Below are 284,543 nucleotides of genomic sequence, written 5' to 3' on the forward strand. Positions count from 1 at the left end.
GAACCGGCCCAGGTCGGGAACGGAGCAGGTCAAAGCTCCTGTGCTGATCGGTAGCGGGATCGCGCCTGTGAATAGTCCCCGTGGCTCAGCCTGGGCAAGACAGCGGGACCCAGTTTCCTTTTGCACGTTCAGGCCATTGAAACGGGAAACGGGAAAAGGAGGGGAAGAGGGGGATAGAGGAATCACCGGAGGAGTTAAATAGAGGAATAAGTAGAGAGGAGTCTCTAAAAGGGGAGGGCGAGAGCCCAGAAACACTCTCTTAAATGAATTCTCCGATCAAAGAGACGCCCCTGATGCCCCGCTAGCCCCCGGCTAGACCTCGCAGCGAGGCAAAACCCCAGATCGCCGTTTGCGTGAGCAATCAAGGCTGGTGCTGCAGCTGCGGAAGAAGGGTCTGCCTATCCCCGCCGAGATCCCACCAGAGGGGCCCGAGAAGGGCTCAGGGCGGCGGGAGGGCGCGGAGGAGGCCTCGCACGGGCCGGCGCCAGGCTCTAGGCGTCGCGGCGCGGGGCTGTTGGCGCCGGGCGCGGTGGCGCACGCCTGTAGTCCCAGCTACTCGGGAGGCTGAGCCCGCCGGATCGCTTGAGCCCAGGAGTTCTGGGCTGCAGTGCGCTATGCCGAGCGGGTGTCCGCGCTAAGGCCGGCATCAATATGGTGATCCCCGGGGAGCTCGGGGTCACCAGGTTGCCTAAGGAGGGGTGAACCGGCCCAGGTCGGAAACGGAGCAGGTCAAAGCTCCCGTGCCGGTCAGTAGTGGGATCGCGCCTGTGAATAGCCACTGCAGCGTAGCCTGGGCAACACAGAGAGACGCGGGCTCCTTTTGCCGCCCGCCGCGGCGCCTTTTGCCCCTTTTTACCCCCTTTTTGCCCCGCTTTTGCCCCGCGCCCGCAGCGCCTCCTGCCGCCCGCCGCCCGCCGCGCACCCGCCGGGCCGCGCATGCGCGAAGGGGGGCGGGGCGCCGCCCTCCGCGCTGCGGAGAGGTTTGGCGCGCGGCGCGACCCGTAGCCGCCGGCTGCGCATGCGCGCGGCGGCGGCTGCGGCGGCGGCCGGGCGCCGTCGGTGAGCGGCGGCGGCGGCGGCGGCGCCACCATGAAGTCGCGCTTCAGCACCGTCGACATCCGCGCGCTGCTGGCCGAGCTCCGGCAGAGGTAGCCCGCCCGGGAGCGCCCCCGGGCCGCTCGGGAGCGCCCCCACCGCAGCGGGGCCCGGCCCGGCACGGCCCGGCCCGGTGGTGGTGCCCGTCCCCGTCCCCGTGGCGAAGGCCCCGCGGCCTGTCCCGTCCAGCCGGGAAACCCTGGTGCCCCGCGCCCCCTTCACCGTGGAGCCCTGACACCCTTCCGGTGCCCCGGGGCAGCTGGGGTGTCAGCAGTGGCTGTTCTCGCTTCTAGGGGGTTTAGTTTTGTTGCACTTCACCTGTTAACAGCAGTTTTTCTGTCTTTGGGTTGCTCGGCTTCCAGCTCCTTCCATTAATCTCCCTTTGCTGCCTCTTCAGCTTGGTAATTTATCATCACTCGCACTTGTGGGTATTTTAATTATCCCCGGGATTTTTTTCTGACACTTGTGCGATTTGTGTATCCTGTTCTCCAAAGTACGTATTTTCTTTTTGACAGCTTACTGGGAATGAGAGTAAACAATGTTTATGATGTGGATAATAAGACATATCTTATCCGCCTTCAAAAGTAAGAATTTTCAATTTACTTACCCTATTACTTTACATATGAACATTAGATTCTTTGTATATATATAATTCTGTGCTGACAGGTGTCTGCCTTCTCTCACTGGTTTTCATAGAAAATAATTATTCTTTGATAAAGTGTGATCATTTTTACTCTGGAAGTTCTTGGGAGATAGCATATGGTACAGCTGTTGTGAAAGAGCAAAATACTGTGGAAAATATACAAAAGGCCGAACGTGTTATAACGAACATACACAATTATCATTATTTCTTTTTGTGGGGAGGGAGGAGAGGAGTTGGAAGAACGTAGAGCAACACTTACATAAGCGATACTGGTGTCTGGGCCAAATGGTAGGTAGGTTCTGTCGTGTTAGTCACTGAACTGTCCGTTCCAGTGTTTTCTGGGAAGGACCCCGTGGTCGTCTGCTTGGCTCCCGTTGTGTTAGAGGATGTTTTACTCCGTTGCCTGGGAAGTGCTTTGCTTGGCCAAGTTTCCTGTAAACACTCTGTCCTGTTAACTTAAAACGTGACTGTCCTTTTGCTGTCAGCCTGGCTGCAGCAGTATTTGATAGGCTTTACTGTTCTAGGCAACAGTGTTTTTGTAGACGGCGTGCAGCTGGTTGTGGTCCTTTGGTCTCATTCTGGTGCAAACTGGTGTGTAGCGAGGGATGGCTGCTCGCGGGCCAAGTGGTGAGTCTTTCTCTTGTTAACAGACCAGACTGCAAGGCCACGCTGCTGCTCGAATCTGGTATACGGATTCACACAACGGAGTTCGAGTGGCCAAAAAACATGATGCCGTCTGGCTTTGCCATGAAGGTAAACTAGCATATGTTTTCTTTCTGAAAAGGCATCTGAGTATCAGAAAGCAGCATTAATGTTCTGTCCTTGGAGTTACAAGAAAATAGTGGAAGGATTTGCCTGGCAGGTCACGGTCAAGTGGGTGAACAAAGACAAAGAAAGAGCAGATGTGGACCTGGGGTCACATCACTGATGTTTAGTGCCAGAAACGATGGAAACGTAATTTTCTGAAGACGAGTACTAGTCTTCTGCACATTTCCTGGGCCACCCACACCTTCTAGAATTTTACTCCAGTGAAGTCTTATTATTGCAGTTGCGTTGTCCAGATTTGCAGGCACTGTGCAGGCGCAGCACCCTGTGTTAAACGGGGTCCTTCTGTTCAGTGTGCTGGACTTCAACATTTCAGATCTTGGTGTAAACTGTTAGGACGCATTTCTGCAGGCAGATCCGCTTGGATGCAGCCTGAGTGCTGAATCATACGCATCCGCTTGGGCTAGCCCCTTTGGATGGAGCCTCGTTAAAATGGCTCAGCAAAAATTGTTAAGGTAGCTTTCCAAATCATGTATTGATGCAGCGGTAATCCTGGTTCCCTCTGTAAGATGAAACCTTTGATTTTTAACTAGTTGCTTGCTGGTTGAGATGGCATAGGTGACCTTGCTTTGAGTAAGTCAGCTAAACAAATAGCAGCTTTTAATGACAAAAATAGCTTAACGTCAAGAATCTGGATCAATCATATTTCCTATAAATATCAAAGTATTATTATTTTGTTAAAAGCTGTCTCGTCGCTGTAGTACTAAGATCAGCATTTTTAACCTTTTCTGGTATTTGTCTATAGTAAGTAAGGAGTGGTCAGAATGTCACGGGAGGGATCATGGTGGAAAAAAGCAAATGCGTTTCAGTGTAAAATATCACGAGCAGGTCTGTTTGCGTGGTCTCACAGACGTTCTCTCTGTTGGCAGTGCCGTAAGCATTTAAAGACAAGAAGACTTGTCAGCGTAAAACAGTTGGGTATAGACAGAATCGTGGACTTCCAGTTTGGAAGCGATGAAGCTGCTTATCACCTAATCATCGAGCTGTATGACAGGGTGAGTGGAAAGCCCCCAGCGCGTTCTCCGTAAGAGCGTGCTTGAGCGTGGCCTTCACTAACGGTCAGCCGCGGTGTGCTTGCAGGGTAACATTGTCCTGACAGACTACGAATACGTCATTTTAAACATTCTGAGGTTTCGCACCGATGAGGCGGATGATGTCAGATTCGCAGTTCGGGAACGATACCCGGTTGACATTGCAAAAGCACCTGCACCTCTGCCAACCTTGGAAAGGTAACTAGATGGTGTACGTACAGGAAGAAATCCAAATTACTTTGAACTGCGAATAGCGGTATGTCTTTCTATCGTCTTTTCATATATTACAGGCCATTTTGCACTCCTTTTTATAAAGCTGAAAATGTATTGTTGCCTCTAATCGATAAAAGACAGTCCATAAAACGCATTGTTCATCATTTTTTGGAATGGCAACTCTCCATTATCTTTCCTAGGTTAACTGAAATAATATCAAGTGCACCCAAAGGGGAACAGCTGAAGAGGGTTCTTAACCCCCATCTTCGTAAGTAATCACGGTTCATTACAAAATGAAACGGACACTGTGTGTTATCTTTAGACAATACTGAAAAGTTGGACAACTTCGAGCAGTCTTTTTTTTTTGAGGTTGTTTGTGACAGTGGCTTTATGTATGTTTGAAAAACAAAGCAACAAAAAACCCCAAGTCTTTGAAAACAGATAAGATCTTTTTAATTCAAAGCCAACTGCACAGAGACGTGGGCCTTGCTGTGATCGGACAGTGATGAGGACCTGAGAATAGCTCTGCTGGAGCTCCGACTCGATGCGTTTTGCCCAGGGTCTTGTCTTCGGCGGTGCTGAGCGGGAGGTGTAAGAGTGTACAGTCAGGGCAAGGATATTGTTAGGAAGCGGCTGGAGGATGCCAGTACCGTCGGTCACGGGACAGGTAACAACGCGGTAATGCCGGGATGCCCTGCCTGTGCATCGGGGTGTTCCCCGTTAGCCAGGCAAAGCACACTGTGCCCCTGGTGTTCTTGGCCAAAGAAACAGGTTTGACTTGTGCGATGTGGTCAGAACAGTAAATTTGGTTTATTGTCCAGATTCGGCTGTGTTGATCAGGTGTGGAGCTGCCTGGTAGGTAGCCCCAAACAGCCCCGGTTACGTGATTTGCAGACCCTCATATCCCTTTCCCCCTTTCTCAATTCTCCTTTTCACTGCCCTTGTCCCTCCCTTTCTCCACCCTGCTCTCTTCTTAAATATACAACCCGCTGCTGATTACTTTTCCCTGTTGGTCTCAGTTTTGCTGTATCAGTACCCAAATTTGGTATTCCTGATACTGTTACCTGTCAGTATTACTGATGTGATTGCCAAGACACTGTTGGCTTAGTGAGGTTCTACTCTCCAGAAGGTCCACAGTTCTTCCCTTGAGTTACTGTGAAGTTTGGCCATTTCTCACATCACTCAAGGGTCCCTTAACCACCTGTGAAACCCTCCATTCCTCATGGTGCTATCTGTAACTTCTGTCACGTCTCGCACTGCTGTCACGTCCAGCACTTTCTCCTGTTGTGTGCTGTAGTTCCTCACATCCTATCAAGTTAGCGTCGCCTCAGACCAGGGCCTAGTCAACAGCCCGGTGATTTGCCTGCACCCTTAACAAATACACTGATGTTTTCCCAGAACAATCTCTCAGTCCCAGCAATCTTATGTTTTAGAGACTTCTCTAGTAAAAGCAGACATCTTTCTATTTCATAGCTTGGGTTGGATTTTTCTCTTCTTGAACCCGTATGAACTTCCAGCATCCAAAATGTCATGTGGCAAGGGGTTCCACAGCTTGCTTAAACAGCACAAGAAAAGCCACCTTCTTTCGTTTGCTTTGAAACTGGTCTCACCATTTTTATTTGGTGCTCCAGTACTTGCTTTGAAGAGATAGTGAACAGTTGCTGTCTATTTACCTACTCGGTGCCACTCATTTTATAAATCTTAGTCATTTCTAGGCTGGATAGTCTACTGTTTAGCTTCCATAGTCTTTCCTTGTGCAAGAAGCTGTTCCAAGTTTTTGATCATCCGTGTTGCCCTTCTCTGTACTTTTTAGGTCTTATTCCCAAATAGTAATTAATAGTCAGTTGGGCCCTATTATTGTGTGTGCAGAACTGGGATAGTCTTTCCTCATGTGCATCATTTTATGTGGACTTACAGTGAGTTTATGTGTCGGTTCTTTATCTAGTTGCTCCCTGTTGCTGTGGTCTCCTGCAGTATTTCGCAGTTGGCTGACTGTTGCTGGGACAAACTCTGTTTCATGGGTAGGCTTTGCCCCTCGCTCTTTGTTCCCCCTTCCCAGGTCAGTTGAAAAGCGTAGGCTCGGTTCACCCCCGCTGCCTCTGGGGCGTGCGCTGACAGCTTACGCTCTCTCCCTGTTCCCTGTCTTTCAACCACTTCGTTATCCAGGCAGAGGCTATGGTGTTATCCCGTGGCTGCTTGTCCCCTGTAAGCGCTTTGGGGGTGAGCTTTGTCAAATGCTTTCTGGAAATCCAAACAGACCTTATCTGTTCAACCTCCCTTGTCTTTGTGCTTTTGGACTTTCTTGTGGATTTCTGAGGCAAAAGACAAAACTGTGTTGGCTCTTCTCCTGCGTGTATTTATCCAAGTCTCTGCTAGTTTTAGTCTTTAGGCTAAAAGAAGTTGGTACTTTCCCAGTCCTAGGGGAAAGGGTCCCACCCCTTTTTTAATTGCCAATGCATTAACCTCCTTTTGCCTCTCCTACCAAGTGAGACGTTGCAAGCTACAGCTAATAGTTTGGTCTCTCCACCCTTGAGTTCTTTTAAACACCTAGCTGAGTACCCCATGGTCCTCAGGATTTGCTGCTGCTCATTTTGTCTGGTGGATCCATCACCTCCTCTCCTGACAACTGGATTTGAGGCAGATCTTCTGACATACTGCCCGTAGAGAAACGTTCCAGCCAGAGCTTCCCTGTGCCCCTGCGCTGTGAACTAAATCCAAGACATTAGTTTTCCTGCTCTGACCTCGTCATATCTAAGTGTTTCTTTCGTACCTAGGTCATTTCTTGAACCTACTGATACTAGCTGGCTTCCTGCTTATGGTATGTCTGGAAGAGACTTTATTATTAATCTCAATGTTGTTTTTTTTTTCCAGGTTTTCTCAAGCTTAATTTTGGCCTGCCTTACTGTGTTTTACATTCCCACAGGCCAGAGTTTGGTCTCCCGTTTTCTGCAATGGACACAACTTCAGTTCTTCGCAGGATGCCTTTTTGCTTTTAACAGTGTCTCTCATCCTGCTGTTCAGTCATGCTTCTTTGGATTTTTCTGAAACAGTTTGATAAGTGGTATGCGTTTGTTTTGAACCTCCAAAATAGCATCTTTAAACAGCCTGCAGGCTGTCTGCAGGCTTTGCGCTTTATTGATTGTCTTAATTTCCTTCTAAGAAGCTTCCTTGCTTTATGTAGTCCTTCCTTTTAAACTGAGCGTGCCTGAAGTAGATTTCTTGGGTTTTTTGTTGTGCTAGAATGGCTGTTGAATCCAAGAACATTATGGTCTCTGTCACAGTGTAGCTCTTTAATATTTGAATCAGATCCTGTGAGTGAATCAGAGAAGCTTTTCCTCCTTTGAGCTCTCTGACTAGCTGCCTCGTAAAACAGTCATTAATAATGTCTAAAATTGTAGTCTCAGCCCTGTATCCTGGTGTGACATCTATCCAGCTGGACTGGGATGCTTGAAATCTGATTTAGTTGTTCCTTGATCTTCACAATCTCTTGGCTGTTCTTCTGCACATTAGGGTGACCAGCAGCCCTGCTCAGGCGGTTGATTCTGTAGCCCTAATACTGCACGTCCCTGGTGTAGGCCTTGATTTTCATTTTCTTGGGACTGCGGTGTTTGTTCAGGTGGTTAATTTGTTAGTTTGGCTGGACTCTAAGATCCCTTTTATGGGTCACCTCCCTCATTCTAAGTTTGATGCTGCATTGTCCTAGTGATCGTCTTCCTTCCACCATGCTTCTGCTTTGCTTGTTACCAGCTAAACTTGGTTTTCCGTTGCCCCATCTCATTTCTCAGACTTCATGTTTAATCTCTGTAGGAGGTGGGATTTCTGTGTTTTTGTCTGCTACTTCTCTTCACCCTGTTTGAAAGGGGCTGCACTCGTTTCTGCTGTCCCTCCTGTTTCACATTTGGGTTTGCCAGCTCTTCCCCAGTTCTTTGCTTGAAGATACAGAGTTTTTATGACTTCACCCTTTGTATTATCTTATCCCAAATCAGATGCTTTTCCACCCTTGTTGGGTTTCCTACACTCAAACTTCCCTACCCCTTTTTAATTTTAAAGTTTTTCATTCCATTTTGGCCCAGATGAAGCCCATCCCTCCTGTACATCCTCGTTCTGTTCCAGACCTTTCCCAGTTCCAGGTGAACTTAAGCATCATTAGGTTTGTAAGATGCCATTTTCTCAGCCACGTGCTGCGACCCGGCCGCTCTGTCTGGCCGGTGAGCGTTTCCGAGAGCTCCGCCGTGGGAGTGCTGGTCGCCTGCGTTTCCAGCAGCCTGGGCTTTGCTGTGTTCGGGGACCACAGCTCCTTCACTTTCCCCAGCCTCTCTAGGCATTGACTGTAGGTTCATGGCCTTAGTTTGTTGAAACACTACTTGTGATTTTTATGCGAATACGGAATTCACTGTGAATGTTTTTGAAAGCTGATTCTCCTGTGTTTTTTTTTTTTTTTATAGCTTATGGAGCCACCCTCATTGAGCATTGCCTTATAGAAGCTGGATTTTCTGGTTATGTCAAAATAGATGAACATATGGAAAAGAAAGGTATGTAGCAGGTAATATTTTAAAGGCTGTACTTCAAGCTTAACGGTTTTTGTGTCTAGGTGGTATTTTTTTCCAAAGAGATAAGTAATCCTCAGACCTATAGTTCGGACCATATGGTTGCATCCTATAATGTTTTTAGGTTGGAGATCAACCTTGTTCTCGTTAAACCTCTTGAAGTATGCATATATTAGAATTACAATATCAGACTTCCCTTATGGTCTAAATGTTTTTGTAATGAGGTATTATATTAAACATCAGATGAACTCTGGCTGTGGAGCGGGATATTTTTACAAGAATCCTGCACAGAAGAGTTAGCATCAAAGTCTGCCATTAGCTATGACAGACATGGTGGGGATTTGATAAAGCAGCAGCTTTACGTTTATTTGGAAATTATGGATTGGGGTAGTAAAGTCAGAATGGATTTTTTTTTCATAATCTTATTTTTCTTGGGTGCTTTTATATTTTCCATAAATCGAAAGGACTTTTTACATCTTCCTCCTACACTGTGGTGCTGTAATAAATTGACTTTGTAACAAACAAATAACTTCTCAGAGCTCCTGTTTTATGCTTTGCCTCCATAGTTTTATTTTTATAAGGTTCTAGCATTTGTATGTTTGTTTGTTTTTTAATAGAATTTGAATAATTATGTCTTAAAATATATATTTTTTATATTAAAAATTCCACAAATGGAAATGTGTGTAATGAGGCTCCTGTTCAAAGTGAACAGTAATTGTTATAGTGAAGCACCAATGGTAAAGGATGTACGGGATTTTATTTCTGAGACGTATTCAAATCCTACTTTTAGAATATTTCCCAAGGCCGCGTGCTAACTCGAGCTTCCTGTTGGCGTGGTTAGGTTGGGCAGCTTGCTCCGTGCACGTAATTGGATGCGCAGGTGCCTGGGGATTTTTGTCGATTTGCTGTTTGCTCTGTTTATATAAAAATATCTTTCTGTTCTAGGTGTTTTAAAAACTTCCTCCTCTCCTTCCTCTCTCTTTAGAAAATATTGAAAAAGTGCTTAGTGCTTTAGAGAAAGCAGAAGAATACATGACGCTAACTGACAGCTTCAGTGGAAAGGTGGGTCTCAGCTGAGCAGCCTGGTTATCAGTTACGCGGGAGCTGCAGAATTAATGTGGCAGGCAGGTACTGCTCGGCGTACGCCTGCTGCTGTTGTTAACCACCTTCAGATTTTGTTCTGTGTGCTTGGGCTCCAGGTCGTGGTGGGGAATAAAAATTGCTTCCTTGCATTCCTTGCAGCAATTAAATAACTTCCAAGCAGATTATGGAGTTCCTGTCAGAACTGCCTTTGTGCTCCGATAGCAGGTAGCGCTGTTTTGCGTGTAAAACATGCGTTTGTGTGGTAAGCTGTAGGGTGGTTCTGAGGTTTGCAAGGGAAGTTCACCGTTTTTTCTGGAATACATTGGAGTGGAGATGAGCAAGTGGTCAGGACTTCAGTCAATCACGTTTGCTAGCGCTCCACGGTCTCCACTCTGGAATGAATTACTGTCTCATGCTGATCAGTAGGTTAGCACCTAAAGCCTCCTGCCTGGCCAAGCTAAGGGGATGGGGGATCCTTTTCAAAGGCAAATGTTGATGACATATTTATGTATTATTTTAGGGTTATATTATCCAGAAAAGGGAGAAGAAGCCAAGCCTGGAACCAGATAAACCAGCAGAAGATATCTACACGTAAATATTTGAAGTATTTGCTCCCTTTTCTACTAGACTGTGTAACTTAAATTAGTTTTCAGGTGATAATATCAAATGTGTATTTTACAGATATGAGGAATTTCATCCTTTCTTGTTTTCTCAACATTCAAAATGTCCCTACTTGGAATTTGACTCATTCAATAAGGTACAGTGCTTTTGCTGATACTGTACTTAAGTGCTTTAATAGACTGATGCTAAAGAGCGTAATTAAAATGCAGTGCTGAAGTTATTAATGAAAATATAGACCTTGGAAGAAGTAATTAATTTGATGGATGAGTGTTTTGTGCCGAAAAGGCCGAGCAGAGTAGGACCTGGAGGCTATTGCCGACCAGTGTCATCTTTATTAACTGTTAGATCCTGTAGCTGAGATACGGCATGTGGCACTGACTGTAGGTGTGTACTGAGCCTGCACGGAAGTTGGCTGTTAATCAGTCCTGGTCAAACATACTTGTTATTGGAGAGTACAGAAGCTGAGTTATTGCTGAAGGCGAACAGTCAGCACGTTTATACTTTTCCTGTGACTATGAAAGGTTCAAGCAACTAATTTAGTATTTCCTTGAGTGTTGTCCTCCCTGGCCCTTGGCTTACTAACGTTATCTGAAATCATTAACTGCATGTTGTTCCTGACCTTGATTTCCAGAGTTCCCATTCCACTTTCCTGCCCTGGTCCTTGTCTGGATTTCTGTCATCTCCTTCACAGCATCAATAGTCTAAGCACCTTAAAACCTTCCTCTTCGTTTGTTTTAAGCACAGTGTCTGACAGCTGGAGCACCGCACCAGGAGTAGTTCTTAGGCGTGCTTTCTATTTTTTTCTGAACTGAGCAATTGGTGCAGCAGGGATTCGGGGCGGACAGGGTTTTAACTGCAGTAGTTTAATCTGAAGAGCACACTGTGAAACAGCGGGTTCCTTCTGCCGCTATGATTTGTTAATGCAGAATGAGGATCCCAGTTCAGCCAGTTATTTACTCATGTCCCTAGCCCCCAGTTTAGAGTGTCTTGCTGAACTAGCCTCGTGACAAGGTAAAACAAAGGATGTTACTGAACCTTGTTTTAGCATGTCTCCTATATTAGTGCTTTTGCACCTCTCATGAGGAGGACTTCATCTGTCTTCTGTTGTTGTTGGTACAGGTTAATGCAGCTTGGAGATCCTTAAATCTGGCTCTCTCTTGCAGGCAGCAGATGAGTTCTACTCCAAGTTAGAGGGACAGAAGATTGATCTGAAAGCGTTGCAACAGGTATGCTCTCATCCAGGAGCAGAGCAGCTGTGGTGGCTCTCTCAGAGCTTCAGATGCTTCTTCATGGCATTTGGTTCACATAGTTTGGGGTGGAGGAGGAGTCATGTACTTATTTTTGCTATGGAAATGCTGAATCAGTGGTGGTCAAAGAGCAGGTTTCAAGCTATATGGTGCAATGGTTAGTTCTGCTTGGAATACAAATGATAACATTAAGAGCAGTTCTTTGGAAACTTCTCTGCATCCCTTATGTTGTTGTGTTTTTCTTAGCTGGAATACTGCGCTGAGTGTCTTTACAGTGAATAGGTAATAAGATGCTGGTCTTATGTTTTTTTCCATCTTACTTGTTTCTGAAAGGAAAAACAAGCATTGAAGAAACTTGAGAATGTCCGTAAGGATCATGAGCACAGACTAGAAGCTCTTCAGCAAGCTCAGGTGAGACTGGGATTTTTGACTGAGAAGATATGTAATATTTCTTGAAGAACTGCACCTGCTGATCCCGATTGCTGTGGTCAGCGCTGGATCCCAAAGCGAGGCCTTCTCCTGCCCCCGAGCACCTTGCAGCCCCTCAGGGCGCCTGGGCCTGCCCAGCTGGGCTCTGCTCCCTTACAGAAACTTTGCACCTCCCTTGCCAAGAGCTGCTTGCAGAGCTCTGCTTGCGGGAGTCAAGTTGGTTATTGCCCCGTGTGATGACTTTAATGCCATTCTTGGATTTTGTCTCAATATTAATTAGCACTTTTATTTTTTTAAATACTGCTGAGTTTGCGTTTAGCTTGAATGGTGATAAACTTTTTTTCTTTCCTTAAGGAAATTGATAAGATAAAAGGAGAACTCGTAGAAATGAACTTAGAGATAGTTGACCGAGCCATCCAGGTGGTTCGCAGCGCATTAGCCAACCAGATAGACTGGACAGAGATCGGAGCAATTGTAAAAGAAGCTCAAGCGCAGGGGGACCCTGTTGCAAGCGCAATCAAAGAATTAAAGCTTCAGACAAATCATATCACCATGCTGCTGAGGTGAGTCCACTGCAGATCACCCATACCAAGTGCGGGTGGGACTGACTGCATGCAGCGAGCTGAGCAGGAGACGGTCGTCTTTTTAGTTTCTGCACTGGTATTTAAGCTACTCAGTTTTCCTTATATTAACCTGAAAAGAACATGCAGCTGGTGTGAGCTGTGAGTTTTAATGCTGCTTCCTGTAGGAGTCCTGATGAGAGAGGTGGCAGTGAGACAGTACCTGGAATGTCTTAAAAACCTCCATGAAATAATAAAAGGCATGCAGTGTCGCAAGCTGGGTGGGAATGTATTTCGGTATGACTTTGTCAAATATTGCATACCCATAATCTTTCACCAAAGGTGAGAGAGATCCTGTGTAACCTGAGCTGACAATGTATCAGGATGCTAAAGATATAAAAGTGAGAATTTCTATTTTATAGCAAAAACTTCTGGTATGAAAGTTCTGATATGGGAAAGTGAACTTATGAATGTTTAGCTGCATTATTTTCAGCCATGCTAGTGTATTCCAGAATAAACTTGCTTTCAGGAGTCAGTTCTGTGCTGGCAATTGTGTGTTACATCAGTCTCTCTTCTCTGTTTTTATAGTGAATAACGATCACTTTGCTGGTCACGCAGCTTAGTTAGTCCACCAAGTGTTGAATAATGCCTCCTTAGTGCAGAGGACTGCAGAGATGTATTTCCCTTTATGAAAAACATTATTTTATGCTGCTCCACCACCTTTTGCTACACAGATTCAGCAGAGCTGCGTTGAGCAGGATTTAATGCGCTGGTGAGGAGGAAATACAATTCCAGCTGATCTGTGTTCAGCACACTTTGAAAACAGCAGAAGAGAGATTTTTATGAGATTTTAAACTGCTGCAATGCTGCCCTGTTCACCAAATCAGCATGATGATGTACCTGCCTTCATTTCACATGATGATCAGGCACAGAATGTCTTGTATTTGTCTTTGTTCTTCTCTTACTTTATGAAAATAGATCTTCAGAACTGTTCTTTGTTTTAAGCCTAATTTTTTCCTTTTTTTTGATAGCAGAGATGTATATCTCTTTTAAATCCTCCAGTCACCTTTACAAGAAAAAAATTGCCTTGGGAAATGCCACCTCCTTGGATGGGAAAATTCCAGCTCTTTTATCTTTTGTTTTTTGTTTTCTTTTTCCTTCAAACATTGGCTGACTCTAAGACAGAAACCTGCTTGCGTATAAGGCAACCTGGGGCCTTCCTGCAGCTGCACAATGAAAATGGTATTAGGAATTTTTTGGCCATTTCCAATCTTCATGAGAGAATAGAAGTACAAATGCATTGTGCTAAGGTTAAAAAATAACCAGTTCTCTTACCTTAATCAGTATGATGTCATGTTTTTTTAGGAACCCATACATCTTATCTGAAGAGGAAGAGGAGGAGGAGGATGCTGATTTAGAAAAAGAAGAAACAGAAGAAACAAAAGGAAAAAAGAAAAAGAATAAGAACAAACAGTTGAAGAAACCGCAGAAAAACAAGCCATTGTTAGTTGATGTTGATCTCAGCTTGTCTGCATATGCCAATGCCAAAAAGTAAGGTTTATGATGAATGTGTGTTTTGATTGTAGAAGTTTCTATGTGCTTGCAGTTGACAGTGATAACATGATAGATAGGGCCCTGTGTGTATCTTTTTTGAAATTAAAAGTTAGAAATTGAAATAGGTAGCTTGTCCTTAGCTCTAGGATATGTATTTTCCTGGTCCCAAAACAGTATCTCACTATTACATAGCCGGTTGTCTCTTGCTATCGGATTAATTTAATTTCGAGTACAATTCTGCACAGAGACGCATGAAACAAAATGGCTTTTTGCCACACAGTAATCCAAACAGAGTGCTCTGTGTGTCTGAGAAGGGAAGTTACTTCATTTGGCTGCTTTTCTCAAGTGAAGACTAAGCCAAAGAGCTGAGCTAAACATTACTTTTTCAAAACTGAATGTTTACTACAAATGTCAAGGACCATGAGAAGAAGCACATTCTAAAAATGAGTGAACATGCTGGGATTTCAGATGTAAACAGACTTTTGTTTCACAGGTATTATGATCACAAAAGACATGCGGCTAAGAAAACACAGAAGACAGTAGAAGCTGCAGAGAAGGTATTTCTTCATATTTGTTCTTAAAAGATATTTAAAAGCAAAGCCCCTGTCACTGATAAGTGGAAAACTGAAACTTAGTTTTAGGTAGCCCTGATGAAACACAAAAGGTAAAATCAGCCAACCAGGGTTGTTTCTTTCCTGAGCCGTTAAGATCACGGAGTAGAGGACTGCAGATGCCCGCTGCGTTACCTGGTTTCCATCGGTAGCCCTGTGAACACTTAGACAGGGTGCTCGGTGGAGATGCTGGCAGACCAGAACTTACGGAGCCAGGAGTGGAAAGTTATCGGCTATCTGATCATAAGGATTTCCATTACTTTTCTCTGGGGCCTGCTATACACAGTGAAGATTTATGAATATTTTAGAATTACTGTTTTATATGTGCATGAAAAGATTATAGGCTTGTGCATAGCAGTTTGTAGAGCCTTCAGTCTGAAAAAAGAGAAGTTTCCTACTAACTTTCCTGCTGTTTGGTTAGCACCTGTATGATTCCTGTGTTGGGGACCTGGGATCATGCTTTTTCTCTAATTAGGCATTTAAATCAGCTGAGAAGAAGACAAAGCAGACACTGAAGGAAGTTCAGACAGTTACCACCATTCAGAAAGCAAGAAAGGTCTATTGGCAAGTACAATTTCACTGTCATTATCTAAAGTGTTGTGAATGTGTGCAAATTCAAAAGGACTGTGTCAGGTTGACTTCTCGCTAGGTTAGAAGTGGCTAATTATTATTATAACTGGCTAATTACATTTTCTTAGCATTACACGTCATACAGAGTCTCCTTCCAGTTGTTCCTTTAAGTTGCTGGTCTGATTTTAATAGTGCCTTTGCCTGGGAAAGTTCCTTTCAGTGGGACTCTGCATAGGTTCATGGTCCTGCTCTGGGGGTCACTTTGCCTGACTGTGGACATGGACTTGCAGTTTAGCTGAGCTTTTTGTCTTCAACAGAGCTAGGAAGATGTGCTCAATAAAAATAAGGAACTTCACTATTACTCTCTGGTGGCTTCATATCTGTGAAGTAGTAATGGTAGATTCAAATATAAAGCTTTTTATAGTCTAATAACTAGATTATTAAAATGAAAATAAATAGGCAGCTGGGCTTTGTGGTGACAGTGCTTGTTATGTCATCTCAAAATGTCATTGACAATGATGTTACATTTGTACCATGCCTTGTTTTCATGCTGTAGACATAGGAATAGATATGAAACTGGATGCAGGATCTTTTACAAGTAATAGATATAAGATGGGTATTCTCAGTTTGGTACAAAAAATGCCTCTGTAACGTACTCTTAGTCCCGGGTGTTTTTCACACAATGCATTGATGCAATTTGGCAGGTTTGAGAAGTTCCTGTGGTTCGTTAGTTCTGAGAATTACCTCATTATCGCTGGAAGAGATCAACAGCAGAATGAATTGATTGTCAAGCGATACCTGAAATCAGGCAAGTCTGATTAAGTGGAGTGTATCAGTCTCTCTCTTACTTTCTAGTTTTGCAAATGTATGAGGAGAACGTGACAGGGAATGTCTAGTTTGTTCTTAAGGTGGTCTTAGGGTCAAGGGGACTTTGGTGATGGTAAGTCCTAGGAATTGTGTTTGTTGTCAGTGGAGCACTGGGATAGTTTGGTGTGGACCTTCAACGCTCGGGTAAGAGTGGGTTGGACAGACACCTGTAGGGAGCAAATGTGCTGATCCTGCCTGGGGCAACAGGTTTAGACTAAAAGGCTTCCAGATCCCCTTCCCATCTGATCCTCTGCAGCCAAGATAGCCGTTTCCCTTGGGCATTGGGAACCTTCCCCAAGTGATCTAGGTAGTTACCAAAAGTGTCACTTTTCTTCCAGGGGACATATATGTGCATGCTGATCTCCATGGAGCCACGAGCTGCGTGATCAAGAACCCAACAGGTACTTCATGTGGAGCTCAAACTCAGCCAGGCCACCTTGTCTCTGCCCAGGGGCCCTGAAAAGTCCAGGCGCCGGGTTCGGGAGTGTGTAGAAGTTGGAGAGTCACGTTCTGTTGCGCGTGCGTTGTGTTCCCTAATGTGTTGGATGTTGCTGTTGCAGGTGAACCGATCCCTCCACGGACCCTGACGGAGGCAGGCACGATGGCGCTGTGTTACAGCGCTGCCTGGGACGCCCGTGTTGTCACCAGCGCGTGGTGGGTCTTCCACCACCAGGTAAGGACGCTCATGCATGCAAAGAAGACATCTGAAGGAACAAAAGCAGGACTGCAGATAAAATCTCTCTATATGGGAACTGAAGGATGTGGACGAAACTTCTGGTTTCGGATACCATTCCTTGTGGGCTCCTTGGCTCTGCTGCACTGACTTAAGGGCAGGGGTGGAGGGGTGACCTCTGACATGACATACGCATGACTGAGGAAATGTTGCAAGCTTGGCTTCTTATAGAAAAGAAAAAAAACCAACCTTCCTCTCTTCTAATAAAAACAAGTTTTAATTTTTTCAGTCAGGGTTCTAGCTTGTGTCTTAACTACAGTCTTGCTATGCTTCTGAGCAATTCAAGCGTAAGAATGAAAAGATAACATTAAACTAAAGGTTGCAATGCCTTCAGTTGTTCCAGCTTCCTGAATAACCCAGTTCCTCATTCAGGACTTCCAAAACGTAGCCCCATAGCATGTCACTGAATGGAAACATCCGTTAGGAAAACATCGTACAAAGACAGGAGGAACCCTTCCGATACTGAATCCTGCAAAGCTGCTTCCATAAGCTACAAATGCAGCTTGCTTGAATGCTCCTTTTGCTAGTGCTGTTATTAAGTGGTGCTGGTCTTCTGTGAAAGATGCTCCTTACAGTATATCCTGCTGTTCCCAGGTTTCTAAAACTGCACCTACAGGAGAATACCTCACCACTGGAAGCTTCATGATTCGAGGTGAGACTTGAGGAAACGGTGGGGTTTTGACATTAAGCGTTTTGTCTGGAAATGCTGTGCTGTCCTGCAGTGGCACCCACCGGAGGGGTCCCTCTGTCACTGTGGCAGGTGGCAGATACTGCTCTTCTCCTCAAAATCAAAATTCTGAGTGGTTTAGGCCAAACGTCAGACAGCTGCATCAGCATCTGCTAGCTGAGCAGAGGCACTGGGCAGAAGATGGTTAGCTAAACTGCTTTCCTGTTTCTCAAGTTTTGCTGTCGTTCAAGAGCTAGAACAAGCCCCAGTATAATTTTTGGTAACCTAAAGCCTCTCATAAAAATGAATTTTGAAAATACGTTGTCTAACATAGCCGTTAAATCTCCTTATGGGAATCTGCCTTTGTTTTTCAGGGAAGAAGAACTTTCTTCCTCCTTCATATCTGATGATGGGGTTTAGCTTCTTGTTTAAGGTACTGCTTTCTCTGTGCAGCTCTTGCTGTTTCTTCTAATGTGGCTCGAGCTGTAGGCGGCTTACTTTCTAGGTTTTGCTTACTGGTATATTCCCAATTACTACTTTTCCCACTGGGATATTGTGGCCTCTGCTAGATTTTTATGAGTTCTGTTTGAAGCATGTGTATATTTAGGGGGAGACTGCTGGCTATGCAGCTATACACATCTCCCCATTAGCTTTACTTTTGAGGTTGCCAGACTAAGTTTAAATGTGCCGGTTTAGTTTCCTTCCCCTAGGAATATAAAAAGTGTTCAAAGAGAGAGAATAAAATGCTGACTTGATATTCTCTGAAGAGACTAATAAACATCACTGAAATTGGTATCAGCCTAATGTAAAGGGACCTTTGTTGTTAGGTGGATGAAAGCTGTGTTTGGAGACACCGAGAAGAAAGGAAGATCAAAGTGCAGGATGAGGATCTGGAAACAGTCTCCAGCAGCGCCAGCGAACTGGTGTCCGAAGAAGTGGAGCTCTTAGGTACGATGGAGGGTGTGACTGGAGCACTGCGCGCGCTGCTGGCAAATGGGCCCGTCCTGGTTTGAACATTCGGTTCCTCGCGCTCTGTAATGGGTCAGTCTGGTGTTTCTCATGTGAACTGTGTTTTCCTCACCTGGGTGCCCCAGAAGGAGGAGACAGCAGCAGCGAAGAGGAAAAAGCAGAGTGTCAGGAGGCACCAGAGGATGTGGAAGCCGCGTCTGAGAGTAATCGCGATGAGGGTGTTGCTGACCCTGACCAGGGCACGGTAAATGCACCTCCTGTGCCAGAGACTGTCTTGGAAGAGGACAATGGAGAATCTGAAGATGAAGTGGAAGATCCAGAGTCGAAGAGCGAAGTGAAGGAGGAAGAGATAAATTACCCAGATACGACAATCGACCTGTCGCACCTTCAGTCGCAAAGGTGAGTGAAGGAGCAGCTGCGTTTCTCGGCAGTGCGGGCCCTTCTGAGGATCTCCATGCTGTTAAAATGCCGCCTTGACCTTCCAAAGCAAGGGTGGTGATGAGTTGCCCTCGATTCCTTTGATGCTCGGTCCTGCAGGATGCCCGAGCACAGGGCTACAACCCTGCGCTGGGGCAGCACTGCCGCACTCCGTACCCGTTCCCTGCCGCTTCACTACTTGCTTTGGACCTCCCTCCTGAAATACACACTCGCACGCGTGCACAGAGCTGTCCTCTCCCTGGTCAGTGGTAGCTGGCTCTTTGGCTGCTCTTTGTAATTCCCCGTTTTGGCCTAGGTGTCCCTAGCGCTGCTTTTGCTCCTCCGGAGACACCTGCCCCCTTCTCCTGTCCAGAGCTGCCCTGACCCCAGAAACAGAGCCCTGGGGTTGCTTCCGCTCCACTAAGCGGGTGCTGAGTTACTGCTCTGCATCTGATCGTGACATCCCTGCTGTCCGTGACAGTGGCACTACTTAGAGGATGTTGGAGAAGGGATTGAGCAGGTGGAAGTGGGCACCTCTTGCAGGGAACACCACAGACGATTAGGGCTGCGTGCTTGGGAAGTTGAACGTCAGGCTGTTTCTTGAGCACGTACTGTATCCCGGCGGTGTTTGTGGTGTGTGTTTGTGTGCGTACGTAAGACAAGCTGGCGGAGATCTGAGGAGCTGCTTTGTAAACTTATTCCCAGTATTGCTGCCCTTTTCCCTTCACCAAAGCCGGGACTTTCGAAGAAGAACTAGAAAGCCGAAAGCCGTGTAACCAAGTGGCCGATGTCTGGGCTGCGGTGGTGCGTGCAGGGCTGAGCTGCTCTTCATCCAGTGACAAGCTCCATTTCCATCTCCCCACAGATCCCTGCAGAAAATTGTCCCCAAAGAGGAAGGACCCAACTTGGTAAGGTCCCAGCTCAGATGTTTGGCAAAGAGCAGTGTGAACTGCTGCTGGACATGGTGCGCTTTAACCGTGTTTCACTTTTTAGAGTGACGGCAAGTCCCAGGGGCGAAGGCATCTCTCTGCCAAGGAGAGAAGGTGAGAGCATCTGTTTGTTTGCGGAGAGGCAAATGCCTCCTCCTCGTTCCCTGTTCAGGACATGGGGTTGGAGCATGTCTGGTATCTCCCAGTCTGGTCCCTGCCGGCTCCTCGGTGGAGGCAGCGCTTGCCCAAAAGCACCAGCTCCGTGGTGCTGCCCCGTGCTCTCCGCAGGCAGGACTGCTGGGCGAGGGCAGGTGGGGGGCCCCGAGCTGCAGGGTGACTGAGCGAGCTGAGGAGGCCTCACGAAGTCCTGACCAGCCCAGAGGAGCGCCTGGATTGTCCATCCTGCGTTTCCAAGCTGGGTCCTGCCCATGGTTGCTTCTCCGTGAGCTTGGGTCTGTGAGATGATGCCCTGAACTGGGGACGAGGTGGACATTCCCAGGCTTTGGCTGTGGTGACAGGCTGCCTTCCCTGCACCTTCCTGCCCCTGGAAGAGGCCTGCTGAGGCAGCAGAGACGTTTCCCTGGCCACGGCGCTGCAGTGGGGGTGTGAGTGGGACTGGGCAGCAGGGTGTGGGGGTCGGCCTGCTCGTTGTCATCGGGAAGTCCCCAAATCCACCTCCCCCAAGGTTGGAACCGGTTGATGGGCGCCCTGTTGACACGGCTGTGCTGACGATGTCACTGTTCAGGGATGGAGGCTTAGAGATGCCTCTAGATCCAGGCACTTATGGACAGTGGCTTTGCCGTGCCAGGCAGAGCGCAGCCTTACGGGACCGGCGGGCTGGTCCGCGAGCGGCCTCTCTGCCTCCACCAGCACAGTGCTGCTCTGCCGGGAGCTGCGATCCGGCAGCCCCAGAGCTGGGAGGCTTTGAAGCTGTTGGGCAGTGGAGGGGCACTTGGATGGGGGCCTGGTTGTCCTCGTTAGTGTGTCCAGCCGCGGCGGTTAAAGCCAAGAGCCCGAGTAGCAGGGAAGCGTTTTGGCTTAGCGTAGCTGTGTCTCTGGAAAGGAGGCAGCCTGGCTGTGAGATGCCCTTTCCAGGCTCATGGAGAGGGCTCTGGTCTGGCTGACTATGTCCATCGTTACGCGGTGGGAGAGCAGGAGCTGTGAGCCAGCGTTTCCCGAGAAGAGGAACGAGGGCTCGGTGAGGCATCCTCACGCTGGGAACGCAGCCGCGCTCGTCCTTTGGGAGCGCAGGTTATGGACAGACGTCATCTTGGCCCTCGCGGGCTCAACCATATCTGACGTCTGGGTTTGAGAGGTTTTGCTGAAGAGGAGCGATTTCCCGCGTACTTGCCTCGGGTTCCTCCGCAGCTCTGCAGCTGGGAAGCAGGGGGTTAGTGCTGGCAGGAGAGCGGTAGCCCACAGCCGGAGGGGTCGTGTCGAGCGATCGTTTGCTTTCCCTAGAGAAATGAAGAAAAAGAAGCAGCAAAATGACATGGAGAACTTGGAGCCGCCCGAGGAGAAGCAGAAAGAGACGGAGACGCAGCGTCCCCCTGCGCCCAACGCCAACAAGGGTGTGCCGGCCCCGCAGCCCGTCAAGCGGGGCCAGAAGGTAGGCGGGGGTCAAGCTTCCCCTTGGGCTGAGCTGTTCCCGTGTTCTCCCCTGCAGGCGGTAATTCCAGCTTTCTGTTGGACATTCACAGCTGCCTGGTAGTGTCAGATTCAGGTCAGATATGCTCTTGGTGGTTTCAGGATGGTGGGTACTGGTCTGTTAGCGTCGAGCCCACGGTGCTTCTCTGGCCAAAAAATAATTCCTTGGTTATGGTGAGCTGCTTTGAAAGAGGCTCAGGAGACCTGGAAGCAGCAGCGTGCACATGGGAACAGCATTTAGGTTGCTGTCTGTGAGTGCCAATCTCCAAAAGTCACTGTTTCTAAAGCTGGTGGCGCGTTTTCTCCGCAGAGTAAAATGAAGAAGATGAAGGAGAAGTACAAGGACCAGGATGAAGAGGACCGGGAGCTCATCATGAAGCTGCTGGGGGTGAGCGAGAGGCGTTCTGCCTCCCCCTGGGCTGCGGTCGTCTGGGTCGCTGGCTCTAACCACCTCTGTGTCACTGCAGTCTGCAGGGTCGAACAAGGAGGAGAAAGGGAAAAAAGGGAAAAAGGGGAAGACAAAAGAAGAGCCGGCAAAGAAGCCCCAGCAGAAACCCAAGGCTGCGCATCGGGGTGCTGGAGGGGGCAAGGAGATGCCGCCAGCAGGAGTCCTGCTGCACGAGTTGCAGGACCCAGCCTTGGAAGAGCAGCAGGACGAGAAGGTTAGCGCGCCGCTTGCCTCGCCTCTCGTGTCCGTGCGTCTGTCCCTCCCCTCTGGTTCTCCTGGAGCTGCGTAGTGCTGTTCTGCCGGGGAGGCCGAGCAGCTCTTGCTGTTTTGGGGCACTGGGGAGAGCGATGCGCCTAATGCCAGGACGCTGGGAGCCCATGGGGTTCAAGAAGTGCCGGCAACCCCTGGAGCGACGTGTGAGCGTGCCGCGCTCCCGGCGTGGCAGAACAAGCTCTGAGGGGCTTCGAGCCTTGCCGAGCCGCTGGGGTCTGGTTAACTCCACGACTCCCGGTCGGTGCAGCTGAAATGCAGCTGAGAGCTCTCTAGATCCATCGTTATGAGTCAGTCTCTGAATCCCAGCCCATCTCTCTCCTCCCAGCTTGGCGTGGGCCAAGCAAATTGCTTTTACTTTAAAATGAGTTAAGTTTCCGCACTAAGGATGTGGCTTTCTGTGGACCACTGCTAAAAGAATTCGGCTGCTCTGGGGGGACAAAAGCAGTCGTGTGTTCATTGCGGCTCTAAAATCTCCGTTGTTTGTGTGCGCAGGAGGAGCAAGACCAGGATCAGCCGGGAGTCGAGGTAAATGCTCTTGTCTTTGAAACTCAGATAGGTGCTGAGGAAAAGGCTTTATCCCAGCTCGAAGCCGGCAGCCCTGCTGTTGCAGGCAGTGCGGCGATGGCAGGACGTGGGGCACGAGCCTGGCTTCCAGCAGGCCGGGGACGGCGCAGAGGTTCGTGCGCTGAGCCCTCTGGAAGAGCCCGGCTTCGCTGTTACGTGGCACATTTCCTGCCTCCTGCTGGTCCAACCAGGTTTCTTGTGTTTTGAAAAGATGAAACTTCTTGTTTTTTTTGTTTTTCCATACCCTGCTTATCACACGCATCCCATATAGCAGCTAGGGGTTGGCTAAACGGAAGTTTGTCCCTCGTCTTTGTATCCCTCGGCAGTGTTGACCCTGGGCGGGAGGAGGATGACACAATATGATACAGCGCAAGTTTTTCTTTGGATTAGAAATTTATTTGCTTACAAAATTGCTTCAGAATTTTTTATAATTGCAGGCCATAGGTGTAGCCCAAAGCTGAAAATGAGTTGATTTCTTTAATTCCTTTAATCAAGGAGTTTGATGGCTGGCTGTAGGGGGAAGCCCTTGGTCACCCCGGGAAGATACAGCTGTATTTGGGGGTCCCTTTTGGTTCAGCTACAACTAAGATCCATCCTGTTTCGAATGATGTGACTTCAGTAATCAAAGATGTTTGTTTGCCGGTCGGGAATGAGTCACGGCTCGGTAATTAAGCGAGGAAGCTAAACAAAGTGCGTTTCGGTAACCTCGTGGGCACCTGTGGGATTTGGGCTGCTCCGTAGCTCAGCTCTACGGCGGGGGGGAACCTTGCGCCGCTTCCCCGGTGGATCAGGTCCCTTTGCTCTCCTAGGAAGGAGAGGCCTTGCTGGACTCGCTGACGGGGCAGCCGCACGCCGAGGATATCCTGCTCTTCGCCGTGCCCATCTGCGCTCCCTACACGGCGATGACAAACTATAAGTAAGTCGCAGCGTTTTCGGGTTTTACGCGGTGAGACGGGAACCTGCCGTACTAGTTACAGAAACCTTTTCCTTTGCAAGGTACAAAGTCAAGCTCACTCCAGGCACCCAAAAGAAAGGAAAAGGTACGGTGCTGACACACTCGAATCCTTTTCAGTGCGCTACCTATTGAAGCTAGCACGCTTTTAGATACTGTTTAAATCTTCTTTCCTGTGTTTTTACAGCCGCAAAGATTGCCTTGCATAATTTTATGCAATCTAAAGAAACTACTGCAAGAGAAAAAGACCTGTTTCGCAGTGTGAAGGTGACTAGTTTCTCTTTCTTTTGTAAAAACTTAACTGCAGCAGAAAGAAGTTCACTGGTGCCACTTTGGGGGTAAATATGTCCCAACCCAAATGTGCTGTTGCTTTTTTTTCCCTGTACCGTGTTGTATTTCTCAGTGCAGCTAGGGAAGATGCATTGCTCAGGCTGGAATGGAGCATTAGAAATTTCACCTAACCAGTGTCGCTGGGCGTTAGGTTCCTGCACTGTGCTTCTGTTGATGCCCGTCAGGACTTTGAGTCCTCAAGTGTTTATTTATTTCTCATTTAATTTGAATGCTCCCAGCGCCCCAGGCAGCCCAGGCGGCTCTCTGCGACGGCTGCTGTTGGCCTCTGCTGCCTCGCTCATTAGCGGCGTTGAACTGCGTCAGCCCTGATGCTGGCTTTTCGTGGACCGCTGCTAGGAAAACACAATTAACGGTTAACGACCCCAAGAGAACAGGTAGTGCCCAGTGAATGACGGAGCCGCCGATAGCATCCTAATGGAGCTAGTGTGCGAAAGCTGCACGGAAAACCTCCAACAGGTCTTAAATTAATAAAACAGGGAGCGAGAGCAGAAGCCTGACGTCAGCCTTGTTTTCTTTGCGGGAAGCGAGCAGAAACGCTCTGAGCAGGAAGCATGTTTGTTCACGCCAACAGTCAGAAACAGCGAGCAGGGATGGAGCGAGGAGGAGGAGGATGTTCTTCCCTGCTTTTCTGTTATGTGCAGTTTCTCCTCTTTTTTTGCTTTGTAGGATACTGACTTGTCAAGAAATATTCCCGGTAAAGTGAAAGTGTCTGCACCGAATCTCCTGAACAGGAAAAAGAAGTGAGTCGATATTGTATTTCTTGTCACCACCTACCGCTCCTGCTCAGCCAGAGTCCAGCTGCCTGCAGACGAGGGTGACCAACCTCCCCGGACGCCGGCAATTTGACTGAATTGAGTCTCCATGTTAGCAGGCAGATGTGGACCAGATCCTGCTTCTTGGTTTAGATGGACTCTAACAGCTCACTTGGCCCAAAAGGCATAAAACCATGCAAGTAAATTACTGGCGTTTGGTCAGCGACGTGATCTCAAGCTGTTCTTTCTTTAACGCTTTGAATTTTGGTGCTGAGCGCTCTTCCCCCCTGCTTTGGGGCGAAGGCATGCCTTAATTTGCTGCAGCAAACCCTGTCGTGGTCAGTGTCTTCATAAAGCTGCCTCTTGCCTGTGCAAGGGAGTTCCTGGCGGAAGTGCAGAATGCCTCACTTCCGGAGAGGCAGGGTGGTTGGTTGGTTTTTGTGTTGGCCAAAGCCGGGAGGTAAAGGTGCCGCTCCAGGTGCACCCGTTAATTAGCCTGGCCAAGCAGCCACTGAGGCCAAGGCAGCCTAGGACGCACTGTGCTGCCTAACTTTTACCCCTCTGAAAGGTGATGCAGGAAAGAGGAGCTGGAGCTTGAGAGTCGGACTACAGCCCCACTTGCTCTATCAGTATGCACCACAGGCAGAGGGCTGAGACAGCGTCTTCCCTCGGACAGTCTGCAGGACCCTGAGCCCTTCCTCCAGTCGTAGCCCCAACATAAAAAAGGAAAGCGGCGCAGGAATTACAATACCGGAGTTATTTTGTTCTAGAAGTCAAACTCTTTTATTGATTTTTGAGGACAGCTTAAATGTGATTTAACCCGTTCCCCCCAGCAGCACAGCCTGGTCCTTGGCCCAGCTGTCACTGGCTGGGGCCGCTGATTCGATGGAGCCGAGTCGACGAAGGCAGGCACTGACCCAAGTTCACAGCCACTTTCCATGTACCTTTACCAAGATCAAGTCCTTCGGGGCTCAGGCTGCTCCGTTTGTAGGTGAGCTCCTCACGCTGCTGATGCAGCTGCTAACAGGCTCGAGCGCTTTCAGTTACACTTCTCAGGGCAGAATATCTGCTACCTAAGGTTCACAATTGAAGTTCCACAACATAAAAGAATTCCAAAAGACAAACTAGAAACAAGCAGGAGTAGTGATGCTTTAACACCCCAAGGTTTAAGACAGTTTAGCTACTCTGATTACATAGAATTTTCCAAACCCATTTCTCTGACCTTAAACATTTGTGGCAAAACGTGTTCAGCAATTTCCTAACACTGTAGACTAAAACAGGACTGCTCCCCCCCCCCTCACAGCACTCTTCAGCCTAGACTAAAGTAACACTCCTCTTTACTATTGATACTGTGCCTCAGTATTCCCTGCACAACAGCTACTGTCCACAGGTCCTTAGCCGAGGGCTCCAGCAACGAGTATTTCCACACATGCACGCACCCCCTTTTCTTGCTTGGGGCTGGCCCTCACCAGTCCTTCAACGTGGACAAACCCAGAACTAGTTTTAGCTTAAGCACGGGATACACCTCCACTTGCATTAAATACATTTATTGCAAACATTTTTACACAAAAATAGGTTCTCTCTAGGCCATTCACATGCAACTTAAAAGCAGGAAGCAACTACCCACAACAATAAAGACATTTAGTCTATACAAGTTTAATGGTTGCCACACTTGGTAAAACAATTATTACATCTTTTCCACTTGCTCAGCCATGCACAGCCTGTTCCGAGCCACGTCGGTGCGGCCCTTCAGGAGCCCGAGGTGTTGTTGCTTCCGAACCGCTGATTGACGCTGTGCAGCAAGTGCTTGGGGAGGCAGTTCCAGGAACTGGCCAACATCTCCTTAAAGCAAATGACTGCTTCGAGGCACAGCCTTGGGGGAGGGAGAAACGTGCCGGCGGTTAGCACAGTTTGGAACGAGTGCAACAAGATAGATAAGCTAATTCTTTAAAGTTCGTTAGTTAGGAGTTAGTTATTCTCATCAACTTTCAGTGCCAAACGTGTGCTTTAGTAAAGGAATCTTGCCGTGTCTTCTTGTAATGGGCTGATTAACCCAGCACTGGTCATTTTAGGTGGAGTCAGGACAATTTAAAGTTTTCTTTCTTACCTTACAAGAGATCTTGGTTGTAGAGAAAACACAAGTATTTCGTTACTGTGAGCCTGAAGATGGAGAAAGAGGGGGGGGGGCAGTTGGGTTATGAGGCTTCACATGGCTACAGCACTGAGGAGCCAGAACAGCCAAAGCTCGCGCGCAAACGGACCCCGGTGAGGAGGCCAAAACCGCAGCACGCTGGGGGCTGGGGAGGCCGACCACGGGGCCGAGACTGAAGTTTATATAACTCACAAAGGCAGCAAACGAGCCGAATGCAGAACTGTTCACCAAATCCTACAATATGGGAAGTTCGGGGCACTCAAGAAACTAGAAGATGCATCAAAAAAGCAGATAAAGCTGCTGTACACAAGCAGGGGGGAACGGGCACAGACGGTGGCCAGGCTCCCGTGCTCGCCCTACGCAGCGTCTGCTGCGGTCAGACGGGGCTAGGTGGAGCTTGGTCCGGCCTGCGCGGGCCACGCCTTGCCGGCAACACGCGGCTCAGTCTGGCGCTGCGCTGGCCCTGTCCCAGCTCTGACCGCGGCCAACGGCCGAGCTCGGGGCACACGAGCACCAGCTGCTGCTGCTGCAGAGCGTTCGCGTCCCCAGCGACCTGCGGGTGAAGGACTTGTGATACGGGGACTGCGTTCAGCAGCCACCGCTGGCTGTTTTTACACCTGCTCCTTGGACATACTTAAGCCTGCGGGTCCTGCTAACGCAGCGCCAGAGCGCAGCTGCCTCCTGCATACAGAAGTAGCTTTTGTTCGCCGCTGGCCAGTTCCAGCTGGCGTCTACTAGTTCTTACGCTGAAAGACGCTGCCCGGCTTGTTCCTCTTCACCCTTTCCAGCCAACTGCCCGTTTTACGGACGTTAGCATCCCCCCCATCTTGGCTACTCCAGGCTGAAGAGACCCTCTCCGTGCAGCCAGGCCTCTCAGTGACGAGATGACTTTGGGAGAGGCTCCCTGAAAACATCCCTGCGAGCAGCGCAGCGCAAAGCTAAAGGAGTAGTCGGAGACAGGAACAGGCTCTGAGATGTGGACGTGAGGGAAAACAAGTAACAGTTTGCCTGAGTAATGAATAACCACCTGGTTTCTAGAAAAGCAGCAAAACATTTCCCCTTCGGGCTCTGTTTACGTGCCTTTGCCAGTCCTCACTAGGTCACACTGCTGCCTGCTAGCGTTTCCCGTTTGCCGGGGCGAGAGCCGCTGCGGCTCCTTCGGGAAGGGCCAGGCCGCACAGGAAGGGAAAGCTCAAAATAAACTTACAGCTTTAGAATGGGCAAGCAAATTGTTGGCGCAGCCCCCGAAGACAATCACCTCTCCCTCTTCGCTTGCACAAGCTGTATGCCACAACCTGGAAACAGAAGGTGGCAACACTACATCATTAACCAAAAAAACCCCTCTCCCACCCAAAAACGCAGCTTTGGGATTTGTATTAAAGTTAGCGCACGCAGTTTGCCTTTCACCAGTACGCTATAAAGCTGACTAATTCAGCAGGAGTTTATGCTCAGAGAAGGAAAATCCTTAGCCAGCAAATCGTGGGCTGTGTAAGCCGCCCCGATCAGAGCAGGGCTGTGGGGCTCAGCAACACGCTGCCTGCAAGCGCAGGCACGCGGGAAATCCGCAGTCCTGTTCCGTCACTTTTGGAGACGGCAACCATTTGCTAGCCCAAACTTCACTTTCATATCCCCGTTGAGCCATACCACACAACTGAAGGAACCAGTGGACTTTTATCCAACACCACAGCTGCGTAAAACTTGGGGCAATCACTTCTCTCGCACGTGCATTCAGGCTCTCTAACCACATCTGCAGGCGCGGAGGCTGGTGGAAACCTCCCCGTGTCCAGAGTTTTGCCGGCAGAGCAAGAACACGCAGGTTCAAGGATTAAGCTCTTGTGCCGGCATTCATAGCTCCCAGGCCTCTGCAGCCGGGAGATAAAACCCTAAATCCCCATCTGCGTTTCCTGCTGTTTTGCAAACAAAGCATTAAGTAAGTTGTATGGTATCTCCAGCGCCAGTCACACAGTGGTATTAATCTCGTGCTTGCATTCAATACATCAGCACTTCTGGGGTAGAAACTGCTAATTCGAGGTACTGTATTGTTAAAAAAAAAGAGTGGTGTAAAGAGGAATGTGTGTTGTCTCCCTGTCATGCCAACATGAAAGGTTTTCTCACTAAGTTTCCAGGAAAGCGTTCACCTTACCTTGGTTTTTCCGAATAGTTATGCTCAAACTGTATCCACTCATTCTTGCTGATACAATAAATCCAAGCATCACCTAAAACCAACCAAAATCCCAAATACAAACAGTATTCTGTTAGTTCCTTCATATTTGTTGGAACAAGTACGTGCTCTGGTATTACTGTTATTAAATAAATCAAGCTTTTCAGGACAAAACCTACAAAACTTAGCGCTGGCTATATGAAAACAAGTCTTAAGCAGTGACTTACAGGAGCAAAGTAAGGAGGGAAATGTGGAGAACCGCAAAGCTCTTCCCACTTGCAAACTGCATCAGATGCATTTTTAGAGCACCTTAAATTCTAGCAGTATCTCAACACCTTCTGTGACCCCTACGGTGTCAGTTTAGCTGCTGTCCATAAGGAGTTCAATGACACCAGCGCACGGAAGGAATTCAGAAAGAATTTAAGGTGACCTATGCAATAACCTGAGCTGTGCACAACGGTTTAAGAAAACAAAGAGAGCCCAAAATCCTTCTGGAATGACTTACTTAGGGGCTGCTTGTCCGTGGTGAATCCTCCAAAGAGAAAGAGATGATCTGAGGAAATTGGTGTTAAAGAATGCCACGATCGGCCTACTGGGCAAATGCCTTGCGTGATTCTGTATTTAAATAAGAGCATCACAAGTTACAGATATGCTGCAGTAAAATGTTGCTGCCCCAAAAGGGCTCAAGTTTTAGTACCTACATTTCATTCCACTCCCATGTATCCAAATTTAGATAGTAAAGATCATTCATTCTGGACTCCTACAATAAAGCAGATGATGGTTGAAACACTCTGTTCGGGTTTCAGTAACACACTGCTAAACTGGGCTGGGGTCTTACTCTGTATCTGCCACCAAACACGTAGCCTCTGTTCCCAACTGTAGCGCAGGCATGAGCTGCTCGTGGCGACGGAGTTTTACCCTGGGAAAAGAAAACGTGAAATAAGAAGGCAAGTTCCTCTGACACGTTACCAGAAGAGGTACTAAGAGCAGCAAAGAAAATGCCATTCCATCAGAAACCTGCAGCAGATGTAGGAAAGAGAGGAGCTGGGCTGAAGGTGCCCATCGCGCGCACGAAGCAGCAGGGCCGTGGCCCGCCGGGGCTTTGTCAAGCGCAGCAGACCGGGGCTGCACCCTCAGGCCTCCCAGGCGAGCGTGCCGGGGAGTCTCAGTCCAGGCAAGCGAGATCTCATGGATCCACAACTCCCAGGGGATGAAAAGCTGAACTAAAGCGAGATTTAAGGTCGCTAAGGAACAGGGTGTGAAAAAACACCCAGTAAGTCATTCTGTGGACAGAAACCTGTCTTCATCGATGAACAGAAGATCAGAAAATTGACTAACGAAGGCTTTTTTCCCCCCCAAGTGACAAGCTATAAATTCTGCTTTTAGAAGAGGCCTCAGACAGTCACAGAAAACCTCAGACCGAAAACGAGACAATGAGATAATGAACCACTAAACAGTATTTTTCTTAGAGCTGCTTCCAAGATATTTGAGATCTGTATGCATTAAGACAAAAGAATTTTACAGTAATCCAAATAACAGGTCTCTTATCTCGGATTTCATTTCCTCCATCTCTGCGGCAGTACAATTCCATGTGCCTCTTTCTCAGTACTTCTGGGACCTTTCAAATGGTGTCTACTTGCAATTACAACGTACAGTTTTGTGTTCGGTTTCTACCACAATCCAGCAGCCAAGAGAAACACACCCAAGCGTCACACAGCAGCGGGGCTGACAGCAGACTACACATTTCATTTCTCCAAGCTCCCCGTGAGAACAAAGCCACCGAAGCATGAAGGGAAGCAGGTCAATAGGAAAAAAAAAACAACGGCGAGAGACAGACAAAAGCAAAACAAAAGGCCGGTTTCTCGTTTTTAGGAAGGGGAGAGGACCTGGGGAATGGTTTTAATTCAGTTAACAGGGGTCTCAAGAACGCTGTCGAATAAGCAAGCCAGTCATTTTTATTTCGAGGGGAAGTTTCAGGCTGGTTCAACCGACATCGTTTCAAACCCGCCTCTTTGGTCTTTCCCCTCCAAGCACCTTGTAGGGAAAACTGCAGACACAAGCTAACGACACCTCGCAGAACCCGCACGCAGGAGAGGAATAAAAACGCAGCGGTAGCTGGTGAGGCAGCAAGGTGCAGGGGATTAGGGCAGCTTGCTCTGAAGCGTGAGAAGGGAAGAGAACCCGAGTCACGCAGTCCTGGCTTTAGCTCTTGGCTCCGCTTCTCCTGTGGTTAGATCAGACAGCCGGCGCGTCCCAGGAGGGAAGGCAGAGCCGCAGAAATGAGCAACGCTGCAGACAGAGAGGGGCACTCGCTAATCAGTCAGGGATTCAACCCACGGAGAAAACGAACTTAGCGAGCGCCACGGTGACCAGATCAGCTCCGCACGGTCCGTTTACTCCAGGCGTTTCTCGCGTCTCCTGCTAGCTAGCACTAGGTATTTTGGAGAGCTCTGGCATCTTCTGTAACTCCCGATATTCAGGAACCGGTTTGTATCCTGAAGAAGGCAGGATCGAGGGGCACCTGACAACTGCTCACTCAGCAGTTAAAGACTGGCGACACGTAAACAAGGCGGCAGGGTCGAGCAGGAAAGCAGAAACATTTATTCTGGATGTACGTACGTGCTTCTTGCTTGGTTAACCACCTCCTCCAAAAGAATGGCAGGAAGATAGAGGCTAGAGATACGACGGGCTAAGACAGCCTCGCACCGCGAGTTAGCTGAACCCACTGGCACGCACAACATCTATGGCTCAAAGCCGCTGCTGGCACCGACCACCGCAAACAGCCTGTGGCTACGCAGAGGCCATTTTAATCGCTCTCTTCTGTGTTATCACAAATTAAAGCAACGAACCCAGGCCTAGCAGAGTCGTGCTTATTTTTATAGAATGCTAGAAGAGACATGGCAGACAACGCGCACGTTTCTGAACGGCTCCAACTTAAAACAACTGACACAAGAATTGTAATTACCGTAGTTATAGGCTGGCTCCAAGTAAAAGTTTCGGTGTCCAGAACATGCACATGGTCATTCCAACCTCTCGGAAGGCCTGAATTCTTTAAAAATATTCAACAAGAAACAAGTTTTAATAATCATTAATCAAATATCATATTTAAAGTTTAAACAGAAATGATTTCAAGGCAGGCAAAGTTCGCTTACCCAAAAAGAGGTTTCATCAAATTCAAAAGTTCCCCGTTGTTTCCCTTCAGGAAAATAACCATAGCCTCCAAAAAATACGAGCCTGAAACAGAAGTGCATCAAGATCTGTTAGAAATATGATCCCATTCACTGCTGCAAGTTAAAGCTATGTAAAGGCTGTGCTTAAACAGAAGATGGAAAACCAGGGAAGCCCCTTTGGCTTCACTGCTTCTAACGTGTCTGCAATGCAAGTTCTCCAGGTGTGGAGCCCTATCCCTGGCCTCAAGCGCCCCACCACCCACATTAAACCCCCCCGTGGCTCTTTCCCAGGCCTCAGGCGCCAAAGCTTTGCTGCTGCTCGGTCACCGCACTCAAACCGTCGCTGCCGGGGCTCCCACACAGCAGCCGCTGGCGTTTGCTCCTGCAGTTTCCTGCCTCCGCCCTTTCCGAGCCCTTTGCACGTTTTCCCTGAGCCCAAAACATGGGTTTATGGACACTGCTGTAAAACGCCAAGGGAACGCCATGGGGTGCTGGTGAAACGAATACCAGGCACAGCGGGCAGAGAAGAGAGGGAAGTCACCGAACAGGCGTCCAAAAAGGAGAGGACCAAAAGGGAAAGCTCGAGTGCCTGTTCTCAGCGGTTCTGCACGGGTTCCCGCACTAAATCCACGCGCAAGGCCCTCTGCAACCGGCACCTGCCCAGCCCCGCACAAACGCTCGCCCGAAAGCAAGGGTTGGTACAGGTTTCCACTCTCCCTCCGCGGCGCTGACGCAGCCTGAAGGCTGCCCAGCGCCTGGAGCCATCAGCCTGGAGCGCGGGACCCACAGGGCAGCGCGCCGGGAGACCGAGCCAAGGGACGCTCCAGGCGGCAAACCCTCCGCCACCGAAGCTGCCCGGGAAGGGTTTTGCGTTGGTTTGTTTTTCTGCGTAGGAAAGACTTTTTTCTTTGCGCTTGTGTTTTGTTTCAAAGCCTGAAGAGCAGTTGCTGTGAGCAATCAGTCACTTATCTGATTTTACTGCTCTTTTGGTCTCTTAAAATGTAATTTACATTTTATGCTTGCGGTTCAGTGCTTATTAGGAATGAATGGCATGGCTTTGCCAGGAAGTTTTATTAAATTATCAGATAACAGGAAACCATCTGCACCACCTAACTCAGTGCAAGCCCACAACTCCAATCTAGTGCAGATTTACATCTAAAATGATTCTCGAGGGACAAAAAAGAACGAAAACAACAACCCCCCCTCAGGCTTCCGAGAACGAGGCTACGAAATTCCCCACACAGCAAGTATCGTGACAGCGAGCTTTCCCTCCACGTTGAGGATCTGCAAAGCGGCACCACAGGCGCTTTCCGACCTCTCACGAGTCCATACAGCGAATGCCGCAGAACGCGTAACGCGCACAGCGGTGCGGGCGCCTGTAGCCAGTTATACACCCAAACCACCATACGTGACCCAGACACAAGCACATCCGGCATCCCGGATTTCCTCCGCCTCAGGGGAGCGCGATTCGACCCAGCCAAGACCAGCTGTACTAACAGGCAGCAGATGCCTGTGCTGTCCAAGTACGGCTTTGCAGTTAACAGCTTGAAAAATGCCCTACTGTAACAGCAAGAACCTGTAACCTTGCCAGCTGTGGCCAAAGCCGGGACCCCCCCGAGAGGCCTGACACCCCAAGGACAGAGCTGAAAGCCCCTGTCCTCCCCTAATTCACTCCCGCACCTCTTGAGTGGCTGGGAGCTGCGGAAGCAGGAAACTCCCTACAACAAGGGCTTTCCTCAGTCTATCCCACAGTGCCAAAGGCTGGAACAAGCTCATCCCGCAGCTCCCTCTCTAGGAGGCTCGCGCTACCCTAGCTGAACACGGGCGCAAGGCAGCGGCAATATTTTGCACATCAGCTCATCCAGCTTCAACACCTTATCTTCATCCTCCTCATCTTTGCCAAGGTTTGAAATGCCAAAAGGCCTTCTGGCATGTCTTGGACGCTGTCCCGACATATTAAATCGGGTAACATCAACAGCAGTTCATCTAACACATTCCTCGTTTGGCGTAACCAGCACAAATAGACTGAACTAAGCGTGCGAAAAAGCCACACGCAATTTTAAATCAAAACGGCTTCCCATTCTTGACCTATCAAAGAAACGCAAGCTGTCCCACAAGATATGACCAAAAGATTGCGTTTTGCATGGTACCAGGAATTCCAGGATAGGTTTGTACGCAGATTAATTCCAGATGCAATTGCTAAGAGGAATGACGCTGATACAAGCAACCAGGACGCAGTATCTTTAAAGTAATACCCTGAGAATGTGGAGGATTTGCCTTTAATGAGTCTGTGTTTTGCACTGTGACTCACATGGATATTTTGCAGCTTACACATACCCAGATTAGGAGCGAGGGTTTTCATTTATCAAAGGTTAAAGGACTGAACAGTTTTAAAGGGCTAGCCAGGGAACAAATCCAGCGTTTTCCTGAAGCACGTACGCGCCGCAAGCAAAGGGTCCTTTGGCAGTTTTTGCTCAAACAAAAAGACACAACAATGACAAGACTAAGAGTGATTAAAAGCAAACACACGCGCAAGGATAGCTGTGCTGACTTCATTGCTGGAGCCTTACTTGTTTTTGTAAACCCAAACGCCAAGTTTGTCCTTTGATGAAGGGGGGACCCCCTGACACTCTACTCTGACCCACTGCAGCACTTTGTCCGTGGATCTGGAATTTAACATGTAGAACTGTAGAAAATAAAAAGATTTTTTTTACCCACACAGTTAGCTTAAAGCTTAAGTCTGATTGATGTTAATGTATTAACTTTTAACTAGCATGTATTGGCACAGAAGTACTTTAAAAAGCTCTTTTCCTAACTACACAGAACACTGGCAGTGTTTTGTACAAAACATGGAGCCGAAGATCCTTATTATTTTGCAGACTCCAGCCCACAGTACTCTTTTACAAAAGCAAGAGAACTATGGACACTGAGTTTTACCATCTGGAAGCTGAAATGGGATAAAACGAAGATGTGTACAAAGCAGAATTGTCTTACAATAAACAAATCTGGTTCAAGAAAAATATTTTTTTATGGTATCAACCCTTCTTTGCACGTTACATCATTTTACATTGAGAGAAATAGCTGGTACAGATGTATAAAGTCATTGAAACGTAGCAGTACCACGGACAGGAAGGAAGCAAGTCACACTTTATAAATTTACTTTGTTTCAGACTGTTTGCAAGTATTTCCCCAGGTTACTTTCAGTTTATATTTAAAAGCGAGACCAAAACTATTTAATTTAAACCACAGTTTCAGAATATGGTAAAACACCCTCAGAAACTCCAGAAAAGGGTAACGTTTCAAACGACCACAGAGCGGTTACAAATCACCTCCTGATCTTATTTCAGTGAACCTCAGAAACTCCCCGCTTTCAAAAAAAGTGAACTCAAAAGCACTAAAGCAATACAACGCGCAGGGTGAACTGCTCCAGAACAAATAATTGGCCGTGGTGCTTTCCAGTGGTGTAAAGCTACCAGGGTGCAACCATCACGTGAAATGATGCGGAGCAGAAGGTTTACGTGTTTTCCAAACTTCACATGATCTGACCTGCTCCAAAGAAACTAATACACTGAACTGGTAAAAGTCAGCCAGCTAATCACCTGCATGAAAACAAGGCAAGTGGTGAACGCTGTATTTTGTTAGTCAAAACCTCTTTGGCAAGCACAGAGAGAACACGGCTTCAATTAGTTCAAATTTGGGAAGCTGCTGAGAGGACGAGAAAGCTGGTTATCTGCTTCCAAGAAATACAGATATAGCCAGTAGATGAAAGTATTATATTGCAGAAGCTAGAGAGGACACAGTGACTGGATACACGTTCGGCATCCCTCATTATCAACATTTCAGCTCTGGAACGAGCTCCAACCTGCCCTGCCGTTCAGAAGAAAATGCTTTTGTGATTTGTTAAGATGATGCATTTGCTTTGGATGGATTTTAATGAACTGAAAAGTCTGCCTCCGTGTTTTACAAAATGGAATCAAAAGCTAATGAAGAGAAACTTATTTGTGAAGAAGGATTTATCTTTAAATTACTGACCTTGTTTGTATTGCCACGTGCATGATGTCCTCCGAATAGGTACACCACTCTGTCTACACACACAGCACAGCTTCCAGACATGGAAGGTGGAACATCTCCCTCTGTTTTACTTTTCTTCCTAGAAGCAGAGTTAAAAATATTCTATCTGACAAAAATGAACAACAACGATTTTGTCTGCAGTGGAAGTTTTTAACATTATCTGTATGTTTTTAATTAAGACAAGTATTTGTGGACCATTCAGTTATGCGTTTTTGATGCCCTTGTAGATGCAACAATTTATAACACTAGACAGATATTTTTGGGGAGGTGGGGAACAGGTAATTTTAATTAATACACTTTTAATGGGGGAGCAATCCTGTCTGCCCAGTTCAGGAATTTGATACGCCTTTCGCATTCTTGAAAATTCCAGAAAGATCCCCAGGCAAAGAAGATGCACCTGCATAAGCCGAAGGTTTTTATTTTGCTACTTATTTCAATGTTTTGTAAATATTATAACCGCAAAGAGCAGCTTCCATTCCACGTTCAAGGCTCTCCTCGGCCACAACGACAACTGCAAAGCAGTGCTGAAATTGCATTTACTTCAGAGAGCCGAGAGGACTGGGCTTTGCCGTGCGAGGCCCCAGCTAGCTACAGAACTGCAGCGTTACACTCCCTTTTCTTGTGCTATCAGGCACACAGGTTTCACACAACTTCCAGGTTCCCAGTGGTCTAAGAGACCCCAGTAGTTTCCTCAGCTGCATAAACATTTAAAAACAACTGCTTAAAAGGATAATAAATAAAAAATTCAATGCTGCTTCTCTCATTCAGGTACCACTGTAATCACAAGTGGTACAAAAGCACTTTACAGAAACTATATCCTGTACCAGGCATCCCAAAATACTTCATATTGGTGATCGTGTGATCACCAATTCCTGTGATTCCCGTAGGGGCTGCCTGCCTAAGCTGCCTCTCCTACTTCACCTACCTCATCCCTGTGAAAACGATATTCATAGTTTTTACAGGAAAAAGAAAGCTTTGGAAATATTTTATGCCTTTACGCAACAGTTTGTTAGGTGGGAAGACAGAGATCGGACAAGTCTCTAGGGACGCCCACCATCCTGTCCACAGACCCTCAGTGTGGTTTCTGTATCAATTTGAGAATTTCTCATTTCTTCCATAACCTGAAAATTAGTAAGTTAATTATTTACTGTACCATCTTCCAGTTTCCATGTTGTAGATCCATATTTCATCTCTAGGCAGATAGAAGTCATAAAATCCCCTAACTTGGGCGTTCTGCAGAACAGTACAGAAAAGGCAACATTAGAAGGATGCTTGACACGTTGAATTGCAGGCTCCTGCGAATGTTTACACCCCCTCAGAGATCTAACTGTGGAAAAGAAAACAGCAGGAGCAGTGCCGGCTGCACTCCTGTACCTCTCACCTGGGAGAGCAGGAATCGGCCTCTTTTAGCTTCTGCTGGAGACCAGACAAGCTTCCAACAGAGCCAGAGACTGGCAGCCATGAAAGGGAGTTAAACCTTCCCTTCATACCCCGAGCAGGATAACCAGGATAAATAAACGAGCCACAATTTTCTTTTCAATTCCCCCACCCCCTGCATGACACCAGCAGAACAATTACACCAAAGTTTTACTTTGAGCTACCAGCTTATCTACTGAGTTCACTAACAAAAAAAAATAAGTTCGTCTTCATTCTTGTTAAAATTTTAAAATGGCTTGGTTCTGCCCGAAGGGCACGTGCACCCCAGCATGATAAACACCCAACCCATGATCATTAACATACAAAATATAGCTGTGCTAACAGCGCTGTAAATAAAAGTGCAATTTTGCCTAGTCCGCATTTCAAATCACAGAGTATTTCCTTCTCTTCTAACAGAAACATCAGTTGAGAAAGGCAAACAACACCTGCATCCCACAAAGTTAGCTGTTTGCCAAGATCTGTATTTAACGCTCACGATTATTTCATCATTTCAAAACTCTTAAAGGTCACACTTGAATTCGTTAACTGGAAAATCTTTTTATTTTTTTTCCACAGGGATAATTTTACAGAGTCACTCCCAAACTACCGGGACGTATTCCCAGCACCACGGAGGGCAGAAGGCTAACTTAGCAGGGACAGGAGGAGCATACCTTGTAGCCTCCCCAGACGTACATGCAGCGCCCATCGGTGACCGCCACGTGCCCGCTACGCTCAGCGGGGCTGTCGTTCTCCAGCTGCTCAAAGTTGTCCTCAGCTGGAGCCGGGAGCTCTTCATCTGCCTGCAGGTCTTCGTTCTCATCAGCCATTTCGATACCGTGCTACGTGCACACAACAACACATAGCATGGAGCTTTGAAACCCAGCAGTGGAAACCACCAGAGGAAAAAAAAGAAACTACACACTGTTGCTTCTTTTATAATGTTTCAGTGGAAGAGGTCATGCCATGAGTCAAGAAAGTTTCGGATGGGGATTCCTGAGTTGTGTATAATTTACAATGGTTTCAGTTGCCAATTTTAGCAGAAGTCTCCTTCCGTGGTTTTTGGAGGGTTTTTTTTCCACGCTTAGCTATGAATTGACGAACAAAAAAGCTGTGCACAGAGGTAACAACACACAATGCAGTAAATTTAAAAGCTTTGCCTACGCAACGGTTTTCAAAAAGTCTTCGCTCCTGCAGCCTTTCAGGCAACGTCCCTTTGGGCTACCTAAGCGAAGTCTCCCACAAACTGTCCCAAAGCCAGCAACTCCGGGCAACGTTACCTCAAGTCAAAAACAAAGCAAAGCTGCCCGTGCCCAATCATGATGGCACAGAGGAGCCCAAAACCTAACGCACTCTGGAAAGAAGGATGTGCACCCCGGGGTAGGTAAGCACAGCTTCCCCACCAGGGTTTTGTTAAGTGAGCAGCCACCAGGCCATGCCGTCACAGGGGTCACTGGTAATTCAAAGCCCCAGCGGTGGGAGGAACCCAGCCAGGAGGAGAGGCTGAAGTCAGCCCTGCCAGGTCACCCTGGAAGCTGTCTGTACACTGAGGGAGCAGGGGAACCCCCGGAAAGCCACTGCTGCTTTCCACTTGTGAGCCACTCCCCAAGTTCCCTTCTGCTCCTACTTTTCGTAGGCATATGACTTAAAGCTGTCACCATACAAAGATTTTCATACCCAGATCAAAAGGTCAGGAAAGTTGGACAGCCCAAGCCAGAGTTTTGTGTAACTAGACAAAGAAATAGAAAAGAAAAGGACCTTAGTGAGACTCCCAAACACTGCACTCAAACAAGATCAAGAACATCCACACCATTCCTGACGGATTTTCATTTAATTTTTCTTTGAAGCTCCAGTGAAGGAGACACACCACACCACTCCGGACAATTCTTCCTTTGAAAGTTTTCCTCATACCTCAGTGAAATGTTTTGCTTTAAATTCAGCAGATTTGTACTGACCTCTTCCCAGTGTTTTTTTTTTTTAATGACACTCTACCACATATTGGACAACTCTTGCCCCCCTTCGCCCTTTTTTTTTTCTCTCCTGTACTAAAATACTTCTATCCTCACAAGTCACTACAAATCCCACGCCCTTTAGGACTCTCTTCGGGTCCTCCATACCCTTCGCGACGCCCGGACACGCCAGAAGTGGCTTCCTTGGCGTTGAGGAAGGCCGGATAAATGATCCCTCGGGCCACGCTTATAACACACAACGCGATTTCAGCAACGGCAGCGCAGTGCTGGAACAACCCACCATCGCAGCGCTTATCAGAGCCGTTAACACCCCCCCCCCAACACACACACAGCCCTTCGCGCTTTCTGTTCGGGTCCGAAGCTCGCCCCCACCCCCGCGCCCCGAACACGTACCTCTCTCTCGGGCCTGCTTTACCCCACACACTCCTCGTCCCGCGCGTCACGGCCCGGCTCCCCGCGCGTCCCGTGGGAGCCGCCGCAGCTGCCCCTAACGACCACGGGGAGCGGAGCGGGGCAGGAGGGAGGGGAGGGGAAGGGAAGGGACGGGAGCCGAGCCGCGGCCGCCCCCCACCCCGGGACCCCCCCGGGACCCCCCCGCGGCCTCAGGGCACCGCGCCGCCAGCGCCCCCTCACCTCAGCGGGCCGCGCGCAGCGTCAACATCCGCCGCGGGGAGCCGCTTCCGGCAGCGCCGCGCATGCGCCGTCTCGTGCAGCGCGCCTGCCTGCACCGCCCCTCGGCATCACGCGCCGCGGGGGGCGGGGCCACCGCGGGATCCGCCCCCTCCGGGTCCCCCCGCCCCCCCCCGAGGCTCCGCTCCGCGTCACGAAATCGGCTCCAAAACCTCCTTTCCCTGCTTTCTGCAGGTTTTGCAGGTTATACAAACGGCAAAGACTAGTCGAAGGTGGCCTCCGTTCAACCCTCTATAAAATTTTAATGACTGCGCTCCTGTTAACTAAATATCTGGAACAGAAAAATAGCAAGTACTACATGTGCTCTTTTGTAACAATAAATAAGCATAATCTTTTAAAAACAAGAATATAAACTTTACACATTCAAAATACAATATACAACCTATTTTAAGAACGACTCATTGATTACAGAAACACAGTAAACCCCTACCATGAACCGCATGGAAGCTTGCACACGCAAGCCGTCATGTTGTTCATGACAGTTTTTTTCCAAGTTCCGCAGTTTGCTTAACTGATCTTCCTACTTTGAGCAAAACGTCTGGCTCTTAGCATCTAATCGAATGATAGAATTTGGCAGAATCAAGTAACAGGATTTGGAATTGTCATATTAGCAAATCAGTCATCTTTTTGAAGAGTGTCTCCTGTGAACCTTCCAAAGAGACTGTGCTGAACTCCTTATCCGCTCAGAAGTGCTGAGGTGATATGGCTGTAATGAGATTTTAGACTTAAGCCATATTTATTGAACTGAAAACATTTTATATCATCCGTCACCTACAAAAAGAACAACTTTTATGGATTCTCTCATTAAGACCACAACAGCAGAAGTTAACAATATATACAAATTAAGTTTTATCAGTTTTCTAGAATGCAGAAAACAAAAGAGATTTCCATAAAAAGGATTTCTTTGTTCTCAAACTTCACTTAGAAACTCAGCATAACATACAGTTGTTCTGTAGCATTAGTAAAGTTCACTAACAAAAGACTTTGCTGTACACTGTAAATAAACAAAGTGTTCCACAGTTTTGCTGCCCTTGTTCATGTGGTATTTAGTTGACCTTGTCTTTCAGTTTCGGCTTTTTTCTCTTGCCGGTGGTTAACTGCAGCCCAAAAGGTTATTTTTTTCAGCACCTGCTGCAGGAGTTTGGATGGCAAGCACGGTATTTGATTCTTGAGGAGGGCTGCGTTTTTACCAATGCAGTCAAGACACAACCTGGGGGAAAAAAAAAAAAAAAAAAAGTAAATGGCCTATAACCTAAAGATAAAACAATAACACCGGTAAAAGTTTCTTGTGATGATGTTAATGATGTGTTGTTAATGATATGCAGAAGAAAGAATAATACACACCACCTTTGGTTTAAATGCAATGTATTGTCCTACATTGCATATTTCAAGTATTTACTGAAATAGTAATTTTCTAACTTACCTGCCTATGCAAGAGTAAATAGTTAAAAACCTGTGTGTAAAAACATAATACTATAAGAGTTTACACTAGACTCTTTGTGCCAATAACCTCAACTCACCTGAGGAGTGAGTAAGGCTGAGTCTGAAATATCAGCAAATCACTGCAGTGACCCTGGTCAAGACAGAAAAAAGAACCACGAAGATTACTAAGATAACAGCTCATCTCAGAAATACTGCCGTCTATTAACTGGATTAATGTAGCATTTATTACCACATACATAATTTAAAAATTAATATTTAAATAATCATTTTATAAAGAATCTGAATAGCAAACTCCTTTCTATGAGCTTAACAAAGGCAGAGAAAAATCTGCATAAATCGCCTTTCAAAAACACCTAAGGTCACATCTTCACAACAGCCCTGATGATCTCAGCAATTACATTAACTTTAATTATTTTAATTTTAATTATTATAGTGCTAGGAATTCATTATTAAGTTTACTGACTGTATCCATAAAATGCAAGTCATCTTTGCTTCCACCGAACACCATCACTTCTCCTTCTTTTCCAAGGCAGGCTGTATGCCAGAGTCTGGAAATAAAATTACAAATAGACTTAGTGACCAAATAACAACAAAAAGCAATTGTGTATTATCAGCAAAACAAATCTAAAAACTAAATGTTTTAAGGGGTGCAGGGAAGCAGTTTATTTACTTGAATATTAACCTCATTCTCCTCACATAACTTTCCTCTATCCTTCATATTGAAGTTTCTTTTCAAACAACTCTTTTGTTACAAGGATATAAGTTCCTTTTAATTAAAATGGAAAGGTCACTTTTCTAAAACGTATGATTCCACTACTTATGCACAGAGATGCGAAATCTTACTGATCTCGCTCTACTTACCAAGAGGAATTTTACAATTTTAAATTGTTTATTTTACAAGTTGCTCTGTGAACTGCAGGAACAATAAAGCTTTTTTTTTTTAAATGAATTTTTGTCTCAAAGACCTTCCATTCTTTGCTGTCTAATAAGTACTAAGCGTTCACTGGAGTAAAGTGATTAGAGAGTTTCTCTTTTCTGTTCAGCCCTTTATTTTCACAGAACTTGTGGGGGATTATCACTGAGGTTTCTACTTCTTTGTCAAATATTACTGAAATGGGTCAATTGATTCAAAAGATAGATGGGAAGGAGGGGCAGACACATACCCACACAGACCACTTTCATGTAAACCTTATTACTTAGAAAACTAAGACAAATATGATTATTTCAAAAGCTTTCAATGCTAAAAATAGCATCTAAAATATTATTCACTTCTTTAACAATATAAAAGAGCAATGTGACTACCCAATTTATGAGAATTTTGTTGAAGGATTACATTTCATACAGACCTATATGTATATATGCAACTATTTGACTTAAAAGTAATATAGTTATGTATACTTTGGCTTATTTATCAGTTCTTCAACAAAATCTTACAGTGGAAAATTTTTGTAAAACAAAATAACTATACAGAATAAGCTTTTGCCAAGAATGGCTTTTTTTTTTTTAATTTCCTCTATTTAATTAATAACTATAATACCAATGGATTTAAGATTGTGGGCTTTTTAGTACTGACTCTTATCCCTGCACACTAGGATGAGAGGTTCAGAACACAGGTTCTTCTGCATCAGTTTTATGCTTCTCCCAAAGATTCACGTAGATCATTTTCTGTGCATGACAATTTCTTAAATCACGCCCACAAGTAATTTTGTGTTCTGCCTATAAAAGCAGACAGTATAAACAAAAAAAATAATTTGTATAATCTTGCTTTAGCAATGATTCAGCTACTTCAGTAGCTACAATTTGCTAGATTTACTTTTTATTATTAGCAGAGCAAAATCTATTACTTTTCTACTGGCATATCACCATTGAAGTATATCACGGGATGATTATCATCAGAGCTATGGCCCCGTATGTTTACATAACCAAAATAATAGGCACAACTAGAATTTTCATGCAAAAACAAATGTTCTCATTTTCTTACTCCATTAATTTCAGTAATTATTCACTGTTCTCCTTACGCTAAACTGTATCCCACCTTTTCTCTTCCTCATACCTGTAGAGAGATCTGTCTCTGCCTTATCTGCATTAGGAAAACTCTGGCCTGGACTTCATCACCGAAGAACACTGGAAAGCCTTTCCTGCCTTGACTTTGTTGACATTCTAGCTTGCAACCTGATGCTTTTTTCTACAGACTGACAGAGTTTATGTCCTCTCACAGCTGCTCTAACTTATCACCTAAACATTCTAATAAAGCATGTTATTTAAATAATACATACACTGAATTAATTGATGCAACCTTTTTACACAGCTCTTCTGACTAGAATTAGAGTTACATTGTAATGAACACACTGGGAATTTATGAGTTAAACATATAACTTTGCTCTATATTTTAACCTTGCATGCAAAACATTAGCTGAAGTACAATTTATGGACAAAAAACAAAAACAACAACAGAAAAAAACAGAACAGTTTTCTAGCAACAAACAGTTTAGTACCACAGATCTATAACCTGGGAGACAGTTATTACAAATTACTAAAAATGGAGGCTGAAGAAAATTTTAAAGGAATAATTCTTTACAGCATTGTAAGGAGAGTATCAATTTTGCAGAAGCAGCAGGAAAATCTACTAATACATGTGTGATATACAGTGTATTATTATAAAATATAATAGAAATATATAAAATAAGTGCATATATAGGTATGATTGCCAGTGCATTTTAAGTCCTGCTGTTAAAGTCACATGAGCGATGGGCCTGAATTAAACTCTTTTCTGCTACAGAGGTCCTGCAGTAATCCTGTGGAAGTGCAGGGACACAGTTATGGTACAAAAAAGTACTCCACACTCATTCAAACTAATCCAATACACAGAGAGATTTTTGGTAGGATTTCTTTTATCTCTGTTTCCAAGACTTACTGAAATATCTTTTAAAAAAAAATTTTAAAAAAAAGTGCTTTTCCTTTCTCGTGCTTCCACGGCAGCAAGGAAGGCGGATTGCTCAACAGCCTCTCTGCCAACAGCGAAATGACAGTTACACTTTCGTAGCCCAGTACTGGATCTGCCTGAAAGCCACCCGGGGCTCGAGAGCCACAGGTTGGTAGCATTCAGGTCTACCACCATCTGAGGCACAAATATTTCCCAGTTTAATTGCAGAGTGAAGGCTGAGCTGCAGCTCCCTAGCCTGCTGCCTGCAGAAAGAGCCAATTTCATCCCTTTCCAATCCTTTCCATGATGCACCGATAAAACTTGATTACACAAGGGGAGGCAGTCCACTTCAGCAGTTATTTTACAGGAGACCATCCATGCAGACAACTGAACAGGAGGTAAAGAGAGACATAATCTGACTGCTAATAATGTGCTTTGTTATTTAAGGCAGTTATCAATCTCTTAATACATCAGTTTAATTATCATAAAAAGGCAGAAAATATTTTATGAAAGTTAACATATGAATTTATTTCAGCTTGAAACAGTTTGAAATATAAGAAAGCAGTAGATTTGGTCTCACTGTGCTGTTATATTTAAAAGACACCCTAAAACAGGATAAAACTGGAAGAATATTCCATGAGGTAAAGATATTCCAGAAATAGAAAACAGAACATACGGCAGGAGGTATCCAAATGCCAGACCAAAATTGTACCCTATACTAAAAAAACTATGTAAAATAGTGCTGAGTGTACCTTGGTTAACATATAGAACTGACTCCATGAAAAAATGAATATTTACCATGTGCAGCAATTCAGTTCAACAGTATGTACATTATAAATACAGAGAGTGCTGCAAACATAGTGGTAAAAATGGAGCCTGTACTCTGAGACAGCATGCACTTGCTTTCAATGGCAGCTGCTAAATAACCTCCAGATTCAGAACATGAAATTTACTTTCTTTAGTCAGAAAGAATCCATCTTTTTCTGCAGTCTTAAATTTGAGAGGGAGGGGGAACAGAAGAGTCTGGAAGAGACAGTATTTTTGCCAGTATGAGCAATGCAGATCCTAGAACTAGGTCCTGTTTGGTTGGCAGTTAAGCCCCCAAAATAACAAAACCCCACAGTCATGAACTATAATGCTGTTTAAATCCAGCTAGTGTTGATTAGTACTAAATTCAGTTATGCAAAACTGTAAGCATAATTAACTGCTTCTGCTGAGGGGAAAAACAAAGAGCTATTTATAATTCTTCTGAATCCCAAAAGGTGCATCAACATTTTTCATGGCTGCCTCCCCCATGTCTCTAATAACGGATCAACATTAATCAAGTTTCATCACTCTTGTAAGCTATTAATTCAAATTCAAAATCATTTGGATATACAACACTGGGTTGATTGGACACCCAGATCCTTCATTACAAACACAACCATTTAATGCAAGAAAACATCATAAAATATAACAAATATAGAAAGTAATAATGCTGTACCTGGTTTGAATAAGCCTAAGTTAGTAATGCAAGCTGTTCAATCGTACTGCATTCATTTTCTAAAATATTCTTATAATGTAGGTTAAAAATATTGCTCAACAATTTAAAATTACTTAATATTTTAAAATGTCTAAATTTCAGCAAACGTGGATCTATTTTTTGTATACCTAGGCCTACTCTTAGGCAAGTGGGTAAGTTGTTTCCATCCATTTGTTGAAATGCTGTGAATCCAACCATCACCTACAAAGAAGAAGATACATAATTAGTACTTCTTCCTGGGACAAAGTACAACTTTCTTATTCTGTTTATACAGAGCTATGTGTTCCAAGATAACATTAAATCAAGAAAACTGTAACGTCATCACTAGATTAACTAGCATCTTTTCAATCTTTGTAATTTAACTTAACCTTTCAGTCACAGAAAGTTCACTGTTATTGCGATATGGAATTGAAATACACTTTTTTTTCTTTTAAATACATTCAGAAAGCAGGTGAATGTCCCTTTGAAAATCCACCCCTCCCTGTGCAACTGGAATATATCTGTGCCACTCAAAGCTATTTTCACTAATTTTGCATTTTGTCATGAAAAATTGCCTTTTCTAGAAAAAGAACTCTGTAACAGACTATCCTACTTCCTCTTTAATGTTTTTGTAGCTGTGATTAATGTTATTCATCCAAAAATGTGTATTATGTTGACAATATTATTTGTACCTTCTTACTGCAATTGCTGTCGATATCAAAAAAGTTACCCCTTGTTGATATCTGAATGTGTGAGACTCTTGCCTTTTATTCTTTTAAAACAGTTTAAGAGTCTTCTTATCACACATGCTCACTGTGCTGCACAATGTGCTCCTGCACTTCTATGTAAAATAATAAGATGGCTAGAGAAATATTCAAGCATCATGAAAATACTGTAACAAGCCTTAGAACTAAATAGCTTGTGAAAGCCAATAAATGAGTACAACATGTTAGTTTACCGCTGAAGCATAAAATAGACTTTTAAGCTTTAAATTACTTACTTAAAGGAACATTATCAGAACTCAGTCCACCAAAAAGAAAAAGTCTGTCATCTCCTATGGGAGTCAACGTGTGCCATGATCGATCTTTTGGTTTCTCTCCACTGATACTAATTCTTGATGAAACAAACAAACAAAAACAATTTTTCAAAGAATGATGAAAATGAACCTGCCAGAAAATTTAATTATTAGTTTGTCCTAAAATAAGTCTAGATATTTTCCCAGTGAAAAAGCAGCACTTAAATAACCTAGATTTACTCTTGAGAAAAGTGGTGTTCAAACCTAAACCATGTAATTTCTTGTAGTAACTGTTCTCTGAACATTCAGTTATGTAAATATTAAATGCAAGCATAAAAGCATTCATTAATTTTTTTAAGATCACTGAAACCACAATTTAACATACAAGTGAACCCATTTAGGACAGCAAAGGAAGGACATTATATTCAAATAAACTGCATAGTGCATGTAGGTAAACAGATTCAGTTCTTTACACTAAAATTTAATAAATCCTGTGGGATTATAGTCTTTCTGCTCCCAGGAAAATGGTCTTTAGTAATAAAAGGACTGTGGCTTTACCTCTTAATCAAAAGCCACTATACTTCTTCAGCCTTTGTGCCTTTTAACACAGTGGGGGTCACCCAAACTTTGAGATAAACTTTATTAAATTAAAAAGTGGAATTCCAAAGTACAAAACAGACGTAGGTCTATTATACTAAAAATCTGGTTTTGTTACCAAAAAATAGTTCTCCCAAATGTTATCTATGGATTTCGTTTTAGCTGCACAATTACACAAGCTTGAGATGAGAATCTGAACAGTAAAGAATCCGAACGTTAGGCATTACCTATAGTTGGTGGCCTGAAATCGCATCATCTTATTTTAGATACTTAGGTGTACAGTTGTCTCAGGAGGGATCCTAATACAGTCAGCAGAGAAAAGTAAGGACCTCCAGGGGGCATCAGCCCATCTAATATCTTGCTACTAACAGCAGAGGCAACTTGTAAAGTACCTAAAGTTAGGTGTGATGAATCTAGGCCACTACATACGTAGTATGTCCTGATTTTAGAAGGATAATGAAAAGAACAGCTACAAACACCTGTCAGCTCCCTTGCCAGGTCCAAATCTTAGCTGGAGACTGCCCAGAAGCGAGGAAAGAAGTAAGATCCATGTAGATTACATCTCAAAGAACCAGTTACTTCCCCCTGCTCTTTGCTAAAGTTAGGTAAATGAAATCCGCACAGACCGGTGCTCAATCTACAACGTGAACACCGCAGAGATAATCCTCTGTCCTTCCTTTAGCCAGTGAAGAGAAACAGGCCCTTGAAGAGCACAACTCATCTCATTTATTTTAGAGGTCTACCATCGCAACAGTTGTCTTGTGCCCCGGAAATGCCTACTTCTCTTAACTGAGCACAGAGGGCTCAGACATCTGAAGTTCAATTAAAGGACTATCACCTACTGATGACTGCTAAGTAATTCTCCATCTGGAAGCCAAGACTGAAGAATCGTGGTTAATTAAATATCAGCTGTAAAACTGTCCTATGAAATTTGGCACTGAAGCTGGTGCCAAGTCAACAAGCTTAAAACAGCAAGGAGTTTAAGTGCCTGCTCTGAACGACTCCTGCACAAGATGCTTCTAAAATTAGCAAGAGAGGCAGGCTGTGCTCAGATACAACAGGCATAAGATTAAATATTTTGAATAAGAGGTCAGTGGAGCTCAGAGGAGGCAAGGCTAAGTTCTGGATAAGGGCAGAGGTTGTCTTCTCCTCCTACTTCCACCCGACCCGATCTCACTGTTAGCCCATACCCATCTTTGGGAACTCCAACCTGTAGTGGGTGCGTGATACTGCCTGCACTGGAAACCTGTTCTCCTCCTCCCCTTTCTTGCTGTAGGGGACCGCTTACTGAAGGATAATTCACTCCTGAGACCCCCTTGTCCAATATCTCCCCTACACAGCAGCTGTATGTCAGCACTTAAACAGGTAGAGGAAGGAGCACCGCAGGAAGAAAGCGACATGTTGCCAACTTTCCCCAGTGCCTGACCAGACGTCAGACAACAAGCACTACCTCGACTCCGTGGGCAGAAAGGGGAGAAGGGGAACAGCAGCACAGCAGAGGCTGGCAGTGCAAAATAAACATGGGCTGTACCACGTAGGGTGGGACTCAAGACTAGGGTGATAGATACTGCATTAGGGTAAGCACCTGACAGCTTCAGCATCGGATATATTCAGAACTGTAGTACTATAGTGGCATCACTGTATTATCCACTGCTAGATTCAGCTGTGTGACGCAAGACAGAGATAGAGTAAGACACTTATTCTATAAGGAGAAAGAGCTTACCTCTCAAAACTCACTATTTAGAGCCATAGAGTTCGTATAAAGGTCTTTGCTCCAACAAGAGTCTATAACAAAACTCGCTCAACAACCAACATTTGGTAGGTTTTTTTTCCCCACGCAAGGGATAATATTTTGAAAAGAAAAATCAGGGAGATTCGAACAAAATGGTCAAATCAAAAAAAGCTTCAACACAAGTTTGAAGACAAAACTGAGAGGCAATTGCAACGCCAGCTAATTTCTTTGAATTCTTCTGTAAAAATGATTAACGACAAGAAAGTTCAGCCACCAGCTTAGAGCCTCCTTGCCTTGTTTGTTGATATGGTGGCAACTAAAAGGTGTATCCCCTAAGTAACGTAACAAGTATTTTGAAAAAAGCTTAACAGTGAACGCTGTAGCTTGAAAAGACATTACGATCTCATGCTGGAAGATATTCCTGAATTAATAGGTTAATACAATGCAATTCTTTAAGAAACTTGCATACAGCTGAATAAAAGAACTGGTCATGACTGATTAGGGAAACAGTCTGGTGAAACTGCTGTAAGATGGATCATAACAGCACATGAGCTAATGAAAAGCCACAGGGTTTTAAATAAAATAATTGTTTCATTTGGAATATTTCTCTTTAGGAGAGGATGTCCAGCAAGTGAATCTGAATGTTGGACTATGCAAACTAAGTCCTCCTTGTTGAGAGAGCTGTACTTTAAAGTAGAACTTGTAATACCTGCAGTCAAATGTCTTGGTCAGCAGCATTCAAACAGCCAACAGACTTTTAAATCTGTATTAAATGCTTGACCCTGGTTTGGTGACAATTCACACAGGCAATCAAAGACAGAATACATATCTCCCTGCAGCTGCAGAATGGCTGAGGATCAGAAAGGCTGCATCTTTTCTGACTTTCCGTTTGTCTTTGGATCAGAAAATTCAGTAGAAAGAGGAATTTGAGGCTATAGCATAAGAAAGGTAAGGCAGGTGATTCTTGCAAGAAAGAAGAGAAAATAGTCACATTGATAGCAAACAAGTCTGATGGAATTTCCCCACCTGTGAAACACTGGGATGACACCAGGACTTTTTAGAGGTAGCTTATAGCTGGAAATAAATTGTCTATTTAGAACTATTCAAAACTATTGCTGGTGCTCAAATGATATGGAGTGATTTGGTTTATTTCACTATTTTAATACTGAGTCCATAACTTTATTAGTCCCAGCAAGCATTTCTTTGATACACATGGCAAAAACTTCAGCCACGTCAATCTACATAGTAAAATTCTTAAAAAAAAACCAAAAAACAAACAAAACTCCCACCAGCCCCTGCCCAAAAAACATGCACCCACAACCCCAAAACAGCCTGTTTATCTAATCTGTCTTATTCTACAGTGTTTATGTGTAGAATAATGGAACTTTTGGGACAAATTTCTTTATTTTGGAGATGATCCCTACAAATGCCCAATCTCATTTCTAATATAGCTGCCGCTGCTGACTTTATGAAAGGAAGCATGTAGCCCAAAATCATTTTCCAAACAATTTGTGCAAAGACAGACTGTAAACTGGACTCAAAAAGTGAACAGTAAATTGATATTTCCTGAAAGATACACTGATCTTCGCTCCTCCATAATTAACAGATGAAGTCAAGCTAGAGTTATTGTATGCTTGTGCATACTGACAAGTGGCCTGGTAATATAAGATGGTCTTAGCATAGTAGATAATTTATTTGTGGCTATAATTATTTGGAGAGAATATAATCTAACCTTAGGAAAGTATCCTTTTTTCCTGATTTGAGTTGACTACGGCTAGTCTAAATTCTGCCATCTATGACAGTCTGAATGATATTTTTCAGGCTTCCGTAAGATCAGCCACTTTAGTAAGGGAAGAACAGAGTTTAGGCTTCCTGTAAAACCAGCCTTTCATTAGTTACTCATCCAGATATGAATAAACACGAATGCTTTACCTCCTGTGAGGTGCCACCATAGCAGCAGCCACTCTGCAAAGACTCCTGGCAGTACAGAACGGCTGGATGGTAGGCTCTTGAGTTTACAATGATCAGACTCTACCGTAAATCACAGGCACATCTTGTGAGCTTTTTAGTGAATCGCAGTTTAGAAACATTTGAGTATTGGAACAATCTGTAGTTTTTAGGAATGACTGCATTTAGTATTATCATCCTCAGACTGAGGATGCATATGTATGAGAGAGAGGGAGAGGGAAAGAGGGTGAGGGAGTGTTACTGCATATATGCTCAAAGAACCAGTTACTTGCAACTGTGTATACACACACACACACACACATTTATAGTTACGTTTGCAAGTAACTGGTCTTTGAGATGTAATCTACATGCATACGTTTATAAAAGCAAGCCAAACAGCAACTGCTTATGCTGCGAACAAGAAAAAAAGTGAGCAATTACTGCCAATAATTGGAATAATCAGTCCACTCAGAGGTAAAGTTTGCAGTCTAAGAGGAACAATCCCATCATTCAGGTAGAATATTACTCATTTTAAAACAACCAGTAAAGAAAAAAAAGGAGAATTAAAATTATTAGTAAATCGTAAGTGATAATTAAAGAAATCTCCAGAAGAGAAGAGAGAAGTTTTTTTGAACGGATACTGTGGGACGTTGTCCTGCTGCCATCAGCAGTAAGAAGTACTAGATGGAAGATTGTGTCTACTCCCTCTTTCTGCTCTGAGCTCAGAGGGCAGAGCAACGTGCTCGGTGCAGGAGCAGTTCAGCAGACACAGCTGGTGGGAAGGGAAGGGAAGCTGTATTTCATGGTCTTTTATGAAATGATTAAGTCACTTTGAGAATAGGAACAGAACAGTGGTTATCACCCATCATTTACTGCTTAGCTCTTGCTTTTCTATCAGCTAACAAATACATCCAGTGATTCTATACATGTAGTAGGCACCATCACAACTACTACATGCAAAAAGTATGTCTTAGGAAGTACATTAATACCTGACTTTGTTTGAAATGGATATAACTAGATAATATTCTTTGATAAAAAATGTTTAGAAAGCGTATATTGAGAAAAATAAAAGCGATCTTTCTCTATTCTGGACTATAAAAAGTCAAATAATAGATAGTACAAACAGTATTCAAAAAGACATCAAAACTAAAATTCCATATGGATAAAGGTACCCATCTTGAAAATGTGGATGTTAAATCACTACATGCTGTGCTTAAAATAGCATCAACAATGCTTTGGTGCAGAACAGAAAGAGCTTTGTAGCCACTACCAAATTAAATTAAATTGAAATCACAATGTAATAGCTGTTGAAATAGTCCCCCAAACTCCCATTCTCCTCTTGGAGAAGCTACAAAATTAGCACTGGAACTATTTAACAATATGTTTCAATCTGCTACATTCAACTTTAAGTGTTATAGAGAGAAACCTACCTTCCAGACCAAGTCCAAGTGTCTAAATTCAGGCAGTGCAAATCATTCATTCTAGTTTGCTAAAACAAATAAATAGATAAAAACACAGTTTTGTTATATTAAGCAAATAGTGAGCAAAGTATTTTAGCGAGACCTTCCTAGGACAGAATATTTAAGCAATATTATTTTAAAGAAAATTTACCCCTATGCCTTTGTCCTGCGTGGCAGGTGAAAAGTATTTCCTCTCTTCTATAAAGACAGACAACTCTCTGAAAATAACCTGTCAGGAATATTTCCAGTAATGCAATGGCAGCATGGAGCCAATTCTATTTTTCTAATAGTGGTTTAACAGTCAAGAACTATGTGATATTCAGTTCTTGCAATGGTAATTTAATTCTCATCCATAGAACTTGTGGTGGATAACTGCAGAAGGATATTCTGCAGGTAGTTTAACTCACTATTTTTCTTTGCATTCTGATCAGATCTATGCATCTTCCTGCCTGGTCACTCATGCCTTGAGATGTTTTGGTATGTACTGTACTTGGTACACGACATCCCACAAAAAGTTCATCACATCTGTGTTCTTCTCTTTTCAGGATTTCAAGCCCTTACACAATGTTACTAGTAGAAACGACAAGGTTTTATGACCCTTTAGCATTTGCCATGAAAATAATAAAATTTATCAGTAACAACAATGGAAAATCAATACACTTGCATATCTATGTGTGTTTTGAAATTAAGAAATTAATTGCCTTGGAAACATAAATGCGTGTGTGTGTGGGAGGCGAAGAATATAAGCAAGAATTTCTTTGCTTTAGAACGCAGTAACATTTTCAATGACTCAATACACTTGACTGACTTTTGTGATTCCCCTAGGTACTACAAACCAGTATCTGAGAAGCAGGGAAATATATCTTGCCTTACCTTACAATTTCTTTTCTCCTAGAATAGTCCATAGATCTATTAGAATGAGCCTTTCTCCAGCTTGCAGATCCTTCGAGGCAGAAACTAGACTTGTCATTTAAGTCAGGATAGGAGTAGTTTCACCCCTGAGAAACCCAGCCAGTTAGTGAGTTTGAGAGACTTCCAACGCTGTTCATCAGAGCTATGGAAAGTCTCTCAGGGTATTTCAGGAAACAGCAAGGTTTTCAGGATGTCTGTGGCCTCCTCTGATGTGCTAGCCCTTTTCTGTCCTAGGGAATATAATGTTAACTAGCATTTTGTAAAAAGCCTTCGGAGAAGCCAATAGGCTAAAGGAAAGCAGCCTCTAAGTGCTTTTATGTATTGCCTGAGAAACTTCATCCCATCGAGAGGGTGAATACAACAATAAAAGGCGATCCAGCTGACAGCTAGTGGAACAGGTCTGTCTTCTACGACAAGTCTATCCAATTTCCTGCCCCTTCATATGACTTTGAAGGAGATGAGGAACAAATTAGACAAGCAGAAAGCAAAATGCGATTACTGAGTATTTTCTGCTCTACACAGCTAGTCACTTGGGGGTAGGGTAGGAAAAAACATCCTCTTGGTCTCCAGAACTGGAAATATTTAATCTTGGATATAACAATATGGATTCCAATATAATCTTGGAATAACACAGTCTGACACAGAGGACATCTATTAATGAAGGGAAGAAAGTAAGCTGCTGTTATGCTGAAAATTAAGGTTTCAAGAAGAATTTGTTCAAGACCTCCTAGCTGACTTTCCTCTCTTTAAAAACTAGGCATTAGGCAGAAGACAGAGTAGATCTTTTGACTTCATGTTCCCTGGGAAATCAATGTATTATCATCTTCATATTCTAATATTTCAAGAGACTGACAGATGCATAATTATATCAACCTCATTTTGAATCTGAAATACACCATCCATTGGACATTTGTGTCTAAGACTCAATCTTTTAACACAGATTAATGAATCAAAATGTCTTTCTACCCAACCCTTAATAGGGAAACTGTAAAACACATGGTCAGTTTATAGAATCCTCACATGCAACATGCAAAGTTTTCTTGCAATTTTTTCTACATTTCTAAATGCTACCTACTATATTTCAGCACTTAGCTGATAATCCTAAAGTGATTCTTAACTGGCTTAACAGCACCAAGCCTTATAAGAGGGTTTGCATTTCCCTTTGAGCTACAAGAAGTCCTTACGCTCCTTCCACATTTATCTATAGCTTGTTCATTTATTGGCAGCCTAGCGAACATTAACCAGGATCTGCTTTGTCTCAGGACTAGCTTTCTAGCATGATGAAAGGCATTAAAGGGTGATGAGACATATTTACAGCTCACTGCTGTTACAGTAAACTCTATGCAGCTCTCCATGCTGAGATTTACAATCAAATAGCTATTACAATTCAAATCTTTGTAAAAGATAGACTGCAGTTCAATGTATCTTCTGATCTTCTGTGACAGAAAGGATAACAGGAAATATAAACATGCATACATTAAGGCATCAGATATGCAAAGAGCTGCTGGAGAGACTTTATTACTTTATCATTCTTTACATGAAAACTTTCCACTTAAATCAGACATGAGACTTGCATCAACTTTCAGACTAATTTTCCTTCCTTCCCACTTCCTCCCATTTCTGTTTTTCAGGGGCTTACCTGGAGGAACAGAGTCCACATAACACTTCTGAGCCTGTTTTCAAATGATTCCTGGTACAATTGATTTTGATCATCATCTTCTTCTTCTACCAGCTCTAGCTCCAAGTTTGGAAAAAGGTGCCCTTTCCTCCCAGAAAGATGAATAGGAGAAGCCTCATGACACTTCCTGGCCCTTTCTGGTTCCTTGCAGAGCCTTTTCCCTGGGAAGATTTGTATTATGGTGAACTAGAAGGAGAAGGAGGAGCAGAGCAACTCCATACTTGCTCCTTAATTTATGGAGAAAAGCAAGACTTCATCCTTTGGGGAGGAGTTACTCCTGTTGCCAGGAAATGTAGTCTTTCTGACGTCTTTACCTTTCCTTTCATGATTTATATTAACTCCTCAAACCCTACTGCATGTTCCCTAACCTTAATGAATCTCCTTCCATTTATTTCTAGGACAGAAAGTGAATCAATAATAGGGTATCACTAAAGGGAAAACTACACTTGCTGCTCTCCTGCAAAATTAAGCATAGCTTTCCAAAATTTCACTCTTTTCTGATGTTCTCAAGTGGTTTCACTGAAATTTAGCAAATGGTTATTAAGGATGCAGATGCTACCTGAGGAAGAGAAAAACCTTTTAAGATCATAGCCTTCTTGTATTCCTGAATCCTGTAGTTAATGGGACAGAATTAAATAGAAGCAAGAGAGCTTAGGACATATCAAATCATGCAACAGCACAGTTGAAAAAAATCACAGGTGAGCTCCAGTTTACTAATATATTCACTCCAGGTAGCAGAGGCTGTGTGGAAACCATAGCTTGGGTTACAGAGCAGTTCAGTTGCAATAGGCATGGTGCAGCAACCCTAATTAGCTTGAACACAACACACAATGCTGTTCTGTTTCTGGTGTGAAGACCTCTGCACCACACAGACATAGTCCTTGCTAACAGAAAGCCAGACGGAGCAAGGCTTTGAAGGCTGCAAAAGTGGTCAGAAATAGTAGGCCGGAAGGTCCTGAGCTGCACGTTTACTTCTTCACATCTAGCTTTCTCTCCCTCTCGATCTGCAGGCTTGCTAAATGAGAGGCAGCGTACAGGTCAGCTGTGGTTAGCAGAGTTCATTTATATAGCAGATAGGCACAGAAAGCCTATAGCACAGGCATGGGAATCGCTTAGCCCGGCATGGCAAACCCTGACACACAGGATTCTGGCAAGACAAGACACTTTTCCAACTTTTTAATACTCTTTTATTTCCTTAGTCATTTGCAAGTCAAGTTTGTCCAAACCTACAGCTCTGGAAGCTACTGTGTGCAGTTCTCTCAGTCAGAAGTGGGGTTTTAGCAACACTTTCACAGATCATGAGCCTGTATGAAAGGCCACATAACACATCATATAGAATGGTAAGAATAAACAGGACCAGGTTTGGCTATTTTCTTTTCTGATTGTTCTGAAAAAGTACTTAGGTAAAAACTTCCCTGCAGCTGTGGGAGGCAATTCAAATTGAATAACTGGCTGGATATTTGATTGTGTGGCCATTCTCAACCTGCCTTGATCAGTATGTCTGGTTTCTGTCTGAGCAAGCAGGAGTAAGCCATTTTGTAACAGAACTGTAGACTTTTCCCGAGAAGAACACTGCATTAGAGTGCAGTTTTTACAGCATGAGAGGGGGACTTGAGATAGGGAAGAAAGTACAATGCTAAGCAATGTTTAATTGCAAGTACTTGAGAACACAAAGTAACCTACACTAGGTTATAGCAGCTTTCTAAGATGAAGTTGGCATATGTTCACGGTGGGACATTTTCCAAATAAGTTACTTCCTTTTCTTTCATATAACGAAACGATAGAAGTATAGCACTGAGTGCTTTCAGAAGCTTCTTCATTGTTATTTTTCATAGCAGTAGAGACAGAAAGCATCAAGTCTCATCCTCTACCTAAATATCATTAAAGGCTCTAAATTAGTTCTAGGTAAAAAGAGATAAAATCTTAACTTAAAAAACATGGAAGAGTATATACAGTAACTTAAATTAGGAGGTTTTTTACTTGCCTTACAGAATCTCAGTTCCTCACATTCCTGATAAATTCCAGCTCATACAGAGGTATATGAAAATATTATCTTACCTATATATTTTTGCAATAGTTTTAAAAAGAGTTGGTACATATACCAACCCATCAAGAACCTATCTTAACAAAAAAATTTATTAAAGCCAGCTCCACCTATCATTTATAAAGACTCTCTAGTACTATCTCTATTTTCAGTCATAAGACAGGTATACCTTTTTTGTATTCAGTTGCTGCCTCAAACTTAAATTTTTACATTTATTTAATGTTTCAGGAAGGAAGAACTACTTATGAGAACAGGGAAAAAATCTCCTCTGACCAGTGCTAAAAAATTAAATAGGTAGTTTGCTGAGAGGTTTTCCTATCTTCTTGCTTCCCAGCAGTAGCCTCGAGTTTTTTAGGAAATCATCCTTGCCACAGATAAAGGGGTGATGATGCAAGAGGACTGTTAGTGTTTTTTTCTTTTTCTTTTTTTAAGTTAAGAAGGGCAAGGAAAGTAAGAAATTTAAGAGTTAAGATTACATAGAAAGAATCTAGCCTTGTTCTAACTGACTGCATCCTAAACAGCTCTTACACTGCCTTTGACAATACAGTATTTAAGACTCAATACAGTATTTAAGTGTATTAAATGATACGGTCTTGGACCAACTACACATACAAGCCTTATGCTTGTGGTAAAGAGCTGATACTGGGTGCACAGATTAGCGCTGTCAACAGCAATCTTTATGGAATGCTTCATATGTTCTGTATCGAGGGCACTGAGCATGTTGAAAGTAAAGACAGACTGTGAACTTGGCATTCAGAGAGCAGATGAGAGGCTTAACAGGACAGAAATGACCTGTGCCTGCAGCAACCTGTGCTATCAAAATAACATACTGCAGCATCCTGTACTGGCTTGAATGTATGGAGACTGATAGCTTTGTATCCAGACGTTACGGTTACATGCTGTTTTTCCAGAGGACCATACTTCAGTCACTTATATGCCAAAGATGACAAAATTTTAGATCATAGCCAACTGAAACCTGGTATTTCCTACCTTTCAGAACTTCATTTTGCAATTCTAACATGCTTGCAAACATAAAATACTGTATCCAAACAGCTATTCTGAATTTCAGTTCCCAGAAGGTAAACATCAGGATATCAGAGGTGTGTATGTGAGAAATTACTGTTCTTATACATTTCCTCTTTCTTTAAAAAAAAAGCACAAGGTAAAATCCTAGTTATATTTACTACTTGCTAGCATTTCATTAAGTGGAACGAAAAAGAAGTTTGATATATAAATCTGTTAAGCTGTAGCAAGCACAGAATGCTAGCATCCCATCGTTTACTAAAACCTGATCTATCATCAGGCTTGCTTTTGCTCCACTCTCAAAGAAGTATCTCAAACAGAGCTTATGCACAGTTCAATCATTTTTGTCAATTTATAAACATTTTACAAATAGCCTCCTCCCATGTGGTCATCTGTTTTTTCCTTTTTGGAGCAATGCATGCTTCACTAATAGAGAGAAAAAGAAACTCTTCTTTTCATAAGGTATAAGCATCCTGGACTCACCACCCTTAAACATACAGGTTGTGGTCAAAGACACTTGAGCTTTTTCTCTACTGCAAAAATAAATTGCTATGAAAAAATAACTGCCAAGAAAATATTACTGCCAATAAAATGTCTTAATTAAACACTAACCAGCACTCGTCCTCCAAAGATGTAACCTTTATTTCCCAGCACAGCACATGTATGAGCTGCTCGAGGCTGAGGTGGATCTCCACCCTGAAAGAACCAACATAAGATACTTCAGAATATCACCAAAGTGTCAGCCAAGGACTAACAGCAAGTCAGTAACAGAGATTGCAAAAGTAAGGCCAACATGTATCATTATGTCAACAGAACTACAATTTTAAAAGGAAAGAATTTGTAGATGTGTCTAAGACCCCACTGACATTAGATGATATGCATAATTGCCAAAGATAGCTTTAACTCAGTTCCCTCATTTGCTAATGCTTAATGTATTCCCCCTTGGTCTGATTTATTAATGCTTTATTCAAGTGAAATCTATTAATTTCTCCTTAACTCCCAAGCATAAAGTTACAATAACACATCAGTTACTGTTGATATGTCCTGTTCAGCTTGATTTTTCCAAGGTGCAAACTGGTATTAAAGTTTCCTAATGAATTCTTATGTAAGCTCACCAGCATTGTATGAGGCTCTGCAGTACACTATCATATTAATTTTAATAAATAGAAATGTGTGCATTACCATTTTACTGGAAAACCTCTGGGAACACATGCTCCTTTGGAAGATTATTAAAATAAAATAATTTATTTGCTGAAGAATACCGGTTCTGTTTATTTTAACAATTAGCATGATCACAAGAAATTTTTTTAGATTTTTCAGCATTAACCTTTGAAAGGAATATAGCAACTGCATACACGCAACACTCAAAGAACGAGTGCACAACCCCCTCATACTGAACACGTATCTTTACTTCACAAATAAATAAAGGCTGAAGGCCTAAACTAACAATAGAAAAAAAGAGTTAGGTATCTTCCTCCCTTGCTCTCTGAATCTGCAAAAGCTGAATGGTGAACCAACACAGGCTAGACTTCGAGACAACATGATTTTTTAGTCCAATGTACTGTCATTCACACTGATCTATCAGATTTTTGAAAAAGGAAAAAAGAAGGAAGAAATCCCCCAGTCAGACCATAATCTCTCATACAGTCAACTTGCAGCTATCTGTAATAGTTTATCCTGTTTGCAGATTAATTTTACACAGAGAGAGCCAACGAAATGACTTCACGGCAATCAATTCAGATAGACAGGGTTCATTAACCTCAGCCTACCATTAAAACAACTCATGTTTCTGCAACATGCTCCCCGAAGACCATGTTTCCAGAAGGCCTTCGCTAAGGGTGATGAATCATGAATACAGAGCTAGCCTGGATTAATGGCTATGGTCCAGCTAAGAAACTTTCCAGACTCAGAGCCATGGGAAGGCGGTACAAGGATACCCAAACAGTTCTGCACAATCAAATCTGCAGGACCCAGGCTTGCTTTGTAGGGAGCCTCTGCACACTGTTCCTCAGCACCCCTCTGGTATTCCTATTAAACTGATTTTCCATTTTCTGGAGTATTTTCATGCCCAGTGATTCTTCTTTCCAATAAGGGAGCACTGTCAGTAATTTTATATCGCCAACAGTTGTTTTAAAGCTTGAATATGAAGCTTTATCTCCTAGTACCTTTTGTCATGATGAGCTATTTAATACTGTATCATCTTCTCATCTATACAGATTTCTAATACCTGTCTGAAACTTGCTATATTTTTTACTTCAAAACCACCCTACAGCAATAAACACCAGTCTAATAACATCTTGTGTGAAAAGAATTCATCTCATCAGTTTTGAATTTGCCACATTTCAGATGCACTGAATATCCTCCTATTTAATGTTATAAACCTGAGTAATACTAAGCATATTCAATTACTTCTCCCACCATCGATTTCTGGAGCTCAGTAACTATTCAAAAGGTAGTAAAATCACAACTGTATCACAATTGTGTCACAAAACAAGACTTAAAAAACACTCACTCTAATTGCTGGTTGAGACCAAGTTTGTGTGCTTGTATCAAAAACGTGAACATCATTATGCCATCCCCAGAATATCTGTCCTTCCTAAAAGAGAAGTTACAAATTTAAAAAAATGTATTTCTTTCATCTTAAAATCTTTGTGTTTGTTAAAGGAGAAAAATCTAGGAGTGATGTATCAAAACAGAACATAAAACAAAATACTGAGAAATAAAGCTAGCACTTTTTTTTAAGTGATTCAGAAGCTCAGGTCTAGTTGAACATCAAGAGCATGTAGGACTGTTTGGGCTGATGACACTTTTGAAAATGGGCTTTAGACTCCTAAATCAGTCAAGTAGAGTAGATAAATTCTAATTTTTATTGTAAGATACTGAGGAATAAATAGTTAGATTGTACACAGTAATGCATTTCTGTAGGTCAATATTTAACATTTATGTAAGGGTCTATACTCTCTTGAGTGAATATCTATTTCTTGTTAATTCTTGTGCACAAATACTCTGACTCTAATTAAATCAGCCTCTTTTCTAAAAATTGTAAGAATTCATTATGGGAAACAAGCTAATCCAGGCATCTTAAAGTAATGGTATTTACTCTGGATAACAAATAAAGGAAATTAACTGAAAGTATTTGTCAGTTAGACTTGTGAAGCTATGAATACCCTACTGTTACTTCAAGGAAATTGATTCTGAAATTTTGTGGGATTTTCATATTTAATTTAAAATAGTGCCTTTATATCTGCTTTAACAGCATTTTGTTTCATTGCACTCGAAGCCTAGAACTAGATACTTGAAATATACTGGGGAAAAAAAACATCCAACAGCTGAGGCTTCAAATTTAAGTAAAAGATTAAATTTTGCATTTCTGCTGATACTACAAATAAGAGAAAAATTAGAAAGATTTTCATACCTACTGAATATAGCATAAAAGATTATGTTTTGACAATCAGAAAGGACAAGTCACTCTGAATAGTAACAACTCTCTTACCCAAAATGCATCATGGACATCAAAACAATCACTCAGTTCATTGTGCTTCCTACAGCCATAGCCACCAAAATATATTAGCCTAGAAGGACAATAAAAAAGTCTAAGTTCTAAAGCTGTTTTTTTTTAAATAACATTCAAATGAATAAGCTGTAACAATTAATTTCAAATTTTGGTTTGCCGACTGTACTATTAATAACAAAAGCAAATAAAAAATATTTCATACAGCACACAACTACACGGAAAGCCTTACCAAGGTGAAGGTAATATCATTACACTCCTGAACATGCCTGACAGAAACCCACACAAGCAAGGAAGCAAGTTTAAGACACCTCAAAGTCCAGATACTGTATTCCTCCATCCACAAGCTTATCACAGTCTTATTTTCAGACACGAATCTCAAAATGACACATAACATACAAGACAGTGAACTCCCTATGCTAGAGTTCTTATCACTTTCCACTGACATTCCTGTGCTTCTGCTACATATGTTAGCCATACATATTTTTATCACAAATATTCCCAAAGTTCAGCCCACAGACTGCTTATGACCCACAAAAGCCTTTCTCTAGCTTAGGAAGAGATTCTTTTAACCAAGTACTACTGAACATAAGGGTATTGTGTTGCAAGTATTGTTACACACCTCCCAGCCTAATATTCCACCCATGAAATGGCCATCCATAAGTAATGGTTCCTAAAGTTTTGTTTAACTTCAACATTTGAGGATATTTGGTATAGCTGTTAGTGATCTTGGGAGAAGGCAATTTGGGAAATGATGGTATGGTGAAGGTCATTCCAGACTGACATTCCTAGGGAAACAGAGTTACTGAAAGCATTGTGCAATATACCAAGACATCCTGATCTGCAAATTCACATCTTGTGAAATTTTATGGTTTACTTTTGAAAAGGTGCACAGCTTGTCCCCAGATACTTTGGTTAAATAAAAAGGTTATGCTAGTTGCATTCTGCCACCTGAAATGGGTGACCTTTTCATTATACTGATTACACGAGACTCTGATTAATTAACTTAGTTTTGAATAATCCTGCATTATTAGCTAAGGAGAAGCTGTTCAAATACCTGTGTTTTCATTTACGTTACAGTTAAATTAGAATTACAGAATCAAGATATAGTACTGACCCATTATATTTATATAATATATATATTTATATTTTATTGTGTTCACTGCATATCATATTCTTACTTGCTTACAATAGCTTTCATATCAAATCACCCATATGTTACTTGTGACCAGATATGCCACATCAAGACACTTTCCATAGTAAATATAAAATCTAGAGTAAAACAGTTATTTTTAGCTATTTTTTTTTCTAAATATGCTCAGTAACTTTTACAACACAATTATCTAGGCTGAATTGGCCCCTTATATGATAAAGATACTCACTGAAATGTCCTTGCAATTGTCAATATTTATATGTTATTAAAAATCCTTGAAAATATATCAAATATACATTTTATTGCAGGAAATAACAAAAATTCAATGTCTTTTTACACTGATTTTTTTAACATGCGTTAAAACTAAAAACATAAGTAACATATGCATAATGACTGTAATCTAAAATCTCAAAGATTCCAGAAACATAAATTAAATTTCCCAATCCTTTCCTAAAGCAGGCTTATACTTACCATTTTTTCAGTTTACAGGTGAGAAAACTCAGGTACAAAGTTGTTAGAAGAGTTACACAAAATCACATAGCAAGTCAAGCTAAGAATTAGAGTTTCGCGAATCCCAAACCTGTGTTCTCTTCACTTTATAATACTTCCTCTCTGCAGTTAAGACATATTAAATATTCTTAATGTGTTACCTGTCCTTATACACCCAGCAGGAAAGCTTGTCACGTGGTGTAGGAGGTTGACCTTTAAAATTTGTAATTTTTTTCCACCTATAGGTTCCATTTTTTGTTCGCAAATTAACATAATACAGCTTAAAAGAAAAAAATAACATTTTCAGTATTAATGATGTTGAAGAATCAAGCACAGGTCACCAATGAGTAAGAGCAACCCACCACCCCCAGAACACCCTACTTCCTTTTAAAAAAGGAAACGACAGTGAAGTTCACAATACAGCATACAGGAAGAGCCTGATTCATCACAAAACACAGTTAAAGCAGGAGAACTAGCAGCAAGTTTCCTTCCCTCAGCTCTGTCAAACCAGTACAATAAAATCCTGCTCCTTCCAGAGTCAACCGAAGCCCCGCAAAAAACTTCTGCAAGACGAACAGCTCATTTCAATCCTATTATCTTTCAGGAGTTCTGCCTAACCTAATTAGTACATCACACCAAAATCAGTATTGTGTTTGTGAACAGAGTACTAAACTGAGATGTGATTATAGGCTTCATTTCAGTTATTTTCTAGTCTGCACTGGACTCTGACTTCATTTACACTAATTGACAAAATAGCTCATTTCCTCTACTTTGCTACTTACTAGTCTTCAGTTATTAGGGAAAGTAGCAGCTATATTTTAGCTTTAATTGTTACATGACTATATAAGAAAGGAAATCATCAAAGAGCAAGAATAAAACTTGATATACAGGAGATAAGTTTAAATTATGGCTGCAAATCTGTTTTTCAACAAAAAGAAATGCAATTAGGAAAGCACTAGTAGTTTTTAGAAATAAAAACAAGGAGTTTAAAATACTGGGTCTTACTCTGAAGCTATGGGTCAGTGAAAATTCCCAGTAAAATAAATGAAGTTAAATGTTAGAAGAAAAACTATAGTTATATGTCAGCTTAAAGTCTTTTAAAAATATACTTTTCCTACAAAACCAAAGCTTTTCCTTAAATTTCTCAGTTCAAATGTAAAGTACACCTAATAAAACAGTAAGAAGTTCAGCATTACTATTCCTTCGAATACAGTATGTTCCAAAATAAAATAATACAATACCCGATTACTGTATCCTTTATCATCAAATCCACCAAATATGTACAGCTTCCCGTTAATGCTTGCCCCACAACTTCCTGACATGGAGGTGGGTAACTCTCCTTCCATTAGGTGCATCGTCCTGCAATATAGCATATATATCAAGGCTTACAGTGCTGCTTCCAAACCTACTAAAAGTAACAAAACCAAAACAGATGTTGTAATAATTTTTGTACTTAAAGCTTTTATTGTGAAACATTTATAAAAAACAGTTGCAATGTTTTGGCCATAAACAGCACTAGAAACTACAGCTGATGTATTAAGTCAGATCCTATGGTATAACAGTACTTTCACGTGAATATTATGCATACAATTAAGAGACATCTTAATTTTTCTGAAGATGAAGCCCATATTAAAAGAGCATCGGAAGGGCTAAAAGAGGAATTATTCAAAAATTTGAAATACTATTAATGTTAACTTTAAAAAACCCTGAAAGGAGAACATGGTATTGCTGCTATTTTACAGATTGAAAACTGAGGCACAAGTAGAAATAAAGGTCAGAAGCACTTACTAATTTTGGTAACCATTATGTCATGCCTAAAACTGGATTTTGCACTGTATTTAGTATAATAAAAAGTTCCAATAGTGTCAGTTTTAGCAATGAGGGCTCTGCTCTTCTGCAATTAGTAGCAGTTTCTAACCTTTTCCTTATTAGTTTCACTTACAAACCAGTAATTTCCTGTGATACAAATTCTAACATCATGCAATCTCAAGTACTACGTAATTACATGATGAAACTGAATTTCTGCCAAACTCATGAGCCCAAGCATTAGGCCAGGACTGCACTCGGAATCATCACTCCATACCTGAAAACAGCTTTCCTAGAATCTTGAATTTCTACAGAAAATAGGGACCTACATATATCTATCTACCTGCCTCTACATCTCTCCCTCTCTCAGCCACCATGTGACTTGTTTAGGATTTGCAGCTTGTTTTCATACCTTCAAACTCTGTAGGGCTACCAGCCAAATCCCAGGCTCCCTGTGCTGGCACTCCAACTCCGTGCCCCAGCTTTGCTGCTGAATTCTCAGTTGCTTTCACCCCACGGTTTCTTGCCAAAGTTCCCTTCTCCTGCCACTCCAGTTCCTTTTTCTGAGCTCTCCACCAGTCTGACTCTGAGCTCTCCAACTGGGTCCTTAGCCAAGTCTCCCTCCTCAATTACAGTTTCTCACCCAACTTCAAAGCCTAGTTCTAGTTTTTCTTCTCTCTGCTGGTTCTAATTCTAACTTCTGGTCCCAATCAATTCCATTCATTCCCTGCTTTGATGCATCTGCATTTAGATCAGAGGGCTTCATATTGTATCACTGGTGACCACACAGAAGAAAAATACTCCTACAGCTTTCAATTTTCATGCTTGTCCTTACCCCAACCTAAAAGAACTGGAAGCAGCCAACAAAAGGAAAGGCACAAACTGTGCTCACTAACAGCTTCTCAGGGCGCTGCTTCCAAACACCTTTGTTCTGGCATCGGCACCGCTGTAGGCAGGCCTACCTTCTTTCTCTGCTCTTGTTCTCTCATTCCTGCTTGTTCCTGTGTCATGCTGTGCACTCAGTTGTACATATATGACTGTACTGTAAAATTAATGCGATCAGGAACTGATCCAGGTTAAAAATAATCCCCCAAAAAAGAAAGGTTATATTTAACCCAGATCATTTCCCTGATGCAGTTTCCTGCATGACCATATAAACAGCTGCACCAGTACAACTGCTAAGGGCATATCAGTGGTGAAGAACAAGAAAGAAAGGGTATGAGGTTTCTTTAACTAACCATTAGACCGAAAGAAGCAGACATCAAACCACAGTCTCAGTGAGGAAACAATGTTCAAAAAGGCTAGTAAAGACGTGCTAGAACTTCATAGCTAACCATATGCAAACTGCTATTTTCAAAGGACAGTGCCTTGGCCAAATGGATGTGGAATTTCATACATAGTAAGACACCTTCCTGATCTAGTTTTCCCTTTTTCGTCAATTTTTCCCCCTTTTCCCTCGATTTCAAATTGTTGATTTAAATATGGGGATGCAAAAAACTTTATCTAAATAGGTGGGAGACTAAAAAAAAAGAGCTGTCACAAAACACATTTGAGCCCAAATGGCTATTACTTTACCAGACTGAGAGCAACTAGCATAACAGAAACCACTGGCAAACTCTAAAAAGGAGCATTGTTATCACTGCCCACATACAATATGTAAACACAATAAATATAAGATGCAAATATTAAATTGCTAGTGATGTGGAAGAGCAGGTTCTCATTTAGCTTAACTGATAAAAATGATTTATGTATGCAAATACACTCATAATAGTTATGAAATAACAAAAAATATATAACTGTAAATAGATCATGCACACAAGTATCTAGTGTTTAAGTATTCATTTTAACATAACAGTTACTCTAAGGAGAACGGAGCCAAAATGCATGCACAGGTATTTATGCACCTATTTTAACAACAGAGCCTTAAGCTGGCCATTTAAAACATCCTCTCAGAAAAAACAATTATACTTAAAGAATTAATGTATTTCTTAGAGTAATTTGCAGGTACATATGTCTGTTCCTAAGTCTTCATTAAACATCTGCTATTTGAACTCCAAGGAACGTGAACAAGAACTCATTTATGTAACTGAAATAACTCTTTTCACCATAGCTAATTGTAACCTACATAAATAACAACTTTATATATTAATTAAATATAAATAATGCAGTTTACCATAACCCGCTATCCATTTCATAGATCCAGAGCTCATCATTAGGCAAATACACTTCATTTTCTTCAATTGACTAAATCAAAAAAAAATTGCAAATGTTAAATCAATTATGTATAATACACCATACCTTTTAAAATTAATTATCAAATCATGTTACTTAGCAACATTAAATAATCTTAAGGAGATAATTTACTAGTGCATAAGTCATATCTCAACATTATTTCTTGGATCATTAAATGTTTAAACAGTCAGCTCAGTAATGCTAATATTTTACATTTTATATTAGAAGTTAATTTTTTTTTCTCATTTTTTAAGCTACTAAAAATAGTGTGTTATGCGTTTCCTTCTATCACTGAGTTTTGTTGATTGTTAACAACATCTTTAATTACTCATTTTAAGGCATGAAGATAATAAAAATTAAATTTGGCTATTAGTAAATCAGAGGGAGGGAGAAAAATGTTTCAGTATTCAAAAAGCAATATAAATATAATACAAGAGCCAACTTGTAATAATAATAAAATAGCACAGGTAAACAGTTAAGCAGTCAGGAAACCTGTGCTATTATTACTAACAACTAACACAACAGTAGCTGTAACATGACCAATGATTTTAAAAAAAAAAAAAAAAAGAAGAAGAAATCCCTTTTCTCAAGAGACTGGCAAAGTTGCTTCCCAGATAGACAACAATCCTCCTCCATTAAAATGCTGTTACTAAGGTTTTTTTTAGTTCTGGATGTGATCACTGAGCAAATTTTGCTGTACTGTTATCCTACATAACTCCAAATATATAACATCAAAAATGAGCATCAAAATATTACTTTTGTTCTTTTTATTTTTTGGTTCTTAAAGAAAAAAAAAATCTTAAAGGACTTTAAAGGATAAAGGATTTTTTCTAATTCTACCACCCCTTTTTATCTTCTCCAAAAACCAAGACTTTGCCAAACTCTGTGGATGGGTAAAGACCTGATAAAATAGCAGTGAAACCCAACAACTGGATAAAAAGAGAAAAGTACTCATTTTAATCATAAGGAGCTTAATTCCTGAGGCACTTCCATTAAAGGCACAGATTTCCCAATTTGTCTTACTCCAAGAACAACATGTTGCAAAATAAAATAGACCAGATTTGAAGTTCCTGAATTAAAACTCATTATTTTTCTGCTTTGGGAGATAATTTTAATTAAGAGGCATTCTAGGCATAATGGAAAAAATACACAGACAAGTGTATCTGAAAAGCACAAAAAGAACAGTTACTTGCAGTGACTGAAGGAAGGAACTTAAAAGAACACAATGTCACATACAAGAGCTTCACTATACCATAACATGAAGAAGCAGCTTAATTCTTCTGTGGAAAACAGATCTATGAGGACTCCCAAACAGAGGCCATAGAAGAAAGAAAAATGATTTGGGCAATAATGATTAGGAAGAGTAACAACCAGGGAAAAAGAAGCCTGAAAGAACACAACTGCAGAACCCAGGCTGGATAACAATAATGTCATTAACTATTGTCTTAGCATTAGAGACAGAAAGAACTGAAACTCTGTTGGGGAATAAACAGCCAGACTCGGTAAATCAAAAAAAAAAAAAAAAAAAAAAGATTAAAAGGGAATGAGCATGAGCAAAAGAAGCTAAACACAAAAGTTAAATTTAATTCACTGATTAACAATTTAATCACTGATATTGATTACTTGCTTTTAAATGATACTTTATTATTACCTTCTCAATTTGAAAGGTGTCAACCAGGCATGCAAGTGCTACGTTTGGTACAGTTTATTTTGCCAGGTACCTTTCATAGGGTAGGTTCTGCTGTTATACACAGCTTGCTGCTTTCACAACATGCAAAAGTCTGCTAAACTGAATCTAGACATTTCAGTGGTGAGAGGCCAAGCATTTGCCTGGCAAGCTCTGAGCAAACACACTGATGCTAAGATCATGTCAGCTGGGCACCAGTCCACCATCAACATTAAAAATGTAAATTGACTGACCTCTGTAAAGTGCTATTTAAACACTAACTTAATGATTTTCATAGCACTCTACACAGGTAAAAATGTAAACTTGCTAAAAATGCATTTAGCAGTTTTATTTGCTAAACTTGACATATTCTTAGTTTTGATTGTTCCCAAACCCAGGGTTCTTCATTAGAAAGCCTTTGAAAATAATGCACTCATCAATCCAGTCTTAGTTTCCAAAGACCAAAGCATAAAAGATTACCAAATATTTCCAATTATTTAGATATTGCATAGTTCTACAGAGTATTATGGAGTGTAAGGCCAAAAAGGAACACTACATCTTCCTGTACATCACAGATCATTCACATTAATTTAAATATGCTTACTCTAGAAGTGGTTAACTCCTTGACACTACAGAAAGTGTTCTGAAATCTTTGCATAACTGGCAGTCACAAAAAACATATTGCCTACCCATGACATCCAAAGGGAACAAAAGCTCTGGGAATGGTTTACAGGATGCGGCTCCTGGGAGTCCTACAACTTCATTAGTTTGGGATCAGGCAAGAACGGGCATGCAGCTAGGCATGCAGTAGGCTGGAGTAGGCACGCCAGGGTAACCCAGCAAGTCAAACCATGCGGCTTTGCTTCCTACCACAGTCGAGGGTTTGTATTTCAACTATTTGTATTTGTTTGCATTTTCAGTATTTCAGTAGTCACCAGCAGCCCTTGTGGCAACACAACCTTTTTCCAGTTGACTGAATCAAGCTCAGGAATAGGGTAACTCTTTTCAAGTGCCACAAGTTGTCAGCTCTATCCCATCTTTTGAGTCCAATGTTTTTGGTTAAAAAAAAAACAAAAAAAACAAAACACACACACATTCTGATTCCCAGAAACTAAATTATAATGTGCTTCAGGAGATGAGAGACAGCCAGGCCCTCAGCACCTGAGAGCCCTAGAAAGGCACAGCTTTCCAAAGACTCCAGATCGGAAACACTCATCAAGTCCATCCCTCTGCCATTTTAGGCACTATTTTATTTTAGGCTATTTTTAAATTAAAATCCAGGACTCCCCATCTAACCCTTCTGTATTCAAGCAAGGAACTCTCTTCCCCCCCCCCCCAACATTTTGCACATGTGAAAGCTTACCTTAGCCCGTGAAAAACATAGATACAAAATATTGAAAATGTTCCCAGCAACATGTTTTCAACTTGAGCAAGACCAGGAATAATACAGAGCATAACTACATACTTTTATGTTCACATTTTAGGGCCAATGTGCATAGCCTGAGAAGAGAATGTACTGGCTGCGGATATCGGATAGTATCATTAATAGATCCCTTTCAGATTGAATTCATCCAGAGCTAAGAGTCACAAGGATTTATTTATACCAGAACTGTCAGTGGTCCTTTGATGGAGAAAAGCAGATGTGTTCTCGTCTACCATGAGCACATCTTAGAAATGACAGAACTGCTTTGAGGGAGGAAACATGCTGTCTAACAAAAAAAAATACTAAGAATAACTAAAAAATGCAGGGAATCAGAAGCAAGAACGTGAATGACACAAAAAGATTATGGAAAAAAATACAGCCCAGCATTATAGCTGTCACCCCCACAAAGGGAGGGAGACAAGGGAAATATTCAGCCCAGAGCACGTACGAAGTGCATATTCGTAGGACAGAGGAAGCGAGCCGGCTCCACGAACCCTTCCCGAACACGCGCTGCATAAAGCAGGGAGCGGAAAACGGTGCAGCACGCAGCTAAACAAGGGGGCACCATTTCTGCCGGTTTCGGGAACTAATCCTCAGAGACGAGGATAAGCGCCCGGAGGGGCCGGAGACCCTGGGGGGGGGGGGAGGGGGCGGCCCCTCCCCCCGCGCGCGCCCTTCCCCTCAGAGCGACCGTTGAAACCGTTCCAAAGCCTCAACCCGCGCGCGCCGCCGCCGCCGTTTAAAGCGCCCGCCCCTCCGGCGCGCGCGCCGCCGCCGGCCAATCAGCGCCCGCGCTGAGGTAAACAGCGCTCCACTCCCGGCCCGCCAAGGGGCTGCACCGGCCGAGGGGGCGGCTGGGGGCGTCGCGGGCAGGGCAAGGCGGTGGGGCAGCCCCGTTCCCCCCCTCCCCCCGCGGCTTCCCCAGCCCGGCGTCCCCTGTGTGGCGGCGCGCCGGCCCCGCCGCGCGGCCCCTCGCGTTCCTTTCCCCCCCCCGGGCTCTCCCCACCCCGCCTCCCGCTCGTCCTCGCCCCCGGCGCCCTCCGGCCGCCGCCTCCCGCCTTACCACGTATCCCCCCCACACATAGAGAAAGTTCCCGTCCACCACGGCGCAGTGGCCGCTCCGCTCCTCGGCCACGCAGAACTGCTCCGCGGAGTCTGCCGCCATCTTAGGAGGAGGAGGAGGAGGAAGCGGCTGGCCTGCCTCAGTGCTCGCGTCCCGCCACCGCCTCCTCCGGGAGAGGCTGCGGCTCGCCGCCGATCGCTCCCCCCCACCCCCGCCCCGAGGCGGACGGGAAGCGAGGAGGGTCCAAAATGTGGGGCGTCACGGGGCGAGGGGCCGACGCCTCCCCTCGGCGCGGCGGGGCCGGGTCGGCGGGTGCCCGGGGTGCCGCAGCGGGGCCTGCGGGGGTGGCCCTTGCGCCCCTCCTGGAAGGGGCTCTGTCCTAACGGGCAGCGTAGTAACTGTGGGTCGTCTGCCATCATGTCCCAAACTAATAATGAAATATATATATATATATTTCCTTATTTGAGGGAGCTCCACTCACCAGTGATACAGGGTTCATTATCTAGTGTTTGCTATATATTGGCCTGCCCTTAAACAGCAGGCTGGAAAAGCCGTAGCCTCTTAGGCGGCCATGCTGGCGCTTGTGCTACTAGGTCAACAACCCAGACAATTCCAGGTGACCTGTGGATGCAATTAAGAGTGAATGGAGTTAAAAATAAAACGTACAGCTCTTCAGAAAGGAAGTGCCAGTGGAGGTGGTGAGAAACGAATGCTTTGCCACCATGTAAAATGACTCCAAAAAGTAATTATAAAGATTTTTTTGTGGGAGTGGGACATGTATTTCTTCTCTTAGAGCTAGAAGGGAGGACGTTAACTAATCCTGATAGTGATTGCTAATATTAAAATGAAGAAATTTAATGCTGCTGATGCATTGGGGTGACGGTTAAAAACACAGCAACAAGTATTTGAAAGAGTTAAGAAAAACAGGGGTAACAGACAAAATCTAAAGTACAAAAGATGTACAGATCAAACGGAGCAACAGCGTGATGTCTGAGAAGCCAAGGAGCAGCGCAAAGCAGCCTTTGCCTTTTGCCAGTGGAGCACTGACAGACGTGAAAATGAGATCTCCGTCGTGCTCGGTGTACCAACACAGTTGCATCGATTCACCTTTGGCACGAGGCAGAGGTGCCGTCTGATTGTAATCCGCCAGCCTGGCTCAATACGGCCATCCCGCTCCACTCCCGAGCCGCGCCGGTGGGTGCTGAGACTCCAGCACCGTGATGTCCAGCAAAGTCGTGACAGACGGCGGAGACGAGGGGCTGGGCGCAACTTCCAGAGTAGGAGACAGATGGCTTCGTGCAACAGGAGTCTACAGCTCACGCTAGAATACTTTTATATCTCCGGTGGGAGGCTCCTGGCAATCTAACAAAACCCCACGTACAGCAGGATGCTGCAGGAGTATGCTTTATATTCCAGAATTTCAAAAGAAAATGCTTTCTTTTTGTTAGAAGAGGGTTACCTTCCTTTTGCAGGTGAGACGTGAGCTAGATGCCAAAATTAGATTTTCTGTAAAGGAGAATAAGCAGTTATCTTAGCAAACAGGAGATCTGATGTAAACATTGGGATCATAATTTGCACCTAAAGATAGCTGTGTGTCTGAACTGAAAAAGGGACCATATTTCCTGCCAAAATAACTGAGACCCGTTGAACGGTAGCTTTGCATCTAAAGAGAGTAGATTCAGCTTCACCCATGAGCTTCCTCCCGAACGAGGACTGACTGGTAAATGATTCAGCTGGGAACAGACTATAGAAAATAGTCTGACTTTTTTTTTTTTTTACCTGGCCTTACATCCCTGCAGCCTCTTTTGGTGGCTGTGGGTAAAGACAACAGAGAGGACAGTCGTGTGCTTGCCGGCAAAGACAGGATCGGCTGGAAGGTATCCCTGCCTCACAGTGCTGGGAGGTGTCAGTCGCTGCTCTGGGGTGGCAAACGGAAGAGCTAAGAGTTTATTAAACTCTGCGGTGACTAAGGGTCGTGCCGGTAAACTTGGCGCTCAGGTAGCACAGTTGCCGCCGGTGTGCAAAAGCATAAAAACGAAGCGGCGGGGATCACTGTGCTCCCTTCCTGGCATGAAAACCGTCACACAAAGCAGCGAAAAGGTGAAGCCGATGCATGAAAGAGAGCGTACGACCAAGCAACACGCTGCAGCATTACGGTCGCCGGCTAACAGCCCTGATCCCGGGGCTGGAAAAACTTGGACGAGACCGATCCAAGGAGCGAACGAAGCATGGCGGGGAGAAACGTCCCGCGCCGCCTCACGGGCTAATGGCACCCACGCGTGGAAACAAGCCCCTGTCGTGACGCGAAACGGACCGCGCCGGGCCTCGGCGACGCCGCGCGGCCTGGGAAGCAAGAAAATATCATGGTGGGTGATTCGATGGTGCAGCTAGTGTCAGCGCTGGGGCCGGGCAGCCCCGGGGGCCGGGCCGCAGCCTCCGCCCGCCCCGGGGCCGGGCCGGGCCGGCGGGAGGGCGGCGCGGCGCCGCTTGGCGCCAACCGCCCGCCATGGAGCCGCCGCGGCTGCGGCGCCGCTTGGGCACTGCGTTCCGCGTGCGCGGGCTGCTGCTGCGCGCGTGAGTACCGGCACCAGCACCGGGACCGGCAACGGCACCGGGACCGAGGCCGGCACCGGCATCGGCACCGGGCGGCGGCGGCGCTCCCCGGCCGGGCCCGGCAGCAGCCCCCCCCCCCCCCCGCGCGCTCCCTCCTGAGGCGATTTCCCGCCCGAACCCCGCTTTTAACGGTGTTTCTATATCGGTCCCGGTCTGTTGCTGGCGCCGGGGGGACGTGATTATTCTGCCCCCCCCCCCCCCCCCCCCCATGCAGGGCTCCCGCCGCGCCAAGGCCGCTGCCCACCGAAACGCGGGTTTTGGCTGGCCCATGCGTGATGCCGATCACAAAATCGTTGTCTCTAACCGCTGCTCTGCGGTCTAAGGGCGAGGGAAGCAAGGAATTCCTAGTCCTCGCTTCGCGTGTTGCCCTAATTCTCATTTTTATTTGTGTTTATTTGCCTAGAGAAGGATAGGCCCGGGGTGGGGGGGAGGATCTAATTTCAGTCTTCTAGACCTAAAAGATGGTTGTAAAGAAGATGGAGGTGCTACCCAAGGATGCACAGGGTCAGGACAAGAGGCAACAGGCACAAACTGGAAAAAAAAACAACAACCCAAACTATTCACTGTAAGAACAATGAAACATGGGTTGAGTGGAGAAGTGGGAACTCCCTCACTGAGGGAGATCTGACACATTCTGGAGGGAGATCTGAAACGTTCAAGCCCTGGGTAACATCCCTTAAGGCCCTGCTTCCAACAGAAGGTTGGACCACATGATCCCACAGGTCCCTTCCAGTGCATCGTTTGTATAAACTTTAGTGAATATTAATTGCTTCTTGAGCTAACTTTCTTCATTCAAATTAGGGATGCTATTAACTATCTTACTGAAGCTCTTCAGTCCATCAATGAAGTAGAGCTTGAAGATGTAATTGAAAACATCATTGATGCCGTTGAAAAACAGCCTTGTAAGTAAACAGTTTTTTTCCTAAGCTTGCTAACTTTATCTTGCCCTTACAATGTTATTTAGACAAAGACAGAGCTGCTGGCAGCTTATGCGCTAAGGTGTCGTTCTAATCTGCCAGACTGATCATGATAAATGTATTTGTGGACTTTTTGTGGTGCTAAATACTGAAGTTTGCCGTGTCGGCAAAAGGCAGTATAATTTTGCCATTTAAAAAGTTGGCAGCTTGGTACCTCCTGACTTTTCCACGAGCAGCAAAATTCTTCAATGCCAGCTCAGAACAGCACCTAACTGAGTTTGTATGGGCCTCTTTGCATCTGAAACTATCATTTTAAGTATTAAAATAAACCAAAGAAATCATGAGAAATTACTTTAGGTGATATTCAGCAGTCCAGATCCAGAAAAGGGATAAGGTTGTTGACAGCTATAATCCTGGGAGCTTAGCTGTGACTGTAAGAAGACGGAAACCTGAACAGTTACTTGTCTCAGTTCAGAGATCACTGCCCTCGCAGCCGAGTGGAGTGGCAGATGCAAGTGCACCAGTGTAACAGCCCAGCATATTAATTTAAACCAACCGTGGATGGAGTTTAACCAACACCTGGATTTCCTCTGAAGCAGTAAGGCAAACGTCGATGCTCTGTTATACCAACCTGATCTTATGGCAGTAACACTGGGCAGAAGGTGCTGATAACAGTTGGGGCACTGTAGCACTGGAGAAGCTGTACCTGCTTGGTGTGTGAGACATTGTCAGAGTCCATAGATGAGTAAGTCCAAAAGTGCAATCCAGAAAACTCTTGGAAAATCCATAAATACATGAGAAACTTATGAGAAATGTCCCTACTCCTGAGTGCAAGGTGCTCAGAACATACCTGACAGCCAGACAGCACAAAATGTATGAGCTGTAGCACTTTTAGTTAAAGCACGTGACCGAAGAAGGTAGCGCTGATACCTGGCATATATGTGTGTTTACAGATCAGAACCCATGAGAACTAGGAAACCTGGGCTCAGTTTAATTTTCCGGCTGAGAAGATTCAAATCCATAAAAGTGTGATCTAAATACGAGGCCTTAGATGAATTGGGGAAACCTTTCAGCCTATCCTGTCTAAACTGAATTAGATCGAGGGTGGACATGTGCTTGCCATGTATGTAGTTTAACTAGAGCACCCAGTAGAGAGGTTAGGATGGCTTTAGGTTCGTACACTAGCCTTGGGAAAACAGCTGATCGCTGATCAAACAGAGAGTCAAAACAGTGTAGAGAGCTGGTCCTGATCCAGCGTAAAGCCTAGTGGTACAAATTAACTCATCAACATTTTTGAGCAAATTCAAACCAGTACAAGAAGTTCTAGGACCAATATGGTTGCAGTTAGTGTACTCTCTGACACTAGCCTTTGTCCAAGGTGGGATTTTGTGCTATAAATTCCAGTCTTGTACAGCTAACTGCAGGGAGTTGTTTGAGAAGAAGGTAGATGTACAATTCAGATGTTCTGGTCCCTGCTGTGATTCCTTCTAGCTCACATAGTGCCCTTTTTGCTTTGCTATTCAGCACTATCTTTCGGAAATTCTTGTTTTAAGTCCCATGCCTTGGATAGGGAACTCCGGTGCTGATTTTTGCGTACTGATTTCTGCTCCAGGAGCCCAGCAGTCGGGCTTGGCAACACTGACTGTCACTAAGCCAAGTCCTTCTGTGAATCTGTGCATTGGTCTTCCCTTCAAATTCAGTGAAACATAGGTATTTAGAAAATGTTTTTGAATTTCAGTGATCAGTTTAACATCCATGAAGACAGCAATGTGCCTATCTCCAAGATTGTGTTAAACTGTTTGAATACTTATTTATGACAGCAATCTGTGTGATAATGTTCTGGAACAAAATTAACCTCCAGAATGTGAAAGTTCACATCTAACACTTTTGTAGTATATTTGGCAGCTTTACATAAACTATAATTATCTTGTTCTCCATGTTTAGTGAATTAATGATGGGCACAATATGTGTGTGGGTTAATTTTTTTGGAGATGCATCCTTCTGGTAAGGGGATTAAGTATCTGTTTGTAAAAAATTGATAGAGAAAACAGTACGTGTCATTAGCTTATAGAAAATATGGTTATTTGTGTAATATATTCCTCTTAGGTGACTGAACCATTTTTGTAAAATATTGAGACCTACATACTTTCTTACTTACCGCTTTTCATAGGCTGCAATTTTAATCTTTTGAAATGTTCTTTTCAGTGTCATCTAATATGATTGAACAATCCACAGTGGAAGCAGCCGTCCAAGAATGTAGCCAAGCATTAGATGAAACTGTGTACGGTGACATTATTTTTTATATGATGTTTATGGGAGTTGGTATGCATTCCCTTATTTCTTCTAGGGAAATAAATGTCAGGCATTTTCTGCAGCGCTACGCATGCAGTAATTGCTTTGTGCTTTTGTCTTCCTGATACTGCCTTTTGAAGGTTAGTAATGTTCCTTCTTAGAAAATTTGTTCTCATGGATAGGCCTGTAGGGGATTCTAAATATAATGCTGACATTCTGGAATTAAAATGCTATGGTTGTGTGTTACATATGATACAAGCTGAATAATAACCCATAAAATGAACCAATAGCCATGTTTTAGAGAGAACTTTTACTTCTGCGCATTTCTTTATTTCCTTTTCTCCAGATCAAACTCATATAACATTATTTTTCTGTCTTTCATAAGATACCTCTTTTCTGAAAGCACTTGGGAGACTTTTCCTCCAGGGTGCTTGGTTCTGCCTTTTGCATAGCAGGGTTGTTTTTTGAAAACCATGATTGATTTTTCACTCTTTGATAACTAAGCAGAGAGCAATTATTTGAGCTTCTGAGAGCTTTATTTGTGATTGTAATGAATGCATTTTCTTTAATGTTTACTTTGTGTATTGACGTTGTAATGCAAATTGTGAAGATAAATGGTTTATTAAGCGTGTCAATTAGATACTGTGATCCCACAGCTCCTCAGTGTGAAGCACATTTGGTTTTGACTTTTCTCAAAGTTGTTGGAATCTTTGCAGTGCAGACAGCTTGAGTGTGACTTTCTTTGTGTCACTTCATATATGTAATGTATTTTAAGCCTCAAAAGTGAAATCTGTGTGCACAGTTTCTAAAGTTTCTCTTTCTTTGAGTTAGAAGGTGCTATAATAGCCAATAGGTAAAGTGAAGAGGGAAAAAGGGTAATAGCACACAGTGATAGTGAATAAAATCAATACTGTTTGATTCAGGTGTTTTGTTTTCTTAGTGTTTGTTTTTTCTACTTCAAATAATGCTGTAAATGTATTTTGATTTCAGAGAAAATGTTTTCAGCATTATTGGGGCCTTCGATATTCCACGTTATATTTATAACTCAGAAAGAAAGAAGTTTTTACCGTAAGTCTCACGTATTTTTTCAGCTACTTGTTTATTTTTTTAAAGTCTCTATTTCTATAAGTTTAAATGTCTGTTTTCTAATCTTTCCCTCTTGGGTCTCCTCTTTTGAGCCTTGTGTGAGAAAGTGAGATAATTTTGTTTCATACTCTCTAAAGAGCCAGGCAGGCTCTGTGATAAATGATGGCTCATAAATAAATGTGCCATTGGGTTTTCCCTAGTCCAACAGCTTGAAGCCCAAACATGCCATCTATTTCTCCTGTGGCAGTGTATTCTGTGGTGCCTGTGATGTTACTGGCTCTGAAACGTAGGTGTTTATCAGATAAAAAATGTTTAGACCATATTTATGCTATTTAATGACTAAAAGAGACAGTAAGGCTAAGGACATACACCAATAAGTTTTGTGTTTGCTTTCTTTCTATTTGGCTGTTTAATTTTTTAAATAAATTTGGTCTGTCGGTTGCCTGTATTTATTTCTCAGACTGTAGCTTACAGCTCCCAGAAGTCCCGGGGCTTTCTAAAGAGAGTTACAGAATGTTTAAAAAAAAGTTAAGTTAGCAGCTACAGGCGATTCCATAGTTGGAGAAAGGGAGAAGTAGCTGCAAGTATTGGCTGTAAATATTTTGCTAGCTAAAGAATTTACCTTTAACAGCAAGCAGCCCAGACAAAGATGCTGAGCCACAAAGAGGTTGTGCTTTCAAAAAGCTTAGCTGAGGAATGGATTGCGGTTCGTTGTGAAGGGCTGCACCTATGCAACTTGTTTTCTAGCATTGGTTCATGATTCTGCTGGCCCAGCGAAAGCATTCTGTGTTTTTGCAGTAAGAATTTAATTCCAATGTCACTCTCTAGCTTTCTAGGCTATCAGAAGCAGAGAACTCCATGAAGACAGTGCGCTAACCGAGAGGAAGAAAATATTTTTGGTCATAGCTACTTAAAAGACATAACCACTTAAAACACTGATTTCTACCCAGTCCCATTCAGGTGGAAAGATAAATCTTGAGGACTGTGAGTTAGAGGGAAATGAAATGGATGTAGCCTTCAGAACGAATAAACACAGCATCACTAGCAGAAATCTTCCTTTCTGAATAAATAAATTATGCAGCAGTACTGTAGCTTTTGGAACTTCCTACAACTTTTAGATTAACAAATCATTACTGGGTATGTAACCTATCTATCATGATTTTGCAAAACTTCTTGCAGTCTGTCGATGACCAACATTCCTGTACCCAATTTATTTGGAACTGCCAGAGATAAAGCAGAGTTATTTCGTGAACGCTACTCCATCTTACAACAGGTCAGAAAAAGTTTTGCTTTGTTTCACAAGAGACAAGAACAAAATGCTATTCTTCTATGTTCTTAGACAATGTTAATGTTAAATGTTTGGCAGGCGTTTGTGCTAACTGCTGGTGTTGGTGGGCTCATCCACAGGACGGGTCGTGCGCCGTGCCGGCGGGTACCGCGCAGAGCTAACTGCGGGTGCACAGCCCCTGACCGAAGCCGTGGGTGAAGCACCCGCGTGCACCCGGGCGGTGGCCGCAGCTTTTTGGCCGCGCGTGGTGGGCTCCGAGCTGCCTGCGTGAGCTGCTCGTCCCTTGGACCACGGGGAAGTTGCACGCCCACAGTCGGACACCTGGGAGCAGCAGCAACTCCCTCTCTACGTGCAGTTGGGATTTGCTGCCACTAGTAGTGCGTGTATGGAAATTTGGGAATATCTACCCTAGGAGGACCAGCTGACGATTAACTAAAGACCCTTTAGTCAGTACAAACAGTGATCAGAATTAGTGAAACCTGCTGATATTGGCATGCTCCCGTCGGTTTCTGTGAATGGCACGTGGAGATGCCAACAGAACGTACCGGGATCCCGAGGCCTCCTCTTTTCCTAGACGATATTGTGCTATTGCACCTCTTTATCTGACAGTTTTATATGGGCTCTCTGTGGTAGAGGTTTTGTGTTTGGTTATCGTGTTTATTCCTTTCAGACCTCCAGAAAAGTGAAGGTTCAAGTCACTCGGTGGGTGAGGGCTGCCAATGTCATTGATTACTGCTCATGTTATATGGACCGAGAGCGATGTGTCTGCTCCAAGAGGAGGCTTTCAGACTGCATAAAAAACATTGAAAGAAGTGAAAACTTCTATAGCGCAGTTTTTTTCATACTCTCTGCAGTTTATGTGTTAAAGTGTTGCCTACTCCTGTTATTTTAAAAAAGAGTGCTTATTTTGATACGCTCTGCCCTGAAGAGATTACCAGCTCTTTTCCACATACTTAGCAGTTAACACAGTATACCTTCCCTTGCTCTCTTCCTTCCTTCCTTCCGAACTGTCAGAAACAACTTTTGAAACAATTACAGATGCACTGTTATCCTTTGGGCTTAGTTTTATTGTGCACTATTATTGATAATCTATTTCTTAGAAACAAATCCTAGCCGAAAGAACTGATCATGCTCAACAAATCAAAAGCTGCTGGATAAAATAGAGTAAGAGGACTTGAAAAAGCATTTTGTAGAGTGGCTATAATGAACTGTCTTTTTGACAGCACTTCTTTTTTTTAAACTGATTACTTCAATTTTGGTTTCTGCAGAGGACTCATAGACATGAGTTGTTTACTCCTTCAGTAGTCGTTGTTCATCCTGATGACAGTAGGAGCAAATTCCAGGTAAAAAAAAAATCTTTTTTTTTCCTCAGAGGGAATTGTACCAGGAGTTATACTTTAATGCAGTAATAGTTCTTCAGTGACAACTTATTTTTACATCCAGTGTGGGTAATCAATGCAAATTAGTTATTTTCTGTCATTTTTAGTCGGAGTGTCAAAAATGCGGTTATTGGCTCAGATCGGCATGGGGACCAAGGCGCTCAAAAGCAGCTATAAAGTCCACAAGAACTGTGGCTTCCTGAGGCAGAAGTGCAAGAGCTGATCACCTTACCACGCTTTGCTTCCCTTTGTTTGGGGATATTTTTTCCCCGCTTCTTTCTTTCATAAGCACTAAATTCACAAACGTAGAACTGAATAAGGTCATGACTTTAGTCTGCTCTGTTCCCATCGCAGCTTTCTCAGATGGTCTCTCCATATTATATAATTATTATACGTTAAAAAAGACTCTGTGCGTGTGTTTGTCACTGGGTACGAAGTGACCGCTTTTGCTTTGCTCAACTTGCTTGTTCCCAGCCTACTGTCATGTAGAAAAAAACAACTGATCTTAGCTGAGCTGAGCTTGCATCTCCATCCAGACTTTATAGGCATCTTTCCCTCTGGACTGCTTCCCGTCCTTCCTATCAGCACTGGCATACGTATTGTTTATGCTGGCATTGTAAGAGGATTGTCTCTCTCAACTCCAACTCGACAGCCAAAATAAGTTTGTCCGGGAACGGCAGACAGCCCGTTATGTTGTATCACCTGCCCTTACCCTGGAGTGTCCCTTGTTGTCCGGCTGAGCTTCTTCAGTAGAAGTCATTGGTGTTACTGGGTGAACGCGGGCTGGCCTTGTGGTTCGGATTGGATCCTCCTGAGGAGCCTGCGTTATTACAATTGACGTTCTTATGCAAGAGCAGAATTTACCACTGTTGTTTTCAGTTTTAATCCACTTGCAAGCAAAAAACCCCCCCCCACAATGAATATTTACTTGCTGAGCAGTTCTTTATGCTAGCAGCCATTAGTGGAAATCTTTTCCAAAACTCTGCTACATTTGACATTCAGAAATGTATCCCTGATTTTTCTAGTAAGCCTGAATAGTGCCATAGCTCATTTGTGCATTTATGTGAAAATATGCACTGTGCAGTGCTCTTTCTTGCTTAAGAATAGATATATGGAGAGTTTGATTGAATTATTTAATTACTTAATTCTTTGCCTTTGATTCCAGCTTAAAACCATAGAAACTCTATTGGGCAATACAGCTAAAGTGGGGGAAGTGATTGTCCTTGGGATGATAACTCAGCTCAAGGAGGTAGGTTGCTTTTTACTGGGGGATATCTAGGTCACCGTACTTTCCGCATTATAATATATTAGCAAATAGGGTGGTTTAAATTTCTCATCACTTTATCCTGTTCATATAAGTTGATGGCCAGACCTCTATCAGTGGCCAATGGTTTGAGATCCGTTCCCTAAAAAGAGACTTTTTCACGAGCTGTCGATGCTAGTGCGTAAGGGAACATGCTTTACTCTTCAGAGTGCAGAATTTTGTAATGCTTCATGTCAGTAACCGGAACCAGTTACATTTTCTAGCCATACCTCAGTTTTGAACCCTGTAGCCTCCAGAACATTTTTTGGACTTGCCATTGCATTTGACCATGATTGTAGAGGAGACGTGCACTAGCAATCAAAATTGCAGCCTATCTAAGGGAAGCTGCTAAAATACAGTTATTATAAACTGCATCGTTTTTTGTTCTGCCACTCTGCTCTGAGCTTGTAATAGTAAACACTTGGCTAAACCATTTCTAGATGCTGATTGATAGATGCTTCTGATTAAAACATTTATGTGTTTGGATGTGTTTTACTTTATTAATTCAAAAATTTTTTCCTTTTTTTTAGGGGAAATTTTTCCTAGAAGATCCTACAGGAGTCGTCCAGCTAGACCTTAGTAAAGCAATATCCTTTATTTGTGATTTAAAACTTGAAGAAATGTTCTATAGACCTGGAGCATTTCAGATTGAACGAATAAATAATTAAATATTTACCTTTTTTGAATAGAAAATTGCAGCCCCATCTTTTTTTTTTTTCTTTTGCAAATTACTGGGTTGCTGCAGCTCAGTGCCCTTTCACAGAGACCGCTAGGACAAGGTTAGTGTTCCTTGTAGTGGAAGCAGAGCGCGTACCTGTTTCTGTGCTGTTCATGAGCTTACAGCTCAGCTCCCAGGTGATCGCCTGACTCTTAAGACAGCCTGTGAACTTTCAGTATTGTCCAAATGTAGTACACCACCAGCTGGAAAATAAATTTCAGAGAACTAATTTCAGAGTCCAGATCTAAGAATAATATATTTCTTAACCGTTCCGTACCAGTTTCACAGTGGTTTATATACTGAATCATGCTTTGTTTTGGCAGAAGGTAAAGCAGAATATTTTTCCTAATTTGTAATAAGTTATTCTGTTCTTGGACTGTTGCTGCAATTACATGTCTGCTACATTTGGCTAAAGAGACGAGTCTCACATTGGTGAGGCTTGTCCCTGACCTGGGTTTGTGACTGAGATTTTGGGCCCGAAAATTGGATCTTTTCCTGCTCTGTCGTTATCTCGTGGGCTCTGGAGGCAGACACAGAGCTCTGTGAAATTCTGTGGTTTTCAGTGATGTCAATGGGATCTGAGCATCTGTAGCAGCTTTGAGGACTGGCCTCAGCCTGGCTACAACATGCCTGGAGATGTGGCTGGATTAGGAAAACAGACTAGAATAACTGAACCGTACGATTTAACAATCTGAAAATGCTGCTTTTTGGTGGCAAAGCTTCAGTCCTTCAGAGTCTTTGATGAGACTTCTCATTAAGATGATGTAAGAGCCTACAGTTTCGGAGTCTTGGGTGTGTTTTAGCAAAATGATGGATGGTGATGTTTGTAGGATTTTACTCTATGCAATATGCATAATCCCAGCTTATTTTCTAATAATGTATCTTGTGTTTAAAATTTGTGAAATAAACTAAATAGAAGTTAAGAGGAAGAATGGTAGCAGGGACAAGTATCACTCTATGACTTTAACAGAAGGAACAGCTCTTGAGAAAGGATGCAGTTTGATGTAGACTTCGTTCAAGGCAAGGCCCGTGAAAATGGTTCCTGTTCCCCTACATTCTCCTTCAGCTGGATTGAAATGGTTGTTTGTGTAGCTGTACAGTAAAACCACTCGAAGAAACGATTGGGGTGAAAAATAGCAAAGTTTCTTGCTTAGCCTGTTTTGCAGCCAGAGAATTCCCTGGTCCGGTTCACCACCAGACGCTGGTGCTGTCACGAGAGAGGGATTGATGGAGGCTGGGACTAGCTAGACTAGCTGCCAACCCTCTGACTAATGTCTAGGACATGATGTTATTAGAAAAACTAAAGGGTATTTTGTTGTTGAAAAATGTCTTAGGTTGGTATGAAGATGAAGTTTTTCATGTGAACGCTTTTGGATTTCCGCCTACTGAGCCTTCTGCTGCCACTAGGTATAAACCTGACTTTGCCAGCCTCACTCTATGTATTTTGTTATGACTTTCAAGTAATAGCATTATTATTTTTTAATTTCTGTGACATTAAATATGCTAATGTTCGCCTCACCAAACGCTTCAAGATAAATACACTGTTAAGAAGATAGGCAATGCTGTGACTCGCCAGTCCACTTGGACTGTAGCTAAAGCCCGTAGTCTTAGCAGAAAAAACCCTCCCAAAGGCCACTGGGTTCTGCGTATTATTAATAATTGTGATATACGCCATTTTGAGTTGCAAGACTAGGCAACTATTATATGGAAATAAGAAAAAGGGATGCATATGTTGCTCAAGGAATGGATATGGGAGAGAACACGGGATAAATACTACCCTGAGATGATCTGTTAAATTATGGCAGGGCAGCACCTGTGTTTTATACCTGGATGACTGCCATTCCTCTTCATTGGTTTCTCCGTGAAACACCAAATGATTACTGATACCATCTGAGCTATCTTTCATCATAATAATAATAATCAAAATGGTTCAAATGAGCCATAATCAAAACTAGTAATGATTTGGGAAGCAAACAGAATTAACCTAAACATTTTAATAATGTAGAGCCTACTATGGAAATATAAACTTCTTTGGAGGGCCATCTTCAGCTTCAGTAAAGGCTTCTGCAAAACTGAAACAGCTGGAGGATGAAAATGAAGACGCCATGTTCGTGTTCGTTTCCGATGTATGGCTGGACCAAGCAGAAGTACTAGAAAAGCTTCACACAATGTTTTCAGGTAGGTGCGAACGGCTCTGTCCTCGTGCCCTGCTGTGGCCGGGTGTTCCCGTCCCCTCCCTGGCCTGGGCTGAGAACTTTGGCCGCGTGGTGAGCCAGTTCAGCAAACCATCCCAGCAGGACACAAACCGCCTTGCTGGAGAATTAACTTTAGGCTGGTTTGGCTTTCTGAGCTGTTCGTTGTGCGGTCGCTCACACGAGCGCCGCTATCCACGCAGGGGAGGCTGGGCAGCGTACATCTGAGAGCAGGAGCGCTCCTTTTAGCAGCAGCTAAGTGTTAGGCCGACTTTATCGTCAAACTATGATCTAAACGTGCTCTTTTGCGAAATAATGGTTTGCGTGCCTTTTCACATACTTTTAAACAAAAGAGTCAGGCAACAGTTTTCAAGAGTCCTGGTGTTACTATGTTGTTTTCTTCTGACGAAGTTCCCTTTGGAGAAAGCTAGAATAAGCCCAGCTGTTGCTTTTTTTTTTTATAGGACCCCACTGAACGCAAGCCCAAAGCCACTGAAGTCTCACTCTTTTAGTGATAGCTATTGCATTTCATGGCTGCTATTACATTCCTTTTGCATCTCTCTGTAACGGTTTTAAAAATTGTGTTATATTATATTTTTGCAAACTGACACTTCCTTTTCATAAATCAGTTAGTACCATATTGTTTTGGACAGTAGCCATTTTATGTGATGTGACAAGAACGTTTCACTTATTTATGGAAGTTCTTCCTAGGCTTGGTTTAAAGAAAACTTCTTACTTCATTAGAGATCAGCTCTCTCTCTTGAATGCTTTCTGGTTTTACCAATGAAACCTTGTTGTGATTTATTCTTAAAATATGAGCTGTTTCTTCCACACATCACTACATTAGTAATGTTGACAGCATTTGGATAGCAAGCGTCTGTGAGATCTGTGAATTGCTTCTTTGTATTCCAGAACACTTGGAACAGCTTGTCCTGTCTGTCTTAGGTAGAAAGTGTGAGAGGGTGGCTGCTTTAAGAAGAAAACAAACAAAAAAAACTAAAATTAAGGGTGAAAAACTGCTACTCACTTAAAGAAAATTGGACACAAATTATTGCACTAGTAGAGAAGTTACAAAACCAATTCACTGTCTTGACAAAAGTTGGCAAGATCCTTGAAGCCAACTGAACCTGACCTAAGATTGCAGACGTTGAAGTAACAAGGAGACCTTGGTCGGTGAGGTTAAACTGAACTGTGAGGATGCACATATTACACTTACTATTCCAAGACAGTGGTTTTTTTTTTATAGACAAGTAATAAACTTCACAATTTCAGACTAAAAATAATAGCTGAGAGTAATAGCAAGGAGAAGGAACATTGATTAGCCATTTCTCTGGTATAAATAATTCTGTCCCATAAGTCAACTGAACTGAAAAACAATGAAGTAAATCTAAGTCTGGGACAGCTATTAGGGACCTGGAATGTAACTTGGAGCATGAGATGAATGCCCGAGTAAATATTTGTATGTTTGTTTTAGAGATGGGGACTGGGTTTCTTTTTTTACTTTTTGCTGTAAAGCATGTGTTTCTATGCGATTAGTAGTATTTTGAGGATTCATCATATTCTTAAAATGCTCAGGCAACTCTAGTTACTGTTGCTTTATAATCCTAAAGACTGAATTAAGCGCTAGAAGAGTCCTTGAACTGGAATGATGGATGGAGTTTGATAATAATCCCACTTGCTACCCACTTGCTATTTTTCTCTTTAAGGAAAGAGTGTGTCTTTAAATTGTGTTATTTATAATTGTACTTGGTGTAATTATATGACCGGGTCAGTAGTTAGCTGGATACACGTGGACAGTGTTGGAACTGGGCCTGTAGCTGTTCCTGCAGATAACGGAGGGCTCCCTCGGAGTGAGATCTGTGCATTGCCATCGCCCTTCTTAAGCTCACTAAAGCCTGTGTGAAGAAGCTGGTTCAGCTGCATTAACAGCAGCAGAGCTTGAAGTGCTGTTCCAGTTTCTGCCTTTCACGAAATGGGCTGGAGGCTGAATGATGAAAGATACTGAAGTGGATGGATGTTACACTCACAGATACTCTGTTTTCGCAGGTTATTCCTCTGCACCTCCAACCTGCTTTTTCTTCTGTGGAAATTTTTCGTCTGCACCCTATGGAAAAAATCAAATTCAGTCACTGAAAGGTAGGGAAGCCTTTGTAGTCAGACACATACAGTATATTAAAATAGTGATGGCAAAGCAATTTAAGAGAGCAGAAAATAAACCCATATTTTCTGAGTAACACATTTTTGATGTATTAAAATACACAGGTGATTCATGTAATGTGTGTTTATTGTCTAACCAGGTGTTGTATCATAGATTTTTTTTTTCTGACTCTAGGTTCTTTGAAGGCGCTCGCAGATATAATATGTGAATATCCCAGCATTCACAAAAGGTATGCAGCAAAATGCTATGAAATGGGAAAGTTGTTTATTTTGTGAAAAGCTTTAATTGAATTACTTTAAGAAACGAACAGATCTCGTGTTCCCCAATTATTGTGAGCCAGCTATGATCAGATAGCAAGCTAGTCTTGTAACAGGCTGATAAGATTATTTTGGGAGCAGTGTAAGGTTTTGATTATATCTAGAATACCTTGGTAATGCAAGCAGCTATTGAATGAGCAAAGGTGAAGCTGTCGATCTCTGGAGCATTTTCCATGTGCATTATACCTGGCCCCTGATTCCCAAAAAGTGCTATTTAGGGGAGCCTTTGTTTTTCTGCAGCTCCCTTGAAATCCACAGGTTCAGCCTGTGCAGGGCCCCTTTATAAACTAACGTTCAAGTGTTCATGCTGCTAGGAGCAACTACAGGCTTTCAAACTCTACCAGCCCCAGCAGATGTCATCTGAAACGCTGACCAGACATGGAGCCACCTCCTTTCTGCCTTCCCGTGATTGCATACGCGGTTCTCCACAGCCGTTAGTTTGAGAACTAACCAAAGCAACACAATCCTGCAAAGGAATCTTGTATTCAAACCTCCTTGCATCCCTGCTCTGTGGAAGCCCCATTGCAGGCCTGGAGGACTATACCATTCCTATAGGAGTCTGAATATACGAAGGAAAGACAGGGAGACAGCCAGGCTTATCCTTTCTGGCTTCCGACACTGCAAATTCCTAACAGCAGCTCCTAAGCAGAGCTGGTTAATCAGGCGGTCCCCTCCAGCAGGCATGGCCAACCCATGGCTCTTGGATTCTCTGGGAGCTCTAAGCAAGCGTCTCCTGGGCCGATCCCGTCGTGCATCACCGCGGGGCTCTCTTGGTGCACGCTGCTGGGTAATCTGGGTTTCACGTATGGGATCATGGAGCCTGTTACTGCTGAGTCCTGAGCCAAGCTGCACTTTCGGTCCTCCTCCCTTCCCACAGTCAATCTTCCCTTCACGGCGAGCAGTTTCTAGAGTTCCTCCACTTCTTTAGTGAGGAATGGATACGTACCTTATGCTTTAGCTGTGATTTATGCGGTTCAAAGGTTAGGAAGAGCTCTCATCCCTCCTCCGGAATAGGTTATTTACATGCGTCTGTGGAGTAATGGCAGTATATGACCTATACTTGGATACTTCTAGAATTGTTTTAAATAAAAGCGATATGTTGAACTTTTTACAGCAGCCGATTCGTGTTCGTTCCTGGCCCTGAAGACCCCGGTCCTGGTTCTATTTTACCACGGTGAGTTTGCTGCACTATTTTTTCAAATTTTAAGATACTGAGTTAAATAGTTAAGATAAGAGTCTTAGCTGCTTTATCTGTTGCTATTTATTTTAGACCTCCTCTGGCTGAAAATATCACTCATGAATTCAGACAGTTGGTGCCGTTTTCATTTTTCACCACAAATCCTTGCAGGTAACAGTCTAACTTGCTGCTCTTGTTCATGCTCTTTTACTGAATGACTAATTTGTGTGTAGATATAATGGTCTTAAATTTTCCAAATTATTTTAATTCCTCACTTGCATTAATTGTAACTGGTTTTAAATACATGAATACATGAATACATTAGTGATGAAAATTCATATACTTTCCTATTTTAATTTACTATGAAATAAAATAGTCTATGCATATACTTTTAATAAGATGGTTTGGAAGTAGTGCTAAAAGTTTGATAAAAGAGTATAAAAAACCTGCTCAAGTGCATCATGTTTTTCTGAATCTGGAGGGAATGAAGGGAAGATGGGAAAGTACTATTTTAATTGAAATGTACTTTTTCATTTTGCTGTAAATTAGAGGGAGAAGATCAGCTTTCTAACACAGATCCTCATCTTTTAGCGTTTCATTCCAATTCATTTCACTTCATTAATGTTTGCCATTTAGGATTCAATATTGCACACAAGAAATAATTATCTTCCGTGAAGATTTGGTAAACAAAATGTGCAGAAACTGTGTCCGCTTCCCCAGCAACAACATGGATATTCCTAACCATGTAAGTGAGTTGTGTTCAGCACTTCTTGCTAAGATCTCTTTGACTTTTTCTGTTGATCAGCTGGTCTGAATCTAGGGTGCTCTGGGCTGCATACTCCTTTAATACACACTCCTTCGCAAAGTCTTGTAAGAATAACCAAGTTTGATAAAAGAATTGTAAAGAGAGATCCAGAAATGTAGTATTATTACTTCCATTTACATCTTCATAGTAAAATAACTGAAACTATGATACTGACTGATGGTGTTGATTCATTCCGACTGTCCCACTGCAGGCGCCCTTGAACTCAGAACTTCCTAGCAGCTGACTGTTGGTGGGTATGCAGCAGCAATGAACGTTGTACCAAGAAACATTGATTCCTAAAGGGAAGATTTAGCACAAATTACCTTTTGAGTCTTGATCAATTAACCAGTGACATTTGCAGTAAAGCAGCATGTCACTTTTTTGAAAGGTCATCTGCTTCCTCTGACTTCTCACTTGAAGTCTTAATCCTGCTTTTGATTCATCTCCGCAGCACGTTGAGTTATGAGTCTGGTTAATGAATGCACAGCAGGAGTTGATAGGACTTACTGATAGAATCGAATCCGAGCGATTGGGCAGTGCTGGCTCACTGCAGTGACTGAGTCTCTTTCTATTTGTTTTACAGTTTGTTTGGTTTTGACTTGGTAACTTCCTCTTAACTCTTTCTTCCTCGTCTCCATCACAGTAGTGCTGCTTTTTTTGTGAGCGTGGGGAACCCGTGTGTGGGTACCGATGCCCCTGTTCCCTGTGTGCGTGTGTTTGCACACGTGCATGTATACACCAGAAGCCTTCACTCCTCTACTCATGCAGGAGTGTCCTTCTCACGTTAGGAGAGGAAGGAATCATGAAGAAAACTTAGAATTACTTATTGCAACACTTACTTCCAGTATCAGCAGCTAGAGCTATTGGGCTGCTTTTGCATACTTTAGTTTTCCTCTGCCTTTTCTGCCTCTATCATTAATGATTTAATTATACCATCAGTGTAAAAAGATGAATGGGAGAGTAATTCCTAATGTCTTTAGGCTTCCTGCAGGGTTAGTGGAATAAGTGGGCATATGCTTTGTGCCTCATTCTCCTTTCACCACTAGACCTTTTCACCAAGTTGCTGTAGTGATTTTGACCCTTTTAGGGAAATGGGACCCATTTGCACCTACATGACTGATTAGAGGTAATAAAAGTTTTCAAGGGGCCTGAGCGGAGAGCTTCAAGAGCCAAGATACCTTGGCTGGAATCTGCTGGATGAAGGGAGTTTCTGGGGACCGGCTGGCGTCTGGAGCAGACAGACTGCCAGAACTCCCGGAAGAACAGACAAGGGAATGGAAATCTCTAGGGAATTGGAAGTGCTAGTTCAGGGGAAAAGCTGGGTTTAAGTGTGGACCTTGTGGTGAACTGTTATTGTGAGGAAATAAAATAGAAGCCCTGAGAAAGAAAACACAAAACTTATGGCAGTGTTGGTACTTCCCGGGTTTGAGGAACACGTAAGCAGATTTTTTGGTTTGTTGGAGAGTCTGATCAATGGAATAGCTGGGATATAATTTATTCAGATTGCCATTAGGTGAAATAAAAAATTGCGACTTTAAAACATTGCCTGTTTGGTTGCAGAAAGGACTTTGTATAAGAAACAAACAGCAGCTGACTGTTGCAGGACAGCTGCTGCTTTATTCTAAAAATCATTAATAATCAGAGGGAGGGAAACGCATTAAAAATATTAATATGACCAGGAACAACACTTCATTATTAACAGGGCTTTGGTATCTGCAGTTGTGGCAGGAATGAGTTTGGTTTGTAGAAGATGGTTCAGACTAACTAAATGTACTTTTATCTTGCAGTTTGTAAAGACTATATTATCACAAGGACATCTGACGCCACTTCCGCTGTACGTTAGCCCGGTGTACTGGGCCTACGACTACTCCTTGAGGGTGTATCCTGTGCCAGATATGCTCGTGATTGCAGATAAATACGACCCATTCACTGTCACCAATACTGACTGCCTTTGCATAAATCCTGTAAGATTTTCTTACTTTTTACCAAAATAAGATTGTACCAGATTTCTATAAATATCATTTAATTTACAGAGTGGAATTATTTAAATATTAGGAAAATTAGTGAGTGGTCAACTGCCAAAGGGAGTGCAGCTACGTTTTAAGCGTGTGTTTTACTATTTGTATGGTATTTTCCTTATACAAGTGTGGTGTATTTTTCTTTACAGGGTTCATTTCCAAGGAGTGGTTTTTCATTCAAGGTGTTCTACCCCTCCAACAAGACAGTTGAAGACAGGTAAATATGTTCAGTTTCTTGTTTAAAGGAAATATTTTTTTATTTATTGATTTTCTAATTCTCAGGAGAAACACAGAAAATCAATTATATAAATAGAGTGAATGTTCTAGCACCTAACATAGGCTGTTATGCTTCATACATATGCAGTGTAAGAAATCCAGATGCCTAGAATTAATAATAAATAAATTTAGAAATAATAAATTAGATATAATAAATAATACATTTAGAAATTGCAGTCAAATAATAATGTGATGAGAAGCATGATCCAAAAATCCAAAAGTAAAAGGCAAGATTTACTGTACTATATGCTGTTCAACAACTGAGACCCAACTGGGAAATGAATTTGATTCTGGAGGAAATGTTTGTTACTTGGGTTAATTACACTCGGGGACAATTCTTGGTTCATTTTATGATTATAGTCAAGCCAACAAGACACTTTAATGCTTTGATTTCTATGCTAAATCTGTGCTGATTCATTCCAACTGTGGTCTTCCAATGACTGAAAAAAAGATCAACTGCAACATAAATAAGAATATCAAAGGGTTTTACAACTGTGATGAAAATTTGCCTCAGTTTGCCTGAGTTTGTAGTCATCATGGTGGAACCCAATGGGAAAAGTGTAAATTTATCTTCTCTGTCTCTCTGATTCAGTTTCATGGCTTGTTATAGAAGCTGTGTTTTTTTTAAATAGGTATATAACACCCCAATATAAGGGAATTGATAATAGATACTGATAATACCCATGTGACCTTTACTGGAATATAGGAAATATCATATCACAAAGCTTTGCTGTGGTATTTAAGATGAAGTCTTAAATAAGTCTTTAAATAGTTTAAAAAATCATCAAGTCTTTCATATATCAAGAAATGGAATCGTGTTATTTATTGTGTACTATTTAAAAAAAACTAAATTTTTTTTTTGTTTGGTATTTTCAGCAAGCTCCAGGGTCTCTGAATTTCTGCAAGACTGCAAAAAAAGAATCAAGCATTTGCAAAGTTACTGTAGTGCTCATTTTAGATGGATTGATTTTATTATGTATTACTGATTGTTCAGAATAAATGTCAAAGCTAAAACCAGTATATTTTGTAAATAAATGCATTTTTACAGGTAAAGATGCTGGTGTTAGCTTTTTCGATAAAATGCAGAGGGGCAGCGAAGGTTGATTTGAACAACATAATAGAAAGACGGCAACTGAGAATCAAAATCAAATAGGAAGTATTTTTTTTTTAAGAAGTTAAAATAGATAGAACTTTGCTTTTCACCATGCTGAGTCAAACTGATGGCTAGTTGTCTGCAGGAGACACTGGAAAGGTGGGCTAAGACTGTGCTTTGGGAAGGTGTAAGGAAGATTGGTGAGGTGTTGATTACTGATGGCAGTTCGGCCCGTGGATTCCACTGGCCAGACAAGGTGAGGAGAAGTAAAACTAAGAGGAGGAAGGATGGGATCCTTTGAAACTCCTGCAAAAGGCTGGGAGGAGGCTGCTGTTCTGGGAAAATCGCGCCAAAGGAGCGGCGGGGCAGGAGGAAGGAAACAGACGGTGGCAGTGCTGGCTTCCCCATGGGCACGGGGCTCGGCTCACACCGCGGAGCGGCCCCTCAGCGCGTGACCTCGACTCCCGCTTGACGAAAGGAGGCAAAAAGCTCTTCCAGCCGCTCACAGGAGCGGGCGAGCGCCCAAAACGCGCCCGGCATGGACGGAGGAGCCTCAGCAGCAGCCAGTCAGGCTCGAGCCTGCCTGACCCCTGACGAGACCCGGGAAGGCGAGGTCAAAACGAGAGCTCCGAGGTGAGCACGGAGGAGCTGCTGCAGCCGGGAGCGGAGGAGATGAGGGAAGCCTAGAGCCGCCCCTGGGGGAGAAGGCGAGGAGGAAGCAAGAAGCCGTGGAGGCCAAAGGAGCGGGGAGGGCGGCACAAGGAGGCCTCGCACAGCGGAGGCCGGCGGGCGAGGGGGAGGCGCCATCTTGTTTGGTGTCTCCACGGCAACGCGCGCGGCCCTGTAGGGGGAGGCGCCATCTTGTTTGGCGTCTCCAGGGCAACGCGCGCGGCCCGGTAGAGGGAGGCGCCATCTTGTTTGGCGTCTCCACGGTAACGCGCGCGGCGCCGGTAGGGGGAAGCGCCATCTTGTTTAGCGTCTCCACAGCAACGCGCGCGGCCAGGCCAGGCCGGAGCGCGGCCATGGCGGGCGCGGGGCAGCTGGAGGACCTGGATCTCAGCGCCGAGGAGGTGGAGCGGCTCCAGCGGGCCTTCCGCGATGAGCAGTTCCGGGCGCTGCTCGCCGACTACGCGGCGGAGCTGGCCGACCCGGAGCAGCGGCGGCTGTACGAGGAGGAGGTGACGGCCCTGGAGCGGGAGCGCGGCGTGGAGGTGCGCTTCATCCACCCCACGGCGGGCTACGTGCTGCGCACCAGCCAGGCCGGCACCCGCCGCTGCTACCTCAACGTCTGCAGCAACCCACACCTGGGCCGGCCGCAGCCCCGCGCCGAGCCCGGCGGCCTCCGCTGGGCGCTGCCCTACAGCCTGGCGCCGGGCCGCGAGGAGCTGGGCCGCGGCGGCGGCCGCCGCCTGGTCTACGACGTGGTTTTCCACCCGGAGGCGCTGCGCCTGGCCGCCCGCAGCGCCCGCTTCCGCCGCCTGCTCAGCGACACGGCGCTGGAGGCCGTGGAGCGCCGCTTCGCCGTGCAGCTCGACCGCGCCAACGCCACCGTCCTCCGCGGCGCCACCTACAAGGGCGTCCCGCAGGCGCCCGTCATCCGCAGCCCGCTGCCCGGCGGCCCCCCGCCGCCGCCGCCCGGCGACGACGGCGACTCGCCGCTGCCGCCCTTCCCCTACCCCTACCCCAGCCCCGCCGCCCCGCCGCCGCCGCCACCCGGCCCCGCCGCCGCCGCCGACTCCCGGCCCGCCGGCCCCACCACGCCGCGCTGGAGCCTGCGGCACCGCTCCTACGTGGACCTGCAGGACTACCGGTACTGCCGCGACGCGGCGCCCAGCCCCGTGCCCCGCGAGCTAGTGCTGACCGTGGAGCTGCCGCTGCTGCGCTGCGCCGCGCAGGCCGCGCTCGAGATCCGCGGCCGCCAGCTGCGCCTCGACTCGCAGCGCCCCGCCTACCGCCTGCGCCTGCGCCTCCCCTACGCCGTGGACGAGAGCGCCGGGCGCGCCGCCTTCAACAAGGCCAAGCGGCAGCTCCTCGTCACGCTGCCCGTGGTGCCGCCGCCGCCGCCCGCCGTGGGGGGGGCGGAGAGGCCGAGCGAGGCGCCCGGGGAGCCGGCGGCTGAGGAGGGCAGCGGCGACGCAGATCCTCCCCCAGCCCCGGCTCCGGCTCCGGGCCCTGGCGGTGCGGCCCAGAGCACGTGCGGCCTCGGGGACCCCCCTCCGGACCCCCCCGAGAGCCAGGCCCCGCCGGCGGCCCCCGGGGACATGGCTCTCTCCCCGGGCTGCGCCGCCGGCAGCCCCGGGGCTGCCCTGTGCCCTCCCTTCCAGTGCCGCCAGGACGAGGCCTCCGTCACCCTGCTGCTGCAGGTGCCCGGCATCCTGCCCCAGAGCCTCTGCGGCGACCTGGGCGCCCACCACTACCGCCTCCGCTTCTCCAGCTGCGCCGGCGCCTACGCCCTCTTCCTACAGTTCCCTCCAGAGAACAGCTTGGCTCCCGCGGAGGCCAGCGTCGACGTGTCTGCCCACAACGCCGCCATCACGCTCGCCAAAGCCCCCGGCAGCACCGGGCCCTGGGAGAAGCTCTGCTTCGGCCTCGACGCCTCCGTGCTGCAGGTAACCACCTGGAAGCGGCAGGGCGCGGGCGTCGCGCTCCCGGGAATCCCATGCTTCCCTGAAGTACGTGATTTCCGCTGGCTGGGTTTGCGCCTGAACGGTCGCCTTGGGGAGTTGTTAGGTTATCGGCGCAAGATCAAAAGAAGTTGGTAGTGGTGGAAATTGCTCCCTGCAGAGAGCCCTTACTGGGCTAAGTGGAAGGACCTTATTTGTGCTGGCCTCCTCCCAGCAGCGCAAAGGTCCTGTCACAGAGTTGGGGTTGAAAAGACTTCCGCCTCCTGAGCGGGCTTTTCTAGGAAAACTTTGATGATGAGGGAAAACAGGGCCTGTTCTGCAGGCTTAGCTTTAATCTTGTAGGCCGTGCGAATGACCCTCTTGCACATGCAGTGTATTCACATGAAAAACAAGCAGATGTTTGTAATACAAGCATATGTACGTACATACAGCTTCTCGAAATGCAGGCATGTGAGTGGAATAGACCCATCTCCCTGTATTTCAGGACAGAATTCCCCTTTTACAGCTGGAGAAACACCTATTAGCTCAACCAGAGTAATACGGAAAAGAGTGACTGCAAACAGTCGGCTGTTGATTGCCCTTTTGTTGGGCTGGTTCTTTATTCTCTCTTCTTACTAGTCTGAATATGATTCTGGTTTATATGTTTTATTATTTTATGGGTTGTTAGGCCGTGAATGCTCCCTGTGACGTAAGGAGCTTGGCGCACGTACCACATCTGGCTAACAACGCTTAGCGAGAGTTGGCAGTTCCCCCCCCCCCCCCCCCAAAGAGCTGCTCGTGCCAAGGCACTTTTCCTATGGAGAAGCATTCACAGAGGTTTTGTGGAGAACCACGTTATTGTGTGATCTCGGTGCTTCAGAAAACTTATTGTGAACAGCGATTAAGACAGCATAATTCTCGTGTAACTTTTCAGCCCTGAGAGCAATAAAATCCTTTACAGTTTGGATCACGTACCGTGACAGTGCAAGTCCAGAAAGCTGACTTAAAGCATGGGTATTGGGATGGTGGCTTGCCGTGCAGTAATTGCTCCAACCCTAGAATTAGAAAACACTGTATAATCCCAAAGGAGATGTTTGTGTCCAGTTAGCATATGTGCAGCTGAATCTTCACATTTTATCTCTCATTCAGCAGGCCTAAGTAGAGGCTACCTCGCTTTCCTGTGATAGCTGCTCCTCCGAAGGAGGAGCTGATTGCTTCAGGTAAGTACCGCAGACGAAGAGAGAATATTAAGAGCCACCTGAACTGTTTGGAAAGCGTTTTCCTTCGCTTTTACTGAAGCAGGAGCTTGCAGGTCTGTGCAAGTGGGACCACGGAACATGTGGCATCGCTGGTAATCGGTACGAGCGAGTGCTGGGGGCCGATGCAATGTCAAAGCAGCCGCCGGGCACCCTGCTGCCTGCTCTCTGCAGAGCTACAGCGGGCACGTGTTTATAGGAAGTAAAGGCATTTTAACTGCTTTTTCCATCTCTTACCATGCGTCGTGGTGCATGTCAGCATGCTTTCTCATTGCTTTATGGCATGCAGGCCTACATACATGTAAGTTTAACGGTCTCGTTACCGGAGGGTCTAACGACCTGCTGCAGTTTCTCAAAGTTTGGCAGAAACAGTAATGTAGTGACAATACAGTGGTTTGAGACATCCTTGCAATACTCTGTTTTGTTAGTGTTTATCATTTTAAATTGTTGTAGCAAAGTTCTACGTTTTTTAAGGAAAAAAACAGCTTTCTGTGACTACATGGGGATATTGCTGAGAGCAGTGAATTCAGTTTGGGAAGAGGAAATTCTGCTGCAAAATGCCTTCAATAGTGTGATTGCGACTGATTACTGTTTTTGCGTCTTTTGATCTCAGTCTAATGATTAAGGTGTTCGGTGTGTGCATTCATTAATGTGACTGGGGAAATGTCTTTTGAAAGTTGTTAAAAGGCCATCCATCACCTTTTTGTGAGTTAAACTTTTTTAAATATGCTGAACTTATATATTACCAAATGTTTTGGGTGGAGTAAGAGGAAAAGGAGTTTGGGAACCAGTAACAGGCTATTAATTTATGTAGCAGACTAAAAAGATTGACTTCTTCTGAAGTGCAGTCCTTTTGGATAGCAGGCCTGCAAAATGAAGCATTTAAGATAATCTGAAGTTATTTCTTCTGTTTGCTTTTTTTTTAACTGTGCTATTTCCCCAAAGTGTCTGTGCCAGCACTGATAACTGCATTCACTCAGAGTGCAGTGAGAAAAATTAATATTTAATTAGAGCTACTATTATATGCTGTCTTCTGTCTATTAACTATTTGCTCTTGACAGCCTCTCTTCTACTTTTATTGATTTCTTTTATTTCTCTGCTGTAATTTCTGGTATTTTTCTGTTCTGAATCTGTTTCTGTTGATCTGAGGTGTATTTTCTGCATCCAGATCTACAAGGAGTTGCATCAGGCACCAGTGTCCTCGGTGAACAGGAATTTTAACCTCCACCTCCCAGCTGCTCTGTTGTTCCCTTGTTTGTACTCTTTTCCCCCAGTAGCATCGGTAGAGGATAGTGGACAGTGTCTGAAGAAGAGGCAAGTATTTTCTTACGGATACGAAATTCCTATTCTGGTAACTTCTGGGAAGTTGCTTCTTACTGGAGACCAGGAGGATGCTGCGGTTTTCACACCGCTGGGAACAGGTTCCTTGCTGGGTTAGTTGCTTCAGAAATCTGCCCGACGCCGTGGCAGCTCTCACCGCAGTGGCTGTTGCAATACTCTGCCACGCTGCCTGTGTAGTTGTCTCCCATTAACTTGCCAAACGGCCAGGAAAACGTGTTATGGTAGTTGTGCGCTGCATGAGCAGAATGCATGTCTTCAGCAGCCTTGTCCCTGGGCCAGGATGTGGTGCAGCATGCATCGCTTCGCTTTTATTACCTCCGCGCCTGCGCCTAGATCAGCATGTGCAATAACGGTGCTGGTAACTGCACAGTCCTGCCTTGCATGCCGGTGATGTTCCTCTTCCTGCACTAGCCTCTTTTCTTGTCAGCAATTGGTCTGATACCCGTATTGGCAGAAGAATGAGTTTAGATTGTGCTTAAGACAATATTCTTGAAAGAGAATATCAAGGACTGGTTTTCTTTTTGTAAAGTTAGATACGTTCAAATCCCTGTGCTGAAAGATGATATATTTAGACCTCAGTTTCCATAGATGCTGAACAGTCTGAATTCCCACCCAAGCAAAAGCGAGTGCTTACATCCAGCAGATCTTTACAGTACAACAGTCGTCATCCCTCCATCCCCAGACTTTTAATGTGTCATTGCAGGTATTCCTTCATTTGATTGCTCTTGATTTCATTTTGATTTTCCCACTCTCCCGTGCGATAGCTCTCTGACTCCGAGACACAACTTTTTATCAGCATCTCCAGCCGCTGCTTCTCTTCCTCTTTGAGTAGTTTCGCTCCTTGGGCAAACCATAACATCTACCCACTTGTTACGGTGAGCAGAAATCCCATAAAACTAAAATTTCCCTAACTTGGACTTCTTAGGCCAGGGTCACTTATATTTCAGGGGCTTAAAATTTATCCTTCATCACTGGCCTTTCTCCTCGAACACTGTATGAGAGACCCCAAGAAGTTTGTCTTTCTGGAGGCCTCGTGGCTCTGGGTTTCCTGGGGGAAGAGAGACCCAGGACCTGAGAACGCCACCCAGCTTCGCCGCCAGAATCACCCTCTGCTCTTTGCCTTGACGGAAACAGCGGTAGGTGTTGCTCCTTTATTGCAGTTTATCCGGTACCGCCTTTCTCACTTCCAGTTGTTTAAATCCTGAGAGCTCAGGCCTGGGAAGCCCCAGCCTTAGAGAGTCACCATTTTAAGATAACGGAGCCTGGGGAATAAATGATGAAAAAGAATGGTTGAGAGTTAAATAACCACTAATAAAATCTGTAAGCGTCCAGGCAAGGTTTTTGAGAACCATGTGTCCCAGAATGTCCTGTTTAAGGCAGAGCTGGAGTTGACAAAGACTTAAATCATTCCGCCTTAAAGCACTGTCTTCTAATGCTCGGTCTCCTGGGATTAAATGCCTGACTCTTAACAGAAGTAAAAACCAGTCTTCTGCTGGGTGTATCTGGACTGTACAGTTCATTCTTCAGACTTGTAGGCTCAGCATGTGAAACGCATTTGGCAGATAATTAATTCTGCCTGCGATTTTGGGTCATGTGTGCTCATTTTCCTTTGATTGGAAAAAGATGGGTTGAAGTAATAACCGCAGTGTATTCAGCAGGCCCTTCCCGCCCCTGCCGATCCGCACGCCTGCCCGCCCTTGCTTCTCGGCAAACTGAAATGATTTTATTCCCAGGATGTATGCTTTTCTGCTCAGTGATTGCATCCTAGAGTACTCCTCTTTGGGGGAGGGAATCGCTGACTTCCACTGATCCCCGATGCGTTTGAAGCAAAACCAACGTGGTTACGCGGGGACTCGTGCTCCCCCCTTCCGTCGTAGTCCATACACGTTCTCATGTGTAATTTATCTCTCGGGAGCCCAATCACAAGATTTAACCTCCTTGGATACGGTGGCACAGAGAAACTTCTCAGTTTTGTTGTCATTGCTATACAATGTCGAACCTCTCCTTTGCTCCAGGAGGAACAAGGAAATGCTCTTGTAACAAAAGCCCCTGTTGTATTACGGAGAATATCGGGATTTGTCTCGCGTTGAGGTGACTTTGAGGAGCAAACAACCCTCTGTGGGGTTCCGAATGTTTCCTCTGCTTTGCTACGGATTGGCATTGATTTAACAATACGGAAAGTGTCATACTAAAAATTCCTGATTGTTTATGGTTTAGACTAAGCACGTGTTATATTGTTTGTGGGAATTGCTTTGTGATACGCTGACATCTTTATGGAGAACGTTTAGAAGGATGCGTTCCTGAGCGCGCGCAAGTGCTGGATCCCACCTGAATGCGAGATCAGGCGTGGTCTGGCTGGCTTTCCTGTCGCACGTAGGCTTTGTTATTATTTCCAAGCTGTTTCGGGTTGTGTTGCGAGCCGCCTTTGAACATTTCAATCCATGTTTTAATTTTCAATTTATGCAATACTGCAGAGCGTTAGTGTACTGTGCTTAAAGGTCACTTCTTGGAAGACGACGCTAGAGACTAGGACTTTTGCGCTTAGTCCTACAAATGTTTATTTTTGGTTCGGTTAATTCTGTGCTCAGTGTTTCAGGACTCTTGGCAAGTTGTGTTGGGAGGTCAGAGAAGGACAGAAAAGGAGAACAGCACAAATGTATTGTTTGCCTTCTTCTTTTTTTTTTTTTTTTTTTGGAAGCAATCTCTTTTCCAAACTACATTAAAAATCATAATTAGTTTGTTTCTGCTATAAAACAAACTCATTTCTGCCTAGCCTTTAATTGCTAGATGCCTTATGGAAATAGTGTATGTATACAGAGCACAGTTATGTCAGGAAACATTATTAACCTACTGATTAAGCTGGTCGAAGCCTCCTTTGAACTGCTTAATCTTTGCAGCCGTGAATAGCTTATAAAAGTTTCCAGGCCGGTACGGCTACTTTCGTTCCTCCAAACTAGGAGCTTCACGTTCTCATGCCGAGCTGGTTTGCAGTGGGACTGTCCAAACCAAGAGGCCAGGAGAGCTGCAGATCTACGTCCCTTTTCGCACTGGCGTCGTTTCACCGTAAAAGACATGCAAATAACGTAAGCCTGAAACCTGCCCTGCTTTTAGGCTTGTTGCAGTCCGTGTGTGAGGTTACTCGGGATGGTAATGAAAGAGTCGGGCTAAAATTACGTAAAACAGCCATTCCCTCAGGGAGGGCGGCCACGGCGAGACCCCCCCCCCCCCCCGGGCTGCCGCCGCTTCTGCCGCAGCCGCGCGCGCTCAGCGCCGTGCCAAGCGCGCAGGCTGGGAAGACGCTTTCGAACGACGAAGCGTTCTAGAAACCAAAGTCATTTGTGCTAACGTTTATGTTAATTTGATCTCAGTTTAGTCGCAAGGAAAAATGAGTGTGTACCAAACAGCGGAAGACGGTATGTATGGGGAAGAATAAATTTAAATTCCAAGTTGCTCCGAGACTATCATAAATATCAGGAAATAAACTGTCTAAAACTGAAGAATTATTTTACAGGGTCATTTAAATCATTCTGTGGACGCTTGCCCTCTGCTGCCCTTCTGAACCAGAGTAAACAGGTTTTAAAACATATTCCTGAATCTTTTTTTTTTTTGCCAAGGTCTGTGCTTTGATAACATCTGCGGTAATATAAGCGCCTCGGTGTGTGCTCGCGGTGAATGCAAAGCCGGAGTTGCAGTCGCTCGCTGTCTCAACAGGCTAATGACGATCATTATATTGATAACAAACAGCACTGCTTGGGCGTACAGCTCACGATACCTTGATTTATGGCAGGCCACTGGGCACTGCTGTGATAACATTTTAAATACTTATTACTTAAAATGTAAGCGCAGTGCTTTGGGAATACGGTGTCAAGTTGCTATTCAACCCGATAAAGCTGGTTTGTAGTAACTGGACAAAATGATACGAACGTCGTCACAAACTGTAACTTTCCATCCTGCGTGTAAAATCACGATAAATAGACTTTCCATTGCATTTTAGTTTTTTAACAGGATTTGCTGTGAACAGAATAAATAATTTTGCTTTTAATCAGGGAAAAAAAAAAAACACCCTTCCGAAAGATTCACCGGGTTTGTTGCCAAAGCGCAAAGCTACGTTTGCATTCGGGACGATGGTCGCCGCTCTCCTCGGCGCGCCCGAGCGACTTGGAGAGGCACCGGCAGCCCTTCGCGTGCAGCCAGACCCTCGCGGCTTCAGGCCTCCCGTGCGGTCGTAAGGGGCCTCGGTCTGCGTAAACTGTCCCCTGCTCTTTCAGAAACGCTGCCGTGAGACCGTGCGCCCATTTTGTGGGAAGCCGCGCGTTAAAACACGGTGCAGCGCTCCCTTCGTTACTGCTCGGCAGCTGTTGCGTCGCGGCACAAACCTGCGAGGCAGCAGCCTTGCAGTTCCTGCAAGCGAGCGTGTGGTTAAAATCAATTCAGACAACGTGATTTAAGAGAGAAACTTGCTATAGTTTGGCACAGAGAAAACATTTCATTAATTCTTGTCTTTTAAAGCATCTCCTCTCCAGATTCCCGCACCTGCGATTTAACTGTAGCGCTCCACATAGACATTAACAACTGGGTACCAATTTTAGTAAGAGCACGGACGCACAGTAAGATAGTCCTCTTACAAAAGGCTCTCTCTAGACAAAACAAGTACCAGTTCAGAGGAAAAAATGATCATTATCCCCGTTTTGCGCAGGAGAAGTGGAGGCCAAGAGACTTGCGCGTGGTAAGGACAGCAGATGAGAGAGCAGAAACTGGAAGCAAAGTTGCTGAGACCTTGAAAAACAAAGTCGTTCCTTCTCCCAAGCTGTGTGTTGAGATGTGGAAATCTCGTAACGGTTATTTTGGAGGAAAAAATAGTAACAAGCTCTGGGCTCGCCTTGTCCTCGCTCAGTTGGAGTCTCCAGCTTCTGGGAAAACGTTCCCTCCTTCGCCTCCTGTTTTCACTTTCAGAGCAGGAACACACCAGCTGAAGCTGAATTGCTGGCATGGGATTTAGAGTTCTCAGCTGAGCGAGGACAGCTGTGTTTCGGGAGCTTTTTGTCTTTTTTTGGTGTGCTTGGGGGCAGGCTCCCTTTCGCCCTGGCTCCGCAGCGTGCCGAAAGCATGGCAGGAGGGAAGCGTTGTGCGTGGGCACAGCGATGCTGGCGGAGGTGGGAAGGTGGCTCCCGCGCTGCCCCGGGCCCTGCCAAGCTGCGGCTCGCGGGAGCCGAAGCGGCGCGCGGGCTTCCTGCCTCCGCTCCGCTCTGCGCCCCCGTCCGCACCCGGACACCTGCGCTTCAGCTCTGCGGCGCCAGCGGGAGGTGAGCGACTCTGGGCGTCTTTCAAGCAGAAGCAAGCAAGCAAAAAGGCACGTAGGAGTGTTTCTGCAAGCCTAAAGCACCAGGGAGCTCCCTCTCTGGCACGCAGGAAAGGAAGCAGCACGAGGGAAAACCGTCTTTAGGCTTTGCGTGCAAAAACGCAAGCATTTCTCTTGCCAGAGGCTTTTCAGTCCGGGTGGCCGTGCTGCAGTTTGCTCTTTTCGCAAACTCTCTCTGCATCCCTTGTCGGCTGTTTGCCTGGATTGTAAATCTTTCCGGATAGAAAATTAATATCTAATCTGGTGGTTTTGAAAACCAGCACCAAGTATGTTATGACTTTCCATATTGTGATTTCTCATCTGCATATCGCAGAATTAGGAAGCTATTTTATTTTTCCCTTGCGGGATTTTTTTTAAAGGTGGCAGTTAAATTTTGTATCTGAGACACCGTGCGGCATCTGGATGTGCATAAGGCTACCCTTGCAGGGGGCCAAAAAAGTTCAGATTTGCCTTTTTGCCTCTGAGTCCCAACTATGTCAGAGGTGATTGAATTTAACTTTCACTGGGTTGACAGAAGAGCAGAATTGGAATGAGAGATGTAATAGCATTACTTAAAGGCGGTTTGCAACGTTTTTCTCCTATTGCTAATTAAACGGTTCATCGTTAAACAGGAAACGTAATACACAGAACATAAAAGTGTAGCACCCCGGCTTAGACTGAATATCCAGTCTTGCTGCATTGAAGTCTGTCCTTAACCGCAGCCTATAACCAATGTTTTAGGAAGAACATGAGAACAGGGCAAGCACCGTCGTTCTTAGGAAACAGCTCCTCCAGGATATATTTTTAGGACCTTTAATGCTTGTAACTGATTTAAGACCTGTAGCAACGCGTTTCACGCTGTTTGTGAACTGCATATTAAGAGCCTTAAAACATGTCCCAGACTGCCATGTTTAACTGTGGGTTACCTCTCCGCTTCTCTCCGCTGGTATTTACTCTTGCCTAAGTGCAGATGCGAGAAGCCTCCGTAGACAGATGTGAAACGGATATTGCTGTGTGTATTTTATAGTCTTTGCTTTACAAGGGCTGATCTTGAAACCTGAGGATTCAAACGTGCTGGAATTACAGTCCAGTGAGATGTTTGCGTTTTCCTAAAGCAAGACATCGAAACAAATGCGTAAATGTAAAACTTCTCCCTGATTTTAGAAGAGGTGAGGGCAGCGGGACCATGTTGTTGCGAACCGCTCCTCTGGGGGGATTCTGAATCTGTGCAATAATCCTGTATTGAGCCAGGAAAACGTACGCTCCCCTTAACCGTCCTCTGCGTGCGATGCAGGTGCGTGCTGCTCATGGAGACGAGCTGAACGCTGTTTCTCAATTTCACTTCAGCTCATTACTTCCGACTGTCTAAATCTGGGACTAGAGGTGAGCCCGCTGTGAAAGCTGCGGTGGGAAGCAGCTCTGGCTTCGTTTTCAGTGGGCTGCTTGCTCCAGAATCGCTGAAGTGTCGTATGAAACGTAACCTGTTTTTTTTTCTTTTCTTTAGGAAAGATTGTTTGTCAGTGAAGAAAACGTTGACAGATTTCTCGGCACTGTTTTATGCCCTTCCTTTTGCAAAGAGTCAGTACCGGAAAGGCAGCCATTAATTGAAGTACTTGATGTTACTGAGGACAAGAGTCAAATCAGGTTACAGGTAAGGATCTCGCTGGCAGCAGCACACATTGCTGACTGATGGGCAGTACTTTAACAAGGCAGCATCGCACGTGACTGGAACAGCTTCGCTCCTGGTTTGTCTCGATTCAGCAGGGAAGACTGTAGAGAGGGGCGTGTTTGTGAGTATGTCGGGTTTTAGAAACACAGGTTCACGTTTGTGCCGTTTAATGTGAGCAGTGGAGTGGAACCACCTATGTTTCACTGGGAAGATGGAGAGCTGTGATTCTGTCATTAAAGACGGTGCTTTCTTCTTTCAGGAATACAGAACGCATCCACGCACTAAATCCCTCACTGGCATTAAAACAAAAACGACTAAGTAACTGAGCAGTATTTATCATTTAGAGGGACCGCAAGGGCTGCCAGGGCAGAGCTGATGACCCCACGCTGCAAACAAATCAGGGCAGCCGTCGTCGGAACAAAACCGGAGTTTTCTTGAAATGGAAATAAGTGGATAATCCATGTCCTTCCTAGATACGTGTTTGGGTTAGCGTATTGGAGCCCACGGTTAAAGGCTTCCATCCATTGCACGGATACTTGCAGTGGCAGGCGCAGGGTATGCAGAGCTTATCCTTAGGGCCCTGAGATCCGGAGGGAAGGAGAGCGGAGAAACTGCTGGGGGCGTGAGGTGGAAAGGGCTCATTCAGATGGATGGAGGGTGCTCGGTTAATCCCACTGCTTTACTCTCTGCCTGACCACAAAGACAGAGGAAGCCTTGAGGGCTTTCGAAGAGCTGGGTCTCTTTATGTTTATTCAGTGTAATAATTTCTTGAATACTTGGTGGTTTCCTATTGTGTAGGTAATTAAATGTGCCACTGTTAACCTTAAACTCTGACCTCGAAATCGCTGCTGGTAATGTTTAAGGCATCGTTCAGACTGCCCTTCTTCCTCAGTCATCCTGTCTATATAAAGCCTATAAGGTAGCCTGCTTCCGGAGCCTGTCCCGGCGTTAAAACTGCCTCCCTTTACAACATAGGACAAAGGTTAAAGAACTTGGCAAAAATCCTTTGGGAAATTTGCACCAGCAGTAGAAACAGAAATTAGCTCTCTCGGCTCTTCATCTTCTATTTTAAAAACAAGAATATTTGAATATCTCTTTCTTGTTTATTAAGTGCACGGGGACACAGCCACCACAGCTTCTTTACTCCCTTCTGTTTGTCAGAAGAAGACAAAACATTCGTTTAGGAAATAGGAAAATGTGAGGTAGACCCCCCCCCCCCAAATTGACTGGGATCGCTGGTAGACGCTGCATCAGAAATGTATTTAAAACTTTTCTTAACGGAAAGATAACACGCAGGGGCCATCAGCTTATAGCTGCGGACATAAACTAGAGAGTGCAGCTATAGGCACCACGTACGTGGCTGCTTGCAAAACAAGTTCAGATACAGCGCGTGACCTCTGGAGCTAGGCTGGAGGACTGCGGAGCTTACTCTAAAGGCAGTGGTTCCAGTCTTACTTCACTGGCCTAACTTTTATAACTGGTGTGGACTGTACATTTAAAAAAAATTAAAATTCAGATTTTTGGAGAGCACATTTGGATGTTTTTGTACCTCAGAAAGGGAAGGTCAAATATCTTAAATCGTTCATACACACTGAGTGTTGAGAAGGACTTAGTGTTGGAGCGGCTTTGGGGTCAGAGACGGCTGGGTAAGTGTCAGAGCAGCGCGGTCTCCGAATCCATGAATTGAGCCACCTCTGGATCGATCCCTTTCTGCTCCAGACTATGCACTGATAGAGACACGCGAATTACCTGCAAGTTTTTGCTGAAGCAGTCAATAGCTAACAGTGAAATTGGATAAGTGCTGTTTAGACAGCATCAGGTTTCAGAGCTAATGCTCTCCCACGGCAAACGGGAGCGATTCCTGGATTAAGGCACAGATGGAGAAAGACAGCTCTTACCCGCAAAACCTCTCCTGTCGTTTCCTAAGCGTAAGGCTAAAGCACACTTCTTGCAAGGTAAGTTTAGATCCTGCGGCTAATCCTGTAGCCACGCAGCTGTGGAAAACAAGAGCCGGGGTGTGGTGACTTGCCTTTTTTCCACCGTTGCTTGCGATATACGATATACACCGCGATCACTTGGCAGCTGCCCAGCAGCATTTCCTACTGCGGAGGAAACCCTCTGGAAGCAAACCACCTCCCTAACGCTCATTCCCATGCCCCGTACAAGATCAGGAAAACCCCAGGACCTTACTGACTTGGCTTTCTGGAAGTAGATGTTTGAGAAACAAGTCCTAGAAGTGAGTGGCTTGGCCTGTCTTTACAGCATTTTTGTGTGCTCAGTTTTAAATACAAAACACTTTGTTTCCGCAGCAGCCGCAGGAGGCAGCTCGTTCCGAACAAGGTGGAAAGGCCCAAACAGTTAACGGCCCGGGAGGAGATCGCGCTGAAAAGAGGAACGACGCCGACCTCCAACCAGAGACAGAAACTAACTGTGCTGCAGCTGACACCGTTGAAGAACAACATGCTACGGAAACCACCGCCACTTCCACGTCTTTTGTACCAGCTGAAACAATAGGAAAAATAGGTTGTAGTTCACACCATTGTTTGCAGCTTGAACCTTCTGACACCAGTTCAGCAATTCCTGGCAAAGCTAAGGGCAGCGAACCAGATGTCGACTGTGCTTTCACAACAACTGAAACTGCCGTGTCCGCAGACTCGGACAAACAAGCAGGCCTACATTCGGAAGGGCAGGCAAAAACGAAAGGGGGTGACGCAGCCGCGTGCGCGGAGCCCGCACAGGCGAACCAGCGTGGTTCGGACTGCAGGCCAGCCTCGCCAGTTCTCCGAGAAGTGGACGCGCAGGATGGAAGCGTGCGGGTCATTAGGGATCACACAACCTGCTGTGCCGTCACCTTTCAGAATTCCTTGTTGTATGAACTGGACTAATTTGGGTATTTTAGGGTTTCCTTCTGTTGTTCAGTGCTTTCTGTGACTTCCATGTGCCGGTCTAGGACTTCAGGGCTAAGAGCAGAGAGCAGGTTCCTATTTAACCTGTCTTGTTTACATGTCAGCTTAGAATACTTACTCTGTTACTCATTTTGAAGTTAATAGGTCTGAATTTTCTTTAATCAAATTTATGGGCTGAAATGTTTACTTACAAGAAAAGAATGATGCAGCCGAGTAGTTAACATGAGGTGGATTTGAGTTCCTGGAAGAAAATGCATCATCTTTATTGTTTACATAATTTTCTTAATCTGTTGGTAAATTCCATACACCATTTTTATATATACTTTTTTTCTGACGATTCTCTCAGAAATTGCTACATTTAGTCCACCTAGGAACAAGCAGTATTCATCATTTTTCAACACGTTCATTTGGTGATAACTGTAGGATGAGAGTGCCAGTGATTTTTAGCAATCAGATGAAATTTCTAATTATATGGAGCAGTTCTAATTAGCCTGCTAGAAATGATCACCACTTACACCATGTATTCTGTCACAGTACATCACTCCAGATGCACAGTATCCAAACGTTCCCCAGGCTGTCTGTCAAAGGAGCACATTCAATTCTCAATAAAAATCTCATCTGTTCCTGCCAGCCTCCTACTAAGTATTTACAATTTGTAAAATAGACTCGTTTCTAAAGCAGTTGCTCATGAACTTCAGTGTGCTGTTTCCTAGTTCATGCATCTCCGAAGTGCAATAACCGAAAGGCTGTGGCTAATAATAATAAACTTTCAGTTCTTTTTCCTACTGCTTCTGAAATAATTTCTGGTCTCTTTTGAGTTGAATAGAACAAAACCGTACCTCAGAAGAAAATTAAGCTTGACTTGCTTCAAATCTGCCCCGCTCAATCCAAGCACTTACCACGGGGGTTACGCGGCGCAAACTTTATTGCGCGAGTTCAGCATCTGCGCTACCCTTCCTGCCAGCGCAGGGCCGCTCCGGCTGGGAGACGAGGGCTCTGCCGGGCCGCGTTCAGCCCAGCGCCCTTCCATCTCGCGGTCGGGCGACGCTCCGTGGGCGGCAGCAAGGGGCTGGGCCCGGCTCTGCTCAGCAGCAGCGCTGACTTTGTGAAACCGGGAAGAGGGAGCAGGTACCAAAGCTTGTTGCTCAAAGGCTGTACAAGAACGTGGCAGTTAAATTGCCCAAGGGAAAGGGCGCGTTTTATCACGGCATATTCAGAACAAACAGCTGTGTATTAGAGTATTTTACAAAACCTGCCTCCCTCTCTCTCAAACATTTAACCAGTGTATTTACAACCCATAATGCAGGTGACAAATGGGGACAAAAGGAAAGCTTTGCTACGTGCCCTTCCATTTGCTACGTGCCCTTCCCTGTTTTATCTAACCAAGAGATAAAGTCTTTTTTTTCCATCCAAAGCCAAAGGTAAGAGTTACCTCTAAAGACTTCACGCCCACCAGCCCCTTCAGCGTAGTTTAGCGTTTGCTTTGGCTTCGGCGCTTTGGTGCCAGCTTTCAGCCCCCCGTCAGCCTCGTTCCAGGACCCAGCAGTATTTTTTACTGGGCACTTTACACAGCTGAACTAATTTGAGAGCTAACTGTTGAGTTCTTCCTGCTCCAGACGAAGTCAGTGTGGTGCCACTCATTTGTTTCTCTGTTTTAACCCACTTAGTGAATTGCATTATACCTTTAATTTAATGTACGGTACCAGGATGAGTGATGGTGTTTGTTCAACTCCCTGGATTTAGAGAATTAAAAAAAAGGATTCCCCCCCCCCCTCCACCCCCAACTCGTGACTTTCATTTTAGCAATAAAAGCTTAAATTATCTTTTGGGGAGAATGACAAACTTCCGTGGTATTACAAAAAAAATGAATTTTATTTTGGCAGAACTAAAAAAAAAAAAAAAAAGAAACTGTATATTTATCTACATTGTAGTAAAAACAATGATTTTTTTTTCTTCATATAATCATCAAATACACAGCAAATAAACCAGAATGCAGGTACCAAGTGTCACGCAACGGCCGGCAGGAGAGCCCGCCAACGCCGAGGGCTCCCCGGGAAGCCCGGCTATTCTGGCAGCCGGGCCTGCTTCCCTGGCCGGAGCCGAGCAAAGCTCCTTCCCTCCCTCCTTCCCCTCCGCAGCGCAGGTCTCCAGGCAGCACCGGCTCACGCCGCGCTGAAGAAACGTCGGAGAGGAAGGGGAAAACAAATGCCGTAAGCACCGAAAAAGATGCACTTAAATAACAGTTCTCTCCTCCTCCTCCTCTTCCTCCCAGCAAACACAGCAGTGGTCACTTTTTGCATATACGTTTAAATACCGCTTTGAGTGACCCAGCAGCAGAAAGTAGCCTGTTCGAAAGACCTGGTTGCCGAACATGAAGGATTACTATTTTGGGACACCTTTTACAAGAATGTTTATTCATATTAAAGCAGAAACCAAATCATAAATGCTTTTATACATGTGAGTGTCTGTAAAAGACAGTATGGAACAACTCAAAAGGAAAAAAAAGGCTGCCGGCACGCTCCTCACTGAAGTCTGCGGTAACTTTTACAGAGTTCGTGGTCCCTAATATCTCCCCACCCTCCGTTTTTCACATGAGGGGACAGGGGTGCCATAGAGTACCTTTTACTGACACTCATCGCTTCGGGAAACAGGTGCTGTTGGTTGCTGTTCAAGAGCGAGTCGATTTTGGCACTCTGGGTGGACGGTCTGCAGGACTTCTTGTGGTGCATGCCGCAGTCCCCAGTGTGAAAAATCCTGGGGATCTCGGGAACCAGCACTTTCCAGAACTTTGGAAGACAAGAGACAGTCAAATGCTGCAGAGTCCAGTCCCAGTTATAGTCATCGTAAGTGCAGAAGGCGTCCGTGCACGCCATGAGCTGCTGGTAGGTGTCTCTGCCGAAGGCCATGCCCATGTTGTGCTCGGTGGACTTCCACGTCTTCATCTCCACCTTGTCGGCCCTGCCGGCGAAGCCGCCGCGGACGAGGCCGTAGCCGCCCAGGGACACGATCTGGCACTCGGGGCACTCCCGCCCGCGCAGGGCCCACAGCTTCTTGAGGACGTGGTAGAAGTCGGGGGCCAGGTAGTGGTCCTCCTCCAGGAAGAGCACGGGCCCGGCGTGCTCCCGCAGCGCCCGCACCCGCTCCCAGACGAAGTGCAGCTTCCACCACCAGTGGTGCTTGGTCTGCGAGAAGCGGGCCTCGCGGTAGTGCCCGAAGGAGTCGGGGTACTCGGCGTTGATGCAGCCGAGGCGCAGCGCCGCCGCCTTGCCGATGTCGCGCGGGCAGTCGCGCGGGTCGTGCCCGGGGAACTCGCGGGGGTAGAGCTGGATGCTGAAGGGGAAGAAGACCTGCAGCACGGGGCAGAAGTCCACCTGGGCCGCCAGGCGGTTGAGCTCCTCGGCCCAGAGGTCGTGGCTCAGCACCAGCAGCACGTTCTCCACGCCCGGCGCCCGCCGCAGCGACGCCAGCAGCAGCCGCAGGTGCTCGGCGCGGTCGTGCACCTGCACCACCAGCACCACGTCGGCGGCGGCGCGCGGCGGGAAGCGGCCCGCGTTGCGCAGCGGCTGGTCGAAGTTGAGCCGGTAGACGAGCGAGCGGTAGCCCAGCGTGGCGTTGGCGGCCGGCGGCGCCGAGGCGTTGCCGTCGGCGGCGGCGGGGCGGCGGGCGCTGGCGGCGGGCGGCGGCGGCGGCGCCTCGCTGGCGGCGCGGGGCCGCGGCGGCGCGGGCGGCTCGGCGGTGCCGCCGCGCGCCGCCTCGCGCCGCCGCCCGCGGCCGTTGGTGCCCCAGAGCGCCAGGGCGCAGGCGGCCAGCGCCAGCGCCAGCAGGAAGACTTTGCGCTTGTAGATGCGGAGCCTCATGGTCCCCGCCACCGGCGGCGGCGCCGGGGGCTGCCCTCGCCCCGCCGCGCCTAGCTCATGGCGGCGGCCGCCGCCGCGCGGAGCGACGCGGCGCGGAGGCGGAGGCACCGGCCCGCCGCCGCGCGCGCCCGCCCGCCCGATGCCGGCGGCTCCGGCCCCGCTGAGGCGCCCCCGCTGTCACGGCGCGCGACGCCGCCGCCGCCGCCCCGCCCGCCCCGCGCGCCGCGCACACGTTCCCGCGCGCCATTGGCCGCCCGCCCTGCCGCCGCCGCCGCCCCATTGGCCGCCCGCCTCGCCACTCGCGCCCGCCGCCCGCCCCCCGCTTCCGCTCGGCGGGCGCAGCGTGATGAGCTGCGCCGCCTCCCCCCCCCCCCGCCCCCCTCCCCGCTTCGGCGGCGGGGCGGCGCCGCGCGGTCCCTCTGCCCGCCCGCTCGCGGCGCCGCGCGGTCCCTCCGCCCGCCCTCCGCCCTCCCGCGGCGCCCCGCGGTCCCCCCGCCCGCCCCACGCGTGCCGCCCGCCCCGCGGACCCTCCTCCCCTCCGCCCCCCGCAGGGAACTGCGCCCGGCCACGTCCCCCCGTGGCTGCCAGCTCGCCACGGTGCCGAGGCTGCGCGGCAGCGCTGTGGTTTTCTTGTATTTGTGATTTTTTGCCCCCACCCGCGCTGCCCCCGGGCGGTGACACTGTCCCCGACCCGCGATGGCGGGGGGGGGGAGGGGGCAAAGTGCGGCCGTGCTGCGCTGCCAGCACCGCGCTCACCCAGTGTCGCTGCCCTGCGGCTTTGCCGGGAAGGTGATTTTAACGACGTGAACTTACACCCCGCCTCGCGCAAAGTCTCGGGCGATCTTGCCGTGGGCCTCTGCCACCGCCGAGGCCTCCCTCCACGCCGCCGAGGCCGCGCCGTGCGCTGCCGCGACGCGCTCGGGTTGCGGCCCCGCGTAACGGCAGGAATCGCGAAGGACGGAGGAGCGAAGCCGCTCGCACGGGCGCAGCCCGACGGCACGGTCCCGCCATCCGTCGCCCGTGCGGAGCCGGCCGCCGTGGACCTTGCTGGGGCGCGTGTGCCAAGCCGGCGGCCCTTGGCCGGAGCCCTGCACCTTCGTCCGCCTCCGGTGCTTCGGCTGCGGCCGCTGCCCGCGGCAGGGAGCAGAGCCGAGCCGGGCTGCAACACGTATCTTCATTCTGCGGCCTGCAGCTTGGAGCTGATCCAAGCTCTCAGGTTTTTGAGGAATTCTCCGTTGCTCAGCTTCCTGCCAGCGAACCGAGCTCTCATCGCTGCAACGAGCGGTGCTGAGCAGCGTGTTCGGGAAGGAAGGAGACGTTTCACTTTCTAAGGCGGGAGTGGAGACACTTCCAGCCTTTCCCTTTGGAGGGACGGGGCACCGACAGGGAAATACAGTCTCTCTTCTGTTTGCCTTATTTCCCCGCCTCTCCTAACGCCACAGGCAACTCCGTAGGGCTTTCCGCCACCTCCACAGCCGTTACACCTTCTCCTTTCCCCACATCTCCATGGCCAGAGGATTCCCCTGCCCAAACGCTTCCCGCCTGTCACTGGGACCGGCCAAACGTCCTCTCCGCTAGCAGTGCCGCGAGGGGGGAGCCCGGCACCCCGGCTGCACGGCTCACCCCTAGCTGGAGAAGTACGCTGACTTTTCTGTGCAACTCTCAAACTGGCCTCCAGCTGCAAGCGAGGGAAGCTAAAGCAAGCCTTAAGGGCGCCAGGCGTCCCCTCCGCTTTACCGTGCCAAAGCCCCGGCACGGCACGCTTCCCCAGGTTAAGCACCCCTGTCGCCCACGCGAGCGCTTGCAACGGCAGAGCATGAAGGATGAAAACAGCGCCGCAGCTCCACTTTGTGCTTGCAGGAGGAATTCAGCGTTGTGCAAGTTTTGTTTCAAAAAAGCTTTATAAACCTAATAGCAGATTTTGAGCCGAGCTTGGAGATGTCAGTTGGCGGCATCCCTGACGCACGTTTTCACGAGGCCTCTATTGCATCCCCTCGACTAGCGCTATCCGTCACGGCTGCCGAGCGAACGGCAGCGCTGTCAAGTTTCAGCCAGAAGCTAGTGGAAAGTTTTTATTGTCTCCATCTTTCTACGCTGGCAGCGCTGCATTTCGCGAGCGTACTCCCCCGGAGAGCAGAGCTTCCCCAGCCGTTCCTGCAATTTATGAAGTTCCCTGCTACGCCTCTCCCTTTATAGCGCTAATACACTGCTTTCAGCAGGTTATTACTCCCTCCTCCTTCGCTGCGCTGTGGTATTTATACTGGCACTAATACACGTAGGTTTGAGGGTTTTTTAAAATAAAAAGTATGGGGGTAATTTAACATCAATGCTCATTTCCGTAATTTTAAATATTTCTTGCCTAAAGAAGGTCGCCAGGCACTCTAGAGAGCTGGATGTCATGTCCTGCACAAGCTCGGGTAGAACTGGGACCTGAAGCCAGGTCTAGTTGGGCTAACAGAATTTCCCTATCTTACATAGGCGTCGTAAGGACAAGTGCGTTAAAGATTGCGGAGCACTTGGATAATGCATAGATGGCATCAATACAGTAAAGGGCAAGTAAAAGGAGAATCCTCTAATCTGCCCCTAATCCAGTTTGCAGTAGCATTCAGAAATATCAAACTGAAATCTGCCGTCAAGGCCCCCTCCTCCCCCCCCCCCCCGCCAAGACTGGTAAATACATGTTTCAATTGCATTTAAAAGCATCTCGCATTAGGCGGAGCGCCCTTCACTTAAATTCACGGCGAGAGCCATCCGGTGTTTTAACCAAACGAGAATAGGCCCCGCAGTATTTGACTGCGCAAAGTCGGAGGCAAACAGCGAACTTCTTGGGCACAACATTAACAAATGCCCAGCGCCTGTGGCGTCAGGAGCACCTTGCTGCCTCCAAGATGAAGCCGCAGCCGGAGAACTTCACCCTACTGCCACAAATGTTTTGCAGCTGGGATAAATCCTGTTTGCCAGGACCATCAGCACTTCAAAAGCTAACTTGGCTGGAACGGATACCCACAGGAACGGACGGATGTCATAAACCTCTCCGACTCCTGCTCCTGGCTGTAAAAGACTTCCCTTTCCATCATCTTTTCTTGAAAGCTAGGGAAACCAGGAGTATAAACAGCTCCTCTGCACGTTTGGCCCCTGTGGGGTGAGATCCTGGCACGCTGGCTGCATTGCTAGAAGGCACTCGGATACTAAAGCAGTAAATGCCGGGGAAGAACCGCTGCAGAAAAGGACTCCAGCACTTTACTGTGGCAACGCTGTAATTTCAGAGAATTACAGGACACCAAGTCAGTTTTGGCAAAGAAATCTGCTTCAGAGCTAATTGCATCCCCGTGTCCACACGTGGAAGGAAAGGAAAAAAAAAAAAGCAGTGTGAGCAGAGGCAAGAGCAGGATATTCCCAAACAAAAATCCCTTTCCCACAGTTCACAGCCTGTTTTTCATTATAAAATCCGTGCCATTCCTCTTCACACGGCCTTTAATCCCCCCCGGCTGATTACTGCTCCCTGCACGACCGGGCTGGGATGGGGCCTCAGCCCACGCTCTCCTTAGCTCTACCTGACCGCTCGCGTACTCGGCCGCGCAGGTGTCTGTCTCCGCGGTATCTGCCTCCGCTCGGCCCAGCCGTGTCCTCTGGAAGGTGCTCAGCCATCGCACAGACGCCCACACCTCTGCCTGGGACTGTGAAATTCCCCGCGAGCCCCACAGGAGGCCAAGCCGCTGTCTACGCCACTTCCCTCCTCTTAATCATGCACTCCGCCTAAGGGATATTTTTCCAAATGAGTAATCCTCAGGCTGCTGCAATTGGGACAGGAATTCTCGCACTTTACAACAGCATCACCATATGGATATTTAAAATTGTCTAGGTTTAGTTCTACAATACTTTCAGCAGAATACTGTTGAGGTAAATAGGAGTAATTGGCTTTCTGCTTCGCAAATTGTCTGTAGTTGAGGAAAAACATAAAAGAAATGATTAACTCAAATCTTCCTTCAATTACTTAAGTTAGTTTAATGCTTTATAAATACTGCATGAAGAGAAGGGAATCAAGTTATTTTGACATTCAGAGGCAGTTTTAATGACACTCAATATTTCATGAATAACATGGAAGGTTCTTCTTCCTCAGGAAAAGTGTCTCTTGGCCTTGCCAGAGCCAACGATTTTCTTTCAGAGCAAAGCCCTTCAGTAGGCATGCTTCAGTATTTCTTTCTGCTGAGAGTGTCTTGGATAGTGAAGAATTTCAGACTGATGATTTGTACAATGTAAATTCAAGTAGATGTTAGGTGATACCTGCAAGTTCATATAGTCTTTGTACTGTGCATTCAGCAGCCTGCTGCCTGCTTTCAGACTGCTCCTCACTCTGTACGTTACATTTAGAGGTAACCTGAAGCCCTGTCTGGACCAGATCTGCACTCAGTAGCTACGGATGTCTTGTTTTCCCATTGAAACTACAGGCAATTGCGACAGTGGTCTACGTTTCTAGGACCTGAAGAGATGCGAGATGTGTAACTCATTCCTGGGCAGTCAGTGCTGCTTCAGAAACCAGTATTACATGCTTTCTCCAAGCCATCACATGTTCTAGTGCATGGGACGCCTAAAGATTTTTGCTGTTTCTATACTTTAGGCATGGACCAGCTGACAAGACTGGGAAACAAGGGTGTGGATACAAGACTGGGAAACAAGGGTGTGGATATGCTAAGTGTTTCAGTATCTTCACCAGGACAAAGGCCTGGAGCTAACTCCTAGAATACAATGAATAAAACATCCATTAGAGAAAACACAATTCACACATACATAGAAGGGTTTCAAAATTTAATAAGTTGACGCAGTGAACAATTCAAGAATCTTTAAAATGCAAGTTCAGAAACAAAGTTTAGACAACGTATTTAGAAAAGATGTTTCTCGTATAACAAAGAGATCAAAAACAACGCTGGTCCCTGCTTGAAGGAAGAATGTTATACACAGAACTTAAAAAAGAGTACCTGGAATAACACAACCAGTTTTGAACTACTGACACTATAACTTCTTCTCATAGCAGCCTACCAAGTTGCTCTAGAGTAAACAATTTGGGAAGATTGCAGTCCAGTGGTCAAGGCAATGTAGTCCTCTTCTGTAGGCAGAGTTCACAGCCTCAAGTGAACAGTAAGCAAGGAAGTATGATGTAGGCTAGGAAGCAGAAATTCACCCACCTTCCTTCTGCGAAGGAGAAACCACCTACTCCATAAAACAAAAAACCCATCACGATCCTTTGGATAAAGTCACAATTACAGGAAAAAGAAAGCAAAATACATTCTAAGGAAGATTCATTCAAACTAAGAACCACTTTTTATTCCAACCAAAGAGAGATTCTAGCAGTAGAGAAACAGTCAGACCACCACATCAGGCTCGTAATGCCTCCCCACTGTAAGACTGACACTTGCTATCGGTAGCAAGTGCTCTGTGATAGCTCTCCGTTTCACAATAGCACGTGTACGTAACAAAACAGAACGATTTCAGACTCCTCCATCACTGGACAGAACTTCCAGCAGAGCTTTTGCACTCATCAGCGGTCACCCAATACTTTGCAGGTACCTGTCTAGGAACTGGGAATAGCAGTCTAGAGAACAGAAGTAGCAGATAACGGGTGCTTCCGTGCCTCCCATGTTATCCACGAGGACCACGGTGTGAGCTACGTGATGGAGATTCATGGTCACTGTGATTTGAATGAAGCTGCTTAGACAGGCACTTCCGCACTGGCATGTTTTAGCCACTTGCAGATCTTCACAAAGGTGAGAAGGAAGGAGATGACAACCATAAGGGATTCTGTTGAACAAGAGAAGTAAGTGTGAATTCACTACAAAATTAGCCGATGTCACTCAAACACAGTGACATGCCATATGCACCAGTCGGGGGAAAAAAAAAACTCATTTCAAGATCATATAAAAAAGGTAAATCTGAAATTTTGGCACTAGCAATATCAGACTAGTTAGATATTAAAATGCTGTTTTTCAGGATGGCCACAAAACCCACACAACCATGTTACTGACCACTAAGTACCAAGAATCTGACCTCCAGAAGACATTGTAACAAGAACCAGGCAGTTCATGCAAATCATAACAGCTTAACAGGGGGCGGGTAGAGAATTAGAGATGGATAGAGAATTAAAAAGAGGACTAAGAAAAATGAGACAACTGTGGCACACATTTGCTCTTCCCTCACCTGAGCCAGGAAGATCACCATATTTTACCCTGGCCTGCTGAGGTACCCACAATCTACTCCGCACTCTCTAAAATGAATAAAAACACACTGTCTCCAGAGAGTGAACTGGAGATAAAGTGAGCTTTTCTACAGTAGGATTACACCGCAGACAATAAATTAAGGTTCTCTGTTAACATATCCATCTTCTCCTCCATCATGCCAGGAATGACATTCAATGACAAGAAGAACGAAGAAACTGCTTCTTTTAAACTCACAGAGTGGCATTGTGTTTAGGGTATAAAATAAAGAGTTTCCCTGATCTATTCTGTACAGTTAACTTTCTTTTAAAATATGAATACCACCAGTGCACAACTGTCACTCAAGACTCACCGAATAGGTCTCACTGACTCCCATCCAGGCTATACTTACATATTCCTTGTTCTTTCTACACACCATCATTCACATAGCTAAGACACCTGTGGATTCCCCCCCCCCCCCCCCCACCTCAGTTCCAGGACATACTTTTTTCTGGTCAGGACAAACGATCACAGCTCTTGTACTTGCCTAGAATGCCACCATGAAGATTATTTTCCAAACATTTGCTTTTATTGTGTCATCCAGCCTTCTGTTTTCTTCCTGTCTCAAGGCTTTTATAGCCTATTGTCACTTCTATTTATTATTGTTAATTCGTGCATCCAGTGAATGTCAGGCAGCTTCTGTTCAGCTTCTGTTGCCTATTTCTTAGTTGTTGTTTTTTTTTTAAAGGTAATCACTTATGCTTAGCGAGTCCCTTACACCTGAGAAGCTACTGGAACGAATGCACAAAACTGCCCTCCTTACCCTCTCAAATGCTCCTGTGCTGCGACGTCTTTGGAAACCTCAGCGACAGCGAGGCTGCTGAAGCGCCAGGACTCCTCTCACCCGTACTGCTTCCTTATAATCCCAGACCAGCGGCCAAGGGGACCGTTTCCCTTGTCTCACAGAGACTCTTGGAGCAGAGAGCCTTTTTTGTGCTGCACGGTGCGGGCTTTGTACAACGCTCGCTGTATTGGGGTCAGGGGCTAGGTTAATGACTAGGGATCCTCAGGGACTCTGGTAATGTAACTGAGCACCAAAATCCGAGCAGTGCAGGGGCATTATATTTCTCTAGAAAAATAGGCATTCTGATCATATTTGTATCAAAACCACTGCAATTTATATTAAAGACTGGAAAGGAGGCATGCAAATTTTGATCATCACTCTGTATTAAACTCAGCTGGGTCAGAAGGGGAGAAGGTAAGAAGGAGCTAGCTCAGCTCCTTTCCAGGGTGCGCCCCGCACGCCTGCGGACACCTTTACGCAGACTTCTGAGCAACTAACCCAGGCTCCTGGGGCTCTCCCCGTCCCTAAGGCAGGAACGGGTAAAGAACGTCGATCATGAGAACACCAAGTCTGTCTCTCACCCCCTTTTTGTATCCATGACTCTCTTCCATCTTTTCGCTCCTTTTTCACCTAGGAAAATGGGGTAGGAGTAGCGCCAGATGGTACCAGAAAATCACAGGCAGTGGCATTTAGGTAGAGCTATGCAAGTGGTGTGGGGGAAGAGGAGGGGAGAAAAACAGACAATAAACAGCAGCCTGGCAAGGACGTAGCTTATTTGGTGAAGCAAGAGATGCTAATAATTTTAAAACTACCTCAGAACTGGGCTTCTCCGCATAAGGCAGAATACCCTAACCTCAACACGGAAAGAAACTAACAGTTCAGGAAAACCTGAAGCAGGGAGAAACCTGCAGTAAGTAATGCCAACTACAGCACGATATTCCCCCTTCGAGAAGCCCCTCGTAGGATCTTTCTAACGCTGCTCAGCTTGGGTAAGGTCCCATTAAAAGCAGGGGCAGGCTGGTCAATGTCTGTAACTAGAAGCCGTCCTGTGGAAGGTAACCTTTTGCCAACACACTATTTTCACATGTGAAAGGTTAGCTACAGGCTAACAGATTTTCCACGCGGTCTAGTGTGCTTTAACGTGAACACAAGATGAGGGGCAACCCTGAACCTCCAGGCTAAGGCCCAATACAAATTATGGTCTGTATCACAAAATCCACTGTAATCTAAGTGCCAACATATAAAATTCTGGAAGTGGTTTAGGGTCACAGAGATAGGTTGTCTTTTCGCATGGCTGGGCAAAAATGTTCTGTCGTGGTGCTCCCCATTTTCTGAACTATAATATTTCAATCAATCGCTTTCTCTCTAAACACTCCCCAAGTCACCAAATTACTACAAGAATCTGCTTTATCTTGTATAATAAAGAGAGGAATTTACAAGCAGAATTCAAGCAACTTTAACTTTATGGTTTATCATATGTGAAGAACAATTGCCATAAACAAGAAAAAACAAATCAGGGAAGTTTAGACTTGGCAGGTTTGAAATGGAGCAAGTGACATACGTATCAATCACGCTACTCTTACCTGTAATTTACAGTTGCCCTTGCAGCACATTCTAATAAAGTCAATGGTATTTTCAGTTGTATGCTGGGAACAAGTGGATTAGACTGTTCAAAAGGATTTCCAAAGAGATCCAAGTTCTCAAGGGAGAGTTTCCTAAAATCACTGGGCAAAAAAGGAAGTTTGTTTCGAGCGGCCGACAGGAAGCGTAGATGACCTAACTGGCCCATCTTGAACGGCAACCTAATCAACTCATTGTCATCGAGCTTTAAATTAACAAGTTCTTGCAGTTGGCAAAACTGAATTGGAAGTGCTTTAATTTTGTTTTGGCTGAGGTCCAAGAACTGAAGAGATTTCTGAAGGGTGGAGTTGCACAGAGCAACACTGAATGACTCCAGGTGATTGTTGTGCAAATTAAGTTCCTGAAGACAGATCAGGTCACCGATAGTAGCTGGCAGTTGCTTAATATGGTTATGACTTAGGTCTAGTTTTCTGAGTTTCTTTAAACAAAGCACACGCGTGTCAATTCGAGCAAGTTTGCAGTACGAGGCTTGGAGATGTTCTAGGGAGTAAGGAAAGCTTTTGGTGAGAGGATAGTCCCTTCTTGATGTTATGATCATCTTTGTTTTGGGCTTTTCAACTTCTGAGGTCTTCGCTGGCACCAGAGCTGAGAGGGGGAGCGCTCCAATGTCAGTGCCTTGGTGAGCCAGTCTCACAGCTGAAAGGAAATTCTTTAAATTGCTGGCATTTGCCTACAAAAAACCCCACAAATACGGAATTAGAAGTTCATTAGATTTATAGTAACACTTTCTGAACTATTTTGTACACATATGTATCATGAAATACTGAGTCAGAAGGGCAATGAAATGGGAAAGGGAAACATAACTCAGGCTTAATGGTTGGCATGCCGTTTACCGTATTTAAGAACAAATGGTACGCAATTTAAACGAGAAGTTTGAACTCTCTGAACAACCTAGATCAAATGAACTGTGCTGCATTACTCAGAAAAGGAACAAAGCACAGAGTTCATAGCTGAAAATAAAGTACAGAAAGAAGTCTGATGCACTGCAATCTTCCCAAACTGCAACATGATAAAGCGAGTTTACAGAAACACACACAGAGAAGGCAGGGATCTAAAGTCTGAGGCAATCATTTCTGAAAGCTGCTGGGAAGGAAAAGCATGGAATCTGAGGTTGAATTTATATGTAAAATAGGTGGAAAGCTTCAAGGTATCTTGAACTTAAGTTTAAGTAAGTGCTTTCGGTCACACGAAGAAGCATTGTCTGGTTGTGCCAGCACCAAAGAGGATAATTATTTTCAGTCGCTCTGCAAGCAAGTGACCAACTTTGCTTTAGGCAGGACACAGTATAATGGCAGTAAGGACACAGAGTCAAATTAATGGAGGAGCAGATGACTTCTATTTTAAATAAAGATCAAACAAAGCTGTGTTACATTTGTCGTACTAATATAATTAAGTTTATGAATAGCAGGGTGACCAAATATTTCTCTTCCAAATTTCCCAGTAAGTATCTACTCCAACTGGCAACTGACAGACATGAAGCTATAAGGAAATTTTGAAATAAAAAGCAGAATGTATCCATACAACTAAAATTTATCCCTCAGTGCAGAAAAGGACAAACACTCTTGGAGTTTTGGCACAGTTGCTGAGAGTCAAGAGGTTTTCACTCTGTTTCCAGTGGTGAACAGATTTGCCCAAGCCTGGTGACACCCATTTCTGCACCTAAAAGACGACCCTTCTAACAGTATTTGTCTATTCCAAATTCCACAGGGTGTAAAACTAGCTCACATAATATACTGGAAGTGCCTAGCACAATACACAATGATCTTGGAGATTTCTAGATGCTAATGCAATATAAATAAAGACAATGAAGGTCAAACATATCTGACTGCATGGCTAACCTCATGACTGGCCTTCTTAATCATCCCACGCACTTCTGTTCTCTCAACTCCTGATGTGATATCTTCCACAGATAGGGAAATTGCACCTTCTTCTTATCAGTGTTCATTATGTCAGCCAAACCATACTAAAACATTTAGCTATGGGACTCCTCCCAACTACAGACAGATTCCGCACGTTTCCAAGGGCAAAAGTAGCCAAATAAATATGAAAATAAGGGACAAAAGTCATTCAGAACTGTAAAGACCAAGCAGACTGGACAACAAAAGGCTAGAACTGAAGTTACAGGCGCTACTTCTTTGCTCTCAGAGTGCGAGACACAACAGAAACCTGCTTTTAGAGATGAAAGCTCTAGGATGTTAAGATAAGTTTACACTATTTACGCATCTTTAAAATAGGACTACTTTGTGTTCTGGTGTCTTAGACAAATTTTCTCTGCAAAGCCTATATAAAAGAAACATATCTCTAAACCCGTAAGAATATGTTGAGAAAATACTAAGACGCACCTACAAAAAAGGAAAAGAATTGGAAGCGCTCAGGAAGGAATTTTCTGCCACAAGTCTGGAGTCTCAACAACAAAAAAGGTGTTGCGAAAGTAAATTAATACGCGCTGATGCCTTACAAGTCTCTTGTTTCATAGCTAGATGAAAGATGACAGGGCAAGCGGAGATTCCACAGACTTACCAGGCCTTGCACGCCATGCAGCAGGCACAGGCCTGCTAAAGGGAAAAACCACACTGACTATTATTTTTGCTCCAGGGTTAAATGTTTTAGAGCAACATTTCTTAGCTTAATTTCTGATGCGGCTGAATGCAGCAAATCACACTACCTGGCAGAGTACTAAGAGTGGGGTTTTGCATGGTAGTTGCACACAACCAGCATAGTGCTGTCTGGGAATCTCTTTTCTACAACACTTTTGTCCATCTTTGAGATTTTAGACGCCTTTCTATACTGAGATTATGAGACTACCAGAAACGACATAAAAATTACCAGTCATCTTAAATTGCGTTTCCAGTTTTGGAGAGTTTAAGAGGAATACATGTATCATTGGCTTCTGAAGAATTTAGTAATTTGTTTATGGAGCTTGACAGTATGAGGGTGAATCTTTACATTAAAAATGGGAAGTGAGACTATGACTTCCCTGGAACAACTTTAAACAGCTTTATAAAATTTTAACTCCTGCTTCACCAGGTTCTACTGAGAATAGTGTTAGTATGCCCTTTACAACAGTTTGTTCAGAGACCAACTTTTTGACTTCCTCCTCTTTAGCAGGAATGCTCAGAGGAAAGAATCTAAACCAAGAATGTATTCTGGATCTAACACACCACCTGTCAAATTTTTCTGCAAGATACAGAGCACATTTGCTTCTGCCAAGACAAAATTAATTAAACTGAGTTTAGAAACAAACAACTTCTTTTATATTTAACCTTATAATGTGAACACCTAATTTCTTCAATTTAAGGCCACTTTCCACCACAGCCTTACTTTACATCCAGACAGGATTTTTCTAGATCATGACACTATGCCAGATTCTGCCAAATCTCAGACTACCACGCTACATCCAGATGCTGCTCTTATTACCAATAAAAGAAGTGCTTTTCCTTTTTTTGTCAGGTCACGTTTTTCTTTTCAGGAGGTCACAGTCCTGCATACTGATTCATTTACCTTGTTTCTCAAGCAGATCTCGTAGCCTGCCCTGAGCTCTCTTCCACTGTGGCAAGACTGTTGCCAGTGCCTGTTGCAACTGCAGTTGAGACATACCTTTTGCATTTCCCCTCAGACAAGCTCTTTGAGAAAACAGTCTGCCTTTGAAAGAATAAGCTTAAGCATTCAAGATTACAGCTGCTCAGTATGACATCATTGAAATTATTACGAAATAGCCTTCAAACCAAAGCATTATAGTCACAACAGAAAGTCAAAATGATTTCCTGAACAAAAAAAATACTGTCATCGATTAGCCTAACCCTAAAGTTTCAGAAAAACTGTCCTGTTATAACAGGGCTGTGAAAGATTATTGGAACAGGCACAGAAAAATTAACAATATAGAAATTGAACACTAATGTGTAGCTTTTTTGGTGAGTTTAGAATGAATAAAAGCATCGTTATACATTGACAACTTTCAAATATTTCCTGTCAACTGCAAATAAATGCATTGATGAGTCCTACTGCTAGCTAAGCACTAAAACACGACGGCAATGGTACTGCTGATCCATACCATGTGTCCCTAGCTTTGAAGCCCACAGTGGGTGCACACGAGAATAGTTTCACAAAGACTGTAAGCAGTCATCTGTTATGTAGGACTTGCAGTTAAAGATAAAGACAGGAGATATCAGACAGATGAAAAAAAGTTTTTTCCTTCAAATAGGAAAGGCAGAAGAATGTGAAGGAAGCAAAAAACCACAGTGCGCCCCAGCAAAGCAGCGGGGCTCAGCGCCCCTCGTACACCGTGTAAGCTTCCCTTATTCCCCTTCCCTTCCTTAGCCTCCCTCCCGAGGCCACGCGAAGCCAAGCTCCTTTCGGCAGTCCGGCCCGCACCTCCCACCCCAAAGCGGCGGCAGCGCCGAGCAGGCTGCTGAGAAGAGCTCGGGCCCCGTTCATGGGGCAGAGCGGAGGCCGCGCCGGGACGCACCTTGCTCAGACAGACGTCCACGGCGGGCTCCCGGAGGCGCACGGTGGCCTTGCCCTCCTCCACGAACCGCGTGAAGAAGCGCTCGATGTTCTCCTGCACCTGCGGGGCACCACGGGCGGTGAGGAGCCGCGACGGGACGCCGACCCGAGCCCCCCTCCCCACCCCCGGGTCCCCCGCGCACCTTGTATCGCGCGCCGGCCCGGTCCCGCGCCGTGCACACCATGAGGTAAACGCCGCCGCCGCCGCCCCGCGCCCGGCCGGGCTGGCGGCCGAGCGAGAGGAGCGCGCGGGTGCCGCGGCCGCGGCCCCGCAGCCCGCAGCTGGGCAGCAGCCGGCTCACCACCTCCACCTCGCACTGCAGCCGCATCGCCAACGGCCGCCCAACGGCCGCCAACGGCCCGCGCGCGCCTGGGGGCGGCGGCGGCGGCGCCCAGGGGGCCTCCGGCGCGGACCGCGCGCAGGCGCCCGCCGCGATGCCTGAATCGCTCCGCGGAGTCGCCGCCGCCCAGGGGGCCCCCGAGGCGCCTCGCCGGCCCCGCGGAAGCGCCGCTCCGCGCGGGAGGGCAGGAGGGAGGCTGTGCCGGCGGCCGAACCGGCGGCTGGGCCAGCGGCAGGGCCGGCGGCTGGACCGGCAGTGCGCGGGCAGCCCGCGGCGCCAGGGCCCTCAGCGCGCGGGGCGCTGGCGCCTGGCTGGGGCGTTGGCGCCCCCTGGAGCTGGCGGGCGGCGCTGCTAGGCGGGAAAGGCCGGGGCGGCGGCGGGTGTGAGGGACAGGGGGAGCTGGGGGGACATGGGGACACGAGGGGGCGGTGTGAAGGACACGGGGAGCTGGGGGGATATGGGGACACGAGGGGGCGGGTGTGAGGGACACGGAGAGCTGGGGGGACGTGGGGACACGGGGGGGCGGCGGGTGTGAGGGACTCGGGGAGCTGAGGGGACATGGGGACACGGGGGGGCGGTGTGAGGGACTCGGGGAGCTGGGGGGACATGGGGACACGGGGGGGCGGGTGTGAGGGACTTGGGGAGCTGGGGGGACATGGGGACACGGGGCGGTGTGAGGGACATGGGGAGCTGGGGAGATATGGGGACACGAGGGAGCGGTGTGAGGGACTCGGGGAGCTGGGGGGACATGGGGACACAGGGGGTCAGGTGTGAGGTACACAGGGAGCTGGGGGGACATGGGGACACGGGGGGGTGGGTGTGAGGGACTCGGGGAGCTGGGGGGACATGGGGACACGGGGGGGTGGGTGTGAGGGACTCGGGGAGCTGGGGGGACATGGGGACACGGAGGGGGGGCGGTGTGAGGGGATGGGGCAGTTTGGGGGGCGGCGGGTGTAGTGTGCCGTGGGGCAGGCGCAGTGTGGCCAAGGAGGCCGTGTGGGGTGTGAGTGCTGCGTGACGCATCACGGTCTTTAAAAGCGTCGCCCTGAGCGCTGTGTGACCGCGCATCAGGGCAAATGGCACCGTAGCGTAGCTCCAGCACCCAGCTCCCGTGCCGGGCGTGCCGAGCTGCCGAATCCAGCACGGGGCCCTCACACCCCACGGGAGTCGAGTATTTACCTGGGGAAAACGAGAGCGCGTAGACAACCCGGGGGACCACCACCTACTAGAGCTCATCGGGTGCACGTATGTCATTCAGGTGTCAACTGCTGTGACAAGCAAATCTGGGCAATTTGTACAGCGGTGGTATATGACAGGAATACAGAGGTTTCTAAGAAATCCTTCAGTGTATTCATTTACAAATCCTGGGATACAGTGTCCAAAACAGCGATAGAACAAGCGAGTGTCAGTGACAAAGCATCATCTTAGGTGTCAGGGGATGATAGACAATTCTTCCCTTGGGCCTCTTATCCCCAGCGTGGTGGGACTGGACCAGCTGAAGGACGGCTTGTTGCTAGAAGAGACTCGGATAACCCTAACAGGAAAAACAACCATGGGAGTTCAGAAACAAAACTTGGGGAAAAAGCTCTGTTCGTTCGTCGTGACGTGCGGTTGCCATTTACTTAATTTAGATGCCAATGTCGCACTCCGCCTCCACTGATAACTTCCCCGGCTGTGAAAGACATGTTCTATTTTTTTTCCCCTCATGTCATTGTGCAATTCTGAAAAAACGAATTAGGAATTGGACACCAGAGCAGTTTTACTGTGAGACGGGTGTAGATCTGGTGCCGCTGTAGCGCACTGCCGCAAGGCGCTAGCGAGAAGGAGGAAAACTTTCTGGATCATGGACATTCCCATCAGGTGCCGGGAGGTATCAAAATCACCGACAACATGCTCCAGCGGTCTGTGCTCACGTGCTGGCAACAGGCGACGCGCTTCGTGAGCGAGGGACTTCTCTGGGAGCGCGCGGCTGCCGAAAGCTTGCTGAGTGTCCGTGGGGAGGAGAGTCAGCCTGCGCAGACTCAGTGTTCCGCACGTTTCCCTGGCACAGAAGGGGGCTAAAGTGTTGTAAATGACAACGTGAAGCCTTATGAAAAACTCGTTACCTGAATAATAGAAATTCAATATAGTCAAGAATTAAAAAAAAAAAGAATCCTAATGAAAAAAGTGGATTTATGGAGCTAAGGCAGGTAGGGAATCTCCATGTGATAGTGAAGTTTGTTTTTATTTTTATTTTTTTGCCGGGAGAGCGTTTCCGCTTGCTCTGTAACCTCGCTCTCTTTAAAAGCGGCCTCCCCCAAAATCACAACGTGCACGCGGGGGGGCGGGCGGCGGCGGGAGGGGCCGCGGTGCCTCGGACGCGCGGGAGGGTTGCGGTGCCGGCGGCGGCCGGCAGGAGGCGGAGCGGTGCCGGTACCGGCGGCGGCCGGTAGGAGGCGGTGCGCTGCCGGCCGCGGTGTCGGAGGGGATTGGGGGGGACACAAAATGGGAGCCGGGGTGGGGCGGTGAGAGCCGAGGCGCCGCGGCGGGCGGCAAAAGGAGCCCGCGTCTCTCTGTGTTGCCCAGGCTACGCTGCAGTGGCTATTCACAGGCGCGATCCCACTACTGACCGGCACGGGAGCTTTGACCTGCTCCGTTTCCGACCTGGGCCGGTTCACCCCTCCTTAGGCAACCTGGTGACCCCGAGCTCCCCGGGGATCACCATATTGATGCCGGCCTTAGCGCGGACACCCGCTCGGCATAGCGCACTGCAGCCCAGAACTCCTGGGCTCAAGCGATCCGGCGGGCTCAGCCTCCCGAGTAGCTGGGACTACAGGCGTGCGCCACCGCGCCCGGCGCCAACAGCCTCGCGCCGCGACATCTAGAGCCTCGCTCCCGCTGACGTCACGCCGCGGAGGGGCGGGGGAGCCCGCCACACTGCGCACGCGCGGCTCCCGAGGCCGCTAATGGTGGTGGTGGTGGGGGGGAAATGAGCGTCGCGGTGCAGGCCGGGATGCGGGGCAGGGTTGATTAGCGCATGCGCGGGCCGCCATCTTTCTTTGGCGGCTGGGCGCGCAGCGGGCAGCATGGGCCATCAGCAGCTCTACTGGAGCCACCCCAGGAAGTTCGGGCAGGGCTCGCGCTCCTGGTCAGTGGCGCGGGTGGCGGTTGGGGGCGGCGGTTGGGGACCCCTCTCCGCCCTGAGGGGGGTGCGCGGGCGGGCGGGGTCGGCCGCGAGGCAGGATCCCTTCTCTTCTTCCCCCCCCCCCCCCGGCCGCCATTAACGGCCCTGACGCGCTCTCGCTGTCTTCCCCCTCCGCAGCCGCGTGTGCTCCAACCGGCACGGCCTCATCCGCAAGTACGGGCTGAACATGTGCCGGCAGTGCTTCCGCCAGTACGCCAAGGACATCGGCTTCATCAAGGTGAGCGCCGGGGTGGCGCGGGGAGGTGCGCCGTGGCCTTTCCCTGCTGCCGCCTCACGCCCTTCTCCCCCCTCTTGCAGCTGGACTGAGCGCCGGGAGGATGAGCCTGACGCCGGGGGTTCCCGCCGCTCCCCCGGGCCGCCCTGAGGAACCAGCAGCGGCTCGACGCCGTGCTACACAATAAAAGGCCTCCGTGCTCCATTGCCGTGTGTGCGTTTCCCTTCCGTAACAGTTTGACGGCCGCGGGGTTTCTATCTTCCTCTCCCTGCCCAGCCACTCCGGAGGGTGGGAGCTGCTCTGCGAGCAGGCCTAACCGAGCCTGCCCGGGTGCCCTCAGCTTTCCACACAAAGCCTGGAGTAAGGAGTGCTGATGCTTGTATGCTAGTGACATATGAGCCGTAGTAACTGTCCCCCTCCCCGACTCCTGGGGATGTAATGCAACACTGGATTAAATCGATATGTTTGCGTTCTTAGATGCAGTAGAACTTCCTCCGTTTTCTATTTCATATAATTTCAGTGATACAAACAGTGCCTTTGAGTCCTGTGAAGGCCATGACTGCTCCAAAACTCATGATTCTGGAATTAAAAATTATACATAATGTTTGAGGATGAGGATGCCTTTTTTTAGTATTCGCCCCTGCTCAGAGTTGTTTTTAAGCAGAGCAGCAGCATGGCCTGCAAGGCTTGCTTAAAATAAGTGCTAAGTGAATGGCCACGCAGCCTGCTGGAGTTTGTGCTACTGCAGTGCAGCTGCCTGTAGTGGTTGACCTGTTTGGTTAGATGTTGGCAAACTGTGTTCTTGCTAGCTTAAAAAGATTGATGTTAACAGCACCTCTGTGGTGCAGAGCAGTGCCTTAAGCTTTGTGTCCAAGCCTCTTTTTTTGTGCTAAAAAATCTAATTAGGGTGTGGAAAGCTGTGGGAAATGTTATGCTTAATATCAAATAGACTGCAGGGTCCTGAGCCAGAAGCAGCATTAGGACAGTGCAAGTGGAGCTGGAATTATAGTGTGTAATATGCTGGGCAGTTGGAATTGCCTCTTCTGTGAGTGTGGAAGGAAGTAAATTAAGAACCATATATAACATTATTGTCCTGGAAGCCAAGACAAGCCATAGCAAGACAGAGCTATGTGTTGAAAGAACAACTTTCCATTTCACCTGGTACATTCTGAAGTTGTCACCCCCTCCATTCCCCCCCAGTTATTTATTGAAGCTGAACAAGGTGGGATAGTTTTCAGAAGGGGTTGGGAATAAATCCACATACTGGCCTGGTGGCTGGAGTGTTTCTTCAGTGTGGTGTTAAAGCCTCTGTCCTAAGGTGAGAAGGGCGCTGCACCCTGAGCCTTGTCCTCTGCGACTGCTTAACTCTGAGCTGAAGGGAGGCTTCTTGTCATGGAACCTTTTTAGGTCCCTGTAGTGACAGGAGCAGAGAAGTGTCTCTGGGTCCTGGGGGACTGCGGGTGTGCACGCAGCACTTGGCTGTCAGAAGCGAGCAGGCATGTGTAACATCACAGCCTTTGGTGTGCTTAAACACCAAATTTCCTGCGAGGAGCCTCGGGGGATGTGCAGCTGCTGATCAGGGGATCTGAGGTAAGTCTGCAGCATAACCTGAAGGGCTGCGGGGATAATGCTGAGGCTGAAGCAGCTTGAAGCTCACCTGGCTGCTTTTTTTGTCCCTGACTGACCGGATAAAGTTACACTGAGATGTGTGCTGCTGTGGTCAGTCAGCTGGTGACAGTGAAAGAGGAATTGTCCAAAACTGATTTGGTGAAACTTTGATCAATACTTGGTAAGTAACAAAAAATAAATGTGGAAATGTGAGTTAAAGGACTGAGCCAGGTTAATACCCACTTATGTGGGGGGGTAGAATGTACTATTTTAGTTTTAAGGGCTGTTGTCATAACTATTGCAAGGGAACTAAACCCCCAGCTAACTACAAGGAAGGAACAGTTAATCCTGGGATACTAAATCAACTAATAGCTAGTGCCTGGACAAAAATTACATGATTGACTCTCTAGGTCTGTTACTGCCCGGGGGACTCCAATCTTCCCTTTGCCTTGAAAGAACACCTTAGAACAGATTTCTTCAAGGTTCTGTACTTTCTAACAGTTGACCAGTGCTTGAAATGTCATGCAGACGACTTTTCATCAAAGTGCTGGCCAAATGTGGAGCGTGTTGTAGCCTGACAAGATGCTGCTGGAGAATCCTTTCCAAATTGTGCTGGTTGCAGCAAAATGTGAGGAAACTTCAGGCATACGTAATTTGCTGATGTGAGGTAGGCTGAAGGGGTTCACTTGAGATCCTTAGAAGTCCTTGGAGTTGTATTTTTTGTTTCTCCAGGCATGAAGGGAAAGGTGGCATATTCCCACCCTGAATTGCAGTTAATTGATGATAAATATAGACAAATCACAGGGTTAATGATTTTTAGTAGTAGTAACCCTCATTCCCAAGAGTGGAACTGAAACCTCCATTAACCAAAAAGAACAAGTGTTTTGGAGCAAGTATTTAATGCTTCTTTGTTAACACAAACTTTTGTGCTCTTATTGCTAGGTTTTCCAAGGACTGTTCTTTTTTTCTTTTTCTCCTTGTAAAAACTAACCAGGTCTTAAAGATCTTTAAGGACATAAGCGTGAAAATGGAGTAATACTTGAAGTGGAAGTAAATGCTAGAGAGGACTAAAGGAGCAGCCCAAGCCTGTAGGCAGGAAAACAGTAGGATGTGAACAGAGCTACCAGCTGCATGGAGAATGGTAAGGCAATGAGAACCACTCTTGGGAAGTATTTAGAAGTAGGAGGAAAACCAAGGAAAGGAAGCTATTAATGACAGGTAGTATAGAGAACACTGATAAACTAAATGTGGGCTCTGATCAAACTTCAAAAAGGTGGTGAAAAAGGAGAGAGAAGTTCATGCCAGTAAGAACGGACAATTTAAAAATGTGCCCTTTCCAGGGGCTGGGTTTGTGTAGGGTGAAGTTGTGAGGAGAGAAACTTGGGTTTTTCATGAGGGAAGGGGAGAATTCATGAGGGTGGTTAAGTTCTGGGACAGGACTTGGAGGTTATGGACTGCCCATCCTTGAAGACTTTTTGAAAACTTGACAAAGCCCTGAGCAACTTCATCTGACAGAAGTTAGCTCTACTTTGAGCAGGAGATCAGACTGGAGATCTCCAAATGTCCCTTCCAACCTGAATCTTTCTGATTCCAAGTCAGGATGTAGGAATGGAAATCTGGTACCTGGATGTAAAGAGAGGTTCCTGGAAACTTGGCTGGCCACTTCTGATGTGTGAGAAACTCCGGAACAGTGTTAAACACCAAGCTTGAAAAGTAGAGGATAGGGGATGTGATTTGCCAGGGCTATATAAAAGTTTTGATACCGTTCATATGGACTAGTCAGAGTTTCAAGTGGGGTCCCAGAAGGATCTTTAATACCTTCATTCACAGTGGAGTCTTTCTGATATCAAGGGGACCCTCACTGGAAGAGTAAATATTTTGTTCTTAAGCATTCCTTTAACTCATGGAACATTCCCAAAGATTTCTTTTTCTTTCAAGGAAGCAAGTAAACTAGTCGGCTTTGTCTGATGTGACTGGCTTCTGCTCTTGGGCTCCCAGAAGAGAATTAGGGGCTGCAGTGTAAAAGCTGGTTTTCTCAGCAGGTTGATTTTACCACATCATGAGTGCTGCTGTGGAGATGGACATGGAGGAGCTGGTAGGACTATGTTAAGCTATTGCCTTGGACTCTAAGGACAAACATAAGCTGTTGCTGGGTAGAGGCATGAAATGAAAAAAGTGGACTTGTCCCATCAGTGAGTCTGATGCCAGATTTGTAATTGAGAGAGCCTGGTGCTTATCCTCCCACAAGGAGGATATAATCCAAACACGCAGTTTGTGCAGTGCTTCTACCAAAAGTGAGGAACAGTCGCATGCGTGTTAACAACCTGGCCGCATCCAGAGGAGCGAATCCCCTGTGCATGCTGCTGAGCCTTGCTGCCTAGGGCAGGATCTTGACAACCAGAAGCAATCGGTAGACTTGCACGAAGGAGTTGTGCTGGATAGCTGGCAGCTAGAACCTGATAACCATGATGTCTTATTCTTACTGTGAATGATACTTCTCATTTTTTTTATTCCACCTTTGCATATGCATGTTAGAATCTGACCAAAGTGTAAAATTTCAGTGATACATAAAATCGGTGAAGATGTGAAATGGGAGGAGGGAGACATTGAGATTCTTGTTACAGGAGCCTGTGCACTGTCCTGTGCTCAACTTGCCTTCTGGTAACTATTCCAGGGGCACAAGCTGTGCTTGTGGCACTTCCCGTTCAGAAGTGTCTGTGGTTCCTGCCCTGGCTGAGGCTGGCGAGAGCAGAATGAAGTTCAGGCTCACAGAGGTGGGACGCTGCTTCTGGCAGGAGAACTTTGCTCTTGGGAGGGGAGGATGCTCCGGGGCTGGGTACCAGCCTGGGGCTTCTCTGGTTCTGGGTGAGATGTCAGGCTGGGTAGGGACCTTAAAAGGCAGAGGAATAGCCCATCCTTCAGCTAGGCATCTCGCCTGTGGTGTTTTTCCCAGCTCTGGCTGTTGTGGGATCAAGGCCTGCTAACTTGTTCTGCTGGGTGGGGGGTGCCCATGGCTGAGTGCTTGGGATGTGAGCTCAGATCCCATCTGAATTCACTTCCCTGCGTGGGCAGGAGCCCTCGCTGCTCAGTGAGGCGTTATCAGGTAAGGCTTTTCCTGTCCCTTGTGCGCCGGGATCCTGACTGCCCCCCCTGCAAGGACGGGGATTTGGGTCCCCTTTGGTGACTGCTATTTTAGGGTTCCTGGGGTTTTGGTTTGAGCTGCTGGTGGGTAGCTGACAGGAAGCTTTGAAAACAGCAGTGGTACCTGAATTGGATATTCAGAGCTGCAAAGAGATGTCAAGTCTACTGGGGAGAGCTGTGGCTATTTGTCCCCCTTTCCCGTGCAAAGCCGCTTTCTACTGTAAAACGGCTTTGTGGGCACCTTTCTCTGCCCTGTGTGGGTGCTGTTGAATGGCAGTGAATTCTGCTGCTCCAAAGCAGCTGAGGATCTGGTCCTGAGAGCGAAGTACCAAAGCATCTGTTGTCTACATGATGGAAAATGATTAAAAAAAGAGGGGAAGAAAAAGCTTTACCAAATAGCTGGGGATACTAATTGAAAAGCAACTTCCTACTTGAAAACAAAACTAAAATGTTTTTGAATTACTCCGTACACATTAAAATACCTAAATTGTCACCTTGTAATTCTGCAAATGCCTTAAATGTTCTTGCCTTTTTCCTGTTCTATTGCTCCCATCTTTTAAGTCTAGCGGGAAGGTGGTATAGTACAAACTGTAATGCCTTTTTACCTTATTACTGCCTTAACTGTGTATTTATTGCCCAATATACAACAAACACTAGGTGCAAAAGCCTTGAATTTCCTCAGCTCATAGTGAAAATTGCATTTAGCTTCTTCCTAAAGCTGGTGGTTACAGACTATGAAGGTATACAGATGTGAAGCTCAAACTTATTTGGAAGCGAAATGATTTATAGAGTTGCTGATTCCCCTGAAGAACAAGTAAAATCAAAATACTCTTCAAGGACTCTTGCATTAATAGCAAGCAACTGATACATGTTTTTCTGTAGGGAAATAAAGCTGCATATTTGAAGCAAAGTAAAAGATAGCGGTGCCTTAGCTTTGAGAGATGAAACTCTAATTGCTGGAATACAGTTTATAAGGGTTTTGAAAGTGGTGGGGGGGAAAAAAACACTAAATTGCATTGGATTATGCACCAGATAAAATCTCTGCTTGTCAGAGAGGCTCCAGGAGTTTGCAATGCTTTGGGTAAAACACTGGCTTTTGAACCCACCCCTAGGCTAGAGAAATGAAGCTGTCTGCACTCGAATAGGAGCAGGGGGGGTGCAGTTGCCTCTGGTGGGCTGTGGCAGCACAGTTACTGTGAAAGCCTGGATGTCTTGTGAGATGACCCTCTGGCCGGGAAGACAGGGCTTGGGGTCTGTACACCTGTGCTATTCTGTAGGGATGGATGCGACCTACACCAGGTCACATCTGCTTAAGTGGCCTGCGCTGGGCTTGGTGGAGAACTGGAGCTGGGGACTCTGGTGGCTCGGTCAGCCCTGGCAAGGGGGCTCGAGCCCTCCTCCGGGTTTGCCACCCTCGGTGCTTTCAGCCCATCCGAGTGCGGGAGCAGGGAAGGGGTCCAACAAATGACTTCCCAACCCGCGTGCAGGTTTAACTTTGACTGACTGAAATCCGTGTGTTTTATTGCAGCAAACGGCTCGTGGGACCAGGCAGGGGGTGATCTTCCCAGCGCTCCTATGTGGAGCATCTCAGGCTGAGCACACAGTCAGCTTGATAGGGATCTGGTTCCTTGCATGTCAGCAAGCCGCTTAACCTGCCGTGTGGTTCAGTTTTCCAGCCGTGAAATTGGGATGATGCTTCTGGTACTGGGAGGCATAAGCTTGCTGCTTGTGTATTTGAAAAGTCAGCTTCTGGTCCTGGGCGTGTGAAAACCACCTCAATGTAAACTCTGTACGGACAGATGTGCTGCTTCTGACGTCTGCACGGAAACGCTGCTGTTTGTCCTTGATCCTGAAGATTAATCGATGTTTTTGTTGTTAATTTAAACTATTTCAGCAATGGCTTTCCTCTTAGAAGCAACTGCTTCTTCTTTTACTGCTGTTGCTTACAGATGTCCATGCTAGTGTGGTAGGACGGTAGCAGGACAAGAGGCGCTCCAGCAGCTCGGCCAGGGACGTAGACATTCTCTGAGCATGATCTTCCCTGTTCCCTGCCCTCTGTCTGTGCTGAGGAGCAGCTTCCAGCAGAATACGGAGACTTTTCGACTAAAAGGACTCATGGGTTTCTACCATCCCTGGATACAGGGCGTACAGTTCCCAGTTCAGTGGGTATTGCTGAAAGTTTGCAAGAGAAAACCCAGCGCGGCAGAGTCCGTGTCCGAGTCTGGAAGCTAGATGGCACAGTCAGCCCGCGATTTCACAGCGGCTGTGGGAAGGGATTTCGGCAAGGGCAGCGCTGCGGTGCGGGCGGTCGTGGTTGGGTTGCTTCCCTCCAGGCAGGAGGATGCCAGAAATATTCTGCTTTTCACCCTCAAGTGAGTTGTAGCACGGGGAGAAGAACTGCGGAGTTTGGGCCCTGTGAAGGTGCCAGAGGCTCTTTGAGGAGGCTGTTTCAAATCCCTAGGACTGCACAGGCTCTGGATGGGGGTCAGGGCACAGCCCCTGGCTCTGCCCCTCTCCTCGCTGCTGCTCAGCTCCTGTTTGGCAGTGGTGGTGTCACACCTGTGACCAGAAGAGGTAGAGCTGGATTTCCAGTTCTTACCTTTTCTGTGCATGTTTTCTTTTTTCCTGGGCTCCCGTTTTCACATGCAGCCAGCTGGCCTCGTTTCCAAAATGGGCCTCATCTTGCTGGTACCTGGGTGCAGCCACTTCACAATGTGAGTCTGATGCAGATCTAAATGCTTATTGGGCTGTTCTTAATTTGGTGTCTCCTTGGCTTCCCGGTGGGAAGCAGGAGGGGCAGCATGCTGTGCTTCGCTGCTGGCCTCGGGTTCTGGTCCTGTGCATGCTCTTATTCTGGAGAGAGAGCTTAAAACACACCCGAACCAGGACACCAGTGTTTGCTCCTAGTCAGGTAATTCCTGTCTTTCTCCGAACCTAATAACCTCTCTTTATGAGGTCCCATACAGGGGTTTAATGAATGTTGAGGTCTGGACAGATTATTCTGATTATTGCAGACCTGAATGTTGCAGGTCTGTTTCAGCTGGAAAGGAAGCCCCAAACCTTTGAGATGATGTGCAAAGAGGCTGGAGCGTGTGATGGCCAAGGACAGGTGGCAGGAGCCGGGGTGGATCAGCCTGGAGAAGAGGAGGCTGAGCGGGGACCTATGGTTTTGGAGGTGCTGGAAACGGGACATTGCCCCGAGCAACCTGATCCAGCTGTGAAGCTGGCTCTGCTTTGAGCGAGGGTCGGACCAGAGACCTCCAGCAGGTCCCCTCCACCTCAAACTTTTCATGGACAAGGAATGGGTGAGGAGGGGTGGTAGGAGGGGGCACCAAGGTTACACGGACTGGTGATGGCTTGTTGGTGGGAAGCACCTCAATGGATGGTGATGTTGATGGCCAAAATCTGCCCCCCTGCCCACTTGCCTGGCCTTTCACTGCAGCTTTTCTAGATGGCCCCATTTCTGCCAGTGAAGTGACCCCTCTCTGAAGGGCTGTTGTGCCCCTGGGGTTGAGAGACCTTCAATAAAACTGCTTTTCTTTTTTATTATGGAGTAGGGGATGAGGAAAGAAGCTGTGGCTGGTGGATCAGGGAGGTGACTTGGGATGATACTGGAGGAGGATGAAGGGTGCTGGGGACAGCTCTCCCCTCGCAGTCCCTGGAGGAGCAGCAATTAATGCTGTGTATCCTCACCCAATTGCTTAACGAACCAGGTCGTGCCCTGTCTTAAACAGCTGCTGGCAAACAAAGTTCTGCTTTTGGTGTCCCGGAGTCGCTGGGGCACCAAAAACCCTGGGGCAGCATGGTGGCAGCTGTGACACCAGGCCTCGCTCCCTGAGGACACCAGCTTTGCATCCAGGCTGTCCAGCAAACCTGTATGGGACCGCAAACGTGTAAAACCCTCCTGAACTTGGGGCCGTTCATCCATAAGCGTCTTCTCGAAAAGTTAGCTCCCAGCTATTTGCCACTTAACGTGGTTAACGGCTGTGCTGAGCCCAACCAATGTGCTTGGCAAGTGCCGTGGGATCCGGGTTTAGGATTTGCTTTGCTCCTGTGGCCTCTTCCTCTGCTAACCTCGCGCTGTCCAGCAGGCTGCCGATGGACGGTGCCGCTCTTGCCGTCGGACTCCTGCTCTGTTTAACGACGTGCCGAGGGACGTCTAGAAAGCCCCGGACAGATGGGAGCTGGCTTGCTGCGTGGTGAGCAGAAGTGCTTCTAAATAAAACATTTCCCGGGATTGGCATTAGGCATCAGTGGCTCTCTAATTCGCGCTGCTTGTTCGGCGTGTGTGTTCATCTCAGACAATGTTTATTTATGGCATGTAAAAATCTATTTCAATCAAATAATTTCCATAACTGAATATTTATGCCAACATCCACTGAATGCTCCTTGACTAAACTGAAAACTATTTATTCAGTTATAAATGTTTACTTGTTTAGTGTTAAAACTGCTTTAAACAAACTTAAAACCAAATTGATGTCTTCCCAGTGAGCAGGATTTTCACTGCCTCCTAGACATTGGCTCGCTGAGTGCTGTAAAATAATTTTATTATTATAATTTCCATTCAAACAGCCCCTGTATATTTGCCATGTCCTCTAATGGCACTGATGCTCACAGTGCTGACCAGGCTTGCAGCAGAGCTTCTGCTGTTCTCAAATACCTTGGCCTAACCGAGGTATAAGATGAGTTAGAATAGCGCTTTATTGCACCAAAGCCTCCACCTCATCTTAAATAACGTTGTGCTGAGCAAGTTCCCAGTCCATGCCTTGTTGTCGGTAATAGAGTCCAGGAGACTCTCTTAATGAGGGCAAGCCCGGGAGCACGAGTTGGGAAGCTAGAGTTGTGCCTCTGGGGAGCACTGAAAGCCTCCGATGTGGCCGTATTTATTGTGCGCGGAAAAGCAAATGGTTTTACTGTCCTTGGGAGGGAAGTCGGTGAATTTTCCGCGTGTGCTTCCTGCCGGGCAGGCGTGCCGGCCTTGCTGGCGCCTTGTAACACCTGCCTTGAAGTGCAGGACTGCTTCCCATCCCCTGGCCTGTCCATATTAAGTCTGTTTTTGATAGGAAATTTTTAGTGTGCTGCCGATTGCTGTCGCAGGCTGTTTGGCCAGCCGGATGCTGAAGGTCTGGTGCATTAGGGCAGCCTAATGCAGGCTCTGCCTGGAGGAAAGCTGCTGTGGCTGCTGTATTTCTCCTTCAAAATACTATATAGCATATTACACCATTAATCATGTGTTTGCAGTTGGTGCAATATGTGCCAAAAATTGCCCAGAGCCGAACTTGCGTGGCCAGGGCTGGACTGGGAGCTACTGGGGTGTCCCGGCCATCCTGTCCCCAGGCCCAAGGGTCTCCGCATGGGGGAACATCTCATTGACCTGCAGGGTGGTGACAAGCTCTGTGGAGAAAGGGGATAAAAGCTCAACGTAGATATCCATGTTACTGAGAAGGACTCTCAGCCCCCCTGGGAATGTTAACTTATTTTGCATCTGATGAATAATTAATTTGTTGTGTCTCATTACCTGAGAGGTGGAGGCTGCACCTTCCTTTCCCTCCGTGCAGCGGTGTTGATGCTGTCCTCAGAGCCCAGGGATTTTCATCGTTTTCTTCTGATGCCAGATTGAAAAAGACTCGTCAGGCTGTGATGGTGGTGGGTTGTCCAAGGTAAATATTTCATCAGAGTAAAGGTGTGTGGCAGTGAGGGTCCCCTTCTGCTTTGCTGACAGCTCGTGCTTGCCTTGGTGCATAGAACAACTCTAAAAACACGGGTGCGATGCTCTCTCCAAGCTCTCTGCTGAGATTCAACATCCCGTGGGGGTGTGTGCAGAATTGGGATTTCATGTAGAAAACGTGTGAATCCTACCTAGGATTTTGCATATGCTGCAGAAATCCCCTCCTAACCCAACACCTGGGATTCTGCTGCCTGCGATGGCTTAATTACTTTTTGCTTCTCAGGTAACTCATTGCAATAACAGGAAAAACGTTACCTCGCTCGAGACAGCGGGTGAAACTCAGCAGCTGGCCCCTGTAGCCTGAGGACTTAGTTTTGCTCAGGACTAACTGTTATTTAGGTGGTTTCCTTGAGGATCAAGGACCATAGACATGTACTTGTGTGTTTGTGCCAGCACTGTTTATTACTGGTTTGATTACGTGCACTCCAGTGAGCCTTGCACAAACCCCAGCAGATGGATGCTCTGTGTCTTGGAAGAGCGGAAAATCCTCCGGAGTTATGCCCCGAGTTTATGGCATCTTGTTGCGATGCTGGTGTGTGCACGCGAGCTGTAAAGCTTGGTTATGCTTCCTCTGCTCTTGGGCAGGGGTTGCTGTAAGGTGTCGCGGCCACCAGTGACAAAACCGATGCCAAGTGCTGCTCCGACGTGTCAGGGCTGGGGGCTGCTTTGCCCTGGCAGCGCCTGCAATGTTGGCGTGAATCTTTGCTCCATCTTTGGGAGCATTGGGGTTGGACTTGACTGATCATGAGCAGATACTGATATTTCCCCTATTCGAGGCGATATACAAAATCTTGGCTAATGGATATGTCTCCTCTGATGAGAACAAATCAACAGTAGCAGGAAGGGCGGTCGCGTTTTAGGATTGCATGCAGAAATTGGTCACCTCCCTCTTTTAGGTGGCAGTCAGCTTTGAAGCCCGTGTTGGACAACTAGTGCAAATGCCTGATTGAAGGTTTGGCTTCTGCTTGCAATAACAATAGCTGTTTCAGCTGCGGCTCTTGCTGAAGCAATAGCTAAAGAGGGAGCAGCGCTGTGCATGTTAAACGGTTCCTCTCCCTTAATTGATTCCTCGTCACAAAGCCGCATTCAAAAGCAGTGATAAATGCAGTAAAGCCCGTTGATGTGGTGTCACCCGAGAGCTGAATGTGGAGTTTTGTAACAAGGGGAGTCAGGAACCACTTTCTTCCCCAAATGCCAGAACTCCCTTGGTTTATTCTGACATTTAAAAACACGACTGCAAGTGTCCAATCTGCTTGAGTTTTACGTGACTCGCAAAGCCCTGCGTGCACTTGGTTAGGTCCTGTGTGTCCCCTTTGCTGTGATGGGAAACATGGGTTGGGTTTAAACAGACTTGGGATGGGGGCAGCAGTGCTCCGGGCAGAAAAGGTGGAAACCCCAGGGCACTGAAAGGTGGGGGGATAAAAAGATTGAGGCTGTTCGTTCTTCTTTAGAAGTTGTTTTCTTCGAGACAGAGCAGCCCCTTTGGAGAGCAGCCCCTTGGCCCCCCCAAAACAACCTTTTCCTGCTTTCGGATGGATCGAAGCATTGGCTGAAAACTTGGATCGCTTCCGGGGTGAAGAATGGCAAGCTGACAAATGACCCTTGAATCTTTTATTACGGAGCAGTGCTGTTTTATCTTATCCCCGCTGGTGCTGTATTTCAGAATATATATCAAAGAGATGAGGTCTCCGAGTTTTCTGCCTTAAAAGCTGCTCGCTCCCCTTCAGGGGGTGGCTGCTCCCAGGCCCTGCAGAATCCTTTTTAGCCTGGCTGTGCTTGGGATTTCCCATTTACAGTGCCCTGGATAGCACCTGTAAGGACCAGACCCCCAAAACCTCTGTCCGGGGCTAGAGTGAAAGAAAAGGGAATAAAAGAAAATGTTAAAAAAAATTATTTATGAAATGTTTTCCTTCTGGAGGGCTGAGGGCACAGGCTGGCACCCTGCGAGCAGCTTGCTCCGGCCCTAGCTGTACAAGTAGGACTGGCTGCAAAGGGTTTGAGCACCCGGAGAGAATAAAATAGCCTGATTTAGGGCTCTGAAATGGGACCTTGGGTAGCGGTATGTGGCTTTTGGGGTCCTAAAGCAGCTGGTGTCTAAGCTTAGATATAAATATATCTGTATATATGCATATAAATGTGTGTGCATGCATGTGCATGTGTGTATTTATCCTCCACCTGCCCTTACGTAGATGCTAAGGATGTGACGACAGGCGAAACTGCCGGATGATGCGGGCTGGGGTGAGCACCCGGGCTGGGAGCAAAGCCAAGGAGCGACACCGGCGCTTCGGACGGGCTTGGGATTTGCCTTCAGCCTCTGCGGCATGGATAAAGCTGTTCCGAAGTGCAGCGTCCACAGGAGGTAACTTCTAATTACTTCAATGTAAACACATGTTTCTGGCTCTTTGGCTTCAGTGAGTGGATTTATTCTCTGCAGAGGGATGAAGCAAAGGCAGTAAATAACTCTCATAGGCTGCAGCTGGATGGCTGGACCTGGAAAGGTCTCTGAGCGTTGAAAGGGAGCGAAAGAGATTGATTTATGATTTTAACAAGCCTGGCTGGGTAGGGAACCATGCCTATATGGTTTCAAAGTCAGGAAGAGAGATTAATCAAAATTAAAGCTGCTCTGAGAAGGCATCGGAGCCAGTGGGCTCCTTCCAGGCTAACCGATGACACAAGTAAAGCACAGTTGTCCCTACAGAGACAGTCAAAGGACAGCTTAGGTGAAGGGGTCTAAATATTTAATACCAGATGGGGAAGCAGAGAATCGGCGCGAAGAGTGTAATGAGGAATAATCGGGAGCTGTTAGAAGGACTGCGGCTTGTCCCTGTTCATTAGGAACTGTGCAAAGAGAAAATGATTAATAGGAACAAGCGAATGAGAAGCAGCAGTGACATTTCGGGCGCTGCAGACGGGAATCGTGCGCTGGCAAGGGTCGGAGCGGCTTGGCTGGAGAGCGAATGTGTGCCCAGGAGAGCGAGGCCCTGGCCGTGCTGCTGTGCTTGGCCTGTGCGTGGGCGCCTGTGTTTGGGGGCTGCCCCATGAGCTGCTGGAGCAGGGCTCTAGAGCAGCTGACTGTCGTTCTCGTTAAAAATGTTTTAAAATGCACCCTGTTTTTCAGGCTGAAAAGGTGGTTTCCTGGAGGAGGAGGGCAACGCCAGCCTGTGGCATCCCTCATTCTTCACCTTTGAGTGTGGGCACCCAGAAACCGGTGGCCTCTCGCAATGCCACTTTATTTCTTGCATTGCCACCGAGCCTGGGGAACACCTTGCGCCACAGCCCGTATGTCCATGCATGTTGGGTCCGGGCTTGGACAAACCTGGGAGTCGTTCATCTGAGGTTGTGCTCCCCTGTGTAAGGGGACTGTGTTGTGGGGTGAGGATCAGGCCTTAAAACCTTCCCCTTTATGGCCCTGAATTGCTCCTGGACTGTGTGGTTTTATTCCAAATTCTCAAGTCCTTTAGGCCCACTGAAAGGAGATGGATGGTGAATAGCTGAGCTCCTCCTGCGGCTTCTCAGTGAAGCCTCTGAGTTTCTCCAGACATGTGCAGGTGTCTGCACTTCCCTTGTCTCAGGCTTGCAGGAGTCCTCTTGGTAATCCCCTGGGATGAGCTACGGAGACCTGGGGATTTCAGAAGTTTCCAAATGGTGTGTAGACTTGAGTGCTTACCCAAACCAAGCAACACCTTTAGTAGTAAAATTGTTTGCACTTTGCACTTAAAATGGTGGCTGTCCAGGGGCTCCAGACTCCCACATGTAATGAGTTTTGCAATCAAATCTTAGGTGCACTGAAGCCACTGGTTTCCTCACTGGGAATTTGGCCAGCTGGCCACCCCCTTCCTTAGTGAGGAGGACACAGGCTCTGCACCAGTGTCTGCTCCCTGCTGCGTGTTCTGGGGAGACATGGCTCAAAATGATGTTCCCACCTTTTTTCCCTTCAATCGCAGCTTGGGAGTAATTCAATGAAATCAATGGTCACCTTCATGAAAATGAGTGAAGAATTGTATCCTCTGTGAACATTGCGCAGAGAAATGCTGCATTTGCTGTATTTTCTGCAGCTCAGCTTTTGGGCTGAATGTCCATCTTTATTTATGCACTGTTCAAGCAGCATCTTTATTAGGAAGCTTTCCAGGTAACCGGCAACTGCTTGTCCCTGGGCTGGGTAGTAAATTGGTGGAGTAGAGACTCCTGCACACTACGAAATTCAGCCCAGAGCCAGAACTGTAGCTGCAGAGCGAGCACCTAAATCTGCCAAGCCCTTCAGTGGCTGTGTCGTACCTGGGTCTCGAGCTGGCTTTTGCTGCCCAGGATGATCCTCTCCACTGAAACACGAGGCTCATAGGTGGCTAATTGCTGCCATCAAAACCTTACATACAGTTTGCTCGGGTAAGTTCTTTGAACACAAATACAGTTTCAAAACAAGACTCTGCTTAAAGCAGCCCCCAAATTTTGGAGCTGCTCAATGACATCAAAGGGAGAGAGGAATCATTTAGGAGCTGAACACAGGATGGACGGTGACCACACTAGTGCTGGACCAGGAGCAGCAGAAGTACCAGCTACCAAGGGATGCTGAAATGCCTGAATGTGGGAGCTGGTGGGAGACCTGCAGCTGACCTCATGCTTGTGCTCTCCTCACTCCTGAAGGAGTTTGTTGCCTGTTAAAGGCCCAGGAGTAATTATGAAGATAATGCTAAACACACAGGGAGTAGTGATGGACCACTCTGGTCCTTGCTAACCTTGGAAACCAAGCTGGGGAGCGCAGCTTTCATGTTGCTCTCTGGGATCAGTGTGGTGAGGGCAGCACATAACACTAATTCGCTCTGCTCTCTAACTCATTTCATCGTGGTACAGAAGAACATTGTGCTTGGAGAGCGTAATCTTCAGTGCTGTTCTCTTGTCTTTGCCATAAATTAGATAAGGCACTGCCATTTTCCAGCTATAAAGATTGATTTCTTTTTTTAGCACTGTACTGGGGCAAGTGGTAATTTATATATCTTGAAGTTGTCCACTTGATTGTCTCTCTAGCTAGCATTTTGCAGGTCCTTGAGCTAGCTGGCTTTCACTTTACACACTCTCTCCGGTGGCCAGCTCCTCTGTGCTGTTACCAGTTGGATCTTGAAGGAAAAGAGACCTTGGTCCTCAGATCTCTTGTGAGGAGAGCTGCTGAACCTGCGATGGACGCTTGGTTCCTGTGAATGCCAGAGCAAGAGCTCGTGTCAATAGGATGTGCCATCTCCTCTTTGGAGATGCAAGACTTGCTAGCATGTAATGCTAAGATGTGTGTCCTGGCCATGTGCTCTGGCTGTCATAGCCCCCCATGAACAAAGACAACGCAATGCAGATCATCGGCCAAAATGCAGTGTCCAACATAACATTCAAGGTAAGCAGAAGGCATCTTCTGAACTAAATGTTTAAGTCAAGCACACATGACGCAGATGCTGTTTGAAGCACACTAATAATCCAAAAGGCCATGCCTTGGATTTGAAGCTTGGCTGTTCTTTCTGCAAATGAACTCTCCCACAAAGACCGTATTGAAAACTCTTTTTGGCCATGAAAAACAGGCTCCAGGACCTACCCATCCTCTGTCTTGCCCCTGTTTTGCCCAGGTTCCTAATGCTAATCTGTCAAATGCTGCACCTGCACTTACCTTTTCTCAATGCACTTGAGCTGTGGCCCTGAACTGGTGTAGCTGCTCTCTTACAAAAATCACATGCCATTAAGGTTTTTTCTGGGTTTTTTTTCTGAATAAGGAGTAGCTTCAGTTAATTCTTTTCATCATTTTGTATGTACTGGGGATCACTCTCAGCATGCTGGGGAAACAATAGCCCATCTCATATCCCGTGGGTGTAAGCCCAAGCGTGGCAGGATGCTAGAGAGCTGGTGTTGAGGTTGGCTACTTACTGGTCTGATCTGGCAGATCAAGTATCTCTCCCTCCTTTTCAAAACGGTTAAGAAAGGGATGGAGTTCTGACAAGCGATGGAGGCTGTCCAGCATTGGCCAGTGACAGAATAAAGTTGTGGTCATCAGTTAATCTGATAAAAGACATCTTGTAGGTGATTTATGAGGTTCTAGCAGCTGGTATGTGATTCGAAAGACTTTTCTCCAGGAAAGCTCCTTGGTGAGTAGATGGCCAGAGCCTGGTGGAGGAAAGCGTGGATTAAAGCGCTTGTTTAGCCTTGTTGTCAGGCCTTGTCTGTGGTGGGTAGGACCAGAACTAATTGGCTTAAATTTCAGCAAGGGAGGTTTAAGGAGAATTCCCTGTTGGTAAGACTGAGAAAGGACTGGGGTGGACTGCCCAGGGGGGCTGTGACATCTTCGAGAAGGTTTTCAGGACAGGTCAGACAAGGATCTGCGGGGAATGACATGAAGTTGATTGTGGCCAAGGGGAGCAGATGAGGTAGGGAACTTCCTGAGCTCTTCCAGCCCTATGGATCTGTCCAGTTTTTCCAACATTTATAGCATATTACTGTTCAGTGGCTGAAATCTGTTACACTCCCGCATTCCATTTGCTTCCCAATGCTGGCTTAAAATGTCACGTTAAGCCGTTGTAAAGACAGTGCTTTTAAAAATAATACTTTGATAATAACCCCTGAGCATGCCTTGTTGCAACTGTTGTAACGAACAACGGATCCGTACTGCGTTTCGAGGCACAACACACGGGATCAGCAGCCCTCGTTGCAGGGCTGCAGAACAGCGATGTACGTCGGTGTTTCAGCACGAGACTTCTTGTCATGAAACTCGTCCTCCGATCTGGGGAGTGCAAATTACATTTTAGCAGATATAACCTACAGAAAAATATTATCAACAAAGGGAAAGAAGATTAACTTCCTGCCTGAAGGCAACATTTTAAGATCTTACAGATATGGTTCTACCTGTTAAGGCCGGCACTACAGTTACCGCTGGTGCAGCGGGGAGATACAGCTTATGATATTGCAAATAAAACGGCAGCATTTTTCATTCTACCTCACTGGTAGCACTCTTTTTTTCAATGTGGTCCATCTGTGAGCTGGATGCTTCTGGAATCAAAGCTGTTTTCAGTGTTTGCCGAGGAATCATTTACCTCTGTTTTTGCTCAGAGTTCTTTGGCAGAGGGAAAATTACGCCTTTCTTTCACAGCAAATATATTTTGGGGCTGCTCTCAAACTTGAGGGTAGCTGGCATGAAATGTGCCATTATTTTGGGTTACCTTTGGAGTCAAACCCTCAAAAGTAGAAACTGGAGGATGTTGTATTTGTGTTGGACGTGGTCACCCATGGAAGCTGAGTCTTCCTTTAATTCTTCAACTGGCTGGCCAATTTCTGCCAGATTTGACAGAAGGGCAGAGCTCATCAGAGCTGTTAAATTTCCACATTTTATGAAGATGGCTGGTGTAAGAGAGGTGAGAGACCTGTTAACAACGCTCTGCTGAGGGAAAGGCTGAAGTTGGTGCAAAGCCCCTGTTAGGCAGAGAAGCTGTGCAGGAGAGTGTCACCATCAACAGTGAAAATACTTGTTTTCTAATGAGTTTTGCAACTCAAAGCTATGCATGGGGTGAGCTCTGCTCAACCGCAACAGATCAAAGACATGATAATGCACAACTATAAACAGGACCAAACTATGAGAATGATGTATCATTGCACCTTGGCATGCCCCAAAGGGCACTGAGTGACAAATTTTAAAAGAACAGATTTTAATGCTGTGAGGGCAACAGCTAGCAGCAGGCTGAAAGGCCACCTGGAGGTAAGAGAGACAGCAAATGCTGTGGAGGTATTCTGGAGGCTACTGGAGAAACCCAGCCTGATGATGCCTATGGTGGCAGTGTACATGAACACGCATGGGGTGAGGGACCAGGATCTTTAAATGGGGGAGCACATCATTTTCCTAGGGGGGGGGAAATGCAGCAGTTGGTGTGTGGACCTCCTGCCTGGAAGCAGAGAGTCATGGAGACACCACCTGAACTGCAGCTTTACGTGAGTCTGATCCACTTAGAGGGCTCCTGGGGGACAGTGGGAGACCTGTGTGCAGGAGGACTGCAAGACTGGGGTGCAATGGCCAACGGTGAGTTGTCCTTAGGTAGGGAAAGGCCTTAGTGGTCCTTGCATGGTGGACAAGGGGTCTGGTCTGTGTGTCCAGGGCATGACCAAAGCTGCTGCCTAACTCCCTGCTGGACTGCACTGATCCTTTTATGCGTGATAAAAAGGAAGGGAAAGACTGAGTTCATCAGAGATGTTTTTTGCTGATAGTGAGATGAGCTTCACAGAACATACTGCAGAACTGCTGAATTTCTCTCTAGCCCTGGCTTATAATGGGAACTTGCTTTGAGAGCATCCCCTTGCACGCTGCTCGTGGTGCCTGGGTGCAGGGTGAACTCACAGCTCGGGTGATGTGTTTTGCACTGGAGATGAGACTTTGTGGGATGGGCAAAACGTGACCCATCAGGGAGAGGGGAGTGACTCTTCTCTCTATTTAATGCTAACCTCCTCGTACACAATCTAAATCCAATCTGCAAGGAAGGGAAGCAATGCCAAAGCCTTGGGGTGACTGCAGCAAGCTGACGGTCCTCCCTGCTCACCGCTGTGGCTCATGGCTGGAGGTGGTCTTTCTTTGGGGCCCTCCTCCCTGAAGCTCAGTGCTGGTGAGGACACCAGCCCCTCCATGGAGAAGGACCAGCACTCCTGTCTGCTGCGTGGGGCGTGGAAAGATGAGTCCTGCATGCAACTTCTCGTGCCCAGGGAAGGATGAAGCCATTTTATTGAGCCTGCCCAACGCCACGGGGGAAACGGGCAGGAGGTGAGAGCGGGTGTGCTGCAGTGCTGTTTTGGGTGGTGTTTGTTGGCCTCTGGTGCAGCTGGCCAGTGAGAGCTGGAAATGGTGATGCTGTGCCCTGGGGTATTGGGGATAAATGCTCTTGGATACTGGGGTTGTGATGCCCTGGGATACTGGGGGTGTAGTGCCTTTGGATATAGGGGATGCCATGTGCTGGGATACAGGAACACAGTGCCCTGGGATATGGAGATGCAATACACTGGGATGTGGGGACGTGGTGTCCTGGGATACTGGGATGCTGTGCCCTGAGATATGGGGGTGCAGTGTCCCAGGATACAGGAATGGAGTGCCACAAGATACCGGGATTCAGCTCTCTGGTATAGAGGGATGCAGTGCCCTGGGATATGGGGAGGCCATGCCCCGGGATACAGGAATGGAATGCCCTGGGATACAGGGATGCCGAGTGCTGGTACCCAACACTGTTGGGGGAGGATGCTGATGTTCATTGCCTGCTGCAGCAGGACGGCAATAAAAGGTGACTTGACTCGCAGCAGCGAGCTCTCCCCTAATTAACCTCACTGCTGCTTTGGTTTTTCTTCACCACCTCTGGTCTTTGGGATCCTGTTGTTCCCAACGAATGGGGCTGCTGCTCGTGATTCACTGAACACAACCTCCTTGCTGTCCTGGAAAGCAGCAAAACGGAATGTGAGTAGCCCCAAAACCAGTTTTTGTCCAGGAAATGCATTAAATGTTCTTTTTCCCCCCATCTTTTTTGCAAACAGTGAGTCTGCAGCCTGGTTCTCAGGAGCTATATGGCAAAATGTTCCTGGAGCCTATCAGTCTGCTTCCAGCCTCTCCGGGCTCTTGCTGTGTTTGGGAGCAGGCGAGACTGCTGCAGGTATTTGGCATTAATCGGCTGCATGCAGCAATTAGTGGGATCTGTCATCATTATCATGCTGTGACCCGTCATGTTGCTAGAGATGGGGAAAGTTAAAATATCGCTGCAACCCGTTTCCCTAACGGCTGAAATCGAAATCTCTTTCGACCTGTTTTGTTTCACGCTGGCCGGGTGCCCCTGAAGGGCTCAGGTCTAGGGGTCCGAACGCGAGTGTGTAAATCAACCCTTTGCCCCAGCTGGTCATTTTGGGCTGGGAAAGGGAAGAAGGCTGTGGGTGGCGATGGTCAGAGGAGACCCCCCTGCTCCAGCATGGGGTCTCCAAATCCCCAGGGTCTCTGGTGGAAGGTGGGACGTCAGTGTGGTCCCCGGGAATGCCCTCGGTCACCGCAGCGGTCACACGGGGAAGCTCTTCCTCTGCACAGCTTTTTGGGGACTGACGGCTCTGGCAGGGCCCTGTTGCCCTCTGATGCTCACGCCTGCAGGGATCGGCCCTGGAATTGGTGAAAAAAATGCTTGTTTGGCCTCAGGAGTTTTTTGGGAGAAACAGCCTGGTGCGGTCTCACGCGCGTTTTGTGCATCTCTCTTGATTAATAGAGCCCTCTGCTCGCAGCAGAGCTTGGGACACCTTATTTCATTCGTCTCGTATATCTAAAAGGCCGGTTATTACAGATGTCGTGCTAGGACGCTACTCCAAAGATTTGTATGGGGTCCATTACGGCTTCGGCAGCTGCTCCGGGCTAGCACGGGAACAGCAATCCATCACTTCAATGAACCTAGCCCGCATCCCCAGCGTGAGAGCGGCTTTAATCTTGACTTTGTCTTCTTGTGCTTTATTGTATTTAGAGCCGGGTGCTTTTCCGTCATTATTTTGCTATTTTCTTGGAGGGCAGCCATTTCATCAGAATGCCGGGTAACTGCTGCCAGGAAAGGGGTATCCAATGATTTGCTTTTAAATGGTTCTCTGTTAAAAGTTAGTGGTCGTTGGGCAGGTGCGGATAATTGTAGCGGTTATTTGGTGCTGGCTTCCACACGCGGACACCGGCGTTAGAAGTGGCCTAATTCAGGAGCGCTTCCTACTGCTTCAAAAGGAGAGTCTCCTTCTTTATTCCTCTCTTTTAAATCCCCCTTTTTCCCCAAATAACAGCTTGCCCACAAGAGCTTCTTATGTTTCCAGAAGAGGAGCTGCTTCCCGTGTCTGCTCCGGCTCTGCTTTCGCCGTGGTTTAATAGCTGCAGGCTGTTAAAACAGGGGCGTCAGTTCACAGCGAGTGGTGCAAAACCCTCCCGTTCGAGACGTGCATCGTGGAGCCGGCGCCTCTCCCGCACGAGATGCGCCGAGCCCCGGGAAATCCCGGTCCCGGCTCCTGCCGCCAGCGTTCGCCTTGGCCTGGCTCGGGTTTTCCAGCCCCTAAACCCTTCAGCCCAAAAAAGCCTTTAACACCTTTGATGCTGCAGCTGTCGTCTGCCGCTGAGCCCCTGCGTCTTCCCTTGGACGGGAGAAATATCTCTGTGTCCGGGGGATTTCCCTGACCGGGCTCCGTGCAGCGGAAAGGGCTACAGACCCCAGCTAGGATAAGGAAAGGGAGGGATTTAGGGATGCCGAATGCCTTGAGGTCCTCTGCCGGGTGCCCCCCAGTGCCGCTGCTCGCCCGGGGCCAGGGGAGAGCTTCGGCGTCCGGACTGCCAGCGGGGGGGTCTCCGCTGTTGTGTTCCCAAGGATGGGAGTGCTGGCAAGGGGCAGAAAGCCGGCATCCCCCATCCGGAGCAAGCTCCCGGGCGCTCCCAAAGGCGACGTTAATGAAGGATAAATAAGCGCCGCGCGTGCGTCCTCAGCGGCGGTGGAGGCAGAGCTTTCCCCGCGTCGTATCGTTTTGCTCCTGTGGCGTAGCCGTGTCTCGCTGCCGATGCCCGCGAGGGGCTGCAGGTGCGTTAAAGCTGCCAGGAGTCCGTTCTCTCCGCCGCATACAAATATATCGAGTTAACTGTCGTTAAGCTCCATAATCACTCGGCACAGGCTGCCTAAATTCATTTCACCTCCCAAAATCTAATTAGGGGAAGTGACTCTTCCAGTCATTAAAGGCAGCAGGGGCTTGTCGTGTCGGGCAAATGCGGGCTGCCGGTGCCTCTCTCTGCCGCCGGCGCGGACATGCCTGCCGGAGCGGTGCTTGTCGCCTGGCTCTCCTGCTCGCCGCTTGAACCGTCCTTGCTTTGCCGGCCCCGTCTGAGGGAAAAGGAACCCGGGAAGAGCTAGCGCGAACCCTGGCAGAAGCTGTCACCATTTGTACGTGCAAACAAACAGCAGCTCCGCACACAGGTAAAAAAAACATCCCTTCATGTCAGAGCATCGGCCGGAGGATGATGTTTATAGAGAGAAATGGCAAACGGAGTTTCAGGTGGTGCATGACAACCCTGGCTAAAAAGATCCATTACTGTTTAGCTGCTCATATTTTACCTATTCCTCTGTGTTTTCAGTCATAGGCCGTTTCTTTTCCATCCAAACCGTTCGGGCGCGGGAGCCCCGTTGGGGCTCGGAGTGTCTCATGAGCTGCAGTCACAGCGAAGGAGACGGTTTGCAAGCCGGGGTCGCGTTCCTGCAAGGGAATCTGAGACAAGCTCAACCCGTCGGGCTCCGGCCCCTCCGTTGCTCACGTAGCGGCGGATGGAAGAGAAAGAGATGAAATTAAACCTGTCACTCAGCCTCCCTCGGGCATCATGCCTGCCTCCGCTCAGGCTTCCCGCGTGTTTCCCGTGGCGGCGCGGTGCCTGTCCCCGCATGCGCGGTGCCGCACGAGATGCTGGGAGCATGCGGAAGTTTGTCCGGCTGCGCACTGTGCCTGCTCCTCGAGCCGCCGGGCAGTGGCGAGCCCTGGGCGGCTGTCGATGGCAATCGAGCCGGCTGCTGGGTCGTCAGAGACACCGGCTGTGCAAGGATCCCTTTGCTGGAGCCGTGCTAATTAAAATTAATATTCTTAACAATACGATGCAGCAGTCATGCTCCACAGAGAGACAGTTGCCTTCTGATCTTTGTTTTCTAGCAGTAAATTTGCCGTAATAGGATTTCCTACATGATGTCCGTCCCCTCCTTTCACCTCTGATTTCTGATCCGTGTTTTGGAAAATTGCACAGTTTCATTTTTTTTTTTTGCTTCCGTGCCTGGGGCTGACGCCTCCCGACAACACTGCTGGAGGGATTTCTGCCTTCAGGAGGGACCCACTTTTTTTTTTCTTCTCCCCTTCCTTCCAGCAGTTTCAATCTCAGTCCCAATTTTGGGGAAACGGTTACTTTTCCAATATAACCATCTCCTAAATATTTCAGGGAAGCTTTATTAAGCAGATGCAGAGGTGTGCTTTCCCCAGCAAGCGGGAGCCGGCGGGATCCCGACGCCGGTGAGGGATAATAGCACCCATCCCAGGGCGCTGCGTTACTTATCTCTGCCTCTTACCACCTCACCACTATTAGTGCAGCTCTTTCATTGCAGGGCTTTTGGCAGGGATTATAAAGCGATAATTAGCTCAAAATGCTTCTGCCAGGATTTTAATACAATTCTAACACATTTCTGTCCATTTTACCATAAATAGCCACCATGGGAAACATGTCTGGACAAGCGTTGCAGCTGCCATGGGTAATATTAGTGACGAGGGCGATGGGAGCATTTTGCCCACACGAGTTGCTACCTGCTGCCAGGGAATGTGCTGGGCACTGGCTCCGATGGCAGCGGGGTCTTTTCGAAGAGTTTTGAATGCACTTAATCCTCTAGACCCATGGGAATGGGGTTCTCGGAGGAGGCCAGAGGCATGATGAACATAAATAAAACTATTCCTGAGCTTATGTTACTCAGCACAGTGGGGAAAGATGGTCCGGAAATTCCCAGCAGGATGCGCTCCCCCTGCCTGCAGGCCTTTCGTGCTTTGCTGTATGACTTGAGCAAACACCTTTTTGTAAAAAGCAAATCCAGCAGATTTGGGGGTGTTTTGGGGAGGCCAGTGCACTCTCCCCCTTCCCCTTTACCCCCGTGCCCATCAGCAGATGGCTTTTGACTCCTGGAGCAGCTCAGAAAAGGCACAAACACCCTAGCAAATAAATCAGGGCTAGGGCTAGGGAGACGCACAGCTCCGTTGAGCTAAACATTGCACTGAGATTTTTAAACTCTTCCCTTTGCAGAAGCAAAGCTCACCGTGCCAGCCCTTGGCCTTTCCCAGTGATGCTGCGGGAAGGCTCCAGCTTTTCAGACACGCACCCTCTGCCTGCAGGTTAACATGGAGCCCTATGGCACCGTCTGCCGATGCTGCCCCAAAGCGAAGGGCCGGGATGGCACCTCTGTGCCTGGGGGGGGGGAGTTGAAGAGGTGCAGGACACCCCGGAGGGCACAGATAGCTCCTACGGCGCCGCATCCCGCTGAAGGGCCTGAGGATGCGCCTTGGGCAGCCAAAGCTCTGCAGGTGGCCACTATCTTTTGGACAGGAGAGATTTTTCCTTAAGAAAGAGCCGATGCTTTGGAACTGCTGCTTTCCCCGGGAACCTGCCTGTTTCGACCAGCTTTCAGCATGTGGGATCCTTATTTTGGTCTGTTTTGCTCTGGGCCATCCTCTCCGCTAACAAATCCTCCCTACCCCCAAGACAGCTTGGGAAGGTGTTGACCCTGCGATGCCATGGGGTCCAAGCCAGTGGGATCACCCAAATCCCTTCTTTTCCCGCACTCCTGCCTGCTGCCCTGCGCATGGGACAGCGGGGCTGCTGCTGCGGCAGGCTCCGAGTCATATTTTTTGTGTTTTGTGGGTGGATATGACACTTGTATTTCAATCACTTTACTATTTATCTTGAAGGCTGTTTTTTACAGGTTGTTTTTTTGTGAGTGGCCTTGGGCAGGGCCTGCAGGCTGGTCCAAGTCCTACCCTTCAATCTTAATTTTCCATTCCTCTGTTTCTCTTGAGTCAGCTCAAGGAAATGTGCAGCTGCAGCCCCACTCTGAACTCAGTATAAATGCCTCTGCGCTACCTCCTCTCTCGTTTTCACTTAATAGACTTCTCAGCGCTTGAGCTCGTGAAGCCAAAGCCACTTCTTTCAAATTTAAAAGCAATTTGGAGCTTTAATCTCGTTGTTGACTGTAAATAATGTTTTTTCCCCCTAGAAGAGCCACACAGAGCACAGCTCGTTACTCCCACGCAAAGTTTAATGAGGACGTCTTGCACTTGCCACTTGGCAATCGCAAGCGCGGGGCGTTGAGGAAAGAGGCCGCGTTTCGGATATCGGCGGTTGCTGCTCTCGCCTCTGCCGGTCACCCTGGAGCATCCCCTGCAATGTTTAAGGCCGGCTGGAGGCGGCACATTTTGTACTAATGCAGTTTAAGATGTTATCAGGGAAGAGATAAGGGCCAGCCTGAGCGCTTGGCTGGACAGACCCACAAGCAGGGCTTAATTAAAATTGCAGTGGCTGCTATCGGAGGTGAATGGGAGAATGAGTAAAAGGCTGTGTTGGCGGCTTGGTGGTGCCCAGTGTTTTTGGAGAGCCGGAGGTGTCTGGGAGAGCATGGCCGGTACCGCGGGAGGTGGCTGGCTGGGACGAGCAACCAGCAATCTCTGCTCTGTGCTGAGCCCGGCTGTAAATTTTGGATTTGAGAGACTGCACACGAGGATGCGTGAGCTAAATCCGGCCCTGATGCGACTAAATCTACCCTTTGCCCAAACCCTTTTGGTGGAATGACAGCAGTGTAGTCTGAATGTGCTTTGCAATTGCATTAAGCGCTCCAGAAAAAAAAAAAAATCTGTCCCTGCTATTTGTTTGCACTGTTTTTTTTTGTTTTTTTTTTTACCTTAAGGCATGGGGAAAAATGGGGAGGAGGAAAAGGGAAAGGGGCTTTGGAGATGAGGGAGCGCTGCCTCTCCTATTTGTTAGCTGGGTTACCTTTGGGGGGAGCCTCCAAGCACCTGCTGCCTCAGTTCTGCAATTTGGCCTCATTTTTCAGAGGCATGAAGGCCTTTGGAGAAGGTGCTAAGTGAGAGGGAGGTTTATTGTGCCATTTTTGGTCTTTCCACGGGGAACGTGACGCTTGGTATTGAATGAGAGGGTGGCTTTGGGCAGTGAAGCCCTGGCCACTTCTTTTTGCTTAAACTGATACAGTTTTTAAGCTGTCAGTGGCTCTTTGCCACACGTGCTGTTTGTGAGGGGCTGGAGGTTTTTGGCTTCACAGCAAATAAGCCTCTTTCCCCATGGTTTCCCTTTTTCAAGGCACTGATCTGAGGTTTCACTCCTGCGGCGCCCTGCCGCTCCGTGGGCGTTATGACGCTCGGTGTTCTCAGGCGCTGCTCTCCAGCTTGTTCGCTTTTTAAAGTCTTTTCTTTTCATTAAATGTATATTCTCCTTGCCTGAAACAGAATATTAAAGAGATACTACATTTCACTCAAATGAGACAAAAGTAGATTTAATTAATTACAATTAATTTAAATTCAACAAGAATGCTAATAAAGCCTGTTCCGAAGGAGGCATGGAGCCACTGGGGGAAGATTTGCTTCACTGCAAATGTTTTTGCTACAGGGAGATGATGAATTTGCAACACTTGATTTGTTTTTGATCGGTTTTTGGGGAGTTCGCGTTTTGCAGGTAACTTTAGACCTCCCCCTGCACCTGCGTGGGTGCAGATCTGCCTTGAAAGAGGTGGGCGAGCAGGGCTGGTTTAAAAGTCTCATTAAGGAGAGCGCGGAGAGGGCGGCCAGTGCCCCCGAACCTGCCGCCAGCCTTGGCCTGGGGACCCTGTGGCTGTGTGATGAGTTGTGGCTTCTCAGCCCCTCCTGTTTCGCACCATCTGGCAGAGATGGGATGAACCGAGCTGCTGCGATTTCCTTCGTTTTTTTTTAAATCGGCTGGGGAAATCCTGGCCCCAGCGAGGGCGGGAGCCCCTGGGGCTCCCCTCGGCGGCGGGCCAGCAGCTGCTCTCGGAGCCGAGGGGGTCGGTAGATGGAGCTCTTTATTAATGTTTCCCTGTGATTTATGCCTAACCCCATCCCCTCTCCCACCGGTCTGGGCCTGGCGCGCTGCGTTTGCCTTTTCAAGCCGTTAATCCCCATAAATCCGAGGGCTGCCGGTGTGGCAGGGGGATGTGGGCTCCTCATGGTGCCCCGGCTGCCCTCAGCCCCCTGCGGCCGCCCAGTCGCTGCTGCCTGCCCGTGCCCCACGGCTGAGGAGGCTCCTCTCCCCATGGCCAGGGCTGTCTCCCCTTGTGCCGCCGCTGGGGCCTCCCGGGCGGGCGCATGTGAGACCTCGCGTCCTCCTGCCGCCATCTCCTCATGGGGGGCAGCCGCCATCTTCTCACCAGGGATGGTTGCCATCTTGTCACAGGGGGTGGCTGCCATCTCCTCATGGGGATGGCCCCCATCTCCTCACCAGGGATGGCTGCCATCTCCTCACGGGGTGTGACCGCCATCTCCTCACAGGGGATGGCTGCCATCTCCTCACGGGGGGTGGCTGCTGGCGGCACCACTGCCCCGAGGAGGGAGGCTGCCCCGCTTCTTCCAAGGTAGAAAATTAGCTCGGTGTTGCCTTGCCATTGAAAAACTCTTGGTAAACAGCCCCCATTTTTAATGGAAAAGAGCATTTAGGAAGGTTTGGGATTCCTGTGAGGGTCAAGGCGCCGAAGAGCTGGCTCCGCTCGCCCCACGCCGTGTCCGCCGTACCAGGGCCCGTACCAGGGCCCGGACCTGTGAACCACACGTCTGATTTCATAGCTCATTTCACGTCACTTTTTTTAGGGCAAATCCCAATCATTTTTCAATACGAACACCTGAGCGGCTGCTGTGGGTATCTGCCAATATATTAATTTTATTTCCAGTTCTGACAAGCTGGAAACTCTCTCATTTGTTAGAGATGGAAGAAGTATGTGGGGATACGAGTGAACAGGGAAACGACATGATAAACCCCGTTCTGGCACCGCTGGAAGGAGACATGTTCCTCTTGCTTCGTGCCTTAATTGAGATCTCATTGAGAGGATTCGTCTGTGCTTTTAAAAAAAGAAGTGGAGAAACCGGGGGAGCGAAACCTTAGATGATATGCTGAAAAAAGACATCCAGCAAAATAAAGAGGAAGAACTCTGTTTTTCTTTCCAGCGTGATCAGATATGGTATTTTATTAAGCTGCAGGCCAACAAAACTCTCTATTTCTAATTTTAATTTCATTTAATTTGAAAGATGGTGTCATGCTGGTCTGCATTCCCCATGGGAATGAGCGCCCAGCCACAGGGGCGAACGCGATCGCCAGCCCGGATGGCTGGTGATGAAGGGCTGGACGCTCATCGCCGGCTTGAGATCGTAAATCTGCAGCATCGTTGCCAAAAATCAGAAGAGATTTTGTTCAGGCCGTAGGAGGAAGTGCTTATAAGCCCAAAGTCCGTAGCGATGACTCGAAGTTGCCTTTGGAGTCTGGAGAAGCGTAATTTGTCTTAATAATTTTATATCTATTTAATTACGCGTATATCAGCTTAATTGTACAATTGAATATAATTTTATAGCTGGCTGATTAAATGCGGGGGCAGCGTTGCTGGAGCGGTGCTCAGAAGCTGCTCCGCGGTGCGGTGTGCTGAGGGCAAATGGAGTCACCCCCACCCCAGGCAAAGGAGCTTCCCCGCTTTACAGGGCCGCTTGCTTTATTCCAGGATTTTCTTTTCCAGCCAAAATGTTGGGGAGCCCTTCAGACTCGCCGGATCGACTCCTTCTACCCTCAGCACCCTCCTGTATGGCCATAAACTGGTCCTGCACGCCCTGCCGCGTTCAGCAGGTTGCTCCGCCACAGATTAAAATATCGACAAACTGTAAAATTTGGGAAATTGTTTGGAAAGGGAGCCCTAATGCGTGCGTTGGCCTTGGGCCAACGCTCCCGTACATCGTTTTTTTTGCAGACGTGTTGCACAGCTTGCGAGTGCCAGGCCAGCATTTGCAGGGAGCTTTTTGGGTGCTCTGGAGAGATCCCTTGGCAGCACCTCCAGCCTCGCCGTGTGCCCGAACGTCCTTGGTGCAGGACTCGTTTAGCCCTTGCAGAACCTCCCCAAGACGCTGCTGGTAAAGAAATCTTTTGGCGGCCTCCTAATGGCTGGTTGCGGTTTCATTTCTCCGACGACGGCAGAGGCGCAGTGGCGTTCACTCTGCATTTAGTGGAGAAAAATGTGGCATTAAAACAGGGCTGGCTAGCGGGAGAAATATCGATTTCTGCAGGCTCTTGGACTTCAGGGGTGATACTTGGGCTGAACCTCTAAAAAGTCTCAGCCTGGGGGGGAATTAGGGCAAAAAATTGCCAGTCTCCCTGCCAAGGAGTGGCAGCTGCAACGAGCTGTGTGTATGCTCTGCGCTGCCAAGCAGCGGGGCAAGAGGCGGCTGCCAAAGCGCGTTTCCGTGGAGTATCTGAATTGGAACTAAGTATTCCCCCGAGCGTGGACAAAATGCTGAGGTTGCTGTAGCAACATGTTTGGGGGAAAAAAGCAAAACCCGAGATGAGCAGGAAATTTTCGGGAGGGGAGGGTTTAGCAGCAGCACCCAAGCCAGCAGCACCCCCCTGGTCTGTCCAGGGGTTGACACCAGCCGTGGGCTGTTCCCGTTGCACGTGTCCACCCTTTTCGGGAAGCTGAGGGATATTAGACGTGTGGACGCAGGCTGATCTCTACTGGTTTGGCTTCAGCAAAGCTCTGTTTAATGCTACCCCGCTACTAGGATAGATGTAGCCGAGCTTTCCACGGACATAAGATATGGAAGAGTACAAGTGGTAAAAACGTGTCTGTGTGGAGCTGCGCCTGTGCTACTGGGCTTTGAACTGGCTGAGCTTTTCGGAGAGCTTTCGTCAATGTTTTATAGGTGAAATATTTCACTCCTTTCTGTTTTTCCTTTGGAAATTTTCTGAAAAAAAAAAAAAAAAGCGCTAGTGCAGTTAGGCAACGATGTTTTTTTTTCAGGAGTTTGTTCTCTCGATGGAGCACGCTGGAGGTTTAGAGCTCTCAGGAGGAACTGGAGGAAATGCTGGGGGTCCATTTCTGAGTTTTTCACAAGCCGAACAGCTGCAAAACTTTCCAAGAAAATCCCATCCTCTGAGCTGGAGAGGCAAAACTGATTGCCGCCATCTTCTGCCTGAAACGGAGGTTTTTATGGTGAATGCTGCAGGTTTTCTCACTTCCAGTCCCAGGGGCCCAGTTCTAAATTCCCTGCTCATTTATCTGCTTTTTTTCCTAATTCCTCCTGAATGCTTCCCTGTTAGAGTGTATAATGGTAGTTAAAGAAATAACGCATACTGGAGGGTTTTTGCTCCCAGCTGAATAATGTTGCATAACTAATGTGATTCCAAGCAGGGCTGAAGCCTGTTTTTCAGAGTTACACAAACTTTGAGGAGCGCTGCTGAACTTTTCTGTTGCTCGCTGCTTGCTGGCCTTTGCGGGGCGGAGAACGGGGAGAGCCGTCCCTCCTCCGGCAGCCGTCCCGGCTCTCCCGGCCTTTGGGGCATCCGGCAGGAGGGACCCTCTTGGGGACCTGGCCAGGCTCGGTGCTGTTTTTCGGTGCCGCGTCACCCTCACCAGGGGCACCCCATTGCTCAGGTGCCCCATGAGGAGCCTCTGGGCTGCTCCTTTGCTTTCGCTGTTTTGGGCTGGTTTTTATTCCTCTTTGTGCAGCAGCAGTGATACAGGAAAGTGCATAAAATGCCGGCTTCCCTCTCTGTTTGACAAGCTTTCCTTCTTCTGTAACTCTTCAGTATCTAATAATAACACACTACTGAAGTTGTTTTGCCTTTATATTTTTGATTTGCAGAATAGCCTCGCTCTTTGCATGATCTATACCTTAATAGCACCTTGGATAAAGCAGAATACCACTAATTCCATATTATGGGATTGTTATGAACTCGTATGAATTAATGATGCCTATAAATATAGTCCCGTTGAAATCCTTGACACTGCATATTAACCTGGTAGCTGAGCCATAAAATGCAATGCATATTAAAAATCAGCAGCCTGCAGTTTCAGGGCTTTCAAAATGGCCAGGTTTTTGTCATATATTTCATGCAAAAGGCTTCTGAAAATCCTCGAAGAAAGTCCTGAGCACTTTTATGAGGAGGGCAATGCGTTTCTCCTGGAGAGCTGTCACTTAGCCGGCTTTGAGGGCTGCCTGGATATTAAAACACGCAGAGCAGAATTTAGCTCCCTGTTCTGTCCAGCCAAGCTTTTGCCCATACAGAGACTCCCAGGGTGTTTAAGGAAGCAGGTAGTGCTTGAGCCCCGATGTGGCGGGGATCTCTGGACATTGCTGTCCCGAGCTGCGGAATAAACCCTCGTGTGAGGTGTTGGCTCATGGTTTCCCTCTTTGCTGTGTTTAGCTGCAACAGTCGATAAAAACAACCCATTACCATGTACCAGTGAGTTTCACACTGTGTGTGGAGCCGCCTTTAATTTTAGAACAGGTCTTTTTTTTGTGCTTTTGTTTTAAAAGCTGTTCAAGGGAAACCCCAGGGGCTTTTCGTGTAGTAACTCCAGCAGGGACGGATGGACAGACTGCACACAAAATGCCTCGGTGATGTATTTGCAGAAGCACAGAGCAAGGACGAAGCGGCGGGGGGAATACCGACGGGCTGTGCTTCGGCGAGGCAAAACCTGGCACGTCCTAAGAGCACGGGGCCGTAAGAGGACCGAGGCATGGGCAGGGGTTGGAAGTGACCCCGTGGCCCTCGTGAGCGGCGAGGTCCCTGTTGCTATGTGCCATTTGTTAGCGGCTAATTCCTTCCCGTAATGAGCCCAATTTTTGAACCAGGCTGCCTTAATAGGCTATCCGAATCCCCCATTTGTATGCTCCGCTCACCATGTGGGCCCATAAAACAGGCATTTATGTGGCCACCAGTTAATTAAGCATCCAAATGAGGGATTTGTACATGCTGTTTAGGTAATCGCTTTTGAAAATTGCTGAAGGGATTAGATGCTTTCAGTGCTAGATGCCATATAACCGTGCTGGTTTCTGATGACTTAACAGGATGGGCTGGCTGTTAGCAAAGCCCCCTTTTTTCTTTTTCTTTTTTTTTTTTTTTGCACTTGCAAATCGTACCCGTGTCAGAATTAGGGCATCCAGGCACAATTATGTGTGTTGCATTTGACTTCAGCCGGACATCATCCTCTGATTCTGCTGAAAAGATGAACCGAGGGAGTCACATGTGGCTCTTTGCAAGGCCACATCTAAGCAGATATGAAGCCATCACTGTCCGCCCTCGGACAGCAGTGATTTGGAGAAAACCCGCTCGTGTATTTTGGTAATGCAGAATTCAGTTCCTCTCTTTCCCCGAGTGATGAAATCTCCTGGCACTCTCTGTTTGCTGGGCTGTGTTTCTATTTGCACAAGCAGGGCGAAATACTTATTATATTTGAAATGCTGGGAAAGGAGCTCAGACAGGGAGATGGCGGGGGGGGGGTCATAGCATCATGTCATCTCTTTGCCTTTTGTCAACAATATTTGTAGCCCTTTCAGCCTCGCGAGCACAAATAATATTCCTTCACTGTTCTGGCGACAAGTTTGCTAAATCAATCGCGTGGCCCAACCTGCCCTAGTTTCGTTTGGGCTGGCGACGATAAAAAAAAGAAAAGGCAGGTGCAGAGGTGATGAGATGACTAGTTCGGGGTGCGGAGGAAAGGGGATGGGGCGCTGGAGGGGATTAAAATGCAGATAAGGGGCCAGCTAGCCACAGCGGGGCGGCTGCAAGCTCTGCAGGCTGCTCAGCTGTCCGCCGGCGTCCTCTATGGATAACGCTACACTGTAAATACCCGGGGCTTTAAAAAAAGAAGGAGAAAGAGAGGAAAAGGAAGGAGAAAGGCAAGAAAGGAGCCCCTGGGTGACGGCACTCGGTTACTCAGCCCCGTAATCAGTGGTCTGATGCTGAGCTCTCCCGATTTCCTTATAAAACCACCAAACCCGTCTCCAACTATATTTGCATCCTTAATTACTATCCCTTATGCTAATTATGTGTCTTCTTGCGGTTGCTGTTTCGAGCTCCAGCTTTTGAGTGAAATGTCTGTTATAAAGATAGATCAGATGCACCCAAAATATTCCCATGAATATTCATCCCTTTCCATTTTGGACCGATTTCTCTTTGGCTCTGTTCACCCACCTTTTATGTTTGGTTTTGGTGACTATCCTAGCAAATGAGTTTGTAGACAGGACTGTCTGTCAAAACAGAGCCTTTTGAATAAATATCGCAGAATACTTGTGAAAAGCCATTTTTTGTTTTCATAGCCAAGATATAAATGCCGAGCAAATTTGCTCGGGGAGCTGCCACTGGAAATGGGCTCGGGGAAGATTCGTGCTCCTTATTACAACGATTTCCATCCTGATAATGTGCGTGGATGGAAATGGCCTTGCTGTAGTAGGCGGCTATTGACTGCGATTACAGGCACCGAGCCTGTTGCCGTGTGTTGCTGTGAGCCAAGTATTTGTCAGTCCGTTAGTTTTGCTCTGATAAATACTGCAGTATTAATGCTTATAAACAAAAGAATTAGTTCTGTAGTCATGTTTCAAATTGAAGGGGAGCAACAAAACAGATCAAAAGTTTATTTTCAAACTTTTTATTTAGAAACGATCTGAAAATGGAAAAAGTTTGGCTTGCCTCTGCTGCTTTTTTTTTTTTCCTCAGTTTCCTGGCTTTTCCCTCTCATTCTCCTTACCTCTCCCCAGGGTGCCTTGTCCCATGGCCAAGGAGTAAAAGAGACCACCGAGCCCGATGGTGGTCCAGAGACCTGGGGAGGGAGTAGCTGCTGACACTGCGGGGGGTTCAGAGACCCCAAGGAGGGGTGAAATCGCAGCTAGGGGCCTCCTTGTCCCTCCTCCCAGGGTGACCCGTTGGCCCGAGCAGAAGGCGTCAAGTGAGATGGCGCTGGGGTTTTCCTACTCAACGCCTGCAGGCAGCAGGGCCGATGTCCTCCAGCCGGGAGGTGACTCCTGGGGGCTTTGCTGACCTTGTGTGTGGCAAATCTGCAGAGCTGCACTGAATCTGGCAAGTGTTTCTGCAGGGTACTCCTTCCAGAGCCAAAACGTTGTGTTTTGAAATTTTAAGAAATGAAATGCATTTTTTTTGGGGTTCATTCTGGAAAAAAAAGTGTTGAGTCTAAATGTACCTGTCTAGTAAATCAAAGGCACATTCTCTCCTTCCCTGTGACCCAAACTAAAGCGTGTGCAGGGCAGAGAGGTGACGTTTCAATGAGAAAAACCAAAACCTCCATCTGGGTTGGGCCAATAATGGTCACAGCTTTAATCCTGCTATCAGAGATGATGTATCTCTCTCACCTACGCCTATGGCTCTTTTTCCCTCTTGTTGCTTTTCCTCAGGGAGACCAAATCCTGCTGGAAAATTCAATGAGACATGGTACAGCAAATTCTGCAGGTACCAGCCAGCAAGCCTGGCTGTGCAGGTAAACCCTGGAAAGGCACATCCAAAATGCATTTATCCCCCATCTGATGCTGGCGGTTGTATTTCACTCTGATTTAATTGATTCAAGGTCAGAGCATGCTTGTGTTTGACCCATTTAAGCGTGGGCGCGTGTGCAGCTTATGGAGGTCCTGCCTCTCCCCATAACTCTTCATCTGCGGGTGACATTTCAGCCAGGGGCTTATTTTGATCCATTGCGTGGAAGAGACAGTGTCTTGTGGCCCCCGAGAGCAAAGAAGATCAAGAAGTTAATCCCAGGTTATTAAAAATAGAGCTGATACCTCTTCCCAAACCTCTTGCTGGTCTGTTTGGGAGGAAACGGCCTTAAAAATAGAGTCTGTGATGTATTAATATATTTATGCAGATCCTGAGGTTATTTTAAGTCTGGTGCTGTTTGGGAGCCGCTCGTTGAACCGCTTTTGGGTCAGCAGATGGAAGAGCTCGGTCTGGGACTCCCTCGGGTTTGTAGGCAGGCGCACGCAGGGCTGGGAGCCAGGGCCGCGAGCACAGCCGGACAGCCGTACACGTGCGCAGGTGGCCGGTGTGCCTGTCAATGGCACACACGATGCCCTGCACGCTTGAGACAGTCTCTCGTCTCTCATTTACCTTCTTTTCCCTCCCATCAAGCTTTCAAAGTTGGTATTTATTTTAAATGAAGTGAGCTCCTCTTCAAACAAATCCAAGCCATGGATGCTATAATTAGCAGGATATAGTAATTTTTCTTCGAGTGTAATTGGAAGGTTTGCCATTTAAGGATAATACTTAAACTATCCTATTTTATGGCTCATTTGCCAGAAAATGCCTGCAAAGCAAACAGCTTTATCAAACCTTATCAATGGGTAAAGAGTGTCAGAGGAGGGTGTTTCTGCTAGCTGCTGTTAAATGTTGCTGCCACTGTTGTTAAGTCTTCTAATTTTCCTAACTTCTGTTAATTGAACAGTCTTCTGTGAGTGTTTGGTGACAACAAGCTGCTAAAATGTTCCTGAAAACAGATGCAAAGACTCACTGCAGGGCCTGAGGATTTGCATCTCATCTTGCCGGTCTGATTTTAGGCTGGGGTGATTTAGTGGCATTTTTCCTGGCCCATGGTCCCACCGGAGGTGGCTCCTGCCCCCCTCCCCCCCGGATATGGGACAGTGCCCACCAAGCTCCCAAGGGCTCAGCAGGTCCTTTCCAACACATCCAAGCACCAGTTCGTCCAAAAGCGTGAAATGACAAAAACCTCCACTTGCATTTTTCTCAATTGCCTTTTTCCACCCTTTGGTGTTTTCCTGGCAGGTCGGGTCCCAGCGGAGGCAGATGGCTGCTGCTCTCGGGAGTTTTACGACTTCAGACTTCCACTGTGGGCCATGCTAAATAAGGGCCTGCGAATGAAAAATGATGCTTCACAACCGGAGGAGCTGGTGAACGTCAGAGCTGCGTTCAGGGGTGCGGGCCAGAGTTTCGACTTCATTTAGGACGGCGAGGGGACTCTGCAGGATGCCGAGCGATGGGGCCTGTTGGCACAGGCCCAGCCATCCCTGGACCTGAGACAGCGCTTTCAGCCTTTTCTGCTTCCTCCGCGTCCTTTGGGGAGCAAAAGGTGCAGTTAACCCTGCCCTGGACCTGGGCTTGGCGGTGCCTGGCGTTGCCCTCCGTGGGATGACACCCTGGCGGGATCCCGCCTGCCCACACTGGGATGCTGAGCCTGATGGGGTTGAGGGCGTCCTGCCAACTGCTCCTACCAAACTGTGAGGGTGTCCTGGCTGCCTGACTGGCACCCCTCAGTCACACCTGCACCACTCCAGCTCCCTTGAGGAGGCAACTTAGCCCTACCCACAGCTGAAGCAAGGCCATTAAGATGTGGCATGTTGTCCTGACCAGCTGCAGAGCTAAGTAACAGGATGCTTCTGCCCTTGCTAACGAGCCTAGATTAAACATACCTGAGCTTTTCCTCCTCCTGCTGAAGGCATAAAGGCACCTTCACTTTTCTTCCTTCTCCCTGCTGAGCTGTGGGGGATGGCGAGGGGGAGAGGGAGGGCAGGGGCTGTTGGTGCTAGCTGAGATCCAGGTCATGCTGGGCCACGTGGAGCAGAAACGAGCCTCGAGGCTTGGTTTCCTTGTCGATGCCTTTCGCGGTGGCCGTCGCGGTGCTTTGAACCTCTGGGTGAGATGCAGGCAGGAGCTGTGCTGCCCCGAAAGTGCCGTGGGCTCCCCTGGGCTCAGCGCCCTTTGCTGCAAGCATGTTCCTGAGTTTGAAAATTTTTTCTGGAAAGTGATCTGAATTGCATTAATTGTTAATCCTCCTTTTTTTTTTTTTAAAAAAAAAGGTTTTCTGGATTCAGTGGAGATTTATGGAGTGCTTTGGCTTTGGAAAAGATCAATAGGTAGCCTGTTAAACAAAAAGACTCAAAACTTACCATCTGGGTAATTTCAGGGGGAAAAAAAATTGAAATTGAGCTAAATCTGGTAATGAGGAGGAGGGAGAAATACCCCATCCCAAAAGAAATGCAAAATGTTTTTGTTCTAGGTAGTTCTAGGAAGCATTTAATAAGGGCCCCAGGGAGTTATAGTTGGGTTTTATTTTGTACAGCTTAGTGAAAAGGGTGAAACGTTGGAGCAGAGGGCTGGAGGCTCCAGTGCCTGTTCTCCCCTATTGCAGCACTGCTGCATCCACTCCCTTTCCTCAACCCATTCAAGAGCTACCCAAAAACGTGCAGGAGTCCTCCCTCTCTCCTACCCCTCACAACAAAGCTCTTCTAGACTTCTTTGCTTTGAGCATTAGAAACCTTCTCTTGGTTTCTAGCCTGAATGTATTTATGGCCACATTTTCCTGACTTTTTCCCTTGGTACTCTTGTCTTGCAGCTTAAATAGTTATTTTTTTGCCCCCTGCATTTGCGGGCTGCCCTTTGCTACCTTCCTGGTGATCACCCTCGCTCATGCTCCAGATCGAAGACGTCTTTCTTGGGTGCGTGGTCTGAACCGCGCAGCTTCCCAGGTGAGCTCTCTCCAGGGCTTTGCGCAGTGGCCCATTTCACCCAGCCACTGGAAATCTTGCCTTACACCCAGGCTCTGGTCTCTTGTGCAAGGTTGGGTCTTCAGAGCGACCCCCTTCTCTCCTCTACTCCCAAATGCCTCAGGTTTCCCCACAGTCTCAAATCTTAGATCATCTTTGACCTGTTTAGCAGGTGCCTGGGAGGCCTTAGCTAACGCCCAACTACCTGAGCTACCAAAAAATGCATTGCCTTCTGTTTTATTAAATGCAAATACCTCCTGCTACAGAGGGTTTAGAAACTGAGTTTAGAACTAGCTCGTGCTGGGTGTGAAAATACAGTGTGGGTGCCAACAGGACAACTTGAGTACTGCCTGGCCTGGAGGCTTAGAAAATTGAGACAGATCAGCTGGTTCCCTGATGCTGGAAATCCATCTCTGATCCTGGAAATGCACCTTGGCATGGGGGTCAGCGCCGGAGTTGGGTGATGCTCCAGCCCTCGTGTTGATCTCGGTGCAGGGACAAACCTCAGCCCGAGCGAGTTGCTTCGCCCGCGCCTGTTTGTTTAGTTCAGCAGCAGGGAAATACTGCCAAGGGCATGTAGAGGAAGCAAAGGAACAATCCTGTTTTATCTCTTTAGAAATAATGCAGCCAGGAACATTTGCTCCTTCTCAACGGTTTAAATTTACAAACGTGAACAATAATTTTGCAGCCTCTGAGAGTGAAATGTGGGGGGAACAAACATCCCTTATTGACTTTTTGGATGGAGCAGTGCAGGGAACATTACTTAGAGCTCCACCACGCTAACCTCGGATCCCCGGAGATGGCTTTGTTGATGCATAAGCTGTGACCTAAAATATTGACTTTATAAAGTAATTGAATCCCAGAATCATGTTTCAGATGAAAAGCACTTGACAAATGACTATAAGAAACGGCCCAGCCTGAAGGCCTGAGCACAGATGTAATGGAATTTACTTGACTCGACTCCCTCGGCCTCTCCGGAGAAAAACCCGCAGGCGGCAGTCCTCCTCCGAGCTCCTAGGCGAGCTGGGGGAAGGAGAGGCAAGTCTCAATAATTTTCTTCCTTTTTTCCCAGAAAAGAGGGTAATAAATCCCTCTCGGCCTGCGAGAGTGGTGGAGGCAGACCCCTGTGCTGGTCCTGGGCTCACCCATGGGTGCCGTGGGCGAGTGTTTGGGGGCAGGGGAGGCGTGGGGGCACCGTAGGTCTATGCAGATGCTGCATTTGCTGTGCCTTAATTTGCCTCTGTCTGCAAAGCTTGTTTATACACAAACCCCGAATTTCGGAGCATGCTCTGGCCCCAAATCTCTGATTCCCCCTGACGTATGACCCACACTCATCTTGCCTGCTCGGACTCCCTAGAGCAGAGCCTCATGGGCACGTACTGGAAGAAGAAAAGGGAATATCCAGATGGGAGCCACTACTAAGCTGGAGGACTATGGTGAGACTTTAATACGTGACGGAAGAACAGCGGCACTTGATGTCTTCATGAGCACCGGCACGTTTCCCAGGGACCTGGAGCAGCGGAGAGTGCTGGCTGCAAAGCAGGAGGGGTAAGTAGTTAAAAGAAAGCTGGAAAAAGTGAAAAGCAATTATTACAAGGTAAGAAATATGAATAATATGCCGGGCAATGCAATATAAGAGTCCTCTGATGCATGAAGTGAGGAATGGAAGTTCTGCTTCATTTTGGAGGTGGCGCTGATGAACGTCAACCTGGCGCGAGTCAAGGAAGTTGGAGACTCGGTGTTGCCCCCGGAAGATTGCCCAGGCTGGCTGCAGGAGGCATGATGTGGTGCGGAGGTAGATGCGCCTGGAAGTAGGCAGCGATGTCGGCAGCTCCCTGGTGCGTCTGCCTCGGCACTGCAGCTGGCTGTGCCTTCGCTCTTCTATCCCCTTTCCAGCTCCTCTTCGTGTCTCTTTTATTCCCATTGCGAGAAAAATTGGGAAAGAAAAACATTCCACACTGAATGCGGTGGCCCAATTACAATTCCCTCCTTTTCCACCCTTTGAAATAAATGCCCCTCCTTAATTTAAGAGGGCATAATTATATCGTTATTTCAAATGGCTCAATTTAAACAAGGCCTTCTTTCTGACTTACAAATTGTTACCTTGCTCATCCTGCAATGACTGTTTTCCTTACAAGAACGTTAACCTCTTTGCTTTCTTTACTCAGCCATTTTGCATAATGTTATAATAAGCATTTAAATAACTGTAAAGGTTCCATCAGCTCTGGCTTTCATATCTTGCTGTAGCCATGGCGACTGGATATACTTCTCTGTCTATTTTACCTTTTTTAGATTTGAGTTTCTCAGTCCAGTCATTTAAAAATTGAGTTAGGTTCTTCACTCTTTTGCACATGATGGTGAAGTGTTTGTTCCCTACGCGCTGGCTTTGCTGGGCTATAGTGATTATTTTCGCTGTCGGCTATTAGCGAGGATACTTTGAGGCGGAAGATGGAAATATATTTTTCAATTTGTGTAATGCACCAGAGGACAGTGAGAAACGCGGCGGTAATTGCTTGGGACTGGAACACCAGGCTGAGAAACGAAAGGGTGTCGTTGAGTTCAAACGTGTGGCTTTGTAACGCGCTCTGGTCGCAGGGCCTCCACCAAAGGGCGACCCACTGAGCTTCTTGCAAAAAAAAAAAAAAAAAAAGCAGCGCAACAATATTTGTCAAGGTGCTTGTTCAAAATGAATCTTAATATCCTATTTCTTCATTTAAAAAAAAAAAACAGCAAACTTTCTAGCAGGTACTAATACAAGCTGATATAGCGTGTTATCTGACAGCCCCAGACCATGGGTCATGTAAACAAATGGCAAATGCGAACACAAATTCCTAACGCGGAGCTGGGAAGTGCTAATTCAGTCCGGCTCTCCGCCGTTGGTGTGAGGCTCCAGCTTGTCCGGGGACATCGTCTTTCCTGGCAAAGCAGCAGTGAACAGAAGGCAGCGGAGAAGGCTTGCAGCTCACGCCAATCTGCATTTCCATCTGGAAGTAGGTGCTCTCGATGATAATAAAATGGCAAATGAGAGAATTCCAGAGAGACTGCTCATTTCCACCTCTTTTTCCCCCCCAATATAGCATGCTGACATGCTGCCGCTTGGGAATGGCGCAGTAGGAAAGCGACACAGATGGAGCCCAATGCAAAATAAAACCCTAAACAAACAGGACAACACAAGCTGCTGGCATTTCACTGCTACTTATTTCGAAGGTAGGGAAATGGCAGTTCAGAAACAAGCCTCCTAAAACGGCACGCCGGTTCTTGCCCGGGAGTCGGTGCAAGCGCGAGTGGGATCGTGGAGTCCGAGGAGAGATTGCTGGAGAGTTTCCAATTTTATACCCTTGCGCTGCAGAGATGAGAGGGCAGGCTCTTCACGGCGAGCCCCATCCTTGGTGCTGCCTCTGCTCTAGCCACCGGGCTGGAGCAAACGGTGCCTGGCCTTTTCACGGCGGAAGCGGTGAAAAGATGCTGCCGCTGCTGCTTGCTTTGCAATAATTGCTCCAGTCATGCTGCTCTGCATTCACACTTTGCAAATAATCTTGCGAGGTGTTTGTTGGCTGGGATTTCAAGGGAGGTCTTCACATGCAGTCCTGTGCGCCCACGCAGGGAAGACTGTGGGTACGTTATCCTGTACTACAGAAAGAGGCAAACACTGTGATTTCTTGTTTATTAGCCTTCTGGCTCAGAAGTGTTGAAATCAGTGAATCGAGCAAGAGGGACAGTCCCAGCGCAGGAAGAAATCAGCGATGGAGCCTGTGGGGAGGGAAAAAAAAAAAAGAAGCAAAAATTCACTAAAGTCTATGGGTTGAGCTGGTCCATTTGCGTTTTTACCTGTTTTTCACTAACTTAAAAGTAACAAGGAACTTTTATTTGGTGTTTTCCTTCTCTGCATCCAGCTCTTGCAATGCTGGAGCCCCCGGTTAGCAGGTCTTGCAGTTGTGGTGGGGGGCTGGCGTCTGAAGCAAACCAAAGTGCTTGGAAATCCCATTCTGGTCAAAGATACCTGATGAGAGAGGGGGGGAAAAGGCCTCATCACCCTGCCTGTTTCTCTGCTAAAATCAGATTAGTTGGTGTAACTAAGTATGAAACCTGCCGAGCGCCTTTCAAAGCAAATTTCAACAGACTTTTTCTCTGCGTTTGTTGTGCACCTTGCTCCCTCTTGCAAGCAGGAGTGGGCATGCTTTCCCAGCCGGCTCCCGACTAATCTGGGAGCGCTTGTTTGCCAAGCAGTGTGTAATGGTGCATAATTTCAGAGGGGCGAATCTTATCGGTGTGGGGATAGACTGCGAAGAGCATCCGGGAAGATGGAAGTTTGCAAGTGAGTTAACCTGGTCTGATCGCAAGGGCGACAGTGCCTCACCCTGCAACAGCAAGAGGGCAGGGTGACTGCTCTCTAGCACTTAGTAGTACAGCGTAAGTGCTTTTCTCTGTTTTTTCTTTCTTTCTTTTTTTTTTTCCTGCAGGAAGCTGGTGCATTTGCTCATGGGGATTTGTACTGTGTATATCTATATACCTGTATCTCCCAACTTCAGGGCATACCCTCCCCTCCCCGCCTTCAAGCCCCTAAACAAACAAAGAAGCCCAAACAAAACTGCTCTTGTACATATATCTGGTGTGGTTTTGAGGGCAGAAGAGGGAAAAAGCGTGTCCTCCTTTAATCTATTTTTCATTACACCTATCCGAATGGTATCCCTTGCTCGTCAGTACCTAGCAAGGACGGCATGAAGGATGGTGGAGGGCTGCCGTGAGACTTTGCGTGCTCATCACTAGCAGCGTCTTGCACAAGGGACGTGTGTGTGCTGGGAGGTTTGTGTCTGCTGACATGCTCTGCCCCTTCCCTTGCAGGAATCCCGTTTTCCGGCACGAAGGCAGAAATCAAAGCGCAGCCTGAATTAATGGAGCTGGACATGCAAACACGCCACTTGCATGATTTCTCCTTGGAGGAGAACAGCATGTCTAGTTAATCCATCTAGCCCAGCGTAAGCCGATGGAGCAGCTTTTCCGAAACACGCTGTTTGGTAGTTCACTGTACGCTGGGCATCATGTTTAATATGTATAACTGTAATTGCATCATTTATTAAACCAAACGGCTTAATGCGTTTCGCAGCAGAGACGCGCAGCCAGCTACATTGCTTCTGCTGACTCGGCGGCTTGCTTTAAAACAAGTGCAAAAAGCCACGCTGGCGGTTAGCTGGACCTAAAGGCTGGTGACCGCTGCTGGTGGGCATCCTCTTGCAGCCTCACATCAGCTTATCGCGCCCCTTCTGAGGGCAGAAAGCAGGGAAAATGATGCAGTTTGAGGTTAGCAAACTGAACAGAGCAGCGGGAACAGTAAACCGGCTGCGAGCGGTGCCTGCGCTGCCCCGTCGGCTCTGCTGATGCGTTGTGTCCTGCGCAGACGAGTTCCCCCGGTAGTTATCAGGGCGTTTTGTGCATTTTTGATGTACGCGTGTTTTCCCAGCTTGCCCTGTTCTGGCCGAGGCTTGGAAATTTTTATCTTTTTCCTTCCTGGAGCTGCAAAATTGTTTCCTGTCCTGCGACAGCTGGGCGCTTTGCCCAGGATGGGGCTGGGGTATCTGCATGGTTAAAAAAAATAGTGAAACCGGTTTTCTGTTCACCTTCTCCATATGCTTTTGTAGTGCACTCTTTCTCCTTGCGCTGGGGCAAGGTAAGGCAATAGAAAACTTAAATTTCTTTTTTTTTGGGGGGGGGCAGAGGGCAAAGCAGGGAGGAGGCAGGTGTGGGGGTCACTCAGCCCTCCACAGGCGTTGCAGCAGCTGGCCAAAATCTTGTCTTGGTGCATTTGCGCCAAGGTGCACGTGAGCCCAGGGCTTGGGTTTAACTTGAGGTGCCAGCAGGTCCCCGAGATGCTGCCTGTTCCCCACTGACCTGCTCCCCCCATGGTCTGCCCACTGTGTGCTGGAGCACCTGTAGACAAGCCAACTTAAATGCCACCTGCATGCGAGGTAGAGCTGCTCAGGCAAAGACAGAGTTAAGCATCCTTTACTGGTTTTTATCCATCTGGTTTGACCGGATATCTGCCAAATGGAGGCCTTGGAAATCAAACCTTGGCCAAATGTTGCCCCTTACTTGGCTTGCTGTTTATCGCCGAGGAGCAGCTGCTCCTGCACTAAGCTCAGTGCTGCTGGGCTTTCCGGGGTACGGCCCGAAACCTGGCTAAGAGAAATCCTCATAGGTGCTCTAATCTGACGGCTTGGAGAATTCCCTTCTTCCCCCCTGCTTTAAAAGTTGGACCGGTTGGAAAAAGGATGGAAACGTGTCCTTTGCCCGTGCCGATTCCCGCAGCCAGCCGGGAAGCTCGCCGTGTCCCCGCGCTCCTCCAGCCCCGCGTGCCCATCTCCATCCTCCTCGCAGCGCATCCCGGCTGGGTCTGTGAGTGAGCCATCCAGGGAGAGCATGAGCGTCCCGGGAGACCAAATATTGGGCAGCAAGGGAGGTGGTTGCACGAGGTGGGTGAGCTCAGGAATAAGCTGAGCAAGGATGGGATGGAGGGGATGGATACGTGTCTGCTGGCTTTGCGTCACGCTCACAAGCCTCTGCTTGCAGCCTGGTTTTGCGTTGATGGGGCCCAGGAGGGAATTTCACTAACTCACAGCTTAATCGGGAGAAGTGTGGCTTGTGCTGGGGTAGAGGCAAGGGCTGAGAAACGCCCTGTGCAATCATTACTGGTAGTGGTGGGGAAGACGCGTAGGAATACGCGTCGTGTGGAGACGGGTGAGGTCTTCCAGCCTGCGGAGCTCGTGGGTCAGGTGAAACAGCCCCGACAGACCCGTCTGGCCTGAAACACTGTGAATTTCTCCAGGCGAGTGCTCATGCTCTTGGAAGGTGCTGCCGGGCTGAACGGCCTTCAGGAGGCGCTTGTGTGAAGACACACAAGGAAACGAGGCAGCTTTGCTATTTTTGGTTTACCTTGGCTGAGAAGTGATGTTTTCTGAGGGAAGCTTCAAGATGCAAGGGACACTTTTGCCTTATTCAAAACTTCTGCTTTTTGAGAAAGTAAATCAGCAGAAGCGAGGGAGACAAATTGCAGCAAAAAGAAAATGTAATTGCAATTTAAGGAGAGTGTTTGTTCAGATTTGTTAACAAAATCTTCAGGATCTGCGTTTTTAAAGATTTTTTTTAAATGTTGTTTTCTGGAGAAGAGGAAGAAAAAAGCTTCCTGACAGCTGCTTTTAACTAGCTTTGCATCTCTCTCTGCAGACGTGCTACCTGCCTCTCCCAGAAGCTGCAGCTTTCGCTTGTGGAGTTTGGACCCGTTTCATCATACTTTGCCTCCTGACGGGATGTCGCTGGAGCTCCGCGAGGCTCCAGGCTCCCTCCGTGCATTGCTCTTGCAACGTAAGTGATAGATACTTTATACACCTGCGGTAAAAAGTTGAGGGCTGAGCTTACCATCTGAAGTTGCGTATTTGAATGAAGTCAAGTATGCATGGTTGAAAGGATTTGAGTTTTGAGGTTTGGAGGAGAATAAGCTTGCAAAGAGGGCTAAGCAGATATGCAAGGAATAAAGAACATAAAGAAGCGTGTGAACTGGGAAATGCATCTTCAAGAGCAGATATTCTGCTTTTCTGCAGAAGTTGGCAGAAGCTGGTGGGCTCGGGGCTGAGCTCTGTTTTCTTGGTGTTGCTTGGCGTACAGGTCGTTCAGGGATTACTCCTGCCCTGCAGTTTGAAATCTTCATCCCATGGCTCAGTGCTGGCAGAGGATTAATTCTGTTGAGTTACCGCTTGCTACAGCCATCACTTCTGTAGCGGAGTGAGGTGAAAAGCTAATGGGAAGATCATTAAAATCATTTTAACGTTTCTGAGCCATACAGCATTTAAATATCTTGCAAATCTGCTGATCAGCAAATCAAACTGGTCAGTGTTTTTGCTTGTGCGCGTGTTGCGTATGCACACTAACAAGGCTCACTTGCTGATCTGCAGATCTACGCGGTGTTTAAGGGATGGACCTGTATAAGGGGAACGGACTCATTAAAATAAGCATGTTATTCTTCTGTTAGTGCTTTCATTAATAAAATAAAGCCTCAGATGGGGAAATTGTTCTCTCTGTAGATTTGCAAAGTAATTAAGATACAAATAATTAATCTAAATATAGACTGCGAATCTTGCTGTGGACAGTCCTTTGCTGCGCATGTTTCTAGAAGCTTAGCTCTTAAAGAAGAGAGAAAACACCATCTTTTTATTGGTATTTCAGGATGTTTCACTTTGACCTCAGAGCCAACTCGGAAAGCTCCATCTTGTGATCATGCATCTTCTGAGAGGAGGCTGTTGCGGACAGCAAAATTATTTCATTAATCATTGCCAGCATAGTTTGGGATTAAAAAAAAAAAAGAATTCAAGCCACTGTCTGACGGCAGTGACCGCCCTTCTTGAAACCGTGGCCTTCGGAGGCTGCGCTTGGGGAGTGATGGAGGAGAATCATAAATACAGGCCAATTTTGGAGATTGCGCTCTGCTGATTGCTCTGCTCCCTGCGCTTGGGGATGTTTGGGGGCATTTTGAGAGGAAACAGTTATAAATTACAGATCCGGCCTCGTTTGGGCTTGGGGGGTTGTAAACTGCACCTGTTTAACAGTTCAGAAATCGCACTTTTTGTTAAACTGGCACCACTCTCTGAGCCCTGGGGTCAAGATTTCAAACCGTGCAGGAGAAAACCCCGATCCAGTTGCATGCGCTCCGCGAGCTCATCCCGGCCGTGGGGACGTGGATGGCCCTGCCTGGGTCGGAGCTGGGACCTGCGGCGATGGAGCTGACGTGGTGGCGGGGAGGGAGCTGGGTGCAATTATCCACCCTGGTAATTAAAGAAAACAGTCCCGCATTCTGCCTGCTATTTCCTTGTTGGAGCTGTGTCTTGTCCCAGACTGCTCTTGTTAGGTTTTCATGGGGAATTTGCAGCCGCCGTAGCTGAGGTCAACGCCGGGGGCTGCCGCGTGCCTCCTCGGGGAGGTTTTGGATCTGCTGCATCAGGCTGGCTGCCGGGGAAGAAGTGGCCCAGCTTGCCTGGGACTGCTTGGCTTAGGTAAGCTGTGGGTGATTTGACTTGCTTTCCTTGATTAATGGTTGATTTTGAGTTATTTTCCCTATAATTCACTTGCAGTTCCAGGCAGAATGGCTGAAAACTTGGACCCAAACACAGGAAGGATATTTTTCCCCTCTGTGTATTAGTTTGAAAAAGCCCTTCTGCAGTGGAAGCTACCCTCTCCTATCTACTTAGTATTATCTTCTTAATTTTTACTGACATTACTTTAAATCTTCCTAAAACTTGGTCTAGAAACCTACTTTGGAGCGAAAGTCCAGGAAAAGGTTTCTCCTAAAGAAAGCGGATGTTCAAGTTACTCCTTTTCTTGAAATCTGGTTGAGCTTTGCAGCCGAGAAGGAGGTTCTAACAAGGGTCCTGGGACCGGCCCTGGGCTTGGACACTGCGAACAGGGGCTGGCCGAGCCCTTGTCATGCTGTGACAAAACCCACCTTGGCTGAACCTTGTGCTGAATCCAGCAGTGCTGACTTCCTACCTTTTCCTTGCAATGAAATTACAGTTTCCCATTCATAGACTGTATTTTTTTGCCCTATGAAGGACCCTCCTGGTCTTTGGTGGTGGAAGCGAGTCTCCTCTCCGCACTCTGGAGCTCGTTCTGAAACCCAAGTTATGGCTGCTGCTTCAGCAAGGCGCTTGAAGCTTAACTTTGGTGATAATCTTGTTCCTAAAGATAGGTGCATGCTTAAGTAATTTGCCTAATTAGTGCTAAGGAAGTGGTTAATTCAGGAAGCTCAGGCAATGCCAGTATCCAGCTACCTGGACTCTAACTCTGCTGTTTTTTTTTTTCTTCAGAATATTCCTAACCTACTGCATCATTTTCCTTTTGGCGTAGCAAATGATACGTACCCTTTGCAGTTACACTGAACTTTCCAAAGAATATTTGAGCAGGAAATTTTGGGGTTATGCAACTGCGACTGAAATACCTGGTTAGATAGTCCGGTCCCGTCACCCCTGCTAAATGCCTCTTTAAGCTGTCCATCTTGCACGCGTTGCTGCAAGCCCTGCTTGTGGGGTCGCTACCTCGGCTTAATGAGAGCGCTCTAACATCTGTCACTGGGGATAGAATAATGTTTCCGTGCCAGCCACTAGCTCCGCAGTCATTTGTGGAGAGCTGCGGAGAGCTGCGCTCTCTCCGGCGCGCTGGCTGGAGTTACGGGCTGAGGGAAGCCGCATGGCTTTTACGAGATTTCTGTAATGCTCACGCAAACATTGCTGCTTCTCTGCGATGTGAAATCCCTGCCAATCTCCTCCTGCCTGGCCTCCGTCCTGCACGGGCCTTTGCAGGCAGGGGTGCTTGGGCTGGAGGCTGGTTTTGGGGAAGGCAGCCCCAATCCCTGGCCATCTCCTTGCTGCATTCCCAGCTTCCTTGCCTTTGCTAGCTGCGAGCGGGATTGATGTTTCCTCTTTTGTCGCTGCTCCCATTGGCATTGCGTTGAACGTTTGGCTATGTGGAGTCCTATTGTCCTCCTTGCTTTCATGACTACAGCTGCTTTCATCCTAAAACCTTTAGGGATTTAATTGCAGCAATCCCAGATCTTTCCGCTGGATATAATATGAAACTTCTTCAATGTGGTCCCCTTTGCTATACAGGTCTCTCGCCGAGCTTGTCAGTGGCTAGGGCAATTTGTCACTGTTTGGCCCAGGTAAGCTTTTGTGCAGCTGAGTATGTTTTTCTGAAGCATTTGTTTTTTGCCCTAATTTCAAATTGCTTGTTGCTCTGTTTTTTTCTTGGCTTACCACTATAACAACTTCCGGATATACTTTCAGAAAGAAGCGTCTGAGGTCGACGCTGTCCTGAGGCTTGTCAAGCTTGCTGGACAACAGCAGCAACTTGCTTGCGTTTTCAGCTGTGCCCTGAATAGGGGATGTCTTCTGGGAGAAAAGTTATGTTTACGGCCATTTGTGAATTAGTGCTAGCACCGTAATTCTGCAACTGATAAAAGAGGACTGCAATTTATAATTTGAAGTTTTTCTGCATGGTAAATATAGAAGTCTTAAAAAGTGGGAGGTAGTTTTATTCCCCTTGGATTATTTTAATGAGTAAAGGAGCTGTGGCAATATGGGCTCATCAACTCTGTAATTCGGCGGTAGAAGAAAATTAGGGATATGTGAAATATGCTTGGATTTGACCTGGCATGGCCTTTGGTTACTTAGTTATTTGCTGGACCCTTCTGCGTCTCGGGGTGGTGTGGGCTAGGTTGGCAATGCCTGTGCGCTGGAGATGCTGCGAAGCTGTCCGGGCTCAGCGAGGGGAAGATGGGTTGTCCGGAAAGGCCCGATCAGCCGTAAGAAACGGGAAAGGAGGAATGTGTGCTAGTAACAGACTGAAAGGCTGGGAGATAAGCCAGCAAGTGCCCCAGCCTTGGGGGCTGAAGTGAAAAGAGAGAAAATCTCCATTTTTGGCCTCCTTGTTTTCAGCTGAGCTGGGAGCTCACCGGGGCGAGCAAACTGCTGGATTATCAGCCCATCTGGCCAATGCGGTGGGAACTGCCCTGGTGGCTCTCGCTGGCTTTTAATGAGGCTCATTTGGGTTTTGCTCTGGCTGGTTGAAAATGGTTTCAGCTCAGCCAAAATAAAACGCTTTTATATGGACATAAGACTGTACTGACCTTTCGTAGCCAATGGGTCCGGTGAGGCAACGGATACCTCCGCTGTCTCTTGATGAAAGAAAGGGAATGGATTATTTCTCCTCTTCCAGTTTCTGATGCTGACCCCAAATTAGTGGTGGTATTGAAAGTCTTCCAACTCTGCTAACTGGAAGGTACAATCCTGGATGAGTTGAGGGCAGGCACTGCATTTGCTATCTGGTGCCAGGCTATACACGAGACACTGTACTGGGTGAAATCTGCCAAAAATTGAGGCCAAGGGGTCTGAACCTCACTGCTGTCACACGCACCTCTGTTTTTTGGATGCGTTTCTTGATACACTGAACAAAGACATGATTTTTTTCAGAGGGTGCCTGACCACCATTTCTGTGGTGGGCAGGTTACTGCAGCCTAAGGATAAGGTCTAACACTATCTCTTAGTCAAAGTTTAAACTTAGATTAGTAACAGAGGCTGCAAGAGGAGATCAAAAAGAAGGTAGGCTCTGGCAAGAGCTTATCTAGGCTGACTTAGTGAGTCCGTGTTGGGGAAAAGCATAATTTTAGGAGAGAGCTAGCTACAGAAAGGGATAACCCAATGAGGTGACAATGATTGCTGGGGTTCATTCAGAGCCTTCATGTATACTAATGTTGCAGGAGGAGGCACTCATGATTTGGGGTGCTCCTAGGATTTTTGGTTGCTAGCATGGATCTGGAAAGTCCATGTGGGTGCAGGAGGGTCTGAGGGCCCCGGGGCGGCAGCAGAGCTCTGCTCTGCGCAGCTCACCAGCCCCTCTTTGTGCCCTATCTGCCTCTCTGCAGCCTGGCTCTCCCCCTTGTGCTCTTCTCCCGTCACCAGAAGATGAATGTCCCTTCGACATTATCTCTATGCCAAGCCTCCAACTCCCTTCTACCTGAATATCCCTTTTTGCAGCCATGCTTGTATCTCTCCTGCTGAATCCAAATGAGTTCCTGTTGCATCTAGAGAGGTTTCCATGCCAAAAGAGTTCTTTTGTGAAAAAGCTTTGGTTAGCGACCTTGCACCCAGAACCAGGGAAATGAGTGGTGAGGAAGGAGGTGGGATGGCTTTTGTGTGCCCACCGTCCGTGTGCTGTGAGAGAACAGGTTCAGTCTTTCCCCTTAAGGTCTGCATCAAACACTGCCAGCACATCTCTCTCTGTCAAGCAGGCGCTTCTTCTAGAGCATGTAGATAGCTACAAAGCAGCGTGAGCTGCCAGCCCTCGTGCAGGCATGTTCCCTTCGTCTTTTAACGCAGTTTGCGTTTCTTCCAGGTCTGTGTGGAGTTTTGGGTGTTGCTGAGATGTGGCACAGCCTGGCTAACCGGGAGCCATCTGTGCTACTTTCTCCGGGCAGAAGATGAGGATGCCCTGTGTGGTTGTTGGGTTTCCAAAGAGCGGATGTCAAGGTTTGCTTTGCCTCTGATGTATAGCGCTTACCCCTGTTGGTTGGCGTATATGCTGCTCTTGCAGGCGTTATCTGCGCTCATCATCAATCGAATCCCTGAGAGGTGGCCTTTGGTTCAGCTCAGCCAAGAGTCTTCCAACTGTGACAGAACTTCTTGTACAACCTTTGATAGCTTTTTTTTGCCTTTTCTGTTATAATGGGCACCGTTAAATTGTTTTCCAGTCAGCTCTGCACAGCGGTACCTGAGAAACCATAGTTATTTCCTATTCTAAATATAGGGAACATCTGTGCATGCATCTGCAGGGTTACTGTCGGTAAACATTGGCTTCTTAATGGGGGTGTTAAGACACAGCAGAGTTCGATTCTGTCCTGAACATTTGAATTGTGGTGGGGCTGTCGTGGCCTCTGAAGCGATGCAGGAGAGAGGTGGTTTTGCATGCAGTGGACAACAATTCAGGCTGCGCATGCCTGAGAGCAAAATGGGTAAAGACTGAAACAGTGATGAGAACTGGAGTTTTGTTTCTTTGCAGGCCTTCTTAGAAACCTTGTGCTCTGGGGGCTTCCCAACCAGGAGTGCTGGCAAAAAGTGAGGGGTGGTGGATGGACTGTTCCCTGCTAACTTTGCTCTGACCATCCTGACTTTGTGGTGGAAGCGTGAAAAGCCCCAAGTCCCCCAAGCGCCAGAATGTGTTCAGAAGAAGCCCCTGGGGAGAGGACTCTCTTCAGTGGTGTAACAAGCTGCAGTTTGCTCCAAATGTTAAGTATTATAAATGTGGCTGATGTAATTCTATTTCAAAAAGCCTCAGAGGCTTGCAATAATAAACAGAGCCTTTTAGTACCAGGTTATTGATGCAAAAGAGTTTAGCAAACTGGGCTGTTGAAGTGCAAATGCCATGTATTATTCATTAGATGCTTTCTTTCCACAAATCACTGCTCCTCCATGGCATAGCGTTACCCGTTCCCAGTAGCTCTGCTCTTTGGGAAGCTCTTTGGTGGGAGCCAGAATGCGGAGCTGCAGAACCATCCGTCAGGGTAAGCATTTGGTTACGTCGTTGTCTTCCAAATGAAGTTCATAATGGGCAAAGAGGCTTAATTAATGCTCCACGGTAATGTGTCTGTTTATAAAGAAATAATGTACTATAAAATTAGGCCATGCATAGTGAAATGTACCTCTTAATGGTTAGGCTGGCATTTTAAGTGATCAGTAAATCACTTAAATATTAAGACCTTCTTGAACAAGGATAATAAAGCAAGACATTTGGAAACGGTAGATACCAGTACTTACAATTATCCACTAAATAAAACATTTTTATAGTGATCATAGAGTTAATCACCTTGCAGAGCAGACAGGTGATAGGGACAGTGGAGAATTATATACATGGGATTTATTACTTGCAGAAAAAGGAATTTCAGATGTATTCCTTAAGGCTAGAGTCAACAAGAAGAAAATATAAACATGTTCTCAACTCCTTATCTATTCTTTTGATGAATAAATGCGAACAGCAGAAGTTAGTTATAGGAAAGCTCATCATCTAAAATACGACAGACCAAGAATATTCCCCAGACAACACTAACACAGTTGCAGGACAGAATGGAGAGATGATTTATGAATATTACTTTCAAACATTTAAAGTAGGACTTTGAAAACATTCTCAATTGCTTCCATATTTTTAAATACAAGTCAGGCAAAAATACTGAATTACTCCTTTACAACCTTAATGGAAGAAGGTTTTGCAGTACTTGCACAGTTCTTTTCAGTGATGGAACAGATTCTGCAACGCTGGTTATGGTGAGTTATAGGAAGAGAATCGCAGGTCTCCAGTGAAAGAATTTTTTGCGGTTTTGAAGGTGAAATGAGATTTTAATGAACTGAATGAGTTCCAAATGATAGGGATGATTTTCAAGTTAAATATACAGAAACTAATGGTCTGTAGGAGATACAAACTGTTTGCATAAGAATATACGCGGATTTTGTCCCAGGCTGGGAAATTATCATAATGGCTTTGAAAGGAGGGTGTGTAACAGATAGTGGAAAGGAGTGTCCCAGATGCCTGGAGATTTTTAATAGCCGATATCCCAAGGGATGGGATGCAGGCTTCTGTGTGCCTTTTAGTGTTGTCCTCTGTTAACCTTTGTGTGAAACTCTGATTCCTGACTGGATGGTGTGTGTCCCTGTTATTAGTGCAACTCTGGAGATTAATCCAGAGTGTGGATGCTATCCATGTAAGAAAAATCTTTATCCTTCAAATGGTAGGATGTTTCTTAAAGCTCCACCAGTAGGCACCTCCAATCCATTTCTTAAAATAATTCAGCCACGAAAGAATCAGGAAATATACTAGTGAAAAATATTCATCAGCTGAAATGATGGAATTTGATAAAGTAAGAGTTAGTTCTTAGGAAATCAGAGACATTAAATGTCCTTCTGAAGACAAGGGGCGTAGGTTGCACAATTGCACATGTTGCTTTCATCAACTGGTACTTTTTCATTTTTCTATCAAGGGAGATGGGCCAAATTTCTAAGCAGCTTTGATGCCTCAAGAAAGTGGAGAGACAATGTGGTGGATTCCATGCTTGGCTGCTGGGCTGGTGACCTCCAGAAATAGCTGTAGTTGTGGTTGTCAGAGATTAAAGAAAAAAGAAGAGGGAGGAAAATTAACAGAGAGGAAGAAAGCTCAGCTCAGACATCCAGCTGGTCGGGGGGGCTGCACAATAAATATCTCCCTGGGGCTGCGGTGAATGTGACCCTCTATCAGCTGGAGGAGGGAATCTGTTGCGGATTGAAGAAGGAACCATCTTCTGGAAGCACCTTTCAGAGGAGGTTTTAAGGATGTGTTTGCTCAAAAGTAGCCTCAGTTTGGGCCAACAGTACATGTGTGGCAGAGTTCCTGTTTCATGGGAGGTGTTGACAACCCAGTATTCATTCCAATCCTGGACTAGAATGAAAACAACGTTATTTTCCCCACAAAACACAAATTAAAGTCATCCTCTTGAAAGCTATCTTGGAAAGAAAAATCATTTTTTCAAAAGGATTTTTTTGATGTTTGTACTACGTTACTTCATGTCAAGATTACCCCATTAGGACGAGGTACATCATGGGATGTCACGCTGTACAATTTGAATGCTTTATTTCAGTGGGTGCTATTTAAGACTAATTGAAACAACAGATCTAGAGTATCCTCCACATTTTGCGTTGTATTTTTTCACATTGGAATCAATATAGAGACTGACTGCTACAGAGTAGCTGTGTTTGTTTTCCAGCTCTCAACTTTTATATCCCAAAAACTAATTTCAAAATAGACTTCCTTCATCAGATCACATTTGGAAATGATTGTAAAATGAAGAAAAGAAATGTAGCTTCCAAAGCCTTTTTGTAAGAAGCATGACTGAAAGTTGACAATTTTACAAGAAACAACAGTATCCCCAGAACAGTTTTTCAACAAAAACTATTTTGCACTATTCTTTGGGCCAGGCCTTGGGCCTGTTGCATTGCTGCTGAACCCAGCAAAATGTGTGAATTCAGAGCAAGTTTTGGGATAATCTGACATATCTCATCTGCAATTCTGTTCATGGCAAAATAAGCTGAGTTAAAATAGTAACTGACCCTTCGAAGCTGCTGAAAGAACACTTCAGATGAGAAGAAGTAATTTATTCTGATTAGTGCTGACTGCTTGTCAAACACCGACCTAACTATTCCCCATCTTCTGCCCTGAAAGGTCAGAGAGCTCCACCTTAACTCCTTCTGGATTCGCATTAAATAACAGAGCGAGAGAGCAGGGAGGAGGACTATGATGAGCCGTTAATATGAATGCGGACTTGAAAAAGGTATATTTCAAAGTCACTTGGGTAATTTGCAGCTGGATTTTTTGACCTTTCTGCCCCATATTGTTAACAACGAATAATTTTTTTTTTTTTTTTTGCCAATTGTTTTATTCTGAAGAAGCTGCTAGGTAATATTGAAAACATGCTGGGCTGTATTTCTTGTGCAAACAAACCTTTCTTGTGATGAATATTTAGCATCCTTGACCTTTTGATCTTGATCATTAGAGGAAAAAAATGAGCAACTGGATGTTCTGCCCTGCCCATCTCCGCAGAGAGGAGCACGATGGGGACAGCCCATTTAGGTTGAAAGGTGATGTTTTGTAGTATACCTGCTGTCAGTGGAAATGCAAAAGATGATGCTTCCTGGTATGTGTAAAGTGAGTGAGGTATATTTTTAAACAATGTTTTTTGCTCCTTTCAGGAGGATGGAGGGTTGCAATGGACATGTGCAACTGGTCAGAGGAGTTGCCAGGGCTGAGCCGAACCTCCCAGAGTCCCTGCAAAGCTCCTTGTGGAGGGCTCCAGTTGCTGGAGCCCAAATGGTAAATTCCTGGGAGGCCGCTTAGCAGGTAAAGAAAGTTTTCACGTTTCATTTATCCAAACTGCATTTTTATTCAGGTGCAACAGCTGGGATGCTTCCCTTGGTGACCTCTCCTCCACCGCAGAGGTGACTCCTAACCGAACTAAAACCAGGGGATCTTCAGGGGCACAGATCAGAGGTGTAAACTGAAATTTAATCAGCTGGCATTTAACATAGACTTAGATGGGAATCGGAAAACTACTTTCTAAGAAATTCTGCTATTTCAAACATTTCCATTCTGAAATGAAACAGTAAAAGTGAAATTTTTTGATACAAATTCCAGGAGCCCTCTCCTACCCCCATCTGCTTTAGGTGTACCAAACAGTTTTGTTTCAAATTTGAATTTTTAATTTTTTTCCCCTAGGAAATGTATTCAATTTTCTTTCATGAACAAAGTTCAAAACCACATTGAAAATGCTGGAATAGGATGAGCCAATGTTACTGAAGTGCTTTTATCTAAATAAAATATTGCTGCCGTCGACGGGGTTTTAAAAACATTCTGACTTAGATGAAAACATCCTCTTCATCAGAGTGCTCTGAAAGATTTCCAGGCACAGCTAATTCAAGTGACAAGTGCCTTCTTCATGATTTGTTTTTGTGAGTCTCTGAATTTTTTCACTGTGGTTGAGAGGAGTGCATGAAGTGCTCCTGTCTGCAGTAAAGACTGTCCACAATATTGGATTCTTCCTTCTCTGATGTGAATGTCGAACTTTGAAAGCCTTCCTAAACTGCAGGTTTCCGTGGGAAAACAACTTCCGTCCTTACCACCTTCTTGTAAATTATGCAAGAGTGTTAATTCTGTTGCTTAAGAAGAGGGCCCCTTGACTCACAGGTGTTTCTAGAGCAAAACATTTGCATCCAGACCACCCCAACTGCTGTGCTGAAGGCAACAGCTGTGAAGGTGAGATCTGCCTAAGATCCTCCAGATCCCAGTTTTCCTAGGTCAGACACTGGGGTCGCACTCTGGAAAGTGAAACTTTTCCTAAGCAAAAGTGAGTTTTGTGTGTCCATACATGCAGTGAGAGACCATGTCTATGCTGTCAGGTGCTGCACGGCAGATGGCTCCTGCCCTGCAGAGCCGTGGTCCTGGGAAAAGTGCCTGTTTTCCCCTCACAAACGCTCTGGTGCCTCTTGAAGCTGGGGAAATCTGCCATACTTGTCCTTACATTTCCATCACTTCCAAGCAGCTTCCAGCATGTGGTCCTATAAAATGGAAACCTGCTGGCTGGGCTTCACCAAACCAGTTTTTCCCAACCCTAGAAAGGGACCCCACCCCAAAGAATTTAATTTTCAAAGTCTTTAAACTTTTTCATATGAAACTGAGACCAAACAAATATGAATTTTTTTTTTGCTTGGATTTTAACTTAAAATTAATTTGTATTTTCGGTTTCTGGATGGCTGTTGAGGAGGAAAGGTGTTTCCCCTTCCTCATTGTTTCCTTCCCAGTTCCTCCTGCACCTGCCCCAGCTTCTCTCAGAGGGAAAAGATTAAAAAAGGAGAATAAAACTTGTAATTTGAAATCACAAGAAAACTTCCACCAGCAAATGCACTCCTAGGAAAGATCAGATTTTTGAAAATGACTGCTTTTTTTGGTAGGGAATATTTAGGGCCAAAACCTGCTGATTGGATTAAGGCACCTGCCAGACTCGCTTTGTGCTGCTTCTTCTCTCAACTGGGTTACAGGGGAGCCAGGGATTTCTGCAAAAGTCCAGAGTTTTCTGGAAAAAACCACAAACCGTCGTGAGGTTGGTGTTGGAGCCCCTTTCAGGGCTGTGGGGAGAAAAGCAGACATGGAACCATGGGCTCAGCCTCTTGGAGGGCTGCTCTGAAAGGGTTTAAAACAGGGGACAGGTCCTCTGTGAGGCAAAAAAGCTGGTCTCGTTCGCAGTGGGAGCGGATGGTTTCAGAGGTGAGGTGTAGGGAAGTAGTTGGTTTTGTGTGCAAATGGAAATTTGTTTAAATACTGTTTTACACTCATTTCATAATAGTAACATTTTATCTTTTTTTCAACATTGATTTATAGGCAGTGAAGCAGAACAGAGGAGTCAGGGGAAAAAAAGCAATTAATGAATAAAGAAAAAAACCCTCCATAAATACTTCAAGATAACAACAACAAAAAAAACTTTAAAAAAAGAAATTCTCTAAAAGCTGAAGAAAGGGGGATAATTGATGGTTCCATTTTAACCTAATGTTATTTCTGGATCTCTTTTTTTATAATGTGTTATTTACTGAGGAGTTTAGAGCTGACAGGAAATAAACAGCATTTGCAATATAATGTCGTTAGCACCCTGATGCACTTGCTCATCCTACTTGGCTGTCAAGTTCCAACTCCAGCCAACATCAGTCAACGTCTTCCGTGATGGAGGCTGTTTTTAATAAGCACGGCACTATAATTACCTTATTGCAAAGTTAAAGCCAAATGACACTTATGATGAAGGTTTCATGGCTAAACAGTAAAGCCAGTGAAGCATTCGCCTACCAACTGTCAGATAGGAAATGGCTGTTTGAGGATTTGTTTCTTTATTGCTTGATTAGGGTCACTTCATCTGTACTTGGAAACTTTGTCACGGACACAACAGGTAGAAGAGGGATGAGGGAAGAAATTAAACGCTGAAGAATAGAGAAAATTCTGCCTAGGTTAGAAACGGAGTGACTGGTGAGGGGGAAGACGTATGTATTTTATAAGAAACCAAAGGGTTGGTTAAATCTGATACCGTGACCGCAGATGTTGTGCTGTCCTGACTTCTTCCTGCTGTTTTAAATTGTATGGGTGCCGCATGTGAAGGGTGGAGTGTGTTTTGAGTTATGCTGTCAGCATGACTCTTAATTTTTATCACAGATTTCACAGCAATTGGTGTTTCTCCTTGCAGGCTCCACTAGTTCATTGGGTGACTATGTGGGAGTTTCTGCTTTCCATAAAACTGAACTTCTACCTTTCACAGCTGCTGAAAAAAGTTTGCAAAGCATTTTGCTCTGGTTTTGCAGCATAAAGCTGGAACTGCTTGATGAAATAAAGCCCCCTCAGAAAAAAATATTTTCTAGAGAACTTTATGATAAATTGCCTATTAATTGTGTCTGTTATGAGCTGCACTATTTAAATCATCTTCCAGTGGCAAATTTTTAACTGTGTTCCCCATTCATGAGCTGTTCATTCTCTGGAACTAAAAAGGCTCCTGCTCGATGAGCTTGAGCTAGCTGCTAAACTAAAGAGGCATTTTGCCTTTGACACCAAAGTGTTTGTGATTAGATTTAAGTCTCCGCCTTGCTCATATTACATTTATTGAAAGAGGAGGGCTTGCGTTCACACTTGCAAACACGCAGTATTACGTAGAAGCTAACTGATCTAATCACAATTATATCTTCCTAAACAAAATACCTCATTGCACATATGCTCATCTATGCCAATAGGACGAGGGAGAGCAAGTGTATGATGCGTTGCCTCACTCTGGCTGGGCTACTGCCGTGACCACGGATGTGGGAGCCACGTGGGATGGGAAAGGGACTGGAGTTGCAGTGCTTGGCATGACTGCTGCTCCGAATTGGCTTGTTCAGATGTCTGGAGGGTTTTGGATCTGCTCCCTGGTGCGCTGTGCCCATGAGAGTGGGAATCTGCTCATGGGCAGACTGTTGAAGGGATCAATATGCTGCCCCAGTTGGTACATAGTTTACCCAGAGCCTCTACCTGTGAAAGAGCTCAGTGCTCTGGTTTCAGTTCAGTTCATGTCAGTCATTACCTCTTTTTTTCCTGTTATTTGCATGAAAGCTGAATTCAGGAGTTTTCATTCCCTTGTTGGCTGGGAACCTCTGGAGACTGGTGGACCACCAATTTCTCCTGGCTTGAGCGATGTTCAGTCTGCAGCTTTTCCTTCCCTCGTGTTTCTGGAATGCTGCTTGTACAAGAGGGCGAGTCTCTGAAGTCACCAGCCCCAGGAGCAGGCTTGAAGGTAGGAATTTTCAAGTTTTCATCTTCCTTCCTGTCCTGTGGACCCAGGCTTTGTAGCAGTTCCCATCAGGGTGGTGAGAGGACACTGAAGTAGGAAAGGGGACTTCCCCACCATCACCAGTGGAACCGCCAGGTCCAGTCTCCTCCACCCCTCAACAGTCCTCCCTCCTTCCCTGGTTAATGCGTAGTTACCAGCGTCTGGTAAAAGGCTCACAAAAATAATTGTACTGGGGCAAAAAAGGGCTTCAGTGGTCTTGGGCCTGGTGCAGAAATGCTTTTCACTGAGTTTTTTATTGTTTGGTTTAATATGCAATTTCTCTGCCCAAAGAACCTATTGACTCAGCTCTTAAGATAATTACTGGATTTCACATTGAAAAGCCTTCATACAAATATTTTAAAATACAAAAGAACAAAGACAAAATCGCTTCATGTTATTAATCAATGAGAGTAGAAGGGCGTATTGTTATGAAAATACAGCACCCACTCCTCCAGTTTTCACAGAGCACCAGATGGTATAACATTTGTGGAGACATATCTTCAACAAACAGTCTGGATTTAACCGTTTAACATTCATGGCTCCTGTTCCTATTTTCTAAATAGGCAGGGGAAGGCTGGGCAGCAACTGGCTTTTGGAATGGCATCAAGAATAGTCTGAAGGTGTCCTTGGCTTCGTTCAAGTGACTTTCTGTTGCACTCAGATTTATGTTCCCTGCATTTGGCATGCCCAACTTGGTGTCCCTTTCAAGGAATAGGGGGATGTTACAAATCTATTGGACTGTGACCAATATACATTACAGTCTACTTTTTCTAACATGTATATGCATGTATGTTTGCAATGCAAAAAGTGGAGACTCTGCTGTGTGTGCTATTGCTGTAAACTGAATCTCATTCCAAACCAAATGAGAAGAGAAAGGAGGAATACAAAACCATGTGTTTCTAGTAGTAGAACTGTCCTGAGCCAAGTCTGATCACTGCTCCCAGCACAAGTTAACAGATCTGTTGTTGTGTAACTGCCTAAAGATCAAGAGAAACAAAATCCTGCAGGACTTGCAAATGTGCTTGTATCCTTCCTCTAATCTACCCAAGTGTATCTGTGGTGCAGTGCAGTGGGGTGAGAGAGAGCAGGCCATACTGCTGCTGCAAGTCCATGGCGAAGTCAAAATCCTGGGTTCCTTGTGTTGTGACAGCTCAGATTTTAAGCTCTCCTCGCAATCGCTGATGGCTTTCTTGGCTCCAGAAGTCAAGTGTAGGCCAAGCAATGTTGTGCATGAGCTGAGAGCAGTGTCCTCACTGGAATCAGTCCTAGTGTTTGGGTGCTGCAGGAGGAGCAGGTTGTGCAGTGAATGAGAAGTTGAACTTGAGTCACGTGGATGCCAGCTCTACCTAGACCAGCTGGAATGGCTTTTCATACCCTCCTGCCCCCCATCAACAGCTTTGGAAACCATGCCAATGGTTGTGTTCTTTCCATTACACACGTGGGGCTACTAAATCTCTGGCTCAAAGGCCACTCACCAGCCCCTGCAACCTGGGGTGGCATCAAGGGTCTCAGCAGCTCAAAGAGAAGAACCTGGCTGTGATGATCAGAGCTCCAGCTGACTTGCATCCACTGTAGGAAAGGAACAAGCAGGAGACACAGCTTTGTGAAAAGCAGACTACACTTTATCTGCCAGTGCCCAGAGGGCATTCTGCTCCTTTTTTAGAGTCACAGCTTTTCAGAGGTATTTCCAGCTCTTGTTCTGCTGGGGTGGTGATGGGGTGGTTTCTTCTGGAGAAACAGGAATCTGCATAGTGGAAAATAGCTAAAAGTCCAGGCAGTAGCACTGCAATTGAGATAAGGAGGGTCATAGGTACTGTGTAGCATGAAGATCCCAGAGTTCAATCTAGTCTGGTCTGTGAAGTCCTTAAAATGCTTCATGAACTGTTACGACTGTGCTGCTCTCAGTGCTGATCTGAGGACTTGTCCTGACTAGTCCAAAGCAGCTGCTGTTGACAGGGCTCCAGAGTTACCAGGTGTATGTGACCTGTGGTGGTCCCCTGACCACTGGCAGGGGCTTTATGCCTGGCCAGGCTGCAGAATGATTTCCTTCCCTGGTTCAGTCCAGGAAGAGAGCAGAGGGATACACATGTCCTTAAATGCATGGCCTGTCCTGAGGCTTCTGTGCAGCATCTTTGCTCCTCTCTTGCTCCTCTGCCAACCCACCCGTGCTGCTCATCTCCACTCCATCTCATGCTGCTTTGCCTCTCAGTTCAGACTCTTCTCCTGGGAACCAGCCTGTGATGCTGTCCTGTGGCACAAGAGGAAGGAAGGGAGGAAAATGGGTGTTCAGGCTTCTCCCGGATCCTCAGTGGTGGGAGTCAAAAATTCCACTGCTGGCTCTTTATGTTTGGCTGCTGCTGGAAAAATCACAAAATGATTTAAAAAACCCCAGGTTATCCTTATGATCTGCTTGCTTTGGTGGTGGTTTCAGTAAACACTGTAGAAATTGCAGTCCCTTCCCATCCTGTTCTCTGCCGCTTTGGTTCTTGAATAAAGAAAGCTACCTAAGAAACATGATGGTAGAAAAGGTGTGAATCATGTCCTGGCTCCGTAGAGGGGCTTTGTTTGACTGAGCTGGGACATATCAAGCACTATGTCAGGATGAATGTCAAGATTTCCACACCGTGGGACTTTGTGGTGAAAGAGAGACTGAGAAGTTCATGTGCCATCTCACTCAATGAATGATAAGAGCAGGGTTGTTCAGAAACAGTGGGGAAAACCCAAATGTTCACAGATCATGGACAGTTTATGGAAACTGGGGATGTCACGGTGCTCCTGGTAAGATGGTGAGGGCGGGTAAACTCTCAAAATGTGGCGGGGAGAAAATGGACTGGCCATAGCACATTGTGCCATCAGGTAGGTAGAGCATTATGTAGCCCTTCTGGCTCATGGTGGGCTCCCATAGTAGCCCGTCCAAGGGGTATTTATGAGACGTGCTCCAGCGAGGTGGCAGAGGGTTGTCTTTGTCATGTCCAAACCCCAGTACTCCTTTTGACCTCGCTGTGAGGTGAGGATGGAAGCTCTGGTGCTTAGATATTTACAAACCAGCTGGGAAACAGTATCACTGTTTCTGGTTCCTTAATCACTTAAGCAGTGACAAGAGTTAATGGTCCCTGAAGCTTTCCTAGCAAATGTTCCTTGACATGCCATTTTCTGCATATCTCAGTGATGGATAGGGAGGAAGAAGTCACTTTATGACAAGCCTTTTCAATTATTTAATAAGGCAGACTCTAATAACTTGGGGAAGCCCACTAGAGAAATAAAGAATAAATACAGTTTCCCTTTTACTCTGAGAATAGCTGAAGAGGGAAATGAATTGTTCCCTCTCCCATTGCCTGTCAGGTTTGTTTCTGGGACAGTGATTTCCCAGATCATCCCAGACAGATGTATTTCTGTCTCTGTATTTCTGGCTTTCTGAACCATGAGTGAGAACAGTAAATGAAAATGAGGATTATTTCTTCTAACAACCATGGTTGAGAAAAGTCACTATTGTATGGAGAGCAGGAAGAGGGCCATGAATGAGGCACTATGCTGGATTGTGAGGGAGGTGTCCATAGCAACTGATTGATACTTCCTTTCTTTTGGTGTCTCTGTTTAAATTATAACCTCTCTTTGGATGAGCATCGCTGTTGAGGTTTGTTTATACGGCTCCGAGTACAACAGGAGCTGCCGGGTGGAAGCTTTTCTGTCTATCGAAGGGTACAGAATTGCAGAACTGTATCAGCTCTGTAACATTCAGTCTTCTCCTTCTAGTGTAAAACCACCAAGTCAAAGCATTAAGGTGAAAATGTCCAGTGAGAATTTTCTGTGCAGATAGTGTCCAGCCATGCAGGTGCTCAGGATTCTAAGTTTCTTCCTGTAAAGTCCATGTGGCATCTATCTAAATGTTCCTCATGTCCCGAACCACTCAGCCAAGATGAATCTCAGGAGTTCAATAGCTCAAAGATGTCTCAGCTGGGATTTGTGACTTCTTGCCATGTCTGATCCTGTTCCATACACCTCTCCCTTGTACGGCAAGTGGAGCTTGAGAACATGGTGGCACAGTGCCCAGCAGCTCAGCTCTCCAAGGCTGAGGGCTGCAGAGCAGAAACCCTCCTGGGGCCGTAACCCTTGGGTCCTCCCGGGCACTGATGGGCTAAAATTGTGGCTTGCCACCGCACTCCTGGTCAGCCCTATGGACTTCAGCCAACTACTCTTCCTGGAGTATTTCCTTGCCAGAGGAAGACAGAGCCCTGTGATGAACCCTACTGCTAGATGTGGCTTGCTTTTGCCTAAGTGATATCAAGGTACAGTGTCCCTGCCTGGGGAAAAACCACGTTGTCTGGCTTATAGCCTAAGAAGAAAGTAGGAAACTGCTGGTTGATAAAGCATGTTGGCACAAAAAATACAAGGCAATTGCAATGCTAACTTCCCCATGGGATGTTTGTCCCTAGGGCTATCTCAGTAATGTATTCAGAAAGTCTGGTCCCCCTAGTTGGACTTCACCAGGGCCACTTTAACGGCACAGCCTTAGCTTGGAGGAGATAGTGATTTCAGGACCTGGTTATAATTTTCAAGACTATGTCACATAAGGGGGATGATTTGACATATCTTTATTCAACATATTTTTCCAAAGGGAAAGTGTACAGAGTAGCATGTTGGAGCAGCCTCATATTTAATCTCTTGTTATCGTAGTTGTATATTCTAGGCCAAGGTGAACTCCGAGTTCCTAAATGAACATTTTAAAGTGCAGGCTATACACAGTAAACAGTGCTTTTAAATCTTTTCACCCAAGTTCTGTCCCAGTGAATTACTAGGTTGCAGATAGCATCTGAGACATATTGTACTTGGACAAAAAAACACATCTTTTTGTTTTTAAAAGACTCAACCCAAACCCAATTCTAGACTCTGAAGTGGAAGGTCATTGCCTATCTTTTATGCTTATAAAATATTAGGCCTCGCAATTTGATGATGAACAGAGCTGACTCCCGTGTTTCTACCTGTGCTGGCACAGCTACTGTAAACTGCATTCTCTCCGAATAGGCCTTGGTTCTCCATAAATCACAGCGTTGTCAACTCTGCTTTCCCATCTCAAAGTGAGATGCTGACATTTTGTTCTCTGTTTCCAGCAGCTTTTTCTATCCCGTGCCCAGAGGAAACTGTTCCCTGTAGACAATTTATTTGATGAATTTAATCTCTCCAGTGTGAATTATCCAGTGAGAAACTTTGATATTTTGACAAAGATGTCCACTACTTAAGTTACGATGATGAACACCATGAAGACACCAATGTCAAGCAATTCTGAGGCAGCACTTCCTCCTTTAGTTAATGATCCCGGAGGTCTTTTCATTGTGATCGGGCATCCGAAGACTCATGCGGCAGTGCTAGGCACTGAATGAATGACTGTAACTCTCATAAAAAGGCCTGAAGAAATTTCTGTGTTTCAGGAATTGTTCATCAAACATGTGTTCGCATACTTGCCAGTGATGTGTTATAAATATTTGGCCACCAGGCTGGCCATCTTTGTATAGGTTTAAAATATAAGCCAGTAGGGTCAAAATCAGTAGGATATGTGCTCTTCCTCCAAAGGATGCTGTGGGCAGAGGTAGTTGCAGGCAGGTGAAGGTGGCCCCCTGCTCCAAACCTCTCTCCTCTTTTTTGCACTGTCCAGAGGAATGTGAGTCCAGTTGCCCTCTCAGGTTCCCACAGCTGGTATGATGCTTGTTACACAATTATTTTTAATGAAAAAACAATTTGTTCCTTAGCTTTCTTGTTGCTGGAAGCAGGGCGAGCTGGGAATAGCTAAATATGGTCTCAACTTGTTATTGCACAAACCTTGCCTCTTACCATTAATTGGCTGGGGATGGATTTCTCACTTGGCTAATTATTTCCGATTGTGTCACTCATTATCTTGCCATTCTTGCCTCAAAAAGGTCAGATACAACTGACAAGAAGAGATGTCACCTGGGCTCCACCAATGGCTACAGCCCCTATGGAGAGAGGCATTGCTGGGAGGGGCCTGGACCAAACTGGTCTCCAGGAGTAGCCGCCTCATCTGGGCGCTGTAAAAGACACAGAGGTGGGAAGTAGTGCTTGTGTGGTGTCCTCTGCAGCTGAAGGTATGGAGATGTTCCCACCTGGCCTGCTTGCTCGGGCTCTTGGATGCCTGTGCTGATCCTGCAGTTCGGTTACCCTGTCAAGAAACGGGTAGAGGCTGATCTGTGACAACCAGGACATTGCTTGCTGTTTCTGTGAGGTTTTTGCAGACTATAGCTCTACCCCACTGGTTTGCTTGCCCCACTGGTTGTCTGTCCTGTCCTTTGCATCTTAATACTCGTGCTTTTATCCAAAGGAGTCATTCTGGAGCGATCTAGTCTCCCAAGGACTTGTCTCTGTCCCATAACCTGTCTTGGTGCTGTGCTGTTCTTTGCTGTTAGCCACCCCAGTATTGAATCTCCTTAGGGAAGGCTTCTTCTGAAGTAACTTCTGGCTTTGGGCTTTATCCCTGCAAAGTAGCACAGTGTCCAAATGCTGTGAATGCTGACTGTGCTAGAAGAATCTGAATAAGATGCTATCAAAGCAGACTTGTTCTTCAAAATTGCTTTTCATCATCTCTACCCACGCTTGAATTTGCAATGTAATCATTAGGTCAGTCTCACATGCACAGCAGAAAATAAAGCCTGTGATTAAAGGTAGAGTCCTAGGTCTGGGGCATGCGTGCACCAAGAAGTGCAGAGCCAAGGCTGGCCCTGGGAGCAGTGCAGGTGACTCCACTTGCTGCTGTGTATGATCAGAGGGGCTCTGCAGGGCCGTCATGCTCCTTGCTGTGAGAAGAGCAGGCTGGAGCTCTGCTCATGCTCTCACAGCACTTGCTTGGGTGGGCTGAGGATGGAGCTCGTCAAAACCCTAACGGGGGATCAGTGCGGTCTGCATTGGTTGCACAGGTGGCTGTATGCAATTACAGGCCTCTTTTCTGCAACAGTTAGCTCCAGCACTCTCTGTCCTCTCTCAGTCTCTTTTCTTTGGCCTTGTTTTTATCTGCCTCTCCATTCCCTTCTCTTTTCTTTCCTTTCAGTTGGTTTTCCTCTAGTTGATCCCTTTGCCCCAAGGTGTTGTCTCTAGCACAGTGTTTGCTAGCGTCCGCTTTGCAGGGCTGCCTCTGCTGGGACTGTTGTGTCTGTTTGGGACTTCTTGGAGCTGTGTTACATGGAACAACCAGTTCCTCTTTGTATTTGACCCTGGGACCCTACTGAACCAGTCTGCTTAATGCTATTAATAAACTGCTGCTGGGCTGTTTTTTGCGGAATATCAGCCTTGGGTCTGCGGATGGGAAGAGGAGCTGTTAGGCTGAGAAGCATCTGCAATGCTATGGTGTCCCTGGCAATTTCTCCTGAGATGCAGTCACTGTAGGGTTTGGAGAGACCCCAGATGGGGCTGCTTGTGGCCTCAGCTAGAAGCTGGCAGTGTGGGACTGAGCCCAAGCGACCCTGTGCTGCCCTTCTGCAGGTTGTTAACCTAGACACAGTCTGGTGTTAGTGGGCAATTTTCTCTGGAAATGACCTTATTCACATCCCACCAGCTTACAGACTGCCTGTCCCTGGCCATGTAGATGTGCCCTTGTCCAAGCATCTACATCCCTTTGCTGTCAGGTTCCCTTTCTGCCTTCTGGTCTCCTGGCTTGCAGGAAAGTTGAGGATCTTTCCATCATTTCCTAGCTGGGATCTCCAGCTGGCTCAGGTGGGGCTGGTGGAAGTCAGAGGCTAGTGGGCCTTGAGTGAAGCTGCTGGTGTAGCAGAGAAGAGTGTTGCCTCTCGGTATCTGTGCACAGACTGAGCCATCCTGGTGTCCAGATGAGCGGAGGGTGCAGGCTCTGATACACAGAATATCTCAAGTCTCTTCTCAGGAGCACCAAATCCATCATGCGCAACAGTTGAATGAATGCTTTAGTTGTCATTAGTCTGTTATCCTCTTTCTTGTGCTCCACGCAGGCAATGTGTCAGGCTTGAAAAAGGACAAATGGGCTGTCAGCTAGCCTAAATGGGCTCTTTCTGATTCTTCACTGTGATCTGGTTGTAATTTAAAAGTCATGGGTATTTTCATTTGTTGGGTAATGGAGAAAACTGTTTTCTGTGCCTAAAAGACATCTCTAGATGCCACAAAAGAGAAATGATAAGACGCACATGATGTAGCACAAATGGCTACATTGTGTAGGTGCTTTTCTGTGTGTAATGATGCTCCCATTTTAATGTTCCATAGCTCCATAAAAGAGAAGCAGAGAAAGATATTTAAGATGTAAAGTTATGGAGGGTCGTATTTATTCATCGATCTCCTGGAGTGCATCACGATCACAAATTCCTGTAATATGATGAGATTTTAAGGCTCTGAGCAAGTGTCTCTCTAGTGGAAAATACTATTGCAAAACATGAAATAATATTTTCATAATTATGGTGCCTCAGGAACATCTGACAGCTGCTGTTTTGTCCTTATCTTCACTGTTCTTTTCTCTTTATTGAGCGGAATGAGACACTTTGGCTGGGGTGGGGCAAACACACTGTTATTACCTTACAACAGTATTTCACTAAGTTCTGCTGCATAATTTCCTGAGAACATGGAGAAGGATGTGAAAAACCTAACCAGCTGTTGTCTTAAGACCTAAACCGTATCTCATTCAGAGAGCTACTGTAGCTTACTAAGGTTTCTCCTGTGGATGTGAAGAATCAATACACAGCGAGGGTATAATTATTAGCTGGCTTGCTCAGGTTGTTTTTCATAGTTATTTCCTAACACAGAGAGAAGGCCAAGAGGAACGGAACTGCTTAACTTCGGTGATCATAGGAACGTTAGTGTTTTTCTGAAAGGTGTTCTTCATGGGGAATAGAAAATCTGTTGTACGTACTCCATCACTGTGACACCTCATTTTGGTACTTGTGCTTCCACGGGTGTATGGGTAAGTAACCAGGTGCTCCCAGTGCATTTAGCTTGTGCTTTTACAGTTGTCTATTGTGAGTTTCATTTGAAACCCCTTGAAATCAGTAGGAGAGTTGACTACAGAGGACTATTGTTCTGACCCCTGTCCTCTAATAAAAATGAAGGATGCTTTAAAATCTGTGACATGGGCTATCTGTCACACCTTCAACTTTGCTGTTCACAATACAGTCATTAGGAATCACTAGTCTGTTGAGAAGGTCACCATTCTGGCAGCTATGTGTCCTGAAGGAAAGCACAAGAAAACTGCCCAGACCCTTTGACAGACGAGTCTAAGTGGTCTAAGCACCAGGTAATCTTGTTTCCTACTCTTGTTAGAGATTTAAGGCTTATTTAGCCCTTGAGATGGTCTATGTGAATTGCTACTTTGCCTAAAATTGTAAAGGCTGTATCAAAAGAATACTTTTTTTTAGGAATACAAGAGTACATTAAAAGAGAGCTTGCATACCACACCTAAACCATGCTTTCTGCAGACCTGAGTTAGGGATAATTCCTATATTGCAGAATGAGGAATATTACATGCTTTCTAATGTCTTTCCTACCTCAGCTCCTTCTCTTTCATGGGGTCTAGAAGGCTGCACTTCAGAGGTCCAACTTTAGGCACTAACTACCCTCCCTTGCTCCTCTGGATCATCCAGTCTTCTCTTGAAGACTACCCTCAGTAAAGATACAGTGTAGCCATGATTCAAACTCAGAATTGTGTTTGGGATGTGGGCAAACCCTTTTATTTCTTCTCTGCTTACCCTGTTTTTCATCTAAAGAAAATCTCTAGAAGGTGCAGACTCAATATGCTCCTCAGTCAGCCATCAACTGGCCAGACTGTCACATCTCTGTCAAAATCAATGACACAGTACTGATTTATACCTGCTCCTCTAGACTGACAGTTTACATGCACTAATGATGACCTACATTTTGCTAGGGTTTCTAATTAATGTGTTTCTCAGAGCTCTCTCTTCACCCTCTTCTTTTTGTCGCTTCTGTTTTCTACATCCTTACCTAATGGGTCCTTACATGTCAGTGCTTTGCAGAGGATGAATAAACGTATATCTCCTCTTTGTCTAGAGCAATGAAACAAGGCTTTGCAGTAGGTGGTGTACTCTAAATCAATCATTGTATCATTGGGTCAGAGGACCAAACTGCATTAAACTCTCATTCTAACTACTCTTGTTGGGAACTGGTTCATCTACCTTGAACTCCGACTTGTTTATGCTACACGGTTGAATTCACAAGATCATCTCCCCTGTGCAGCATTATTGGTCCCTGCTTCTTCCAAATCTGTGCTTGTTTCTTCACCATTCAAGCAAACAAACTCTTGCTGCCCCTCTGCTGAGTCCCTGTGCTGGCTGCAGACATCCCCTCTTGTCTCTCTCTGTGGGGATGTGACTTCAGCTGCCAGCAGCAGCTCTCGTCCCTTCCATGGATGCAGTTCATTCCCAGCTAACGCCCTTCTCTCCCTGTGACCCAATCTCCCTATCAGTAAAATAATCAGATCCTGAAATCTGTGAGACTGTTGACTTCCATTATTGATTCCTAATTCTTCTCCCTAAAACGTGCTGCTTTTATGCCTTATTTACAATTGATTTACCACTTCTATAGATCTGGCCTATCCAGAGAGTTTTTTCTATGCAGCCTGAATATCTGAATTCTGCCTATAGTACTCTTGAATAAGAGGCACTGTGAAATTGTCTTGTTCTTATACAAAATGCCACACAGTTTAACTAACTGGCTGTCACCTTGCTGGAATATATATATCTTTTTAATAGCAGTTTTAAAGTGACAATCAGACCACTTTGCTGTGAATTAAATCCTGTCTCCACCAGGAAGGAGACAGGCAAACTTAGAGCCAAACAAAGAAATCTTTAGCTGCTAAGAAATTACTGCTTGGCCATGACAACTGTTCTTTAAAGAAAATCAAGCAGATATTTGGTTACTTTTCTATCCCAGATTAATCTTCATTTTGAACTACAATGAACTGCACTCTATTTGCTGAAAATATGCTAGAACAGCAGCAAGCTGCTTACATCCCTGTGTGTGTGACTGCATTTAGCTGCCAGTTTGTTAAATGACTGAGGCAAAAGGTCTTCAGTTTTGAAAGAAACCTGTGTTTATTGCAAGCTTTCCCCTGGAGAGGGTTGGCCATCATGTGGTAGAAGCAGGAGCTAGCTGTCAGGACTAAGTCCCAGTTGTCACAGTCGTCACGCTTGAGCTTGCATGGGTTGTCCAAGGTATCTGCTTCTGGTGTGTAAAATGGAAAAAGAGCCAGCACATGCTAGTGTGATAATGAAGAGGGAGGAGGAAAAGGCTGAACTTCTGATCACTGTAGGGACTTTGGGCTCTCTGCCTTTTTGCTAGTGTCCCCTAAAACCTCTAGCTTAACGTGCGGTGCACACAATGCTTCCAAGCGTCCTGTGCTTATAAAAGCAATATAGGCACTCCTGTGTGCATGAGCATTAGTACTTTCTTGAGTAATGTCCAGCTTAATAGCCTCAAACAGCTCTCAAGCACAAACCTATCCCATCTGCTATTTTCTAGCAAGGCTGGGCAATTCTCTGGCTTGAGAATACTAAATGGACCCAAACTGAGCTGCCTATAAAGGCATCAAGATGAAGTCTTAACTTCTGTATTTGGGTCTTTCATCCCAACTTGCTAGCTTGCATAATTAAAAAGGTCTCATCTAAAAGGGAGGATTTTCATTTTTAAAAGATATGGTTTAAAAGAGGCTGGTTTCTGTCAGTGAAGCTGGTGATCAGGTTCATCTCACAGTCATTCAGAAGCCCAGCTGTCATGTAAAGTAGGGTTTCGTCAGGAAATTTCTGCCTAGCTTTGCATTGATTAATGTGCATTTGCTGCAATTATAGAGAAATGGATATCAATTATCTACCTGTCCTGTAAAAGAATCATAAGCATACTAAACATAAGCAATTCAGCATGAAGGAAGCACAGATGTAGTGCCTGGTGGAAATTAATAAATAGTGCTTTCCGTTGTGGCACTAAATCTGTTCTCTGCTGCCTGCAAGACCGAGCAGTCTGCAAAAGAAAGACGCAGAAAATCAACACGGGGAAGAGCAGAGGAGAAAGTGAGATGAAGACAAAATGTCAGCTGGCCTGTGCTCTTCCTAATGCAGTTCTTATGTTGTGTCCCTCTGGCTTGCTCATTGGTGACACTCAGCCCAGCTGCTCCTGGCACCTCACTCGGGCTGCGGTCTTGTACCGTTTGGACTTGGGTGGCGCAGGGTTTTTTTTATCATCTCCAGGTGAAACCTTGAGCTGTTTAGTTTGACTTCAGAAGCGCAACAGTTTCATAACCCAAGCACCCTTTTCTTGATTTTTTTTTTTTTTTCCAGCTCTGCAGCTGAGATAAGCAAGGACACTTGCGCAGGACTCGAGTGTGAAGGCTGGATGGAGGTGATTCCCAAGACCAGTCCTTCAATTCTGAAATTTTCCACTTTCTGTGGTCTCAGGGTCAGGTATCCTCAAGCATGATCTCTACATCCTGCTGCCAAGCCTGTCTCTTCACGACTTTATGCAGGCCCTTTCCTCCCAGAGAAGAAATGCAAACAGTCTGCAAAGTGCTAATCCTGAGTATTTTCCATCTCTGTGGGAATCAGGAAGGAAGGTAATATAATAAAAGTGGAAATTTTGTTTTTAGGGCTTATGGCTGCAGCACACTAAGGGAAAAAATAAATGTTTTAGAACAAAGTAATTTTAAATAAGAACAGATCATATTTATGCTGAATGATGGGGGTGTGAGCAGCCTTTTCCTTCTGTTATTCTGGAGATAGAAGGCAAAGACTGCATGTGATTCAAGAAGACTAACGCAGCCTTCCAGGTCCCTGGGTCAAGGATTGCTTGTAAAAGAGACTGTAAGATAGGCTAAACCTTTGAGGGCTGGGCAGGAGCAAGTCTCAAGAACAGCGCTATGATTGCTGAGGTCCCAGCAAATGGCGACGTTCAGGTCTGACCTTACGGCATGCCTTCCCCTAAGGTGAATTAACCCTCACCCAAGTTTTTGCTGCTGTGGCTTTGGTGCTTATCAGCACTTGCTAAAGCTGAGCTGGGTTTCAGTTCACCTCACAGCAGGCCTGTATCTTCTGGGATGTGAAGCTGGAACTGGTGACTGGCACTTCTGGAAAATCAGATCCCAGGTCTTTGCTAAATGTCCAGTAGAAGGAATTAGCAAAAGGTAATACACTCTGTGTATATTGACAAGGGGTGGAACAGATTATGTGTAGCAGTAACTGTGATGACTGAAGACTGTAAGTGAAGAAAGGCTGCCTTGCAGACTGCCTCAGATGGGACACCTCAAGCCTTTGAGAAACCCAGAAATGTCTTAGTTCTTGAAGGCCACGCTTAGGAAGTTATACCAATGAGGATACTTATCATGCCTGGACTTTCCATCAGGTTCTGACTGATGTTTTTATACAGAGGCAGAGTAGACAACAGGGTGAAACTGTTATGAAGCTGGAAATTGAATCAAAGTACTTGCTCAAGTTCCTTAATAGTGTTTCAGCGTCAAACAGGGTAGCTGCATTAACTGGAGGTCTCTTCTGGATCCAATAACAATTCAGTGATTTTGAAGAATGAGCTGGATGATGGAGTAGAAGGTAGAATTATATATGGAGCTGAGACTATGCTGCCAGAGCCAGGGTAGGGATAAACTGTAGGGATAGGACAAATCAGAGAAATTATCTGAAAAAAGGACAATTCAGTAAAGATAAATGCCAGGTCCAGCACAAAGGCTGGAGTAGCCAGCAGCCCCATGAGGTCGCAGTTTTGGAGAAAAGGCCCTGGGTGTAAGGGTCTCACAAGAATTAGTAATGCCACAGAGCTATGGAAAAGGCAAGCCTTGTCCTGGGATGCCTAAACAGGAGTCTACAAGATGTGCAGCAAAGTCCTCCCGCTCCGCTCAGCTTTGGGGCTTCTGCTGAAGTCCCTGATCTGTTTTTGGGCATTGGGCTCAGGAAAGTTGAGGACCAAAGGGGCGCAGTGCAGAAGGGAATGATTAATATGACTGACATTTAGAAAACAGAGGTCCTGAAGGGATGGGGATGGTTTAGCCTAAAGAAACAAAGACTGAAGGGATATTAACATCTCCAAGATGCGAGCCAGCTGCAGAGGGGAAGGGAATGATCTGTCTTCCACATCCACCATAAATAGTACAAAAAGTAACAGGCTTGAACATGGGCACAGTTTTGAGTTAGACGTGAGGGAAAACTGACTTCAGTGAGGATAAACACTGGAACAGATTGCCCAAGGCAGGAGAGGAAGCTCCATTGTGGGAGTTTTTTAAGGAAAGGTTAGACAGCCGTCTGTCAGGAGCAGTTTGCCTCTGCTGCACCTTGCCTGAGGCAAAGGAATACGCTGGAGAAGTTCCTCAGGTCCCTCCCAGCCCTATTTTCTCTGCTAGTGCTCTCTTTAGCATCTCACCAACCTCCACCAGAGATCTGCTGTAGAGTCCAGGAGAAGGTCGAATTGATTTGGGGGGGCCATGTGACAAAAAGGCAGTGAAACTGGCCCCTAGCCATTCCTCATGTGTTCAGCCGATGTCCTCTGATGGTGGTCTGGGAAGAGGGAGCTGAGAAAATCCAGAGCAGCGTTGCTCTGCAGTGCAGCTGCACCACGTACGGTGGTTTGCTGATGCTGCTTTTAATTCTGGCGTTGTCTTTGATGGCCGCAGCCTCTCCTTCCTTACCGTCAAGGACTGTGCAGATCTTTGGGCTGGATTTACACAAGCAATTCCAAAATGTAAACCTTTGTAATAGATTCTCCCCCTCTACAATATCTCAGGCTGATTTTTAAGTAGTGCCTGCAGCGGATATGTTTGCACCCCCTCTTTCTGGGACTGATCAATCTCCCTGGGATCATGCGTTAACCAGAGCTGTGCAGTTATATAACCCCTTAAAAAGTACTCCTCCTTTTAAACTGCCAAATTTAAAGGTTCAGGATAAAAGCACAGCCATAACAGCTGAATTACTGTAACTGTGGAGGAAGCAACTTCTTCAGTCTTGAACTGGACTGATGAGATAGTACTGTAGAAGTACATAAAATACAGCTTATGGTGCACAATGCAGTGAAATCCATTGCACCACCTGCAAAAAGAAGAGATGTCCCTAACCCATTGCTTGACCCAAAGCAAGATCCTGGACTATTCCTGGCAGATGCCTGACTGCTTCGGAAAAACCTTCAGTGATGGAGATCCCACATTCCTAAGAGCAGTGTTGCAGTCCTTCAGTGCTGGTAATGTGTAAGGAGAAGCTTCCTTTTTTGGGGAGTGTCTCTGGTATGAATCAGCAACATGGACTTCTCCTGCTCGATGTAAAGGCACTCGGGCTTTTGTTGGCAATAGCAGGCTGCTGGGTCAGTGGACCAGCCAGTACAGTGTGACATGATATGCTCTGCTACAACTATAGTAATTTTTAGCGAATTAAGATGTATCTGATTCCTCATGTCATGATTGCAGGAAGCCATTAATGATGCACAGATCTCAGGTAGCTGATAAGCATGCTGCCCAGTCATTTCTGTGCTGTGCTACTGGTTGCGCTGGGAACTGGGACAGAGCCGTGCACCCTGCTGCAAACATTTGCCATTTTTCATTTATTCCCTTTAGTTTGGTGGATCTTGCTAGAATGAGCAGGGGTAGAGGAAACGGGGAGAGGCGATAGCTCATAATACCTGGTGCGGCTGAGCAATGGCTTCACGTTCTGCTGGCTGTAAAATATCCCAGCCTAAATCTCCTTCCTCCAATGTCTTTTCTAGCAGAAGCATGACATTATGGATGTGTCAGTGTGGATAAGGAAAAGTCCACTAGGCTGCCTCGAAAGAAGAGCTTGTGTGACATGTTAGGCCATCAACACCTACAGGACAAGGAATTGTCTTCAGTCAGCCTTGGGTAATGTAGTGTATCTGAGCACACTTTAAGACTAAAAGCTCATACACTATTTGCAATGACTAATCCCAGGTAATGCATAACACATATTTGTGCCAAGCTAGCTGAAAATGCCGGTAGTGAGGCATCAGCCTGTTGCTTGACAGAATGAGCTGCAACCCAGCTGCAATAATTCTATGCTTTAGACTCATATCCCTGCTGTTTTGGGATGACTTCTTTGTATAGATAAGCCCTTATTTTTGACATGGATACATCACCTTTCTCGATGACTGCACATTTTTTGCTTACTGATGGGCAGGAAAGGAAGATCAGAAATGGGTCTGGAGGAGCTTCTTACTGCTTAGTGCCCTCTCAGGGTGGTCGGTTGGAGGTTGTGCAGCTCAATGCTTCTATATTAGTTCTCTTTGCTAGTTTATTAGGTAAATTCTTGTATTATTGATTTGCTTCAGGCTCTTTATATATAGGTTAACACAGCTGTAGTTTTCAGCCAATGGAATACTCTTGCCTTTAAAATCATTTAATTACATTTTGGAGCCTTGTTTATGATATGACAAGCCTCCTGATGCCTGCATTGGTTTAACTAATCATTCCTCTGCTATAGGGTAATTCTGAGGTCTTGATCTCTAATGCAGCAGAAATAGGGGGATTTTTCTCCACCAGAAAAAGGGAGGGCGGCTGCCTTTTCCCTGGTGCCCAGCATTACGAGTGCCGCCTGTTCCTAGCCAATTCCTTCCTCACTCCTGTCCCCAGCACGCACTCTCAAGCTGGGAGAAAAACAAGGAAAGTGTTGTAGGGCAAAAGGGCTGATAAATAAGTGGGGGAAATTGTGCTATAATATCTTTCCAAAGGTGCAGTGTTGCCAGGGGAAAACCAATAGCAATACAGATGAGGAGTTTCACCCTCTTCCGTGCTATCCTCAAAGCTGTATCAAAATGCCATGGCTTTGCTCCTGCTAGATATACATTGCTTTGGGCTCTTTTGAGATGCGTTGCAGTCTGCAAAGCTCTAGGGGAATGGGAAGGTAATGCCGTTTTTACCACCTACAGGAGCAGATCGTTTGCGCATTGAGATGGTTGCCCCTCTTGCAGACTAAGAGCTAGTCCTTGAGCTATGAGAGCTCCCAACGACAAAGCCCCGGGATCACAGTCCTGGGCATTGATCCTCCCCAGGGAGCTGCCTGGGGGTCCTGCACCCCCCCCTGGCTCTGGCTCCAGCGGGCTCCTGCCTTGCTTTCTTACCACGTGAGCATGATGGCTGTGCTGCCCGCCGCCCCAGCCACATGCAACAGAAACAGGCTGGGAAGATGTGCAACCAACAGCCTCCAGCGCTCATCTTGCCCCAAGGGAAGCTGTGCCCATAGGAGAAAAGCCACTGGTTTGGCAGGGAAGAGCTGCTGCTAGCTCCTGGCACAGCATTTGCTTTTGAAGCCAGACACCTTGATGCTGGTCCCAGATGTGATGGCTTCCAAGAGCGTGCCAGCTAATTTTCGCAGCACGGTATGGAGGTGAAGCAATGTCTCTGCACATATGGCATCTATATCAGGCTCCATTAAGTCCTGCTGGGGTTTGGCTCCCAGCTTTCGACTTTCGAGGTGCTCTTGCTCTGGTGGCATGGGGCTGGAACAGCTGCTCCAGGTCCTGTTGCTTGGGATTTGGGTTTGCAATGGATACTGCTCCTTAAACCTTCACATGCATCAGCTTCGTCTCAACAGCAGCTGAAGGAGATCTTGGGGGTTTTACATTAGAGCAGAAGAGAGGTCCTGTGGAAAGACTGTTTTTTGGCACTTTGGTAATCTGAGCTTTGTAGCCCCACTTCGCACCAGACTTGCACACCTTGACCCAAAAGACAATGCAACATTCATTGCCGCTGAGTGCCAAGATCCTGAATTCGTGTGACAGTGGCTAAGCCCTGTAAATTACATGGCATCAAAAGAATCTGGCTTCAAAGCAGAGACTCTGAATCCTTGTATAAGCTTGAACTCAGTCTTAAAATTACCTGTAGCGTTCTGGTGATGTTGGGACTTTGCAGCACGGGTGGACCCCAATGCTAGGTATGGTGGACATGCTACCCTAATATATGCATTTAATAACATGGAGAGCAATCAGTGTATGCGTTCGAATGACTTGTTGCAATGGATTCCCAGGGCCCTTTCTGATTAGCAAATTTCTGCATGCTCTTTTGTTATTTGGAAATAGCTGCCTCATAGGTCTGATAATTTCTGTGCTCTCATTTGTTGTCTGAAAGCAAAGGCCAGCTATTTTTGATGAACAATTTTCCACCTACTAGTTGGTACCCTGCTGTTTTTTCTGCATAGCTGGTAATTTGGTCTTTCTGGTATGTAACTGAACACATGGGGTCACGTGGTCCTGATAGGAGGAACAGATATTTTAAACAGGAGAAGAGCAAAGGATGAAAAGCAAAGCCACGTTTTCCCTGAACTGCAGTGTTGTCGCGACTACAGTTCATTCCACTTTGGGACGCATGAAAACTATTTGTAGTCCTCTGCATGCATCACTCATGAACTGTACAAGTGTGGACACCCCAAAGCTGGGATGCTGAGAATATGGGATTCAAAATGGGATGAAACAGGATAAAAATTGCTGCCTATTCGCTTTGGACGCCCTGCAGCCAGGGAAGGTGGTCTTGCACAGTCTGCTTTGGGCTTTGGGCACAATCCTGGGGATCCTGGCGCCACCAGGGCTGAGCGCTGCCCAGACCTGTGGGCATGGCATGGGACCGGCACCTATCGCCGCTCTTGCTCCTTTTTTAAATTTGCCCAAGTAATTAATGTGTCACTTCAGCCCTTTTAAGAAGGGTGAATTTCTTGCAGCCAGCAGCTTGGGGGATGCTTGGCAGTAAGCAGCTCCGAATCGCTGACAATAATTCACCTTTGTCAGAGCTACACACCAGCATTCTCGGTGCTGGGCGACCTTTATTAAACAAATCGACTGGTTCAAGTACGTAATTTAAAAGTTCTGTTCAAACATGATATTTTGATCTGATCGCAGCTTCTCTGTAAAATTAAGGATTTAATGCTCCCATTCCAGCTAAATGGACTTTATGGTGTTCAGGCTGAAAAGACTGCACGGTGGATTAGAATGCCATTGTGAAAAGTATCATTGAAAACCTGTAATTTTGCTGTCTCTCCCTCTTACTTCAGTGATCCATTTTCATGCCAAATTTCAGGAGACAAATGCATTAGTTCAGCTGGGCTGGAGGGCTTTGCTCTTGGCGCGTTGGCAGTCTTTGGGGCCTAGCACAGGAGCTTTAAGGTGGAAACGTTCAGTTGGGAGTCTTCAAACAGGGAAGTCGGTGCCCAGCGTGTGACAGATGGTTTTAAATAATGGGACATTACAGCTATTATCAGATGAAACAACATTTTTGTGCTAACAAATCTGATTGCATATTACCCAAAGGCTCACATAATTTATGTGAAAGTTTAACTGACACTAAGCATTCATCGTGTACGGTTGTAACAATCCACTTGCTTTTGGCAGGTCTTCCACCAGCTATAAAAAACTTCTAATAATCCATTAACTAGCCAACCTGAAAGCCAGCCTGTGAGAATATTATTGAGTTCTTTTTTTTTATTACTAAATTTAATATGATGAATACTCATCTTGCATAATTTGATTTACTTTTTTTCCTCTAGTGCTGCTGAATCTAACCAATAAGACACCTGTAAGCGCAGGGCTGTGTTCGGGCGATCACTTAGGTGGCTTGTTCACGAGTCTAATATATATGTCAAGTTATAGACGTGAACTCAGATGAGGCGGTGATCTGACTCATGGTGCAGTGATAAAGGCTTCATACAGTGACCCTTTATAGGCCCTGTTAATATCACTATAGCCTTATCCTGATGTGGTTGTCCCACTGTTAGTCTTTGAACAGTGTTTGCTGAGATATAGATAAATGTCTCCTACCGACTCAAGTGAAGTCAGCAAAGGCTTTTGAGCTGCGGCCAGAGGCGGCCGCAAAGGTCCTACTGCTGCTCCGAAAGGCTGCCGCCTTTGCACCTTGGCACAGCTTGCGTGTTAGCAAAGGCTGGGATTTTTCTTAGGGGCCGCTTTGATAGCGCTGCACGTAGTCTGATAGCCGATAGATGTCAGCTTTTGATGCTGTCAAAGTTGGAGAAAAACCTTTTCGTGGGAGCTGGAGGAGTGCTGCAATATCAGCGTGAAAGTACACGTAAGCCAATTTTTGAAGAAAAGTGTTGGAACTTTTCAATTAGCCAAAAAGCTGAGAAAAAGATTTACGCCGGGAGGTGGTGCAGTTGCAGGTTGTGCCATTGTTTTTGCAGAATCTCTGCTTTGAGCAGAGCATATTCACAACGGTATTGTGTCGACTTCCCATTAATAAACTAAGACTATTTATACCACGAGGATTAGCCAGGTGGCACAGATAAACAGTGCTGAAGATGGAAAATACTTGCAGTTGATAAATCCTGCAGTTAACTGCACATTTGCAGTGACCTCTGCAGAAACTGTTGCACAAAAATGGAGCCGGACTCTTCAGGAACCCATTAACGCATCTTCCAAGTTGTTACACTCACAGTTTTCTTTCTCGTACTTACAGGCACTGCTATGTATTGAGTTTGTCAGAAACGGCAAAGGGGACTATCGCAGCTCATCAGGGCAAGCGCTGGGCCAGGCCTCTGGTTGTGTTTTTGTGGACAGGAGCATCAAGGCAACAAAGGTAAAACAGGAACGTGTCATACCGGAGGGAGGGAGATCCTCGTTTCTTTGAATCACTCATTCACATTATTATACTCTGTTAATTGCTGTTGGGACACTGATCCAAAGATGGATTTTTCTAGCCTAGCTTGGATTGGGACCCTTGAAAGAAATGGGCATGAAACAGTATGAGGATGCTGCTCTTCCACCTGCATCCCAGCGTAAACCAGGCCAACGGCGCTCCCATGCCTCTGGATGCAAACGCTCACTACATCTTGCCTGCTAACTGCTGGGCGGGCAGGGGAAAACCAGCGATGGAGTGTGATCTTAGGGTATTTCTCAGACAGTGATGAGATCCACTGCCTGTTTGCTGCAGGAGCGTCCTTTTCTTATTGCTTGAATTCATTTTGAGATTTGAGTTCCAGCGCGACTTTGCTGCCTTGTGAATAGGTTAGTGAAAAATCTATACTTTAGAATAATGCTGAGCATAATGAATGACTTCTTAATAGCTAGGAAATAAAGCTATAGCTAGCTAAATGGAGCTTTGTGGCTCTGGACTTTTGCCTTATTCTACATGAGCTTTTAAAATAAACCATAAATTCCTTGAGTTTTACTATTGAGATACTTATCTCAGTTTTCCTACTTGAATAGTTATGTTTTACAATGGAAGAAAATGAATGCCTGAGTCATCTTTACCGTTGAAGCAAGACTGAATATGGCAGCAGGCTAAATTTTTGAAAAATGGAAAAATACTAATTTGCCATTTAACTCAGTATCAAATGCATCATGAACAGCTTCTTGTGACTCTTGCCATAACTTCTCCGCAAAGAATGTCAGGAAGGTTTGAGAAGCAGCTGGACCCCTTTTCAAACTTTTATTCAGCGAATGTTATAAAATAATAATAATAATAATCCCCTGGTGTCTCACAGTTTCACAATGCCTGGATTTAAAATCCCCATTTCCATTTCTGGAGACTCTGTTATATGGCTAGGTTTTTAAGCCAAGACATTTGCATGAGGAGAAGGATTAGCCTCCCGTGATGTTTGGTTGGGCAAACTTCTCTGGGCTGCTCTGGAAACACCAGTAAATGTTTGAAGAGCTCCAATGAATTGCCTAAAGGGGAGGTTCAGAGGGCCTTGAGATTTCCTATAAGAAGTCCAGCTTCTCGGTGCAAGCTGGGATCAATCCAGTGAAGAAGACGGGTATGAGGCAAGGATTAGGGATCCTCAAGGATATGCCAGCCAGCCACTTTAAGAAAATCGCAGTTTCTGATGGACAGATCCTATGCCAAATCTGGCTGGGCAGCAGGAGTCACATTCTAGCCAAAAGCTTTCCTTCCTCCATATCCCAAAGCTCTTGGAGTGCCCTGGTACGGTTATACTTGCTCATCTGCAATCACTGCCGTGTCAAAGCTCAAGCCCAGCCTCAGATTACTGACGAGCAGGTACAACAAGATATGGCACATCCCTCTCCAGTTGGAGCCACTTCTGCTCTTGTTCATCCTTGGATTTAACAGTAAGTGAAAGTGGAAGAAACAGGGACTTTGCATTTGCACTTAAATCAGTACAGTTTGCACCGCTCATTGACATCATGACATTTATACAGCATTTTGCTAATTGCTGTCAGTAAGACTGCTGGATGACAGGAACTCAACTGGCTCTTCCTTGTGTCTGATTTGATGAGAAGGGAGCTGAACTTGCTTGGTTTGGGGCTCCCCTTAGGGACCTTCTGCATGAGCTGGTTGCTAAGGGGACCTGCCGCTAGCTGGGGTTCAGCATTTATAAGGAAATCCCTTGATGGTCAAGGCTTAGCAAATATAACTTTTTTTTTTTTTTCTCTGTGGAGTTTTGGACCCATCTCTCTATTCTGGTACACTAAATTGTCCTGGCTTAGAAAAGTGCGTTATATTTCATCTCTTGTGCCTGAGTGAGCCCAAGCGGCAGGGCCAGAACGAAGGTCATGCCACAGCTCAGGCATTAGCGTGTGCTGGAGACTTTATCCTGAGAAATAAGTCAAGAGGAAGAGATTAGACATAGAGGTGTGTGTCATGCAGAAGTGCTAGGCTGGTTTTGAAACCACGTAGCAAAGTTAATGCAATGTTGTGTCCTGCTAATCTGCCTTGAGTCAGAGCAGCGCTGTCTTGCCACCGAGCTCCTGGCACTCGCAGGTGTCTCCAGAAATGCTCCCAATTTCCTCCCTGCATGGTGGGAGTTGTCTGTTGGAAATCACTGTTCTCAGTGCCACTACTGCTCCGTGAAGCAAGACAGCACGGCAAAATGCAATGCTTCATCAGTATGGTTGTACACTCGATGACATTTTAATGTAGCTTCATGTCTAATGATGTTACTCCTTCATTTAGACAGCAGGGACGTAGCACGTTCCAGTAGGTGGAGACCAAAGTTAGATAAATTGAGCCTGGCGAGAAGATGCAACTGTTAAAAAGTAGGAGGAATTAATCATATGGATCACTTTATAAGGGAAGTGGTAAATGCATCATCACCTGGAGTCTTAAAACCAAAATCGGAGGTATGCTCGCTGCCTAAAAGATGTGGTTTGGTCCAACTGCATCTCAAGGGACCGGGACCTCCCTGGAGCAGCGTTTGCGAGACATCTGCCCCTTGCCAGCCTGTGGGTGGTGTCCCGAGCATTGGGAAAAATTCACCAAGCTGTCAAATTCCTTCTTCTTTCTAATTCTTCTGCTGCAGACAGAGTGATTTCAAAATTACATATTAGTTTAAGAGAAAATTAATCAAGCTCTCCAGTTTTCTCTCATCTTCTCCCCCTCAGCAAAAAGCCCCAAGAACTGTTAAACAAGTCTGTGGAAAAAGTGGGTCACTGAGCAACTTCAGAAGCCTGATACAGGGTCTAAATTGTGCCTATCTTTGCCTGACCTGATTTTTCCTTATACATTAAAACGTTTAATTAAACATATTTTGAGGCCCTCAGCTGCATAATTTTTGTTGTTATTTAATTGCCTCGAATGCTCCCCTGTTTTGAGTGTGTTGATAATAAGCAATTTGCTCTGTTGAACTAGCAGTGCTAGCAGACAGCTTTAGGAAGCTGTTGGCTGGCAACACTTGCCTCTCATTTTTTCTTGTTCCTCTCAAACCCCTGTCACACGGTGTATGGAGAATGGCCCAGATGTGTATGTGCAGTGTCTGGGCTTGGAATTCTTGGCTGAACCATTGCTGTGCGTGAAGAGCTGTGCAAACAGCTTTATGGCTTTTACACCAAGGTAAATATTAATCTTTTTGCATGCACTCATGATGAAAAAACCCAGAGTAAATAGCGGTATTAATAAACCTGCACGGTTTGGAGCACTGTGGCTGGCAAGCAGCATGGTGCTGGGACTTCCTCCCTGACACGATGGGTTTGCTGGTGTGAGGCGTGTTTTTGCTGGGGGTGCTGCCAGGAAGTGGCTGGGTGTTTTGGGTCTTCCTTACATAGATAAGAACTGTCTGGTAGTTTTCCCCTTCGAAGCTTTTCATATGAAAATGCAGCAAATGTTGCATCACTCCTGTTGTGCTCCTTGACATGAGGCCAGGAGTGTGAGCGGTCAGACGTGTGTCCTATAATGACTCAGACTCCAGCGGGAACAGCGTTTTTTCAGCATTAGCTGGAGACAAAGTGGCGAAAAGTGCACACATGAGGAAAGAAAAGGCTCCCAGGCTGATGCAAGCAATCCCCTTCCCAACTCCATCCAACATTAAATGCTCTCCAGGAGAGGCTGGGATAAGATGATCTGGGCAGATCTAAGAACCTCTTCCAACATGACCAGTTCCCCATTCAACTTTTCATTACTAAAACCCCATGTTTTAATCATATTTAAAGTGAAAACCCCACTCTTTCTCTCCTGGAGCACAGGCATGCACTGCAGATGGTAACGAACACCTGGAGTATGCTCAGGGTGGGAAGTGGAGTGGAGTTGCTGTGACGGAAATCGGAGCAAGAGCTGGGTTTTCACCCTGCATGGAAGAACCGTGCAAGTTCAGGTTGGTCATGGTTACGCTGCGGTCTTGCTGCTCCTTAAAGAAGGCACATGTCCCAGCCACCAATGGTGGATCGGTGCAGATCTCTGCCTGGTGGGATGGCGTTTGTGATATCAGGATGGGGGTTGTGATACCAGGACTGGAGAAGCAGAGATGGCTTTGAGGTTGGGTGGTGACCTGCAAAGACCATGCCTGCGCCGACACCAGGCACGTTGCTCTATAACACTCTGTTTTCATATTGAGCTGGGTCAAATAACAGCTCCATTTAAAACTAAGATCAAACAACAACTTCCTTTGATCAGCACATGATCATCATTAAACATGAAATATGAATTGTTTGGCTCAACTTCTGTGAAATCCTTTACCTCGATGGTAGAAAAATGTCTCTGAGCCCTTACAGTTGTGTTTGTTTCCTCTCCCTGCTTCCCTCTGTTTAATTTTGGTGCAGAGCTGCCTGCTCTTTTGGAAATTTATTTCTGGGTCAACCATTCCTAACCTTTAAATGCGTTAATCGTGTTGTTGCAGCATTGATTAAACTGCAAAGTGTTCTCTTCTTAATTTGGCTTTACAAATTAATAACGGGGATGACCAGTCATATAGACCCTGGTGCAGCTTTGCTGCCTGCCGCTGCTGTGGGATGCAGGGGGTAGCATCACTCCCTGTCTCAAAATGGGGTGAAATAGGATGCAAAATCCGATAAACTGGGAGTTGTGGGAATAGCTGGGCTTAGAAAATACCCCTTGCGATGGAGAGTCACAGCCACAGGCCTGTGCGATGCCACTGGCTTCCTGTTCCCTCCCTGCCTGGCCTGTCTCTTCCACTTGGGAGGAAAAGCAGAAATCCAACTGTCCTCCAAATGCTGGACTTTCAAATAGAGAAAAGTGATTTTAACTCTGATAGTAGCAGGGGTATAAGGACACCAGGGAGCTTTTTTTGTTGCAGTCAGTGGAGCAGTGATTTTTGGAAGCAAACCCATGGCTCGTGGTGGCTGTGGCATGGGATGGCACCGTGGCTGCTTCCGGGAATCCAGGAAAATGGGTTGTCGGAGATGCTGACCCCGTGTCGGGGCTCCCGCACAACAGCTAGCAACATGTCCCCTGTTTTAAATATGGATGTAACTGAGTTTCTCTATTATTCCCTGTGTTTTCCTGTCAACAATGGTTTTCTGTTTTAGAGTGAAAGATGCATTTAGGAGGTCTGTTGGGAAGAAAAATGCCTGTTCCCATTTAGCAGCAGTGTGAAGCCTGGTTACTGCTCCTGGGACATCTCTCCTTGGCCTGGACATGGATGTCACATCCAGCGTGTCCTCCTGCAGCGGCCCAGGCAGCTGACAATCACCAAAGTGGCGCAAAAATCGGCAAAAAGTCAGTGCAAAAATTACTGCTGGCTGAACAACGCAACCTTTGTGCTGACGATGGGCAGGGAGCCCCGGAGGAAGGGACAAGGGCTTGGCAGAAAGTCTCTGTCTGGATCGGCAGCTTTCCTGCTGTGTCCGTGCTGATCAGCCTGGTAGGGTGCTCAAAGCGACATCCTATGCTTGTACCACTGGAAACATTTTAATTAAGTGGTGCAACCTGCGTTGCTAAGTGAATTCAAAATGCATGTAAATAATTTCCCCAAACCTTGCATGCATTGGGCAGCAATGAAGTATGTGGAACATGCGATCTTTGCTTGCTTTTTAGGATTAAAATGTTTCCAGTTGCTGAAGTGAGATTTTTTTTTTTCTTTTTTTCTTGCTGTTAACATCAGTGACGGCAGGTGAGCCAGAGCGGTGGCCTCGGCGCTACGACTCGCTAACAGAAGGGTATCAATCAGCCTCCCTGAATTAGCATTTCCCTGATAGCGATGCACAAAGCCTTTTAATGAGGCCTTGCAAGCCTCTGAGCTCAGAGTTTCTGCCGGCCTGTTCCTTAGCAACGGAGGCGATTGGCAGGCAGAAGGGGTTTGATGTGTTCTTACATAAAGACTCCACAATGCTGGAAATTGCATGCAAAAAATTAGGATAATTGTGTTTTGTTGTTTTGGCACAAAGTTCAAAGATAAACAAACCACCTTTAGGCCCCCAGAAGCTTCCTGTTTTCTTCTCGTTCCTTCCTCTCTTCTGGGGAAGAAGTTATCCGCCGAGGCTGGAGTTTAAATTAAATAGACTTCTGTCTGTTTTCTAGAAATTAACACATTAGAGGAGAAAAAGAAGGGCTTATCGATTCTCATTAGAGAGCAGCCCGAAAAGAGGGGTGTGCCCAGCTCCAGGTTTCTGGCAGTGTCTCCCAGCTGACCGCTCCCAGCTCTGTTCCTGCTGTATCCCTTCTCTGCAGCGATGCTCCTGCCCGTCTGTCCATCCATCCTGGGAATATGGTGTGGGGGGAGCTGCTGTCGCCATCCCACCCCATGCTGGGGGCTGGGGACAGGCGTATGCGCTGGGTGACCCATCCTACCAGCTGGAGATGCCAGAGTGGGACATTGCAGCCCATGGCGCTGGTCTCCCACTGCCAATGCACCAAGTCTCGACAGCCTGGTTGGGTTCAAGGGCTATGTTTTTGACAGCTGAAGTTAAATGAGGTGATTCCAGCCCAGAATTCCCACTCTCCTTTTTTGCAGCTCAACCATGCCCTTCCCCTAGCAAATACATGACCTGAAAACCTCCCCAGGCTGGTCCATGTTGGATTGCATGAAGATAGATATTGTGCTGCTCTCTCTCGGTGGCCTCTGCAGCTGTGAGAGGGAGATGCACACTGAGAGCTCTTGAAACCCGTTCTATTTTTAATGTCACTTGAATTTTTGGGTCATACAGTACTTACAGTTTTGGGATATGGCTGAAGCCATCTTTCAGGGCGGGCCTTTGTAAACTCTTGGTTAAATGCTGGCTGAGAAGAGGGTAATATTTTCCATCTGTAAAATTTTAACACTGCAGATTGATTCTTTTTCTGCTTCCCAGGAGCTAACAGGAGTGCAGGATGGCAGATATTCCACCCCAAGCACCACTGTCGGAGGCAGGGGCAGGAGGGAGAGGACCAGCATTACGAAGCTCCCTTCTGCTGGGGAGCCACCAGCCCCGTTTCGGTGGGATGCCTCCCTTCAGTATCCCCGAGCTCCTGTGACATGTCAGGGCCTGCTGCAAAGCCCATGATGCCAATTAGGCTTTTCTTTAACGAGCTTTGGTGCGTACTGCCTTCCCTTCACCTCTCCCTGGTCCGTGCTGTTGGCTGAGCCCCTTGCCTGGCAGCTGGGCTGCAGTGGGGCGATCTTGGTCCATAGGCACAGCTGTGGTGTTTGCAGCAGCCTTTGGAGGGATTTATTCACCATATTGCTCTATTCAGGAGAAAGTTTCTGTATTTTGAACAAGTGAGGGTGGAAGTGCAAAGCACAGCAAATTCAGGCTGATAAGTTTTTCATCTCTATAAGGCACATTGAATGCCAATTTCTACTTCGGCTTCCCATATCTGTGCATTTACTGCTCAGCTGGGAATATAAATGCCTGGTTCCTTGCCTGGCCTGAACACAGGGCTACTCCCAGAGCTCCTCTGCTGAATCCCAAACGTAGGGATCCCAATCCCTCTCCCCACTGAAGAAAGCCTAATGCAAACTGTGGGAAACCCACCCAGTTTGCTGCTGCCATGGGCACTTTATGCAATGTGCCAGGAATTTTAAGAGAGGCCGAGTCAGCCGCCCAGGAGAGGGCTGCAAAGCTCAGTCCCTTCCCTGCAGGGCAGGCCTTTGCCCCGGTTTTGTTGCTGCTGGTGCAGAAATGAAGCCACTGGCCCTCCCGGCCTTCTCCCACCTTGCTGTGAGCAGCAGTCTGGTGGCTTCTGCAATTTAGACAAAACAAAATAAAGCAAGAACAACGATGAAAATCCTGCAAACCATCACTGGCAAGTAAGCTCATGCTTTGTTCAGTTCTGTGCCAAGGGGACGACGTTGATCCCTGCGTGGCAACCCAGCAGAAGGCACAGGATCCCTGCCGAGCCCTTGGGGTACAAAGACGTTCATCCTCTACCGCTGCAAAGCGTGAGTTACTGCCAAGGAGGCGCTAAATCTAGCCCTTATTTGAGGTGGGTGTGCGTAGTTTAACTTTGCATAGTTGCATTAACTTTGCAATGCTAATTTAAAGCAATGATGCCTTATACAGCTATTACTGTGTGCTGGGGGCGTGGGGGGCTGATCCATGCGGTTGATACTTCTTGTACCGAGCCATGCTCTGCACCCATCAGTTGCCACGAGATATTCAGCTTCTGCTGCCCGTTGCATGGCTTGGGACCAGCACGCAGCTCTCCGGTGGCGATTTTCGCAGGAATGGGAGGGGTTCCTCCGAAGCCTGCTGTCTCACCGGCGTCAGAGCTATCACAGAGATATTAAACCATGTACCTGTTACCTGATGCTGCCAGTGGGTTGTGCCGCTCTCCTGCGTTATGCGCCTGGCTGGCAGGTAAAAACGCTGCCGTGGTCTTGCTCATGCCGCCAGCCACTTCTGCCAATCTAGCTCAATTCTTCTTGCGGCTGGTCATCAGCGAGCAGCTCACGTCACTAACAAGCTTATTGTCCTCGTTAACACACCTGGGTACGATGTGGGGCCGTCTGACGTGCACTGCCTGCGCACAGGAAACACGGGGTTGTTGTGACTTCGCTGGTATGGAGGAAGCGTTTGGGCCTGACTCGGTGTCCGGACCCGTGTGCACACCCAGCGCTGGTTCCAGCGTCGGGGCACCGCGTGTCTCGGGGGGCAGCACTAGAGCATGATAAAATAAACAGGAGGAAAGTGTCTCTACATTTGCTGGGGTGGCCTCTCCTCTGCGGGAGTGCGGCAGATCCCTACCCGGAGAGCCAGCGTTGGTGACTATTCCCTTTTCTTCAGGTTTTTCAGCAGCGAGGCGCTCTGGCTCTCGGGCCCCTGAAGCTCGACAGCCTCTTGGCGGTGCTGGACTGAGAGCAGCTCCTCTAGGCCAAGTAGTGGAAATCCTCCAGACCAAGGGTTGCTGGCTGTGCGTGCATGGGAATCTGCTATATTTGCATTTCTGGTGCCTTCTCAGAACTGGCTTTAAATGGTTTTTTTTATTAAGAAGAGAATCCTTTTGTTCCTTTTTCTTCTTTTGAGGTATCAGCTCTGTGGTCCTTTTTGGATTTGAAGATTTTTGGGAAATGGTTGTAAAGTGTTAGCCCACTTAGGCAGTGCCCCATTTTGGCCAGAATACTGACTATTAATCCCTTTAAAAACCTTTTTTTTTTTTTTTTTATTATTGGAATTTGAAGGGATTTTATAGTTTTTTTTTTAAAGGCTTTTTAGTTTTTTATTTTTTACTTTTTATTTACAAAATCAAAAGTTTGAAGAGCATTATCAATTTATATGTAAAAGCTGTGAACCAGACTCCAATTTTTGCAGTCAATGAGCTTACTGAGATAGGGTTGCAGTGAGGACCATGAGATGCTTGAAAGGAACCCCCTTGGCTGCAGTGGCAGGGCTTTCTGCAGGGGTCTCTCATAATATTGAATAAGTCCAGGCGACTTTTTTCCTCTCACCCATGAGGATGTGAGAAATGTATAGAGCTTGTTTTCTGCGGGGGAGAAATACAAAGGGATTTCTCTTCTACTGTCGAAGTAGCTGCTCATTTTTTCTTGTCCCTATCTCAATACCGCCACGTTGCTTTGATGGAGAGAGTTTCTGGAGCTGGCGAGCTCCTGCTCAGAAGGAGCCCGATACACCCAGGGACTGCAAAATGCCGAAATTTGGAAACCTGGCTGCGTATTCTCAAGGAAAGTGCCATATATTTTGCTTGATAAGAAACTGGATGGCATGCTATTTGCCATTTTTAATGCATCTAGATGAAACACATTTTCTGACATTTCCCTCACTAAACTCTGTGGCTTAATATTCAGCAATCTACCCTTCATTATGTTAAATGCCTTTTAAAAAGTAACCGGAGCGCTATTCGGGGAAGGCCCACTGGCATGCAAAATGGCCTCATCCCCATAAAAATGCAAATTAGCTCTCTGGAAGTGTAGGCCTAGCTCGTTTGTATAGAAAATAAAAAAGGGCTTTGCACAGAGCCCAGAGGAACTTGACTAACAACAAGATGTTCAGTGGCATCAGTGGCCCTGTATGTTACTGCAAAGATAATTTCTCAGCTATATCCTGAAGTTTCATTCTTATTTTTAACCCTGAATTCCCAAGCTGAGATGTGCGGGGAATACCAGGGGCTTGGCTTGATGGTGGGAACCGAACTCCCTTCCCCGATTTCTCCCGGATTTACTGGCCAGCCTGTCTCACGGAGAAGAGTGACTTGCTGTGTGACCCTGGGGCACCCTGAAAGCACCGCGGAAGAGCAGGGCGTTTCGGTCCTCAGCATTTTGTGTGTCCCTGGGGGACACCCCAAGCTCCCATGTCCCTCCTTTGAAGCTACTCACAGCCCAGGAAGACTCACAGTTTTTGCCATTGCCACATGCAGGCTGGATCACAGGAGAGGTCCCGTGTGTCGGTGGCCACCACATCTGTCAGCGGGCTGCAACACCAGTGTCCCAGCCCCAGCGAGATCTCCTAGCCTCTCCCAGCACATTGAGGCAGCATTTTCAACAACTCTCAGGTCCTTTTCTACTTTTTTGAGACCTCGTCCTGGAATGCGACTGTAACTTCTGAAAAACTTGTATCCATTCCTAGACGCAGGTTGGAAAAGACCCAAGTGCGTTGCAAGAATCTGGTGGTTTCCCAAGGAGCTCACCTGGGAAAACAGTGCATCCGAAAGGCCAACATGAAAACATCCAGCTTGCGTTTTTTGCACAGCTTTGCAGCGTTTTCCTTAGCAAACAGAGAATTGCAGTCGAACACAATTTTTCTAATTTCTGCCAGAATGAAACTTCTCCATTTCCTTGATATAATTCATTTATGCCAGAAATTTTTCCCTGCAGAAATTTGGGGTTGCTGTGGAGGAGGAATCGAGCTGAATTTCCAGACCTCAAGATGCTCCTGGGATTTCCCATAGCCATTGGATGTGATTGCTCTGTGGAAGGAGCTGGGAAAACTTTGGCCCTTGTGAGGTGGGTTGTGGGTGTGTAATACGGCATTCAACCAAATGCAGTGTACTGCGGAAATAATTGCTATAGAAAAATTCACAGAACAGCAGTTTCATCCATTTTATTCACTTCTGCTGTTTTGCTTCCTCTTTTTCGGTGGGACTTTCCCTCCGTGGTAGCAGTGCACGGGCAATGGCTGTAGTGGCACTGCCGAGAGCGCCACGCTACTGGCTCATGCCCTGGTGAGCACTCAGCGCCTGAATTTTGGGAGCTTTCAAAGCAAACGATGCCTTAGTTTGTTCATTTGATGAATATGCATGTTTCCATTTACATACATTGTCTCATTGAAATAGAAACTCACTCTTAGGCTCTGCTTCTGCTTCCTTTGCACAGCAGGGTGTTCCCACTATAGAGAGAGGTGGGCTGGGAAAGACAGAAAAAAAAAGTTTTATAGCACATGGAGGGCCCTGCTATCTTCAGTGAAGCTGATATTTTATATATATATATGTATACACAGGTATACATATATATAATAAATATATATGTGTGTGTATATATACTTATATATGTATCTCTGTATATGTATTTACATATATATATATACACACATATACATACAGGGCACAAAACAAACCCAAACATAGGTGCTCAATCACGTTCATGACAGACTCGGTACCAGAAATTGCATCTGCAGCCAGTGCTGAAAGTCACACTGTTGGCAAAACCTTTGGATTGTCTCTTCAGGCTGTTGGCAATAATTCAGCGATTACAGTATTCTGCATAAACCTTCTGATTTGATGCTAGGAAAATTAGGTTACCAGTGTGTAACTTGGGTGGGTTTAGCAGCCTTAAGCCTGCAGATGCCACCTGGAGCACGTAGCTGAGATAACTCTGCTGTGGACAGGTCCAGCAGCTGAAATGGCTGGAAGGGGCAGAGCATCATTTCAGACACAAATTGTCGCTTGCCATTGCTGTAAAATGGGCTGGAGGTGGACTGGACCAGTACAGACCAGTTCCACTGTGTCTTCCTACGTGCTCTTTATGCCCCTGGCTACACCCAGTTTTTTTTCTCTTTTTAGCTATGCCAGACTTTTCTCTCTGGTTGTAACTGTTTTACACACACACATTTCTTTTTATTTTTGCTTATTTTTGTGCTGAGGCTCTATGTCAGGCAGGAACCGTCATGCCAAGGTGCCTGCCACAATAATTGCCTGGGCTATGGGCCAGTTTTGGATCATGTTTTTGGAAGCACTTTAAGGATCACAATACCCACAGAAGAGTTTCACTGTGTCTTCACAGCCAGATTGCACCCTGATTTTTAGGACCAGAGGTCCTATCTGAATATCTAAAGTTTGATTCCTATTTCTATAATCAAACATCTCTATGACTGATCAGATTTTCAGAAAAGCTGGATACCCTGGAAAACAGAGTGAAGCAAATTTTGAACATCTGGCCCTTTCACTGAGCTCCTAAATGCTGACTGCCCAGAGTTTTGAAGTCCTAGCCAAGATATTGCTGTGGTAATGATCATAATGGTTATGAGAAAAATACGACAGTTATTGTATTAAGACTTCTTACACCAGGTTGACCATCAACACCAAGATCCCCAAAGCGTTTGCTGGCGTTGGACTGGCTTGTCTGCGGTTGCTCCAGTGAAGTGCCAAGTTGTGCTGTTTGCCTGCAGACGGTGAGATGAATTTTCTCATGGGGTTGTGTTCCGCAGAGTGCGTCGATTAGGTTGTCTAGTCATGGCACTACTCAAATTGGTCTTCATTTTCCTTTACCTGCTTTTATTTTCTTGAGGCAGATATCACCAGGGATTTCAAATCATTTTTTAGGACAATCCTGAGCTTGTTTGGTTCCAGGTTGCTTGTTTTAGTTGGTTTGCTTTGGACAGTAATGTACAGAGCCTCCTCTGAAGGCCAGTGGCACCAGTAGAGCAGAGTGCAGCACCTAGCCTTCAGACATGGCCTTGGAGAGGGGGACAGGACAGAAGGATGTCAGGAGCAGTGACGTCCAAATTTATCGTATTTACGGTATTGGCCGTGAAACTTCTCTCATGCTATTAGCTGGGATCCATCTGGAGCCTTCTATTTAGAGAATAATTTTCTTCCCTTCTTTGCTTCCATTGCTTTTCATCAGTTTGTCAGGTGAAGAAATGTTCTTTTTCTGATGTTCTTGGAATCCATGCATATGATGAAATTGGCCTTTGCTTATTCGACTTTCATCATAAATGAACCCGTGCAGCAAGGCCATGATCCATTCTTTCAGTGCTCTTTTCTGATGTTTGGTTCAACTCCATTTTCAGACCTTTCACATTTTAATAAGTAACCAGAAAGATCTGGCACTCAGCAGGTTTCTATCTCTGGTATCACAGTAGATAAAGCTAACATATTCCAAAAAGTCAGGCTGAGTCTGTTTCTCCTGTCTCTTCACAAAGCCAGTGATAATTTTTAAATAAGTCTTTAATTTTGGTGCTGCATCTTTCATTGTCTTCTCATCCGTCCTTATCTGTAGAAACACACAACAAAAACCCAGAGCAAGAACAGCCCATTGTAGGCTTTGAGATGGATGGAGCAAAGCTGTAGGTATATCCTTATGAAATCTGTATTTAGTACTGAAAATAGACTGAATGAAGACTTTAAAATGTGATGGGTAACACTGTATGTGTGCTGAAACTACAGAGCAAAATGTGGTCCTGCATCTTCCCCTGCAGTATTGCTGCTCCAGAGGTCTCAGCCCAGAAGCAGGTAACTGTAGCCCCGTTGAGCCCATGGGGATATGTCTATCCTGCATGTTGCAATGCATGGTAGAGGTACCCAAGCTAATTTTAAACAGTCTAACTCAGCACCCAGAAATGTGCAAAATGTATAGAAACGTCTGCAGTCGGTTAGATGAAAAATCCACCATCCTGTCTCCGACAGGACCAGGAGTGATGTCCAATATGGGTCCATCTTTGGTAGGAAGGATTCTCTCGGTCTCCTGCTTTGGGGCAGGCTGCTGTGACAGCATGGAGTACAGCCTGGGTGAATTCGTTCTGGTGGGAAGAGATGAGCTCACTGGGGCTAGTCTTTTAATTTAATGGCCAGCTTCCACCAAATTTGACAGTGGGGTTGGACTATATGGGAGAGGCCGAGGCCAGGGGAAATAAATCCATATAAAACCAGTCTTTACAAATTCTTCTTTTCTAAGAACTGCTTGTTTATTCCAAATGCAGCACAGCTGCACAGTTGTACAGGTCAGCAGCTCCCTAGCTTTGTGGCAGGAAGGAGAAAAAGTGCTATTGCGATTGCAAGACTTAGATGGAACAGTCCTTATTGAGCTGAGTAATTATGTCTATTACTGCATTCAGTGAGGTAGAGCCAGAGACGCTGCTCAGGATGAAGGTCTCGTTGCGTTTGGTGCCTTACAGACCCATTAGAAAACTGAGCCTCAAAGAGTGTGCGGCTCCTGCAAACACTGGTGAAAACTCATCACTAGGCACGTAAAGATTTAGTAAATCAGAACAGATGCAATCTGCTGCAAGGTAATGTCTGTTGGGCCAACAAAGTACGAATATTCATTTGAGGCCCATCAGTCATGAGGAGGGTGGGGAATTGCATGATCAGCCAAGAACAAAGTTCATTGCGTTGTCTTTACAAAACAGTGGCTTGATCTTCATGAAGAAATATGATCACAGTCTATCAAGTTTTTTTCCGAGATACTTTGAACAAAATAATTGAGCAGGAAAACCTCTCGGGCCTTCATTTCTCAAAATATTAAAATTGTAATGTAAATTATCTTATGCCTGGAGCAAAAAACTTATAAAATGTCAGGGTTGTCATGGTTTTAAATACACAAGCAGTCAATCCTTTGTCAACTCATATTGGAATTCTAGTCATCCAGATAAATTGTTCCTTCACGGAGACACACACATATAGACACACGCATAGGGCTTTTTTTGAAGAAATAATGAATTTGCTCCTCAAAGGTTATTGCAGAGAGGCACAATCCCTGGCTTCTAGAAGCATCTGCAAAAGGAGCTGGCTAATATCTTCAGAGCAAATCCACCTGGGTGTGGGGAACGTATTTATGTGAAAAGATTTGACTGTGTAAAATGATTTCTGCTACCGCATCCATTTATATTTTTGTCTTGGTGTAACTAATGGATACAGCAGCAGACCGTGATGGAGGAACATTAAGGAAGTGCAGACTGGCTTGATCCAAATAATAGATCTTTATAAAAATCCAGTTGTGAGCAAATCTTTGAATACAAAACTTGTCTTGGGGTGGATTGTGATTCAAATGATTCAGACAAATAAAAACCTTCCATGTCCTTCTGAAGACATGCTGGGACCAGACTCCAAGGCACTGTCTGCACTGGAACATGGGACTGTGCTGGGGAGCATCCCTGGGCCGCTGGGTGCAATTTTGCAGCCCGGTAGCTGGCAGTAGCAGAGTTTATACATGTGAGAAGGGATAGTCTGGTGTTGCTGAAGGTCAGTAGTCATTTACTGTGTCCCAAGAGAACACAGGGAAAAGGAGATGAACTGTACTTGGATACAGCTGGGATGATGGTAACTGCGGGCTAGCCCTGGACTGGGGCAACTCAAGTTCAGTCTGGCCTGTGTCTGGAATAACAGAGAATCTTTCTTACGACTAGAACTAATTTAATGTAGATTTACAGACTGTACAAATACTTTATAGCTGCTGATAGAGAGATTTCCTAGGATCTGATTCATGAATGTGCAGATAGATTTATCAGAAAATTGCAGCATTGCACTTAGCATGGGATAATTTGTATTCATTCATCATGTTTTGGGATCACTTTTGGGGAGGAAATATCTGTTCAAATTTGAAGCTAAGATGTGTACAAATAACTTAGTGAGATGAGAATTGGTCCCATATGGTTTCAGAACACCAGGGCTCAGTAAGTGTGGAGGAGAATTTTTTTCTAACTATAGTGTTGCAACATGTTTTTTATAGCTCTGTTGGAAGTTAAGCCAAAGCTAGACGAGATCAATGGAAATCTTAATCAGAATCAGTCTGGCAAGGACATGGCAATGATGCAATTCATGTCACACAAAAAAATCTACATTGGGGGTGGTTTATATCTCATCTAACTTCAACTAGGTGAAGGCTTCTTTGGTTGCTTGTCTATGTTACTCATCCGGGATCTCCAACAGGTGATGGTGAAAAGTAGGCTTGTGCAAAGATGTTTCCTTCCATCCTACCATTGTACTACCAAGGATTAGAGGTGAACACGCAGAAAACATTAGTAGGAGTCCTGACCATGACAATCATATGGGGGACACGGGTTTACAGCTGGATTAAATTAGAAGGAGTTGCCAAGCAATATACGTCACATATAGGATAAGCAGTTTATTGTCCCCCACCTCCTGGTCGGGCTTCCAGTTTCAAGACAAAGAGGATTCCTGCAACTTACAGGATGGTTCGTCTTGCTTGTATTCAACTTTTCATTGCATTGGGCTTTGTTTCCAAATTGTGGTAGCATTACCATCCGGTTGACTTCATTTAAATGCCTTTGCTGTGTAGGGATCCAAGTAAGGCTGGTTTATGTTTACTCCTCTGTTTAACTTCTCTCCTGCTTGTCAGCGCAATTATCAAACCCATGTTTTGCATTGCTTTGCGCCTGTTTGTTTACAATACCCCTTCCACAGCAATCAAGGGTCTGATTTAATCTACCCTTCTTTGTATTGCTGATTAAAAGGGAAGATCAGAAAGAGAGAGACTGCAGCACGTGATCTGCTCATTTATGCGTAAATGGAGTCTGTAAGCACAAAATGGCATTACTTCAGCTATTACTTCCGGCCCCCGTGGCATTGCTGTTTTCTTGGGCTAAGAAGCTCTCAGATGCTGTTGTCTTTTGAGGTGTGTATCTCACACTGTTGACTGTGAAGGCAGCCCAGGCAACAAGTTTTATTTAAAGGTCTACCTTTCAATGTCTAAAGCAGGAAAAGAGGAGTCCCATTCTCAAACTGCTCGTACCTAGGGGTGGACCGCGGTCCTAGGAGCTGCACAGTAGCATCCTGCCTAACGTGCCTCCAGATCCAGGGAGGAAGTCTCAAAGCTAGTGCAACCAAAATTGTCCTGCCAGAGTGCCGTCCCTGCTGACACGGATAGTACAAGCCCTTCAAGCTGCTACGTAAATCTGCTCCTTAGCAAAGCAGCACATGCAATGGCAACAGAAATCACTAGAGATTTTCTGAACAGAGTGATCCTGAGCAGAGCAGCATCGACCTATGTGGAAGGCACCATTTGCGAGCTTATGTTGATGCATTATTGAACCAGTCATAATTATTGTGTCAAAGAAAGCCAATTTGTACCCCGGCAGCTTGACATGTGGTTTTAGACGGCAGCAGCCTTTCCTTCAGTAATTGAAATGATTGTTCTTAGCGCACGTTGTCAGAAAATAACATTCTCGCCAATATCGCCCAAGTGACTTATATTCACTCCGGAGCTAAACAGATATTGTCAGGTTCAAGTCGACAAGTCATTTTCTTCTTTCAGAAGAAAAATCTCATTACCTGCTGCAGTGGTGGATTGTAGCCCTGGAACTCTGGGAGCGATGATGTGAGGGGACAGTGCCATGCACCCGAGGTGCCCCAAGCGAGGGTGTTGAGAGGTAGGTGCTGGGCAGTGGGCAACACTGAGCCATTTGCCTTGCAGAGAGGAGAGAGGCAGAAAGTGACTTTGGAGCTCGCAGAGCACAACTAATCGCAGGAGGACTTGGAGGCAGAGCAGCAGTCTGTCCCTGCGAGCCTGACCCCGCTCCTCCACCTTGCTCCTTTCTTGGATTTTATTGGCAATGCAGCAATGTGAAAGCATGGACGGAAGATCTGCAATCAAAGCCTCCTTCTAAGATTGCATATACTCCCCCTGTAAAGATCAGAATATTTTAGCTTCAGCCTTTTGAGGAGAAATTTGGAAAAATGTCAGACTCCTAAAAATGAAATATTTCACAAATCAGCAGCTTTTTAAGGGAATGTTTTTCCTTTGTGCATTGCTTGCATAATTTTATTGAAACATCTATCAGAAACATTTGTTCTTTTCTATTTCACAGAATCACGGAACGGTTGAGGTTGAAAGGGACCTCTGGGGATTGTCTAAGTCCAACCCCCTACTCAAGCAGGGTCACCTACAGCACGTTGCACAGGATCGTGTCCAGGCGGATTTTGAAAATCTCCAGAGAAGGAGACTCCACAACCTCTCTGGGCAACCTGGTCCAGTGCTCTGTCACCTTCACAGGAAAGAAGTTTTTTCCTCATATTCAGATGCAACTTTCTGTGTTTCAGTTTGTGCCTGTTGCCTTGCGTCCTGCTGCTGGGCACCACTGAAAAGAGTCTGGCCCCATCCTCTTGACACCCTCCCTTCAGATATTTGTACACACTGATAAAATCTCCTCTCAGTCTTCTCTTCTCCAGGCTGAACAGGCCCAGCTCTCTCAGCCTTTCCTCATAAGAGAGATGCTCCAGTCCCCTAATCATCTTTGTAGCCCTCCACTGGACTTGCTCCAGTAGCTCCATGTCTCTCTTGTGCTGGGGAGCCCAGAACTGGACACAGTACTCTAGATGTGGCCTCACCAGGGCTGAGTAGAGGGGGAGGATCACCTCCCTTGACCTGCTGGCAACACTCTTCCTGATGCACCCCAGGATACCATTGGCCTTCTTGGCCACAAGGGCACATTGCTGCCTCATGCTTAACTTGGTGTCCACCAGCACTCCCAGGTCCTTCTCCGCAGAGCTGCTTTCCAGCAGGTCAGCCCCCAACCTGTACTGGTGCATGGGGTTGTTCCTCCCCAGGTGCAGGACCCTGCACTTCCCTTTGTTGAACTTCATGAGGTTCCTCTCTGCCCACCTCTCCAGCCTGTCCAGGTCTCTCTGGTGTATCAGGAACTCCTCCCAGTTTGATATCATCAGCAAACTTGGTGAGGGTGCACTCTGTCCCTTCATCCAGGTCACTGATGATGTTGAACAAGATTGGACCCAGTACTGACCCCTGGGAGACACCACTAGCTGCAGGCCTCCAACTAGACTCTGCACCGCTGATCACAACCCTCAATATTTCCCCAATAGATTTGTTGTTTATGTGCTTTTATTTATTTTTATTTCTTAAAAGAGCAAAGCCAAACCCTTTCCAGTAGGCCTGGGTGAGCAAGGGAGAACAGACAGAAATTGCATCCTGGGATGTTCAGGTTGGACATTGGGGAAAATGTTTTCAGGAGGAGGGCAGTGCAACATGGAGATGAGAGACCAAGGAGGTGATGACCCTCCATCCTGAGAGGCTGGACAATGCTGTGACTGGCCTGGTTTAGGGCCAGCAGACCTCCCAAGGTCCTTCTCAACCAACATTTCCGTGACTCTGAAAATGGGGCGATATTTGGATGAGGTTTGGGAGAGGAAAAATATTAAGAAGTTGAAATTTTATTTCTCTGTAAGGTTGGGTCAAAATTCCAGAGACTGAGACTCTTCCATCACACAGCAAAGTCAGTTGCCAAGGACTGAAATGGATATTCCCGAACATGGTGCAGGCTTTTGAGTTTTCTGTAGCATCCAAAGCACAGAGAATTAGTTTAAATTGTACTCAGCCTGCTTGAATTTCTCCCTAATACAGTCTTCCTAGATATTTGCACTCCTTTTATTTAGCATTGTTTGAGTGTCAGTCTAGCTTTAAAGAGAAGTATGCTGGATTGTTGTAAGTGGTGTTCTTTTCATAGGAAAGGTTAGACTGTAATAAAAAATGCATAGAGTTTCCTTTTGCTTTAATTAGACCCACCTCCAGGGTTTTATATATTAGTTAGAGGCACGTCTCCCTCTGGCTGTCAGCAACACAGAGAAGAACTCTGCCTTTCTTTTATAAAGTTGGACAAGTTAATTATATAAATACAAGAGACTGGAATTGTGCCCTCTTTTCAATACAGATAAGTACTGACATATCTGCACTAACCAGTTGGTAAGTGTTAAGGGTTCATTATTGACAGTGTCTGTATTTGTTCAAAAATATCAAAGCTTATTCTTAAATATACCAATGAAAAGTACAGAAAAAAACCACATGCATGACAAAATTATAGAAATGGAACAAGGATCTGCAAAGGGTTCATGGTTTACCAAGTTTAAAGGAGACAATGTGTCAGAAAGTGCCAGCTGCTATTGGGCCAATATTTATATTTCATTAGTTATTTCTAAATATTGAAGAAAGGCAAGAACCAGATGTGAGTGATAAAGTTTACCGCGGACTGTGATTTCCTTATTTTGATACTGGCACTTTTACCACAACAGAGCTGCTAATATGCTGAAATGTTTCGTATAAACCCAGCAAGATAATATATGGGGACATGGCTAGTAAGAGTGGAGGGGCAGCAAGGCGCAGAGAGCTTTCAGTATCATTACCAGCTTTCTCACATGAGAAGCAATAAATCCAGGAGCAATGCTCTTCAGGAGCCTTTTCCCCTTCACCATTTCTTCTCCTCTGAGGCCTCTCTTTGCGTGTAACAGAGAATTAAGTGTGTGAAAGCAGGGAAAAGTGCATCACCAGAGCACAAAAATCATGTTTAGCACTTCAGTAAGAAAAGAGCAGCCTGTAAAGACAGAAAGTGCCGGTGTATAAGCTTGTGGGATAAACCAGTTATGTGTCATGTCCTGTTCAGAGCCAAAGTGCGAGCTGGTGGCTTTCGAAGCTGATATGCTTTTTTCGATTATTAATTTATATACTTTCACCTGAAATTGGAACATGCACACCACACACGAAAAAGAGCACACAAAGGGAAATCTATATTCTTCTGACAAAAGACTGAAAAGGGAACAGAGGTGCTATTACTCCGGTTCCTTGATGTCTGCAGATGATAGTGAGCAAAGAGTATAAAATACCAGCTACTGGATGTATTTCCATTAGAATGTGTATGTGGCACTAAGAGGGGAAGTGTCATACAGGGCTCTTGTGCCTGATGGCCCAATGGCTCCAAGTCAGCCTGTCGGGAATGTATAGACGTGTTTCCTTGGCCCTGTCACTTGGTGCTTCCTTGTTTTAAGTGTTGACTATCCTAGCTAATATTCTGATAAACCTGCTTTTTCTTTGGCGATTCATTATAAAGAGGTGCTCTAGGTGTTCATTTCAAGGCCACAGCTGACCTGGAGACCTGTTACAGGGTGTGTAGAGCTCAGCATGGAGGTATTTGACTCAGTGGCAGCTGTGTTAATGTGGATGGGATGCAGGTGTCATCCCCCTGTGTTATTCGGTGCTTTCTGGTCTCAGCTGGTATCTCTGTGCTGCATGAGCTGATGGGATCCTCAGTGTCTGGGTGTTGCTCTGTTCTGCAGAATATGGATTTGGCCTGGAGCTGTCCCCAGGCTTCAGCCTGGCTGCTGGCTGAGGAGCACAGGGACTTTTGCCACGGCTTGATGATCTGCTGGAGTGTGGTGTTTCGGTCTCCTGTCCGTCCTCGCTGCCTGAGCTCCTGTGGGAAAGATACCTCAACTGTTGGCTAGCGGAAATGCCGAAAAGGAGCCTTCAGGTAATAAGGGCTTCCCTTCTATGATCCTTCATGGTGAACCTTGCTTTTGATGATGAGTGTGTAAGTTGTTGTTATCATGGGCAAAAGTCAACTTCTTGGACCGTGGTTATGTGTGGGTGTCAAGCCATGCTTTGCTTGTGCTGTTGTGCAATTTCAGAGTTTTGAACAAAGACCAGAGCTTGACTGCGATAACAACTCTATTACTGGCACTGTTCCCCTTGAGCCTGCTAGTCCGGGGGTAATGGTGACTTGTGGCTGCATGTTGTGGTAGTTTCTCTGGTGGGAACTGCTTAAATTCAAGTTTGTGCAAGTTGTCTGAAGCCTCTTCTCAAGAGTTAGAACTGTTTCAGAAGCATGAGCTACAATATACAGGTTAACCATGGACAAGTGTGGTACTGTGTTAAATATGCAATGGTTTGCAAAAAATGATTTGATATGCGCATTCAAGGGGATATATTTTTCTGGTTTATCTGCTTTATATCCTCTTGTAAAAGAGAGCTGCAATAATAGACTTGAACAAGAACATAGATTTCCTAACCAAATGAATCTCAGTGTCTTTCTTGATGTTGCTGTTTATCTTAGGACAAGATAAAATTAGATTTTCAATCTGTACATGAACTTTCTGCATCTTTCCAGCTATATCTTGTAAAGCTTTGGGAATCACCTAAAACCAAAATTCCCTGTGATGCTCAGAGCTCCCTTTCTGCTGTGAAGTGCTGCCCTGTGCCAAGAGCCTTAGCCACTGCTTTCAGCATTGCTTTGGCCACCACTGTCTTGACCAGGTTCTGAATTTGTTCTGTTTTTGCTTTGTGTCGTCATTAGCTCTTTGGCTAATTTTTGCTGAACTTGGGAGTTCCCCCTCGCCCAGTTTTAGGGGGAAATGCATTGTACACAACAGCAAGAAGAACATTAAAATAGAAGGGCCAGTAACATTTCTTGCCAAGTCGCATTTCTGTTGAAGAGTAGACTTTTATGTGGTGTGGCAGACAGTCCAATTGCTGTGATTAAGGGCATGTGTTTGCCCCTCAGGTGTGGCTCATTGATTTCAGAGCATGCTGGCTGTTCCTTGGTGATGCTGAGTTGCAGAGATGGATTGGTGGTCTGCAGATCTGCATTTACTTATTTATTTTTTTCAGGGACAACTGCATTTTATTAATTTACTTTTTTTCAGGGACAATACAGGTTAAGGAGGGGAAGGCATATCAGTGAACTGGTGATGGTATGAGATATTTCCTAGCCAGAGTCAGAAGCTTACTCAAATCCTCTTTTGAGATCAGCTGTAACTACTTTCCCTCCACTCCGCCCACTATGCAATTTGTACTTGTGTGGTTTTTATTTCGTGCACAGTGACAGCCTTGCTGCACAAAACTGCGGTGCTTTATCAGCTGCGCTTCCCAAATGGATGCCGCCTTTATGAAGGCTTCAGCGTTTTGTGGGCGATATGAAGTGCTTTTTTTGTTTTCTTCCCACTTCAAAGGCCTGGTAATTCAGCAGATAGCCACCAGCAGCAGGGTGCTCTATTATACATTACATCCTTGTATTCTCACAGCATGAGCTCTTCAAAAGCACTTTTCAATCCTACCAAACAAGGGCACTCGGCACTTTCTAAACTGGGTCCTTATTCCCCTATCAGATACTTGTATGAAATAGTTACATGCTGCATCTGGGTATGATTCGATGTATGGACACAATATTTCTTTATATTTTGCGTATTTACTAAGCTCAGCAAAGTGTCTTCAGCCACTTGGCTTCCATGCATCTTGGCAATGTTGCTTTGAATGTGTTTTTGAGGAAGAACAGGGCATTTTGACTGTCTGGGTTCTTTGATTATTCACCTCTCTTCCAGCCCCTTTCTACCACCGTCTCACATTTGCAGATCCTGATCTAACCCACTGAGAGTCATCACTGAACAAATCTCTGGGTTGTACTGGAATCAGCTGAGGAAGGAGATTTTATACATATATAAAAATATTTTAATATGTTTAACCCAAGATGTAGCTGTGGTTCTAAAGTTTTCCACCAGTTTTACACAGCTGAGCATTTATTCGTAAGGAGTGATAACTTTTGACTATAATTGAAGGGACGATAAGGGAAATTGAGAGCCCCTAACTGAACCTGTGGAGGTCAGAGGTTCAGTTTTGTGAAATGTTCTGTTTGAGGGGGATGATTTTGAAGTTTGGCTTTCTCAATTGAAGTTAAAACAGAAAACTGAAACTTTTCATAAAAAAGAAAAGGAAGAGAAACAATTTTGCCTCAGTGGAAGTATTTGCTTTACGGTATCCAAAAATCTCTTATCTTGATCCATTTTTTCAAAAGTCTTCTTATTTTGAAACACTTATATATTCCACTTAAAAGGAAAATCAAAAGATGGGGCACTTTGATTCTTTCCATTTTTTTTTTTCTCAATATAAAATGTAATTAAAATAGGTCTGATTCCAACTTTGTGGGAAGGCGTTTTCTTCTGGAAAAGTTTCATCAAAAGCTGTTCTGCCCAGTTGTGCATTGAAGGGCCAAATCCCTCATCCTGCTGCAGCTTGGACCGCAGCATGAGTCAGATGTACCGTTAGGATATGTTTGTGCCCGGCAGCAGAGCCAGTGCAGGCGTGAAGTTACAAACCTCCCCCCCCCCGCCCCGGCACTAAAAACTGAAAAGCAGAGAAGGTCTGAGCTTCCAGGATCCTGCGCAGCAGGATCAGTTCCCCAAGAAAAACCTTTGGGAAAAGATTCTCACGTGCCTCTAGTTTGCAACTTCTGTTTTGCAGAGAAAACGGCTTGGAATGATATGGCAAAACCTGAGCAGAGAGCTGGAGTCGGCTCTTACTTCGTCACAAGTGGAGTGTGGTTTGCAGGCTTTGAAGAAGGAGGGGAAAAATCACTTGATGGTAACTTAATTAGGTGCAGCGCTCCCTGATACTTCAGTGCTGTGTCGATTGCATTGATTATATGCTGTCATCAACAACATTAATGCTTTCAGTATTGAAGCTAACCAGTATGGGAGAGAAGGGAAGACTGAGTTGCACCACTGCCAGAGAAGCATACTGTGAGAGCAGAGCGGACAATAAATTATGGCAGTCTCCTGCCACTAGTGGCTGTGCACTATTAAGCTGCTAATTTTTGCCTGACTTGATAGGAGAATAGCGGTGCTGACTGCTGAGCTCCTGGATTTCAAATCAAAGTACTTTCCATTAACTAAGATGAGGATATATTGACTTGAACTGGAAAACTAAGTGTCTCTTACACATTTAATTGGTTCCTTACGCTCACCCTCTGGTGAGGCGCCCTGTTATTGGGAGATTATTGTCTCTATGCACTTTCCTATGACTTTTTACTTCCTAATGAATTGCACGGTCACCCTAATTGCGAGATATAGTGGAATATCTCCTCTTTTTGCCGTAGATACGGCTGGAGCATCAGACAGTATTTTGCACACAGTTGTGTAGTGATGATCTCTAATTATTGCCATACTCGGCTGTACAAATGGGTGTTTTGCTTTGTTCTGGTGGAGAAGGAACTTAATTACAGAGCCATGAACGTGGTGCTCACAAGTGCCAGCACTTCCTACATGACAATAGGAGCTTCATTAGGGAAGCCGCATTGTGATAGAAGCAATGTTCCCTTCCCTCTGCCCATGTGTTAAGTCATTGAGCAACATAAGTGTTAACCTATTACAAAAATGAGAACTCAGAAATTAACTCCAGTTTCACACACATGTAAGGATGGCAAAAAAATTCAGAAAACAAGCTCAGCCTTGGCAGACTTATAATACGACACGCACTTTTGTCAACTCATTAAATATGTGATTATGATTATCAGCTCTAATAATAATCACCAAGTAGGCAATTAACAAGACTGAGCTTGGCATGGACTTAAGACAGAAATGCTATACAAGTAATCTGAGTCTTGAAAATTCAAATTGTTTCACTCCAACTAATTTCTTTTCGATAGTCATTATAATGCAGTGCTTAAGAGGTCATATGTTAAGCTGGAATGCTGCTAATGCCTCCGAGCCTGCTGAAACATCCATAAACACAGTGCAATTGAGCACTGGGAAACGTGGTATCACACCAAAACAAAGGGGCAGTGCAGATCTCTGCAGCTCCCTTGGTTTCTGGAGGGCAGCATCAAAGGGGGAACTGGCCATCAAAGTTTTGGGGAGAAATTTCTTTTCCGATTGTGATATTGGGGATGCAGATAGGGTTATGATGGGGGGTCTACGTGAAGTTCTCAAGTGCTGCTAGACTAGTGCAAATAGACCTTGGTTAAGTGGCATCAAGTTCAGTGCAGAGAGAGCTAGAACAAGAGTGAGGAAAAGGAAGCTCGGCTTTCTTTGCCATGGAGTTTTGGTACCAGTCCTTTGTTTTCTTATTTTAAAATGACTTGCCTAGACTTCAAAATGATTTATCAGAGCACTTCCTCTATTCTGGCCTTTTCTCTGATGCTTATCTAAATCTTGGTAGTATTTGAGGTGCTGACATGATATGGCCACTGCTAATCATGCCCACCAGCCGTGTCTTATTTTTCCCCACTGTGTCCAGACCCACTTGGGACCTGGGGGCTCCCATACACATGATGATGTCACTGGACGAGTATGCTGCTCTGTTCCCTGCTGGCAGGAGCCTGGGATCACCGGGGCCATGCCGGGCTTGTGGAGGTCTACATCAGCCTCTGCAAGGATGAATCCACCTTCCAGAGAGTGGTGACATCCTGTTGTCCGAAGATGCAGTTGGTGAGGCTATGACTTGAGCAACAAGCATGATGATTAAAAAAAAAATCCCAAGGGCTGCCCTGTTCTGTGGCTAGCATCCCACTGGACTGGCTCTTCACGCAGCTCTGGCAAGGCTCTGTGCTGTCTGACCACCCAGCTCCTGTATTGATAGCAATGTTTGACAGCTGGGGACCATCTGGTTGGTCTTCTGTGGCCTGGGTGATCAGTGAGGGCTCTGGAGTCTGGACATTTTATGGATAGTCCTTGCCAAAACAGATTTTCTGATATCTGCCACTTAGATCTGGGCCAAAAAACATGATAACATCAGACTTCTGCCTGTTGTTCAACATTTCCCATTTCAGACCCCTTCAGCATCTGGCAGTGCAGCTGTAACATGCAGCAGTCACTGGGAAGGATTGCAATACCCGTCCTGCCAGCATTAAAGGATAATAACCCAGTGCTGCTGCCACATAACACTGAGGGAGAGAGGGTTTAATCAGTGAAATAAAAATGAGAAATAATGGAAAAATGCTAAGCCATCCCAGAGATTCATTATTAGCTAAGTTCTACAAAGAGGTGATGACTGGAAAGCAAAGTCGTCTTATGAGGTTTGCAACCAAATCCATGCTCAGTAGTTCCAACAGCAAGGCCAGGTTGGGTATTAACAGAAGCAGATCAAGTTATCATGATTGCCGCCAGCCTTATTAGAACAGAGTTGAAATATGCCAGTGCTTAATGCCGAACAAAAGGCCTGCTACTGACTCTAAGTCCCGTTTGCTCTTGTTAGCTCACATCTTGTTATATATTTTTAAAGAAAATCTTCAAAAACATTATTTGTAGTGCTTTCAGTGTATTTTTCAACTTACCAGTACCTACTGGCAAGAAACGTATCCCCACAACAATGGAGCTCTGATGACATTTTCCACTAATTCATCATTCCCAAATCACATCCTGATGATGTATTACATTAATACATCATCAGAAAAACAGCTTGCTGATTGCTGGAGCTCTGATGATATATTTGTGTGAACTCTGATCAAAAGGCCATCCTTCTGTTGATGTATTACTTAATAGCCTAACCAGCCCTGCTTGGCGAAAGTGTATAGTAGAAAGCAAAGAATCTGGATTTCCTAATACGAGCTTAAGACAGGAAATGTATCTTTGGCACCTGTGTACAGTGGTGAAGTGAGGTCGAATGTGAGAGTAAAGATGCTCTGAAGCCCACTTGTTTGCAAACTGACCTGGGGACTTGTACCAGCTGAACTGAAATGTAAGGCATTAAATGCTTCATCTTGTGTGTTTGAGCTGGGTGAAAGACATAGGACGATAACCAGCTTAAAGGCTGTTTTTCCTGTGGCCTGGAAAACAGCAAGGAAACTCTGTTAATCCTGCATTTCTGTGCTCAGTGGTCTTTCAGCCAGATGGTCTGGAAGATATTCAGTACCGTGAAGTATTTAATATGTTAAAATGGTTTTCTGTGTTCTGATGTTGTTTGTTGATGCTAGGAAACTGAGGTTAAGAAATGTGCTATATGTTCTTTAACTCTTAGCATCTGGAAGCTCGAATCATAACCAGGGGCTCCCTTTGCCTGGAGAAACAGAGGTGCTCCATGACAACTCTTGATCACAGGAGAGTTTTGGCTCTATTTTCATTGCAGAATGATGCTTTGTATTTAGCAGGTTACTACTGCGTAGGAAAGTATGTTTCAGGAAAGAAGAGAGACAAGAAGTAGATCATTCTCTAGAAGAAAGGTTTTATTGGAAAATGTTTTTGCTGACTTTGTGACTAAACCTTCACGTAACGGGGGATGGATATACCTCCAAACTGTGTGGCTCATATTACTGCATTTCTCATGAGTTGTGGAAGGCTGGGCAAGAGGGGCTCCTGGACACTGACCAGCACAGCCCCCATGTGACAACATGTGGGGGCACAGAGGGACCTGAGCTCCTTGGTCTTGACTCTGAGCTGGCCCTATGTAAGCAAACTCCTGATTCCTGCCAACAGAACTGTGTTAGTATGCACGGTGCCCTGGCTAATACACTCCTGTGGAGTCAAAGAAATCTCCTCATTCACCCTTTGCTCACTCAGAAAAGACGTGTCTACATCTTCCAGCAATGGCACATTCTGCCCAGTTTTACTCTGTTCTGGTTCTTGGGACAATGTATTCAAAGTCAGAAGTGAGCTCCTGAGCATTTTGTCTAATTCTTCCTTCCACTGAAGCAAACTTTTAGGTCAGTTCAGAAGCTTTTTCTGCATGTTTTTGGCATTTTACAGACCACATAAGCTATCCTAGTCAACCTGAGATTAGTGTTTGAAGCACCTTCATCCTTGTGCTGTTGTGCCCTTTCTAGAAGAGTACTGTCCTTGGATGAATGGAGTCCAGTCTGCTGTTGGAGTTCAGAGTTACATGTATAAGCACAGGTCATGTGAAATTAGGTGAGATGCATCTTACCTGTTGTGTAAATTGCCATAAAAAGTCACAGATAACATGCCATTTCATGCTTCAGAGATCACTGATTCAGTTCAGCAGAGATGCAATGGGCATGTTTTTAAATCCTCCAACCATTGCAGACACTAACAGAGAATGTTTTCTGTATTAATCTATGTCCCCTTTGTAAATTAAAGGAGCAGGAGTAGGTCAAAGTCTAACACCAACCCAACTATTTTAATGCTAAGGCTAAAATTATTATAGTATAATTATTATGGTACATTATAATGGTTCTGGTAGGTGGTCAGGAAGCCTAGCTATGGGAGATGGGAAGAAGTTAGTCCTTGCATAGATCTGACAAAAGAATCGGGCTTGTGTGAAGCGTAAGGTGCGAGCGAAGCTCATGCTGTAGTTGCAGTGTAATCACACCTCACTGTTGAGTGTTGGCAAGAACCCTCGGGACAACAAAACTGTCTTTCATTTTCAGAATGATCTGGTAAGGATTATGTAGCATCTAAGCTACTGTCTCTGCATGGTAGCTGCCAGAACTGGGTTGTTTCTGTTGCAGTGAGAAGAGCATCTGGCTCTCTGGAAATGGGCCCAGTGATGGGCTGAGGATTGGTTGGATGATCCCCTCCAGATGTGGTCAGGTCACCTGTGCCATGCATGTTGTATCCCAGTAAAGTGCAAGGGGGACTGGGTGACTTCCAGAGAAACAAGTTCAACTACTGTATGATCTGAAAGGTCTTTAAAGCATTGCTAGGTAAGCAGAGTGGCCGAAGGTGGTAGGTCTCCTCCCACCTGGGGAGGATGGGTATGGTGTAAGGTCAATGCTTTTGTCACAGGCAGTTTCTGGGGACGCTGTTTCTTGTTATTTCCAATAAACAGACTCTGCAAAGCACTTCCCTTGTGGACTGAATTCTCCAAAGCTCACACAGAATATTGAATGAAAATGAGATAAGATATCTCAAAATTTCATTTAACTTTATATATTCTCCTTTGAGATAATCAAGAGCAAGAAAAATGACAAATTAAGTCCCTATAATTTTAGGGTTTTTTTGTTGTTGATTTTAATTTCTAAGAGTTTAGAAGGAAATTGAGGCTTGGCTCTCAAAATATTCAGCATGCAGTAGTATATATTACAGTGCAATGCCTTGACAGGCTAATTGCTGATAATAATTATAAATTGGCAATGATGGATGGGGCAGAAAAAAGGGATGGAGTTGATGACCTTGAAGCATTCAAAGGTAAAAAGACTCCTGGGCTCAATTATCTCTTTCCCTGCATTCCCTCTGGTGCTTCTGTACCCCCCGGTGCCCTTGTCAATTAAGGTGGAGCTTGGCCCTGTTTCTCAAAGTAAACTTTCTGTACACGTTTTTTGGGCTGCCTGTAGGGAATCCCAGCAGTCAGCACAACGTATCCGTAACCTACAGTTTGGCACAACGATCACCTCATTGCAAATCTGAACAGCAAAGAACTGGAAAAACTGTGTCGTGACTCAAATGTATGACACAGTATGTCAGTGTAGTGTAAAACTGGAAAATGTAATGGATCAATCAAGAGAGTCCCATATCGGCAACCTTGCCAGTGCCCTCCGTGGACATGCAGAGGTGATATTCATTATTAATATCCAGGTGTGTTAGTTTGGGATTTGTTTTTAGTAGACCCTCCAGGGATGTAATAAAGTATTTTACATGATACTTTCTGATAGGGTCACAGTCATGAAAAGTAGTTTTTTGGCAAGAAAATACCAAAGGGGGGAAAACTCTATAGCCTTCTTTTTTTCTTTCATTTGGTAATATTTTAATATCCATGAGAAACTGATGCCCAGTGTCTGTTCAAATGTTTTCCTCAGTATGTGAACATATTCCTTGAAGATTTGTGCCAGGAAGGGTCCTAAGAACAGGCATAAACTGTGTGAATTATGCCATGGAAATCAGTTGGGGGGCTTCATTTTCTTAAAGGCTTGGGTGGACTGAATTCTGTTGATAGAAAAGGATAACGCAGGATTTCAGATTCAGCCTCTTGACCTGAAAGCGATGTCTTTAATTTCAGGGAGTTGACAAATGGCTCTGCACCACAAAAGCTGTTGCGATTGCTTCGGAAACGCTTTCCCAGGGTGTACTGCACCTGCTCAGTGAAAGCCTTCTGGAGCACGGTTTTATCTAATTGTGAGGAGGATGATTATGAAATGAATCCATTACTTAGATTGCAGGAGTCCTGTCGAAATTGGGATCCATTATGCTGGGAATGATGCATGCCCCACATACTCCCTTTTTTAGCAAGCTCGTAACGGGAAAGATGCATGAGCAGGGGAAAGGCAGAGGGTAGGAGAAATGCACACTGCGAATGAATACAGCTCTCGGGAACAATTTTGCCTTTACACCTAGATGTCTTTGCTATGTGCTGAAGTCTCAATAGTCTCTGTACTGCTTCAATTAAATTTAAGTCCCCAAAACAGGACTTTGATAGGAAATGCATTTATTAACTTCACAGTGGTTATTCATGTAACAGTGATTCTGATTTTAAATGTTAAATCACAGATTTCCTGCTGTAAACCACATGAAAGTTTAAATGTTGCTTGTAGAAGCATATGTTATTTTACAGCTTCTATAACTACATGCTTCAAGAAGGCATAGGTAGCTTTCCCGACTGGAAAAAAAAAAAATTCTTAAGATAACATTTGAAAGGCAATTCGCAAAAAGTATTTATTGATAGAGATCCCCAAGCTTGCTTGCATTTTTCAAGTGTGCGCTTCCTTGCGGCATGCGTTCTTGAAATAAAATATAGGTTAAAGCAACGGCTGTCATACACAATATGCCATAATCATTATGGACTTGATGGATAAGAAAATTGTCCGACTCGTGCATTGGGAAAACCTCTGTCGAGAATAAACAATCTGACGCAAATGTGGCAGGAAGGAAGCAACAGAAAAGCTGTGTAGATCTCAAGTTTCCCTGGTGTCGTTGGTAGCGATTTCAAAGAGAGCAAGGAGAGCACCAAACCTACTTCAGCAGTCATGATGCTTCTTGTTGGACACAGTATCAAATAAACGTCGTGTGGATTTAAAGCCCGAGTGAGAAGGCTCCAATTGAAAATGCATTTCTATTATGCATTTATAGCAACGTGATATTACCTGTTAACCAAACAGAATTTAAAACACTTAAGTCATTGTAGGATGCAATTTCCATGTTCTAATACTAATTTTCATTGATCACTTTTATGGCACAATCATCATCTCTCTAAGATTCACCTTTCCCTGTGAACTTGATGCCACCGTAATTTGGGGTTATTATACCCTGTGAATTATCAAAGACACGGGCTAAAGGACTCTGCACGGTGAGCTTTTAAAACCACTCTTGGCTTGGGCTGTTTATCATGCCCGCTCAGGTACAAGAAATATTTGCTGCCTTCGGAGTTCAGCTACAATATATTTACGGAGTCTAATACCGAAGCGGGCTGCACGTCTCGAGCAGGCACAGCAATGGCACCGAGGCTTCAAATGTGACTCAAGGTGATGTGAACCCAGCCGGACCCGGGAGGGCATCACGGCCCCTCTCGTAGGAGGAGATTTAATACGAACAGTAAACAACAATTGTATATCAAATGCTGGGTTTTAAATCCTGAAGGGCTCGTGTGGCAGTTTTATTGGGACACGCGCAGGTCAAGCGGTCGCCTAGTATAAACTGGCTGGCGTTAGAGGGATCGATGGAAATATTGGCAGAGGATTCAGCTTTATCAGTAGCTTCCAAGACGCTTGACTCCCCGTGCCTGATTGAGAGCGAGCGTGCAGGAAGCGCTACCAATCTATATAGATAAAATCTAGATGACATTTGTGGTGATATAAAAGCTGACCTCATTAAGAGGCACCATATTTTCCTGAAACAGCCTTAAATTTGAATACAGTTGTTTACCTCTGGTTGTGGCTGGTGTAATGAGGATCGAAAACGTGCGCATTAAGGTCTCTCTGCTGTCACCCTTCCAGGCATAAATATGTGATGTGAACTTTTACCAGCCTGAATGGCTATTCTGGTGAATCATTATTTTCCTTTCTCTGGTGGAGTCATAAAAATTCCTCTCTCATGGCCACCTTGAGTGAGTGACAGCTTCTCCTGAGCAACTGTCAGAGGAGAGGCAAAAGGTCACATTCTTGGCTGGCACCTGCTGGCACGGCTTCGTGGGTGTTGCACCAATTTGCATCGACAGAATATCCAGTCCAGTGGCCGTGAAAAGTCCACTGTGAGCATTGGGTTGGTCACAGGGAAACGGCTGAATAATTTTCAGGAAGGTGGCAGAAGGAAGAGCACGTACTACATCCAAAACAGCCTTTCCCTTAATTAGTGCTCTAAGTGATGCCAGCCGCTATAATGTGTGTCCCATTCTTTGAGATTAATGAGCAGCTACCGTTGCATTTTTATCTCTTATGACTTGGCAAATATTCAGCAAAGTGAGATCTATTAGGAAAAAAATACAGCTTAAAACAAGTGGTATTTACAAACATGATAATTGGTTACATGCAGCCTAGAGGTGGAAGTATTGCGGTGGCTGTTTTTTAATCATTTGTTCATGCACATGTTTTAAACCCTGATGCATCTACAGGACAGTCTTGCTGTGACCATGACTAATTATAACCAAAAGTGATGCAAGATTTGTATGCATAAAGAAGTTTGTGAGCAAGGAAATGCTAATCCGCAGAGCTAATCCTGAAGTTTCACAGGAGCTGTGATGATATGAAACTAGTGGGACATATGTCTTTGGCCTTGTGTTTAGAGTTGCGTCAGATTTGCACTTTTTTTTTCTCTGTAGCATCTTCTTCACTTCAGTGGGCATTTACATGAAATGGGGATTCACCTCTCTATTATTTTTCACCCTACTTTGCTGCCCATGGTTTTACTGTTCATCTCGTGTTTAGGCTTTGGATCTAAGATTACATAATTCAGGCACTTGCATCTGGTATCAGCATTTAAAGCAGTGTGTGTACGTGTTTGTTTTTTTTTGCAAAATCAGCACCAAAGTCGCAAGCATGCGATTCTCTTCAAGCTCAGGAGCTTAAGCACAAACTTCATCACTGAAGAGCGATGGGATCGAATTCAGTTAAGAATGCCTTTCCAAATAGGGTTGGTTTCCTGAAATGAGATCTGGGGTTATTAGCACCTTGTCTTCTGTGCTTACGCAGCACCCTTGATTCCAATATGTGTCAGTGAGCGCTGCAATTAGAGCCTGGTGGCCACGATTTTGGGGAAAAAAAAAAAGCATTGATTGCACATAACTGTTCCATCTGGCAGGTAACGAAGTGCTTTGTTAAAAAGTATTAATAAAGGATCAAGAATACTAAATAGTCAGCAAACTGCCAACAGAGATGTCCTTATCCGCAGTGCTCCTGTGGCTGGAGCCACCAGCGCTGGCATTGCAGACCCCATTCCCGTCCCTCTGCTGCCGGCACAGGGCTGAGTCCCATGCCATGGTAGGGAGCTCCAACCATGGAGCGATGCTTCCCATTGAGCTTGTGCATTTGTGCATGCTCTGTCTTTTCTGCTAGCACTGTGTTTATAATTGAACAATCCTGGGAGTACAGCCGTAGCTGTTCATTATCCAATGGCCAAAAGGGCATTGAAGTGTCTGTGAAGTGCAGCAGCTCGGGCAGGAGCTCTGAGCACCCTGGGGGTCTGGATCTCTGGTGGGAGACCACCCTGCTCAGCACCCTTCGGGAGCACTTGTGCTGGCACGGCGTTTTGCAAGCGTCCTCCCTCTGTCTTGCCCATTCCTCTAACTGCATCCTTTGGCAAGCTGGTTTTGGAGAACAGTAAATTTGCTTATTTTTAGTTAGAAAGTGAGCAAACAATAATGATTTAATTTCAAAGAATCAGTAAGCATAGAAAAATCATGATCTGATTAATCTAAACTATTCTAATTCAGCACCATGAAAACTTTTTTCTTCATTGAACACAAATCCTTGTTAAGATGGAGAGTCAGAATGCTTGAATGGATCTAGAAATTACAGAATAAGAGCATATGCAAGCAAAACAATTCCATGCCTGTGGACCAAAACCCCTTCCCTCCCTCATCCGCAAACCGCCCAATTTAAAGCAAAGGAGGGAAGGAACTGTTGATCTATCTTTTCAGCTGCTGCACCTGGGGGTATGTTTTCTCAAGAAAGATGTTGCCCTGTACCACCTATATAGGGGAAGGAGGGAGTGCATATAAAATTTTTATAAATGTCCCCATAGATACCATAATTTGTCCCCATTTTTCTTTTTGGAAGCCCAAGGGATTTGATGCGAGTCTTGCATTAGGGGTCTGTTGGCATGACTTCCTAAAACATCAGCTGCTCTGAGATAAGGTACCAAATCAATGATATATATATATATATATATATATTTAATGTTTGTTTGTATTTATATTATCTTAGGCACATTTGTTCATGTACTAGACCACAACAGCTGAAAACATCCCTTCAGCTTCTCTGTTTACCAGACCTAGTGGGATCCTATGGAATAATGGTTCAAGCAGGGTATCCTTGAGAAATGCTGGATTTTTCTATAAAAGAGAGGGCGATACCATTTTTAGGGAAAATCCCAGATTCAAGAACAGCTCACCATTTGTTTCACAGGTGGGACAGGAGAGCGTGAGAGAGCAAAGTTAATCAAGACAGCCTCTTAGAGTGAAGGACAGTACAGTAGCCAAGTCTGAACATATCTGCAACCACAGAAGTATGAAAATATCGTTTAAGAAGTGTGTTTTTTTTTTTTTTTTTTTTTAAACCCATGTTTTGTTAAACTGAGCCTGTTGAGAACACCAGCTTGCATGAACTGTTCAAGGAAACTCTTGGCAAATGTCATGAAAAAGCCAAGACAGCAGCTATAGTTAAGTACTGAAGGGAAGTCACAGCTCAGTGAAACAAAGCTGACTTCCACCTAAACTCAAAGATTTGTGTTATTTGTTGCAAACATGGGAGAAAAGAAATGTTGACACCTTCCGATGAAAGCGATTTTTCATTCCTGAAGTGTCCAAATTCAGCTGTAGAATGAGAATGCTGTGAATTTCTATCTGTCGTCACACTTGTTCTGGCAAGGTGTCTTCCTGTCTGTGTGTAGGAGCTTTAATGAGTTTGAGAAAAATGCTGAAAGAGTGAAAGTCGGTTCCCTCTTGCAGACAGAGCTGGCTGTACGTCAGGCGCAACTTCGGCAATACAGAAGTGTGGGACTATATTGCTTCGTCTCTCGCTAGGAGTTTCCATCGTCTTGCAAGCACAGGACAATCCTAGGAGTTTGTGTGTGAAACAGTATAGCATCTAATAAGAGAGAAAACTCTGCTTTCTTTGTGCTGCTGCTGGAAAGGCTCCCTGTGATCTGTATGGGCTCTGGGTCAGGCTTGTCGAGGATTGCTGTCCCTGTTCCGTGCTTTGTCACGCTTGGTTAAACCTAATGCTTGTGGGTTTTTTTGTACATCAGGGAGCCAGTGCACAAATCGGGAGACAGTGGCTGTGAAGACTTTGCAGGGAAGGCAGGTGAGACATATCCGCGTATAGTGCAAGATGTGAAAGGGGATCAGTGGAGGAGTTTGAGGGTGGCTTACATGTCTACTGAGAAACTTGGAGATTCTCCTTCAGCGATGAGGGGTCAGTAAAAGGGCTGAGTTTCAGGGTGCAGCCGGGAAAGTGACAGAGAAACTCGATGGTACCAACCAAGGGCAGGGGATAAAGGTTCAAAAAGTCATGCTGGCTAAAAATATAATTGCAGCAAGAGCAGATGTGCTGTACGTGAAGCAGACCTTTGCTGCTGGCCTCTCTCTGCTTGGGGAGCTCACCTCCAGCGCTCGGCATTGCTGCTGTTCGGGCAAGAGTGGCAGGTGATGCTAACTAGCATGGTGTGTTTTATGACGGTGCTATTAAGCAGGGTTATTTATACCATCGTACTTCTCATTTTATCGTTTACCGAGTTCAAAGCGTTCTCCTTTCAGGTAATGAAGCCCAATATTTTCATACCTCGTAATGTTGCATTATCCAGTGAAGACACTGATGCCAGTAAAGAACGGCGAGCAGACAGTTTTATTCATTGACTACTGTTAAATACCGATATTCTGTATGAAGCTATTATATGTGTTGTACTCTAGATAATGCGCTGTAAAAAATAACAAAATCTAGCCACTGAATGCCCTTATAGGTGACATTAAATTTCATAAAGAAATATGCTAAATCCGTGCGGAGATAATTTCCACAAGACAGCCTTAATTTTCAGCCTCAGTTTTTAAATATTGCATGTTATGTTCTGTGGCCTCTGGAGATTTGGCCTTTTATTCAGTGATGACAAATGAGATCTCTTTATAAGAATATCAGTGCACAAAACAGGCCAGCACGGTATTTTAATGTTATGCTGCAACCCGCAGAGCAGGTCCCAGGGTTTGCTGTGGCACAGTCCGCCTGGCTGTCTGTCATGCTTGCAGAACAGAAAAGCAGGAGCCTTTACACACTAATAGGAGAAGAGCATTGAAAGTTATAAATGACTCCTGAGGAATGTAACCTGAGAACAACTTTTTTTTTTCTCCCTGCAGTCTGATAGACATTCATTATCTCTCCTCGGAGGTCGTTATCGGTGTAATAGGTTTCATCCCTCTATCAATGGGAACAACTTTTTTAGTATCGACAGATTCTCCAAGAGATAAGTGAACCTCTCTTTAGGTCTCCTAAAGAGAAGGAAGTCCTCGGCTAACGCTGTAGCGCTGTGGGAAGGGAGGATGCTGGGCCCTTTCCAAGGGTGCGGGCTGCCAGAAAAGAGCAGGTTGCCTTAAACTCGCTGTTGCTGTTGCCCTGGTTGTTGGTTTTTTTTTTATTTTTATTTTTATTGCTGTGTGCAGTTTGAGAGTTTTTACCTGCAGCTTGCAGCAGACCCCTAAACGGGACTGTCGGGTTGCAGTAAGTGCAGATGTGTCAAAGGGTATGAAATTAAGAACACATTAAGAGTCAAAGAAGCTGCCTTTTTCTTTTGGGTAACGGATGATTGAACACGGGCTATTCCGAGCATGCATTTGGCATCAATACTTTAGGAGGATGTTGTTTGGTGGGCTAAGAAAAAGTGAGGTGATCCCAGCCAACTGTGATTGTGCTGGCCGGGGGCTTGGTGTGAGCAGACTGAAAAGTGGCTCTGTGCAGAGCTAAAACATGTGTGATGAAGCAAATGTGCTGTGAGCCAAAGGCCCTGGGCCGAAGGGCGAGCTGAGAGGGCGCAACTGTGCAGAGAGGCTGGATGTGCCCAGGGAAGGGCCCTTCCTTGAAAGAGAAGGGTGGAGGCTCTCCTTGGGTCTCTGCTTTTAAAGAAGTGCTATCCCCTGGGTCATTTTCAGGAAACATTACTTCTCTTCTGGAGATGCCCTGGAGAAGGGAATAATTTAGTGTTTTTAAGAAGTTTAGGAAAATCTGGACCTAGCCAACTTAATCACAAAATTCCTCCCAGCCCTGTGTCCAGGATTTCCCCTCCAGGGTTGAGCTTGGGAATCTTGCAAAATTATGCATATTGACTATATGAAAGTATTATACACAATATATTATTTAAATATTATATATTTAACATTTTAAAAGTGTATACATACATGCATGCAAACACACACACGGGGGTGTATATATAGATATCTCTATAGATCCTTGTCTCACTTTTTCTCTCTCTACCCCGTCCTTGGGTTATCTTATCTGAACATCCGCTTATTTGCCTTTCCCTTGTGAACTCTCTCCTATCGCACACCCTAAGACTTGCCTCTGTTTTGTGGTCCTGGCAATGCCCCAGAACAGTGCGTTGAGCCTCGCCAAGTGTTTCCCCTTACGCCCTCCTCACCTTTCTTGTTTGACTACTATCGATCACAGATGTCCTCTGTTGCTTCCCACACTGATCCCAGGAGGATCCAGATCTGGTCTCCTCCCATCATGTTTCCCAAGGTTCATCCTCTCCTCCTTTACTGCAGTCTCCCCACGCTGCCAAGTTCTGCCTACTCTTAAGTCTTCCTCTCTTGCCTGACCTACTTTTTGTCGTGCCTTTGCCACTTTCCAGTGACAATATTAATGAGTTCTTCTGCTGTGCCCCCTTTCCATCACACTTCTAAACACCTTGTCTTTACTTTCAAGTCTTTTCAAAGCTTTCCTTCTCCTTCCCTTCCCTGCCTTTATCTAGTGCATCACCCTCTGCCAACTTCCCACGCACGCTCATCTTTCTCCCTTGTGCCTCTAAGTTTCTTTAGTGTCCTCGTTTCTGAACTAGTCTGGTAGTCGCTTGTCTCTTGACATCCTCTTTACGCCCTCATCTGCTGCGATACCTGTAAGAAGTCATCAGACAGCAGGTAGATAACTGGGCCCTCAAGGATGAATTGATGCAGGGCTGTGAGGACTTGGTAACATGCACGTGTAGGCTTTGCTAGTGCAATGCAACCCTGATCCCCACCAGAAGATAAAAGTCAGTTTGTAATTGTCAATTAGCAGGACAGTGCTGTCACCGTAGGGGCTCAGCAAGGCAGAGGAGGGAGGCCAGGGAGTACTGTACCTCTGCTCTGCAGTGCCCTGCAGGTAGGGATGACCCCTTCACCATCCCAGCTCCGTATGGCAGGGGCCCTGCCTCAGCCTCTGCGGAGTGCTTCGCTGCTCAGTCACTGTGCTGACCGGAAATCTTGATTTTTGGTGTTGAAAATGAGAGATTATTTTATACATATATAAAACGCATGCACACATATTTATTTTCCTGATTTTCCAACTTTCAACCTGCCTACCATGATTTGGAGGTGGCCTCAGCAAATCTGTTAACCTTTCCAGAGTTGGGAGCTGTTTTCCAGGACCTCTGGGTGCCAAGACTTTCCCATGGCTTGGGAGGGAGCAGGGGAGAAGTATGTGGTTTGAGATGCTTCTGATACCAGACAGCTCCAGAATGTGTGCGCCTGCATAGCGTATTTAGCAAAAGCACTGAAGAAATGACCCAGAGACAGGAAGGAGACCTTGTTTTGCAGAATAGCTTCTGTAACTTGCAGGAAGATGGATCTCAGTACAAGTGGCTTGCAGTTTAGTCAGGAGTAAAATTGAAGACTTCTGACTTGCAGTTTAGTGCCATACCCAGAAAAGAGTATTATTTCCCTTAAAGAAAGACATAAAGAAGGGAAAAGAAACCAACACAGGTTTTCACCGAACAATAGATAAGAGCTAGGGATAGGAAAACTGGTAGATAAAACTGGATCCAGTGGTACTGGGCAGGAGATCATAAGACAACTCCAGTACAGGCAGAGGCTTCTCCAGAACATGATGGCTGTCCCACATGTGACAGATGTGGCTTGTGAGGTTCAGCGTCCTGAAATGGTAAGGCCTCAAGCCTGGGCCATGTATGTGAAGACTTAAGTAGATAAGGGCAGGGTGATCTTTTGAACAGCCACACATGTCAGTCTTATTTCTGCTAGAGGTCAAACAATGCAAATAGCAATTTGCTTTACTGTGGCTGGCTGTCTTCAATGCCTTCATGTGAAATCTATATACATAATGACTCCATATACATTCCTAGAAGCTAATGCCTGAGATTTAGCTCATTAAAATCAAAACCACGCACTAGTAAAATGGAGTCTCCCACTGTACTGGATCTGCACATTAAAAAGTGGGGTGCAGCCAGCAGTTCGATTCTCCCACCATTTACAAGCAATAAATCTTCAGTAGTTTAGAATAAGTGCTTTCCTACTCTGACAGCAGGTTCTGGAGGAAAAATTTTTGCCATTACATGTGGGGACAGCTCTTGCTAATGCTGAGGAGACCCTTGCATGAGTGCAGTGAGCAGAGTTTGGAGCAAATGGCATTAGATGCCTGGTGTCTGCAGTGGCCCTGGGATTTAATGTATCACATGTGCAGTCTCTCTTCCATGCTAACTTTCCATGTGAGCAGTCTGACTGCGTTAAGGATATGAACATGCCTTGAGTAGGGGTATAAAGTCACCTTTTTCTCAGCCACCCCTTCATGACTTTGTGCACAGGCTCTTGTGTGCTGTGAGAACTGCAGTGGAGACTTTGGCTTGTTTGGGGAGGGTCTGGTAACCTGAATTACTCCACGTTTATGATGGTGTCTATATGACGGCTTCCTCTGGGGAACAGGTGGAATATGCTATCTGCAGCATCTTGCTTGGCGTTTGTGTCCTGAGGGCCCTTCCTGCAGTTCAGCTTACCGTAGAAAGCCTCTCTGTGGAGAAGAGGGTCCCACAGGGAATGGTGGAGAACAGCTGTTCTGCAACAGAGAAGCCCGAAGAGGCTTTGTTCCGCGTGCTTTGTTTCAGTGTTTGCTGAAGAGGGATGATATCGCTCACAGTCTGAAAAGCTTTGCAGTTGGGAGATGGTTTAGAATTGGGCCCAACTGATATGGAATGGGTTCATTTCCACAGTAATGGTTTCCCCTAGGATGGGAGTGTTTATGGCCCTTCCCTTTGGAATCACTGTCACTAGACTGTCTAGACAGCTCAGTTTTCAGGCATGCTCACTGTACTGAGCCTCTACAAGGCATAATATGTCAAAGCCATAATGCCAGCTAAGGAAGACTTTGGGTAGTTTCAGTTTTCTGGAGAGGTAGTAGTGGAAAAAGTCTGTTACTACTGTCCAGGAGAGGAAGGTCCATAGTCTGCTGCTTCTCTAGTCTGCAGATCGCTGGTGTGAGAGTCCCTAAGGAGGAGCCAGTGGGCTCTGGCTCCCAGGTCTGTCACTCCATTAAATGCACACTCCCTTCCTTTAATGCAAAAGAATATCTGGAGTATTTGCAGAAAGGAAAAGAGCCAGGAAGCTTCTTGCTGCCTACTTCAAATAATATTTATTTAGAATGCATTTCTTTTTTGGAAAAACAGCTGGCCATTGTGCTATTTAAATTGTGTCATAATAGTTGTTCTTAAGGAAATGAGGGCTTTTCCCACCAACTTGGGATTCCAGATCCCAGGTCAGAGGGAAGATCTTGACCAAAGTATGTTTTATTATGTGCCTTTTCTACAAGGTCATTCAAGAAGCACCGAAGTGATCTGCTGTGCATTACATGTGGCCAGATCAAACACCACTGTGAGGCTGTGGGTGGTGTTTTCCTGTGCCTTTGAGTTCTGTAGTCTGTGCTTTTACTCCCCTTGATAGCTCGGTGAGAAATCAGAACGTTGTAGAGGCATAATTAATTTCAAGTAGATGCCAGCTGTGCCCTTCTGCACAGTCTTTGCAGTTTTAGGGAATGTTCAAAAAAAATTTTTTTTAAAGCTCAACTTATAAAGACATTTTGGAAGTGAAGAGTTGGTGACATTTTATAAATTAATTTTGATAGTCTCCTCTTTTGTGGGCTACTTACAAAAACGTATTACATAACTTTATTCACTAGAATTACTGGTGGGGCCAAAGTTATAACACCTATCCCTGGAGTTCTGTAGTTCCCATGAACATATCTATTTGATGTTAGCGTTTGAAGGTCTGTGCCTCACCAACACCTGAGGAAGCATGGAAATGCTCCACCTGAAGCCTTCAGATACTAGCAGCGGACTCTCCTGGCTGTAGAAGCCTACAGTCTAGAGAGTACATATGGTCCAGGCACCCAGGGCTCCCCGATATGCTCAGCAGGGAAAAAGAAGGTGCTTTTAGTCATGGTTTACCAGGTCATTCTTGGACTTCTGCTGTAGGATGAGGTGGCTTGCACCCGCTGACTGAGGGAATCTGGGGGAAGACAGGGGCATGCCTCACAGCCTCCTGAAAGCAGATGCGAGTGGCTCTGTGGGTACAGCACAAAGCCATGCCTTTCTGCAGTCCACTGTGTTTAAATTGCAGAGTCATGGACAGATTTAGGTGGAAAGGGACCTTGGGAGCTCAAGCTGGAGTCCAAACTCCTGCTCCAAGCAGGGTTAGCTCTGAAGTTAGATCAAGTTGCTCAGGGTTTTGTCCAGTTGAGTTTTGATTATCTCCAAGGTTGGAGATCCCACAACCTTTCTGGCCCCTTGAGGGCAGTTAAACACTGGGACAAGGTAGAGAATTTGCTCATGTCCAATTGAACTTAACCTTGATGCGACTTGCAACTGTTCCCTGTGTGCCTCTGAGAAGAGCAGCGATCCCCTTCTCTATAATTCCCTTTAGGCAGTGAAAATATGGAGAGTAATATCAGGTGCTGTTTCTGGTTAGATATACATAATAGCATGTAGAGCTGAAGGGCAGCCTTAGCCCAGCTATTGCAGAAATATTTAACATGACATGCTCTTTCTAAGCATGTATGGTTTTGCCATTCAACTTGCATTCCTCCTACACAGTAAACGCTCAGGACTCGTCCCTGTTGATATCACGAACCTTGCGCTCACTCTTGGGGGGATTCTGGGGGAAGTCACAGGAACATCCATCTCTTCTGGATTGCTGAGTCCAATATCTCTGGCCAGAAGACTGTCACATAATCCTTTTTGGAAAAATATCCTGTAGTTTTAGACTCTGCTACTCTTCACAGAGAGGCTGTTCCAGAAGATCACTGCTTTAATGGTTAGAAACTTTCTTTTAATTTTCAGCCTAATGGTATTCACAGCCAACCTCTGCCCACTTGTTGCTAGAATCGCTCTATACTTTATTTGCTGTTAGTGGTGTTTTGACATTGTTGAGATTTTCTGTTTCATAAAGAAAAGCAGTAGAAACATTTGTGGTGATTTATAGCTAAAATGAGGCAGAGGTGAGACTTCATGGCATCTAAATAGATAATATCTCATTAGGAACTAAATCAGATACTTACTGCTCAACTGAAATGTGACATTTCTTTTGATCTGAGACATGTGGACTTGAGTTGCTAGTTGCTAGAGTCTTCTCTCTAATAGTCTCTCTTGGCCGTTGCTCTTCCGTGTGTTAGGCAGAAGTAGAGGCAATGTCCTGTTGCTTAATGATGCAGCAAAAATCTCTTTCAGAAGTTTCTTAAAGTTCAAGCACTCCTCGAACAAAGCATCTTCTGTTTCATCTGGGTTGCCAGCAGAGACGGTGCTGTTACCCAGTTATCAAGCTTTGCACATTTCAGGAAATACATTGACTGTGGGTTATAAATAAATTCCTTTCAACAGATTCAAATTCACAGTGATCACAAAAATGCAGTCATCCATTCCCTCGCATCCCCTGGGAGCACCGAACAGCTGGCCTCGGCATCTGCCTCAAGTGGAGAAGCTCTCACAGCTCCACACCAAACCGCCTTCCTCTTTTGCTTCCCTGACTGATACCATAGTTAAGGATTGATCTGGCTCCCTGCTTTATGTTCTCCTAGTGCAGGTAATTAAAAAGTTCCAGAAGTAAACCAAAATGAGCCAATTAACCTCTAACATGACGAAGACTTGACTAAGAGATTTGTCAGCCTTTCTGTGGCTTGAAAAACTGGTGGCTGAACAAGTGTAGTAGTGGTGATGAGCATGGACACATTAGACGGGGCTTGACTTAAAGCATGATGTTCCTGTGTGAACACTATCAGAGTAACCCAAAACTACCAGTTTACGAGGTTTCTTCATTTCTCTTCAGCTGTCAGGGGATACAAAGTCCTGGAGAGTCTGCAGCTGTAGACCAGTAACATTACTGACCTACTTCCCTCAATGTAAAGAGTTCTAGTTATATTAGTGCTACAAAACTGTAAGTGTTAATGCACTTCCTGGTTTCAAATACTGTGCTATGCTAAACTTGTCACTTGCTTTGACAGTCTGTAAGACTAACGGAAGGAAAAAAAAGAGTATATCAATCTTAATTCTTCAAGAATTCATTTTTTGGACTTTGCTCATGGAAGTAGCCTGTGGAACTTGTCAAATTGTGTATGTATAGTCATGTGTACAAAAATTTATGGGATCAGAACAGTAATTTACCTGTGGTCATTTATACAAGATTTTATGGCATCCTCAGATGTAGGATCCAAAATATGACTTATTTTACTTCTCCATGGGCAGACGTCAAAGCGTGCTGGCTAATTTCAGAGGTTGCTCACCCTTTATTCTAGTACATCAAGGCACAACATAGGGCAAAGGGATTCCTTTGCCTTTTCCAAGGCCTTCTACCAAAACTGGAAAATCCATAGCCTGGAATTTTGCTTGCTATTCCTTTCATCTTCAATAATGTGGCAGAACTTCCCCCTTCCTGTATTGCCCCTGAGCCTGAAAGTACCTGAAATTTCTAGCAAGTATTCAGAGCAGTTTGGGAAACCAGGAGAGTTGCATAACTGTATCCTGAATGTCCAAAAAGACCTGGCACAAAGCGAAAGCTGGATGAATGAGTCTGAGGTAGGATGCCCATGTACCTTGATAGGCAATGGTTACATATAGGGGTGTCTACAGCCAGGATGTGGTCCATCGTACAGTGCCATCCCTTTGCTCTGCAGTGGTTGGGTGGGGGTAGCAGGTGGCATGGACTCTGACAACCTCTGTGCCTCACTTTTTCTGCTTTTCCTATGCCTTCCAGGGTGACGGCAGAGGAGGTGTTTCAGAAGCTGTCCTCCGCTATGTGTTTCATGCTGTAGATGGGTATGCTTCAGTTACGTTTTGAAGGTAGCTTTACAAAGAAAAGATAGAAGACATGGTTTTTATTAGAATAAGGAGACCTAGATGATCTCTTACAATGCAAAACCCGGTTTTCCTAAATCATCAGCTCCAGGGTCTCTGCAGTCAGTACTGCGAGTTCTTTGCTTTCTGTGAGGCTTCCCAGGCAGTGCCGCGTCGCTCTGTGGCTGTCGGCACACTTTCTTCCACAACCTTTGAGCACATTGCTGTCTAACTGGAATAGACTGTCTTGAAAGCAAGCAGCTTTCTGATTTTTGAAGGACAAACGTTTTTTCAAGATCTTGAGACTGAAGCCCATGTTGCTCCCAAAGCATTTGTAGCAGTCACCTACTGGTTGATTTTTTTTTTTTTTTTTTTTTTAAATCCTTTTATACAGGCAGCGGCTGTGCCGAGGAACATGGGGGTACGTGGAATTGCTGCCTTTCAGCACAGTCTCCTTGTTGGATTAATGTCAGAGGGATTTAATGTGCCCATGATGACATTGTTGAATCTATATGCAACACAGAATAGTCTTGTGTCGTGTCTTTCCTACAAATGCCTGATCAAAGCCCATGGAAGACGATGAGAAATGCTATGTGCATTCGGTTCAGTGTTTGTTCCCTCCCTGCCATCTGGTACCTCTCTGAGCTTTTGGGGCATCTTCCATCTGTGTTGGGCCCCTTGCTCTGGTTTCTCATGTCTAAAATTGGCTCTGCATTGGAGGGAGGGGTGAGCTTCAGGCCCTGGATCTTAAAATACCCTCCAGGGCTATAGTTGTGAGACATTAACAGAAATTAGACCTGTCAATTGCAGACAGGCTGAATGGTGCCTGGAGTCTGGTTTGGATTAGCATTTGTCTGTCGGAGGTGCTTAAGCAACTTGGTCCCAGGGCTGTCTGAGTGCTTTGCTGTTCTTGATGTATTCGTCCTCTCAAGCAGCCTGAAGCGGTAAGGGGTGGCTTTCCCTTTTGTAGGCAGGGGCCTGAGGTGCACAAGGGGCCCATTCCTCCTTTATCAATCTTGTTATCGGGATGAATTCAGCACCTTGAATCTTGCACTGACGCTTTCTGCTCCGTTTATGATGAAAGTTAGACGGAGAAGAAGGGACCCCAGAAAACCAACCACTTTGAGAACAGCTGCTTAAACTTCCTTGTGTTAATTCTGGTGACCTGTATTGGTAGAGAAACTGGAGCGAGGATCCCCTCCTGCCCACATGACTGCCCAAATCACTGGCCCATACACTCGGTTTTAGGCTTCCAAATTTGTTAGGCCTTGCAGAAAGGGTTCAGCATCTGCAGAAGAATGAGACAATGTCCAAGCCCAGGAATACTTTGCACATATGATGTTCGAGTGGTCACATGGAAGAGTCGGGTTCCAGTTTCCCCAGGAAATGAACATGTTTTGCCTGCATCTGTGGGGACAGCTCTGACTCTAGACCGAACAAGGACAGCAATTAGTTCAAGGAAAAGAGAAAAAACACACTGCAGCCTCCCACAGCTGTGCATTGCTTGGTGACTGCTCTGAGACGTGTTGGCATATTAACAGGTTGTTCCTGGAAGAACTTGGAGCTTGTGGCTCCTGGTGAGGTGTGGTCAGGAGGGATGTGCTGTACTGCTCAGTCCTGCCTATGTCATGGAAGTCTTGGATGTGCCCAGAGCAAACCTTTAGGAAGCAAGAGGGCTTTGTGGATGGAAACACATGCCACTAGAAAGTCTCTGTTCCTCTGTGGCGGCTGCATGAGGGTTATGAGAATCTGCATTTTGGACTTTGGTGCCTCTAGGGATGTGAGGCAGCGTCCAGCAATAGGTTTGGTGTCTGAGGGTACAGGACCCATTTATTTCTAATGGGTGCCTGCAAAACCTTGATGTCATGTTTCTTCTCTCCTGTTATGCGAGCAGAGAACTTTCCTAGCACGGTTTTGCTGGAGCCAAATGCTGCCTTCAGCACAGTCATGTGTTATTCTCCAGCCTTATTAAGTTGCTCTGGCTTTCTGAATTTCTGTATTAACTGTTTTTTTTTTTGTTTGTTTGTTTTAATTGTATGTCACACTTCAGAACTTGCAGTGAATGTGCAGAGCAGGGATCTTTGCCACATTAAAATATTAACAAATTGCTGAATATTCTTGAATGGCAGCTGGGATCAATTTGCAGGGTAGTTTGCAAAACCCGATATCTCCTGGAAGATCTACTGCAGTTACTAAGTGATGACCTTGGCATGCTGAAATTTTGCAATCCATTTGACAGATATTCTGGTTCCTCCTGATGTGTGATTGATGTCTTGTTTCATGTAGCCCACCATGGGTGTTTGCTGCAGGCAGTTTCATAGAGATAAGGCTTTGGACATCTAAAGAGAGCTAGGCTGGGAGTCTCGCACAGCAGTGGAGATCTGCGGGTATGTTTCCAGATCTGCCATGTGAGTGAGCAGAGGTGTTACTGTCCTGGCAGTTCAGGAGGCAGCTCTTGCTCTCTCAACCGTTTCCTTATTCATCCAAATATTTTAAGGTTTTATAGTCATAACTCCCAAACATGTTGGACTGGTGGGCTGCTGTCAACTATGCTGTCAACTATGCTGTCAACTGTCCTCTAAGGGGACCAGCTTCTGGCCGCTCTCTAAGACAGGATCATCTGGCTGGCTAAACAGATCTTGGTCTGACTCACGCTCTTGTGTTCGCACTTTGCATAAGGCCTCCGCTAGAGGCCTGACCTTTACGTTTGGAGGAAAAATGTGAATTTAGCCTAAACTCGGTTTGCGTCTTGGGCTGTGCAGCTTCAGAGAGACATGTTGTGGGTGATGGTGATCATTCATGGGGGCCATGCGGTTAGTGTGCTGGCACAGTGTAACTGGTGTTTGCCAGCCACTGCTTTTTGCTTTTCGAGGAATTACTGTATTAACAGGACTAAACCGGTAGGATCAGTGGCCGTGTGCCGTCAGTGAGCTGGGGAGAGGGAGGAGAGACTAGCCACCCCTGCAGCCAGGCTCTGCCAGCAATCGGTGAGGTGTTAGCTCTCCTTTTCTTTTGCGTAGCCTCAGAGGGGGCTGTTACTGCTAATTTCCAGCTGTGTTCTGGCAATTATTTTGAAACTGTGCAGAGCCTTTTTTTTTTTTTTAAGAATTTATCTGATAGCACCCTGCCAGCTCACAAGTTGTGTGAGGCCGAGGACTGGGTGCTGTCCTGGTGTACGTGGGTGCAAGGGAAGTGGAGGAAACTCCAAGGAGGACCTGCTCCCTGAGCGGCATGCCCCAGGCCCCTCCAGCTGGGCGCTGAGCCCAGCACAGATCCCCACCAAACTGACATGATGTTTTAACAGCTGGGGAAAGCAGGGGAACTTATCTCAAAAAGCAGAACTGGGAAAGCCAGAGCCTGGATTTTGGACTTTAACCACTTACATACCAGAAGGGCTAGACCTAAAACATGAGACTAGATCCAAAATGTAAAGCTATTGCTTTACAGCCCAGTTGGCTTTCTACTGAGAAAACTCTGCTAGCTAACCCTAATCTGTTGCTTGATCTTTTAAGATTATGATCGAAAATGTTGCTGGTAGGAGCCAAAGTATGTATGTGGGTTTTTTTCTTTTCTTTTTTTTTTTTTTTGGTGGGTGGGGGGGGGTGCTGTTAGGAAGTGCGCAGTGCTCGTGCTGACTTCAGCATGTGCATGGAAGGAGCCACAGTCCTGCAGTGGGACTTAACTTAACTGAGATACCCACGTAAGTGTTTAGGAGCCATTCATGAAAAGTTGGAGTCAGCAGCTGGGGGGAGGTAAATGTGGAAGTACAGGAGAAAGGCAGTACGAGGACTGTTAAATCTGCTGTTAGTGAGGTCTTGCAATATTCTGGCCTGTTGCTGAGATACAGGCTCCAATTCTGGTTTAATATCCAGGACCGTGAACTCGCTCACTCCTGAAAAGCACTTCACAAAACTGCAGTTTGGACCATGTCACACTGAGCACGGGCACTGGTGTGTGCCTGAGCCTCTCTGTCCCTTGGGCATGGTTAATGTTTCACTGCCAAAGCTGAATGGAAGGTAAAATATAAACTGGTCCTATCCATGCATAGCGGGAGTCTGCAAAGAGGCTTCATCAATCACATTAATGCTGGAAAGAGAACTTGCTCCCTTACCACGCCGGCAGCCTGTTCCAGGCTGAGAAGTGATATAAATTCACCGCGTGCCCCGCCGTGATGAAAGCCATGCTGGGGAAGAGAGAGGTGACAAGCGATGGGAGTGAAGAAGGCCTTTTCTGCACTGCACGTGCAGCGATGGATTTAATCACGAGCTCTGCAGAGGGAACTGGCAACCATGCCCACCCCAAACCCTGCTGCGTGGAGGAGAGCAAGGATGCTTGTCTGACCAGCTCTGCTCTTTGGAGTGGTGCTGGCACTTTAGGAATGACCACAGCATTGCATGGAGACCTTGGAGCTTGCTTTGAGCTAGCTGGCACAGGGAGGAAAAGGAGCTATGGCTGCCCAGAGCCAGGTGCTAACAGCCTCCAAGGAGCAGGGTGCGTTGGTCTGTGCAGGTACCAAGTGGCAGCTGGCTAATTCGGGACTGACACGGCCGTGCTCTGACAGTATCTGTGATCTTTGTGCACAGTTGCACCCCATTCTGTGCCACTTAGCCCAGAGGTGCCACTACTCATGCATCCCCTAGACACCTTATGGGGTGAAATCCCCTGGAAATAGGTACTGCCTCTCACTGAGATTAGGCCTTTGGACTTGATGGGGAAGGGGCGAGAAAGAGCGCAGAGCAAGAGAGAAATCCTACCTGTTCTTCCTATATGCCCTGGAGACAACCTTGCCCATCACACTTTGGAAAGGATCGATAGGATTGTAACGGTTGGTGATATCGTCACCTTTTCTTGCAAGGGGTGTATGAGGGACCAGGTGGCATTGCTCAGTGCTCTCGTGGAGCCCCATGTCTTCCTCCCTCTGGTACTGGCACTAGCAACTTAAAACTAGTTAAACGTCTCTTGCCACGCTGCAGTCTTCTGTCGGGTTATGTCTAGAGTATGACATAGAGATTGGCCCTAGGAACAACTGCAAAGGAGCGCAGTAGATGCCACTTCACGCTGCGACCTCAGATGTGGTTTGGAGCAGGGCTGGAAGAGTGACTGCAGGGACAGAGAGCAGCTCCCTTGTGCTGAGCTCCCAAAACATGTTCGGGTGATCCTAAAGGCTGCTTAGAGAAGGGAGGAAAGACCCAGAAAGAGGAGGGAAAGAGGGCAAGGCTGGCTCAGCTGACTGTGGGTTTAGGTGGAGGTACAAAGTCTTGGTCAGAGGAAAAGCAGATACCTGAAGGAGAAGAGCAGAAAGGAGAAATAAGGGAGATGCAGTGGGAGAACAGAAACCCAGCCTTGTGGCTTCTCTGTGTGTTTTTGCTCCCAACTTCCCTGACTGGTGGATAACTGCTGAGGGCGACCCCTTCCCGGCATGCCAGGCAGCTTGTGGAGATTGGCTTGCCCACCATGCTTGAGCACGGCTCTTCTGGGCCAGCCCTTCCCACCTCCTCCAGATGCTCTTGAAGTCTCTGGTGCTCATGGGGGGGCTTTCAAAACTTGCTTAAATTTATTGCTTTCCGGTCTTATTCAGTGAGGGATTTGCTGAAGTGCTAACACACTGGTTGCAAAACACGGGGTTACAAATGTGCGCGGTCCTGACAACCTCAGGGTGTCTGCATTGGAACCCGAGGAGGGTTTGGCCTGTTTTCTGGTGTACTCCAGCCAGCCAAGGTGAATGGCTATCTTTGGGATTTCCCAATGGGCTGCTGCCAATCACAGATTATTTAAATCAGCGAGTACGAAGTCCCTTGTCTCCATGAGCAGAGCTGTGGTAGGATTGAGATGGGGACTGGCCTCTTCCACTGCAGGTGTGGGAAGGACACAGGAGAGCATCACGCATTTCTGAGAAAAATCACCCAAAGATGCCAGCAGATGTGAGGAAGGATAGAAGAAAAGCATGACACGATCAAAGCTTATCAAGGAATATTGTTGAGCAAAGCCATTCGAAAGTGTTGTCTCCTACGTGGCTGAGAGCAGAGAGCTGAAATGAGAAGATCTAGGTTTTGGCTGCTATAGCCAGTGGTCTAATTCCTCTGTTCCTGAGCTAGAGCTACTGGCAGTTCGGGTCAGTAATGCTTCGCCACCTTTTCAAAGCACTTCCCAATTCCTGGCTGTGACGTGATGCAAGTGTAAAGGTAGGAGGATAATTATTTCGCTGCCTATCTAATCTGTTTGATCTCCCTAGTCTAATCTCCATTATCTTCAAAAACAGGCAATAGGCACTTTTGATGAAGCCTGTGATCAGAAGCCACGCACAGAAAGCTGCAAAGTAGGGCAGCTGGCCGCTTTCAAAGCAAAGATACAGTCTGCTCTTAGACTATATTCTGATTAGAAGTAAGCTTTTTCCATCTACATATGGACTTTCATCTTTTTTTTTTTCTTCTTTTTTCCCCTCTCCTCATAACAAACATTTTTTGGTAAGGTTGCCATGGCTGTTTGAAAGGTTTCTGCATTAGAAGCGTTGGGATGGGGAGACGGTATCTGGGTATTGCCTGGAAAAGCTGTTTGGTTTGGGCTTAAGAGGGTTTTTTCTCTTCTACACTGCGGTTTTTAAAACGCTTGTGGGATAAAACGTTTTGATCTATTATTATGATAATGACACAAAAATGGAATTATGAGCACACTTATAATTACCATTTTTATGCACCGTTAATTAATCATAAAATACTACATTATATAATTTTTGTGTTTAATGAAATTCATTAGAGAGGCTCCTGAAGCCCTAAATTTAGCATTAAACAAATTGAACCAGTGTCTGGGGTTAGGGCTATTAGCACACACGTGGCTTTGGATTAGTTACTAAAAAGGACTCGGTGAGTCATTAGCCAAAGGCAGAAGGCAGTGGAGCAGTCCTTCCCGATCACAGATGGCGGTGAGCGGGTTTCTGCCTACCCTTGGCGTTTAACTGGGTAGCTCACATACTGGTCATTGCAAAGGCTGAGTTCGTTAGCCTACAGCCTGAGTTAGGACAGGACATCTAGAGCGTGGAAAGGCTGGTCTCCTACAGGTATCGGCCAGTGCGTATTATCATTGCTGCATATTAAAGACTTGCAAGGCATCTCCTGGTACCTACTAACAGGTATGGAAAAGCCCAGTCTTTTGAGTCACACGGCTTTGAAAAAGGAAAGGTTAAGTTCGAGGATGGGAAAGGCAGCTGGGAACGTATTGCAACCAGCAGCAGCGTCATTGCTCTGTGGACACGTTCTCTCCAAAGAGCTCTACTGATTTAAGGCAAGCTGTGGATCATTCCTTGTGCTGCAGCAAATTGGATGGACATCCTCTGTCTTTTTATTGTTGTCCTCCTGAGGTGGGTCCCGGTGGAGAGGAGACTTCTGTGGTGTCGTTCTCCAGCATGGCTCTGAGTCTGAGAGTGGAAAGTTGTTCCACGCCCCCCCACAGATACTAATCAGATATTGCACCTGTGCTGGCATGCCCATTTTGATCTATTATAGCTTTCTGCTGGAGGAGACCTGGCATCCAGGTAGCTCCATCACAGACACCCCCATGAGCAGCAAAAGGGCCAACACGCAGTGAGTTTCTGATGAGGATACTTGCCCTCTAAGAACAAGAGCAACAGGAAGGACGGGAGTCATCTTCCCCCACCTTTAGGCACTGGAAGTATAGTGTATGAACCTGGACTAGTCATCTAGGTGCCTTTATAGTTATAGATGCAGCTGGTCTGCCAGAGTCCCCCGTTATAGGACAAGATGGAAGGTGACCTCCACAAACCCGTTCCTGTCTTCTGAGGGCAACGGGGTCTGGTGGCAGCGCTGAAGGGAGGCTGTGCTTGAATTTGGGGTGGGTCAGTAAGGATATCCTTGCTGTTACTCTCGGAAAGGGTTTGGGAGATTGCGTTAGAGTCCTGATGGTCTTTGTGTCTACTGATCGTTGTGCTTTTTGTGAGGACATTAAAGTTGGCGCTGATCTGTCTTTCTGGTCCTGTTTGGTAGGTCTCATTTCCATGTTCGGTGAAAAGCTTGTATGTTTGGAGATGCTGCTTGTTTTTGTTTTTGCCGGTGTCTGTGTAATGGAAAGAGAGCTCTTGGAGATATTAAATTATCAATTTTCTCACTGGCACCTAGGGTGCTGATTGTTACAGTTGTTTTTATTGACGTCTGATCTGAAAACAGACAGCAGGTTTTGTTCTTTTTAATATAATGTGACACGTCTCAGCATGCAGCCCAAGTAACGCTATATAACAAGAAACAGGCCTATCCGGCAAGTACCTGCACTGGTTATTGCTGAGGTTATTGCCCTAACGCTGAGGACACTCGACCGCGCTAACAGCACGGCGCTTTGCTTGCAAGGGCACGTATATTGTGGATGCAGGTGGCATATGCCTGAGGTTGGCTTTGCCTGCCTGAGCCTGATATTTGGTGTTTTTTAAGGCCAGGATTCCTGAAAAAACAAGGCTTAAGTGATTATCTGCACTCTCTTACTTTCTTCCTGCTCGTCTCTCCCTCTCTGTCTGTCCCTGCTGATAACTGTTGAACTGTTTGGCCCAAAGATATAACATGGCTAATTATTCTGAGAAATAGCTAACTGAATGGTTGAGCGAGATCCTATCATAACCACATTTTGTTAAGCTCACGCTTTATTAGACAGCAGGGAATCCAAATAGGAGCAACTCCAAGCCTCATTTATTGCGGTGCTCGGGGAACTATTTCTTTAAGTAATCCAGTCCCTGATCGGGATGCTGGAGGAAATTAAGTCCTTCCTACGCATGCTGAAATTGTTGCCTGTGCTGTTGCATTGGACTCTTTGCTTTTTAAATGTGAATACTGCAATACCATTAAAAAGCATAAAGATGACCTACTTTTGAGATCTGCTATAGCCTATCCAGGGAGTAAATGCCATCAGAGTAAATCCAACAGTCGCCACAGATAACCACATTTCGTGGAGTGCTCATAGGAAATAGGTGCACCCCCTTTTGTAGGACTGAATGGCTAGCGCGATTACTGCCGTAATTGCCCTCCTGGGTAACTGGAGAAGCGCTGGCTGAGAAGAGCACCCTCCTTCAAAAATACTTATGACAAGCCTACTCCTTTTTTGATAAAAACATTTTTATATTTTGTATTCTGGGCCTTATTTTTAGCAGCTCTGCTGTGAAATCTGTCTCACTTAGAGATGCCGCTCTGTTTTCGCTGGAGCTTCTGGCGTAAAGTCAATAAAGTTATTACAAGAGAAATCCCTGGAGGATTTCGCAGAACTCTTTGTTAGATTGACAACAGGTGGAAAAAGTGCATTATAGGTTATATTTAAAGCGCACTGATCCAAGGCATGTGTTCCTGTAGTAAATAAACTTGTGGATATCCTTGGCTGAATGCTCAGGCCCGCGGAGCTGGAAGGGGCTTGGGGTCCCCCGGCCCGTCCTGTGGCACGTTGGCAGTGTTGGCCACACTCATGTCACTCCTGCTGGGTGGTCGTTAAGAGTGGGCTAGAAAATCATCATTTAAGGAACCCAAGTAGTACAGCACTGGAATACGGAATGATACAAATTGGACAAAACCTCCTGATGACTCTGATCCAGCCTGAATACCTAGCAGAGAAAGGCAAACACTGGGACTTGCAACTCATTCTTCAAAGCAGACCTATAAAACCATCTAATGACAGCCTGAGAGGTACAAATTTATAGCTCTGAATATAAAAAGTCTTAAATTCAAGCGAGATACTAGCTTCAAGACACAATTTTTCCCATCGTATGCTTTCTACTACCCCTCACCTTACTACTTGCCTTTCTGTGTCACAAAAAGGGTGAGCACCTTTTTCTGGGCTGTTACAGGTGCTAAATTAATTTTTCCCTCAGCTTGTTGAATTGTTTAATATAATTAACTTAAACCCGGGACCATTGTCCCTAATCTGTGCTTAGCCTGAAGTTTTCAGTTTGGATGTCACGCTTGAGGAGAAGCCTCTGTGCCTGCAAGTGCACTCATCATATTTTCAGCCTCATCCAGATGATTAAATACAGGATACTGCTTCTTTTTGAAAACCTTGTCTCCCTAATAAATCTTTGGAGATGTAAAGCAGAGATCCTGCACATCCTAATGCATGCTGCACAGACAGCGGAGATTTTGAAGCTGTAACACTGGCTGGGTTAGAAAGCGGCAACAGGGTATGATGGAAACTACGCTGACAACATTTAGAAGCTAATGGAAACAAACAGCACAGACAGCTTACATTTCTTCTTCCTTTTTTTTTTTTTTTTTTCTTAGAGGTGACTACAGTGATTTTTCCTGATATTACTGTGCTGGCATATGAAGCAAAGATGTCTATTATCACTCATGCTGCAAGTGCTGACAGAGGCTTTAGGGACCGTGATCATTTCCTATTCAGGAGCGGAGATATTTCTTGCTACAGAAAATCTCATTGAAAAATCAGTTTTTGAGATCTCTCAGCTCTTCTCCTGGAGGTGTTCTGCCAATTTGAGGGAGAGGAATAGCTCTGATAAACAAAACCTGCAGCAAATATCTGAAAGTGAGGAATGCCTGGGAAAAGGCTTGTACCAGGAAAAGTGAGGGAAGTCCTATATAGTGTAGAGAGATAGGATTGCTCCATGTGCTTTATTTCCCATTTAAGGGCAGCAAGGGAAGGCCTCTCTGCTGCACGGCAAAAGGCTGGGTGAATGCTGAGTGTTTTGGGCAGTTTCTGTTGGGAAAGCTCCGAGAGCTGCGAAGGGGAGGTTTGTTGGAGGACAAGGGGTTGCTCGGTGCTTGGCATCCATGGGTACATGCAGGGGGATAAATACTCCTTGCTGCTGCCAGGATAAGGGATGGATAAAGCAAACATAATTTTGAGTTAGTCTCCTCTTCTTCATCTTTTTGTGCCCACTGAGGGTCCAGACCCATGCTTCATACTACTTGCAGTATTGCCAACTTGGAAACTTTTAAATCATGAAAGATTTACACAAGTGCTGCAGTTCTGGCAATGTTTTGTGACACGTTCATTCACACTAAACCAGTCTCTGCCTTTTTAGGATTTTCCTTCTGGACAGTTATGCAAATGTAAAAAGACAGGAATGGATTTAAAACGACTTTGAGCATGGGAAGATTAGCAGAAAGCGACAGACTGCTGTGAAATACTCTGCTGCCTCGGTTCCTGCGGTTTTCCAGCCCTGGTAGGGAGAGTATGGGCAAAAGTGAGAAGAGGAAGAAACGGCTTAAGGCTCTTAGTTTTATCTTCATTATTAGAAGCTTTATGCGCTTGGATAGGATGATGGATCCATGTTTTGCCAGGTGGCTATTATGAAATAATAATTAAAAATGATTACAGAGAAACTTAGAGTAGAGCTTGACTGATTCCTGTACGTAGCTCCTCTCCTCAGCCCTGGCTGAAAATGAACTAGGAAATGTTTCTTTGGGGTTATGTCCAAGGACTGGACACTGCAAAGCCTCTAATGAGACAATTAACTTGTGTTTATGTTGCTGCTCGTTTGCTCACCTGTGTATGGGAGGGTTGAACTAGCTTCAAACGTGTGGTGAGCGCAGGACAAAAATCTCCTGTCCTGTTGCCCCTCCCCACCCCAGATGCCCAAAACTGGAAGTCTGGTGTTTAATACCGCTTCAAAAAAAAAAAAAAAGCAAAAAACACCCTGCTCCTTAGTGCTTGCATGTGGCACTGAAAGGCTCAGGTCCTCCTGCGCTGTTTTAAAGACTACCTTGCCCACTGTATTTTTAACTTCCAGGCAACTGCAGCCCTTAATGGATGATTAATTGGCTTAATGTAAAAGATGAATTCCTGGAAATGACCTCCTGAGTCAAAGTCCTGCACTCTGCTAAAGTAGGCTACTCATCATACAGTCCCCTAGGATATCTGGTATAATTTGCAAAGGGCAATCCCTTAAAAGGCCTGTAGTTGGTAGGGTCTGGTCTCTGTCACCAGCCTGGCTGTCCCTGATCCGGGTGACATGCTGAGGACAGAGGTATTTTGTACTTGCAACCTTCACTTTGATTTATGAGTGCTTTGCTGTACAGTCATATCTCATTCTCTGAAGGCCAAAGCCGAAGAAATCCAGAATATCCCCACTTATTAATCAGGCTTTGAATCCAGTACCTTGTCAAATTTTCATTTGGGAACTACTCAGACTGCCCAAGTTGCTTTGAAAACCATGAGATTTAAATACATATATATATATACATTAAAAAAATAGAAAAGTTCTGACACTTATTTATATATATATTTTTTTCTTCAGAGTACCTGCAGATCACTTTTACAAGGATTTTTCAACAGTGGTCATTCTGCCTGTCCAACCCATCCAAATGAAGTTAGGTGATTCTCAAGTCTGAGACTAAGGAAAACCCTAAAACTGCAAGACTCGGCTCAATTATCAGAGCCCCTACAGTCCACAGCAGCGAGATATCCTGACTGGCCACAGGGCCTGAGAATTGTTGGTTGTTATTGAAATATTTTCCTTACTTTCAGGGCATTTTCCTCTCCCAGCTTGTCTTCTACCTCAGAGTCTGCAAGACGACTCCTCTTTCTCTGTCTGCATTTCCAGAGAGCTTTGTTGCCAATCTCCCGTCATGACTTACCTGATCCTCAAGGGAAAATTAAATCTCTGCTGTGGCTTCACCGACCTACCCCTCTACTCCAGGCTCATCTCCTTGTTCCTATTAAGTCCTTGCCTGGGACTCTGGTATCTTCTTATGGACATCTAGCCACCAGCACAAGGTCACCAAGACCAAAAGAAGCTCTTCAGCCACCTCTCCAAGCCTTTTCCTTTGCCCCCATCAGTAGCCCTGGACCACCTTGCACCACAGCCCAGGAGATGCACCCCAGGCGAGCAAGATTTTCTGCTGCAGAAGGCAAAAGCCTTTGTAGCAATACATTCACAGAAGGATATATTTTTATGGCTGTTTTCACAGGTCTCTTTATACCTTAGATCTAGAACAGATCCTTGCAATTAGGAGTAATTGCCAGTTTTTGGCACTTTCTAAATCCTCTTCCTCAACAATTGCAGCTGGGGAAAAATTACCCTGCCCCGTAAGTGACACTCTCACAGGGGGAAAATAATGAGAAACGTGGAGTGCAGGAGCAACAGGCTTTCTGGACAACTGTAAACAGCAATCATGTTTAAAAGCATCATCATCCGATTGCAGAGTTTTCAACAACAGAAAGGGAAATGCTGTGTTTAATGAATTAAATTGTTCATTGAAAATAATGACCCATTTCTGACTCGTAGGTGCTTGCTTGCTGCGATGCCGGTGGCCCTTCACCAGCACAGGCCAAGAGCATGTTTCTGTTAGCCTTGTCTGAGACTTACTTCTGTTGCCTTGTACCGCTATCCCCAATTCTGTCTGCCCAATACAGCTGTCCGGATGCTTAACTCTATTTTAGCATAACCACTGCACATATGCTGAGAGTGAAACATATGTGAAACATATGTCTTTTAATACTTCAGCATTAAGGCTTCAATTCCTTCTGATAAATTGCTGCCTCTCGAAACTGTTTGCAAGGCCTTTTTCTGCGGCGTGCAGCAGAGGCAGTGCCCGTTCGGCTCTGGGGGTAGGGGTTGGATGGTGTTTTGCGTTGCAGCTCTGTTTCTACGCCAACACGACAAGCAGGAATAAAAGGGTTCCTGCATGTTTTCCCTAGGGCAAGCTCCTTATACTTACATTTAACACACATGAACTCTTCAGACACTTATGCAAAGTTTTCTTTAAATATGGAACTGGTTGAGAAGATATAAAAAAGGGTGAGGTTCTCCTGGATAAGAAGACACATGTAGACTACGACCCATTTAGGAACATTTATGGGAAGTATGTTTCTGTGCACTGCCTTAGAGAGCCGGCAGCACAGTCCACCGATTCACACTCGGAGCAATAACGAGTTGAGGAACATGCTGATAAATATTCTGCTGTCTAAGGTGAGGCTCTGACTCTCCTAACATGTTTTATTGGAGAGATGGAGGCGCTTCTAACGGCAGCAGATAAATCTTCCTGCTGGTGTCTAAAACCTGTTATTTTTCCTCTTTTCCATGAATAGCTGCCAGTTCCATTGTGCCTTTGTGTGCGTGATTATTTTCAAAATTCTTGTGAACTTTTCAGTGTCAAGAATAATGTGTGTGCATGTAAATATATATATATAGAGAGGAACATAGATGGTAGTGTATAGAAAACAGGCTTTTGATAATAAAAATCAAATCTCTCCTTTCAGCTCAGGCAGGCAAAGGAGGGAACAGAGTGTTTCAAACCTTTCAGAAGTTGCTGTGACCTTTTAGCACATTTTGTGGGCTAACATACTTTTAGTTAAGGTCTGAAAAGAGGCAGGAAAAGCCTCTTTCAGGTGGCTTGCTCTCAGCGCACATGCAATCTCTTTGCAGGGCTTTTCTGACTTCAGCTGCAAGTGCAATAATGTCTGAAACGCCGGGCTCGGGGAGGCTGTGTGGGTCTGGGGAAAGGCAGTGCCCCAAGCTGCTCGGTCCAGTGCCGCGTGGCCCTGAAGTGGAGCATCTCGTGGTGCGAGACCTCCTCGGTACTGCCCTAAGAAATACTGCAGAATTAATAGCAATAAGATGGCCCATGTTCCTCCGTGGGCCCCTTCTGAGCTTGCGAAGGGGTGTGCTGACCCAGGAAATGTAGGTAGGGATGAGTCGAATGTGCGGTCGGGAGCAGCCGGCAAGTTATAGGTGGTCATTACTGATGATGGCTGCGACTGCTGCTGTATCTGCTGGGCCTTGGTACGCGTTTTCCTACCTCTGGCACGAAGGAGAGCAGCACTTTTGCTTGGCCTGTGTCTGTAACACTTGGGAGTCCCTTCTATGCCAGCGGTGATTAAACAACCCTTTGCAGAAGCTGGCAAGTTGGAAAATGTTTTGATTACTGAGCCGATATCCTGGGATTGCTATTGACAACCAAATTGGGCAATTGTCCTCTGCCTGATTAGACCAGATGTGCAGGACATTTTTAATAAGCTGCAGAACAATCAAGATGATTTGATGGCAAACCTGAAGAGAATGGATTAATAATTTAAGACTCAAACAAATGCAGGGACACGCTTCCCCTCCGAGCTCACGTTTGCCCTGGCTTGCGGTGAGGGACCCGACACAAATGGGTCTTTATCACCCAAGGCCAAGCTCAAATCCCTCCTCCTGCCTGGGCTTTCATGGGGGTTTGGATCCAGCTCTCCCTTCAAAGCATGGACAAGGATCAAAGGCTCCCCCCAGCTCCGAGCTGGACCTGCTCTGATTTGGCACTGTTACGGAGTTTGTCCAAACTGTTTTCACCAGTGTTGTGTACTTGTTTGAGCATTACTTTTATTATTATTATTTTATTTTTGAAAGGGAAACAGCTAAGTAGAACAGGCACCTAATAAATGCTGACACAATGCCAAGTGTCGGACTGTCCAAATCAACCAGATCAGAGAAATACATTAAAGAAATTAAATTTCATGAAAGCTCATTACAAGGGACAATTAATGGGAAGCAGGATCCTTATCAAATGGTAACTACATCTTCAAAATACAAGGGAGCACTGACATTGGGGTGATTAGAGCAGAGGCCGTGGGTTGTGCACTGTGTAATTAATTTATTCCAGAGCTTGCATTGAGAAATTAGGTGGCAGTGTATTAAAAACCCTGTAATTATAAAAGTATTTGCAGGAAACAGTCACTTTTATGTGATATTCTGTCTCTAGTCGCATAGAGATCTGACAACGCATGTAGCCCAGTCTGGAGCAAGACCCTTTCCTACAAGTCCTCTCCAAGGAAGATGTTCTCCTTCCACTTGGATATCTTCAGATCTCATTGGGGTCATGTGTTTGAAATGTCATAGTCCAGTCCAATTAGAGGCACTTGGCCTTTGACAGGCTCAAATAGAGGTATTTAATAAAAATAATTGATTAGCATGATTGAATAGACAGGCTTTTGCTATGTGAATCCCTTTAGAGGGTTGGAGAACACCAGGAGGCTGTCGTTGAGTTCAAATAGCTTATTATTATCTATATACGAGGGCCGTATTTCATTTCTGTTTTTAGGAGGAGGCAGCAAGCCACATACCTTGCTTCTGTTTCTGGGGAGGGGAAAATAAAATGAGGAGACAGCCTGCAAGTTTCCCCAGGCGCGTTGCCTGTTGTTCATGCAGGAGGAGTTGCAGACAGTTCATGAGATGAGGTGAAGCGGGTTACGGGCCTTCCCAGAACAGTCATTCCTAGGGCTTCTGGTTCTTTCAGAAAGTGTATGTTGTTTTGCTTTGAATCCTACTTTCCATTTTTCCTTTCTAGGCATGGATTTCCTACTGATAGCTCGCTTGAATTGTACGGCAAGGTTGGCAAGTGCATTGGCTGTTCGTTCCTGTGTTTTACCAGCAAACCGACTTCCTAATTATAACATAATAGCAGTACATTAGCCACACCTGATTAGAAAAAAGATCATCTTTCCCAGTGTCCTGTTACTGGCAGCAGTCAGAAGCAAGGCCTGGGAAAGAGCATGAGAATGAGGCAAGCAGGTAGTGATGTCTCCACAAAATACTTTTGTGGACTCCAGACATTTGCTTCTCAGGTGTTTTCTGACCCAATTTTTCTGTCTTGGTGTTTAATAACTCTCAACAAAGTTTTTTTTTATTTATTTTTTTTAAAATTTTAATTCTTGCCTTTGCAGTGGTGTAAACTTTTAGCATCCCTACTGTCTTGTAGCAAGGAGTTGCACAGTTTAATGATGTATTGGCACCGCCTGGGCATTGCTGTGGTGCCTCTGGGAATACATGCAGTGCCAGGCACAGAGCCGCTGTGCCCAAAATCACCCTGACGCCGTCTGCTGGGAGTGCTGAGGCCACACCACAATCCACCGGTCCCTTCCTAGTGCCCTGCCTGGCACAGCACAACGCTGCAGTGACACTTACGGAGACGCTTATCCAAGATTATAAGGATCTGAAAGCCACTATTAGAGGTTTATGGATTGTTTTAACTACCAGAGTCTTTTTCTTTGATATTTCTTACACAGTTGGGTGCAGCTGGAGAAAATTAAACACAAAGACAACTTGATTTTAGCTTATGATTAGTTTGATTTTTTTCAAGGCGTTATCTCTGTTCAATTGCCCTTCTGGGATCTCAGTGTTAAAACGCAAATTGTTTCTTAAGCATCTGAAGTGAAGAAGTTCTCCGGGTGTTTTTTGGGAGCTGTGTGCACGTTCACTAAATTGTGCAGAAAACTCTGATTTTCATATGACAAAGTTCAGCTGCCACAATACAGCTCAAGAAGGGACAACATGGATTAATTGAATAATAAGGTGAAATATCTCCAAGTGCCACACAAAGTGTTGCCTTTGGGAAGATTTCTGTGTGTTTGTGCAGCGTAGAAGAGAGGGACCCATTGACATAAAGGTCAGTTGTGCTGTTTTGATGTGCTCCATGGAGATCAGGGCTTTGCTGGCCTGGGAATTGGCTGGCTTCCTCCTCCTCTTCCTCCTCCTCAGTGTCTACAGCCTCCTCCCCAGAAAGCCTCTTGGCGTGTGGCCGTGAGCATCCATTCCCTATGAGTGCCCATGCACCAGATGGGTCTTATAGCTGATCCCAAATGTGTGGGGATAAAAACTTTCCCAATCTCCACGTGCCTGTAGAGCAGAGGAAAGTTATTTTAGAAATGTTTTATAGGGGCTTTAAAGAACTGTCTTGGTTCCCTACCTTGCATATTGCTGCCTGTTAAAGCCAGTTGCCTTAATTACCACAGGTCCAACTCTGCAGGATTGAGAGGATATTAAAACTAATAAATGTAAAGCATCTCTCTATATCTTCCTCTATTTATGTATCCATGGAGCTGGGCCTATGGGCAAGTCAGTTAACCTCTCTGCCTCATTTTCCTCATCCATAAAATGAGGCTAATAATCACTTACATCGCAGGAATATTGTGAGAATTAATGTGCTTTGAAGGTGAAAAGTAGGCTATGAATAGTGATCGCGTTATCCAGTGCGATGACGAGGAGACAAGACTTTTGAGCTCTTAAGGAACTTCATCAAACAAAAATTTGTTTATGATACCTCTTTTAATGGAAGTGCTGGCATGGGTTCCTGTTCCTTTGGTTATGGAAATTTAGGACTGGAGGAAAAGTTTCTAAAGGATTCATTTTGCTAGTTTGCATTTGCCTTGATTTACTGCCTATGTTTTATGCCTCCAACATGCTCATCTTTGCAAAGGATTGGTTCCTGTGGTTTAAATGTTTTTGGAAGCAGAAGCTGTGAAGTTTGAGCATTGGGAAGTGCATGGAAAGGGATTTCCTGAGGGTGCCTGCTGGTTTCAGTGACTGCTGAGCTGAGCCTTAGTCGTGAAGCGGGCAGAGTAATTACCCTGCCATAAAGGGGCACAGGACAGCGGAGATCTGTCTCACGCCCTAACCACAGATTCCCGATTGCGTAATTACCTGAAAAATCCCCGGTGTGAAAATTCCTAAGTTTTTAGGCATCTTTACCACAGTCTCAAAATATCTTTGCTGCCTGTTCCCATGTAATAATCTCCATTGTGTGATGGTGTCTAAAATAAATGTCACTGAGATTTTGAGAAATATATTTAGCATTTTCAGGGTCATTAGATATACAGGAAACTGATGAAAGTACAAAGTTTGAAGATAAGCCTGTCCTTAGGCCTCATGCTTGTGCCATTTCCAGTTCACCACGGGGTGAGTTACGGGTGGAGTGTAAGTCTTCAGAGGATCTAATTCTTCTGTCTGTCTTTCCGAATCCTACTTGTAACAATACAAGCACAATTAGGTTAAGAGCACTGAACGAATGTCTCTAAAAGAAAGAAAAAAAGGATGACTCATCCTATTTATTCTCCTAAAGCATAAGTTTATATCTCTTCATCTGATAGCAACGTCAAAAATATGAATCATTTCTGCATTAGCAAAAGCCCAACTTGGGAGCTGCTGGCAGTACACTTACAGTCCTGTTGAAATGAATCACCGTCACAGGATTGTCTGTCATCCCGTAAAAATTATACTCATGAATTCCAGGCACTCCTCTGTATTTGACATGAATATTCATTCACAATTAAAAAGTGCTTGCCTGGCTTTGTAAGCAGAAAAAAAAAAGTTGAGTTACTGTCAGGGTTTTCTGATTGAGGCTACTGAGCTATTGCAGGGCTTTCTGGTCGGCATTAGAGAGCAGAGCTGAGGGTGAAGGCCCATGACAAAGCTGCCAAGGAGGTTACATAGCGTGCAATAGCAACGGTGGTCTTAGCAGTGCTTTGCACTTTTACGCCACCCTTTTTTAAAGATGATCTCGGAACTTTACAAGCCTTGAAAAGCCTCTTCTCATTCCTGCTGAGGTAGCATAATATCCTTGTTCGGCTGGATTAATTGAGGCACAAAGCAAGGTTATGATTTTCAAGAAGTGCTGAGCCTCCACAAGTCTGCCGGACTCCATGCTCCAGGTGGGCTCCCCGACGAGCAGGTCTAAATGACTTGTTTGGGGCATACGCTGAATTTCTGTAAGAGCTGGAAATAGGAATCCAGGAGTCCTGACCTCTATTCTTGATGTGAATGAGTAGCTGCATCTCCACTTGCTACATGTAGTAAAACGACCTTCAACCAGAGAAAAGAAAACTGAAGCATCAGCAAAGTCCGTTCATAACTGGGATGGTTTGCTGAAGAAGGCCATTAATAGAGAGTTTTGAAGAGCAAACTCTGTGGGCTTGATTTGCCGTGTGCTGCTGGTGTTAGCTAGAAGGTCAGCTGCAACCACAGTGGGGATGCTGCAGAAATAGCCCCAACTGCTCACTCGGGGAAACTCCTGCCCATCCTTCCCAGCCCTGCGCTGAGGACGAATTTAGGAAACTCGTCCTTCCCCGTGGCTGCTGCACGGTACCTCGGTGACTGGGCGCTGATGTCTCTCCTGGTGAAGAAATGTTACAGGGGGACAAAATCAGTGTCTGGAAGAGAAACGCCGCTTTGAGCAGCATGTCCAGGAGAGCACAGCACAGGCTGGTGTTCCAGGCGCTCTGTCTGTGGCACCACTTCTTATGAAGACGTCAACCCATCCACACTGCAAATCGGCACATTATATGCTTCATTAGGATACAATATCAAAACAGGGAACTGCGCTGACAACAATATGGTCTGAGCATCTGCGCTGCAGCTAGAAGATGGCCGATGGTGGGCATGCATCGTTTACGTCAGCAGCTAAGTCTGGCCAAGGACTGGAAATAATTATATAAACTAAACTAGCTGTTTTATTTTTGGAAAGGCATAGCCGTTTGTGGTGTGCTTTACCCATGGACGCTTGGTTTCTCTGTCAGCTGACGCTGTGCGCTCTGGGCAGCAAGAGGAGATGTAGGATCCATCTGATCCGGGATGGGTGCAGCCAGTATGGATGGAGCGGAGAGGCAGGACAGGAGCTGCCTCAGCGACAGTCTCATCTCCAGGCTGAACTTCCTCTGACCGCATGTGAACTGGAAGCAAGGTTTTGCAACCTGGAAGGGCCCAGAACTCTGCATGGTCTATAAAGTCCTGTTTGCTGCCTACGCCAATGGCAAAGCTGGGTCTGAAGCTCACACAGATGTTCCTGACCAAGCTCCTGCTTGGCACAGACAGGTCAGATGAACAGTGAGGATGGAGCTCAGTTTCTTGGAGGGATCTGTGGTCAAGCGTAAAGCTGGCTCAGGTCATACAACATACGTTGGCAACAGTGGGGTATAACCATGATCACACTGAGCAGCGTTTGCTCACGTGGGAGCGCTGTCTGAATGCAAATCGGCGCAGGTTTTGCAAGGCTCACCTCGTGCTGGAGGAGAAGGCTTCCTTTTCAGTTTAAAGCTGAAGTCTCATCCTGTTGTTCTGTCTTGGGAATATTGCCTGGGGAGAAATAGGGGGCCTGTGCCATCAAGTGCAAAACCCTGATAATTTGCTTATTAGCCTCAGTGGTCCATGCTGGGATATTCACTTGCACACCTGTTCCACCGTTGCAGCCCTCTGTAAATGAAGCAAAGCCTCTCAATTGCAGTGGAATTTGCTTGGGGTTTTGGGAGTCCCACAGCTAATATTCAGGAGAACGCTGTTACCCAGCTTGGAAGGGTTAACACTGTCGCCAAGGGGAGAACAACAGTTTTGCACCTTCTCCAAGGGAAGGAGAACTGACAGTCCATGATTTCTGGACTGCTGGAAAAAGAACTGGTGAGCTGCAGAGACCTTCATGCAAAGAGGAAGGCCAAAGTGCCCTACAAATTGTAATCGCTTCAGGAAGCTATTATTTAATATGTCTTTTGAATCACAGGAAAGCATTGCAAAGCACATGACAAGCTATTTTCTTGGCAATGTCACATGTCCAGAATGGAATAAATCAGAGTTACAATTATTGAGATAGAGGATAACACCTAGCACCTGAAATGAATTTAGTAAAGCAAAAAGAAATGAAAGGTGTAAATTACATCTCCATAATGATGAGGAATTTGCATGATATCAAATGCTAAGTTACCCTATTAGCCGATAAATAACCTTTGTGCTGGTTACCTTTGGGAGCTGTGTTTACATTTTATGATAATCATTTCTTGTCTTGGGGCATTTACTGAGGGAAAAGTCCAGAAGTTTAACGATAAATTTTTGTAATTAAACTTCAAGATGAATTGAGAATTTATAGACATAAATCTTTTCATTTGTGCCAAGCTGTAACATTTTGTTAGCATGATAACATCTAATTTATGGAAATATTGCCAATTATGGACATTTTCATACAAATGAAACAAACAAAGCTGACAATAATGGAGCAAGCAACATATTTTGATACTCCACAGATGTGACCATATTATTAATGAAGACAACTTAGGTTAGTTTAGTAAAATGTCAGAGCCATTCTTCATGAGAGGAAAGCTCATAGGAAATAGAAACGAAAGCCAAGGGATTAATACGATTATTACCGTCCTGCTCCCCCCACCAAAAGCTTGCTTGCTTTATATCACATATCTTTAAGTGCTCTTAGATGTGGGATTGTGAGAGCAAAAGTCCTAATCCTACTTCTTATACTGATTTACTGGGTGATCTCACGTGAGTTACTTGACCTACCTGGATTGGTTTTCCTGTCTTTAGATTAAGGTATGCTGAAATCATGATGACAAACGAGACAGCCATAATTGCAGGTCTCCAAAGCAATTATCAGCAAGCCCGCGGAAAGGAGGTGTGGGAAGATAATTCAGGCATTCTCCTGCTAGTCCAGTTGCCCAGCGTTGTCCTCACAGGACCGAGCTCTCGGGATCGACCAATGTCACCGTTCCTTCCTCTTGCCCCCAAATTAGGATGTATGCACCGACAGCAAGAGATGAGGATGAATGCTCTGAGAGAGTGCTGTGCTATCATGCCACACATAAGCACCAAATTCATCTTTCTAAATTGTTTAGAAGCTGGTCTGTAGCCTCCACATCAGCGCGGGGCCCTAATTTACTCAGAGATTGCCTTTAATAATTCTATAATTGCTCCTTATATACCGCAGAAGCTGTCAGGGACATCAGGCCCTTCGTAACCAGCAGATTGGAACAAACGAGGAATACCAAGCGAAAAAGGCTTTGGACTAATGACAAAACAGGGAGGTTCACGCATTTATCAAAAAAATAATGTATCTTTGTATCTTCTGAACACCTCGCCGAGCTAATTTTTCAGACTCGCTCTGGTATAGGACCACATCTGTGATAGATTTGACGTATCGGTTCAGTTTTGATGAAGCTGTGGAAGTCCTCTGTGATAACCACTTTGATGCTGTAAGACTGAGCCTTAATGATGAATATGATGAACTGTTCAGAATGAAGTGGCGAGGATTGAGGGGATTTGTATCGATCAGGGAAGATCGATAGGATCTGTCGTAGCATTCATTTTTTTTTTCCTATCCAAAAAGAATGCAGCCAGCTATAAATAGATCCCACACTTTAAAGAAATAAAAGGCAGCAAAATCTTTTGATTAAGTTTAAATCCTGACAAATGGAGACGCACCAGCAAACTTGACAAGCAGAGAAAGGTAAATTGTTCTTTCTGCTGCTCGGCGTTTGGGGAGCGCAGGATTCGGCAAAAGGAAGATTTCTGATGCCGTGATGTAGCGAAAGCCAAACCGGTGCTCCCAAACCGGGCTCCTGGCAGCTGGTGCCACCTTGATCCCTCTTTGAGTTTAGGAGCTAAATGTGTTTGCTTCTCGTGGGCTTCTCCTCCCCAGCGAGTTGTCCCCAGCTCCTTTTGGCAGAGAACATGCATTTTTTGGTTACGATTCACCCGATTTGGATATCTGCTCCAGGCTTGGAGGGATCGTGTGCTCGAAAAGCTGAATTCTTGCTGCGCAAAGGGATCCTTGTTGACTGGCTCAGCTGTTGGTGCCTGCACGGCAGCTCTCTCCATCTGGCTGCAGGCGTCCTACAGAGACGCCCGCTCTTTGCGAAAGCAAGATAAAGTGGGATTTTAGATGTATTGGGATTTTTTAGCATTGTTTGCATTTGGCCTTGAGGGGAGGGTCTGCTTAGCAACAGATTGCAACATATGGTTTAATAAAAAATAAAGCCCACTTCTAGCTTAATGCAAAAGCAATAAATTTCCGGTTGTCAGACTCTGCTTATGACTATAAAGTGGAGACATCATGTGATATGATAAAAGCGATGCAAGAGTTAAACATAATTGTAGGGAAGCCGCACTCCTACAGGGCTGAGGGGGTCAGTACTAGGGGACTCCTGATGGGGTCCAGCCAGTTTACAAGGAAGTGAAACCATCTAAATCTAGAGCTGTAGGAAATCACCTTCTGCTGCAGTCAGAAATGCACAATGTTGCCCAAATCCTCAACTCGGAGTGTTGCTATATCAAGGTTATTTTCCCCAACTCTTTGTATGAGCCACACCGAAAAGAAGGCAATAGAACTGGGGAAATACTGACAGGTATTCACAATGAGTTGTTTAAATTTGGGATCTTGTCTTTTTGTAATCTGATTGCACTAAACGGGTATCATAGACGGCTCTTTATGAGGCGGCTTTCATCGGACAATCTCAGTGTATTTGTAAACCTCCATCACACCAGACTAATAACAGCTCTGGGAAGGAATAAGGACTGACTATTCCATTATGCCAGTTAAGAAACAGGAACACAGAATGATTAAATCACGATATTCAGCGGGGGCTCACTGAATGCTTGAATTTTGGGTGCTTCACTCTATCGCTTCAGGTTCCTTTTCCGGGACTGCTCAGTCGCAGCGCTGAAATAATTTGGGATAGGGGATCCCTGAGGAGGGGAATAACTTCTTTCAGCTCTGCAGCATCTTGCTATCGCAGCCCGGTGCGGCGGAGGACCCAGCGATGGTGTTATAACAGATTGTTCGAGGGTTTGTGCGTCTAGAGGTAGAGAAGGAAATCGGCTGGAGAGCACAAATGTGGAGATGACAGCTGGTTGGGGCTTTAGGAAGAGAATCTCAAAATATGCCCGGTGTCCTTAGCAGGAGGCATGTAGCCGTAAACACACAGTGAGCGGCTGGCTTAGTCCCTGCAGTGATTCAGCTCCGAAAAACTCCACCAAAAAAGGGAAAAAACCAAAAGGCACTGCAGGGAATTCAGGGAAAGTCCAGTGAAAGCTGGAATGGAAAGAAGATGATAATGCAGTAAATCCTGCCACGAACAATGCAATTAAATGTCATTTATGGCAACATAAAAATAGTTTTTCATTTAGCCAGGACTAGCTGTAGACTATCCTATGAAGCTAAAGGTCTTCTGCTGGGAGCCGTGTTCCAATTGTCTTCCCTGTCCTTCTCCGAGTGTTTTAATTAACCTTTTGTGCCCTGATCCCACGTCCGCTCTTCAGCCGTTGCAGTGTCTCATGTGGAGTTATGACCCTGATTAGTCGCACAAAGCACAAGTGGAAGGGAGAGGTTTCCAATTAGTCTTTGTCTCCTCACAGGTGAACTCCTTCACTATCTATCAGTTGTTTGTCATAACTTTATTATTATTATTTTTTTTAATTTAAGGGATGAAGACAAGACCCTCTCCCTATGAATTTGCAGAGGGTCATTCAGAGAGAGCTTTAGGAAAATAACACACGATTTATGAAATAAAAATAATTGTTTAATGCTAATGAGCAGAGTGACTAGGCAGTAAAATATGAATGCTTCGCTACCATGTATTTTAAATTACTTTCTTTCAGCACCACAGCACTCTCACTCCTTAGTTTGTAAATTCAGATTGCAGGTACTTAAAGCTCAGCAGTAACTTCCAACTGGCTGGTGCTGGAATACAGCGGGAAAGTGCGCGTGGCTGCAGTCTGAGCGCTGCCGGGGTGGTGGTGCGTGTGCTCCTGGGAGGCGAGACCTGGAGCTGGCTCCTGAGCGACACAGCCCACGAGCTCACGGGGAATGAGGTCGGGACGTGTAGTTTCCAGTGGTAGATCTTACCACGTAGCTCAGTTCACGTTTTCACTTTTATAAGGTTGGACATGCTTAACAGTGACAAATAACAAGGTTTTTCACTCATGTAGCTTTTTTCTTCTGATTTTGAGGTAACATCACTGTATAACTCTCAGAAACAGCAGGTGAGCAAATCCTCTGGGCTTTAACAGGCAGTTTGTCAATGGTTTGTCAGCTAGCCTCGTGGCCCACGGGTCCTTCCACTTTTCCCTCCTGCTTCCTCTTAGTCGCATCCCTGATCCCTTAGAAATCTGCCCTTGGGATGCTCAGATTTCTGTTGTCCTCCAGGAAGCTTTGTGGTCTGCTATCGCTGTGTAGCTGTTGGCAAGTGAAATCCCTGAGTTCACCTGCTGCAACAGCTTGTCCGACCTCATGAAAACCAGGCAAGGATTTGCAGCCACCTACCTCATTTATTTTGATCAATATTTGGCTTTGATTTCAAATTGCTCCTCCTAGTCACCATCCAGTGATGGCCCCATTCCTGGTATTATGAAGAAGATGATTACTGTGGCGTGAGGCATAGCCTACCATGCTCAACAGCATCTTGCAGCATGCAGCAGGAAAATGTTGTTTGCGCAGGCAGCTATCCTTGTGCAAAAGGAGTAGAGCTGGCCAAGAGCTACTTGGCTGATTTCTTATCGGCTGCGAAAGCACCTGGGCGCCGTGATGCACCTTCCTGGTGCAAACGTGGGAGACTTGCCCACAGGCTGGGGGAGGCAGCGGGAGGTGGTCGGGCAGGTCTAGAGATGAGGAATGGGGCAGGAGCTGTAAAAGCAGCTCTGCTGCGTGGAGCGAGCAGCAACGTGTGTCTAAGAGGGACCAAGCAATGTGGGAGGGGGTCACTGTGATTGCTTCCATGCATTTGTCTAAATATGATGGAAACACCCCCTATTTGTTATTCACATTGTTATTTTTCCTTGAGGTTTGTGAATTTTGTTGAGGTTTTGTTGAGGCTATGGTTTCGTCAGAGCCTTGCATGAGCTGTCCTCCCATCCAGACACTCCATCTTGCAGAAATTTTTGCCATTTCTTATGCCTCCAGCGGGTTCTTTTTGTTTGTTTTTAGGCCAATGTTTGCTCTTCTGCACTGCTGAGCACCAAGCATCCCTTTTGGGTAATTCCTTCTTGGTATTTGGACTCTGGGACAGCAGAGCCAGGAGCAAAAAGTGTGGGCGGACCAAGGGCTCTTAATCATAAGCATCCAAATCCTGATGGGAAACTGTCATAGAAAGAGCTTATGGGATGTGTAATACCAAGAGTTTAGTCCTTCCCTCTGATGACAGAGATGTTTCCATCTCTGTTTAGCATCCAGCTTTTGGGTCTTGCCCTTGCTTTTGTTAGTCAAGGACCCAACAGTCAGCAGTTGCCTCCCCTTGTCGGGGGACTCAGCTTTTAGCTCCCCTTGCAGGAGAGTGTTTTTTGAGGTCTAGGTGCCCTGGTGAGGGATCATCTGCTGAATATCCCTTGGGCAACCCAGGAAAGGTGCAGGAGACTGCATCAAGCTTGGTTAGAGCCATCCTGAGTGGAGACCAGTTCAGGGGAGGAGCATGTTGGGTGGAGGTGTAACCTCAGTCAGGTCTGCATGGTGGTCCCAGGGGACCGGGGAGGCTGCCTCCACCTTCCCAGGTCAAGCGGTGAGACAGGGCTGTGGGCGCTGGCATCCTTCAGGCATTGATCATCGTTCTCTTCATCACCAGGACCCCATCTCTTCCTGGGGACATCACCCAAGTTGTGCGCAAGTCCCTGTGGTGATAACTGCCCTGCTTTCTCCACCTCTTTTTGCCATAAAAGCACTTTCCTTCCTCCCATCCCATCCCATCCCATAAATAACTGTAAAATTGCGCCACATTCAAAAGATTTTCCTTCTGCAAACCTGTTTGTTCCTCTTGCTTTTTTGCTCCTGGAGAGGTTTTGTGCAGCAGTCCTGTCCTGCTTCCGCTGGGGTAGATGGGCCGCTCTGCAGCCTGGAGCACCGTCCCTAATTTTGTTTGTTTCTTTCTTTCGGTAAAGGCTGTATTTATTCTATTGGGGGATGTCATCATTTTTCTTTGTTCACCCTGTCCATTATCTTTGGAGTTTGCCCGCAGGACAGAATTAAATAGCTGAGTCTCTGTTAAAAAACAAACCAAATCAGATAAATGGGGATGCTGCACTGCACGTTGGTGCTGCCCTTATAATGCGCTCACCCAATTTATTCAATTCCAGCTTCCTCCTTAAAGGAGACCATCTACGCAACTCAGCTCCTCTGGGGGAATTCTTAGCCTTATGAACAGGGCACCAGGAATAATAAATAATGTCTGGGAAGGCAAACCAGAAACCACAGGTGCTGTGGGTAAGGCTCACAATTACATCACTTTTAGACATACCATCAGTGACTGATGTTTTCACATATTCACAACATTTTTCATAATAGAGAAAAAGGAAATCTTTAGGCTGGAAGGAGTTGAAGCATCTTTTTTGAATATATGGCATCAGGATCCAGAGGTGGGGACTGGAAGCTGAGCTCTCTGTCCTGGACAGATGCAGATCTGGATTAATCCCCCAGTTCTCCCCATGTTACCAGTCCCCCCTGAACTTTTTTTGATCCTTCATGTCAGAGATTTTATCTCATTTGCCTGTCAGGCCTTTCTTAATCTGCAAACTCCTCTTACTTCTCCTGACTATCTGAAAAATGGCCTTGTCCTTGCTGATCTCCTTCCCTTCGGTGTCCTGGTGGCCCTGGTCACAGCACCTTCCTCAGAGCTGCCAGGGCAAGCGGGAGGGACGTGACAGTCTATCCCCAGCCCCGTGGGTGGCATCTCCTCATTTCACCAAGCCTTGGCTGCCCCAAGACCCCGTGTTTAATGGTGCTTCAGACCCAGCCTGTCGCACCACCACGGTCAGCCTGGCAGATTTCCAGCTCCTAAAGCTGCAGGTGCTTTTCCAGGGGAGCCTTCTGGCCTCTGTGCATGGTCCGGATGGCAGGGAAATGCAGTGACCCCAAAGGTCTCTTCCAGCCCTTTCTTCCAATTTTCAGCTAAAGAAAGAAGACTCTGTTCTGATGGAGATCTTTTCAGGTTACTTTTTGTTGTCTCTGGTGCCACCTGATTGAGGTCTGGCTTTAGGCAGTTGCTCTTCCTCCAGGACATCGGTTGATCTAGATGTTAGGCTATGTTGGTAGTAGTGATGTGGCCTGATGTGATAAAACAGAGGCAGAAAGTCTGGACTTTGTGTATTTTCAGTGTCTATCTTAAGCGCTGTCTTAAATATCATTGCACCTCGGAGAGATGCTTTAGACCCTGTGACAGCCAGAAGCAGCAAATCGGCTGCAGAGCAGGATGTTAAGTTACCAGGCAGCATCAAATACAGACTAACTTCCCACATTTTCTTGGTATATTGTCCCTGGCGCTTGCCTCTTCAGCATTTCTCTTTGTTTATATATATATATATAAAAGGAACATTTTTGTAGGAACACAAACATTTTTAATTCACTCTTTTAGTGAAACAAAACCAACCAACCAACCAAAAAAAACCCCCCAAAAACCCAGAGTGAGACAAAAGGCTGAAGAGAGCCAAGACCCTGTAACCTCACGTGGCTCCAGCACCGCCCTGTGCCAGCCCTGCCTGCTCCTGCGCCAGAGCTAAAACAGCACTTGTGGTTTTAATGCATTATTTATATGATTTTATGGGCATCCTTCTTTTCAGCTTGAGAGGTAGGATTCTTGATGGGTAGAGCAGTAACCTGGGACTCGAGAAGCCTTGATTCCTCTCTTAGTTCCTTATGGTCTTTTAATTATACCTGTCTCAGTTTTCCCATAGGGAAAATAGGGATGACAGTGCTTCATTTCACCTGTAGAGTGTTTAGCCACTTGATGGGGGATGTGTGAGACAAGGCTTTATAATTTTTAATAAATTGAAATGCTGCCAAGTTTTGCATTGCTGTTGTAAATGTGCTTAGTATATACATATATATATATATATAAATATTTCACCGTATTAAGGCCTTGTTAGTACTACTTTGACATCTATGCCATTAAGTACAAGGGAAATAATTGATTGCTTTTATTTAGACCTGCTCCTCACAGAAATGATTTTTCTTTGTTAGACTGCTTTTCAGCACAGCGCATTAAAAAGCCATATTTCCAGAGACACTTTTATTAGTGGGAGTAACTTTTCAGGAGAGCTGCAGACCCACGGTGGGAGATGAGCGAGTCCGAGGCCCTGAAGAGGACTCGGCCTATGGGTATGATCTTGACGGGAGCTGCCTGCTGGTGAGCAGGGCTGGCTGGTGATTTTCTGATAGAGGAAGAACAAGATGTTGTGTTTTTAAATTCTTATTCTGCAAAATGGAGTGCCTAAGGGCATCATCAGGATGTTTTATTTCAAGCTGGTTATTTTCACTCTTCAGGGATGCTGTGTGTTACATGATGTAAAAGTCAAAATGATAAAGCCGGAGCAAAAAGCAGATTGAAATGAAACCTTTAAAACTTTGACCTACAAGAAATATTCTGACCTCATCAGGAGGAAATGCATTCGGACAATACTAAACTGTTTTCAGAGCATTTCATTTCACCTCAAAGTTGACATTCTGATTTATTAGTCCAATTTGAGTTGAAACTTAATGTTGCATTGTTATGATTTTCCCATAGCGGCAACCTGGATATCAGCTTTAGCCCTCCGTGTGTTTGAAGCTGGATCTACAGCTCAGTTTTTAGTGACCAATTCATATCAGAGTCCACCTTATCTCTGTAAATCACTGGTAAGAGTGCAGATGAACCTTTATAATAACCACAGAAGTGATATCTCTGCGTGCTTTGATCATGGATAGATACAGACCTTTGCTGCCGAGCCGCAGCAGCCCGTCACTGATTTCAGTGTTGCTGTAAATGAAAGGATAGAGAGGTTAATTACACTTGAGAATAAAAATTCATTGATGATTGGGAAACATTTCTTGCTACAGATATCAAAGCCCTGCAAGCTCCACGATGTATGTACGGAGAGGGATGGTAGTAAGAAGAGCTGTCTCGATTGCGAACTGCATTTGATGGATGGTTGAGATTACACCTGGCTGTTTCTCTCCAAAACACTGAGTTAATGCTACTTTATGCATGGCTGTTTTTCTTTTCTGTATAGTGTTCTTGTGTGCCATCATTTTTGGCTAGCAGCTGGCCACGTACATTAATTAGTGAGCAAGACCAACTGCTGAAAT

At 45.9% G+C, this 284,543-nt stretch overlaps 7 protein-coding genes across 12 annotated transcripts; 3 read left to right on the forward strand and 4 right to left on the reverse strand.

The window, feature by feature from the left end:
- The first annotated feature begins 1,051 nt into the window (after window positions 1-1,051).
- Window positions 1,052-24,829, forward strand: NEMF (nuclear export mediator factor). The gene is made up of 33 exons (XM_067295198.1): window positions 1,052-1,148; window positions 1,611-1,679; window positions 2,389-2,491; window positions 3,433-3,558; window positions 3,644-3,792; window positions 4,008-4,075; window positions 8,253-8,339; window positions 9,340-9,416; window positions 9,958-10,028; window positions 10,119-10,194; window positions 11,222-11,284; window positions 11,639-11,716; window positions 12,089-12,297; window positions 13,660-13,845; window positions 14,342-14,405; window positions 14,935-15,023; window positions 15,734-15,837; window positions 16,235-16,297; window positions 16,457-16,569; window positions 17,224-17,281; window positions 17,671-17,729; window positions 18,124-18,244; window positions 18,391-18,664; window positions 19,548-19,590; window positions 19,676-19,725; window positions 21,073-21,220; window positions 21,569-21,646; window positions 21,726-21,920; window positions 22,472-22,504; window positions 23,353-23,459; window positions 23,540-23,583; window positions 23,683-23,762; window positions 24,513-24,829. The coding sequence occupies exons 1-33, from the start codon at window positions 1,090-1,092 to the stop codon at window positions 24,588-24,590; spliced, it is 3,222 nt and encodes a 1,073-aa protein (XP_067151299.1). The 5' UTR covers window positions 1,052-1,089; the 3' UTR covers window positions 24,591-24,829.
- Window positions 24,830-25,354: 525 nt separating this feature from the next.
- Window positions 25,355-40,263, reverse strand: KLHDC2 (kelch domain containing 2). 5 transcript variants are annotated; one of them, XR_010883982.1, is made up of 16 exons: window positions 40,169-40,227; window positions 39,243-39,294; window positions 38,240-38,407; window positions 37,306-37,385; window positions 36,114-36,231; window positions 34,652-34,767; window positions 32,064-32,145; window positions 31,877-31,960; window positions 29,750-29,830; window positions 29,613-29,671; window positions 29,417-29,526; window positions 28,894-28,966; window positions 27,958-28,045; window positions 26,706-26,758; window positions 26,290-26,471; window positions 25,355-25,671 (listed from the first exon to the last, which is right to left on the reverse strand). XR_010883982.1 is itself a non-coding variant. In XM_067295199.1 (15 exons), exons 3-15 carry the CDS (start codon window positions 38,393-38,395, stop codon window positions 26,348-26,350), a joined length of 1,224 nt encoding a protein of 407 aa, XP_067151300.1. In that variant the 5' UTR covers window positions 38,396-38,407; window positions 39,243-39,294; window positions 40,169-40,227; the 3' UTR covers window positions 26,130-26,347. The 5 variants fall into 5 exon arrangements, 4 of the variants coding, with proteins under 4 accessions (XP_067151300.1, XP_013801174.2, XP_067151301.1 ...); XM_067295199.1 differs by lacking the exon at window positions 25,355-25,671 and having other exon boundaries at window positions 26,130-26,471; XM_013945720.2 differs by lacking the exons at window positions 25,355-25,671; window positions 40,169-40,227 and adding an exon at window positions 39,929-40,081 and having other exon boundaries at window positions 26,130-26,471.
- Window positions 40,264-40,438: 175 nt separating this feature from the next.
- Window positions 40,439-71,986, reverse strand: KLHDC1 (kelch domain containing 1). 2 transcript variants are annotated; one of them, XM_067295202.1, is made up of 13 exons: window positions 71,844-71,986; window positions 67,633-67,703; window positions 64,895-65,012; window positions 63,815-63,933; window positions 61,994-62,072; window positions 61,013-61,096; window positions 59,113-59,196; window positions 52,814-52,872; window positions 47,093-47,205; window positions 46,242-46,314; window positions 42,132-42,216; window positions 41,746-41,798; window positions 40,439-41,435 (listed from the first exon to the last, which is right to left on the reverse strand). In XM_067295202.1, exons 1-13 carry the CDS (start codon window positions 71,943-71,945, stop codon window positions 41,261-41,263), a joined length of 1,215 nt encoding a protein of 404 aa, XP_067151303.1. In that variant the 5' UTR covers window positions 71,946-71,986; the 3' UTR covers window positions 40,439-41,260. The 2 variants fall into 2 exon arrangements, with proteins under 2 accessions (XP_067151303.1, XP_067151304.1); XM_067295203.1 differs by lacking the exon at window positions 41,746-41,798 and having other exon boundaries at window positions 41,339-41,435.
- Window positions 71,987-74,316: 2,330 nt separating this feature from the next.
- On the forward strand, window positions 74,317-93,440 carry POLE2 (DNA polymerase epsilon 2, accessory subunit). The gene is made up of 19 exons (XM_067295205.1): window positions 74,317-74,417; window positions 75,258-75,358; window positions 77,579-77,654; window positions 78,656-78,733; window positions 79,931-80,024; window positions 81,308-81,382; window positions 82,584-82,667; window positions 83,252-83,308; window positions 83,717-83,765; window positions 84,774-84,846; window positions 85,445-85,617; window positions 87,678-87,767; window positions 87,964-88,018; window positions 89,221-89,280; window positions 89,377-89,454; window positions 89,920-90,028; window positions 91,876-92,052; window positions 92,256-92,323; window positions 93,259-93,440. Exons 1-19 carry the CDS (start codon window positions 74,350-74,352, stop codon window positions 93,275-93,277), a joined length of 1,584 nt encoding a protein of 527 aa, XP_067151306.1. The 5' UTR covers window positions 74,317-74,349; the 3' UTR covers window positions 93,278-93,440.
- Window positions 93,441-93,570: 130 nt separating this feature from the next.
- DNAAF2 (dynein axonemal assembly factor 2) lies at window positions 93,571-109,365 on the forward strand. The gene is made up of 3 exons (XM_067295204.1): window positions 93,571-96,084; window positions 105,518-105,664; window positions 107,992-109,365. Exons 1-3 carry the CDS (start codon window positions 94,498-94,500, stop codon window positions 108,565-108,567), a joined length of 2,310 nt encoding a protein of 769 aa, XP_067151305.1. The 5' UTR covers window positions 93,571-94,497; the 3' UTR covers window positions 108,568-109,365.
- Window positions 109,366-110,981: 1,616 nt separating this feature from the next.
- MGAT2 (alpha-1,6-mannosyl-glycoprotein 2-beta-N-acetylglucosaminyltransferase) lies at window positions 110,982-112,550 on the reverse strand. The gene has a single exon (XM_067295665.1). The coding sequence runs from the start codon at window positions 112,443-112,445 to the stop codon at window positions 111,111-111,113; it is 1,335 nt and encodes a 444-aa protein (XP_067151766.1). The 5' UTR covers window positions 112,446-112,550; the 3' UTR covers window positions 110,982-111,110.
- A 4,684-nt stretch (window positions 112,551-117,234) lies between these two features.
- Window positions 117,235-125,972, reverse strand: LRR1 (leucine rich repeat protein 1). Its single transcript, XM_067295206.1, has 4 exons — window positions 125,765-125,972; window positions 125,584-125,682; window positions 121,061-121,788; window positions 117,235-118,241 (listed from the first exon to the last, which is right to left on the reverse strand). Exons 1-4 carry the CDS (start codon window positions 125,948-125,950, stop codon window positions 117,989-117,991), a joined length of 1,266 nt encoding a protein of 421 aa, XP_067151307.1. The 5' UTR covers window positions 125,951-125,972; the 3' UTR covers window positions 117,235-117,988.
- Window positions 125,973-284,543: the final 158,571 nt, after the last annotated feature.

Source organism: Apteryx mantelli, chromosome 4 (assembly GCF_036417845.1).
Source record: "Apteryx mantelli isolate bAptMan1 chromosome 4, bAptMan1.hap1, whole genome shotgun sequence".
NCBI classification, from domain to species: domain Eukaryota; kingdom Metazoa; phylum Chordata; class Aves; order Apterygiformes; family Apterygidae; genus Apteryx; species Apteryx mantelli.

Coding starts and splice junctions, on each gene's coding strand:
- MGAT2 (XM_067295665.1), bottom strand. CDS start 112,445: ATGAGGCTCCGCATCTACAAGCGCAAAGTCTTCCTGCTGGCGCTGGCG.
- DNAAF2 (XM_067295204.1), top strand. CDS start 94,498: ATGGCGGGCGCGGGGCAGCTGGAGGACCTGGATCTCAGCGCCGAGGAG. Junction 96,085..105,517: donor TCGACGCCTCCGTGCTGCAG/GTAACCACCTGG, acceptor TCTTTTCTTTAG/GAAAGATTGTTTGTCAGTGA. Junction 105,665..107,991: donor AGAGTCAAATCAGGTTACAG/GTAAGGATCTCG, acceptor TTGTTTCCGCAG/CAGCCGCAGGAGGCAGCTCG.
- POLE2 (XM_067295205.1), top strand. CDS start 74,350: ATGGAGCCGCCGCGGCTGCGGCGCCGCTTGGGCACTGCGTTCCGCGTG. Junction 84,847..85,444: donor GAGCCTTCTGCTGCCACTAG/GTATAAACCTGA, acceptor TTAATAATGTAG/AGCCTACTATGGAAATATAA. Junction 88,019..89,220: donor TATCCCAGCATTCACAAAAG/GTATGCAGCAAA, acceptor AACTTTTTACAG/CAGCCGATTCGTGTTCGTTC.
- KLHDC2 (XM_067295200.1), bottom strand. CDS start 38,395: ATGGCTGATGAGAACGAAGACCTGCAGGCAGATGAAGAGCTCCCGGCT. Junction 37,386..38,239: donor ACGTCTGGGGAGGCTACAAG/GTATGCTCCTCC, acceptor ACTGTTCTGCAG/AACGCCCAAGTTAGGGGATT. Junction 31,961..32,063: donor TTGATGAAACCTCTTTTTGG/GTAAGCGAACTT, acceptor ATATTTTTAAAG/AATTCAGGCCTTCCGAGAGG.
- LRR1 (XM_067295206.1), bottom strand. CDS start 125,950: ATGCGGCTGCAGTGCGAGGTGGAGGTGGTGAGCCGGCTGCTGCCCAGC. Junction 121,789..125,583: donor TGGACGTCTGTCTGAGCAAG/GTGCGTCCCGGC, acceptor GGTTTTTTGTAG/GCAAATGCCAGCAATTTAAA. Junction 118,242..121,060: donor AGGGCAACTGTAAATTACAG/GTAAGAGTAGCG, acceptor CTTGTTCAACAG/AATCCCTTATGGTTGTCATC.
- NEMF (XM_067295198.1), top strand. CDS start 1,090: ATGAAGTCGCGCTTCAGCACCGTCGACATCCGCGCGCTGCTGGCCGAG. Junction 4,076..8,252: donor GGTTCTTAACCCCCATCTTC/GTAAGTAATCAC, acceptor TTTTTTTTATAG/CTTATGGAGCCACCCTCATT. Junction 21,921..22,471: donor AAGAGCAGCAGGACGAGAAG/GTTAGCGCGCCG, acceptor TTGTGTGCGCAG/GAGGAGCAAGACCAGGATCA.
- KLHDC1 (XM_067295202.1), bottom strand. CDS start 71,945: ATGGCGGCAGACTCCGCGGAGCAGTTCTGCGTGGCCGAGGAGCGGAGC. Junction 62,073..63,814: donor TGCTGGGTGTATAAGGACAG/GTAACACATTAA, acceptor TTGTCCTTCTAG/GCTAATATATTTTGGTGGCT. Junction 47,206..52,813: donor ACTTGGACTTGGTCTGGAAG/GTAGGTTTCTCT, acceptor TGTTTCATCAAG/AATTAGTATCAGTGGAGAGA.